At 42.8% G+C, this 242,500-nt stretch overlaps 13 protein-coding genes, 1 long non-coding RNA gene, 1 other non-coding gene and 2 pseudogenes across 23 annotated transcripts in view; 5 read left to right on the top strand and 12 right to left on the bottom strand.

Moving 5' to 3' along the window:
- Nucleotides 1–5,418: 5,418 nt before the first annotated feature.
- Nucleotides 5,419–49,833, bottom strand: LOC121323557 (diacylglycerol kinase beta-like). Of its 3 annotated transcripts, XM_041264681.1 has the most exons (27): nt 49,350–49,827; nt 39,652–40,046; nt 39,299–39,375; nt 37,499–37,519; nt 36,238–36,388; nt 35,621–35,683; nt 34,823–35,080; nt 34,125–34,283; nt 32,656–32,705; nt 32,435–32,509; nt 32,160–32,279; nt 31,850–31,967; nt 31,670–31,758; nt 31,436–31,552; nt 30,183–30,281; nt 29,767–29,880; nt 28,852–28,925; nt 28,228–28,302; nt 24,289–24,374; nt 24,034–24,123; nt 23,284–23,444; nt 21,000–21,064; nt 14,176–14,266; nt 12,259–12,460; nt 6,689–6,809; nt 6,368–6,428; nt 5,419–6,130 (listed from the first exon to the last, which is right to left on the bottom strand). In XM_041264681.1, the coding sequence occupies exons 2-27, from the start codon at nt 39,716–39,718 to the stop codon at nt 6,032–6,034; spliced, it is 2,703 nt and encodes a 900-aa protein (XP_041120615.1). In that variant the 5' UTR covers nt 39,719–40,046; nt 49,350–49,827; the 3' UTR covers nt 5,419–6,031. The 3 variants fall into 3 exon arrangements, with proteins under 3 accessions (XP_041120615.1, XP_041120617.1, XP_041120616.1); XM_041264683.1 differs by lacking the exon at nt 35,621–35,683 and having other exon boundaries at nt 49,350–49,833; XM_041264682.1 differs by lacking the exon at nt 37,499–37,519 and having other exon boundaries at nt 49,350–49,828.
- Nucleotides 49,834–71,707: 21,874 nt separating this feature from the next.
- On the bottom strand, nt 71,708–73,583 carry LOC121322732 (annotated as a pseudogene).
- A 6,555-nt stretch (nt 73,584–80,138) lies between these two features.
- LOC121322992 lies at nt 80,139–84,041 on the bottom strand (annotated as a pseudogene).
- A 2,434-nt stretch (nt 84,042–86,475) lies between these two features.
- Nucleotides 86,476–87,672, bottom strand: LOC121322721 (gamma-crystallin M2). Its single transcript, XM_041262965.1, has 3 exons — nt 87,607–87,672; nt 87,233–87,475; nt 86,476–86,783 (listed from the first exon to the last, which is right to left on the bottom strand). Exons 1-3 carry the CDS (start codon nt 87,613–87,615, stop codon nt 86,508–86,510), a joined length of 528 nt encoding a protein of 175 aa, XP_041118899.1. The 5' UTR covers nt 87,616–87,672; the 3' UTR covers nt 86,476–86,507.
- A 3,530-nt stretch (nt 87,673–91,202) lies between these two features.
- On the bottom strand, nt 91,203–92,494 carry LOC121323317 (gamma-crystallin M2-like). Its single transcript, XM_041264306.1, has 3 exons — nt 92,456–92,494; nt 91,824–92,066; nt 91,203–91,527 (listed from the first exon to the last, which is right to left on the bottom strand). The coding sequence occupies exons 1-3, from the start codon at nt 92,462–92,464 to the stop codon at nt 91,255–91,257; spliced, it is 525 nt and encodes a 174-aa protein (XP_041120240.1). The 5' UTR covers nt 92,465–92,494; the 3' UTR covers nt 91,203–91,254.
- Nucleotides 92,495–96,022: 3,528 nt separating this feature from the next.
- LOC121323316 (gamma-crystallin M2-like) lies at nt 96,023–96,914 on the bottom strand. The gene is made up of 3 exons (XM_041264305.1): nt 96,896–96,914; nt 96,564–96,806; nt 96,023–96,336 (listed from the first exon to the last, which is right to left on the bottom strand). The coding sequence occupies exons 1-3, from the start codon at nt 96,902–96,904 to the stop codon at nt 96,061–96,063; spliced, it is 528 nt and encodes a 175-aa protein (XP_041120239.1). The 5' UTR covers nt 96,905–96,914; the 3' UTR covers nt 96,023–96,060.
- Nucleotides 96,915–107,640: 10,726 nt separating this feature from the next.
- On the bottom strand, nt 107,641–110,189 carry LOC121323318 (gamma-crystallin M2-like). The gene is made up of 3 exons (XM_041264308.1): nt 110,168–110,189; nt 109,827–110,069; nt 107,641–107,976 (listed from the first exon to the last, which is right to left on the bottom strand). The coding sequence occupies exons 1-3, from the start codon at nt 110,174–110,176 to the stop codon at nt 107,704–107,706; spliced, it is 525 nt and encodes a 174-aa protein (XP_041120242.1). The 5' UTR covers nt 110,177–110,189; the 3' UTR covers nt 107,641–107,703.
- A 1,252-nt stretch (nt 110,190–111,441) lies between these two features.
- LOC121322991 (gamma-crystallin M2-like) lies at nt 111,442–112,803 on the bottom strand. The gene is made up of 3 exons (XM_041263690.1): nt 112,772–112,803; nt 111,949–112,207; nt 111,442–111,717 (listed from the first exon to the last, which is right to left on the bottom strand). Exons 1-3 carry the CDS (start codon nt 112,801–112,803, stop codon nt 111,442–111,444), a joined length of 567 nt encoding a protein of 188 aa, XP_041119624.1.
- A 1,070-nt stretch (nt 112,804–113,873) lies between these two features.
- On the bottom strand, nt 113,874–115,603 carry LOC121322712 (gamma-crystallin M2-like). The gene is made up of 3 exons (XM_041262926.1): nt 115,494–115,603; nt 114,557–114,799; nt 113,874–114,215 (listed from the first exon to the last, which is right to left on the bottom strand). The coding sequence occupies exons 1-3, from the start codon at nt 115,500–115,502 to the stop codon at nt 113,940–113,942; spliced, it is 528 nt and encodes a 175-aa protein (XP_041118860.1). The 5' UTR covers nt 115,503–115,603; the 3' UTR covers nt 113,874–113,939.
- Nucleotides 115,604–121,351: 5,748 nt separating this feature from the next.
- Nucleotides 121,352–126,939, bottom strand: LOC121323567. The gene is made up of 3 exons (XM_041264694.1): nt 125,018–126,939; nt 124,454–124,574; nt 121,352–121,855 (listed from the first exon to the last, which is right to left on the bottom strand). The coding sequence occupies exons 1-3, from the start codon at nt 126,834–126,836 to the stop codon at nt 121,795–121,797; spliced, it is 2,001 nt and encodes a 666-aa protein (XP_041120628.1). The 5' UTR covers nt 126,837–126,939; the 3' UTR covers nt 121,352–121,794.
- A 104-nt stretch (nt 126,940–127,043) lies between these two features.
- LOC121322967 lies at nt 127,044–128,598 on the bottom strand. The gene is made up of 3 exons (XR_005951108.1): nt 128,526–128,598; nt 127,855–128,015; nt 127,044–127,153 (listed from the first exon to the last, which is right to left on the bottom strand). It is a non-coding gene; the product is annotated as an uncharacterized LOC121322967 (long non-coding RNA).
- A 3,030-nt stretch (nt 128,599–131,628) lies between these two features.
- trnas-cga lies at nt 131,629–131,710 on the top strand. Its single transcript has one exon. It is a non-coding gene; the product is annotated as a tRNA-Ser (tRNA).
- A 3,937-nt stretch (nt 131,711–135,647) lies between these two features.
- Nucleotides 135,648–142,657, bottom strand: tyw5 (tRNA-yW synthesizing protein 5; the record flags this gene model as incomplete). Its single annotated transcript, XM_041262682.1, has 9 exons — nt 142,409–142,657; nt 142,057–142,236; nt 141,194–141,348; nt 140,822–140,891; nt 139,888–139,932; nt 138,503–138,640; nt 137,964–138,051; nt 137,049–137,165; nt 135,648–135,958 (listed from the first exon to the last, which is right to left on the bottom strand). Coding segments are annotated over exons 2-9 (1,005 nt in total), but the record flags the coding sequence as incomplete, so codon positions are not given.
- A 3,251-nt stretch (nt 142,658–145,908) lies between these two features.
- LOC121323586 (GPI inositol-deacylase-like) lies at nt 145,909–182,751 on the top strand. Of its 2 annotated transcripts, XM_041264726.1 has the most exons (27): nt 145,911–146,172; nt 149,743–149,896; nt 151,283–151,458; nt 151,724–151,895; nt 153,086–153,246; nt 153,463–153,515; nt 154,090–154,156; nt 158,018–158,123; nt 158,248–158,306; nt 158,730–158,813; nt 160,026–160,075; nt 161,132–161,183; nt 161,465–161,542; nt 161,808–161,883; nt 162,064–162,137; nt 165,111–165,162; nt 165,586–165,652; nt 166,522–166,627; nt 169,756–169,794; nt 175,374–175,467; nt 176,460–176,550; nt 177,956–178,156; nt 178,658–178,793; nt 179,173–179,223; nt 179,646–179,893; nt 180,322–180,426; nt 181,163–182,751. In XM_041264726.1, the coding sequence occupies exons 1-27, from the start codon at nt 146,041–146,043 to the stop codon at nt 181,299–181,301; spliced, it is 2,823 nt and encodes a 940-aa protein (XP_041120660.1). In that variant the 5' UTR covers nt 145,911–146,040; the 3' UTR covers nt 181,302–182,751. The 2 variants fall into 2 exon arrangements, with proteins under 2 accessions (XP_041120661.1, XP_041120660.1); XM_041264727.1 differs by lacking the exons at nt 180,322–180,426; nt 181,163–182,751 and adding an exon at nt 180,205–180,282 and having other exon boundaries at nt 145,909–146,172.
- Nucleotides 182,752–187,500: 4,749 nt separating this feature from the next.
- On the top strand, nt 187,501–192,803 carry LOC121323578 (uncharacterized protein C2orf66-like). The gene is made up of 4 exons (XM_041264715.1): nt 187,501–187,553; nt 190,070–190,216; nt 190,876–191,091; nt 191,893–192,803. The coding sequence occupies exons 2-3, from the start codon at nt 190,094–190,096 to the stop codon at nt 191,065–191,067; spliced, it is 315 nt and encodes a 104-aa protein (XP_041120649.1). The 5' UTR covers nt 187,501–187,553; nt 190,070–190,093; the 3' UTR covers nt 191,068–191,091; nt 191,893–192,803.
- A 592-nt stretch (nt 192,804–193,395) lies between these two features.
- Nucleotides 193,396–205,197, top strand: gtf3c3 (general transcription factor IIIC, polypeptide 3). Of its 2 annotated transcripts, XM_041264679.1 has the most exons (18): nt 193,396–193,765; nt 194,550–194,658; nt 195,767–195,969; nt 196,240–196,363; nt 196,577–196,768; nt 197,385–197,550; nt 198,047–198,194; nt 198,699–198,774; nt 199,413–199,513; nt 199,857–200,028; nt 200,276–200,478; nt 201,386–201,487; nt 201,796–201,931; nt 202,589–202,814; nt 203,040–203,230; nt 203,872–203,996; nt 204,267–204,419; nt 204,530–205,197. In XM_041264679.1, exons 1-18 carry the CDS (start codon nt 193,580–193,582, stop codon nt 204,650–204,652), a joined length of 2,736 nt encoding a protein of 911 aa, XP_041120613.1. In that variant the 5' UTR covers nt 193,396–193,579; the 3' UTR covers nt 204,653–205,197. The 2 variants fall into 2 exon arrangements, with proteins under 2 accessions (XP_041120613.1, XP_041120614.1); XM_041264680.1 differs by lacking the exon at nt 204,530–205,197 and having other exon boundaries at nt 203,040–203,094; nt 204,267–204,353.
- A 2,670-nt stretch (nt 205,198–207,867) lies between these two features.
- The window catches only part of LOC121323236 (E3 ubiquitin-protein ligase HECW2-like), a 43,160-nt gene continuing 8,527 nt past the window's right edge, over nt 207,868–242,500 (top strand). The window contains exons 1-20 of one of the 5 annotated variants that reach the window (XM_041264167.1): nt 207,868–208,743; nt 219,792–220,359; nt 226,144–226,251; nt 228,249–228,343; nt 230,109–230,184; nt 231,359–231,528; nt 232,151–232,290; nt 232,741–232,841; nt 234,041–234,840; nt 234,966–235,287; nt 235,697–235,792; nt 236,652–236,802; nt 237,017–237,117; nt 237,553–237,677; nt 238,652–238,837; nt 239,316–239,468; nt 240,187–240,289; nt 240,591–240,687; nt 240,974–241,057; nt 242,415–242,500. The exon at nt 242,415–242,500 is cut by the window's right edge and continues 24 nt beyond it. In XM_041264167.1, the coding sequence (XP_041120101.1) occupies nt 220,059–220,359; nt 226,144–226,251; nt 228,249–228,343; nt 230,109–230,184; nt 231,359–231,528; nt 232,151–232,290; nt 232,741–232,841; nt 234,041–234,840; nt 234,966–235,287; nt 235,697–235,792; nt 236,652–236,802; nt 237,017–237,117; nt 237,553–237,677; nt 238,652–238,837; nt 239,316–239,468; nt 240,187–240,289; nt 240,591–240,687; nt 240,974–241,057; nt 242,415–242,500 (3,295 nt within the window). In that variant the 5' untranslated portion in view covers nt 207,868–208,743; nt 219,792–220,058. Of the gene's footprint in view, nt 208,744–219,791; nt 220,360–225,344; nt 225,673–225,719; nt 225,821–226,143; nt 226,252–228,248; nt 228,344–230,108; nt 230,185–231,358; nt 231,529–232,147; nt 232,291–232,740; nt 232,842–234,040; nt 234,841–234,965; nt 235,288–235,696; nt 235,793–236,651; nt 236,803–237,016; nt 237,118–237,552; nt 237,678–238,651; nt 238,838–239,315; nt 239,469–240,186; nt 240,290–240,590; nt 240,688–240,973; nt 241,058–242,414 lie in introns of those variants that run through there. The other 4 variants (XM_041264166.1, XM_041264168.1, XM_041264169.1 and 1 more) reach the window with 4 other exon arrangements.

The raw sequence follows: 242,500 nt of genomic DNA, 5'->3' as shown, positions 1-242,500 counted from the left end.
CAGTATGTTTGAGGGACGGTGTGTGTGTTTGGGGGACAGTGCGCTTGAGGGACAGTGTGTGTGTTTGGGGGGACAGTGCGTTTGAGGGACAGTGTGTGTGTTTGGGGGACAGTGCGTTTGAGGGGGCGCAAGTGAATGTCTGGTTTCCTCTTCTTTGTTCACTAAAGCTGTGGTTTCCCAGTGATTAGCATCACAAAGCCAATGTTTCCGGAGGGGAGGGGCAGGGATCCCTTGATTTTCAAGCCTGTCTCCCTGATACCTGGGGTTAGAGCCGAGGACATGCAGCCACACGCCAGTGTGTCTGCTCTGCAGACACTGCAGGATAACATTGAGATTAGAGAGTTATTGAGGAGTTCCTGAGAGAATGAAAAAACACACATTCAAAACTTCCCATGCAAGAGAAACGTCTCAATTTTTCAAACATTTATTTATCAACTTAAATATTTACATTACACCTGTTGTTATTCATGTTAGATTAAATCCTAAATATTATTTTTAAAAATGTAGCAAAATAGCTGAAAGTAGAGTGAATGGAGCAAGCAGGCTGTAGTTAACTATTTGTTTGTTCTTGTACACCACTCATGCTGAGCTCCTTAAACATTTCTAATAGAAAAGTATGTAACTCTGCACACTGATTGCCTGTGTGTACAGACGAGTGGGGGTGAGGGTTCTTGGCAAGCTGTTGGTTAGTTTAAGAGCTGAGAGCACTCAGAGATCATATTGAAATAGGCCCTCAATCACCCGGCATGACAAAGCAACTCACACAAAGCAGCGCAGGAACACTGGATCGGGGGAAACAGCTCTGGAACAAATTAAAAAAGTTAGTAGAGCTTTGTATAAAAGTCTAGTACACTCACGTTTCAGCTGGTGCCTTCTTCAGTAAATTTGGGTTGCAGTGTGTCTTTAGTGCTGGTTCACGGCTATGTGAAAAAGGCTGTAAAGGCCCTTCTTTACATTCAATATTAATACTGGAAACCTGGCATGTGCTGTGCTGCAGTGTACAGAAGCAACACCCTGTGACACTGATCTCATATTGACAGGATTACCTGTCCTGTTTTGATACAGTGGAGAAGGGGTCAATACACAACAGGTAGAATGTGTGTTAATCAACACACACTGTTAATCTACTGTGTCGGTGCAGTGTTGCAGTTAGGATCACAGGCAAGGTGTTTTAAATGTGCTCTGAGTGTGTCTGTGTGTGTATATGTGTGTGTGATGTGCGTGTGTGTGTAGGGGAACCACACGTCGCATCTCAGAAAGAGCACAGCTGCTATTGGTATCTCAGGAGACAAGAGCAATCATGGAGAGATGTCCCACCTCCCCGTGGAACTGCTGAGCGGAGGAGCACCCACGCAGACTCTGCACATGGGGTGATATCACTGACACACAGCCAGCAGAACAGGGAGCTCCACCTTTCATACTATCATCATCATCATCTTCATCTTCATCATCATCCTCACCATCTTCTTCATCCTGATCATCATCATCCTCACCATCTTCATCATCATCATCACCATCATCATCATCATCATCACCATCATCATCATCACCATCTTCGTCATCCTCACCATCTTCATCACCATTCATCATCATCATCATCATCATCATCATCATCATCATCTTCATCATCCTCATCTTCATCATCATCTCATCAACACCATCATCATCTTCATCATCATCATCTTCATCATCCTCACCATCTTCATCATCCTCATCATCCTCATCATCATCACCATCAACATCATCATCATCATCATCATCACCATCACCATCATCATCATCATCATCATCATCCTCATCCTCATCCTCATCATCGTCATCATCATCATCACCATCATCATCATCTTCATCATCATCATCCTCATCCTCCTCCTCCTCCTCATCCTCATCTTCATCATCATCACCATCATCATCTTCATCATCATCACACAGCACACAGAAATCAGCTCCTTCATTGCAAATGAAAATAGAGTTGATTGAAACCATTTATTGTGTAAGAAAGGCTTGATACTTCTGACCAGGAAGCATATGGTAGTGCACAGGCTACTGTACATGTCCTGACTGGGATGTGAAAAGCACTGTGCAGCCTCTTCTCAAATGCTTCTTGAATGATGACCTCCGTAAATATGATTTACTTACTGCTGGTACAGTAGAAATGCACCACGTCAGTTTGAAGTGTTGCTTTAGAACATAGTTCATGATATTCACTGATCGGAATCAAGCAGTATTTTTCTACCCAGGTTTATAAGGTACAACAGGAATGTTATGAGATTTGTAAAAACTATTTTGTAGTGTAAACTTAGGGGCAGGCTGGGAATATTCCAGAGGTTCATATCACAGGTGTTGGCCAGTCCTCCTAGTCCCACAATCCCAACAATGAAAACAGCAGGAGTCATGGGTGATAGTCATCATTCTTTTATTTGTTCAAAAACAACATGGATGTAAACATGTAACACTGGGGTGGGATACAGAGCTACGCAGATCCCTTGCAATAGTCACAGGCAGCCAAGAGAGTGCAGGAGACAGGCTCAGCACACTCGCCCTGCTCCACACTGACACTTAGGAGGGAGAAGAACAACTAAATATCCAACTAGACAGGGAGAGTCATTTCTACACACGCTTACAATATTACATTCAGCAATGATATGAACCCTACTGGTAGTGTCTTTCTTTCTCTAACCTTATTGAGAAAGAGCATTCTCCGGAGACAGAGGTGCACCTCCCAGTATACTGCATTGTGTGTGTGTTAATGTGTGTGTGTGTCTGTGTCTGTGGAAGGCACTAGGGTGCCTGCTCAGGGCTCAGGAGAGGGCAGGGCTTTGCCCAGGTAGGGAAGCAGGCTTCTGGCTCCACAGTGAGGTCCCCCTCCCTGCACTCCTGCTGCCCAGCCCCATCACTCTTCAACAGATTTGCTGTTTTGCATTTTAATATCCTGTATAATTATAGGCCAATGGAATCTGTATAGCCTTGGATTTATTTAGGAGCACTATGCTGGCTTTTTGAGCACTTGAACTACCATATTTAAAAATGACAACCAGGTTCAATGCCTTCCTCTTTTTCTGAGTTTTATAGGCACCTGGGCAGCAGAGTGTCCCTGCAGAAGGACACTGTCTGCCTTCATCTCTGGGTCCTCTGGAGCCTCATTGAGTTCTGATGGTCTCAGTCCAGCTCAGTATTTAAACAGGCACAAAAATAAAATTGACAGAAACTGCTAAGCGCATAATTGGCCACCTTCCTATGCCAGTCATTGGCTTTGTACAGGCCTTTAAAGCATGAAAATAAATGACTTAATGTAACATTGTTTTGGTTATTTTTTAAAATTTCTTGACATAAGACACATTGGGTTATAATCACAACATGGCCCCAGTGGATTCGGACACAGCATTGCTCCCAGTTTGTATCATCACACTCATGGATGCTAGGCGCTCTGGGTACTACCCAGCAGTCATTGCTGGTGTGCATGCCAATGGGAATGTTCTCATGATAAAGGGACTGGAAGAACCAGGTCTCGAACCCAAGGTTCTTCTGAGCCGTACTACCCAGCTTGCAGCTCCGCCCATCCCCTTTTCATAGGACTTGGACTGGGTCTCACTCCTGCCAAAGCTCTGTTCCTGGAGCCCTGCTCCAATTTTTAAGAAAGTTGACATTGTTATCACACTCATCAATTGTCCTCTCCCCTAGTTTGACCGGAACCACAATTGTGTCCCCAGGGATATTTGGAAAGAGTGGATCCAGTAGTTGTAGATAACAAGTGTGTGCAGATTGCCATTCTGCTTAGGATCCTTTACAATGACATTCAGGCACAGGGTGGCGCTGTGTGTTATGCAAAAATCATTTTCAATGAATCTGCACCATTTTGTCAAACATCTGAATTCCGTAGGAGGAAGATTAAAAGCAGTGAAAGGGGCAGGTGATGTCAGCTACACTGCAATCAGGTGTGCCGATTCTTCACGTTGTTGGGAGGGTTTCTGCAGTAACACATGACATGGACGGTCAAAGTGGAAATGAGAACTGGAACTGTCACAACAAAACCCAGGAGGAGATGAGACTTAGTAAGGAGTCTGGAGGTGCTGCAAGCAGTTCTGCAGACAGGCTGCTTCAGCATTATTGCAATTATAGTCTGGTGTCCTGTCTGTGTGTTTATCAACACCTTGATGTCCCAGTGCTGTTGGGACTTCACCAGGCTTTAACAGAAATTGTCTCTAGCTTTTGCCTTTTTGTTAGATTTATAGTTTTTGGTTCAATTATTACTTGCTTGTATTACACTTGTTCTGGTGTGGCCAGAGGCTTTTAAGGCTAATAATAATAATAATAATAATAATAATAATAATAATAATGAGAGTACACCAGCATGTGATCAGACAACCAGAGGAATGGACAGTGACAGAGCACATACCCATATCTCCCCTCACAGAGGAGACATGCAGAGCCAGGACTGTATAACACTGCGATCGTGCCTCCCACAGTAACACGTTTACCAGCGGATATATTTTGCCTTCACGTGTTGGCTTCAGTTTGTCCTTGTGCTTTGTTTCAAAGTGTGCACTGTGTGAACAAAACCCCCTCTGTTCAATTTTGACTTTGGTGCAGTAATATTAAGAAAAGGACATGACCTTTTAATACACTGCATTTGTCCTGGAGGGATACAGGCCAACAATGCTGCATAAATGAGGAGCAAAAAGGAAATGTCACGCAACTGGAGGGATGATAAACATATTGCAAGGTGAAGCTGCCAGGGAAGCAGCAGGGCAGCTGAAGCAAACTGAATCACACGAGTTCAATAAGAGAAGTGGAAGCGTTTCTGGAGAAAGGGAGGGAGAGGAGATGGAGATGGGGGTGCAGAGAGAGCAGGAAGTCAGTGTCAGTGATGGGGGCTGCCAATCATCATTTCAGTGCTTTGGTTGGCATGTCCTTCCAGGATATAGCAGGAAGATGCATTAACCATGACAGGCTTGAACTCTGTGGGGTGTGAAGCGCTGAACACATCACCGATCATGTGCTAGTTCAATCCAATCTCCCCTTTCGCTAATAACATCCCTCGCTGTTTCCATCACAGTGAATTCAATCAGGCTCTTTCAAGGCTTGCAAAAGCATCCTCTAGCAAGTGAAATTGATCAGTGATTAACTGGCCCCTTTCCACGGAACACATTGTCCTTGTACTATTCAATCCATCATTGTACTGGACACTGGGTTTGTATTACTGATGAATGTAAGATATCGTCCCTAAAAAAAACAAATACTTTTTTTTTTAATATGGTTTGATAGTCACGAAACTGTTCTAGACTACTATTACTGTTAAATAAACCCACAACAGTCTAGATCATGAATCACAATGTGTTAATACAATTGGTTCATGTTGTAGCAAGCATAATATGTTATATAAATGCAGCATTCCACTATCAGTGTCCTTCATTACCCCACTCAGACCCCATGATTACATGCTTACCCCGCTTCAAAACCAGGCAAAAGATTTTAAAAAGCATGACGTCCTACAAGTGCAGTAGCACACCGTTCCCCACCAATGGAAAAGGACTGGGCAGGACTTTTACACCCAGAAAAATGTGTTTCTGCCATGGTGAATCAGTGTACTAGTCTTGGCAGTCACCATCGCAGAAACAAATGAAGAACAAAGGGCCCACCTTGTTGTTCTGCAATGACCGGTAACGGATAGCATACAGTATGGAGTGCCACGGCCTCTATGGGATGCCTTTGCAATAGAATGAAGTAAGCAGGTGATTAAGCGTCCATCCCCATTCATTCTGCATGTATTCATCTGCCTCAATGATTGTGGAGTAGCTGTTTAGAACCGAGCAACAGCGGAAAGCACCACAGCCAGTTTGCACTTTCTCTTTAGCTGTGTGTGGATTTAAAGGGATTGTGTCTGTCCTGTCTGTCCTGGGAGATATTGAGGAGTCAGTACGGAGAGCGGCTGAGTGAAACAAGAGGGTGATGAGGAGGGAGGGACCGGAGGAGGTGCTGTACTCGTCCCAGACGCACCTCTTATAGCCCCCCCCCCCCCCTGCCCCCCTCTCTAATCCCGACTGCGGTTCCGCCGCTTCAGGAAGAAGAAGGGGGTCTTCTGTGGGGGTCCGAGCAGCATCGGCACCTGGTTCTTGTGAGTGATTTTAATCTGAGAGGGAGAAGAAGAACAGTATTTACAGATTACATTATTCTGCAAATAAACATTGAACACATTTGGATTCACAGCAGATTCTTCCTTGGCATGCATTTTCAATGTCAGAATAATTTAGAATCCAGTTTTACTACAAAGATACGCTTTTTGCATGTAAAGAAGCCTATATCATCATACACAACATATGATGTTGTGCATGATGATATGGAAGAGTCAGGAAGAGCAGGCTCTCACCGTGCTGGGTGTCTGCATCCAGGGCTCCCCGTCGATCTGCATGGGCAGCAGCTTCAAGGTCCTGGAATGGGATGCACACAGTACAGTGAGAACCTGGGACAGCCCACAATCACATTCACCGCCTTTCAGACTTCAGAATTCAAATACAGTTTCACTGAGTGTGTGACCCTTATAAAAGCAAAGTACAATAAAGCATAGTAGAAGCTTGAAAATGTAAAGCATATTAAACTGGTAAAGCATATTAGAAAAACATGGAAATCTATGATAAATGCATTGTATAACCATGGGAAAACTGCAACTGTGCGAATGGTAAACTCTTACCTGATGGTGACGCTGCTGCACTGTGCCAGCCTGCGTCCGGCGCTCTTCAGCCCTGTGTAGATCTGCCCCATCTCAATGGCTCCCTCCAGACCCACCACCTCCAGCAGTTGGTCACTCAGGTCTGAGCAGAGAGAGAGAGGGGGAGGGGGAGAGGAGGTGTGAAATAACCATCCTCAATGCAACGCAATACGTTACTCACAACACAAGGATTAACCTTGGGGAACAAGTATACTGGGAAGAACTCATTAAAACAAGCAAACTCCTACCAATTTACCCTGGCAGTTAATTTAACCAAAAACTGCAAATAGAAACTGGCAGACACAAATGAAACGGGAAGCCCAGATAAACCCAAACTGTGTAACCAGTGCAGACTACAGAGAAACAGCAACCTAAGAGCTAGCAGAATATTGAGAATCTTAACACCTAATTTGAAGTGTTCAAAGGCCTGAAAGGGTGATACGAGAGGAGTTAGAAAGAAAGAGAACCCAGCACTGCCACCCTGCATGATAATAATGTGCATTAGCCAGAACACTGGTTCTCAGATTCAATTCAAGGCTTCATCTTGCAGCCAGTCCTATAAATAGCTCTTGCTTGCCTTCTTGTAGCATTGATAACCAGATAGCAGTTATTACTAAAGGCAGTTATGACATTAACAATCTTATGTTTTTAATCAGCCTCTGGTTCATGCAGCTTGTGTTACTAAGGCAATGCTAATAATAGACCCCAACACTCCATGACACAGCTTACCTACCCTGCCACCCTCCTGTCTGGCACTGATCAGATGCATCAAACTGCCCTGCATGCAATGTCACCAGTGCCAGCTAAAGAGCTGGTATTAAACTTGAGTCCCTGAATTCACAAATGTGCAGATTTTGGACTAGAGCTTTGTCAATCTAGATCCACAAGCGCCTCTCCCAGACATACCATTTCAAACTACAATGCTACCCACAGTCTGGAGGATTTCAGGATATGGAATAATCTTTACGTTTAAAAACAAAATCTCTTGTAAGAAGAAAAGAACATAAGAACATTTATAGGCTGATCCGGTTCCTAGTAGCTGGTTGATCTAAAAACCCAATGCTCTCAAAGGATCCCTATGATTCAGCATCAACAATACATCCCCTCACAACTCTCTGTGTGAAGAACTGTCTCCTACCCTCTGGCCTAAGCCTATCTTCACTTAATTCCCAACTGTTTGTATGGATTCAGTTTTCTGAACAGTTTCAGTTCCGCTCAGAGCTGATGGGGCGCAATGCTTCCCTTCCAGCTCCTCTAAACCCTCTTTAACACCATCTCTAGCTCACTGTGTTGGCCTCTTGTCCAGTGCCCTGTCTGCCTGCTCCTGTCCACTCCAGCCTCTTCACAGAGGCAAAAACAAAACAAGGGAGATGCTATCCGAAGCGCTTCACCAGCCGTGGGTGCAACACTACAAAGAGATGACTGTGGTCTGGTGTTCTCATTCCAGTTGAAGAGTTTGTCTCAGTGCGGAGGGTCGGAGGTAGTGAGGCAGGAGCAGGCTGCTGCTCTGTGTTGTTAACACAGACCTCAGGATTTCCACTCTGATGCAATACCAGGCTATTGTAAGGGGCCAGTTTAATTATTACCAGACATTTGCATTTTTCAAACTTTTTTTTTTTTTGTAATTTGTTTTTTTTGTACTGCTTACAAACTCAACAACTTTTCAGTAATTGAATGGTGTTAATGGAAAGAAACACTATTGTTAGCAGGCTGCTTTCTGTCTCCTGGCATGATGGGAACATTACCGTTGTACAGGATCTGCTTCTTAACTCTTTCAGTACTGAACAATGTGGAGGCCTGAGTGTGAAGGTGGAGGTGTGGATAGCAGGCTTCTGTTACACAAAGAGAAACTGCCCATGGAGTGTTTTATAAAGACATACACAGACCGCTATGTGAAGCTACTAATACAATATTCACATGGTCATCACAGTTTGAAAATGTGATTGTGAATGGCAATCCTGTCATTTCAATGTGCATTATTTAAGTAGTGGGGATAGTTTATAGAATAATATCAGTACCACTAAATACCAGTCTTTGTATGTCATTTTTTACTGGAGCAGGAAACTACCAAGTCTCAAAAAACATATTGTACCTACTTTGGAAATAGGATCTCAAATGGCAGTCGATTGATAGATACACATATGCATGGGATATCTAGTGACTGTAGAACTAAACTTCAGCAAAGGGTTAATTGTATATTAATTAAATACTTATTTATGACACTCAAAATAAAGCCTTACTGTAATATGCTGTATTTTAACAGCATGTGTTATATGCTTGCCCACAGGAAGCGTGGGTCCTTCTGATTATTACCGTAGTGATACCAGATGCAGAGGTACATCTTTTCCAGTTAATACTGAGTTCCAGCCTGCTGCACCTAATTATCAAAAGCAATTGTTTCCATCTCCAACGTCCTGTGCTTTGCTGTAGAAATCTGAGCCAAGGAACAGTGGTGGTTTACAAACAGCCCCCTGATCACCTGTCCTGTTGTGTGCCGTCCTCTCCTTCCTCGTTGTCAATGAGAATGCCAGTTCTCTGGTATTTACAGTATAGTAGAACACTTCATATCTCTCAAAGTACAGAGACTTTGATATCATCAGCTCTGGAGTTTTTCCTACTGGGAATTACTTTTTAACAACTTTTCAACTATATTATCCAAACAATTCAAGTTTACTGCTGGTTTCAATTTGTTTTTGACAATTTAACTCTACTGTCCATAGCAGCTTTACACATCAGTGAGTGTCATTCTTTTCAGTATAATTGGAATTATGTGCATTTCAGTTCTGCTCTGATGCAACAGACTGTGCTGAATAAGTGCGTCTCTCTCCCTAGCTCCCCTCAGTGAAATTCAAGCTCTCCCCCCCCCCATCCCCCTCCCAGGAATCTGTGTTTCCGAAAAGGATTTACAGTAGCAGCTAATGAAATAAAAGCCTCATCCTGAAGGAGAGGAGCTGCATTAGCACCGGAGCCTCTCAGAGCTCTATTCACACGTCACAATCCCTAGCACACAACATACCATCGGAGAAACTCACAGACACAACTCACTCACAGCCACCAGAACAACCAGGACTGGGAGGGAGGCAACGTGGTCTCGTGCTTAGAGCTGAGGGGCTGGGAGGGAGGCAGTGTGGTTTAGTGCTTAGAGCTGTGGAACTGAGAGGGAGGCAACGTGGTCTAGTGCTTAGAGCTGAGAGGCTGGGAGGGAGGCAGTGTGGTTTAGTGCTTAGAGCTGTGGAACTGAGAGGGAGGCAACGTGGTCTAGTGCTTAGAGCTGAGGGGCTGGGAGAGAGGCAGTGTGGTCTAGTGCTTAGAGCTGAGGGACTGAGAGGGAGGCAGTGTGGTTTAGTGCTTAGAGCTGAGGGACTGGGAGGGAGGCAGAGTGGTCTAGTGCTTAGAGCTGAGGGACGGAGGGAGGTAGTGTGGTCTAGTGGTTAGAGCTGAGGGGCTGTGAGTGAGGCAGTGCCGTCTAGTGGTTAGAGCTGAGGGACTGGGAGGGAGGCAGTGTGGTCTAGTGGTTAGAGCTGAGTAACTGGGAGGGAGGCAGTGTGGTCTAGTGGTTAGAGATGAAGGACTGGGAGCCATGTCAGAATTTAGCCTTATTTAAAAAATATATTTCCTTCAGTTGTGTAACTTTTTTGATTAAATACTGGTCTTGATTATATGTCCTGTGTAGTAAACTGTGCCACACAGGGTCCAAATGAAGAAGATTTTTGACCTATATAACAGCATCTTTTTTCAGATGGGTTCAAGTTGCAGAAATTATGCACGTGATAAGCTTGTCATTCCTAAAATAATTGGGAACTAACATTACAGCTATCTGGCCCAGCTTTGCTGAGAAGTGCAGCCTGGATGTAACGGGGAGGAGATGATCGTCTCAGGTTGTGTGTCCCGGGTGCTGCTCAAACTTGCAAGCGGCTTTTATGTTTAATGTATTTCATTTCTATAGCATTGCCTGGAGCAGTTAAAGATTAGCGATATGAGTCAACTGACAACAATCCCTCTCCTTCTCTGTCCCTCTCCCTTTTCCCCTCTCCCTCTCTGTGTCCCTCTCCATCTACCCCTGTCCGTCTAACCCTCTCCCTTTCTGTCTTCTTCTCCCTCTCCCCCTCCCCCTTCTCCCTCTCACTCTCCCTCTCTCTGTCTGTCCCTCTCTCCTTCTCCCTCTCTGTCTTCTTCTCCCTCTCCCCTCCCCCTCCTCCTCCTCTCCATCTCCCTCTCTCCCTCTCTCCCTCTCACCCTCTCCCTCTCCTCTTCTCCTTCTCTCCCTCTCACTAGCCTGTTTCCCAGTTGACTTGGTTCTCTCCTCTGCTAGTTTTCCATTGCCTACAATAACGAGTTCAGGTCAGATTATAAAGAAAAAGTGAAATATTGCACATTGGGTTATGGTTAACCAGTGTCATCACAGTGCTTTAGCACACTGAACACATCTCATGAAAAAGGGGAATATATTTCGATTCAATCATTCAATTCAACTGAAGCCTTGTACATTTATGGTCTAAATGGTGACCAAAAACAGGTTTCTCCTGAACCATAGCTGGAAAACAAACTCCACTTTTCACCAGGAATGGATCCTTTGCAGACCCCTCTGTCATCCCTCTCTGATTTGCTTTTTCACCAGCATTGAGAGGGTCTAAGTTTCCTCGGAATTGTTTCAGTTCCAGACTGCAAGCTGGGCCAGGAACCTGCACGTGATTCTGGGAGGGGTGGCTGAGTTAGCAGTTACTATCCAACCCAGAGGCGTAGAGGGGTCATAACTGAGGGTGAATCAGTCAGGGGTCCTCACACTCTGCAGTGGAGAAGCAAATGAACAATTCTCTCTCTCTCTCTCTCTCTCTCTCTCTCTCTCTCTCTCTCTGCCTTGTACAGGCAGGCCAGGCACATTCAACAAGACCCTAACAACATCTCCATGGAAACCAGACTTGGTAGTTCAAGCTGCAGTTTAAAGGCAACAGAGAGAGAGGGAGAGAGAGGAGTGTTGATGGATGTAATATCCTGAATTGGTTTTCAGCCAGAGGGAAGCAGTTGAGGGGGTGAGCAGGAGGAAGAGTAGCTTGTCTGTTTTTTTAAGAAGATGAGCTCTCTGCACACAGTCTCTCTTTCTCTCTCTCTCCCCACTGTCCCTTCCCTTTGTTCAGACAGCCTCTGAAAGCCTCTTACGGCTGTATAACTCAGTTCGGCCATAAAAGGAGATGTGTCTCTGAAGCCCCAAGCAGGGCTGGTGCGCAGTGAAAGAGACACTGGCTTTCTGCAGGTTCAAACCCAGCCCAGTGACTAACAAGCAAACTGATTTCTGAGTTCACAGCTGCACACAATATAAATAAGTGCTGCCAAAACCCAATTTCAAGCAGAGTCCTACACTATGCATGAAGGATCTCTAAAGGCTAAGCAGCAGCAGGGTCAGGCCTGGTCAGCACTTCTTCTTGTTCTTGGAATACGATCTGGTCCAATCTCATAAACATAATTTTTAGCTTTGAAGGCCCACGAGTCTCTTCTGAACACAATCACTGTATATGTTTACTAACTCTCATATACAGAACCCCCAGCCCGCTCACCCTGCACGCAGAACTTGAGCTCCTTGGCGTCGGTGACTGTGCTGAGCGGCGCTTTCTCCGGCACTTTCTTGCTCATGCGGTTGTAGTTCCGCCTCTTCTTAGTCTCTCCCCACAGGTTTGAGCCACCATGCATGCTGGGAATGTTGAGGACAGCGATGCCCTCCAAGGAGGTGTTGCTGAGGTCCAGGATGATCCCATCACACTAGACGAGAGGAAGCAGAGAGAGAGAGAGAGAGGAGGGGGGGTCAGCCAGCTTAGACTGGAGACTACCTTGAGGGATCAGACCTCAACATTGTGTAACTATGTGAGATGTATAGACCTGTGCATTTTCCAGTTCTTCTTATTAAGTTGTGCTGACCATGGTCCTTCATGTAGGTTTATATTCCAATTTGAGGGACATGCAGTATGGGAGTAAAATTTAAACAGGAAAAATGTGTAATTACAGGAAGTATGCCTATAACAGCATATTTTGACTTCAATATATAGTTATATTCCATGGCAGTTTTCCAGGCACCCCTCTGAAAAGAACACCTGTCATAGAATGTTGCTGTGTACTGTGTGTAGTGTTTTCATGTTTACAGGCGGTCTGTATCATTGTGCAGGCTGGAAAAGATAAGAATAGCTTGACAGGCCTGTACAGTTCTGTTATTAGAAATCGTAGTTCTTTTCATGTCTTACTGAATTGTTTTTATTAGACTGTCCAGAGTGATGGCTACAAACAGCCAGTGTAGTGAACCGGTACTGTAACAGGAGCTCTGTATAAACTGTGGGTTCAAATACTATGCTGTACTGGGATCCAGGGTGGTCCTTCTTTAGGTTTTAGTATTTTCAAAGTTTGTTTTCAAATGTACTTAGTATTGTGCTTTTTTCTGTTTATTAATACACATTATTGATAAGCTTTCAGCTTCAGTTCAGCAATCCTCAGGGAATATCTGCAGCTCGTAATGGAGCGGCCTGCCTGCGGTTATACTTGTGCTGAGTCTCAGAATGCTGTAAATCATCTGATTGGCTGGTTGGGGGTGCAGGCTCGTATACAGTTACAGCTCAGGGGCTGAAACTCAAACCCTTCTCAAAAAAGGGCTTAGCCACAATACTGGGCCCAAACACTTATAAAAGTGTCCCTTCATAGCTGCATAGGTGAAAGAACAGGTAAGCATTGTAAAGCCCAGTCAGGCATGGTAAAGCTTATACAATAAAACATGGGAAAACTGTTGAATTACCATTCAAATTTAACATGATAAACTTTTATAAGAGAACTATTAAGTATCTGCGAAACATTTTGTATTCTTGCTCCTGAAAAACAAGAGGCTGTTGACAAGAACATCGCATTCTGCAAAAAAAATCAATCCTGTGAGCCAGTGGGATGCATTAAGATCCGTGAGCAGGGGTAAGTCTTCAGACACGGCTGGGAACTTGCTGATGGAGCGTTAGAGCAGGCTCCATTATCAGATGGTTCAGCGAGGGCGCTGGGGGACTGGTCGTATTACAGGTCTGATGAGAGGGATGGGATGAAGGGATCTGGGGCTAAGTGTGAGGAGTGGTATCAGTTAATCTTCCCGGGGGGCAGGTTGTGAGTGTGAAACTCAATGCATATGATATTAACAGAGTTCAGGGGCGTTACTTTTGCTCCTGCAAAAGGAATATTGTAGTGCTGGTACAATGTCAACATTGAAGGGGAGTTTAGTACACAGTATGTGATTGCTCTTCAGAATGGGTCACCCTGTGCTGAGGGGACATTCAAAGCCGTCCTGAGCAGCCTGCTAAGGAAATATATAGAAATATATACATACAAGCTGCTGGCCTGCCTGGATAAAGGGAAGAAGCTGATTCCAGGCCCTATCCTGCGGCAGTGTGGCAGGTTCCTGTCGCTCAACACAGTGAATGGTACAGTGTGCCGATGCAGCTTGGCGCTCTCACCTCCACCTCCACGCTCTCGTTGAGTTTCTTGCAGGTGGCAGAGAAGGTCTCGGTCGTCGCAAACTCGAAGTACCAGAGCTTGTTCTTCACCCTGGAACCAGAACCAGGAAGAAAGAGTCAGGGCATCAGTGTTTACAACATATGTGTGTGTGTGTGTGTGTGTGTGTGTGTGTATGTATATATATATATATATATATATATATATAGAGAGAGAGAGAGAGAGAGAGAGAGAGAGAGAGAGAGAGAGAGAGAGAGAGAGAGAGAGAGAGAGAGAGAGAGAGAGAGAGAGAGAGAGAGAGAGAGAGAGAGAGAGAGAGAGAGAGAGAGAGAGAGAGAGAGAGAGAGAGAGAGAGAGAGAGAGAGAGAGAGAGAGAGAGAGAGAGAGAGAGAGAGAGAGAGAGAGAGAGAGAGAGAGAGAGAGAGAGAGAGAGAGAGAGAGAGAGAGAGAGAGAGAGATGCAGTATTGTTAAAATGCGTGTGCTGGTTAAAGTAGATTGTGAAAACAGCATAGCATTCCTGCTAATGTCCAGTACTTAGAACAACTAATGACTCTACACTATACTGGCCATGCTCACTATTTTCTTTGACAGAGATAGTTTCTGTTCTCCACGAATGAATTTTTATCTTGTACTCTGATTTCTCGTGCTGCATGTTTTATTTGCTGAAGTATTATTTTCCTCCAGGAGTGTTCTTTCAGTGTAAACCCTCTCCTGTTGTATCTGATGAGAGGGGCACTCATACTGGCATGCCATGGACTGCTCTCTCATTGCAAACACTGCGAGCACAAACACCCAGCAGCATGGCATGCATTCAGATCATCCTGCACATCTGCACTGATTGTGTATATCTGAAATATTTATAGTAACACAATCCCGTTATTGAGGCTGCTGCAGAAGACCTTGTCAGGCTGAGATATAGCAGAGGGCAGCATGGGGGTTAGGTTACACAGCTCATGATTCGGGGGGGGTGGGGGTGGGGGGGGCATTTCCATTGGGCTGTGTGGTTCCAGATTTCAAACACCCCTCCCCCACCTGCCAGTGCCCCTGTGTGACACACAGCTCCTCACCAGAACACACAATGCTGTGAATCAGGAGATACATTTAGAAATACTAAAAGAAACTTCATAAATTCAATGACAAACGTCAAAGACATTGAGAGACTTCTAATGGAAATGAGTTGACTGTCAATGCAGGGGTGTCCAATCATAGACCTGGAGGTCAATCCCACGCCAAGTTTAACATTATATAATGAACTACTTCAGGGTCTGGATTGAGGGTTAATTGGTTCAATTGAACACGTCAGAACAAGGCTGGAACAAAGATCAGGAGTGAAAGGGCCAGATTGAGTATTTCATTTTTATGTAGAAGTTATGCAAATACTGTTTTTCTTTTTAAGTTTGTTTGTTAGAGTAACATAATTCATTTTGCTATTTATGAAACTGTAGGTTTCGTTAACAACAATATGAAAAAGTTTCATGCAGACAAAACATTATTTAATCCTTCAAAACAGCTCTTTAAAGAAATCCTAGGAAAAAGGAACAAACTGCGAGACAGATTTGGGAAAATATAACTGAACATTTTGGGGGTGATTCAGTACCACAAGCACTTGGCGGGCATGGAGAAATGTTTCTGAGATAGTTCAAGTCTTATAATAAGTGTCAGGTACAGGGAGTTTCAGAAGTCTGGGGAATGTATTTGCATAACCCTTTCAATAGACCTTGACAGAGTTGAATTCCTTTGTTATAACAAGCTGGAAGACAACAAGGTCAAGTTGTATAACCCTTCCAATGCAGGATCAGAAGCTTCATCCCCCGAAATGTGTTTTAGATTGAACAGTTGGGCTCGTAGAACCATCACATTACAATGCCATTGTTGTAATGCAGTGCTATCTGAAGGGAATCAGAGGCTGCCCTGAGGAGCCTTGCACATTGCCCCTATTCACCACAGCAGCACAATGGAAAAGCACTTAAGTGACTGTTTCCTAGTCTGTCATGCAAAATTAAAAATGAGCCTTAAGAAAATAAGAAAATAAGAACATAAGAACCGGTACGACCGGGAGGAGAGCATTCAGACCTTCAGTGCTCGTCTGGTTCCTTGTAGCTGATTATATTGTATGTATGTATGTTCTTTAAATTGAAGCAAAAATTATATGTAATATAGTCTAGTATAGAAAATTCAGTACTGTACTGTGGATCTGAAATCCAGCACATTTATATACAGTATAATAGTATAGATAACTCAGTACTGGGTATCTCAGAGCCAACACATTCAATACAGACTAATATAGAGAACTCAGTACTGTGGATCTAAGACCCAGCCTATTCAATACAGTCTAGTACAGAGAACTCAGTACTGTGGATCTGACAGCCAGCCTATTCAATACAGTCTAGTATAGAGAACTCAGTACTGTGGATCTGAGAACCTGCCTATTCAATACAGACTAGTATAGAGAACTCAGTACTGTGGATCTAAGAGCCAGCCTCTTCAATACAGTATAGTACAGAGAACTCAGTACTGTGGATCTGAGAGCCAGCCTATTCAATACAGTACAGTATAGAGAACTCAGTACTGTGGATCTGAGAACCAGCCTATTCAATACAGTCTAGTACAGAGAACTCAGTACTGTGGATCTGAGAGCCAGCCTATTCAATACAGTCTAGTAGAGAGAACTCGGGACTGGGGATCTAAGAGCCAATAAAGCCAGTTTAAATGAAAAGGAAATGTGAACACAGTGATTTGGATTGGTTAAGTGCATCTGCTCCGGGTCGCTGCTTGGTGCTTTGATTTTTTATGGCCCTCCTTGCAGATAACACGTCATCTGTTAGGCTGGCTTTATAGAGTGCAGCCCTTTGTTAGTTTAGTTCAATTGAAAGTTTTAATTGTGCTTTCTGATCCTCTTTGAGATACCTGTATGCCTGCTGAGCTGAGGGCACAGGGCCTTCAGGTGGCTGAAGTTAGCAAAATGGGGAATCCCTAGAGCCACAACAAAACAAATGGAGGTTTATAATTTATATAATATTTAATTTAATATATAATTTATTGTATAATTTGTATAATCAGGCACATTTTGTTTTGGGTTTACTATATATTGACTGGCTGTACAAAGTACAGGGAAGACTTCAGCACTAAAATACAATTACCATCATTTAAATGATTACAGTTTCAGTAGTTGTTGTCTGTCAGGCATTTGACATGCTGTGCATCAAGCTTTTTAACCTGCGTCTGTCATGACACAAGCCTGCTTGCATTTTGGCTGAACATTTGTTTGTTCCATGTATATTTATGTTTGACCAGCAGTCACAGTCTGTTTATAGCATGTGGCCCCTTTTATAACTTATTGGAAAGAAAAGGCAGACTCAGGTTTCTCTAAAGTTGTGCGGAAAACCTCTACAGGTTTAATTTTAAAAACCATGGCACAATGCAACTTAACCAGGAGATTGGTGACACACTAGTCCACTGGCATCATTTCTTTGCAACAATATATTAGCTTCCTAGCTAAGATTCTCCCAGACGTGTTCTAGCTTCCTCTAATGTATGCCTCTGTATTGCGTTTGAGTGGGAAACCTGGCCTCTTCCAGTCTCTTCCATTAATCCACAGTGTTCCAGCCTCAATGAGTACATTCGCATTCCTAGGAGACATGCTTCCACTATGTAACCATTGCCAGCATGCCACTGCAGTGACTGCATTCCAAAACAGAGGCAGACCTCAAGGACTGCTGTCCAAAGGTAAGTCATAAATGTAAACAAAGAGGACGAGGCTATGTGAGCTGCGATGAACTGGACAATCAAAAGAATCCTGAATGACAAACACAGGCAATTACCTGAGCTGCCCACTCCGGGCTGCTACCCTGCAGTGCTAGATAACAGGGCCAGGTCAGGTAAAAAGAGTCGCAGCATGCTGGGCTGCAGGATGCATTGGATCATGCTGCTGTGAGTGAGTCCACACCATCGCAGAGCAAACAGGGCTTTCCCACGCTTGCAGTGTTACCATATGACTCTATGTACACTAGAACAGTTTGGGACCGTTCAGCACACACCCTAATGCAAATCTGGACTCCAAGCCTGGAGTTGTTTTTTTTTTGTTTTCCTAAAGTAATGGTAGACCTGGCCACCACTGACATGCAGAGTTCTCTCTTACACAGGTTTTCAAAACTGCTACCAATGCAGCCTAAACTGTAGCACTAATCTGTTGTTATACAAAGCGCGTCAGTCTGGGAAGTGTCCCAGTAAGTGTCTTTCTAATACTGCTATTTGCTCTAGGATTGCAAGTGCATATTTTATAACTGTTGGTATTTTCACATACTTTGTGATGAGGTGTCAGTGCTATCACATGCTGTTCTTTCAGGTGAACTGAAACTGCAGGCATGAAAGATACCAAGCTGCTAATTAAGCATTAATAAGCAGAGGTTTGGGAAGAATTATCCTCCTCAATCTCTATTGATTCAATTATATCAAATGAAACATTCTCAAGAGGAGATGCCAAACCACTGCTATAGATGCAAGGTCTCTGCCATTCACTTCTTATAATCAGGAGGTGTGTCAGCAGCAGTGCTCATCTGGGTAAGCCCCTTGATCGATCTGGTTTACAATGAGAATCAACACACTTTGAAAACGTATTGTCAACCATGTTGAATGCTCTTTATGTAGGTAATGTGATATAAAATGTACAAAAATTGGGGTATTGGAAATCTGATAATAATGCACTTTTACTTGATTCTCCTTGTCTCTGGCACCCCCTGCATTTTCTCTACAAGCTGCACTCAGAGGTTACACACTGTGCATCAGCCCTGCTCCTGACACTGTGGAAAGATCCCCCAGTCCCCAAGCAGGGGTGCGAATCACGAGAGCTGAAAGAACATGCAATCCGAGGGAAAGGGATCCTCTGGGCAATGAAAGAAGTTCACTTCACAGGAATTCTTGTTTGAAAACTTCTCTGAGCTCCCTGGCCCCTAGTGGGATCTAAAGCACACAGGCTGCCACACTGGCTTAATCAACAGAGCTTGGTGTCATAGCCAGTTCAAATTCCAGTATCCAAATACCAATTAACAGAAAAATACTGTCAGCAAAATGTAAAAGCAGGTGCACAGGGTAGGGTTTACAGTGCCTATAGTAAGTACTCACCCCCCTTGCACATTTTCACAGTTTGTTGTGTTACAACCTGAAATCTTGATGAATTTAAATGGGATTTTTTTTCTTTTGATTTACACAACCTACTCAACACTTTGAAGAGGCAAGAGAATTAGTATTGTGAAACAACAGTCAATGAAAAATAAAAAACTGAAATGTTTTGGTTAGATAAGTATTCACCCCTCTCTAAGCAGATCCTAGGTGGTACCTTCCACTTCGTAATGATCGACTTGACTGTGCTCCAAGGGATATGCAATGCCTTTGAAATCTTTTTATACCCCTCCCCTGATCTGTGCCTTTCCACAACTTTATCCTGGAGTTGATTTGAAAGCTCCTTGGTCTTCCCAATTGTGGGACCTTACAGAGGGACAGGTGTATTTAATCTGAAATATTGTGATCCACTTTTATTGCACACAGATTCACGGACACATGGACTCCATTTAACTTACTGTGTGAATTCTGAAGGCAATTGGTTGCACCTCAGCTTATTTAGGTGTGCTATAGCAAAGGGGGTGAACGCTTATCTAATGAAGACTTTTCAGGTTTTTATTTTTAATTGATTTGTTTTTTCACACATTGAAAGTGTTGAGTAGGCTGTTTAAATCAAAGTAAAAAAAAATCCCATTTAAATGCACCAAGATTTCAGGTTGCAACACAACAAACTGTGAAAATGTCCAAGGGGGGGTGAATGCTTCCAATAGGCACTGTAAGTCTTGCAACACTGCTTTTGAAGATGCCAACCTTATAGGGAAGCTGAAAGAAAGCTTTGCAAACTATTTGTGGTCTGTTGCTGAGGTTATCATGTTCATCAGTTTCATGGATGTTAAGTTATTTGTTGCTCCCTGCTTTGTGCTTTTGGATGATAAACAGAAAACCTTCTTGCAAACAGCTAATAAAGAAATCATCTGACGGCAGCACAAGCCCAGAGCAGAGTGAAGCGGTTGTCGTGGAACAGCATGCTAATGCACCCTGAAGAGGAAACAATAATGAGGGGAGAGGCCTTTCAAACAAGAGCCATTTACATAAGGGGGGGGTGGTAGGGGGTCACGCTTTGTTAGAAACATCGATACAACAGGATGCAACCATTTGAAATGCAAGGCCCTGCACCCTGATAATCAGCACTAGTCTAAACACTGCATTCTCAGCTCTCCAGCACTGTCACCCTTGGGTCTGTGGTTTGTTAAAGCATGCAGTTCCTGCGAGGATGCTGACAGGATGTTCTGTTGTTACTGTGATAGACTAAACACAGCAGTGCCTGGCTCCTCTATACAGTCCTCTGGCTGATCAGTGCACAGCTGTGCACAGCTAACCTGCTCACAGGTGCACGCTTCAACAGCGCTGAACCTCACACAGATCACGCGTGATGAACACGGGCCCGCCCCCACCATAAAGAACACAAAATAAGGGATTACTGCCCTGCTTTGTTAGCAGGGCAGTACTTCTTCAGGATAACAACCGGAGTCTGCTGTTGAGTTTTTTGTAACCCACGGATTCCATTGTATTTTAAGATTGCTCATTTCTAGAGCAGCACTGGAGAAACATGTATTTGTTTTGAAGTTGTTTCTGTGGGTTACTGAGTTCCAGGGTGAAACAACCAAAATTATTTATTATCTAAAAACAAGCAGCACAGAGGAATACAGTTCCTGCAAAGCAAGGCTGAAGACTCCCTACTCTCCACACAGTCTCACAGACTCATACCTGCTGTTGAATTTCTCGGGGTGCTTCTCCCTCATCAGGTGAAACTGGTGCGCGATGGAGGCGTCCTGCAGAAAACGCAACAAGGACACTCAGTGGAGAGAACACGCCATTGCACTTTCTATCAATGGAGTCTCCGCTACCATCACATGCCACCCGCTGGACAAATACTGTAATGGCAGTTTTATTCCCCTAGGTTTTAAATCTGTTACATGTAATAATCTCACAAACAGAATGAGATAACAGCTGTACAGACAAAAGCAATCAATATCTATCTATCTATCTATCTATCTATCTATCTATCTATCTATCTATCTATCTATCTATCTATCTATGTATTTGTAAACCACACAGAGTTCTGCACCATTAAGCAACTAAGACTGAAGGCTTATTTGACTGTATTAATGTGACCTGGTACTTGTTGTTTATGCAGGGACAAGCGTGCTGTCACACAGCACTGTCATTACCTCTGTAACCCAGTCTGGACCTGGCAGCACTGCACTTCCTGTGTGTTATCAATACTTCCCATGACCTTCAGCCTGTGCCAGTCCCCCCCGTCCCCCCCCCCGTCCCCCTGTCCCTTTCATCCCGGGACACTTAAGCCGCTGCTGTGCTGGCTGCTGGGGTAACACGGGGGGTGGGACGAGGAAATCACAGTATCACATGCATGGAAGCACATACAGGCTGGTACGAAAGTCATTCGACTTTACCAGTTTACTTTTATGTAGAACAGGGCAATGGAACTTGTTAGGCAGCAAAAGCACAAACACTTATTCACGATTACAGGTGCTCAATGTGACAACACATTGCCTACCATCCCTGTACTGTGGGATTGCAAAGGCATCAGAGAGTTTCTAATAGAATTTGTAGATTTTTTTCTTAATAAACTCATTATTGAATTGATTACATTATTGATACAGGGAGAACAGTATGCATGTATCTTATAATAGATATTTAAATCTCACAAATACGACCAGCCATCCTGGGATACAGCTAGCATTGTACAGAACCCCTAATATCTCTGATGCTCAGTAACTGAAGGAGAGCCCCCCTGGATTGATGTGTCTATTGCTGCCAGTGGGTCAGGGACACCGTACCTGGGGGTTCATCGCTGGAGCTACACTGACATTCTGGAATCTTCAAAGGTCATTGGAACCCATCAGCTTGTGTGCAATCCGACTGGTGGACGTTGTAACCGAGCTACAGAGGAGTATTACAGCAGGTTCACCTCCTGCTAGTCAAAATGTGAGCAGGGCCACTTAGAAGCAGCTGTAACCTGCCTATGACAGATGCATCACTCTGACATATCAGTCAGCTTAAAGAGGATACAAAAGATACAAATATCTTCAGCACACCACACAGCATTGGCATGAGGGGTCACCCTTGCTGTACGAGCACATGCTTCATTTCTACCTAGTTTTGCAACATTGCCGGGTGTTTTTCTCCCTTGAGCACTGGAACAAAACCATCTGTTTAAACGTTCATCTCGGTGAACCCTAAATAGCCCCTAGTGTAGCTCCAATCTGAATTTACCGCTCCTCTCTTCCTTTCCTCACAGCCATAAAGAGGAGTCTGGAGATGAAACGGTTCAATCAGAAACCCTTCAAAACCTCCAGTTCTTCCTGTTCATTACGGTTATTACATTACTGAAAAGATAACAGGTTGCCAGGCAACCACAAAGCGGTTATTCAGATGTGTTCAGTTACAGGCGATTTGTAATAATTAAATTGCCGCTTACAAAAGCTGGCCTTGAATTTGCATTATGAATGGGTAAATTGTTGCAGATGAACGCAGGCCATTGCACTGGGGAACAAAGGTCCTTTCCAGGCAGCAGGGAGGTACTGTGATGGGCAGGTGTGCTCGTAGGCGTGCGGGAGCGTGGCCAGATCCTGCAGCATTCTCTGGCTTCACTGGCATCACGTCACTAGCTCTTTAAAGCCACTCAAAAGAAATGTCACATCCATAGCCTTATACAGTAAGCTCCTTCTTGCTAGGACTATAAAAACAGGGCAATTACAGCATCGTATCACAGCAGAACATGCTGAGTGGAACTGTTAGAATGGCACACTCAGTGATCATAAAAACCAGTAATGTCATAGATGTGTTTACATGTTGTAGATTTCTTTAGTGTAATTGTGCTGTCATTGTTTTAAAGGTCCTTTGCAATTCCTTTATCACCAGTTACAGATCTCTAGTATATCCCAGTCTGCACATCTTTTTCATAAAAAAATCTTTAACATCGAACATATATAGTGAGCTGCTGTGCTGAAGGAGAGCTGTCTCTTACCACACCGATGGAGAAGTAGTTGTTGACGATGCTGTAGGGGACGGGGTCCCCCTTCTCCTCCTTGTTATTGGGGATGACATCGATGCTCCAGCGATCCAGCACCACGTCCATGCTGTTCTCAATGTCCCGGAGAAACTTCTGCAGGTTACCCCCCTCGTAGCCTGGAGAGACAAAGAGAAACGCAAGGCCACAGTGCTGGCTTTTCACTGCGCTCTGAAATCGCAGCATTGTAGTACAGTAAATTATTCATATTGAGCACCCTGGACAGACAGACAGGAACACAATGCAGTGGCAGTGTTATGAAACCTCTGTACTCTTCTGAATTTCTGCAGTTATTCACTCATAGTCTTGGCTCATGCCAAGACACAGTGTCATAACAAAGTGCTTTTTCAGAGCTGCTGACAGGTGGATTCAAAGTTACAGTGTTACATATATTATTGTGACAATTGAAAAACACACAGCAAAAGCACTTTCCTGTTTGTGTTTTTGTATGGGGTTACAGAGTTTGAGTTTCAGTGGCAGCTTGTCCTGTCGCAGTGCTGTCGATTCAAACGCCTGCATGGCTGTCTCCAAAGCTCTCCTGGCACTCTGGATGACAGCAGACCAGCTTCCAGTCAGTGGGCTCTTTGATAAACTACCAGCAGATCCCCCTTCACTCCCACACACTCTAGAGCAGGGTGTGTGTGTGTGCTATGGGGTAGTGTGGACCCCTCCCTCTCACTCCAGTACACGGGTGTATTGAAGCCTCACCTCCCCCCCAGCGCAGGCAGCGTGCCAGGTCGTTCCCAGTGCCCAGAGGCAACACAGCCACCGCAGGGTGCTTGGAGAAGTTTGCCTTGTCTGCACACACAGCAAAAAAGAGCATATAAGAATGATGATAATAACACTACTACTGCTAGAACTACTGACTACCAATAATAATACAAAACTACTACCACTAATAATAATAATAATAATAATAATAATAATAATAATAATAATAATATAATAATAATAATACTGTACCAATGCAGTCCAAAATCCATCCCACTGTTCCGTCTCCTCCGCACACCAGCACACGGAAATCAGGAACATCTCGAAAAAAATTCAACCTAAGGAAGTGTGAGAGAAGGAAATGGAGAGGGTGAGAGTGTGAGAGAGGGGAAACGGAGAGGGGGAGAGTGGGAGAGAGGGAAACGGAGAGGGGGAGAGTGGGAGAGAGGGGAAACGGAGAGGGGGAGAGTGTGACAGAGGGAAACAGAGAGGGGGAGAGTGTGAGAGAGGGGAAACGGAGAGGGGGAGAGTGTGAGAGAGGGAAACAGAGAGGGGGAGAGTGTGAGAGAGGGGAACGGAGAGGGGGAGAGTGTGAGAGAGGGAAACGGAGAGGGGGAGAGTGTGACAGAAGGAAATGGAGAGGGGGAGAGTGTGATAGAAGGAAACGGAGAGGGGGAGAGTGTGACAGAGGGAAACGGAGAGGGGGAGAGTGTGAGAGAAGGGAAATAGAGAGGGGGAGAGTGTGACAGAGGGAAATGGAGAGCAGGAGAGTGTGAGAGAGGGAAATGGAGAGGGAGGAGTGTGAGAGAGGGAAACGAAGAGGGGGAGAGTGTAAGAGAGGGGAACGAAGAGGGGGAGAGTGTGAGAGAGGGAAACAGAGAGGGGGAGAGTGTGACAGAGGGGAAATGAGGGAGGAGAGAGGGAAAACGGAGAGTGTGAGAGGGAAACAGAGAGGGGGAGAGTGTGACAGAGGGAAACGAAGAGTGGGAGAGTGGGAGAGAGGGAAACAGAGAGGGGGAGAGTGTGAGAGAGGGAAACGGAGGGGGAAGAGTGTGACAGAAGGAAACGGAGAGAGGAAAGTGTGAGGGGGAAATGAAGATGGGGAGATTGTGACAGAAAGAGAGAGGGACAGAGAAAGAGTAAAAAATCTGATCTGACTATATTCAATAATGACCAGGATCGCTTTGAGTTAATCACAGGGCTAACTCAATTTTGGGGGGGGAGTGTTAATTTTTTAGATTTGGTAAGATTGACACTGTCTACCAGCCCTGTCTAAGGCAGTACACTGCCACCACCTGCTGGGCACTGGTGAAACTATTTTATCTTGATTGGCATCGCTCAGTGGGTAAGGTAGTAGCTGGTAGACAATCTAAACGATTCAATATAATACGTCCATCATGTGTCTGTTATCAAAGTAGCCACACACACACTTAAGAATTCCTATCGCAAGGACACCCTGAGGTGTATGATTGTAGGTGTTGCAGTGTAGACTGCACGCATGGAAAGGAAAGGGCAGGAATGACAAGGCAGATTTAATTTTATGGCAAGCTTTTTGAAAGAGGATGTTTCTTTCTCTACAATTTTTTTTTTTTTTTGTGTGGTGGTGGAGGTGACATTTAGCCCCCTGAATCAAACAGTGTTCTCTCCTCCTGCTCTCTCTCTGGAGCCAGCTACAGCCAGGAGACCGTCTTCTGATCTTCAAAGCTGCTTTAATCTGCCTGGGAGGAGAGGCGCAGTCTGTCACGCCTGCCCTGCCTTTCATCTCCCTGCCTGCAAGTCTCTCACACCCAACAGCAGGATCAAAGCTGTGCAGCCTGGGCTCAGGGGACTGGCAATGGGGATGAAGCCTGGATCACAGGGGACAAGAGACATCTCTGCAGCGTAGGCTGGAGGCATGGAGACTGTACTGTTCCCTCCCTCACCACCCTCAGAGAAGGGTGCTCTCTCCAGTACAGGACAGGCTGGAGGCATGGAGACTGAGATGTTCTTTCCCTCACCCCTTCAGGCCAGGGTGGATGGGGCACATAGGCAGGAAGGCAGTCTCAAGAGCATTCTCCATCATCTTAACATAGGGATGGGAAGGGACTGACAGTGCTGGAGACTCGAGCCTTTATTCTTTGCTGTACTAAACAGAAGCACCTGTGATTTCCTGTTATGCCCACAATCCAGTGTGCAGTTCCCCTGTCAACAAAGACTGACCTTCAGATATATAGAAAAAGTGAAACACATATACAGTGCCTTGCAAAAGTATTCAGACCCCTGACCAATTCTCTCATATTACTGAATTACAAATGGTACATTGAAATTTCGTTCTGTTCGATATTTTATTTTAAAACACTGAAACTCAAAATCAATTATTGACATTAGTTTTACATTGGGAAATATTTTTAAGAAAAATAGAAAACTGAAATATTTTGCTTGCATAAGTATTCAACCTCCACACATTAATATTTGGTAGAGCCACCTTTCGCTGCAATAACAGCTTTAAGTCTTTTGGGGTAAGTATGTACCAGCTTTGCACACAGTGTCGGAGTGATTTTGGCCCATTCTTCTTGGCAGATTTGCTCCAGGTTGTTCAGGTTGGTTGGACGATGCTTGTGGACCGCAATTTTCAAATAGTGCCACAGATTCTCAATGGGATTGAGATCAGGACTTCGACTGGGCCACTGTAGGATATTCACCTTTTTGTTCTTGAGCCACTCCAATGTTGCTTTGGCCCCACAGCATGATGCTGCCACCACCATACTTCACTGTAGGGATGGTGTGTCTTGAGGCACGGGCAGTGTTAGGTTTGCGCCACACATAGCGCTTTGGCCAAAAAGCTCTATCTTGGTCTCATCTGACCACAAAACCTTTTCCCACATTGCAGCTGGGTCACTCTCATGCTTTCTGGCAAACTCCAGACGTGCTTTCAGATGGTACATTTTGAGTAATGGCTTCTTTCTTGCCACCCTCCCATACAGGCCAGTGTTATGCAGAGCTCTTGATATGGTTGACTGGTGCACCATTACTCCACTCCCAGCCACTGAACTCTGTATATAGCTCCTTCAAAGTGATTGTTGGCCTCTCTGTGGCTTCTATATATCCAAACACTTGAATATTATTTTGTACCCTTTCCCTAATCTATGCATTTGTATTACTTTATCTCTAACTTCTGTAGAATGCTCTTTGGTCTCCATTTTCCTTCAGATTCACAGCCTTACCAATGATCCTACAACAGTGGAGTTTTTATCCAGAAAATGTGACAGCAACTTTAATGGTTCACAGGTGGAGGCCAATGGTAAGGTAATTGTGTCCTTGTTGGAGCTGGGAGCTTCCACAGCACAGGGGTTGAATACTTATGCAAGCAAGATATTTCAGTTTTCTATTTTTCTTAAAAATATTTCCCAACATAAAACCGATGTCATCTTACAATAATTGATTTTGAGTTTCAGTGTTTAAAAATAAAATATCGAACAGAACGAAATTTCAATGTACCATTTGTAATTCGGTAATATGAGAGAATTGGTCAGGGGTCTGAATACTTTTGCAAGGCACTGTATATGGTATCTACTCTACTCGTTGGTCACTCTCTCTCTCGTGAGAGAGAGAGCACAGTTTCTCTCGAGAGAACGAGAGAGAGAGGAGAGGCACGAGAGTGAGCAGAAGAGCACGAGAGAGAGAGAGAGAGAGAGAGAGAGAGAGAGAGAGAGAGAGAGAGAGAGAGAGAGAGAGAGAGAGACCAGTTTCTCCTTATATGGCAAGTCTGAGTGCCTCACGAATGTTCGAGCTCTGTGAAGCAGCTCTCTCTCTCTCTCTCTCTCTCTCTCTCTCTCTCTCTCTCTCTCTCTCTCTCTCTCTCAGAGAGGGCTGCATATTCAAGGAGAACTCCACGCTCTTAGTAACATTTGTCATGATCCAGGGAGGGGTTATGTAACCACCTTGAGAATCCACTGTTTCCAATCCCTCCAGTGTGTCAGGAATCCGTGTCAATGCATTGCTGTCTTTAAAAGAGCTGTAGATCACAAAATCACCTACATACATATGAGACCTACATATGGTATGGAAGTGCACAACAGAAGAAGCAGAGAATTATAAAGATGCTATAAAACAAGTTACTGTTGCAAACCCTCGCTCATGAGAGGAATGCAATACTTGTCGATTTTGTCTGTGAGGTGAGCTGCGTCAGGAGAGGGGGGCTGGTGTTCTTACCCTGACATGGGGCCGCCCCGGTCCAGGTTATACACTTGTCTGGGGTTCAGGAGATACTGGAACTTGTGCAGGACCCTGGGGCAAACACAGCATACAGGGGTTAAGAGCAGAGAGGGGGCAAGACGCTGATACAGCCATTGTTTACCATTGTAAAAGCACAGCATAGTGAAATAAAACATAGTGGAAGCATGGTAAAGAAAGGATAACCATGGGAAAAGAATGACAAATACTAATACACATCACCACCACACACTCTACTGAGTTCAACAGGACAGCACAGGGGCATTAAATAGGCATGGGAACACAGCCAGGGCAGTAAAGGGTTCAATAGATGAGCTAATCAGAGGATTTGTATTGTTTGAAATGATACTGCAAGAAATCTCACTCCTTCATCTTTCAAGAAACAGTTATTATTGAAAGTGTTATCGAAGAATCAGATACAGAACGGTAGAGTGGGAGAGATGGAGGGAGGGAGAGAGAGAGTGGTAGAGATGAGAGGGGGAGAGAGAGAGAGAGAGAGAGAGAGAGAGAGAGAGAGAGAGAGAGAGAGAGAGAGAGAGAGAGAGAGAGAGAGAGAGAGAGAGAGAGAGAGAGACTGAGGGAGTGATAGATGACAGCCTTCACCTCTCTCCTTGGCGGCCTCCACTCTTGGGGTTGACCAGGACCAGCAGCGGGTGTGTTCCACGCAGGGGAGTGATCTGGGAGAGGGAGGCACAGTTACATATCATAATACACCATACTGCACTCTGCTACACAGCTTTAAATACTGCCATGCACCCCAGCACTGCCATGCACAACTACACCCCAGCACTGCCATACACAACTGCACCCCAGCACTGCCATACACAACTGCACCCCAGCACTGCCATACACAACTGCACCCCAGCACTGCCATACACAACTGCACCCCAGCACTGCCATACACAACTGCACCCCAGCACTCCATACACAACTGCACCCCAGCACTGCCATACACAACTGCACCCCAGCACTGCCATACACAACTGCACCCCAGCACTCCATACACAACTGCACCCCAGCACTCCATACACAACTGCACCCCAGCACTGCCATACACAACTGCACCCCAGCACTGCCATACACAACTGCACCCCAGCACTGCCATGCACAACTGCACCCCAGCACTGCCATGCACAACTGCACCCCAGCACTGCCATGCACAACTGAACCCCAGCACTGCCATGCACAATTGAACCCCAGTACCCCCTTTGTTTACTGAAAGGAGAGCTTGTATTTCTCCAGGCAGTTTGGAATCCATACACAACTCTTGAGACAGCACTGGCAAACTGAGACAGCACTGGCATTGTGATGTCAAGACTGTGCTGATGCTAGCAGCGCGTCAGTCTCAGTGGTGAGTATGTGTTGTTGATGTGTTGCTCTAAATCTCTATGCTAACATTTTCATATTTTTTTCACTTCCTCTGCCAGGAATCATATCTGAATTGCTATAGCCCTCTGTCTGTGTTCTTCTCGTCCATGAATGCAAAGTGGAATCAGCTGGACAGTGGGTCTGCGATACCTGCAGGCCCTGGCCGTCCACCGTGGTGTGGAATTTGAAGCTCTGGCTGCTGTCATCAGGGCTGGTGCTGGATGGAGACTCACCTTCACTGCGCTTCAAATTGGACTGGCGGTCCTGAGAGAGGGATTGAGAAAGGAGCGAGAGGAGCAGAGAGATGAGAGAGAGAGACACACAGAGAGAGAAGAGAGAGATAGAGAAGAGAAGAGAGAGATGGGGTATAAAGTTTACAGGAGGTACAAAGATCTCTCATGGTTTCCAAGGATTCTCAAGGTAAAATTTGTTTATATCTGAACTCTATACAACACCACTGCTGAAAACATTGATACAAGCAGACAGAGGGCCCAGTCTCCAGTGCCCCACTTTGCACCCACACTAATCCCACCCTTGTTATCACCCTAATTGGCACGGTGTCTTACCAGCACCACAGGGCAGATACAGGAGGGCAGCAGGGTGTGGTCCCTGAGAGAACCTCCATCACACTCCGGCTTCACGTGGGAGGCACACTTATTGTGGAGCTGAGGAGAGATGGAACATGGTCACTGGCCTGTTTAAATGTGTAAGTCTTTACAAACTTTCTGTTACACCTCATAGCTTTACCAGGAGACAGTAACTGAATGAATTCGCCTCCTCATTATATGTTTTAATGACCGTATTTGTGTTGAGGAAATCGACGTCTGGAACTGTCCAGCTTTACAAAGAGAAAGAGAGTGAGGGAACTAGAGAAATGGGCAGAAAGAGGGGGTAACAGAGAAAGACTAGAGAAAGAGGAGAAACTGGATTTTCAAAAAATCAGACAGGTGATTGTTGTGTAGCACTGCATGATAAGTATTTTATATAAATTACACTTCGAGGGATTATCAATGTAACTTGTTTGAACCGACGCCATGGTCCTTTCTAATATAGGAACTAGACAATTACAGCATCGGCTAGACAGAAAAATAGGTCAGAAGCTTTTCAGCATGCAGGTCAAGTTCAGCCTTCAAGCAGAGAGAGACAGTCAGCAGGGGGGTGTCTGTGAGGTTGTGGGTGTTGTGTACTAGCGAATGAATGTCTGGAAAACTGACAAACAGCTCCACCTGCTGACCATGAACTGTATTACTGCAGCATTTACTATTGGCAATATTCAGCTGTTTTGACTTGATGATAAATAATGTAAGCTGGGTGCTTTTAGGAGCTATTTATGCAGTATTGTTTCAGCAATGATGCTGGCTTTGAAAAGGTATGCCGTTTCTTTGCTGAAAGGAGAGCTTGTATTTCTCCAGGTAGTTTGGAATCCCAGTCATTATTGCAAAGCCTGTAGCCAGTAAAAATACCTTTATGCTGCTTGGATCCAGTGACCGAGTCAACCTGCCTTCATTTTTAGTAACAGTCATGGAATGCGCGACTCCTAAAGCTTGTGGACCCTACTTATTTTATCAGAAAGCTCTCTGATTGGTTAAACTGGACTGCCTTTACATTCATTGGCTAATATGGTGTGGTGTGACCTCACAATTTCTGATCTAATACAATGGTTTGTTGATTCACCAGAAACAATGGATAGTTAAAATCTCATTTTTTTCTTTTTCTTTCTTGCTAATCTAGGCTATTCGTGGTAATAAGACAAACTATCTTGTACATATTATGGGCCACATTTTCAAAGTGTAACTCCAGCCTTTAATTAACTACTCACAGTGATTTGGCACCAGACGCAGTGCAGTCCGGTCAGCCCCTGGTAGCACTTGATGCTCTTGCGGCAGCGGCTACACTTGGTGGGTGAGTTTCCTTCCACCCAGATGTGCTGCATAGTCTGGAACAGAGAAACCAAATCAGCAGCCTGCGCTTCAGCAATGAAGTACCTGTCCTCATGATAAAGCAGTCTGCTCAGCATTAACCCCTCACTCCCCCTGATGCTGTGGATACTCACGCTGCCGTGTCTCCTGGATTTGGTGTACGTGCTGATGCAGGGGGCAATGTCTTTGGACACGCACCTCTCATGGACTGTGTACTTGCAGACTGAAACACACAGACAGAGGGGGATAGCTTGAGAGCACACACTGTCTTGAAGGCGAGGGAGATACAGTGAGCAGAGGCAGTAGACACTCACAGAAGCAGCACAGGCCCTGCTTGCGCACCCCCAGCAGCATGCTGTGGCAGTAGTTACAGTACGCCGGCTTGTTGAAGTGCTTCAGTCTCCACATGTGCTGCCCGTCATCACGCACGCTCTGTAACCAGACCAGACACACAAGAGAGCTGCCGTTTGTCTAGAGAGCAGTCAGGGGTGAGAAAGGGTCTACTCACTCAATCATACTCAGTCTGGGAACAATAGGAAGAGGGCAACATTATTATAAGGCTCTGCTTTGTGCTGCCATGTTATGACTGTGCTTGCGAAGTCTGTCAGGACAGTTCGTACTCACAGTCTCCATGCCCAACAGCACCAGTAGAGGAATGGTGGTCATGCCCCCCCGGATCCATTCCTCCAGAGTGACTGTCCCGTCCCGGTCATAGTCAATCTCCTCCATCATCTCCTGCAGGATCTGCAGGGGCAGGACAGGAACTCTGAGCCTCTGAGCATATTCCACACCTCTCCAAAATACACCCTCTCCACTATCCACCTCCAGTGTGTATGGCCACTACTATTTAATACTGTATTATTTTATAGTTTATATGGGACCCCCTGCCCCCACCTCACCGGTCGGAGTTCAGTGGAGTCCCACTCTAGGTATTCGGCCACATGGACCATCTGGTTAATGATTCGGTCGAGCTCCTGAGGAGACAGACAGACAGACAGACAGACAGACACCAGGGTGGAGAAACCTCTTTAATAAATCCAACAAGCATTGTCATCACCACACTGACAGAGAGACAAACAGACAGGACCATCCCAGAGACATACAATCATCAGCTACTCACCGAGCTGTCAAGTAGACCGTTCCCATCAGCGTCATACAGCCGGAACATGACTGCAACAGAACGTGGGGGGGGGGGGGGGGGGGGGTTAAGAACGTCATGCTTCCCTGACAAGCACATTGGGGGCTGACTCTTTGTAAAAAGGAGAACACACTTATGATTGTTGTATTTTTGTTATTACTAATCCTAATATTTTAATATTATATATATATATATATATATATATATATATATATATATATATATATATATATATATATATATATATATATATATATATATCACCTATGGTTAATTAAGGACCAGAACCAGAATTCCTGCGGTGAGATCAGCAGAGAGAATCTAAGTGCTGCTGCTGCTTCACCACTAGAGGGTACTCTTGCACCATTGCTGTTCTCATGAAGGCAGTGGTCATCATCTGAACCACAGCACTCACACACACAAACAACACACAGTCTATTTAACACACAGACATACAATCTACTCTCACAGAGTGACACACACACACGCACACACACACACACACACACACACACACACACACACGTTTGCATTCCTATATTTGTGGGGACTTCTCATTGACTCTCATTATAATTTTATTTACTATTTCTAACTCCAGTCAGACAAAACTGCACAAAGGGTAAAATTTGACAAAAGACTAAATATTTTGGCCCTTTTTTTTATTTGAAGGCATAGTTAGTTCTCAAAAAGGTGTTTTACAAAGTAGGGACGTCCCCACAATGCCGTTTTTTCAGGAGTTACTGTCTTTGTGGCAACGCTTTATCAAATTGATAGTACCCACGACCCACTCAGACACAGACTCACACACACACACACACACAACACATACACACATCACACACACACACGCGCGCACACACACACTCAGACACAAACTCACACAGACTCAGACACAGACTCACACACACACACACACACACACACACACACACACACACTCACACACACTCAGACACAGTCTCACACACACTCAGACACAGACTCACACACACACAGACACAGACTCACACACACACAGACACAGACTCACACACAGACTCAGACACAGACTCACACACACACACACACACGCACACATGCGCACACACACACACACTCAGACACAGTCTCACACACACTCAGACACAGACTCACACACATTCAGACACAGACTCACACACACTCAGACACAGACTCACACACACACACACACGCACACAGGCGTGCACACACACACACTCAGACACAGACTCACACAGACTCAGACACAGACTCACACACACACACACACACACACACACACACACACACACACACACACACACACAGTCTCACACACACTCAGACACACACTCACACACACTCAGACAGTCTCACACACACTCAGACACAGACTCACACACACTCAGACACAGACTCACACACACTCAGACACAGACTCACACACACTCAGTAGTACAGTAGCTCCTCACACTCCAGCTTGTCCTGGGGTCGGCCTCGCTCCAGCAGGGACAGGTAGCAGACAATGTCCTTTAGATAGACCACCTGGGGTGGTGGCAGGAGGGACCCCTTCAGCGGAGACTGGCTCTTCCTCAGCAGCGCGCTCGTTTGCTTCTCTGCAATCTTGCGCTCTGCGGTCACAAAACAACACTGTGCATTCATAATGATCGATATAAAGGAATGCATGCACCTGTATCTCATTTCCAAGGATTGGTTTTGATCACTTGATTTAGCAGTGGAGATGCCAGATCCTTATATTGGGCACATACCACCTGAGTGGCTCTGTTGATTTTCAAGCAGGGTAAAGAGGATCGGATACCACCAGCGGAGCAAATCAAAATGCACTAGAGGTAACGGAAAAGCCTACAAGGACTCAACCATGGAAATGGGATGAAAACTTCTGTCTCCTTTCTGTCAAAAAAGCAGGGATCTCTCCAAAGAGTGTGGGCGCTGTGAAAGTTTGAATCTGTTCAAATCTGCTTGGCTGCCTAGCTGTTTGCGATGTGTGTGCATTTTTTAAATTTTCTTTTTACATTAGGCTGTAACTGGGATGGTTACAAGTATACCTCAAGACTGTTCAAGAAAGTCTAGTTATGTTGCTAAGTTTTTGGAGGTTTGCAGGGCACGGTTTGGAAACTCTTTGAGTATGAAGTGACAGCCTCTAGTGTACCTGGAGACTGGGGGTTGAGCAGGGAGGCTGGAGACATCCTAGAAGGTCCAAGGGAGCTTAATGCTGCTGCCAGGCCTCCCCCTGCTGAACACTGCTGTAAACAGGGGGACCTCGGGTGGGCACAGGGGGTATTGCTGTCCCCTGCAGACTTCTGGGAGGAAGATCGGGAGGAGGAGGGGGATGCAGCGCCCCCAGTGGTGGCAGTCTGGTCAGGAGTGTGGTGCCCCATTGCACTCAGGATACTCTTCCCGTTCATGCCTGGATGTGGAACACGCACCGAGCAGGGCAGGTTACGTGTTAATATACAGACCATTGCAATGCCCACAAACACAATGAAAAACACGGATGCATCAGACTACAAAGATACAAACATGTCCAGCTTCGGCAATGAAAACTAAATCAGGGCAGATAAAGCACTCTGTGATGAGCATTGAAACAATAGGGGATGTGCAAGGTGTAGTTTCCCCTTCATTTGCATCATTGTGTCTCTGAAGCTACAGCCCTCAGCAGCAGCCTTCTCCACTGCATTAGTCCCATGTAAAACTCATCTTAACACATTCAGGACTGTAGCACACAGTGCCCCCATCTTAATGTGATCATCCTTATGAACAACTAATTCATTGAAGCCCTGATGAACAACAAAGAAACACCACACACACAGCACAGCACCAACAGCAAGCGGGTCAGTCCCTATTGGTTCAACACAGCTGGAATTCTGTTCCAAAGAGAGGAAAGAGACTTATAGACAAGCACAGTGTGATGGTGATCACAGGACCGTTCAGCTCAGACAGCCAGTACCTGTAATAGGGGCACAGGCAACTTCAGTCTGGATAGAGAAGCCAGCGTCAATCGACCGGGGCTCTGCAGAGGCGAGAGAGAGAGGGCACGTAGAGCTAGTTCAGCAGAGAGAGCAGAGAGGAAAGGGGAGTGGTCGGAGGACAGGAGTGGAGTGGAGGGGAGAAAGAAAGGAGCAAGGTTTGGGAGAGATGGGAGGTCTCGGCACACAAGAGCGAGACAGGGTGTCTAGAGCAGCAGCGGAGCAAGGCAGAAGATGAGAACCAGCAAGCATCCCTCCACACAGCCAGCGATGCTCAGAGCTGAGAACCAGCTCAAAAAAGAACAATGTGTCGCCGGCATAGCAAATTTAGAGGTCTAGTTATTCATTACACACTGACACAAGATGGCGCCAAAGAAACACAGACTCTGGAAGTCAAGAAAATATCATGTCTCATGTCCATTTGGGGCCAGTACAGAAAGTTTGTGCATTGTGGTATTTTTGAATTGTACTGTTGTTCTCACCCATCAGATTACCTTGTAGGGGTCGGTATCGAGTCACCTCTGCCTTGTTGTGTTGCTGTGTTGCAGTATTTCTTTGTATTGTATTGCTGCTATGTTGTAGTTATCCAGACTCTTACCCATCACATTGCCCCCGGATCGATGCTGCTCCGGAGAGCTCTGGCAGGTTTTGCATTTGAAGGACATGAACAGATGCTGACACAGCTCCTCTGGGATATCATCCTCCAGGTATGTCTTCATGAACAGCTGGAATCCCTCGTAATCGATTGGCTGAGATAGCAAGACAGGGGAGGAGGGGAGAGCATTTGAGTTAGCTTCATATACAATATTCACTCAAGTGACTTTGTGAGTGTATGTAGTGGGGGCAAGGGAGAGTAGGGTGGAGTGTGGGGGGGTGAAGATGGGTGGAGAGTAGGGTGGATTGGAGGGAGAAGGGTGGAGAGGAATTGAGTGAGTAAGGAGGGGAGGGGGAGAGTAGTGTGGAACGAGGGGGGTTAGGGAGAGTGGGGGGAAGGATTGAGTGGAGAAAGGGGGAGGGAGTAGGAGAGGGATAGAGAAAAGGAGCAGAGAGAGGGAGGAGCAAGCAGGAGATGGAGAGGGAGCTGTACTGTTGCTGGCTCCAATCATTTCCATCCCACTGATGATTCTAGTCTGCCTGTCTATGTTCTCATTAGCTCGACCTCAATTACAAACAGGAAGTTATTAGCAAAACTTAATTATGATTGTTGACCAATATACATGAGTTCAAATGGGCTAGAGATTCACTGTGGTTTTAATAACATCTTTGAACTAATTGGATCTCTAGAATCCTTGCAACTGATTCAGATATTCAAAGCACTCTCATTTGCCTTTGTAACATTGAATCGCTTGGCTAAGTTTATATTAAAACATCTACAGTATATCACAAAAGAAAAATTCAGAGTGACTCTGAGGCACTTCCTAATAAGGGCTCAAATGGTCTGAAGAATGCTTGGAGAGTACTGGGTCAACTTCCCAGTTGCATTTGAGATTTAAAAAGCAGTAACCGCCAACTCCCGACCCCTATTCCTGGATTCTGCACACACTTTCTCTTCCTTTGGAAGTGAACCCATTATTTCAGTGTTATGCACACGAGTCATTGTGCTGAAAAAGCAATGCACAGCTATGTAATTTGTAGACATGCAATGTGGCAAATGAGAAGACCAGCAATCTGTACACATACACTATGTGTCCAGCCAATTTGAGGACGGGAAGTTAATGGAGAGACAGTTTGCAGACAAGCATTTCAGAGGTTAGCTTCTTGCAGACACACAATCAATGGAAATGCATTATGAGGACAAACTCTTAAAGCATGCATGCTGCAGACACACACAATCCCAGAGATCTAGAGGAAAAGCCTACTTGACTGAGAACATCTTGCTTCTGCAAAGCATTGAGGTGGAGAGTGAGACAGTTTATTTTCAGCAGAGAGAACATAAGCAGCAGCTCACAGCACAGAGTAGGAGCGGGTATGCAGAACCCGATGGTCTCTTTAAAATCCTTTTTGCAGCACTGTGTGGTCAATTCAAATCCCACTACAAAATGCAACACAGTCAGCAACATCTGCCTATTTGAATTTCAAAAAAATACATTTAAACTGTATGTTTTTTGCAGTCTGAGAACCTCGGTGCCAAGGCATTGCTACACTATGATACGAGCCGATTGTTTCTGGTGGTTATTCAGTGCAGCCGGCAGATCAATGCAGAGTCTGTTGTCAGGAGGGCAAATCACAATGTGCTGCTTAAACACCTGTCAAGAAACCACAGCCTCCAGAATGCATCTCAACCAACGGCACTTCCTGCCAAATGAACGCTCCGAGGCTCACGTATGAAAAACAAGTTGCCTTGCTTGTTTATCATGATGCAACACTTGAAATTAATGATTTACTTTCACTCTCTACTTGGAACAAAGGAAGTTATAGGGACATTGTAGACGAGCTTCACTTAAGAGTAGTTTTTACCAAGTTGTTAATTACCGAATGTTTCCATTTGTGTGTTCTTGGTTTGCTTGTGCAAGCTAGCTGTGGATTTGCAGAATCATTTTTTCTAACTTACTGGAAGAGTTTATTAGGTACTGTATTCTTTATGATCAATCGTAAGTACTGGCGCCTGAACTTGAACTTGGGGCCCGCCATATTTATGTTTGATATTGAATGCCTGTAAACTGTAAATATACAGGTATATGTGGGCTTGCATTTGTGTTCTAACTTTATTTACTGTGAAATACTGTAAATGAATCAGTTAATCTACAAAGTTTGCAGGACTTTATTGGCAGCAATTTACAGTAAAACATTTCTGCTTTTACATGTAGGGCCTATATAAAATTGCCATTAAAAGTAATTCCTGTTTCTGCCATTTCAGGTCGGTATTTTTATGACATAATAAAATGAAATGCTGTTTGTAAGGCTTTTTATAATTACCTAGAACAAAATTTCTGCAATGTTTCATGCTTGGTCTCAATTGAGACACTAGGGCTACCATTGCTGGTACGCTAGTGTCAGCACCTGTGTTTATTAAATCTGCATGCCTGTGCTGTGTGTCTCCTGACTATTCAGTGATGGCCCACACACATAACACATCACCCCGTTACACCCCTCAAAAGTAAAAAGCTTCCTTTGCCACTGATAGTAAGGTAATGATGTTGTTTTTTGTTTCAAGTGTTACAGAACCCCCTGCAGTATTTACAAGAAACACATTACTTTAACTTTGCTGTATCCCATGTTGTCCTTATCGCAAACTGGGAAATTACGTTACATTTTTCTAACTTTCACTCGGGAATGTTCGCCAGGAGAGAGAGATTATTTCTTTTAAACATTCCCGTGTTCTGCAGCAGTGCTGGTGCTGTGATTGAAACGTGGGAAAGGAAAACCAGCATTGTTGCAGGAGGGACCTTAATCTGGATGCACTGAGATCTTTAGACCAGTGTTTTTGTTTTCTCCAGGTGAATGCTCCTGAGGAAATTTTGCAAAATTAATTGCTGCTCAAATTCAAATTTCACGCAATGCGTTTCTTGTAAACTTTGCAGGATGTTCCGTAACACTTTCCTACACCAGCATTTCCTTTCTCTTGAAAGCACCCGTCCTGGTTAAACATTTCCCTTCAGTGTAGTGCCGGGGGTGCACACATTGACAGCCTTGATGGCTGTGCTGTCAGCGCTCAGTACCTGTGCCGGGTTGTATTTGGACAGAACCCCGTCCCCATGAAACTCCTTCAGCACATCCTTCAGCTGCTTTGTGGAATCTGCAACGACAGAAACATCTTGGCTTTCATTCAAATGTCCTCTAGAGTAAAGGAGTCTATCATTTCAGCACTTAAACACTCATCCAATCATAACATCTTCAACTAAACTAAAGAAGCTTCTTGGTTTGCTGGCCTTTCCTTCACTGGCACATGCTGGTATATGTTAATCTACCGAACCAGTGGGAGAATGGCTGCTTATTTGCGTAGTTTACTGGAGCGACTTAAGATCCAGTCATTGTATTGAAATTCAATTAGAGAAGGTGTCTGTGTACTCACACTCGCTGTATTGCTGCAGCTGTTCGAACTCTGCCGGGCTGAGGCCCACCCAGGTTCCATCGCCCATCGTCCTGCTCGTGAGGTTGGAGAGATTATCTGCGTTGGTGTCTGGGAGAGCTGGTGCTGTGCAGGCTGCACAGTGACATCATCCTGACTGCAGGCAGGGGGGAGGAGGGAGGGAGGTCAGCAGAGGGTTAGATGGAGCCAGGCAGGGTCAGAAGAGGAACAGTGGGATTGAGGAGCTCACTGTCTTCTCATCTCAATGGCTGCACATAAACACTCAGCTCCAGATATCACTCGACGAGTTTCCCGGGGGCTGAAATCTTGTGTCTCACCGATCCAGAAATCTCTCTGCCTTGGCCAGGGTGCCTTTGATGTCAGCAGAGTGAGGGGACCTGAGGAAACAGGAAATTTCATAGAATTACATTGGAGTTAGATCTCAAAAACAAATGTTTTGTTGTAATTTTCTGCAGTTTTTCTAGTCCTGAAAATATTTAAAAAGTGAAGTTGACAAATTCCTAATGAACAAGTGGAACTCCACTGGCAGCCAATGCATTGGAATTCATAGGAGTTTGACCCACTAATGTGAAAGAATTTCATTTTTAACAGAAATGTTCTCTATTAGTACATCACAGGCCCTGCACTGTGCTCATGAAAGACTTCTTCTAAAATCAGGATATTTGGACGAACAGAGAGGGAATCCAGGCATGACTATAGTTAGTAAACACGCAGTATTATGAGGAGCAATATCAACAGGTTCCAGAGAAAACTAGGCATGTTTCTAGAAAAGAGAACAGATTGGACATTTCTACTGCCATACAGCATGGATGACAGGAAAAAATGCTAAAAACTACAGTGCGGTGCTGAGTGCATGTAGGAAAAGGAAACTCTGGGGGGTTGAAACCCTGGGAGAGAAACCAGTTTGCTGTGCAGCCTCCTTCAAGAAACTCATAGAACGAGCAAGACTATGTTCCGACTTCAAGAAAAACTTATTTTTACTTTTGAATGATTTTCATTGTGGAAGAAACACAAACTTCTGTCATTACTGTATTGTATTACCTGCAAAAAGTATGTTCATTTGCAGTTACAGTTCAGTTGTGTCATGCTGCCTAAACGCAATGTGGTGTGTTTTAACTGTAGAACACCCATTCTGCTGTTTGAAACCACAGCCCTACCACCGCAGTTGTGCCTTGCATAAGGTCTGTACTCAGCCAGTGAGACTGGGCCTCCCCTCCTCTAACGGAGGGATTCCGTTTGCCTGACTGGTCGCCTAGCAACCTGACGTCACAGCAGTCTGCTGCAATAAAGATTAAGGAGACAAATGGGTCAGTGTATACAAGATGAGGTCTGCCAGGATCCTGCCCTGGCTGAATCTTTGTTCTTGTTATTAGTATGATTTACAAGATCAGTCCTCGCTGATTTCTAAATGTATCTTTTGACTGAGGACTGCCATAACTGGGGCGTGTGAAAATATCCCATTTGTCCAGAAAGGTCCAGAAGAAAACACTGTGTTTGTCTTTTTTGTCTATATTCCAACACATAATCACATCTCATTTACAAGTGGGTCCTCAGGGGCAGTGGCTATACAATCGCTGTTTACCACAGTCAAACAGGACATTACAAAAAAGAACAAAAATCCACACTGCACAGGCTTCAACAGTACAACACAAATCCACACTGCACAGGCTTCAACAGTACAGCACAAATCCACACTGCACAGGATTCAACAGTACAGCACAAAGCCACACTGCACAGGATTCAACAGTACAGCACAAATCCACACTGCACAGGATTCAACAGTACAGCACAAATCCACACTGCACAGGATTCAACAGTACAGCACAAATCCACACTGCACAGGATTCAACAGTACAGCACAAATCCACACTGCACAGGATTCAACAGTACAACACAAATCCACACTGCACAGGATTCAACAGTAAAGACAGCATCTCTTTACACAAGCCCTGTACTAACTGACAGCACAGCTGTTGCATAGGGTTGTATTTTTGCAGAGCAATATTATGCCATGGATTTTATATTGTGGTTCATAGACAACATGCAAAAAAGTCACAACGAGATCACTTGATACATTATTGCAACTGAAATATTGAGAAATATATATATGTATATTCTCCATAATTGTAAGATAAGTGAGTTCCCCAGCGTCAGTGGTGAGCAGCAGAGTGGCGGATGTATTGATTGAACCAGGAAAGGTGCTCTTCATATTAAACTTGACATCAGGAGTGCTCTGGCAAGGAGGAGTGATAAACATTCAACGACCTGCAATAAACACACTGAGTTAAGAAAAACATTTAAACAGTGCAGCCAGGAGCTTAAGTTGTCTGTTAAGTACTTGTGCATGTTTCTGAAGTACTAATAGAGACCATAAGCAAGCACCAAACATTTATTTTTATTTTTTATTTTAGAGTGCTCAATTATTTTATCCACGATTTTCTCCCCAATTTAGAACGTTGATTCATTTTTTCTCCTCACAGCTCTGGAGAACTGAAGGTCCAGTGGGTTTCTTTCAATCGCACTAAACTAGCTTCCTCTTTTACACCAAGAAACCCAAAGTGGATGTCAGCTAGCCACTGCAGGACAAAGGCCAGGAGTCGACAGGAGCACCAAAGCCAATGTGACGCTCCCTCCATTATCCCCAGTGATGGCCGGCTACTTTGCAGAGCCAGGACGTAAACTTGCGCTCCCCTGACCACGTAACTCACCCTACACACTACACAGCCGTGCTTTTACTGGGTGAGCCACCTGGGAACCCATCAAACATTTTGGTCTTGACCATCAGATCCGAAAACCTGCAGTAGACTTCTTTATGTTCCTTTATGTAAAGCACAACTCCCTAGTCTAGATAACCCTGTATAAGCTGCTGTCCAAGTGCTATTATAGTGAAGAAACATTTCCTAACTATATAAAGGAAATGTCAAGGGAAAGATAAAAGATAAATTGTGAACGGCGGAAAGCTCTGGCTGTGCTGTGAGGCTGAAGGGAATGATGCAGGATGGTTAGGGAGTGCTGTGTATTAATTGCTCTAAAATTATCGGCTGCCTTTCTATCATGGGACCCTGTGAACAGGATGGCTTTGCAGGGGTGACGTCAAACCAGAAATGCAGACTCCAAACAATGATCAATGGTGGTGAATCTGTGACTAATAAATAATAATTATGTTTTGTTTGTGATTATTAGTAAATAATAATCACAAACAAAAGGTTTAAACAAAACACACAACTGAAAATAAAGGGCACGTTGGTCAAACAAACAAAATGGACAACACTAAACAAGACAGTGGACGAACCCAACAAACAAGTACCGTGCTGGCGCTTCCAGCACGCTGTAGTAATTGTTATACTTTTAATCTACTCCTTCTCTCTCCCGTTCTCCACTCACAAACACACAACCCTGAGTGAGTGAAAACATGCAGCTTTTATGCAGCTGTACTGAGACTCGATTGTTAATCAATCATTCAATTGGCATCACGGTATAACTGCACATGAATTAATAAAGTGCAATTCCCCGTGCTCACATATTATTTTACCTGCACTTGAAGTGCTGTACAATCCTCGTGCCTAAATACAAATATACATTTTAAACACTCGTGCTTGTAACCCATATTAATAGTCTGTGTAATTTATACATAAACACCAACATTAACACACTACATACAACATAAAACACTAATAAACATAAAGGGACGGGACACTCCGCCACAGACCCCCTTGTAAAAAGGAGTATGGGTGCTGAGAGAAGATCCTGCTGCAGGAATGTTGACAGCTTCAAGCAAGTAACCAGTACAATCACACTTCAAAAGACAGACTGGCGTGCAGTGCACTGCATACAGGCACGCAATGCAGAATGTGACCAGATTCAAAGGTGCATGTTGCTGTTACCAGTACAGCCCATAAATAGAATGGAATACACACACCTCTGCATGCACAATGTTAGGAATTATTGTTAGGAAATGTTTGTTTAAAGCAGGAAAAAGAGGAAAAAGCCTTAAAAGGGACAGAGATGGGGAGCAGGGGGTGGGGCTTGGGGTTTGTAGCAACAAACAATGTGTCTACCATTCCTCAGAACCTCTGGGGTAATGTGCATTGTGTGCGTGCTTTGACACGGTTTTACACGGGTGCAGGAGATGGGGATTGAGCAGCACTGATACGAGTCCTGTAGGGTAATGCCTGTGCCCACAACGCACTGTGCCAGGCTGTCTGTGACTGTGACCTGTGGCTCATCTCGTATCTGTCTTCAATACACTGAGAACGACCTGTCCTTCTGAAAATAGCCTGTGAACATCTCACAGTGATTCTAACTACACTTACCTGCTTTTAACACTCATCTGCATTTTAACACTCACCTATTGACAGGTGAGTGTTAAAATGAAATGTGACATGTAATCTCGCCTGGCTAAAAAAAAGGAACTATTGATTGGTTTGTTTATTTTATTCCAATCAGCACAAATAGCGTTGCTTCCCAGGAGACTGGATCAGGAGTTCAGACCTGCCGAATTATTGTAATTGTACTTCCCATTCTATATGGGATCAATATAATACCATTTTAAACACCCATTTCTGTTGCAAAGATTAGCAGTTATACAATGCTTACAAATACCTTAGTCATGTGTTACAGCACTGTATTGCTATAATAGCCCCTGGGTGTTATTAATATTAATAACAGGACAATGTTGTAGAAACATTATTTATTACACATTTATAAATCCCTTATTACAAAGTGTTACCAAGCACTCTAAATCTGAATTTGTGTCTTTGAGTGTCACCATTGCCCAGCTTCTTGATAAGGAGCTATAGGCTGTAATGTATCGTGGCTCCAGAGGGAACAATACACACCCAGGTCAGTCCTATTATGATCAATCAGCACACACTGACAGCTTTGACAAAACCAATGCTCATCTGAAATGAGGAGCAGAAACAGATTTCTTTTCTCATTCATGCTTCCTTCTAAAAAAGTCCCAAGTGAATGCCTCCCCCCCTATGCAACTGAGGGCTGCGTTTCATTGACAGCTTGCTTGCCTTTTAAAGGCAGCAACTCGCCCTGGTCAAAAGAGAAGCTCCCAAGCCAATCTTCATTCAGTGAACTATCCACTCAGATCTCCTTATTACGAGCGCTAAACACTCCATTCGCAGCTCTCCAGCATCTCAAACAATGAGCAGATGTCTTAATACGCAACCTCTCAGCTTTCTGGTACTGAATTAATCAGCAGATTCCCTGCAGTGCCACAGCTAAATGTGACCCAGTTGATTACTGCAGCACAGAGTGCATGCCTTGAATGAAGAAAGCAGATCAATGTGCTCTTACTGTGGGAGAGAGTTAACTTGCACAAAGCTCTGTGCAGGACCTGCAAGCAGCAAACTAATTGTTTCAATAAATTGCTGTGCTGCTGTGCCATCAGGTAAGTATCCTGCTTTACCTACATGCCGTGCTAATAACTAATTAACAGGGTTTTAAACAGCAGGCGAAAAAGTACGAGAACATCCATGCGGACCACAAGATCAGCAAAACAACATGCTAAATGAATTGGTGATAAATACTGGTTAAAGACTGAATAAATATCAAACAAGTAAATGCAATATACAACCCTAACTCCAAACCTAACCCTAAACCTAACCCTTACCCTAACCCTGATCCAAACCTAACCCTAACCTTACCCTAATCCTAATCCAACCCTAACCCTAACTCAAACCCAAACCCTAATCCTAACCCTAACCCTCACCTAACCTTAACCCTAACCCAAAAAATAACCCTAACCCTAAAACAAACCCAAACCCTAACCTGAACCCTAACCTTAACCCTTTTCTGATACAATTGTATATGTACATATATTGTGCAAAAATATATTAAGTACATTGCATAATAACATTGCAAGTATGCGTAAGTACACATGGATTTACTAAGTAACTATTATGTCAGTACACAGTCATTAGAGACACAATATAAAGTGTTATCACTGTCAGTCATTGACTGGTTGAGAGCTTAAGCAACACACACATATAATTACTGTACTAGAAAACGGTTTTAAAAAAAAGTAATTAGAACTGATTATGAGGCATGCAGATGATACACTGTCTAGTGTAGCTGATTTACATCAATGTATTTCATCACCTGTGTGGTGGGCTGGGTCTCTAGAACTCACTATCAGCACAAAGGCACTTATTAAGTAGTACGTAATTATTTGGTAAAACCAGAACGATAAATGAAGGTACTCTTAATAGTACTTATATTTGCATTATTTAAATCGATTGTAATGAAGCAATATCTTGTAACAGTGGCAGAAACGTGTAAAAACAATATACAAATGGTATACTGTACAATCACCCAGTAAACACACTGTAATTAGTTCCAGTAGTCAAAAACTGGATCAGACAAAATTTCTCTATTGCTTACTGCGTCAAAACATTGGAAAATTGTAAACCTTTGTTTGAAATTTGTGTTCCTACTGGTTAAGCAATGAAACACACATCACTTCATACATGCTCTGCAGACTTCCAAACACGCTCTATTCAACAGAACACTACATGGCTAATTGGAGGAGTTAACATAGAAAAATGCTTTGTGAATAGATAACTGCTTTTCTTTAAAAGGAAAAAAAGACACGCTAAACAAAATGATAACATTATTTTAAGATAATTTCAGATGCACATTTGAACAATGCATTACAAAAAACCCCAAAAAGCATGCAACCATTGTCACTGCACATGCAGCATTGCTGCTTCAGTCAGGAGGAAACAAGTGGAAACAGATACACACACAGCTAATCTACACCCAAAATGTTTTGTTACAAAATGCGAGCTTTAGAAAGTGCCACACTTTGTGCTTTCCTGTCATTGCAGAATCGAATGAGTGACACTTTCCTTTATTCATGCCCTCTACCATCTCCCCCCATTTTCAACAACTTTTCACATGGACACACTGATGTCCAGATGTATGATATATTACTGTAGTGTTTATTCTAGTCCTGGGACTGGTAGTCTCTTGGGAGGAGTTATGGTGTTTTCAATGGTGTCCTGGTTACAGGCTTGGATATATCATACATTCACAACCAGTACGCGAGATGAACAGTATATACAATTTACATTACAATGTTTACACTGCTTATTAAGGCAAACAATTAAAGTTCAAACTATCATTCTGGGACTTTATGTTGCAAGAGTCACTTCTGATTAATTAAATTTAATTGGCGCACTTTTTATTTAATTACACAAGCATGTTTTATTTAAATTCAGTGTGTAGTTTGATTTACTTTTGAATTGTATTTTTATTTGTTTGTACACTTTATTCATTGCACTGAGTGATGTGATTATTTTGTCACTTTAATTTAGTAATTAATAATTGCCCGGCAACACTTAGTTAACTACTAGCACCTTTTGTTGATTTAGAATCCACGCCGCCCACTTTATAAAGACCTGTATTGGGAAAGCAAAGACAGGCTAGAAACATGGATACAGGAAAACGAAACAAAATGAAATGAAATGAAATGAAATTAAACGAAATGAAACTAAACGGAATGGAATGAAACAAAACTAAACGGAACAAAGCGAAACTAAATGAAACAAAACAAAATGAAATAGAAGAGAAAAACTGCAACATGTAGATTCGAGAGAAGCAGAGAAGGAGGGAAGATAATGGCACAGGACAGCCGAAACACAGAGTAAAGCCGCTGGAGATTTGTAAACGATACGGGATATTCTTAAAGAATAATACTAACTGCCAGGCAACCAGAATTGACTGCAGCTGCTGAAGGGAGAGCTACTCAGAGTGAAAATATGAGTTAAGTACAAAGGCTTGTATATTTCTAGTCTCGTAACTTGTTTAGTGGGCTGGCTAGTGTTTTAGTGGGGCGTGCCTGCTGCCATTTAATCTTTCCTCTGTGTGTAGAGTGTGTGTGTGTTTGAATATTGAACTGCATACTCTTTTCACTGCTTGGGTAGAATGCAGATAAATATACATATATAATGTGTGTGTATGTGTGTGTGTGTGTGTGTGTGTGTGTTTGCATATCTGTCTTACTGACTTAGCATAGCGCATATACTGTGTGTCTGCTTAAATACAAAGCAGTTTGTGTACTGGTTTCTTAGACTAATCTGTCCATTCTCTTTTGCTATTGTTTGGGCGCCTCTAGGTGTTAGTGCTACACACTGAGACTTGAGTGGTGGTGCCTTTAGTGGGAAAGTGAATTTGGACAATTAAAGGAATGAAATTGTGGGTAAGAGTATTCTAGTTTGGGGCTATTACAGTACCAGCCCTTGGTTGTGTAGACGGTAAGGTAAGAGTTTATTGAATAGTTTTTAGAAATAAAATTTGCATTTTTATCAATTCATCATTTATAGTTTTTAAGAAAAATAACCCTTTACAGTGTCAGCTGTTGTTAAAAGTGATTGATAGGCTTGAACAATTGCATTGTTGTTAGTGTACTTGTATATCTGATTGTGTCTTTTGGTTACCTTGTGATTGTGTTTAATTTTATCCCTGATGTGTCCAAATCGCTTCCTGCTGTATAATAAAAAAAGGGAAACTTGCCTAGAGGTGCTTTTTTCCTTGTTAAGCTAAAAGCTGGCGTAGGTCACGATTACATACATGCACAATTTAAAATATCTAATTCTAGCACTGGGTGACTCTGTGCAGTAACGCTTGCGACAGGTTACAACATTTACATTGACTTTTGCTGTGTGTTTTATGATAGTAGTGGGAGAACAACTGTTTCTTAAGGGTTTTTTTTGCAAAGATTAGTGCAATGAAGGTTTCTTTCTGCTGGGAATGGAGTGAATGAGCAGTGCAGTGAATGCATTGTGTGGGAACTCCTTGGCACAGAAGCTTTGTTTTTTTATTTCAATGACTTGGGGGTTCTCTCTGGCAGTGAAAAACACAAGGATCCATTGCTGAAGATTAAAGCAATATAAAAACCAGCATGTGTGAGTTATACATGCATCTGAAAAACATGCATAACCTGCCAACAACATCGCTCCCAGTGGTCCTCTCAATAACTTGCCAACACAACTGGAAAAGCGGTTCTCTAAATATTTGTAAAAATGTGGGTGTCATAGATGAATACACACCTCCATGGTTCCTCAGATTCTGACACCATAACTTGTGCTAAAGAACACCTGAACAAAATCTGACCACACCTGGATTAGCAGTTCTCTGGTTAAATCTTGTGTATGTAAAGGTGCCTCCTCAATACCCCCGTGTCTCTGTATATGTATCTCTGCAGGGGTTAATAAATACCATAGGCTGGTGCTCTTCAATAACCATGCTATTGATCTATAGTCTCGAGTATGCATGCAGAGTACCTCCATTCATTTTTAAGGAGCTGTAGAACTGTAGTTTTATTTCACATGATACAGGATGAACACACCTACAGTACATGAATAAAAATGTATTGTATTAAAACATTATATCTGCAGCTTTGTACAGTAATAATTTCTCATTATGGAACTACAGCACAGGTTATTTGGTAGTGCTATTTTTTAAACAATGTATTACAACATACTGTACTGTAAATAAATAACAGCTAGTCCTGATAGCACAGCAGGCTGCTCTGGCAATCAGAAGCAAGCTGAATCTCAATAAGATCCCAGCCCAGTTGCAGAAGATCGAGTTGGCTGAAGCAGCCGCCACTGGGCTCATGAATTGCATTGTTGTAGGATGAAGAGGAGGGGAACGCTGGTACTTACCTTCTCAGTGCCTGTGTCTCTGCTGTCCCTCTTCTGAAGTGCTGGGCTGCTAAACCCCCTGCCCCAGCTGAACAAGCACCACGCTGCCCGGAATCATCTCTACTGCTGCAGAGAGGAAGGAGGCTTCCTTCTGTTCTTATAACAGCCCATTCACTGATAAGAGAAGAAGACAGGTAGCAGCGTATCTCCTCCACCAGGTCCTGCTCCCCCTTTTTTTCCCTTCCTAAATTTCTCGTGTTTTTGCTGCAAGGCTGGATGTCTGTGCACTTTGTGACTGTCTGTTTGCACAGTGCTCTCTCTCTCTCTCTCTCAACACTGCTGTGTCACATCACAGTCTTGTGGTTATCCCTCCCCTCACAAATCAACCACCAGAGCTTTTCTCTCTTACACGCTCTTCTCTCACAAACAGCTCTGTTCTCTCTCTCTCTCTCTCTCTGAGACAACCTTTACAAGAAGTGTCAGGTTTACAATGGGAAATCCAGTCATTTTAAACATGCTTTTACCATGCCTATACAAGGCATTTACCAAGGTTTAGACTCTATCTATGTGTTTTACCATAATAAAATACCATTTTAAAGTCTAACGTCATCTTTCTGTTATAATAACAAAATAGCAATAATCCACTCTAAAACATCCATAAACAACCAACAAAATAGAAAGGTTTTTGGCAGCTACAGTATTGTACTTTGGAGAAGGGGTGTTGACTGTTCTGAGAAGAGGTTTGAAATGCCAAAGTTCAGAGGTGAGGCCCCCGGGGGTGTCTCCTGTGCTGCCTGATCCCCAGGAAGCAGTCTGATTGGTGTGTGTGTGCATGAGTGTGAGAGAGAGAGAGACTTTTATTCTAAGTGTAAGAATCGTTTTGTTTGTGTGATGAGACTCACGATAGCAGCACTTGTGATGCCACACAGACACTTCCAGCAAGAATGTTTTAAAAGCTACCTCTAATATGCAACACAATGTCATTTTAATTGCATACAAGTGGTGCTATTTGTTACAGCTGTCACCTATCACCCTTCTGGTACAACACACGCATATTCTCCTTAATAAGTCGTGTTGAATATTCTTCTTCAATTATATTAAATACCCTTGTTTCAGGGGCATGCAACATGCAAAGGAATACATTTAGGACTAAAAGGGAATTATGAACCAGGTCTATACATAATGTCCTATCTATATAACCCATCCCATTGACACCCCTGCCTCTGCTGGTGTAAGACTGTATTTTCTGCTCCAGTGGTTGCATGTGTGGCAGTGCTGAGTGAGGATGGACAGTAATGCAGGTGTCCAGCTGGTATGTATGATGTGCACTTAGATACACAGCTGTGGCCAAAAGCTCTAATCAGCCAGAATTAAAAAAAATATATATGAACATACTTTAGATTTTTAATTTAACATACTGGAAGCCATAATAGCAATACAGTATTTTGATGTCATGTTTTTCAATTTTTGTCAGTTTGTATTGGATATGTTAACGTAACATTATTCAGACAGTTTCTAACACTTCCATCTACCCTTATGAGAGAACGCTTCTGGAGTTTGAGATGTTAGCTGCAGGCTAAGCCAGGCTAGTATCTAAGATCACACCCCTAGAAGTACAGACCAGACTTGATCGTGATTCCAAGCCTCTTTGCAGGTCACACTCCAGAGGTGATCTCATTGTGCCAACCTTGGCAGTGCCGAGTTCCCTGCCATGACACGAAGAGCACCAGCAGGGTGAGAAGCTGCTGTTTGACACATCAGAGAAGCACAGGCAGGAAGTGAGACAGCTACTTTCCTGGCCTGTTAGGGCCTTAACAAGACAAGGAAACCAAGCAGAGCGAGCAAATGCTGGGAAGAGCCTGTCTGTCAAACACATGAAGAGAAGAGAGACAGAAGCTACCAAAATAAACTGTTTATTTTTAGACTGAGTAATGAAAGGAAACATTGTGACATACCTCTGCATGTATCATTATTTTTGAATGTGCTTGATTCTCTGAGTTCTTTACTATAAATCATTTGCTTCAGAAGGAAAAAAGTAGTCAAAACAACCAATATTAAAAAACAATTCAAACATTTCATTTAGGTGCTTACGTTGTGTATTTTTAGCTTCAATGTTGTATTAGTGTTTTTTTTTTTTTTTTTTTTAACGAAATAATTTTAATAGATAAGAGCATATTTAGTTAATCTTTGATAGGTTGACTTAGATCATTTTGCTTCATAAGTTTAACACCCTTTACAATATGAACCCCTCTGCCTCCAGCCATTGTGAATGTTAAAGTCTGCCAGAACTTAACATCTGGTATGCGTATGTAACAAGGGTTTTAAAGAGGCCAGTGTTGCTGGGGTGTCAGAAACAGGGAATTGTCTAAAATAGAGGACTCTGGAGGTTAAGGGTTAATGTCATTTCCATCACACACCATTGCTGCCTGGGGTCTCGTTGACCTTGCTGCTGAAGCAGAAGAAGATTAACAGGAAGTCTTAATTACTTTGACGCATGGCGAGCTAGCGGGAGATTCTTCACGGCTCTGTCGAGCACAGGAGCCTGCAGAGAGCTGGAGGAGAACGAAAAGCATCTCAATGAGACTGAAAGGGCACGTCGAGACCAGTGTGTGCTGTACACCTCAAACCCGCAATGATGGGACGGAGGATTCATTGGTAACAGGATCTAGGCACAGTGACATGCACTACACATCTGTGCCATGAGAGTCACAGGAGTCTGCATTTTAATAAGGACAGAAAGCCCCTTCGCTGCTTTGTCATAATTCAAAGGATGGTAACACATTCAGATATTGCATTTATCTCCACCAGAGTCCCTTTGTGCTTCTCTGATTATCTTACAGTCAGTGATCGTTTTAGTATCTGGCTCTTTAGAATAATGCTGGCAGCGAATCACCTCGAGATTGAATGTGAAATACATTAAAGCAGAAAATGAATATCTTTTTGTTTCTATAGTAAGCGTGAGCTCACTGGCAATGCAGCCGAGCTTTCACTGACACATGCTTTCTGAGGGGTAAAAAGCCACGAGCTAGCTGGTTTAAACTGCATGTGCAGTCGTGCAAACAGGATTCTCGCTCTTTGCAGCCAGCAGACAGCTCCAGTGCAGTTGTTTCATCTTGCAAATCCATACCACTGGCTGCATACGTACATACATACAAACATACTACAGGAATGAATACATACATGAATTAGTTTAAAAGTCCATACTTGAGCAACATTCCATGTCTGCAAACACACACACACACACACAGAGTATTTCCACCACACTGAAAAGCAATGCAGCACCAGTACCAAGGTTTTGAGATCTTAATTAAATAACAAATTGATAGTAACACCTAGTTCTGTGGTACACAATAAAACAGCACTACAGTAATAACGTGGCACAGTGCACACAATAAAACAGCACTACAGGAATAACGTGGCACAGTGCTCACAATAAAACAGCACTACAGGAATAACGTGGCACAGTGCACACAATAAAACAGCACTACAGGAATAACGTGGCACAGTGCACACAATAAAACAGCACTACAGGAATAACATGGCACAGTGCACAGAATAAAACAGCACTACAGGAATGACGTGGCACAGTGCACAGAATAAAACAGCACTACAGGAATGACGTGGCACAGTGCACACAATAAAACAGCACTACAGGAATGACGTGGCACAGTGCACACAATAAAACAGCACTACAGGAATGACGTGGCACAGTGCACACAATAAAACAGCACTACAGGAATAACGTGGCACAGTGCACACAAAACAGCACTACAGGAATAACGTGGCACAGTGCACAGAATAAAACAGCACTACAGGAATGACGTAGCACAGTGCACACAATAAAACAGCACTACAGGAATGACGTGGCACAGTGCACACAATAAAACAGCACTACAGGAATGACGTGGCACAGTGCACACAATAAAACAGCACTACAGGAATGACGTGGCACAGTGCTCACAATAAAACAGCACTACAGGAATAACGTGGCACAGTGCACACAATAAAACAGCACTACAGGAATGACGTGGCACAGTGCACACAATAAAACAGCACTACAGGAATAACGTGGCACAGTGCACAGAATAAAACAGCACTACAGGAATGACGTGGCACAGTGCACACAATAAAGCAGCGCTATAGGCAATGAACAGGCTCTGCAGGGCAGTGTTGCAATTTAGATTTTACCCTACTGTAAGTAAACGTGAAAAGATTTTAGAGGATGAGAACAGTCACAAAGAGAGTTCAGTATGAATGAAACTTCATTCTTGCTGCAGTCTTGGTGTGCACAAAGCCGAAGCCAAATTGTGCTCCTCAAATACCTGGCGATTGTATGCCACTGTCGAGAATGATGTGTTACAGCAATGTGGTTAGCTATGGTTGATACCATGCTGTCCCCTGGGACCCTCACAAAAACAAGGTGCTGCATCCTGGTGAACAGCATTTACATGAATACAATACATTTCTGTTTGTTTACTATGTTGGTTGGATCACTTGGGTCACTAAAAGTTAAGCATGATAAAACTGCAAAACAAACTGTGCACAAATACAGCAGTGAACTTTTATAAGGGTTAGTAATTGATTTACGTAATACAGTTATAATGAATACAATTAATGATTAGTCACCATCATGACCAAACAATGAAACAGACAGAAACAAGCCTCCATGATCTGCAGGCTGGGTGCTTGTTTGTGTGCAGTGGAGTTGGGACACAGAGGAGCCCTGCTTTCCATTCTCGCTGAAGCACCTTGACGCTGAGCGAGGCAGCAGCAAACTGAACAGTAAGAGAGGCAGCTGCCTACAGTGGGCTGCCTGTCACGAATCCTAGGGTCAAGGAGGGTGGCTGGAGAATTTGCTGAACAAACCAGTGGTGCTTAGTGATGAGCTCTATTTGTGTTTGTCAAAAGGCTGGGGATATTGAACCCCTGCCCTTTCCATAACAGTCATAACAACTGTAACAATAAAGCAGAACTATCTATTTCACTCTTGGCGAAATGGGTGAGATTTATGGAATGGTTTCATTTGTTTTTCATGCTTTTAATAAAACCCCTTTTCCTGTTTAGGTTAATTGTGTTTGTTTTTATACAGTACTACTGCATACAGGCTCTGAAAAGGACAGAGACTTGGGTGCTAAGCAGGGAGATTTGTAGTGAAGTCCCTCTACTCTCTCTAACAGGTCCCATCTGGTCGTTTGGTGCTACCTGACCCAGCAGCCAAAGCATTGTACATGAATAGCAGGCACGCGTCTCGGGCATGCCCAGTTAGTGGACATCAATCCAACAGAGCTCATAAATCAATACAAACTACTTTGACAGATGGGGAAGAAATATGCAAGACTGTAAAGTTATGTTCAGAATTGATTTCTTCCTATTTTAGATCAATTATTTACACTATTTCCTATTTATAGAGGTTTGTATAATACCTGAATGATACCAGGAGATCATTCAATCAAGTTATATTGTGGCACTTATTTTAATATATCAGGTTACAGTGATAGCTCTCCACTGGAGTTTGGATAATGAAAAATGTAGCAGAACTCCTCTTAAACCTCCCCAAACAGTACACATTCGCTGCAGTTTAATTACACATTGTTTTTCCCCACTAGCTAACATTTTCATTTCTAAAAGTTCATTATTTTATTTGACATCCACTCCCCAATACCCAACTGGAGAGCAAATCTGTAATAAAACCATTGAAATAAAGAGCTGATTCGGGAAGCTGTTTAAAGTTTCCCCTGGTAAATCCCCTTGGAGCTGTATATCTCTCTTTGAGCAAGCTGAGCTGATGCTAACAGCAGTGTCTTCAATGGGTTTCTGTGAGCCGAATAAACACTCAGCTCCAGGGATCCTGTCCAGCGCTCTCCTGCTTCATCTCTGCTATGTGTTCCTGAAACCATCCAGGCTCACAGAGCGCCTAATAGATTTTCCAGGCTTTTAAAGAATGAGATTTCCTTGAAAACAAGTTCCTGACGAGCTTACAGACACATCCTGACGCAAACACAGCTGCCAGGCTGCAGCACTCGCGAGGGAGACAGGGGAATATTCTGTACGAATGATCAGTTCATCTCTCAGACCTACCTTAACAGCTAAATTTGAAGTGAGGAGCGCTGTTACTGTGGAAGGAGGTATGGAGGAGGATGAGGAGGAGGGAGAGGTGGTTTGGTGCCGTTGAAATAATTATTACAAAGAGCTATGAAGGGAACTTGATCTATGTAGACTAGAATTAAAAGGGGTTAGGGTTAAGATTGTGGTTAGGGTTAGGGTTATGGTAAGGATTGTGGTTAGGGTTAGGGTTAGGGTTAGGGTTAGGGTTAGGGTTATGTTTAGGTTTAGGTTTAGGATTGGGGTTAGGGTTAGGATTGTTGTTAGGATTAGAGCTAGGGGAGACTTTTTAAATTTCACAGGGTAAGATATAAAAGGTAAGATACATGTACTCTGAATGAACTTTTGAAACCCTGTGCACCTTGCTCTCTGTTGCTATGCACAGTCTTTCTCTCTCTTAACCCCTCCTCCCCCTCTCTCCCTGCTTGCCTTCTTCCTGACTCAGCTCTGTAATAATAAGGGCTCACAGGCATTAGCAGCTCTGCCACCTTTCTCCAAAGAGCTACTTATTACCCACCTAGCGGATATAACACCATTGGAAGAACCTTCTATATATAATATATATATATATATATATATATATATATATATATATATATAATATATATATATATATATATATATATATATATATATATATATCACTGGCAACAGCCCTCTTTATGAGCTAATACAGATAACATATGTCTGTGTGTGTGTGAGTGTGAGAGAGACAGTGTGACTGTGAGATATACAGTGTGAGTTTAAGAGAGTGTGAGAGAGAGTATGAGTGTGAGATATACAGTGTGAGTGTGAGTGTAAGAGAGATAGTGTGAGTGTAAGAGACAGTATGACAGACAGTGTGAGTGTGAGTGTGAGAGAGACAGTGTGAGTATGTGTGCGAGAGAGAAAGTGTGAGTTTGAATGTAAGAGACAGTGAGAGTGTGAGTGATACAGTGTGAGTGTGAGAGATACAGTGTGAGTGTAAGAGGCAGTGTGAGTGTGAGTGTGAGAGATACAGTGTGAGTGTGAGAGATACAGTGTGAGTGTGAGAGATACAGTGAGTGTGAGTGACAGTGTGAGTGTGAGTGATACAGTGTGAGTGTGAGTGTAAGACAGTGTGAGTGTAATTGTAAGTGTGAGTGTGAGTATGAGAGAGTGTGTGTGAGTGTTGATGGGTGATGGGTGCAAAGCAGCTGAGAGTCTGTAGCTGAGGGGAGAGGCTGCTGTTGAGATAACTACAGAGACTGGAGCCTCATGTTTAAGAGTTGGCTGGCGAACAGCAAAACATGAGAATTCATTCAATCTGAGATCCGAAACAGTTACACTGTTATAATATTTAAATCTTGGTCATTAGTCCTATAATAATCAATAGACAAAAAAATAATAATTAGAAAAATATAATAATAATAATAATAATAATAATAATAATAATAATAATAATAATAATAATAATAATTTGTGTTGTAATTCAAGGTAATATATTGAGCAAGTGGAGTCAGCACAGTTAAAACTAAATATCAGTATCACATGACTTCTTCAGTCCAGGAATCAAGCACCAAGATGATTGCAAACATTTTAAAATGTAACAATTCGATTTTCTCCGCCTTCCTCCCTCCCTCCCTCCCCTACAGGTGTTTTATATAATTGCAGCTTATGCAACATTCAAAGCACCTGTGCTCCACGTCCTCTAAAGAGCTGTCTGTTATTATGGCTGAGACCAGAGGAGAAGAGACAGGGATTAGAGAGGAGCTGTGAGAAACACTCCTCATACTGGGTTAGATTTAATTACACACACAAAACACAATTGCTATTTTTGACCCTATTTTTGGCTGCTGCTTTTACGTGACATTTCTAACCATCTGCCGAGTGATGGGCCTTGTCCAGCATTATCATGGGGTCTCTGGACGGCCCTGAAGCTACCTATGTAGCATATAAATTCTCTGTTTGGAGAAAAACAATAAAAAAAGGTACAGGCAGATAGTGTAACACCTCAGCAAAAAGAGACAGCTGAGGGGCATTTTTATCCACATCTCAAAAATACTCTCTGTTGTGAGTAAAGTATTTCTATTTGCAGACTGCAGGCATAAAGCTACTGCATGTCCATTAACAGACCAATGCAACCCACAGTCCACAGCCTGCAAATGAACTGTCCATCGAAGCAGAGCTCAAACACAAATAGCACATGCACACTGGGGTGTAATTTAAACCCTAGACAGTGGCCAGGTCTTTTTGAAATGTTTGATATATTTCAAGTGAGAGCTAACAATGCTTATAATACCTCTTCTACAAGAGACCTGTAAACGACCTAAAGCCCTGCACTATCACAGAGCACTTCACACTGTATTTGTATTGTGATTAGTGATGCTAGGGTCAATAAAAACAACAAGCTTTTAATAGTGAGCCCAGTGTACTGGCAATATTAAGATCTTGATATATTAACCTTGGCTGGGTGTGTGCTTGTATAAATGTTTAAAAATGCATATTAGTCTACCACTCTGCTCTGTCACTCTGAAACACAACATTGCTTATTAGCAGCAGATAGAGTGCCCTCTTCACTAGCATTGCAGTCCTAGTGAATTGATACATCAGTGTTGCAATCATTTGACTCCTAGACACAGTTTATTAATCAGATCCATTTGAACAAGAACAAAAAAACCCCCTCAAATTTAAATTATATTCAACGGCTGCACGGGTCTGTTAAAATGAATCTGTTAACCAGGTAAGCCCTCCTGCCTTCCACTTTAACTATTAGACCACACTGCCTCCCTCCCAGTCTATCAGCTCTAACCACTAGACCACACTGCCTCCCTCCCAGTCTATCAGCTCTAACCACTAGACCACACTGCCTCCCTCCCAGTCTCTCAGCTCTAACCACTAGACCACACTGCCTCCCTCCCAGTCTCTCAGCTCTAACCACTAGACCACACTGCCTCCCTCCCAGTCCCTCAGCTCTAACCACTAGACCACACTGCCTCCCTCCCAGTCTCTCAGCTCTAACCACTAGAGCACACTGCCTCCCTCCCAGTCGCTCAGCTCTAACCACTAGAGCACACTGCCTCCCTCCCAGTCCCTCAGCTCTAACCACTAGACCACACTGCCTCCCTCCCAGTCTCTCAGCTCTAACCACTAGAGCACACTGCCTCCCTCCCAGTCTCTCAGCTCTAACCACTAGACCACACTGCCTCCCTCCCAGTCTCTCAGCTCTAACCACTAGACCACACTGCCTCCCTCCCAGTCTCTCAGCTCTAACCACTAGACCACACTGCCTCCCTCCCAGTCTCTCAGCTCTAACCACTAGACCACACAGCCTCCCTCCCAGTCTCTCAGCTCTAACCACTAGACCACACTGCCTCCCTCCCAGTCTCTCAGCTCTAACCACTAGACCACACTGCCTCCCTCCCAGTCTCTCAGCTCTAACCACTAGACCACACTGCCTCCCTCCCAGTCTCTCAGCTCTAACCACTAGACCACACTGCCTCCCTCCCAGTCTCTCAGCTCTAACCACTAGAGCACACTGCCTCCCTCCCAGTCACTCAGCTCTAACCACTAGACCACACTGCCTCCCTCCCAGTCCCTCAGCTCTAACCACTAGACCACACTGCCTCCCTCCCAGTCTCTCAGCTCTAACCACTAGACCACACTGCCTCCCTCCCAGTCTCTCAGCTCTCACCACTAGACCACACTGCCTCCCTCCCAGTCTCTCAGCTCTCACCACTAGACCACACTGCCTCCCTCCCAGTCTCTCAGCTCTAACCACTAGACAGACACAGCTTTTTGCTCTTTCAGCAGCGGCTGTGCATTGTCCCAGCCCTTTCCAGATTCAATAACACTAACAATGCTGTTCTATATTTATCATTCTGCTGGTCTCATTGTGTGTACCCGGAGAATGAGCTGCAGTCATTATCTCTCTTTGTAAAGGTCACTGTTTACTTGCATTTCCATGTCATTTTCTAGGGAAACAAAGACAGCTGTCTCTGAGCTGTTCCCTCACTCTCCCAACCTGCCTGCATAATCAGAGGTAATTTACTGTCAGAACAATTAAAGAACAGAGCACAAGTTTTAAAACAAGATTAAATCTCTCTGTCAAATTTAGTTTTTACATACCTACAGGTCATTTTCATAAAACTTGAGCCTTCTTCTTCTTCTTCTTCTTCTTCTTCTTCTTCTTCTTCTTCTTCTTCTTCTTCTTCTTCTTCTTCTTCTTCTTCAAAGCAACTTAGAGATGTTACATGATAATAAAGGGTTACAATGTAAGATTAATATTTAAATAAAGTATAGTTTACAATAGGTGCAAATAACACTACTGAAAGTTTCAGAAGTAGAGTATCTGTATTGGAAGGTGCTGGCAAAAGCAATGAAGCTGTAAATCTGTTTCTGAAGCCAGATGAACCCCCACCAACCTCCGTTGCATCCTGACATTGCAGATTCTCAACTCCTTAAGAATAGCTGCTTTATACCCATGTAGACCACAGACTTCCTCTAAGCACACTGGCATTGCCTTCAGAGCTTGCTGAGCACCACCTGCTGCCCCAGTCGTGTGACAGGAAGGCTGCTGTTCCAGCACATCAGAGAGCTCTGCTTATATGGACTGACTCACAGGTACCTACCTCTGGGCCTGGGAAAAACAAGGCAAATATGAAAAACATTGATTTAGATCTGGGTTCGTATCACTTCACTAGACTTTTACCATTGCATCCCAACCTATGGCGTGTTGCAATATTTGATAGTATATTCAGGATCTAACCCTAACCCAAACCTTAACCCTAACTCTGACCACTTGACAGTTCCAGAGAGAACAGCACTTAAAAGTCTGACACATAACAAAAACATAGTGATCAAACCAGTGGACAAAGGTATTGCCATAGTCATAATGGATAGAGAACAATACATTTTTGAAGCCAACATACAAATGAATAAGGAAGAACACTGTAGGGAACCAGACATCAAGAGCATCAAGAGCATCAAGCTTATCAAGAGCATCAAGAACATCAAGCTCATCAAGCTCATCAAGCTCATCAAGAGCATCAAGAGCATCAAGCTCATCAAGCTCATCAAGCTCATCCAGCTCATCCAGCTCATCAAGAGCATCAAGAGCATCAAGCTCATCAAGAGCATCAAGAGCATCAAGCTCATCAAGAGCATCAAGCTCATCAAGAGCATCAAGAGCATCAAGAGCATCAAGAGCATCAAGCTCATCAAGCTCATCAAGTTCATCCAGCTCATCAAGAGCATCAAGCTCATCAAGAGCATCAAGAGCATCAAGCTCATCAAGAGCATCAAGAGCATCAAGAGCATCAAGAGCATCAAGCTCATCAAGAGCATCAAGCTCATCCAGCTCATCCAGCTCATCAAGCTCATCAAGAGCATCAAGAGCATCAAGCTCATCCAGCTCATCAAGCTCATCAAGAGCATCAAGCTCATCAAGCTCATCAAGAGCATCAAGAGCATCAAGCTCATCAAGCTCATCAAGTTCATCCAGCTCATCAAGAGCATCAAGCTCATCAAGAGCATCAAGAGCATCAAGCTCATCAAGAGCATCAAGAGCATCAAGAGCATCAAGCTCATCAAGAGCATCAAGCTCATCAAGCTCATCAAGAGCATCAAGAGCATCAAGAGCATCAAGAACATCAAGCTCATCAAGCTCATCCAGCTCATCAAGCTCATCAAGCTCATCAAGCTCATCAAGAGCATCAAGCTCATCAAGCTCATCAAGAGCATCAAGAGCATCAAGCTCATCAAGCTCATCAAGAGCATCAAGCTCATCAAGCTCATCAAGAGCATCAAGAGCATCAAGCTCATCAAGCTCATCAAGATCATCAAGAGCATCAAGAGCATCAAGAGCATCAAGCTCATCAAGCGCATCAAGCGCATCAAGAGCATCAAGCTCATCAAGCTCATCAAGAGCATCAAGAGCATCAAGAGCATCAAGCTCATCAAGCTCATCAAGCTCATCAAGAGCATCAAGAGCATCAAGAGCATCAAGCTCATCAAGCGCATCAAGAGCATCAAGCTCATCAAGCTCATCAAGCTCATCAAGAGCATCAAGCTCATCAAGAGCATCAAGAGCATCAAGCTCATCAAGAGCATCAAGAGCATCAAGCTCATCAAGCTCATCAAGCTCATCAAGAGCATCAAGCTCATCAAGCTCATCAAGAGCATCAAGAGCATCAAGCTCATCAAGCTCATCAAGCTCATCAAGCTCATCAAGAGCATCAAGAGCATCAAGAGCATCAAGCTCATCAAGCTCATCAAGAGCATCAAGCTCATCAAGAGCATCAAGAGCATCAAGCTCATCAAGCTCATCAAGAGCATCAAGAGCATCAAGCTCATCAAGAGCATCAAGCTCATCAAGCTCATCAAGCTCATCAAGCTCATCCAGCTCATCAAGCTCATCAAGAGCATCAAGAGCATCAAGCTCATCAAGAGCATCAAGAGCATCAAGCTCATCAAGCTCATCAAGCGCATCAAGAGCATCAAGCGCATCAAGCTCATCAAGCTCATCAAGCTCATCAAGCTCATCCAGCTCATCAAGATCATCAAGCTCATCAAGATCATCAAGAGCATCAAGCATCATCAAGCTCATCAAGCTCATCAAGATCATCAAGCTCATCAAGCTCATCAAGATCATCAAGCTCATCAAGCTCATCAAGAGCATCAAGCTCATCAAGCTCATCAAGAGCATCAAGCTCATCAAGCTCATCCAGCTCATCAAAAGCATCAAGAGCATCAAGCTCATCAAGAGCATCAAGCTTATCAAGAGCATCAAGAGCATCAAGAGCATCAAGAACATGAAGCTCATCCAGCTCATCCAGCTCATCAAGCTCATCAAGCTCATCAAGAGCATCAAGCTCATCAAGAGCATCAAGCTCATCAAGCTCATCAAGCTCATCAAGCTCATCAAGAGCATCAAGCTCATCAAGATCATCAAGCTCATCAAGAGCATCAAGAGCATCAAGCTCATCAAGCTCATCAAGAGCATCAAGCTCATCAAGCTCATCAAGATCATCAAGCTCATCAAGCTCATCAAGCTCATCAAGCTCATCAAGAGCATCAAGAGCATCAAGAGCATCAAGCTCATCAAGAGCATCAAGAGCATCAAGCTCATCAAGCTCATCAAGCTCATCAAGCTCATCAAGAGCATCAAGAGCATCAAGAGCATCAAGAGCATCAAGAGCATCAAGCTCATCAAGAGCATCAAGAGCATCAAGAGCATCAAGAGCATCAAGCTCATCAAGAGCATCAAGATCATCAAGAGCATCAAGAGCATCAAGAGCATCAAGCTCATCAAGAGCATCAAGAGCATCAAGCTCATCAAGCTCATCAAGAGCATCAAGAGCATCAAGCTCATCAAGAGCATCAAGCTCATCAAGCTCATCAAGCTCATCAAGAGCATCAAGCTCATCAAGCTCATCAAGCTCATCAAGCTCATCAAGCTCATCAAGAGCATCAAGAGCATCAAGCTCATCAAGAGCATCAAGCTCATCAAGCTCATCAAGATCATCAAGAGCATCAAGAGCATCAAGCTCATCAAGCTCATCAAGAGCATCAAGCTCATCAAGAGCATCAAGCTCATCAAGCTCATCAAGCTCATCAAGAGCATCAAGAGCATCAAGATCATCAAGCTCATCAAGAGCATCAAGATCATCAAGCTCATCAAGAGCATCAAGCTCATCAAGCTCATCAAGCTCATCAAGAGCATCAAGCTCATCAAGCTCATCAAGAGCATCAAGCTCATCAAGCTCATCAAGAGCATCAAGCTCATCAAGAGCATCAAGCTCATCAAGCTCATCAAGCTCATCAAGAGCATCAAGCTCATCAAGCTCATCAAGAGCATCAAGCTCATCAAGCTCATCAAGCTCATCAAGAGCATCAAGCTCATCAAGCTCATCAAGCTCATCAAGCTCATCAAGAGCATCAAGAGCATCAAGCTCATCAAGCTCATCAAGAGCATCAAGCTCATCAAGCTCATCAAGCTCATCAAGAGCATCAAGCTCATCAAGCTCATCAAGCTCATCAAGAGCATGAGGCTAATCAAGTAGTGGCATAACATCACTGATGTGCATCTTATAGTTTATGAGGAAGACCTCCAGATAGAACAGGATTGTGAAGCGTAATGGCACGTAATGTTACTTGTTGATGTTGCATCAATATTTCCTCTGCTCTGTAACACAGTATGTGAAATCTATTTCGGGTGTTCCTCTGAACAGAGCCAGGGTCAAATTCAAGAGTTTTTTGCTTCCATTCAGAGAAACCATGAGTTTTGCAGCACTTGGTTAATCTCCACCTTACAGTGAAGTTGGTTAACCTGGGATGCTATTGACCAGACCAGCCCTGCTTATGATGGAATGATTCAGTGGGATCTTTAATGTCCACTGTAAAGAGGAATGAGCTGAGATTCCAGATTGCTGATTTATTTATAAGACTGTTATAGGATTGCTAGTAGCTGGCCTAATAAAATAGGAAACCTCTTCCTAGTTTAATCCTGGCTGCAGTTGCTCGCCACAGAACTGTATCTGGAAAGGCTTTCACAGCACATTTCACACACACGGGGAGCAAAGCTTATCACAAGCATACAGTGTGTATAGAGTTAAGGCAGAAGGAAACACAGGATGGGATTTTCTCTAAACAAGCTGTTTCTTTAAATAGGCCTCCTTCCCTGAGTCCCTCTAATTAGCTAGCATTTCCTTCTCAGCTTCCCCCTTTCTTTAATGAATGATGTCACTGGGTCCACATTGTTTTTGTGTTTGGAGGTGGAGGTGGAGGGAGGGATGGGCTGATGGAGAGATGGTTAGCCTGGGATATCTGGACTGGGGGTAAAAACTTAATGTATGAGTTTATATACTAACATGGTGTGCATGGCCTGTATATGCAGTCATTAACCTTGTCTTTCTTCTGTGCACCAACTGGGTGTTTCTGTAGCCTCAACACCTTTAGTCAAACTGGATCAGGGCTGTCAATGCCAGTGCAGCATCCTGCTACAGAAATGTAAGCTTCCAGGGGTAAGGAGTTCATTCATGTGCTGTTCTGTAATGCCTGAATTCCCTCTCCCCAGGCTCTGGAGTCCCACACCCTGTCTGGCATGGAGCTGTCCATAGTGCAGATCACTCCTTCATCCCCTTAGTGCTGCTGGGAGAAGGCTTCAGTACGAATATGCCTCGGCCAGCTCAGTGACCCCTTTTCAAGAGATAGCAGAGATAAATAGCCATGTTTAGCGAGCAGTTGGTCTGCAACCACCCCTCTCCCACTCTCCTCTTGCTCTCTCTGCCCAGAAGCCTGTGCTGGGAGAACGATTAGCCATGTTGTTGTCAGAGCATCGCACAGCTCACTGGCTACAGACCATTAGCAGCACAGTTATGTGAAGCCATTAAATACCCTTGCATGCACTGAGGTGTGTGTCATGCACTGTTAGTGCTGGTGCAGTGGTGATGCAGGAGTCATATTTCAATGTCTCATTGCTCATTATGGAACCATATAGTATTTTCTATAGTACAGTAAGTCTTTGCTTCATGTACCAGTACCAGCATTTTCAGTAAAGGGGGAATTGTAATTTTTTTCTTAATTATAAGGCCAACATCTTGGATATTGTAATGCGATGGTTGACCTTTTATTCCAATGTACTGGTTGAAATTTGATGTCTTATGTAAATTGGTAATAAAATTGTTAGAAATCTCTTAAGAGGCCCTGAACCCAGGCCTATCTATCTGTCTATCTATCTATACAAATAATAAACAAGTTAGCTATGCTAATAAAAATAATAAACAAGTTAGCTATGTTGCAGTTACATCTCCTTTCAGCATAAAACGAGTGGAATATATTATATTATTTGTATGTACCTAAATTATAATATACAGAATCGTAAGGATGTGCAAGCATTTCAATGTAAGAAAAAAAAAACTTAAAATATAATTCTATGTAATAAAGTGGCGCAGCATTAATTTGAATTCCTGTTGATTGGAGTTCATAGTGATTCATGTTAAGTTGGTGATGTGGCTGGAGGAGTCCTCTGGGGTTCATGTTTTATTGAGGAAGTGTGGAGCAGATGGGCTCTGTGAACCTGTGCCCCTTAAAGGACGCTGAAGGCAGGCAGTCCTCCCACGCAGACAGGCTGGGTCTTATGAGGAAGCAACTCCAGGTTTATCGACAAGAAAGGAATACAAAGAATCCTGGATCTGCAGAGAGTGAGTCACTGAGCCACCAGCAACCACCTTGGGTTCAAAAGATAACCGTTAAGATTGTAAATTATTACTCAGGAACGCACGTGCCCCCAAAGGAAGGGTAATCCGCAGCAAATAGTCTGGGCCAGCATTCCTGGTGATGAAACGGGACCTATGCATATACTTTCAGTCTTCAGGTGTCTGTGTAGATTGTGTTCAGTTATCACTGTACAGAAGGACCACACTCCAGGTAACAAGTTGTTGCATTTAGAACTCAAGGAAAAAAACAAGTAAATTGCATTGTTTGATGTTCTGACACATCCTGCGGTGCTTTACGAAGATCAAATACTTTTCACTTCGACAGAGCCCAAACAAGGACATGAGATTCCAAGATAAGCCTAAGCAGCAACTTCAGATTACATTGAGATGATGAGTGACTAAAACATCCCAGTCCAGTCTGTTCTCTGCAGTGTGTGTCTGCATGGTCTGTATCGTTCTCTTCACGTGTCGCTCTGTGTTCTATGAAACATCTTTGACACACATGCTGCTTGAAAGTGATGTCTGTTCCCAGACTGCACTGATGCACTGATAACAAAGACAAAAATAGTCACCTAACGTGCTGGAAACTAAGAGTGAGCAGAACATTCAGGTTTAAATCAATAGCTTATACCCTCTCAATCTAAACATGTATAATAAACTATGTCCAGTTTTTTTGTAATGTCTACTCCCCCCTCCCCTCTTGCTGCACCCTGTGTCAGAGAGCTGCAGCTCTGCACATTGGGGTATGCTATGACTATTGATTGAGTGAGTTAATGAGTCTGCTTGCAGAATGCAGCTGTGACGAGGGGTGGAATAATGTTCTGGTTTGTATATGTGAAGAAATGCTTTTGCTGTTACTGTTTTACAGTATTTCCCTGCTCTGACCTCTCCTGGTTTACCAATCTAGAAGTCCAGGTTAAAAATACCCCTGGACATCGGCTTCATAGTTTCATCATAGATAATGCTTCTTGTCTTTGGATGAATCGGAAACCATCAGACAGAGAAAGAGAAAGTGTGTGTGTGTATGTGAGAGAGAATGAAAAATATAAAATATAAAAAAATACAAAAACATAAGGGACATTTTCCTCCGCAGGGGGTACTGTTTAATATAGAGGGAGGGAGGAGTGCTGTTTAATATAGAGGGAGGGGGTGCTGTTTAATATAGAGGGAGGGAGGGTGCTGTTTAATATAGAGGGAGGGAGGGGGTACTGTTTAATATAGAGGGAGGGGGGTACTGTTTAATATAGAGGGAGGGGGGTGCTGTTTAATATAGAGGGAGGGGGTGCTGTTTAATATAGAGGGATAGGGTGCTGTTTAATATAGAGGGAGGAGGGATACTGTTTAATATAGAGGGAGAAGGGTGTTGTTTAATATAGAGGAAGGAGGGATACTGTTTAATATAGAGGAAGGAGGGATACTGTTTAATATAGAGGAAGGAGGGATACTGTTTAGTATTACAGTATTTTCTCAACCGCTAACTCCCTTTTTTGGAAACTATGGTCAAAGATATCAAACGCATGACATCAGTTTTGAATTTCTGAAACTCATTTTCAGAATGTCTAATCCCTTTCTACTCATACATGAATAGCATATCCTTAGCACTGTTTTGCATAACTCTTAACACAAATGTCATCAGTGAATACAAGACTCACTTGAGAATGCTGTGCCTACAAATTGTTCACACATTGTTCGCAATTTAAGGAAATTAGTTCCAATTGTGTGAATTGTTTCAGCGACTATGCAGACACAATAGCGTATAATCCTTCATCGATCAATCAGCCCAAAGTCATCTATATAAGGAGATATAGGAAAGCCTCAGGGAAGGCAAGAGAAAATGGAAGCTCAGAGAGAAACAGTGAGAGGGAGGGGTGCGTGTGTGTGTGAGGGGAGGGAGAGGAGCTCAAGGTCGTTAAAGAAGGCATACCAGAACAAAAAATGTCTCAAATGAAACCAGTGCCACAGTTGTGGACCATGTAATCAACCATGGCCTGAGCATGGCTGAAGCTGATCCAAGAGTCCAACCAAATCTATCAGGATTGACAGTTTCAACTATCATGAGAATCTTTAGGATAGAAAATGGGTAAGTACTGTATCTCTACACAGCACAAACACTACAGTAATGAAATTGTGCACTATGCATGTTGCACTTCCTGTAATACAGCAGACTGTACTGTACAATCCCTGCAATGTAATGGACATCGTTGTTCATGGAAATTCTCCTCTAGGATTGAGAGAAGACCACACAGTGGGGGCCGAGGACGCATGTTCACAGAACACCAGTAAACTGCCATTGTAAATACGATGAGGGCAAATAATGTTATCTGGATGAGGGAAATCTGAGAGAGGATTATTGCTGACAATTACATATTTGCTGATATTCACAATGTCAGTATTGCCACAATAGTTAGAGTACTGCAGAGAAATACAGCAAGCATACAACAAGTGTACAGGGTGCCATATGACAGGAACAATGACAGCGTGAAGGAGCTCTCAGGGGTGAAAATTTGTGGACTGACATAAATGTAGGAAGAGACATTGACCAATAGACCATTTGTTGGTTTCATTTATTATTTTGAGCTTTATGATTAAAAGATTGCAAATGAATGCTTGTGTTTGATTAGATTATTTGAATGATGGAGAGAATTTTTATTTTGTTTGCTTGAGATTATATATATATAGTACTAGATTGTACCTCACCACGATTCGTTCACCCCTTTAAAAGCAGGACCCAGGACACAGAGATGAATTTTTCTAGCGCTGGCACGATATTTTTAATAAACACAAAATGAAAATAAACAAACAGAAACAAAAATCTAACTCGCTTTGGAGTGCCAACTAAACTTGCAGGACCAACCCTGTCTAACCAGGGACAGATAAGCTGTTTGCCCGACACAAAAAACAAACACACAGTACTTCTAGTGACTGCTCAGAAGCAGGGCACCCACCTTCCTGCTTCTCTCTCCACAGCAGTGCTGAACAAACTGGCTGCACTCTTTTAAACTCTACACCTGGCACTAATTCCTGATCATTCCCATGTGCGGATGACAATTAAACAATTAACAAATAATACAATTAACAAAAATATAATTAAATCAAAGAAAATGTGCATTATCACATGTTTTAGGTAGGGAGGAATCTGACCCTCCCCCTGCCACCTTACAATATATAGTATTAGTATTACAGTATTTCTCAACTGCTAACTCCCCTTTTTTGGAAACTATGGTCAAAGAGTGAGAGTGACAGAAAGACAGCGAGAAAGACAAAGTGTGTGTGTGTGTGTGTGTGTGTGTGTGTGTATGTGTGTGTGTTAGAGAGAAAGTGTGTTTGTGTGAAAGAGAGAAAATGTGTGTGAAAGAGAGAGCGAGAGAAAGAAAGAGAAAACAGACAGTTTAACAGAAAAATAATCAACAAAGAATAGACAGTGAGAAAACCTTTCTTATGATGTAGCTAAACAAGATCCTGTAGCAGGCCTCTGTGGTGCTGTCTTTAAATGAAGGCTCTTTTCTGAAACCACGAGGATGAGAGTACAGTATTTTTCCAGGAGTTGCCAATGGCTAGGGAGAAGAAGAGTAGTTTCCATGACAATGCTTATTTTAACACTGCTGTCACGACAACCACTCCTGCAAATCCTTTGTATGCTGGAGGCACCTCTTTAAAAATAATGTACACAGTCGCCTATGTTAGGACAGAGGCAGTGAAGGGGCTATTAGCAGAGTGTACACAATCAATGCCAGGAATTGTCAGCTGGAAACATAGATTGTTTGAGGGCCTGGTTCCAATCTATGTGCTCCAGCAGAGAACATGTTGAAGGAATAACAAAAACAAACAGTGCAATTGCCAATTAGTACAGGAACTGCATTCACATAGTGTTACTGTACAGTAACTTTCTAGTGCAGCTTGACAGTGAAGTTAAATACTGAAAAACGAAATACTGCACTACTCGTACTGTGTCCTCAACTCCTCAACGCTGCAGTAGTATATTATACTGCATATCACAAGTAGGAACTGTGTGTCAGTGGTCCCGCTGGTGAAATGTAGGAAGCCTGAATTCTGCTCAGAAGTATGTGAGCTGTGCTGACCTCTAGTGGTATCTGTGAATATAACCCCATTGGAATGATTTTAGATTTTTTAAATTGAGCACAAGAGCATACTTATGAATTGAAAAATTAATAATAATTGAAGAGAATTGCTTATTGCAGATGGGGTGGTTAGTGCGTAAGCAAGGTTTCTCCGTGAGAACGGAGTGGTTTGGTAGCTTATACCATCCTGTGAGGCAGACTCAATACCCCAGCATGGGTAGCTCTTGCAGCAGGAGGAAGCTCATTACTGTAACAGCAGGCTTACTGAACTCGGTGCTGGCAGACGAATTGCTGAAGAGGGAAATGCATGATGGGCTCGCTATCTCTTCTGGAACTGATTCCAGGATATTAACAATGACCTGTAGCATCCTTTGTTGCCTGGTTCTCTGGTTCTGTAACTCCTGTCTGAGATGGCAGGATGTGTACGTGTACCTAACATGTGTTTAAAGGATCCTATGAAACACTCTGCCTAAATCAGTTCTGTACTGTCAGTGTAACAGGGTGGAGGATGGGCTTAAATCAACGACCCGCGCACTGCAAGCGAACGACGTAACCACAATGCAAAAGAGCCGTAACGGCAGGGCGTCACACAGCACTGTTCCAGGGGAACAGGACAGAACCCTTAACGGCAGGGCGTCACACAGCACTGTTCCAGGGGAACAGGACAGAACCCGTAGAACACAGCACTAAACGGCAGAACCCGGCGTCACACAGCACTGTTCCAGGGGAACAGGACAGAACCCGTAACGGCAGGACGTAACGGCAGGGGAACGTCACACAGCACTGTTCCAGGGGAACAGGACAGAACCCGTAACGGCAGGGCGTCACACAGCACTGTTCCAGGGGAACAGGACAGAACCCGTAACGGCAGGGCGTCACACAGCACTGTTCCAGGGGAACAGGACAGAACCCGTAACGGCAGGGCGTCACACAGCACTGTTCCAGGGGAACAGGACAGAACCCGTAACGGCAGGGCGTCACACAGCACTGTTCCAGGGGAACAGGACAGAACACGAATCCGACAGAACCCAAATTTAGAAGTGAGTAGTTTTTCGAGATTTACGAGTATACTGTAAATACAGTATAATCGTAAATCTCAAAAAACTACTCACTTTTAAATCTTTTGTAGTCATTTTTGTATTACTTTAGTATAAATACATGTTAATTTGGATTTATATGTTGTTTTTTTCTGACTTTATGTGAACAAAAAGACACACATTTGCCTGTTTTCCCATTGGAAATAGTGATATTTTGAAATATCACTGTCCTGGTCACAAAAGCAAAGTTTGTGGGGAATAATAGCCATTTTCTATACTTTTGAGGCATAAGCAATTAGGAAATAATACTTACTACTCAGGAACAAAAATGGTGTTACATAGTGTCATTAATGACTTTTCATATTTGTTAGCCAATGCTTTTTTAGATTGTGAAGCCCTCACTGAAAAGCACTATTTCAATGAATATTGTTATGATGTCATCTATAAAACTGAAAGGCAGAATCTGGTGCCTCCTCGAGCCTGTTGCTTGTTGCAGTTTACTGTAACATTCCCCTTTGCAATATATGAAGTACCACAAGTGCTACTCCATAATGCTTTAGATAATTCAGAATCCGTCAAACAAGAAAAGCTGTCCAGCCCTCACCTTTAAAATTGAGTGCCAATCCAGGTCAACTAGCTTCTACACTGATTGTTTTAAATATGGGAAAACTCAATGCGCTCCCCAGCACAGCCTTAAAAGGTGACCAAATCCTTCTGCAAAGTTTATTTTTGCATTCTTGCCTGGGATTAGCATAAATCCTCTCAGCTGTAGAACCCTAGCTGACTGTGATCCGTGGGATAAAAATAGAGCAGCAGGGAGAAGCAGTAATGGAGCGAGAGAGAGAGAGAGAGAGAGAGAGAGAGAGAGAGAGAGAGAGAGAGAGAGAGAGAGAGAGAGAGAGAGAGAGAGAGAGAGAGAGAGAGAGAGAGACTGCACAGCTAGCATATAGCTACTTCTCGTGTTGGCATTGCAGAACGAGCCAAGCTAATGGAGACAGACCTCTGCCAGTGTACTGGGTAAACACTGCGCAGCTGCTGACGTCAAACATCTGCCTCCGATTTCCTTTCAGCTGCATTCCTGCACTGAATGACGCAGGGGAAGGATTCACAGTGCTGTCTTTTATATTTTATTCACCTCACTGAAACCCCCAAAACTGGAAACTGAAGACCTTTATAGTGAAATACAGAAAGGAGCCAGCGTGTAATCCTCCAGTACCTCCAGGAGACCACATGCTGCAGATTTTTATAATCAAACTATCCCACTTGCCTTTCCACTGTTCATATTACAAACATGTGCAAGCAAAGAATTAACAAAGGGGGAAGCAAGACCAATTCATCATTGCTCAGAGTTCATTTGATTGACTTTTGGTTACAGAGGGAACAAGGGAACGAGGATTTTGCAGTGATTTAGAAGTCAGTGATTCTCCTAAAAGAGCCAACAGTGGCACAGCTTGCCCCCCAGTCGCTGAATCTCCAGTACTCTCCGGGCCTCAAGAAGTACTGTCTTCCCTTGTAGTTGGGCTACTCATACATGATCCAGTAGCCGTCCATCACGTTGCAGGAGCGAATGTCACGGTTGTGGAAACGATTGTGGACAGACTCGCAGTCATCACTGAACTCCATCGACTGGCCTCCGAAGTCGGGTCATAGATCTTCATTCTGTAGGAGCCACTGCTGTCCTGTTGTTAATACAGGCAGCTTTAGATCAGTCACCAAAAGTTAACTCTCAAGTAGACTGGGGCCTAGATTGAATGGATCCTTTCCTGTGTGCTTTGTAATGATATAACATGAATTTGCAGTAGTAACACATGAGTAAATGGGATTGTCTTTATGCATTGGCACCTTTTCCATGTAGTAAGGTGCTTTCATTTCAATCACCCTAACCCTAGATCTCAGAGCCTTACACAAGCCGACATTAACCGACGTTGACTATTGCTTAGTTTTTAAACCAATCGAGTGCGCAGTGAAGTGGTGTGAAAGGTCTGTTACCTCCGAGGTTTAAGGCATTACATTTGAAATAATACAATCCTCTGGTGTCGAGCAGGACTTCAGATTTTTTAAACAACGACTTACTAACTGTAGGCTACAGTATGTTTACTGATAAACTTTAGTGCAACAGAATCTGATTGAACACATTCTCGTTTCCATTGTAAACTTGCTGGACGTGAACATTGTTTTGTTTATTGTTATCTCAAGTGTCAGGATACAACATCTGAAGTATAGTAACAAGCATGCTTGTATTTTGTTCACAAATGTTATTTGTTTGTATAGTTTCTTATTTTTCATTATTTTATACTGAAATTCATGCGGCAGGACCTGATCGCTTGAGTCATTGAACAGGCTTGATAGAAAATTAGGTTTGCCATCACAGCGCTGGTATGCGGCAGGACCTCGGGATACTCTCCCCTTCTCATGAAGTACTGGTACCCCATGTAATTGGGGCGCTCGTAAATCATCCAGCAGCCGCTCTCCACACGGACGGAGTTACAGCAGCTGAAGTAGGAGTGCAGGTCAGCACAGTCGCTGCTGCACTCATAGTGGCGGCCCTGGAAGTTCCTGTCCTCGTAGAAAATGATCTATAAAACAAAAATGTTAACATTTTACTTACAATCTGCAGCTTCACACTTAATTCCTCAAATTCACACAAAAGCAGACGCCAGTGCTTTTATCTTCTCAACGCTGATGTCAAGATGCTTGCTAAAAGAATTGCACATTGCATTGAATCTCTGCTCTCTTCTATAATTTCCTTGGATTAGACACGTTTATTTCATTTTTCAACGTCAGATGTCTAATTTGGTGTTAATCTGCATTCATATGCACACCTTCAAAATCTAATAGAAAGACTGAAACTACCTTTCCCATATTGGCGTTTCAGTGCACAGGATGCTATATGAAAAGCAGTGAGCTGGCTTCTTTTATACCCTGCATGCTAAAGTACGCAGATTCTAGATGTTCTGTGTCAGCAGTGCTTTATTGTTGCTGTCCTGAAATGTTTCCCTTGTGTTTGCCTTTTCTTTGTAAAAACGCATTGTATATGTCAAAGAGTTTTTGTGAGATCTAAAATGTAAATGTTGACCCTAGAATCACCTGGAAAGCTTTTTTTGACAGGAAGATGACAGAATATTTATTATTATTTTTTACATCTCTTTTGTTTCTCTTCATTTTAAAGCAGATAATTAGCCCTATTTGTATAGTAATATAATGTAATTTCTTGCACACTTTCTGATTTTCCTGCAGAGTATTCCAAACTAATGTCATCCCTAAAAAGAACTATAAGAATCGGTCTTGTAAAATGGGCTTGAATTACTGTGGACAACAACATGCACCAATAAATCCTTCCAATTTCAAATAATTATGAGACCATGAACTGCTTATATGAATACAAAGAATAACTCCAGGTCTTTACAAAAGTGTTTAGGATAAAAGTATAACAATGTGGAAGAGACCAGGACCAGGTAGTTGTTGACATGTGGAGACAAGCTTATGAAGGAGGGAAGGAGACACTTGTATATGATGAGTGTACAGGATGGGTAACCAAGCCATGCTGCTGATATTGAATCATTGGGATACTTGATTATCCAACTATTGCTGGCCATTTACAACTCTGGGACACCAGCTTCATCAATCTGCAGCTTCACATTTAATCTGCATACAGTCGGGTTCCAATACTGTTGAGTCCATACTGTGTGTGTGTGTGTGTCTATATATATATATATATATATATATATATATATATATATATATATATATATATATATATATATGTAGTAATGGGAATGTTTATGTATATAACGCAGTTCAAGTTATGCCACTAGAGGTCAGTAGCGCCCTACATACTTACCCTCTACCTAGGATACCGTGGGGTCGAGAAAGTCCTTAGAAAAACACTAATGTGTAGGTTTCAACAGAGATTGTTCTAATAAAGACACTGTGATTAAAGTTATACTCTTGCATCTTGGATCTCGGGTTATTACATATGGCGACGAGGAAATCGGGCGACTTGTCTTAGGTCGTTGAAAACGGAGACAACGAAGGAGAAGAGACAAGTGTAGCTGCATAGCTTCGGCCCAACCTGCTAACGTTAGCGGGAGCGCTCACAGACAACGGAACATGGCTGCCACGATAGGAACAACCGCGCCGTTTGATAGTCAACTACAGACATGGGAGGAATATTGCAAAGTGCTGTCGCATTTTTTTGAAGCAAATGAGATTGACAATGGCAATAAAAAGAGAGCGATTCTCTTAAGTTCGCTAGGAAGTCAAACATATAGTCTGATGAGAAATTTGTTAAGCCCAGATAAGCCAGGGGACAAATCGTTTGACGATTTAGTTGAACTGTTGAAAACGCACTACAACCCAAAGCCCAGCGAAATAGTTCAACGCTTTAAATTTAACTCGAGAAACAAACAGGCAAATGAGAGTGTGACTGAATATGTGGCAGTGCTAAGAGAACTGGCTCAACATTGCAACTGTGGAGATAGGCTAAAGGAAATGTTATGGGACAGGTTAGTCTGTGGTATAGACGATAATCGTATTTAGCGCAGGCTGTTAGCAGAAACCGAGTTAACATTTGAAAAAGTACTGAAGCTTGCTCGGGCATTGGAGACAGCGAACAAAGACGTTCAGGATTTACAATGGCAAAGCAAAGGAAGCAATGGTGCTAACTGGAAACATGCTAGCCAGGCTACAGTGCAAAAGCTAAAAACGTGGAGGGAACCACGAACTGGTGGAACTATGAGGGCATGTTATAGATGCGGTGGTGAGCACATGGCGAATGACTGTCGTTTTCTTAAGGAAATGTGTCACAGATGCGGAAAAAAGGGGCACATCAGGAAAGCGTGCAGGGTGAACTCACCTGTGGAGAAAACCAAACCTAGAGGGGGAGGAAAACAAAAGCAGGGAAAAGTGGGAAAAAAAACATGGGGCTCATCATATTAGCGAAAATCCTGAAACAGATGCAAGTGACGGTGAAGACGTGTTCATTATGAATAATGTAACAGAGACGAGCATTCCCAAGGTAGTGCCAATCACATTACAGTTAAAAGTGAACAAGTCGGATGTATAATTTGAGGTTGACACGGGGTCCAGTGTTACAATTATGAATGAAACAGAGTACTCCAAACTAAGGAATGGGGCAAAAGTACCTGAGCTAAAGACATGTTCCCTGCATCTCAGAACCTATACATGCGAAAGAGTGAAAACATTGGGTACTGCAAACTTAACTGTACAGTACAGAGAGACTGTTAAACAGCTGCCAGTAGTAGTAATGTCTGGCAAAGGACCAAACCTACTGGGCCGCGCTTGGATTAAGGAGTTGGAATTAAACTGGGGCACTGTAAACCAGATAGGTAGAGACAAAACAACACTCCAGGATGTGTTGAAGAAACATGAGAATGTATTCAAAGAGGAATTGGGGACATTGCGAGGCCCACTGGCTAAAATATATATTGACAAAGAGGCAACACCAAGGTTCTTTAAGCCAAGACCTGTGCCTTATGCTATGAAACCGAAGGTGGAGGCCTAGCTGGACCGCCTCTTGAGAGACAAAATAATTGAACCAGTGAAATTCTCTGAATGGGCTGCTCCCTTAAAGCCTGATAACTCTGTGAGGATTTGCGGAGATTACAAACTTACTGTAAATCAGGTGTCCAAACTGGAACAGTATCCCATTCCCAGAATTGAAGATCTTTTTGCAAAGCTCTCAGGAGGGGCAAAATTGAACAAATTGGACATGAGTCATGCCTATCAACAGGTAATATTGGATGAGGAATCCAAAAAGTACGTAACTATAAACATACATAAAGGGTTATTTACTGTAAACCGTCTTCCATTCGGGGTTTCCTCCAGTCCAGCTATCTTTCAGAGAATTATGGAGGGTTTGCTGCAGGGAATTCCCCATGTAGCCATTTACCTGGACGGCATCATGGTGACGGGCAAGAATGATCAGGAGCACCTGCAGATGCTAAGCGAGGTACTTCAGAGAGTGGAGGAGGTAGGCCTACGGCTAAAGAGAAGGAAGTGTACCTTTCTGGGAAGTGAGGCTGAGTTTCTGGGTCACAAAGTGGATGCTACAGGACTACACCCACTTAAGAACAAGGTACAAGCTATCCAAAATGTACCTGCACCTACCAACATAACAGAGCTTAAGGCTTACTTAGGACTGTTAAACTATTACAGCAGGTTTTTACCTAACCTGTCAACACTGTTGGCTCCACTGCACAAATTGTTGAGAAAAGACACAAAATGGCAATGGAAAAAAGAGCAGGAGGCTGCTTTTGAGAAATCTAAAAAGCTCATGCAATCCACAGATATACTTGTGCATTACGACAGTGAGAAAGAGCTGATTCTGTCCTGTGACGCCTCCCCCTACGGGATAGGCGCAGTACTTTCACACCTCATGCCGGATGGGTGGGAGAGACCCATAGGTTTTATGTCAAGAACACTCACATCAGCGGAACAAAACTACTCTCAGCTTGATAAAGAGGGACTGGCTGTGATTTTTGGGGTGCAACGGTTTCACACGTATCTCTATGGTAGAAAGTTGACAATATGCACAGATCATAAACTGCTTCTTTCACTCTTCAACGAAACAAAGGCTGTTCCACAGATGGTGTCACCGAGGATCCAGAGGTGGGCTGTGACACTGCGGGCGTATGAGTATGTGATAGTCTACAAGGTGGGTAAGGACCACGGCAACGCAGACGCCTTGAGTCGTGTGCCACTGCCGGACACTTTGCAATCCATAGGTCTGGAAGACAGGGTGCTGATGATGGAAGACATAGCGATGGTGACCGCAGAGGAGGTGAGAGTGTGGACAGGGAAAGATTCCATACTGTCTAGAGTGAGAGAGTACGTTTTAAGGGGGTGGCCACAGCAGGGGGAAGGAACAGATTTTACACCTTATTCTGCTAGGAAGAGAGAATTGAGTGTGCAAGATGGTTGTGTCTTGTGGGAGGCACATGTCATCATCCCACAGCGAGGACGACAGGCTGTGTTGGAACAGCTGCATCAATGCCATCCAGGGGTTTCGCGCATGAAGGCTCTGGCCAGAAGTTATTTCTGGTGGCCCAAACTAGACGAGGAGATAGAGACACGGGTAAAAGCATGTAGCAAGTGTCAGGAACACCGGAAAGCACCGGCCACAGCCCCGCTACATCCCTGGTAGTGGCCAGACAGACCCTGGAAGCGATTACACCTAGATTATGCAGGACCATTTATGGGGCAGATGTTTTTGATACTCATAGATGCTCATTCCAAATGGATGGATGTTTACCCGGTAACTTCAGCAGCATCAGCTGTTACAATTGACTGTTTGCGAAAAAGTTTTAGCAATCAGGGATTACCAGAAATGTCAGTTTCTGATAACGGCACCTGTTTTGTCAGCTCAGAGTTCAAGGAATTCATGAACAAAAACGGCATTGTCCATGTTACATCAACCCCGTTTCATGCGTCTTCCAATGGTCTCGCAGAGCGAGCCGTTCAAATATTCAAGACGATGATGAAGAAAGCGGGAGAAGGAAGTATGTCAACTAAAGTGTCAAGGGTACTATTCAGCTATAGGTTAACACCTGAAACTACCACAGGACTCTCCCCAGCAGAGATGTTACTAGGGAGGAAACTTCGGTCTATGCTTGATTTAGTGCATCCCGATTTAAAGAGAAAAGTGGAACTTAAACAGAATAAACAAAAGGAACACCACGACAAGCACACAAAGGGGAGGAGTTTTGGAGACGGAGACTCTGTGATGACAAGAAACTTCAGTTATGGTCCCAAGTGGATACTAGGAGTCATTGCAACAGTGACTGGTCCTATATCTTTCAAGGTAATGCTGGGAGATGGCAGGATAGTACGCAGACACATAGATCAGATCCTGTCTAGACAACAGGACAACACCATTGGGTCAGAGGATATTGTGCAGGACACACCTGCAGAGGTTCTACAACCACCAGCTAGAGTAACCATGCCAGAGGAACTTGTTGCAAACAATGCGGACACTGTCTCAGAGCAGCTTGCTTTGAAACCAGAGGAACAAACTGGGAGTTCCCCAAAGGTGGGCAGGGACAATCAAAGCATGGCACAAGCTGTGCGTCATTCCCAAAGAACTGTCAAAAAGCCTGGTTACCTGAAGGACTTTGACTTGTAAATTTTTTTTTTTAAAAGTTTGAAATTAAATGTTTATGTACAGTTAAGGATGGACTATTTTGTGTAGTTGTTGTTACAGCAATAGTTCCGAGACATCTAGTGTAATAGCGTTACATTTTGTTTATAACTGTGTTTAAACTGTTTCCAAATTTTAGAGAAGCTGAAATCTTAAGGGGGGAGAATGTAGTAATGTGAATGTTTATGTATATAATGCAGTTCAAGTTGTGCCACTAGAGGTCAGTAGCGCCCTACATACTTACCCTCTACCTAGGATACCGTGGGGTCGAGAAAGTCCTTAGAAAAACACTAATGTGTAGGTTTCAACAGAGATTGTTCTAATAAAGACACTGTGATTAAAGTTATACTCTTGCATCTTGGATCTCAGGTTATTTTATATATATATATATATATATATATATATATATATATATATATATATATATATGGATAATATATATACAAAACTTTGATATTTGTATATTACATGTAATATGATCTGAAACAGTATATATATATATATATATAATATATATATATATATATATATATATATATATATATAGAGAGAGAGAGAGAGAGAGAGAGAGAGAGAGAGAGAGAGAGAGAGAGAGAGAGAGAGAGAGAGATATTAATGTGACCTGGTGTAATGATTGAACAATTAAATACAGGGTGCGATCTGTAAAATTTTCAGAGGGTGGGGGAGGTTAAAAGAGACAAACAACAAAACATCATGGCAAGCCTTGACACATCTATAGTACACAATTTAAACAGTTAATAGAATCACTAAGTTACTTATTTATTATACAGAATCTTCTTCTTCCTAGCGTTGTCCCGCTGGTGCAGGGTCCTCTCTTCGGATCTTTGAACGCCACTTCACTCGGTCTTGCGCCTCGTTATACAGAATCAACTGATAAAAAATCTTTAGGAATCACACACTTGCCAAATCTGCCATCATGCAAGATAAATGCAGTTATTTTTTGTGGATCCGGTCATACTTGCCAACATTTGGAAACTGTTCAGCGAGACGCTGATCATATATATTATCATATAATAGACATATCCCCCAACTCAACACCACACGACCATCATGACAGTATAAATAGGCATAATGAAGTGTTCTTACCTTTGTATAGGTTAATGATCTAATTATATTTCCCTTTTTGTCTTATTTTGGTACAGCTTATAAATCATCTTAGAAATGAAAAAGACAAGTGTTAAGCAAGGTAATTTTTTTATTTTTTATTTTCAGTAACAGATAAGACTATTTTCAAATGATCAGTAGTCAGTGATGCGTCTGAAGGACCCAATCCTGGAGCTCATGCCTCCCCAGTCGTTGTATCTCCTGTACTCTCCAGGCCTCATGAAGTACTGTCTTCCTCTGTAGTTGGGCTGCTCATACATGATCCAGTAGCCGTCCATCACATTGCAGGAGTGAATGTCTTGGTAGCGGAAACGATCGGAGACAGACTCGCAGTCATCCATGAACTCCATCGACTGGCCTCCAAAGTTTTCTCTCTCATATATCTTCATCCTGTAGGATCCCCTGTGCTGTTAAATAAAGAGGAGGTTTTCTATACATGTTAATACCAATCTACCAAACTAGAATACTGCTGACACAATAAGAAGACAATGAGGTGCCTGCTATCACTGAAGAATGCCCAGAGTATTTCACCAAGGAGACAATAACAAACAATATGCTTGCTGAGGATCTAGGATTGACCAATACAATCAGGGATTGAAATAGATTTTGAATCAATGAAAGCAAGACATTCCATCTCATTGGAATTATCCTCTAAACATTTCTAAACTCACTAATAGTGAACCCACTTGTTCTACTAACAAAGTTTTAACTTTTTGACTGTAGTGGAACTTACCTGTGGGATCATGCGGCAGGACCTGACGGAGTCATTGAACCCCATCCAGCGCTGGTAGTCGGGGTACTCTCCCCTTCTCATGAAGTACTGGTACCCCATGTAATTGGGGCGCTCGTACATCATCCAGCAGCCGCTCTCCACACGGACGGAGTTACAGCGGCTGAAGTAGGAGTGCAGGTCAGCACAGTCGCTGCTGCACTCATAATGGCGGCCCTGGAAGTTCCTGTCCTCGTAAAAGATGATCTATAAAACAGAAAAGTTAATATTGCTTAGATCATGTCATTTAAAGCAAGTAAAACCAAGGCTAAGGTTGCCACTCTCATAAACTATAAACTAACATTAAGCAGCTGACAAGTCTGTATCACTTATCCCCGGTGCATTACATTGCAATCACATACTGACTCAATGGCAGTCTGGTTCACTCGTTTTTTTCTCACACAGACTAGCAGGAGTATGCAAGCTCCTGTTAAGAACCTACAGACCCCACAGTACACCTGACCAGATTTCCTGTCAAATGAATACTCAGAGGCTGACCTGAAAATAGCTTTGCTGTAAATCATGATGCAGACAATATCGACATTTTATAATAATATTCTTTTCATTTATATTTGAATAGGAGACCCTTTAAAAAAAAGGCAGGTGAAGTTCAGTTAAGAGTTGTTGATTCAAATGACGATATATAACCTCCAATACAATCGCTAATAATAATAACATTTAAGTCAGCCCATTTTCACTTATATACTGTAAGTAAGCATATTTTGGTAAATCAAAATATTTTTTATTGCCGAAATAAGATTATTATTATTCTCATCTTGCTTGTGTAAGTCACCTGTAGATTTACAGAATGTTTGATAAAAGTGAAAGTTTACCAGCAGTTCATGTGTGCGTAAGATCGGGCGAGATGTTATTTAGCAATGAGGTTTTCCAAAAGCTCAGCATTCCAACACAGAAGCACTTGTGTGCAAATAACTGTATTTCTACCTTAATATAAATGTGTACTATGATCAATTAAATGTACTGTAATAAATATGAAACAATGTTTAATGCCTGTTTTTTCTATATAAATATATGATTTTTTTTTTTTTTTGAAAATGCCCTGCCCATCGTTTAGTGTTGTTTAGTTTACTCTAAATAGTTTACACATTTACAAAAGCACTTAAACATAGCAGCCTTTACTCTGGTACACCAGTTTGTACAATCTGCATTTTCACATTTAATTCCATAACATTCCACACAATCAGGCTTCAATGCTCTGGCGACCCATTTCCCTCCTCAATGCTGATGTCAAGACCCTCACCAAAATCCTTGAACACTGCCTTGAGTCTGAATTCCCTTGGATTAAACAGGTTTTATTCAGGATAGGCAGTCATTTTTCAACCTTATAATTAACATCATATACTTTTTAACCTCACCCCTTCCACCAGAGGGTTCTGTATCTCGTTTTTTACATGTCGAGTAGGACTACCTCTTTGCCCCTCTCCATATGTGAAACGTCTAAATCTCCAGTGGATTCCACCCTAATAAATTCTGTCTCTAGGTAATCTTTAATCTATTACTTATTTTGATTGTTTTTGACATTTTTTGTAATGCTGTCAGTGAGCATTAATACACAAACCTTTAAAATGTAAAAAAAAAAAAGACTGAAGTTACCTTTCCCATATTGCCGTATTCAGTGCACAAGATGGTATATGAAAAACAGTGAGCTGGCTTCTTTTATACCCTGCATACTAAAGTATGCAGATTCCAGATGTATTATGTCAGCAGTAGTTTATTGTTGCTGTCCTGAAATGTTTCCCTTTGTTTGCCTTTACTTTGTAAAACCACATTGTATATGTCAAAAGGTAACATAATTGTAAATCCCTAAATTGCTTGTTGAACACTTTTAGCCATTTCCTTTTGAATTCTAAGATGAAACAGTTGGCCATGGAAACCACTGGAAAAGCTGACTTATGCTGTTTGACAGTGGCATGGAGAAGGCTATTTTACTGACGACAGAGAGCATTGTGTTTACACTATGAAAATTCAAAGCACATCCACTTTTTTTCTTTAGTTTTTCTTATCTGATCTGTGTAAATGAGGTACTGTATCATTTTAATACTGTCAATTAGACATATACATGGTAATATAATAAAGGAATACATAGCAATACATAAGAATTGGCCCCGGGGGCCCATTGTGATGAAACACAGTAAAACAGAAAGTTAAAGTACAAAGTGCTTCATATATTTGCATAATTATGCGGTCTGAGTTAGGTGCTGGTGCGAATTGGTTAGTTAAGAAAAAGTGAGAGGCAAAAGTGGCTAGCAATCAGGAGCAACTGACATTCCTTTTAAGAAAACTGAAAAAACTGCAGTGCTAGCAATTGCCTTTGCTGTGACCTTAAAGAAAAAGTTATAGTTTATCACCATAGAACCAATGCAGTATTTAGAAAAATGTTGCATACGGAACTGTAGTGTTTCATTATATTTATAAACATAAATGATTTTTCTTATACATTCTACCATCCTTTTTGTATTAGAGAACTGTGATGCAGAACTTGGCTTCATTAGCTGTAGTGCTGCTCTGAAAAATGAATTCCTGTGAATGAGTGTAAATTACCTAAATGTCATTTATTAACCATGTTAAGACATGTTTGGGTTAGTCCAGTTTGAACCCACCCCAGTTCCAATATCAATCAATAATATCAATAAAATAGAAGGCTGTGCCTGTAGGATAACTCAGAGTCCCTACAAATAACTGTATATTATTAGTAGAACATAAGGAATCTTCATTGCTGGGGGAGTTTCCATGTGAGGTTATTTGCACGTGAAGTGGTGATGCCTGTGCATGTTTGGGAGGACAACTCGAGAGGATCAGGTTTGTGGCCGAAAATAACGGCCACAGAGAGAGAGAGAGCCTTGGGAGCATAAGTTGAAGGTGTCTGGCACAGATCTCTATACTCCTACATCTCTGCCGGTTTGCAGCCGTGGTAATCAGAAACAGCTGAGCTGGACAGTGTTATTATATGCCTCCTGGTTAATTATTTTCCTTTTATTTTTAATTAATAAGTCGAGTGATAAATGAGTTGAAATGCTGTTCACTACTAACGATATGCCACTGCACCAATGGACATGTAAAAATCGATTTGGACAAGAGCAGTAAAACATATTATTAAACACTCAGGCACGAGGCATTTACAAATCTTATTACATGAGCTTAACAGTGCGCTTTAAAAAGTTTCACTCAAACAAGACGTCACCTGACAGCCACGGATTTCCAGGTGAGATTCTCTAGTGTACCTGATCTCCGTGCATGGAAACCACATTTTTCCGAACTGTCTGCGAAAACAGCACGCATGGCTAATTTGCATATCAACCTCCTTCTTTCCCGTCATTTGTATGACGTCGAGTGAAAAGAGGGTCTTTTCGAGTAAAATAAACCCAGGCAGTGGAAACCCGAAATGATATGTATGCTCAATGTATCGAGAAAAATTAGAGCACACATGGAAACTCTTCCAATGCCTACATATATGTTACCTAATAAAAATACATACTGTATGCACTCACAATTCTAACTGAAAATTAAAACTGCCATACCTTGCATAACTTAATAGTACAATGCCTTAACTTTTCATAATAAACACATTGCTAATTGAATACATTCTTTTTTTTAACCTTCTCTATAATTCTATGGAGGAACTACCTTTTCCTGTTTACTGCAGTTATACCTGATATTTCATTCAAAGCGCTTCTCTGTTTCATAACTATTCTTTCTTTTCGATTTTGTTCTGAATTGTCATAGTCAGAGGAAGTGGTAAACCAGTAGATGGCAACATTGGGTTGTGCACGTATATTTACTGCACTGTTCTGTTGCAAGCTAAATAAGCACGTTCCTCTCTTTACAGAAAATGACAACCTATACAAAATAGAATTAATATAACTAAATGAATACTGATTCATATGAAGCACAGGGACAACAAGTAAAATAAGAAAAATTTGAATGTCTGATTACCTGCTAATTAAATCAGATGAGACCATATAGAGCAGGGGTATCCAACCGTGGTCCTGGAGAGCCCCAAATCCTCAGGTTTCATAGGTGTCTGTGTCATCAATGGCTACAGACCTAGAACGCCTGTTAATCTTGACTAACTAACCCAGGGCTTATCAAACTTGATCCTGGGGGCCCCTGTGGCTGCTGGTTTTCATTCCAACCGAGCTCTCAATTACTTAACTAGACCCTTAATTGAACTGATAATTTGCTTAGTTGCAGTTCAATTTACTTATAAAATGTTATAGCTAACTTGAAATATGCAAACTGTTCAAGAGCTGAAAACAAGTAAACAGGTCTAATTAAGCAAATGATCTGTTCATTTAAGGGTCTAGTTAAGTAACTGAGAGCTTGGTTGGAATGAAAACCAGAAGACCTAGTAGCTCTCCAGGACCAGGGCTGGAGACCGCTGATATAGAGCATGGGTTCAAACTGAATTAGAAGACTGGGTTGGTGGCAAATATGTTGGCGAGATGCAAACACAGTAACTTTTATACCTTGAGTTTTTCTTGGTGTGTGGTTGAGGAATTAGGGGTGTTAAACCTTAGAAAACACTATTCAGAACTTTGTATTCTTTATTTATAGCACAACAAGTTATCAATAGGTTCTAAACCATAAAGCATCTGTGTTAAAGCTAGCTAGGACTCTACACAGGAACAGCTTTCAAACAGTTCTAACTTTACTTCCCTTCTTGTCTTATTTCAATAGGGCTTATAAGTCACCTTAGAAATGAAGACACGTTTTTTAGCAGGGAAAGCTCATTTGGCCTGGCTGCTGGGAACACCCAGAGCTCCCAGGGGTATAGGAACAACCATACAGGCAAAAGGGGAGGAACAGGACTGAAATTGTGCTAAAACAAGAATGATACACCACCCAGAGATATGGGAACTCGAGGTATGGGTTCAAGCTATTATGAGGTGTCCACTCACATTCAATATACTGTAGGGACAGCTCCACCAGAACTCTATGACGCATATACGTAATTAATAAGAGATGGCAAAGCCTGTATCTGACAAGGGCAGAATTGGTTGCACACCTTCCTAAATGTCATTGCACATGAATTACAGATCGTTTTATGTGTCTACCCGTTTTGTTTGCTTCTTGGAGAATGTGGAAGTTTTTTTGGTACCTTGAGGTTCCAGGTTTGCAATGGAAGGGGTGATAAATCTTAAACCATTTAGAACTGTGTTTAAAATACCAAGAAATGGACATTATTTAGAACATGTGGTACTGTCGTTAAGTTGTAAACCAAAAAGCATCATTCTTTAAAACCAGCTAGTGCTCCACATGGGAACAGCTTTGAAACAAACAGTCCTACACTTGCTTGTCCCAAACTGTTCTGACCTATTTGAATATGGCTTTACAAAGGAGCTAATAAAAAAGACATGTGTTTTAGCAAGGAAAGCTGGGCAAAAGCTGGTGCAATCCTACCGCTTTCAGGGCAGCAGTGACATCTCAGTGCCTGCAAGGACTACATTGACCTAAACTGTTACTATTTTGTATATTGGTTGCCTTTGCTGATTGAAAACCTTCAATGGAGAGCAAAAATGTTTATCACGCTATCAAAATATGAATATATGACATAAGCACAGATTAGATTGTCTATATGTCATACCATCCCACTGTTGTCATAATTAAATATAGTGAAAACATGCCTTGTCTTTTGAAATTTCTCATAGACAGAACAGGAGACAGTTAGAGTTTATTCACTTTATTAAGAATTTGAATACTATTAAATCACGTGTTAATAAAAGTCGGCAATGCGTCTGAAGGACCCAATCCTGGAGCTCATGCCTCCCCAGTCGCTGTATCTCCTGTACTCTCCGGGCCTCATGAAGTACTGTCTTCCTCTGTAGTTGGGCTGCTCATACATGATCCAGTAGCCGTCCATCACGTTGCAGGAGTGAATGTCGTTGTAACGGAAACGATCGTAGACAGAGGGACAGTCATCCATGAACTCCATCATCTGACCTCCAAATTCAGGTCTCTCATAAACCCTCATCCTGTAGGATCCTTGGTACTGTTTAAATAAATAAATAAATAAATAAAGAACTGATTGAAAACAAAGCAGTCGACACCTCCCAGGGGTCCAGATCAGAAGCATCACAGATGCACCTTGAGCAGACATCCTGCCGCTTGTCAAACATTCAAATGCTACATTTTTGACTCCTGCATTGTATTCCCAAGCATAGGAACCCCCCAGCAACTGTAACAAACAATATGTGTTTTCACTGATTTTCTATCATGATGTGCTAATCACTTTTCTAATTAGGTTGCTGTGATTCCTGTGTAGCTATCCTGAATGTTTATGAGAACACAATTGAAGTGCTATTTGAACCTAAACTCTACCCAACATCCGATTATTTTCTTTCAGAATGGTCATCTACGAATCTGAAGGAAAGGATCTATGAAACATTTCCGATAACAGGTACAGTAAACAAAAAATAGAGCAATGAGAATGAAACTTACCTGTGGGATCATGCGGCAGGACCTGACGGAGTCATTGAACCCCATCCAGCGCTGGTAGTCGGGGTACTCTCCCCTTCTCATGAAGTACTGGTACCCCATGTAATTGGGGCGCTCGTACATCATCCAGCAGCCGCTCTCCACACGGACGGAGTTACAGCGGCTGAAGTAGGAGTGCAGGTCAGCACAGTCGCTGCTGCACTCATAGTGGCGGCCCTGGAAGTTCCTGTCCTCGTAAAAGATTATCTAAAATAAACAAATTAATGGAATACTATCAGAAAACGGGTTCAATTAAAAATAATGTTTTATTATCTTCTTTTTAATATTTGTAATAAATATGCAGATGCTAAGATGCACAATATTGTAGTGAACCTTACCTTCCCCATTGTACTGGATTACCGTGGTCACTCTGTACCACAGATAGCGATAGTTTCCCCTTTATACCCTGGAGAGAAACTCAAGCATTGTTATGCAAATCAATCACATTTACACATCAGCTTTTTAAAGAGAATGCGCTGCTGCCAATCAACAAAAGATCTGTGTGTTCCTCGTCAGCAAAGCATGCACCCTTTCTGTCACTGGCACAAAGGATAATGACAATGTCTCTGGGTTAGTGTTTGAGGAATTCTGTACAGTGTGTTTGTCATCAGTTCACATGATGTCGTTCTGGAAAGGTAAAGCTGCTTTCAGATTGTTTTGATGGGGTTTATTTCACCAGTAGCTGGTTTAGTAGTTTTAATGGGGTATGTTGCAGAAGCAGTTTTCCTAATTAAAGCCTGCGCTCTCCAGCTTTGATATTTTGAGTGAAATCACATATCTTATGCACAAATAAATCAATGAATGAAAAATACACATGATTATCCTTAAATTCAAGCAATGAACATGTTTCATGTTTTCCCTGTGTTTTTTTAATGTATTTATTCAAATTCCATGTTTATGTATTATAATTTTGGTAACACTTTACATTAAATGTCTAACAACTCTGTATTTATAATGCAGTTAGATTTAACGACCTGTTTAATTAGAAAATGAAAAATGTTGCCAGTTACTAGCACCTTTTGTAATTACACTGTATTTACACATGCTGCTGTCTATTTACAATATTATTAAAAGAATGCATTCCATTACAGTGTATCACAGCATATTTAGAGACACCTAATGATAAGTATGACTTTAGTTAATACAGTTTACCCCACTTAAGTGAATATCGTTTAAGTGTGTGTCCCACCTCTAGGTGTATTAAATTCTTAAACCATTACCGATGCTGCATCACTAAATTGACCCTGTTTAAGTGTGATATTGTAAGATAACTGAGCATGTGTGATGTGCATTGTGAACTGAGGTAAACAGGCACAGGCCCAGTGTCAAAAACGCAAATGTTTTTAATATATCCTACACTAAAATGGTTGCAAAAAAGGAAACTGAAAGACTTTTCACTGATAGACTCTAAAGGACTATGATGTGCTAGGTACGTTGACAGTGGTCAATATTTGTCAGTTGTTGGTAGGTAATTGGTCTATTCTTGGTAGTTAATGACCACTTTGTCAGTTTAGACAGAAAGGACAGAAGATATTCTGTTATGGCTGCTACTTTTATAAAGAAGAAAATCAGGCAGAATGTAACCAACAAACAACAAACTACCTTTCATAATTAGGACATCACATTAATGTAACACAAAACCATCTTTATGTTTTGTTTTAGACTGGTGATTAGTAGGTGCTGAAATTAGGGCTGGGTTCAAGTTAGGGTTACCATGTAACTCCATGTAAGCAACGACAGGCTTTTCAACTCTCGCCCCAATTCATTCTGGTAAAGTGTAGTTCTTCTATGAGAGCTACCTGAGACAGGTAAAATGTACTACAATATATTACGCTATGAGTTGAAAAGCCTGAACTATCCCAAACTATCTTAGTGTATAATTGCCTTTAAATGTGTTAAAGCAATATAGACCACGGTAACATTTGCATTTTAATCAGTTTGCAAAGTATTTGCATTTGACAAAATGTATTTCATCAATTTTAAATGCCTTTCACAAATGCATTTGAATAATCTATCAAATGCATTTAGCAAATGTTTAACCAATTCCAAGTGTAATTAATGGTAATGCTGTTAGGGATCCATTGATAAAGTAATGCAGGGCTAACGGATGTTTGAAGTCATTTCAGAACACAGCTAATTATAACCGGAGCATAATTAAAGGTGTTTGTTATAATAGGGAGCAGTTTGAATTGATAGAGAAAAGCTTCTATGTTTTGATGAAGTGTTCCTTTTGCAATTATTGGTGAGGAGTTTCAGTATATATTTTGAAAATTGCATTTGAATAATCATTTGTGAAGTCTCAGTTGACTTTGCATTTGTATTTAAATGCAATGGAGTTGTATGCATTTGTATTTGCATTTGCAATTGTAATATTTAAGGTATTTGTAATTGCATTTGAATGCAGTTGCATTAAACCCTGGCTGAAATCATCCCATTATTGGTGGTAAATGACTTCCTCTCAACCACTCAGAGACAAGCTTCTGTTTCATGCGTCTATAACCCATCACACCCTAACCTGAGATGTATATATTCATATATGTTCCAGATTTCATTCAAACAAACCCTTTATTTATTCAGGCTAGTCAATTCAGAACAAATTCTTATTTACAATGACAACCTGAAAATATTATCTATAAATAAAAAAAGACAAAATGTCAATTTTGCAGTAAAGTGTGTAAGATGATGCCGTTGCGTACTGTTTTAGTACCCGTCCTGGATATTGTGAAAGGATGCTTGAATCGTCCAGGGCTTGGAGGTGATGCAGGGCCTGTGCTATTTTACATGTGTTGTTGTCACGGATGCCTCCTTGTCCCTCAGCTATGTACCTGATTTTCAGCCTTAGATACGCATATTGTATTCTACAACTCTCTCTATACAGCAAAAGATTATACTTAACTATAGATCGAATTCCTTGTGTTTAAATGGGCTGATTTAGAAACCCTGTTCTGAGACTGAAACAGAGGCGCTTCTTTGTTTGTTGATCAGAAATATCTCCTCTCTTTTATTTCCTTTTAACACCATCGTGGCTGTTCCAGGTGTTGCTTGTGCTGGTTTAATATGCCTTCCCCTAGATTGGTATTCAAAGATAAGACTCTTTGCTGTCTGTATAACAAGCTGTATTAGTTCAGACTGATTAAGGGGGAGCTTGATTGGCCATTAGGCATCTAGCATTTCAAAATGAAGCACTACTGACTGTTTAACCCTTTCAGTCCTGAATTATTTTTGTCAGAATTAAGTTGAATAATTTGAAAAGGAACTCTTTATTGAGCATACATGAGAACAGGACAACATTTTTTTTTTTTACATATATTTATACACTAGCTCAGACCTAGAAGTCCTATAATTTTCCAGCGTGATTTCTGACGGCATGTGTTAACATACAGCTCGAAGATAAGGAGGGACCTCGAGGGTTAAGGTTGAGGACTGAAAGGGTTAATAGCTATAGATGATAATAACATAATTACAAAATCAGCACAGACTACAGGACAAGTGGATTTTCTGCCACTGTGTTTTGGCATTGTTCTTGGTGTAATGTAAATGGTGGATTCAGATATGGTCTTGCCAAGGTGTAGCCAAAACAAGGCAGACAGAAAGCTTATAAGGGGGTCAAACCTCTTGAGATGAAGTCCAGCTGAGAGTGGAGAAAGGGGAAACAAAACCACAATGAAGTCAAAATGTATTCTATATGATCATGCCAGCTGTAAGACAAGTCATACCTGGAAGCTGCCAAGTTTCAAATAAAAACATTTGTTTGTGGTGGAGGGATACGGGGTGTTCAATCTTACAACATGCTTTGTTTTTATGAAGTTCCAACCCACAATGCTTTGTACCTCAATATTCACCTTCTCATCAACAGTTAAAGGAAAATGCACTTATTTTTGTATAGGGCTTACTAATGAAATTATAAATGAAAAAAAGACAACTGTTTTAGCAATGAAAACTCATTTTTATTTCCAGCAAGAGACTAAATCACATATTTCAAATGATCAGTAGTCTGTGATGCGTCTGAAGGACCCAATCCTGGAGCTCATGCCTCCCCAGTCGTTGTATCTCCTGTACTCTCCGGGCCTCATGAAGTACTGTCTTCCTCTGTAGTTGGGCTGCTCATACATGATCCAGTAGCCGTCCATCACGTTGCAGGAGTGAATGTCGTTGTAACGGAAACGATCGTAGACAGAGGGACAGTCATCCATGAACTCCATCATCTGGCCTCCGAATTCAGGTCTCTCATAAACCCTCATCCTGTAGGATCCATGGTGCTATGAACGGTTACACAAACATAAATGCAGGTAGTATAACTCACAATGCTATGAGTCTTTCTTTTATATAATGAGCAATAAACTTTAGACAGCCTCAGGGTTTTCTTTCAATAATAATAAGTGACACTGTGAAATTGTACACCGTAAATCACTTGCTATTCCATTTTTATATGGAAGTATATGCAATACTTTGGAGAAACATACATTATTTTTGAAACTATTAAAAAGGAAATGTGAATTTGTAGTGTAGATATTTATCGATTCTTTAAATGCTGTAGAAATTCCAAGGAACTTACCTGTGGGATCATGCGGCAGGACCTGACGGAGTCATTGAACCCCATCCAGCGCTGGTAGTCGGGGTACTCTCCCCTTCTCATGAAGTACTGGTACCCCATGTAATTGGGGCGCTCGTACATCATCCAGCAGCCGCTCTCCACACGGACGGAGTTACAGCGGCTGAAGTAGGAGTGCAGGTCAGCACAGTCGCTGCTGCACTCATAGTGGCGGCCCTGGAAGTTCCTGTCCTCGTAGAAAATGATCTATAACAAATAATTCAATTGTTAACAGGAATGTTTGAACCATTGTTCCTCCAAGTTTGCACTAGTATCCCTCCCCCAAGTCTCTCCTTGCACAATATTAGTATAAATACCATTATGTACAGTATATGTCATTTCCCTATTCATTTTTATTGTTAACGTTTCTTTGGCTATTGTAATTTGTATATTGTTAATAAAAAGCCATGAGTTTGTGTTGTGTAAACTGCTGCATCAAGCACAGAAAACAATTTGTAAGCATTATTTTTTCAAAGTAGATAATTAGACCCTGTTCCAGAGTAAAATATATCTAACAATCCAAGTTATCCAACAACTAAACTACCCGACTAACTACATCAGTCTTGCAGCTTCAAAGTAAAAAGCACCCCAGTTACCTTGCCCATGGTGATGCTTCCGCGCAGAGCTGTGATGTGCTAGGAGTCAATCTGCTGGCACTTTTATACCCAGCTTGAAAACCAAAGCATCTGCAGTCCAATTGTGTTGCCCCCTGACTCAGCAGCTGTGCAATGCGCTGTATCTGTTGTCAAAGCGAAACTCAGAGGGTTATTATTTGGTGTTTAGCGTGCTTGTGTTCATTTAATTTTGTTATCCTTGGACGATTAAAAAGGGAAAGTTCTCTGCCGCAAAAGCACAGGAGTGGAACAGTATATATATATATATATATATATATATATATATATATATATATATATATATATATATATATATATATATGGACACATGAAATCTTATTAAAGTTGTGCGTTTGGATTTTAATTACTCCATATTGCCATTATGAAGTAAAGCAGTTTATTTTGAATAATTGGCTTACCGAAAACTTAGACAAGTTGTTGTTTTCGGTGTCAGTGCCTTCATGGAAAAAAAAAACTTTCATTCAGTAAAAGTGTTGAATCGGTCTGCAAATTGAACAAAACACCTTTCTTACGTATATTTTACTCTTTCTGAAACAGTCTTTTGGTTGCAGTTTAAAAACATTTTGTTGTGGTTTATTTTAATTTGATACAATCTATCAAAGTGCAGTCTTATTATCTCACAGCGCTCACCTGGGAAGACAGTATCCTCTCGATGTTTGAGTAGGGCATAGATGTAAAGACCCTTTGAGGTACTTCGATAAAGCCACATATTAAGAATTGAAAACAGCTCTGTGTTTATTACATCTGCAGTGTCTGATAACTGATACTAGTAAACACTTTGGCTAAACACAGGATAAATATACCCCTTGTCACAACCACTGAATCTCTTAGATAAAAATCAGAGAACTTAAACTTCCCTGAGTGTTCTAATTTATTCATTAACAATGCTAGTATTCAAATATTTAACTGTGGAGAATGAATTGTAACACTGCAACTGAATGGTCTTCACTGAAGCAGTGAAAGGTGTCTCACTGAATGGTCCTCACTGAAGCAGTGAAAGTTGTCTCACTGAATGATCCTCACTGAAGCAGTGAAAGTTGTCTCACTGAATGATCCTCACTGAAGCAGTGAAAGTTGTCTCACTGAATGATCCTCACTGAAGCAGTGAAAGTTGTCTCACTGAATGATCCTCACTGAAGCAGTGAAAGTTGTCTCACTGAATGATCCTCACTGAAGCAGTGAAAGTTGTCTCACTGAATTATCCTCACTGAAGCAGTGAAAGGTGTCTCACTGAATTATCCTCACTGAAGCAGTGAAAGTTGTCTCACTGAATTATCCTCACTGAAGCAGTGAAAGGTGTCTCACTGAATGGTCCTCACTGAAGCAGTGAAAAGTGTCTCACTGAATGATCCTCACTGAAGCAGTGAAAGTTGTCTCACTGAATGATCCTCACTGAAGCAGTGAAAGGTATCTCACTGAATTATCCTCACTGAAGCAGTGAAAGTTGTCTCACTGAATGGTCCTCACTGAAGCAGTGAAAGGTGTCTCACTGAATGATCCTCACTGAAGCAGTGAAAGGTGTCTCACTGAATGATCCTCACTGAAGCAGTGAAAGGTGTCTCACTGAATGATCCTCACTGAAGCAGTGAAAGGTGTCTCACTGAATGATCCTCACTGAAGCAATGAAAGGTGTCTAAACTGTAGGGTAAGGTTTCCCTTTTTTCTTCATTGTAAGTTGAGCTGAGCAGATTGTGATTGGCTCCTAGGGGTCCAGAAACTTTCTTATTTTCCTACTTAATCCTTATGGCCACTTCTATGCTACTTTCACTGAAGCAATGAAAGTTGTCTTTGTCCTTGAAGCAGGGCTTGTCTCACTCCACTGAAGCAGGGAAAGGTGTCTCACTGAATGATCAAAACTGACCCCAGCCTTTTCCTTATCCACTCAGAATGTCCAAAAAAGTTGTGTTTTCCCAGGTGCGTTTGATCCTTTAGACTGCCCAGGCAGTGAAAGTCCGTGGTCTTGTTTACAATGATCGGTCCAAATTTCCTTAGGAAGGCGGAAAAGGTATCTCATGGGAATTTGTCGTCACTTAATCAGCAAACTCTAAACTGTAGGGTAAGGTTTCCCTTTTTTCTTCATTGTAAGTTGAGCTGAGCAGATTGTGATTGGCTCCTAGGGGTCCAGAAACTTTCTTATTTTCCTACTTAATCCTTATGGCCACTTCTATGCTACTTTTATTTAATTAGTTTTGTTTTGTTTAATCTGGGGCTGTCCAATCACGGTCCTGGAGGGCAATTCCACTCCAAGTTTAACAGGTCAAATAATATAATTAACTACTTCAGGTTCTGAATGGAGGTTTAATGGGTTCAATTGAACAATTCAGAGCAAGGTTGGACCAGGAGTGGAAGGGCTAGAACTGCAGTTCATTTACCCAGTTTTTGGGTCACAACTGTATATGGTGTCCAACCAACTTTCAGGCTCAGAACATGTTTTGCCATTAAAGGAAATACTTTGCTTGTTTGGATGTAAACATCATAATTCATTAGCTTTGTGTGCACACATTGTTTTATGAAGCTCCACTGAAAGATTTGAGTCGAAACCAGGCATGCATTAAATAATAATCACAAGCAAGTGAAGGAGCGCTTTTTGAGCTCATTAGAATCCAATAGAGGCTGCAGCTTGTCCAGCGGCGGACGCAAGTCTTTATACATTCACTGGCCTTGTTTCCAGACAGCCCTGCCCCAGAGAAGAGGAAATCACTGCTTGAGAAGACAACACGTGTGTTAAATGTGTGCACCTCGCACTGAGTAGCAGAGTGCACAATTGTTGTAAAATACCTTTTCCATAAAACAGTTCATTTATGTCCTGGATTGTGTCCTAGAATGTGAGGTTGTGATGACTCTGCAGTAGCAGGATGAGGCCCCTTTAAGAGGGGTTATGTATTTCCACCTTGGCAGTGAGCATGTGCAGATAGAGGGAGTGCTTCAACCCATAGGGGTGTAATGGAAAAGATGAGCTCTGGAAGTGGAAATATGTGAAGGAATAAGTACATTAATGCATTATTCTACAAGGAACCTGCTTTACCCTGTGCTGAAATAAACGAAACACAGCTGTTGCAATATTGCCTGCGGCTGTCTAGCACCTTGCTGTCTTCGAGGACCCCTTCTCTCGTGTGATGGACCCTCTCATGTTACCCGACCAAGGGAAGATTTCATTACAGGGTGGAAATCCAAATGTGACAACATTTAACATGCTGTGTCAGTTCAAAAGTTTGAAAACAGCCGCATTCCTAGCTTTTTAACATAGATTTCATAATTATAACAGGACTGTGCTGCTCTTCAAGTTGACAGTACATAAAATGCTTCCTGATTCCTTTGCTCTGATCACATGGGCTGATGCCATGGTGCGAGATTGGTCTACAACACAAGAAGTGATTAGAGCCAGGAAGCTGTGGCAATTTGGCAATAGCATTGTAAGACAGTGGGTTTCAACACCCTGGATAGCACCTCCTTCATGTATGTCAGACCATAAACTAAAACGAATGACACAGCAATACAGTATTTTAAAGTTGTTAAATATTTATTTTCTACAACTTATTTATAAGTCAGAAACAAATGGTTTAAAGTTAGCAGGAGTCCATGACGCGTCTGAAGGACCCAATCCTGGAGCTTATGCCTCCCCAGTCACTGTATCTCCTGTACTCTCCGGGCCTCATGAAGTACTGTCTTCCTCTGTAGTTGGGCTGCTCATACATGATCCAGTAGCCGTCCATCACATTGCAGGAGTGAATGTCTTGGTAGCGGAAACGATCGGAGACAGACTCGCAGTCATCCATGAACTCCATCGACTGGCCTCCAAAGTTTTCTCTCTCATAGATCTTCATCCTGTAGGATCCCCTATGCTGTTACATAAATAATTACATTAGAAAGCATTCATGTTATTGTTAGAGGAGATTCAATTCAAACATTGCTTGGCTACCTGTGATCAAACATTGCATGGCTACCTGTTATGATTTACATTTTGAACTGGCAAACTTTTAAGCACTACAGTTGAAACAAGATGCATTACCTTGTCTTAAACGTATTGCACAAAATGTCAATGCAATAATGTAAAAAAATATAAACATACCTGAGGGATCATGCGGCAGGACCTGACGGAGTCATTGAACCCCATCCAGCGCTGGTAATCGGGGTACTCTCCCCTTCTCATGAAGTACTGGTACCCCATGTAATTGGGGCGCTCGTACATCATCCAGCAGCCGCTCTCCACACGGACGGAGTTACAGCGGCTGAAGTAGGAGTGCAGGTCAGCACAGTCGCTGCTGCACTCATAGTGGCGGCCCTGGAAGTTCCTGTCCTCGTAGAAAATGATCTGCAGGAATAAGAAAGTAATGTTTATTATTTGTGCTGTGCATTTATAGTCAGGACTGAAATATTCAAAAAGTTTTCTAAAACCCTCACCTTTGACATGTTGGTTTTATTGCTGAGATTCACTCTGACAAGTACAGTGCTGCTGGTGCTTTTTATACTCTAAAGCAAAGCTGACTTTGTTGTTATTCAAATGACTTAAACTGATGAATTGGCACCACATGGTTTGCTCTACAGTGTCACAAAATAATGCATAACTGTAATGTTACAATATAAGCATACTTTTTGTTGTGCTTAAGAAAAGAATGTTCTCTGGGTAGCATTGAAATATTAGTTATAAAGGATTCCATAGCACTGTATTCATTTCAAGTGGGGGGATGCTTGTTAATTACATAAAATACCTGACATAACATAAGTCTTATTAGCCAACTCATGGTTACCAGCTAAATGCTGTTAATTAAAAAAAAGGGAAGAAGAAATCCATTCAAATCTGTTTGCAAATTGTCAAAAATACCAAAAAGACACATTCAAAAGACTTATAAATCTCAGATTGTTTCTTCATTTAAGTCATAGTGTGTAAAACCAAAGAAGCATGACCTTTTTATGATAATTGCAGTAGTTCTGAGTAATTTGTTGCTCAAATATTGAGTTGTACTAAGAAAGCTGATGGAAGTTGCACGTGTCACTCTAAAAATACAAAGCAATTAGTTTCAGCAGTTATTGTCATACCTGTTCTAACTACAGGTACATCTTTATGAGCACTCCTTGCATTTGGTGACAGTCTGAGAGCAGCACTCACTGTGTTTAGATTAAGACTGTGAGCAGCACTCGCTGTGTTTAGATTCAGATTGTGAGCAGCACTCACTGTGTTTAGATTCAGTTTGTGAGCAGCACTCGCTGTGTTTAGATTCAGATTGTGAGCAGCACTCACAGTGTTTAGATTCAGATTGTGAGCAGCACTCAGTGTGTTTAGATTCAGTTTGTGAGCAGCACTCACTGTGTTTAGATTCAGTTTGTGAGCAGCACTCACTGTGTTTAGATTCAGATTGTGAGCAGCACTCACTGTGTTTAGATTCAGTTTGTGAGCAGCACTCACTGTGTTTAGATTCAGATTGTGAGCAGCACTCACTGTGTTTAGATTCAGTTTGTGAGCAGCACTCACTGTGTTTAGATTCAGTTTGTGAGCAGCACTCACTGTGTTTAGATTCAGACTGTGAGCAGCACTCACTGTGTTTAGATTCAGTTTGTGAGCAGCACTCACTGTGTTTAGATTCAGTTTGTGAGCAGCACTCACTGTGTTTAGATTCAGATTGTGAGCAGCACTCACTGTGTTTAGATTCAGATTGTGAGCAGCACTCACTGTGTTTAGATTCAGTTTGTGAGCAGCACTCACTGTGTTTAGATTCAGATTGTGAGCAGCACTCACTGTGTTTAGATTCAGTTTGTGAGCAGCACTCACTGTGTTTAGATTCAGACTGTGAGCAGCACTCACTGTGTTTAGATTCAGTTTGTGAGCAGCACTCACTGTGTTTAGATTCAGATTGTGAGCAGCACTCACTGTGTTTAGATTCAGTTTGTGAGCAGCACTCACTGTGTTTAGATTCAGATTGTGAGCAGCACTCACTGTGTTTAGATTCAGATTGTGAGCAGCACTCACTGTGTTTAGATTCAGACTGTGAGCAGCACTCACTGTGTTTAGATTCAGATTGTGAGCAGCACTCACTGTGTTTAGATTCAGTTTGTGAGCAGCACTCACTGTGTTTAGATTCAGTTTGTGAGCAGCACTCACTGTGTTTAGATTCAGTTTGTGAGCAGCACTCACTGTGCTGCTCACAAACTGAATCTAAACACAGTGAGTGCTGCTCACAAACTGAATCTAAACACAGCGAGTGCTGCTCACAAACTGAATCTAAACACAGTGAGTGCTGCTCACAGTCTGAATCTAAACACAGTGAGTGCTGCTCACAAACTGAATCTAAACACACTGAGTGCTGCTCACAATCTGAATCTAAACACAGCGAGTGCTGCTCACAAACTGAATCTAAACACACTGAGTGCTGCTCACAAACTGAATCTAAAGTGCTGCTCATAGATTCAGAAGCTGTGACACTCGTGTGAGCGACACAAATCTAAGTCACAACACTCGTTGTGAGCGACACAAATCTAAGAGTAACAACAAGATGAGTGAATACTGAGATTCAGATTGTGAGCAGCACTCAGTGTGTTTAGATTCAGATTGTGAGCAGCACTCACTGTGTTTAGATTCAGTTTGTGAGCAGCACTCACTGTGTTTAGATTCAGATTGTGAGCAGCACTCACAGTGTTTAGATTCAGATTGTGAGCAGCACTCAGTGTGTTTAGATTCAGTTTGTGAGCAGCACTCACTGTGTTTAGATTCAGTTTGTGAGCAGCACTCACTGTGTTTAGATTCAGTTTGTGAGCAGCACTCACTGTGTTTAGATTCAGTTTGTGAGCAGCACTCACTGTGTTTAGATTCAGATTGTGAGCAGCACTCACTGTGTTTAGATTCAGTTTGTGAGCAGCACTCACTGAGTTTAGATTCAGATTGTGAGCAGCACTCACTGTGTTTAGATTCAGACTGTGAGCAGCATTCGCTGTGTTTAGATTCAGATTGTGAGCAGCACTCAGTGTGTTTAGATTCAGTTTGTGAGCAGCACTCACTGTGTTTAGATTCAGACTGTGAGCAGCACTCACTGTGTTTAGATTCAGTTTGTGAGCAGCACTCACTGTGTTTAGATTCAGACTGTGAGCAGCACTCACTGTGTTTAGATTCAGACTGTGAGCAGCACTCACTGTGTTTAGATTCAGACTGTGAGCAGCACTCACTGTGTTTAGATTCAGTTTGTGAGCAGCACTCACTGTGTTTAGATTCAGTTTGTGAGCAGCACTCACTGTGTTTAGATTCAGACTGTGAGCAGCACTCACTGTGTTTAGATTCAGTTTGTGAGCAGCACTCACTGTGTTTAGATTCAGACTGTGAGCAGCACTCACTGTGTTTAGATTCAGACTGTGAGCAGCACTCACTGTGTTTAGATTCAGACTGTGAGCAGCACTCATTGTGTTTAGATTCAGATTGTGAGCAGCATTCACTGTGTTTAGATTCAGACTGTGAGCAGCACTCGCTGTGTTTAGATTCAGACTGTGAGCAGCACTCACTGTGTTTAGATTCAGACTGTGAGCAGCACTCACTGTGTTTAGATTCAGTTTGTGAGCAGCACTCACTGTGTTTAGATTCAGTTTGCATTGCCAGATTGTGGGCAACACTCAGTACATCTTTACCGTTGTCACTACAGATATAGCTTTCAGGGTATTTTCTGTTTTCATAGTACTCGCAGCATCCAGGTAACAGCGTTTCTGCCATGAGGCACCAAATAGCAGCAGCCAAGGTGTTTCAATCTGCTCTTTGAAAAAAAGTGATCAAAATATTAACATATAAAAACTCAAATGTACAATGCTTACAACATATGAACATGTAATGTCCAACATACAGTATGGGTATATCAGTGATACAAAACAACAACTACAGTATGTTTTGACCTGTATTTATTGATATGTTATGCATGTTCTTGCAAGCAAAAAGAAGAACAATATTATATTTGAATCATTCCCATATTGAAAGTCATCCTTGGATACCTAACAGTTATCAATGTGATTGTATTTGTACTACAGCAGGAATCACAATGCAACGAATGTGCTGATTACGAATGCAATGCAAACTGATGAATGTGCTGATTACGAATGCAATGCAAACTGATGAATGTGCTGATTACGAATGCAATGCAAACTGATGAATGTGCTGATTACGAATGCAATGCAAACTGATGAATGTGCTGATTACGAATGCAATGCAAACTGATGAATGTGCTGATTACGAATGCAATGCAAACTGTTGAATGTGCTGATTACGAATGCAATGCAAACTGTTGAATGTGCTGATTACGAATGCAATGCAAACTGATGAATGTGCTGATTACGAATGCAATGCAAACTGATGAATGTGCTGATTACGAATGCAATGCAAACTGTTGAATGTGCTGATTATGAATGCCTTTGCTGGGGTTTAGAATACATTTACCGTCTTTTGTTTGTTTTCAATAAGGCCCTTTTGTTTTACAGCACCATCTTCTTTTGAAATAGAATCAGCTTAAAAAAGGGTTCTGTCACGTCTGCTGAGTTTTGCAGATTTTCACGTTCTCTTTTTATTCGGTCTTATTTATTTTCTGTTTACTCTGCACACACTCTTAACTCAGGGGAGACGTTAGGAGGACAGAGATGTTATAAACTCCTAGTGGTTTATGTTCGAGCACTGGACGAGCTGTAAGTATGTTCATATAACCTTTATTTAATCAAAAAGAAAGACACTCAAGACTCAGTTATTTTAAGTTTTACGAATCAGAGCAATGCTCCTTCGGTTTATTAAAATGCTTTTAATATTTGGAAAAAGGTAGGTTGATCAGACCTCCAAATTCCAACACAAGCAGTTTATAAGCACCCAATTCTATATTTCAGTTTCATTCAATATAACACTCTCTCAAAACCAAAACATAGTTTCAAAACCTTATAGCAATGCAACCAATACATGTAAGATATAACAATGTTAGTAATATGCTTACCTCCTATTATAAGGAAAAGTAGCGTGAACAAAGGAATCAGTCTGGTGGAGATCTGCAAGTGATGGACCACTTCACCCTGTCAAGCAAAGGTCTTGAATGTGGTACCCCTTCGCGAAAAGTGTGAGGTTTTATAGGATTCGTCTCCATAGGAATACATGGAGAATCTTTATCAAGTCAAATTCTTATCTCTTTGGCACACAACAGCCTAAAAATTTAGAGCCTTGTGTCAGCAATTTTTCAAGATATGACACCTGGTCTACACATCCGATCATGATCTCACCCGTTCATTTCTCGACCCCTCCTCTATCGAAAAAGCTAGGTGAAACAAAGAAAATAATATTATTTTGAATATATGAGTGTTGTCTGAAATATATACAACACTATTAGTTATGATTATATTGATTATATGTATTAATGTCTAATAATATATTCCCTCATGCCATTCTATTCTTCAAATTAGTTTTCCTTCTCTCTTTACAGGTGTGTGCTTAACAGATATTATAGGGAGCTTCCATCTTATGTTTTTCCCAATATAGTTTCTCTCCATGGATAATCTATTTGTTTTTTATTTAAGTGTAAGTTTGTAATGTCTCTGTCCTATGAGTTTCCTAACAGCACGAATTCAGCTGAACTGCGGAAGACCTCCTATTTTTTTCAGCTGCACAAAAAACAGCTAAAACCAGTTTTCTAGTTGTGTGCTGAGCTTTCCAATTTCCAGCGATAATCAAGGTTTTTTCCAATTTTTCTATGGTGAGAAGACACTCTAACCTTGACGCTGTTAGATAAGAGAACTCCGCTCTTCATGCCAACTATCCCTTTACTTTCTGGCACGACTTCAAGACAGGCTCACAGCAAGTTATAAAGTTTTTACTTTCTTAAAACCCATCTTCTATTCTTTTTCTTAAAATGACTTTTTAAGCTTCTTATTTTATATTTCAAACAACATCTCTTTATGTTGCATCATCTTTTAACTCATAGTCAAACTAGACAGTTTCCTCCCTATAGAACACGATTACTAACTATTTTAAATGCGAACCTATCTTGAAGAGAAACAATTTCATGTATATTATTATAACAGGCAGTGTTAAGCATATGGTCTTACACGCACAAATAGTTTATAATAAAAAGCAAGCATATTAAACTTTATTTCAACATTTAACAACATTTTGTTAGGCTAAAAAGGGTGCTGCAGAAACTTGCATTTGGGAATCAAGCCCATCTTGATAAGAAACTGCCTAAAAACTGGCCACTTGTATCAAACTATACCAGCTTCTACTGCATGATTTTATATAAAGAAAATACATAAGTTTCACAATTAAGAATTAAAACAGCATTACGCGTTACTTTTGATTACACACTTGCACAATTTTCCAAACTAAAGATTATACAAACAATAGAAAGGATTGTAACACATATTATTACATTAATACATTTCATTTTAAATTCTCCAATCCATGTCCGGGGTTTCAGCTCACTCCCAACAAGACTCCACTTCGGTCTCAGGTTCGACTCAGGCAGGCTCAGTGAACACGACAATAGGCTCTCGAATCCATCGTCTCGCATCACAGGTGTGAGTCGCCATGGCCTTTACTTCGTACCTACAAGACACTTGTACACGCTTAGTAGGGACACCTTCCTCACATTCTAATTTTCCCAGATGGTTCCATTTTACTAAGTGACCCTTTCACAACTCATGCATTCAATCCTCTTAAAATCTTTTTGGGTTTACATTTAAATGAGAGAAAGAAACATCTACAGAATCATTGCATTCAAACAAGATTCTACAGTGTTTAGCCAAATGACTGCATGCCAGACAAAGTCTGAGCCCAGTCACTGATGACTTGCTTTGGCACATACTACATGCACAATTAACAAGAGGATTATGTTTTAATTTATGTGTCAGGGTTACTTCTGCACCATGTACAATAGTTCTGGATCTGTACACATTGTTACTATACACTTCTTTCTGCTCGCACAAGGTCACTTTAGAAGGGATGCCATTCATCCAGAATACAGTAGGGGGCCAAAACTTACTGTTTTTCATATCAGCAGGCACCTAACTTGTAGTTTGTTTATCATCATTAGTGGGCAAACTCAATACAGCTGAATCTGAATCAGCTGATGAACCATGAGCCTTAGCTAATGAGATTCTCCATACAAAAGGATTCAATGTTTTACTGACCAGCCTAGCTGATTCAGCATTATTTGCGACAGTTACCTTTATCTAGAAAGACTGGGAAGGTGAACAATCAATGTGCTTTATTGTAAAACTCTTTACAGTAGGCCTGCATGTCGCCCTAAAACTGGGAAATAACACACAACTGGTTCCTATTCAATTTGTTCTCATAGTTTTATTTCAGTATATCATTCAGTGCAGTTAACATTTAAGTATGTATTATAAATAAGGCTGTATTTTTTTTTTTTTTTTTTTGATGGTTATCACGGATTTCAAGATTTCTGTGAAATTTACCCATTGCCTTGTAATATGTACCACATAAAAATTCCCATTTCTGAAAGAATAGTGTATATATAAATCCAACAAGTGTTTGCCTTATTGACGCACTGCCTGCTACACTCATTTAGGAACTAGGCAGTCCTTTAGTTTGCTTCTGGTAAATGATTGAACACATTGCATAGAGCTGCTCACTTTCTTAAAAATGTCTTCAAAGAAAAAGACACCAGCTGCATCAAAGATCAGAAACATTCCTATTAAAGATCGTTCTGTCCAGTACAAGAATACGCATCAGATTTTAATAACTGTCCGTTACACGTCTGACAGAGCCAACAGTTGCACTAGTGGCACACCAGCCCCGATATTGCCTGCACTCTCCAGGCCTCAAGATATACTCCGTCCCTCTGTAGATGGGATACTCAGGAGCCCGGAGCCATTCACCACGCTGCAGGAATAGATGAACCGGTGGTGGAAGCGGACAGAGACGCAAGCTCAGTCATTCTTGAACTCCATCGTATTGCCACTGAAGTCTGGTTTCTCGTCAATTTTCATTCTGTAAGATCCCCTGTACTGTTTTAAAGAAGAAAAAATAAACTACTTTAATGACATGGTCGGCATTTCCCAGGTTTGCATTGACACTTAACCCTCCATAGCAGATTTCCACATTCCTCATGAATCGTCATGTTGAATTAGGTTTTCACTAATTTGTGTACGCACTCTTATAATTTTAAAAATAACTTTGTAATACACAATAATGCCTTTTTTAGACAGTATGGAATCTCAAAATACTTTACAAAGCAGCGTGGCATAGTGAACACATATTCAATATTCAGTTATGAACAGGAACAATCTTTATAGCAATTGTATTTGAATGCCCAATGCACTAAACTCACGTTTGCACCGCTTTTTATATATCACTGCTGGACAAACAAAGTATTGTTATTTAAATAAGCCCACAGCTATAAGTCAGCTTCGCAATATATGTTTAAACACAATAATATTAGTATATGTATGTTTAAAAACCTTTCATAAATAATTACATTTCTATGTTTGGCATACATAGATTCTCAGCAGAATAGATCCAGAATTGAACAGCTGTTTGCAGGTCAGAATCCATGTCTTTCCTTCATCTCTATTTTGTACAGTATATATGAAACAAACTGTGCAGAGCTGTATAAAAAAATGTGTACACAAGACAATTTCCAAAATGGCTGCACAACAAATTAAATTACCAGAACGCCTTCCACAAAATAGAGGTCTAAACAAAACCAAAATCCTTTGACACTGTTAAAGTAGTCTGAGAGGTGAAAAAACATTTACATTTAAGCAGAGTTAGGGTTAGGGTTAGGAGTAGGGTTAGGGTTACGGTTGGGGTTGGGATTAGGGTTAGGTTAGGGTTAGGGTTAGGGTTAGGTTAGGGTTAGGGTTAGGGTTAGGGTTAAAGTTAGATTTAGGGTTAGGGTTAGGGTTATGGTTAGGGTTAGGGTTAGGGTTAGGGTTAGGGTTAGGGTTAGGGTTAGGGTTAGGTTAGGGTTAGGGTTAGGGTTAGGGTTAGAGTTAGGGTTAGGGTTAGGGTTAGGGTTAGGGTTAGGTTTAGGGTTAAGGTTAGGGTTAGGGTTAGGGTTAGGTTTAGGGTTAGGGTTAGGGTTAGGATTATGTCAGTCAAGGGGGAGGCAGACAAGCAGTGTACCTGTGTAAAAATGTGCATAGCAATTTTGCTTCACTGCTTGTCTGCCTCCTCTCCCGCCTCCCCCTAAAATTTATACTAACAACTACATCACCCAGAATATAGTGTCTTCAGTTACGAGGAAACTGTACCTAACAAAAACCAACCAACAAACAAACATTGTCGAGCCGTGTTGTCTGCAGCCAATCAGTGTATGAATAAGAAAAATCCAAAGATACACAGATTGAAGTGTAAACACCCCAGTCCAGCTCCAAACCCAACTGGAACCCTCGTCAACCTCTGAAAAAGGTGCCTATAAAATGAAACTAACTTATAACTTATTAATGCATTTCCTTATTTTATTTATCTGTATGGCTTAATATAGAAGTTTTAACATCTTCACTGAGTTTATCAATTTAATGTTAAAACATAAGTAGCGTATAATTTGCAGTCAGTGTGATGAGAACAATGAAAATCAGTGTCTTAGTCACATAGAGCTCTCCACGTCATTACTGTCCTTACAGCTGAAAAAATAGTTTTCAGTTCTACAGGCCCTTCCAGTGCACTGTAATAGAGCAGCCAGGGTGTTACCAGCTGCAATAGAGATACACAGCCTTTCAAAGCAGGTTTCATGCTTTTTAGAGCACAAACACCCCCTAGACACAATTTGAGAATAATTATATTTTTATTGATGATTATAGAGTATGATACAGAATCAATTGACCTTCATACCCACTTGGTTTAAGGGCCCACCATCTGTCCAGCTGCGCAAGGAAGACCTCCCTCACCTCCCTGGTAATTTAACCAAGGGGGTGGAGGGGGACAGGGGTAGCAATTGGGGAAGATGGATGGATGTGAATCAGTTGCGTAGGGTTAAATAAAGGGGTAAGTGTCAGGGTTATTCATAATCTCAATGATTGGTTAGTAGACAATGCATTGAGTGTGGGGGCAGTCCTTCCTCCTGAACAAAAGTTATAAACTTTTACTATGGCAAGAAACGTTAGAGTATGGAAATGAATCGACTGTAGTGTTAGCCATGCATCTGGACATAGGTAGCTCACATGGAGTGTGGAGATGTACTGCATCTTCTAATATCATCTCACAAGGATTTGATTTGGTACAAGTCAGGAGAATATGGCAGGACTGGTGCTGTGTGTAAGTCCAGATAGTGTTGCTTCAGGATGACTCCTGGCTCAAGAAACTATAACCTAATCCTAAACTACCAACCAGCACTGCATTATTTCTTTTTTTTTTAAATGTGGGATACAGGTCCTGCTTTTCAGCTCTTGACAATATTATCAGCTGTTAGACTTGTAATTCTTATTGTTCACTGAGGCTTCTCAGGTCCGTTGCAGACGCAGTATCCAGTGTGGGTACAGAGTTCTGCTGTGTGGGCCTGACCTCCGGGCTGTGGGATCCTGTCAAACACAGGAGGAGCTTGATTCCATTCCCATGTCAATCAGATTCAGCACAGGCAATCTGGATGAGGAGATCACATACCAGATAATAGGCATCCAGGCTAGAATGAGGCAACTTATAGGAATGTTTAGATAAAGACAGAAAATCTAATTCTGCTGGCTACTAAATTCTTGTTTAGGGTTATATCATAGTAACAGCTAAAACAAAGATGTCTGAGTAACTTGCTTTTCCATTTGTTGGAACGTCTTAATGTTTGTAGATTTCTGTGCTTCAGATTGTTGGGTTTTGAATATCTTTCAAGTTTAGGTTTTTAAATAAGAAATGTCTATGGCCTGAAACATATACACACACTCTAACCATTGCACAAACTTGGGATCTTCCCAAATATGCATTTCATCATTGCACAAACATGGGATCTACTGAAATAAGCACACAATCACTGCACAAACGTGGGATCTACCCAAATAAGTACACTTAATCATTGCACAAAATGGCCAGATCCCTTGTGTAGGAAGTTAACAAGACTGGTCCATTGTCAATGTGTATACTCTCTGTTATACCTGCGGGCCAGTCTTGTACTAACTCAGCCACATCTGTTACAGTCGATCATGCCCATCCCCTGCAAACCAGGTCTTCATATTTGAAAAAACAAAACAGGGGTAGTAAGTGAGGTATTTTAAACATTTATTTTAATTTGTATTTGCATTGTGAGCTAGGATTGAATAAAATCTTAAAAATTTGTGATTCTTCTAAAAGAGCCAACAGTGGCACAGCTTGCCCCCCAGTCGCTGAATCTCCGGTACTCTCCGGGCCTCATGAAGTACTGTCTTCCCTTGTAGCTGGGGTACTCATACATGGTCCAGTAGCCGTCCATCACGTTGCAGGAGTGAATGTCACGGTTGTGGAAGCGATCATGGACAGACTCGCAGTCATCACTGAACTCCATCGACTGGCCTTCAAAATTGGCTCGCTCATAGATCTTCATTCTGTAGGAGCCACTGTACTGTTGTGGCAAATTAAAAACAAAAATGTATTCAGGCAACTTTGTACAACAAACGGACAGAAGCTATCCATTGCAGGGTGTCAGGGGTGTATGTCCTGTCTGTGGAAACTGGATTTGCATTATTACTGTGTTTGTCTTTTTGAAGGATAGAATCTTGGATTTTAGTATTTCGAGCCTTGTTCTGCTCAGTCAAAAAGGCTGGTATGAACATGACAATATTCAGAATATTAAAAGAAATATAGTGTGTTTTGATGTGATTGTTAAAATGATTCTGCCACTGGACATCTTTTCCTGAGCAAAATGATATGCAGAGCACATTCTGACATTTGAAAAGTGTGCTAATTATGTTTTATCAGTGACTAATTAAACATCTAAATCTGCACAAATAAATATATCTTCTAAGTTACAAAGGTAATCATAGTTGAGTTTAGAGTATAAAATTACTTTTTCGCTGTTTGCACCAATCTGTGTGTCCTCTCAAAGACCTCTGTGTGCAGTCAAGCACTTTGAGGTTTCTGTGTATAACCTTGTGAATGCACAATACCAAGATGGCACTTACCAAAACATGTGAAATACAGTTTTAACAGTGTGGAGATTTGAATAAGAGTGTTCTGCATTACTGCTATATGTTCCTAAACGTGCTGGTCTGTCACTTATTTTCATAATTAATTGATTATTTTTGTATTGTTATCCATGCAGTAGGACACTACTATGTCTTTGCAGATATAACTGTTGCAATCCTAAATTGTTGCATCCTAGTTCATGCTGTATTCTAGTAGTATTACTGCACTTATTGTAAACCATACTGTACTTAAATATTAATCTTACATTGTAACCCTGTACTGCCCTCTAACACCTGAAAGTTGCCTTGGATAAAGGTGTCTGCAAAATAAATAAATAATAACAATATTATTAACAATAATAATAACAATGTTAAGACCCAAATGAGAATTGATGGGCCCAAGCTTGCTTGTGTTACTGTCTGTTCTTGTGTTATTGTTTGTTCTTGTGTTATCTCTTCTTGTGTTACTGTCTGTACTTGTGTTACTGTTTGTTCTTGTGTTATCTGTTCTTGTCTTACTGTCTATTCTTGTGTTACTGTCTGTTCTTGTGTTACCGTCTGTACTTGTGTTACTGTCTGTTCTTGTGTTACTGTCTGTTCTTGTGTTATCTGTTCTTGTGTTACTGTCTGTACTTGTGTTACTGTTTGTTCTTGTGTTATCTGTTCTTGTATTACTGTCTATTCTTGTGTTACTGTCTGTTCTTGTGTTACCGTCTGTACTTGTGTTACTGTCTGTTCTTGTGTTACTGTCTGTTCTTGTGTTACCGTCTGTACTTGTGTTACTGTCTGTTCTTGTGTTACTGTCTGTTCTTGTGTTATCTGTTCTGTGTTACTATCTGTTCTTGTGTTTTTACATAGTTACCTGAAGATTCCACTGTCACTATACACTGTAACAACTATTACAAGGCACATCTCCATTGCAGTAATATCACGGTTTCATCTGTTTTTTTTTTCATTTAAATTGAATAAACTTCTAATATGTTTCTAAGTGTTCTGTGGCTACCTGTAATAAAGTTGAGAGAGTAGTTTCTCTTGCACTCTGTATGACTGGTCCGACTCACTTCGCTTGCAGGCCTGACACAACAAAGAGTATGTCTGAAATACACCTTTGATCAGAGGTGCCACCCAACACTTAGAAACATATATATGGCAGGTATTTCTATAGTAAAAAAAAAAAAAAGTAGTATTCAAACAAAAGCATTCAAGCTTAGAGAAATACATTTGTGTGGATTTCGATCTACTGTGTACAGACTTACAAACGGTTGCTGCTCTGTTATTTACAACTTACATTAGGGAAGACACGGCAGGACTTGACACAGTCATTGTATCCCATCCAGCGCTGGTAATCAGGGTACTCCCCTCTAGACAGCACGTACTGGTACCCCGTGTAATTGGGGCGCTCGTACAGGACCCAGCAGCCGCCCTCCACACGAATGGAGTTGCAGCGGCTGAAGTAACTGTTCAGATCGGAGCAATCTTCATTACACTCGTGGAAACGACCACCAAAGTTTTTGTCTTCGTAGAAGAATATCTAAGAAATAAGCAAGAAGAAATGAGATGTGTCAGATGTAGTTAAAAAGGTTAGGAGAAGCTGGCACAGAGTTACAGTTTACACTTCATAATCAATACCTTAGCCATGGTTGGAGTGGACAGCTTGGCCATCTGCTCTCTAATAAGAGTGCCTTTTTATAGAGAGTCCAAAGGGTTTACAGTGCAGTAACTATTGTTAGTCTGATTCAATGCCTTGTCTAGTCAGCAGTACACGTGCCTTGTTTTCATGGTATGGCAGATTAGGCCACAATACAGAACAGTAATCTTAGAGGTATGTACAGCTTGAAACTCAGCAAGTCTGTATGAACAGAAACCAGACAGGATAAGTGTAGTAAGGGGGGGGCTGTATAGAACTAGATATTATGTAACTATATAATTACTGTCATTTTTGTTCAACATTTTTTTACTGTTTAAAGGGGGAGGGCTATGAGCACAGCCTGAGAGAGTTCTTAAATACATGAAAGTGGACCATTCTGTTATGGGTCACATTGGTGGGACTGCTTTCCATGGAAGACTGGTAGCTTAGAGGGCTAGAAGTTAGTTCTTTGGTGAAATTAGAAAATGTGGGATCTCAGGTCTGCAGGGCTGTCTGGTGGCAGAAGAGGATACTGCAGTCCGGTTTATTGACCACTTTTGAGCTTCAAGGAATAATCGAAGTTCCTGACCACACAAAGAGTTTATTACAGGTGTTGCTTTTCTTTTAGGAAACAGGAGCCAGTGGATGTAATGAGTGGCGATAGTCATAAAGAGATTGGTCAGCATTCCTAAATGTACAGGAAAGCATGACATGAACTAGATTGTGTAAGCTTAGCTTGCCTCTAGTGGTTGGCAGCTGAACTGCTGTTCTTACTCTCCTTCCAGTTATGCTAATCTTGTTTAGGCAGCCAGGGACAATATCCTGAGTGAAGTTGCTCTTTGTGAATCTCTTGACTCTCCCTTGTGGTACAGCAGGTCACCTGGAGCCCAGTTCATGGTTTCTATTTGTATCAGAGAGGTGCTCTGCAGGTGAGGCCATGGGCAAAATCTGGTGCAATCCCACCTCTTTCAGGGCAGCAGTGACATCTCAGTACCTGCAAGGACTACATTGACCTAAACTGTTACTATTTTGTATATTGGTTGCCTTTGCTGATTGAAAACCTTCAATGGAGAGCAAAAATGTTTATCACGCGATCAAAATATGAATATATGACATAAGCACAGATTAGATTGTCTATATGTCATACCCTCCCACTGTTGTCATAATTAAATATAGTGAAAACATGCCTTGTCTTTTGAAATTTTTCATAGACAGAACAGGAGACAGTTAGAGTTTATTCACTTTATTAAGAATTTGAATACTATTAAATCATGTGTTAATAAAAGTCGGCAATGCGTCTGAAGGACCCAATCCTGGAGCTCATGCCTCCCCAGTCGTTGTATCTCCTGTACTCTCCGGGCCTCATGAAGTACTGTCTTCCTCTGTAGTTGGGCTGCTCATACATGATCCAGTAGCCGTCCATCACGTTACAGGAGTGAATGTCGTTGTAACGGAAACGATCGTAGACAGAGGGACAGTCATCCATGAACTCCATCATCTGACCTCCAAATTCAGGTCTCTCATAAACCCTCATCCTGTAGGATCCTTGGTACTGTAAGAGGTTAACCACATATATACATGTTCACAGAGATGATAAAGCATCTACATCTGTCTAAGTGGTGTTTTATTTTTCCAAATCCTGTAAAGACTTTCAGTATTTTAAAAGCCTCACTCACTTGTTCTGTAGTCCCTGTCTTGTCTTGTGTGAAAAAGAAATACGAAAAGTTTAATATATTGTTTATATATCACATTCATTTTACTAATGTTTTACTATGAAACTTACCTGTGGGATCATGCGGCAGGACCTGACGGAGTCATTGAACCCCGTCCAGCTCTGGTAGTCGGGATACTCTCCCCTTCTCATGAAGTACTGGTACCCCATGTAATTGGGGCGCTCGTACATCATCCAGCAGCCGCTCTCCACACGAACGGAGTTACAGCGGCTGAAGTAGGAGTGCAGGTCAGCACAGTCGCTGCTGCACTCATAGTGGCGGCCCTGGAAGTTCCTGTCCTCGTAGAAAATGATCTGAAATGAAATTGACCTTCTAATGTAACGTTTTTTCTTTTTTTTTTTAGTTTATATTTGTGTATTTCAATATCAAACACTGTTTATTTTCAAAGACTGTTAGAACTTACCTTTCCCATTTTAAATCTGTAAGGCTAGAGGATGCTAACTCTTGTTCTTTATATACTTCTCACAAACAGCATGTACAATGCGTTCAACACCCATGTCAGCAAAACCTCTAAAGCTTACTATAGACAAACATGGTATGGGCTGCTGGTATTTTGTTTCCATGCATTCAATAAAAACAGCAAAACCCAGCAGTATTCAAAGCCATTGAAAGGGTTTTTGAAGAACTACCACATTGTATTATTGGAACTAAAGAAACATTAGGAGTGGAACAAATAAGCTGTCACAGAAAACTCTCTGATACAGAATGCACCCAACACTGAAATCCTTTTTGATTATGTACAACATTTTGCCCATCAAGTGGGAAAAATCTGGAAATCAATGTATTGATAGTATTCTGGATAAAACAAAAATAAATGACTAATGACATTTAAAATCTCAATAACGCTTGATCTCCCTCATAAAAGTTTAGTACACTATTTTTTCCCCTTTCCTCTGCTTTTCCATGGTTATCATGCATTTCCCATGGTTTGCCATGTTTATTTAATATGCTTTACCATACTGTACCTCTCTGCTTTAAAATCCTTCCCTGGTCTTTTACTGTGCTGTATTACACTATGCTATTTTTACCCTGGGAAACCTTTGCATAGTGTCCTGCTGTTTGAAGTCCTGGTCTCTGTCTGCAGTATAGCTAGTTGGTTAATACAGTATCAGCGGTCTAGCTGCAATGTGACTATTGTAGGTGTTCTGACCAAACCTTGCACGTCAATCTTTGGCACTTTCGGGTTTCTTAGATAAAAAGATTGCTCTCATCTCTTCCCATGCCCCATTAATTTCTTGTAAGTAAAAAAAAAAAAAATAAAATAATGAAGTGTACATGAAGACCATGTGGCTTTACCTTCTAAGTAAATTAGCTTGTATATGACCATGTGGGAGTCTCGGTTATTTGGGATTCTGATAAATTCATAAATGAGACATATAAGGTTTGGTAATAACACATGTACCACGATGCAGCAGTTTAATCTGTAGTGATATACTTGAAATACTAGCAAATTGATTTTAACTCACTGGTAACATGTATGAAGTGCAAAACCTTTTAAATAAAACAGCTGTTGGACACCATTGTGTAGAGTGGGTATGTCAGGTTAAATATCTTACACTTAAATAGTTATTCTGTACAACACTGAGAGACTGATTTGGAAAAGTGATTAAACATGGTTTGAAAGATAACATTCAAGGTCCTTTACGAGAGCCTTTACGGTCCTTTCACATTGACCAATCAGGTTAAAGGAAGTCTCCGATCCATTTTCTAATATATTTTTGCACATGCCTACATATGATATGTACAGGAAGATTACAATAATTCAATATAGCATTTTGTTGCCATGGCAACATATAATCTATTGTAATGTAGTAACACTGGGCATGCAACCTCTTCTGCTATAATTAAACATTAAAAAATGTTTAAGAATGTAGAAATAATCTTGAATGCTACCCAAATAGGATTGTATTAGAACCTGTTCAATTAAAATCCAGCCTCCCTGTTAATACGGATTCAAAGGAGTCGACGCTTTGCATTCCATTTTAAATATTCTTTATTAGAAAGCCATGCCAAAAATCCATTTGGATTTATTAAAACAAGTTTAAAATTCTGTGATTCTTCTAAATGAGCCAACAGTGGCACAGCTTGCTCCCCAGTCGCTGAATCTCCGGTACTCTCCGGGCCTCATGAAGTACTGTCTTCCCTTGTAGCTGGGGTACTCATACATGGTCCAGTAGCCGTCCATCACGTTGCAGGAGTGAATGTTACGATTGTGGAAATGATCGTGTACAGACTCGCAGTCATCGCTAAATTCCATCATCTGGCCTTCAAAATCGGCTCTCTCGTAAATCCTCATTCGATAGGGCTCGTTGCTAGTCTAAACAAGTACCAGGAAGTAGAGAGCAGCATTAGAACGATTTGTCAAAACCCTAGCAGTACATAGTAAGCCAGAATAGATTTCAACATCATAATCACGCACAGTGATGCCAGCCTTACCCCAAGCACATTCATACACGCACCCACAATTACCACAAACTCAATCAGTTACACAACTTTTACCACAAGCACCCAACAATCTCATGAATTTGATTGAACATTCCTCTTACCCACTGATTAAAGTTACTGCACATTCACCCATTCAAAGAGCTTTAAAAGTGGCTAGATTTGTGTTTTACTGAAAACTGAAAACATGAAAGTAATGATGAAATATATGATTACATAGGAAAATGTGCGACAGGATCTGACGCAATCATTGAATCCCATCCAGCGCTGGTAGTCAGGGTACTCTCCCCTGGTCAGCACGTACTGGTAGCCCATGTAATTGGGGCGCTCATACAGGACCCAGCAGCCGCTCTCCACACGGACTGAGTTACAGCGGCTGAAGAAGGAGTGCAGGTCAGCACAGTCGCTGCTGCACTCATAGTGGCGGCCCTGGAAGTTCCTGTCCTCGTAGAATGTGATCTTCAGTCATAAGAAAATATAAAAAACAAGATAAACTTTTTTAAAAGAACAGAAGGGAAAAAAAAACTTGAATAAAGCAACTCAGATACCTATTATTATGATGCTATAGTCTAGTAACTTTTAATACATTACGTATCCTGTTTTATCTTTAAGTTAACTTTTTTGAGTTTAGAAATCAAAGTTTGCAATCTTGATGTTTTTCTTTCAGTTAAGCTGCTTTTATATAGTTGGAATGTTCAATGCGTCAAACGTCACTTACATTCCAAGGGCAAGACACCACAATCAGCAACAGTATAAGTGTAGTTGTAACAAATGAATTCTAATGAAGACATAACCTATACAGATAAGTAAAAACATACACTTATTCATGGCCTGGAATAACTAAAAAGGATTTGAACCAAACACTGGCCTGATTCTGGCATCCAAAAACCAGTGTTAGCAGATAGACATTGTGCTAAATAAATTAACTTGTGTCAACTCTGTCAAGTTGTTTACAATGGAAAGCAAGTTTATGGGATTTACTCACAGAGAGCAAATTTAAAGCAAAACAGGTTCTTCAGCTGTTCCTTAAACTGTATATACCTTGAAAGCGCAAGGGATTGAAGAGTCAACAACTGAAAATAATATTACCAAACAAAACTGTACAAACTAGCAGCAAGCAAACAAATCAGAGAATTATGTGCCCCAAACTTACCTTGCCCATTTTGCCTGATGGGGTTTAGTTCTCAGTATGATACTCATGGCAATCAGCCTAGGGCTTTTTTATATTCCTCAGTTAATACGCATCGGATCAAAGTGTTTTGTTATTTTAATGACTGGGATTGTGACATCAGCAATGCTGCCAACATTCTGAGCCTTCCTATACAGAAAAACCCCTGACTCAGCATTGGAAATGGCCTCCCTGGCAAATTTTCTCTGTGCATTGGCTTTATATCAGACCAAAGCAACGCTTTTATCCATTAATCCCTGATGAAAGAAATGTTTTAAAGAATACACTGCAGTCTGGTGTGGAATTACATCTTCATTGGTGGTTTTTACGTGTTGATACAAGCAATCAAACCAAAGAACAGTTTTTCTAGATGTGTTCTTCTTTGAGCGCAGTAGCAGAATTGATATAGCATGTACAATGCATGATGTCCATGAATTAACATAATACAAAGGACAATAAATAGAACACAGCAAAATGGACGCAAAGTCAAATTACATTCAAATAAAAACTTGTTTACGCTTGTAACTTTGAACTGTGTCTACACCTTACTTTCGACAGCCATGAACAATGCAAGACTCATGGTCAGTCTACTTTGAATTATCTGTCACAAGCCATTTATTTGATCTCACATCCAAATGTCTTTAAATTGCGAGAAGTTGGATAAATAGTTCTCAGTAAGCTGCTTAAAAACAAACAACAACCAACTATAATCTAATGTTTAATTTAGTGTAATGGTAACGCAAGCCAAACTATTTACAAAGCTCAGCATCACACAAATCAAAGAAGCCCAGGTAATCTTCAGGGTAGTTCATAGTGGTAATCTTCCAGAGCGCATTCTTCTGCATTCTGCGGAAAAGGCAATATCCAGTTAGGACATAGGGCTGCTTAAAGTTGCAATGTCTGCTTAGGTTAGGGTGTTGCTGTTCAGACATAAGGTCAATAATTTCTATAATCCTGTATTTCAATTATCTGGGTAATGTGGAATATTTAATAAAAAATAAGCATGTTTGCCTCAAAAACGCATCCCATTTTTGCAGTACATATTGCTGACTACGATACCTCATTGCAAAATGTCAGAAACTGTTGGCTAGTATTTACTGCACAGAAAGATGCATCTTGCTTACAGTGGGTGGAGCTGCTGCCTGTGCAGCTGTATTATCTGCAGTATTATCAGCAGTACTTTCACACTTGTTTTTTGCTGATTTCCAGGAATTCAGCTTCATACCTTAAAACAATAATAATTGCACATTGTATCTCTGATAAATGACATTCAGCTCAGCACTGAGACGTTTACAAAGCTGTACTCGGGTTGGTGGGGTCCTGGGCAATGTTGATGTACCATCCTTGTCCTGGTGTTTCAAAAAATACGACAGGGCAACCTGATCTCATCCTTTGACAGTTTTAATTATACACAGTCATTTGTGATGTTTTAAGCATCATTGCTCAGTTCTGTAGTTAAACAATGTTCTCAATACTACAGACAGATTTTATCAGATAGGGGACTTACTGTGCTTCCTGACAAGTTCCACAGCCTTGATGGCAGTGAGCATTGCACATGAGTGGCAGGAAAGGGTGAAAGGGTGCACTATTGGACTCTGTGAAAAAAACAGCAGCAGTACCACATTCTATGAATACAGAGAATGCAATAAAGACTTTAAGAACAGGACAATGACAACAGTCCTTTTAGCTTTAGTCAGATGATAGTTAGCAAATAACACTCAGCAGCAGAGTATAGGGGAGAGGCAAACGCTGCAGAAGAATGATGGGTTTGGACTTGAAGGTGCAATCAGTTTAGTTCAATGTTTGACAATGCCCACCATTTGTGCAATGTGATTCCTGCTACAGTAATGCTTCACAGGTTATACAACCAAAGTCACAATCCTTCCAGTATCCTGTTTAGGATATGGACAACCCTTACATTCCAGGCCAGCTCAACACCCAAAAGTTTTCTCTTAACCCAGAATCCCGAGTACACAGGAATGGCTCTGTGTTGATACCTTAGCGTGCTGCCCAGAGCGTGTTGTTGAGGGTTTACACTTGTAGAGGGAAATTACATCGTCCAAAGGCAAGGTATTCTGAAAAATCAAATCATAGGTGCTGAAACAATTCCGATTTACTACAATTACTGACCCTGTAACCAATCTTTAGAAGTGTATCTAAATTCTAAAGACAGGTCCTGCTAATTTTCACAGGTGGAGGTACTGTTAAAACCATAACCGTAATTATAATACTACTTATAATATATGGACAGGCATTTGCTGTAACCTGAAGGCCAGTTGTTTCTCCTTGTAATTCAAGTTGCCCGATTTTTATCAGGCCCCTCAGAATACAGCACAACATATTGTGGCTCAGCATGAGAATCCCAGCAAAGGAGGAGAGGATCATCGCCTCTCGCTCCATCCGATTGGGGTGTTTGTACTCCCTGGAGCTGCTCGCTCGTTTGGAAAAGAATGCGCTGCTTTCCATAACTTGCATGATTGTCAGCATAGAATAGTCTATACATCACAAATTACAGGAGAAAAAGTCACATTGTTACGTTGTATGTTAATAGTGACTTTTTTTTTTTTTTTAAACTACATAAAAACATAATTTGTCACTTTTTATCACCACATTTAAACATTAGCCGAGAAAGTTGGAATAATGTACAACGCTTGTAAACATGAATTAATTAGTTACCACAGAAGTCACATCAGTTATTAGAAGTAAGCGTCAAACATAAAATTACTGCGATGTCCTTGCGTGAGACTGGAGAGATCAAAAGACCGTAATTGACATGAATGTTAAAAAGAAATACAACACTTCTCATACATGTGCGACTGTGTGAAACTGGGTGTGCTTACATTTCATTGTCAGTAAACTCTTTTTCTTCTGCTCTGTTCAACCAAAGTAAAGTAACAAGTCAGAATGTGCCTAAAGAAGCAAACCTACCAGTTACAATATACAATTCAGAGGTCTAAATATTGTGCACAGATCAGTAGAACATATTAACATTAACAATGAAGTGTTTACTTATGATTTATACGTAGATTATTTATAGTTTATAATTTCAGAAGGCAGTAAGTTATATAAATACATGTGTAAATATGACCTGCCATTGGCAGGAACATCATGGCAACCAACCGCCACATTCTTTTATTATTACATATAACCTAATGCCTTTTTATATACAGCAGATATATTAAATCTGGTATAAACACAATTCATGTACACAAATTTTCTGCGATACAAGATACATGGCTAGCTTCCTACAAATAAATCAAAAACCATAATGTTAACAATGCCAATGGAGTTGTAAAACATATCCAACCCTAACAAAATGATTATACAGTGAATATTTATTATGAAGTAGATAACACTGTATCCGTTATGACACGTCCATATGCAGTCCATTCTGAATGTTGATTTCTCAAAGCTGATATTTCTAATATTGCAAATATTGCCACGTCTGTGTCACCCTTCAACCAGCCTTCTTCTGAGAGGCATCCATCACAATATCAAGGCAGCACAGAGTGCACTGAAAGACCGAGCTCCCAAAACAAGCAAGTACAAAGCAAATGTTTCTAACCAATACAAATCTTTTTTTATTTTAAAGTGTTGTACTGATGCAACTATTTTCCTTTTTTTAGGCAATACATCTGAAGCTTCTTCTACTGTCTTTGTTATCCACTGCAATGATTTGTTTTCTTTAGATGGGAAATATCAAACTGTGTTTACCAAGTCACCAAGTAAAGTTGAATCCTTTTTACCCTTCGGATCAAATCTGTTTTCTTGGTGTCTGACACCAATGTATCCCCCCCTGTGTACAGAAAACAGTGGTAGAACATTTAGACATGCAGCAACATGCAGTAAAGGTGAATCGAAGTAGTGCAAGTGTCTGCTATTGCAGAACTGGGTTCATTTCCTCTGCTCCTGGAGGATGTGTTGAACACCCTCTCCACCACAAGGTTCGTCTATTCACTCAGAGGCAGCACTGGCATTTCCTACAATGTGCATCAATGAAATACTCCTGTCTCCCTTTCTAAGAGCAACACACAAAGCAACAACCATAACAAAATGAAATTAAAAACTCACAATTCATGTTCAATTTCTTTCCTCAAGTGCCTTTTTTTCCATAATTAACAAGATTTTCTATCATAGCTCCACAGAAAAAAACACCCAACATTTAGTTACTGCAGAAAACTGAATTACACAAATTGTCATAAAGGACTCTCAGATGGTTTCAGTTGCCAATTACCACTACTCTAGGACTATCTTAAGGTAATACTTCATAGTACAAGATGTGTTGGGATCAGGGTCTATGAAAATATATTATCATTCAATAGCTTGTAGTTTTACCTGAATGCAGTAAAACTACAAGAAACTATATAAACTCAAGAACATTTGAGTTTCAGCTTGTCCCATTGTTCTTTTTTTTTTCTTTAGAGAAAAAAATAAAGGGGGGAAAACACCTAGGCATGCACAAAGGTAAAAGTTGTGGCAGAGATCCATGACTCTCCAGGGCCATTGCAAGAGCCTGGCTTGTCAAACAATAACCTGTTGAACCCTTACAGGAACTGAACCCAACAGGTGAGTGTTGAGTTACTATTGTAACAATTACAGGCGCAATGAGCTCTCCTGGCTTGCATAGTGTGAGCCTATATAAAACAACTAGGCTTCTACCGTGCAGTGTGTCCACCCTAGCATCCACAACGCCAAGTCTTAGGGTAGAGAGAAATGTTGGTTCCTCAGGGGTCAGTAATACAGTCTGTTTAGTTATTTATTATTTTTATCTGCCATACTGGTGAACTGGTAATACACTATCAGTATCTTTTCAATGCCACATGGCATACCTGTTACAGCATTCTGTCCTGGATAACATTTAGTGAGACACTTACTTACCCAGTGTGAAATAGTCTGCCACAGACCCATTTATACCATATCATGCATCTATTTGCAGTTAGTATGAATATTTTTATAAATATTGATAATGTATGCATTAATCTTCTATTTGAAATAAACAAAGCCCAAAAACAGCTATGCTCATAACACTTTTACATACATACACTCTGTCATAAGTCAAGGAGTCAATAGCGTTACAAAGTAAACAAGATTTCCTTTAGGATTATTATTATAATTATTTTTTACAAACTAGAATACAAGAGACAAAAGCACACATCTATAACAACAATGTTAAGAGGGCTCATCCGAAGAAATTCATGAATGAAGCATCAGCTCCGAGCCAACCCTCTTTAACCCTCACTGAGTAAACAAGATTTTCTAAAATTGAAACAAATATGATCAAATTGCTTGCAACCTTGAAATGAAATGATGCGCTACATTTTAAAATGATCAAAACTTACTGGTAAGCAGAGTCTGGTTGCATGGTTGCTCATTTTGGTGAATGTTTATGTGATTTGTGTGGAGGAAGTCAGGCTATAGGACTCAAAATGACCACAATACCCACTGTGCATGTTTCTAAGTGGAACACTGGAAAAACTGTCAACACAGCCTTTGCAAATGAAATGCATGAAGCAGCATTAGAAACCCATATGAATGCCATGAACATACCTGCTTGCAGTTTGGGAAATGACAAGAGATCTGCTCTGCTCTGCACCTGGACAGCGTGCTACTGTTACACAGGCTCAAGCTCGGTATAGATGTATTTACAGAAAACACTCAGGAGGCTTTCCCCGAGACCAAAAGTAGTGCTCTGTTGCTAAGAAACCCTTTGGCTTATCTAGGGAAGTATGACAGACTCCGATTTCTCAAGTAAACAGGCAGCAATGAAATATTAATTCGCAGCAGTACAGACTTTATTTATTCATTTTTAACAAGCAAAAACAAACAAAACACACATTGCAGCTTTATGTTACAGAAGATTCATCACAAACATACATTATAAAATTACAAGACATTTTAAAATAAATACTTTCAACAAGCCTTATTTCTGCATCATCACAAAAAACAGGACAAATAAACCATACCAAAATATTTACCAAACAAGAAGTTTGTCGTTTCCAGCAAAGGGATAATATTTTGGGGTACTACTATTCTGAGGCATGCTCATTAATTATTTTAATCCAATAAATATAGTATGGATTATAAAATATATGTATTTTCAGTAAAACTCAGTGTGGACCAGCATGCAGCACACACTGCATACAGGTATGGTTCCTTTCAACATCAGTAAAACCAAAGCAGTTATACATAATGTTGTATTTTATCGAATAGAAAATATATCATTTAAAAAACATGAAAGGGATTACATTGGCCCATCTGATTCCAGTTTAATTTGCATCTCATTTTGTTATTTGTACACCTTGTACACAGAGGGCTGCAGTTTCTCTTGATCTTCACGCCGTAACTTGCTGTATGGGGGAGAGGAAATGTTAAAAACCCTGAAATCCAAATACTATTGCATAAATCTGCAGCACTGCAACGCGGGTAATGACGAAGACTGTGATTTTGGGATTACACGTGCCTTTAGCACCAGGCGTTAGCTTTAATGCCAACTGCTAAATAGTATTTAGTGGGGTTCAGAAAAATGTAGCGTTACACGCTCCCACATGTTGCTACAACTGTTTAAATAATGTACCGGTCATTTCTTTTCATTAACATCCTGACCTCTTTTTCCTTTTTTTTTTTAGGTGTAACTTCATAGTTTGTTTCAAAGCTCTTTTCAAAATGTCCGCTTTAGTGCCCACATTGTCAAACAGCTAACACAGCGATAACAATCCATGATGTGGTAGAGAACTGAAAAGCCAGAGCAATAATGTTATTTCCTTTTCTTTTTTTTTTTTTTTTAATATTGCTCTTCCTACAGTGATTTATACGCTATATTTGTTTTCAATGTCGCTCTTCCAGCAGTGATTTAGAGGGCAGATCTCTGCAATATCTTTGTTTTCAATGTCGCTCTTCCAGCAGTGATTTAGAGGGCAGATCTCTGCAATATCTTTGTTTTCAATGTCGCTCTTCCAGCAGTGATTTAGAGGGCAGATCTCTGCAATATCTTTGTTTTCAATGTTGCTCTTCCAGCAGTGATTTAGAGGGCAGATCTCTGCAATATCTTTGTTTTCAATGTTGCTCTTCCTGCAGTGATTTAGAGGGCAGATCTCTGCAATATCTTTGTTTTCAATGTTGCTCTTCCAGCAGTGATTTAGAGGGCAGATCTCTGCAATATCTTTGTTTTCAATGTTGCTCTTCCAGCAGTGATTTAGAGAGCAGATATCTACGCTATATTTGTTTTCAATGTCGCTCTTCCTGCAGCGATTTACATTTTTCAGAACCCGTACTCTTTAACTGGATCTGCAGTGCACGCCTCACCTGCCCCATTATGGAGCAGTCAGGATGGCTAGTCCCAGCAGTGCTTCCTTTGGGACAGGTTGGTAAAGCAGGCATGTCCCAACAGGATGTTTGTTATTTATCTGTAGCTAGGGGTGTGTGTCGGGGACATGCGTGCAGTTCTCTATACATGGACCTATGAGGTTTCTATACTGTCCAGGAGGATTTTTACCACTCCAGAGAATATCGAATCATTAAATACATTTTGGTAAAAGGTTTGATATTTTTGTAATTTCTTTAGTACTGCTGTGCACAAAAATATTACTAATTTAACTGCAACACTGTTGCAGCATCTCACACGGACTTACTAACACTGTGAAACGGATGGTTTCTACAACTTTTACACAACAGTTAAAGCAACAAATGTTAAGATTATTTTGATTTCAGTTTAAATGTCACAATCAAACAGTTACGTCAGGAGTGGGCAGAAGTTGTTTGATGGACTTTATCAGCATGATATATTGCTGTTTGGTTCTTTATGTGTTTTACTTAAGGTGGTTTAATTGGATTTAACTAGGTCTGCAACGAAGGGTACATTTTGATCTTCAAAGGTTCGGAAATCATTACCGATGGAACTAATTTGCTGGGGACGTCATCATAGCTACTAGTTTATATTTGATTGAACATCCTATTTTACAGGTAAGCCACATAAATGGAATAAAACATATACAATCAGTTTAAAAATATGTTATATATAACAGTAATCATGTTTTTATAATTTATATAAAAATAAAAATGCACGTTGTTCATGTAACACATAATTGATGCTGCTTGCACTGTAGCAGCACCAACTGCAGTGGACTTAGGCAAAGCAAAGCTCTATTTAACAGTCATCGTTCAAGCAGGTTATCAATCACAGTCACTACTACAACTAATAACAATGGGAACTTACAGTAGAGGGGTTGAGAGACATTTCTTTCAATACAGCTTACGCTATGCATGAAATGAAATTATTAGTGTTAGCGTATACAGGTGCACTCCAAGGGACAATGGAAATCAGTACTTTACAAACGAATTGGAAATGCTGTATATAACTGCGAACAGAAGTACCTTAAACATAAATACAAGAAAACTCAAATGCCAAAGAATGGGAGTGTACTATTTGTACAAAACACGCCCGTGTAATAAGTAGTGCAATGTTACGAATGTATATTTTTGCTAAATGTAATTGTACACATTACAAGTACAAGTTTAAACTGTACAACGGCTGTGCCAACAAAAGCATACAAGAATAAAAATAAAAGTGACTGCTTTTCCTGCCTGCCATTTACTTTCCCTGATGTTCCTTATTTGTGCAAAATATCTACCCACGGACTAGGAAAAGTGTAGTAGGTAATAAAACGGTACTGTGTGTCTTAAAACGCAAAACATCTGCCTGTGAACAGAGAGGAGGAGGGGAATAAAAAACCCAACCATGCCGACTGACAAACTTTTGAAGGTTTAAAACTACCTTTGAATTCCTAGCTAGTGAACCAACCTTCAAACACAGTCCCTTTAACACACTGGTGAATAAACCTTTAAAGTGTTCTTCCCGGATATGAAAACACACCACTGCACAGTGTACTGAATGGTATCTCTGCCATTCTACACCTTTTAGGGATGGATGGCAAGGATGCTTGACGTACCTATTAAGCCGTGGCTCCTTGTAGTTAGCTACAGTTGCAGCTCGCCTGCGTTTCTTGTCTATACCAGCTTCTTCGCAAGCACTTGAACTGGTGTTGGTTACAGTCTGCAGTATTCTTCCATCTAAACACAAAGTAAATACAAACAAAAAGGTAAAAATAGCCACTGGCAAACTCAACTGGGCAGTCAAACCTTCCTTAGGCCAGTAAACAGCAGCTCAGTCTGCATTTACCTCAAAGATGTAATGGAAGATTTTTTAGTTTTCTAATGTTCTAATTGAAGTCACTTGGTGTAGCATATGTTGGTCTTAGAGAGGTAATTGAACAGAGGGTTGATTGCACCAGGATTGCAAATAGTGATACGGAAAAGGGCAATTCAGAGCGGCTACAGAAGAAATGACAATATTTTTTTTTTTTTTGAGGGGGGGGGAGGGGGGGGTGTACAGTAAAGTGTTACGTATTGCTTGCTACTGTATAGTGTGAAGAACCGTTACATTTCTAATTACAGTATGGTGTTTTGTTTATTTAATTTAAAAGATGAATTACGCATTTCACAGCTGCACATACCAGGGGTTTTGTCTTGACTGTTCTTCACAGTATGTGCAATCTTCTCACTGTCTTTAACAGTATTCACCGGGGAATGAAGGTTGTGAAATAGGCCACACTGCTGAGTTTCAGGTCCGTAACACTGGAATCCACCAAGAGAACTGTCCTCCTGAACCAACTTCTGAAGGCTTTCCAGGACGGCAGGGTGTTCTTTAGCTCTCTGTGCTGCAGCCCTGGGTGAGGCGACAGTCACTGGGGTTTGTGCTGAAGCACCCGTGTCCTGCACACTACAAACTCCCACACCACCTCCTCCACCTGCTGATGCCTTCTGAACACAAGGTGGCTTTAAAATCACACCATCGGCACCGTCAGAGTTTACAGCCGCCAGTGAAGAGGACTCTTTTTTCCGAGGAGTACAGCTGTCTTCCAAATGATTTTCCTGTGAAGTGGTTTTGCTACCTCTTACACACTCACTTTCCTTATGAGTGAACACAAAACAGGGATTTGGGACAACGCGTTCTTTGAATGCAATTTTCGCACAATGGCTTTTAGATTTCACTTTCTTTGTGCGATTCTCAGGGCTGCTTTTAGAACTTTTCAACCTGTTTGCAGGATGAACTACATATGCTTTCATGTTTGGGTTAGCATTGAACTCTGCTTGTGTCGTGTTAGAGGATGTTTTCTGAGGAATATGGCTTCTTTTTGCAAGGTGCTGCACAACGGGATCATTTAGACCACTCAAAGGTTGGCTGTGTGTTACAGTATTGTTACAAATTTTTCCACTTTCTGCACAGATTTCATCAACCACATTACTTCTCTTTCTACTGCTGTTCTCTTTGCGTTTACTGACCTTTGCTGTGCTGTTGCTTTCACCAACTTCTGTTTCACAGGCCTCTACTACAGAACCACCATCTGCCTTATACAAAGTGGGGGTGATTATGGAGTTTTCTCTTTTGGCTCTTTTGGTAACATATTTGTCTGACATAACATAAGCTCTATCAAACAATTTGCTACCATATGCATTTTCTTCAGATTTATCTTTGAGAGCAAGGTTCTGTAAATTCTCTTCTTGCCCAGGCTCTATGTGTGATTGTCCGCTAGCTGTGGGTTCAGCCTTCTGAAAATCTGAGATTACAAATGTTCTTCTGTTATCTTTACATTCAGTGTTCCAATCAGTTCCCCTTGGAGGGCCCGAGACTAGATACGTTCTTCTGCTCTCTTTAGTCTCAACATTTAAAAAGTCCAGTGCTTTTGTTTCAACAGTTTGAAAATCAACAAGTGTATTTTCATCCAACAGATCCTTTGGATGATCCAATGGTTCTTCTATTTGCCCAAGTTGTGCTCTGCTTTGTTCACATTTATTTGTAGATATCAAAGCTTCAGATGAGATTATGCCAGCCTTTCTGCAATCTTTATATTCAGCATTCTGAAAAACTGAGATTTTATACGTGTTTCTGCGTTTTTTACATTCATTGTTCAGAGAGGCATCTGTTATTCCGCAACTGTCTTCCCCTTGGTACAGCTGCTTATTGACTGCTACACTCACCTCGGCTGCAGAGGCTGAACTTGCTGTTTGCAAGTCACTACCAACAGCATCTGAGATTGCCTTGTCTTTATCTAAAGGTCTGATATTTCTTTGTTTTTCAGAGACAGGGCAGGTCGAATTTACAATTGGAATAGCTTTGCTAGGAATGCTTTTCTTTTTCTTAATGTTTCTCAGAGTTTCAGGATCACCCTTTTTACTCCGCGGCTTTGCTGTTCTGTTCTCCTCAATATTTTTCCTGCTGGAATTTGATTCAACAGTTACAACTTCAGTCTCCTCATTGACAGACAGTTCCATTTCAGCACCAAAGACTGTGGTTTCTTGTTTAGGAATCTGTAATTCAAGACTGTCTTTAGAGCCACTGGGCTCAGCAAGAGAAACACCTGGACTCCCCACTCCAGATTGTTGTTTGCAAGTTGTAATGATTGTAGAGTCATCAGTCCCAGGGCACCCTTTTGAATAACTTTCAAAAAGTCCTCCAGTAATCAAATATGATCGCCTTCCTTTTTTTATGACACTGTCAAGAGAAACTCTGGGATAGGAGGGCTCTTTCACTGCAGGTGACGGGGAAGGAAAGATTCCTGCATCATCTTGGTCGATATGCTGCATATTTTCTGAAGAACAAAACACAAATGTTAAAGTTCATTACAAAGGTAATAAATCATAAGTATATATGCGAACAGCACATTTCCTGGTTTCAAGCACTATTTTTGTTCTTCATTGCAGTTACTAAAATCAACTTATTTGCTCTTGTATAATAAAGAAAGTGTTGAATTGAATAAAACAGAATAAAAATCAGGGAGATCAGATGCTTGTCACTTTCCTTAAAGCAGAGATGGAAATAAGACTCCCATTGCATAGCAGTTTGATCCATTCCTAATTTTACTATGAGTTTAATAAGACACCCCTGAGGTTGCTACCTATACACTGTAACTAATAAAGCTTGTATTAAAACCTGGAATGGGTGAAACTGCTATGCAACAGGAGTCTTCTTTCCATCCTTACTTAAAGTAACTGTAGCAAACAAAATAATTTCATAAATCTTACCCATTTTGCACTTCCATTAGCACAGGTCTTACATGTGCAGTTTTGAAAAGAACACAAGTTAGAGCAAACATGTATTTTCATGAGTTCTATTACTACTTTAGGTTAGAGAATGTTTACATTTCCTCTGTCTTTTTTACAAGAAATATGTTATACTTGCACTTCCTGGCACAACTGGTTTGATTTATGGAATACATTTGCTGGCAACAATCACTTTAAGAACATCTGGCAAGAATACGGATCATGGCATTATTCTTTCAAGAAACAGTACCTAGGAAATGCCCAGGTTCAGACTGCCTGTTAACAGCTGTCTCCTCCAGGGGTGATTGCACGAAGCATTTCTCTTGCACAGGTCTCCGTGGCTGTGGCTGCAACACATGTTTCTCCAGTGACACCACAGGTGACTTCCGGGCTGCACAAGGGGCTTTGTCACTAGGCAAAAAATATCCACAATTACAACTTGGTTGGTTTTGTTTAGTTCACTTAACTCCCACTCTACAATGTGAAAGCAATAGAAAACAACCACATGCTGAAATATTACTGTAATGACTTTTTGGATTAAAAATAAATAGCGTGAATCAGTTAAATTTATTGCACATCATACACACAGTGCAAAATACACTCCAAAATATAAAAGCTGTTTAAAAAACTGAGTTCACAGTAAAAATAACAGTATAACACTGAAAAGGTGAGATATGTTCAGTTCAGAAAAATCAAACAAATGTACACCTTTAAAATGTGGAAGAACACACTATATTTGAAATGTTATGGACATGAGTCTTATTGTGCCCTTTTCCTGTAGATAATTTATCTGTCATCTTATAATCCCTTGTTCTTCACTGCTGTGTTTTTTACAGCAGGCCAAATAGTGTCTAGTAAACTTCTTCCCATGTCTAGTAAGGACAGCACTTTTTCTAACCCAGACATTTGTCACACACACACCCAACACTCTGGAAACTGGTCCCCTCATTGTTTGGGAGAGGTGGTTTGCTGCTTCTCTTGGAACCAGTTGGACTTGAGCACTGTTAGATGAGACAGAGATGGCACTATTATTAGTATCTCACAGTGACAGTATTTCCAATTGATAATATGAAGCCAGATACTTAGAGATGAGTTACATACAGGCAGCAAATGACCCCCTGCTGACCTCTGGTTTAAATTAACCTAATTTCTGTGATATTGAAGATTTATATATATATGAAATATATATATAGTATATATATATATATTATATATATATATATTATATATATATATATTATATTATATAGATATATATATATATATATCAATGCATCGCATGCAATCTATACATCTAGCTAAGTGACTGCACTGGTGAAAATACACCTAAAGGTACTTTTCATTTCAGTCTTAGCAATGATAACTAACATCCAGTCCAATTCTGGTTCAGTAAGAGTAAGTAAAGTTTTCAAATTTCAGCCAGACTTACATCTTCAACTGAACATATATCAACAGCAGCATCTAATCTCTCATGTGTGCTCTGTTGCAGTTCTTTAAGTAGTGAAAGCTGTGAACAAGGGAATACAGGTTAGTCATAGAAAAGTGAAACCTCACACAGTACTGGGATCACTGCTCTGCCCAGGAACGAAGAGACGTGGGCCCAGCACCGACAGGAAGAGACACATGGTTAGGCTTTGAATTATAAAACAGGATTATAGAATAGATTTGCTCAAACTCAGTTACCAAAAGATTTGCACCAACAACTTACCAAGTGCTTTTGTCTGTGACTGTATGAGGCATTCTGAACATATAGCATCACGGCTTCCTTTTGCAGTTTAATCATTTCTTGCTCTAAAAGTTTGCATTTCTCCTTTTGGGCACTGAGAGCCAATGCCAATGCCTTGTTGTTAATTTTCATTGAAGTGTGAACAATGGAGGAGTTATCTGAAATAAGAGATTATGCATTATGGTTTTGTGCTGTGTTTTGAGCTCTAATTGAATTTGACAGATGGTTCTACCCAATTAATGCATTTTATAAATGTTCTTGTTCAAAATGTAGGTAGGTCAAGGGTTTAAATTCAACAGAGGAGAAATGTCTCATTGGTTACATAAAAGTCATGGTATTTGCAAACTGAGTCAATGTTCTCCTGCAACCTTTTCCTGAGATATGAGACCACAAGTCAAATACAGAACCTGCTTTTCATTACATTAATTCGAAATGAAATGGAGCAAGTATTCGTTTTAAAATCCAATCTAAGTGACTTATCGAGACACTTCTAAAACACATCTGAAAACACATTACAGATGCCATACAGCTGTATGCATTTGTTAAGATAAACATAACAGCCTTCAGAGTACTTACTTAGGATCTTGGTTTTGATCTTCAGTGCAAGCGATGTGTTCAGTTTCGCTGCCTTTAAGGAGCCCTGCTTCTTTTCAAGCATCCTCTCTCTGAGCACGTCCATGGTGGAAGGTCCGCTAGCAGTCGCTTGCGCAAACATCTCAAGCCTTTTAGATACTTGAAAAAACAAAACATCTTCTGAATCAGTTCAATGGCTGCTTCTGAAAAGCACAACAAACTACCAAGACAGCCAAAAGACATGCGACACTCCAAACAAAGCCTTTTTTTTCTTATACAGTACTTTGTTTTCCATGCAAAGGAACTGCAGCGCAATGTTTCCATAAAACAGGAAGGCAGTGTTCCAATGCCACATTGAATTATTTGCAGTTAAATATGTCTAGGACATAAATACGATGTATCATGCTGTAGGTTTTTAATCAAAACTTCTTCAGTGTTTCCTTTTCCCTTTCTCTAAACTTAAGACCAAATGTGTTTTACTCTCTCTTCATCCGTTATGTTATTACCCCTTTCCTGTTTTCTAAACAAAAGGCAAATACAATATTTCGAATCCTGGTCCATTCTGTGTTTCAATTCATAACCGCCAGCTGCTAATTATAACAAATACGGCATATCAACCTTACCAGAACTGGACCGGGGTATTATTTATACCAGCTTCGTCTGTTCAAGAAACATTGAAAATGTTACTGGGACTCACTAGGACGTTTCTGTTTAAAAACACCACAGTCCCGTGCTGGTCTCTGATTTATAACGACTCTTTATAAAACACATATACACTAAACAACATGAAATTCTAAAGGCCAATCACTTTCATGTTTCTCTCTCCAAACTTTCAGACACGCTTTGTTCAAAAGCTAAACCCCGCCCAAGCCCCATCTCTCGGCCAATCTGAGCCAGATATACAATGAGAGGGGTGGGGTGTGGGTTAGTACCACCCAGGGCACTGCGCAGGCTGGCTTCGGCAGCAGTCTGCCTGACGTCACAATTACAGCTGTAAGCAGGACGACTTTCTTGATAAACGCCTTGACTTACTTTTGCACTCGCTGCAAATGCTATGTATTGTAAAATACTAAAAGATTTAGTAATTTTAATTAAAGTTGATTTGAGATCATCAGGTAAATCTTGATCTTGCATATCCTTTTGGTTCACAGCCGCAACCAGTCTCCCACAACAATTTTTCAAAGCTGCGCTGAGCTGTGCAGAATCTGCTCGGATTTCTGATGACCTCGAAAAACGCACATCTATGCAATTGCGTGCAGAACAGCGGAAATGTGCGCTACTGCTGTCGAACAGTCAGCTGCGCAGATCAGCAGAGCTGAATGTTAAAAACGAGCACTGAGTTAGACGAATTGTTTCACTTGCGGGTGAAATACACATCATATTAAGAAAAAATAAATAAACACACATATATATATATATATATATATATATATATATATATATATATATATATATATATAGCTAAGGCGTATCCATTCTTGTTCAAGAAAAGGCGTTAGGAAGGTAATATGTTATTTCTCATATGTTCCATTGTCTTGGTACCAATGTATATAAATAACATGACCCTCTTCTCCATGCATTACGTTCACTGTTTTCATCGACTTACTAAATAAGTGCGAAGCCAGTTTTATGTTCATTGCTATACCCGGCCAATGCTTTTGTTCAATGCAGTTGCTGATTACAGGGGCGTGTGAAGTACGTATAATATGACAGCAACAATAAGGAGTCACGGTGGCCGAGAGGTTAAGGCGTTGGACTCGAAATCCAATGGGGTTTCCCCGCACAGGTTCGAATCCTGTTCGTGACGAACATTTATTTAACATTTAAACAAGAAAACTAAATTCATATTCTGAGTACACAGTACTACTGTACATAGTGATATGCTTGAATTGTTATTTTTGAAGTGAAAGACTGAGCAGAGCAAACGCAGATGTTTTGTTTATACCTACAATTACAGAGTGGGTATATTGATCAGATTAGTCTGGAATTTTCAGTGCTAAACGATAAGGGAAGGTAATTCCTATAAAATGCGTCTAAATACTTTTACATGAAATTTAACACATCAGCTTATTTATTTTGACTCGCTATTTTGAACACCAACAACACCGATAAAGTATTACTACGGTACAGAATAAAGTATTTTATATAAAAAATAAATAAATTAAAAATTAAATTAAAAAAAATAAAATAAAAAAACACTCATTGGGTTCTGCTACAGTCCCTCTTTCTGCCATAATTCAATCAACCCGCTTTTCTGTATGACTGCGATTATGAACCTTGCACACGCTTACTGTTCGTCTCATCAAAGCAGCCGGGCAGAGGAATCGCAGAAGACTGTATGAATTATTATGCATCGATCTACAGCGTAAAGCTCAAGCGTTGTTGGTTTAAGTTCTGTTTGGAACCCCCGCCCTACCCCCTCGCCAATGATGACACATATGACGCCGATCTACTCTATATGAATGGGCGGAAATATGCGCCCTCTCCAAATAAAGTCCGTTCGTGAAAGAAAGTTTGGTTAATCAACACTGGAGTCTGCTCTAAGACTGAATAGCGACGTGCCAGGGTACCTGATAGTTAAAAATGAGTGCTGTCTTCTGGAACCCAGAGCTACTGAAAGCAAGGACGAAGGTAAGCGGTGCTTTCTACTGTTAAGTAAAATTTTTCTTTTCTTGATATTATTATGTATACGATTATTTGACGATGGAAGGATTCGAAACCGTGCAGATGATAACCCTTTGGCCACAGACCTTTAATAACAGAATTCAAAGATGCGACTTGTGCTTTATGACAATATGAAAAGGAACGAAGTTCGTCAGCACCAATCTTTATGGATCATGCCATTTATCTATGCTTTTCAAGGCATTATTTCCTTTTAAATGGTGCTGTATGAGGAATGCTGGAAATAAAACTCCTATTGTATAACAGTTTCACCCATTCCTAGTTTCACTTCGAGCTTAATTAGCCCCAGTGCTTAGTTAACAAGCTCAGGTGTGTCTTGTTAAACTCATCAGTAAAACCAGGAGTGGATCAAACCACTCTGCAATGGGAGTCTCGTTTCCATCCCTGCTGATCAGCACTAATAGAGGACTACATTATGTAGTACTAATGGGTGATGGTGAACCAGACGATAGTGATTGTAACTGCAGCTCCCAGTGCCCTCACAGAACCAAGCTGCAGCACACAGTGGTAAAGCTGAGTGAAGCACAGGGGCAGAAGGCAAAGTGAAGCACAGTATGGTAAAGCTGAGTGAAGCACAGGAGCAGGAGGCAAAGTGAAGCACAGTATGGTAAAGCTGAGTGAAGCACAGTATGGTAAAGCTGAGTGAAGCACAGGAGCAGAAAGCAAAGTGAAGCACAGTATGGTAAAGCTGAGTGAAGCACAGGAGCAGGAGGCAAAGTGAAGCACAGTATGGTAAAGCTGAGTGAAGCACAGGGGCAGAAGGCAAAGTGAAGCACAGTATGGTAAAGCTGAGTGAAGCACAGGAGCAGAAGGCAAAGTGAAGCACAGTATGGTAAAGCTGAGTGAAGCACAGGAGCAGAAAGCAAAGTGAAGCACAGTATGGTAAAGCTGAGTGAAGCACAGGAGCAGGAGGCAAAGTGAAGCATAGTATGGTAAAGCTGAGTGAAGCACAGTATGGTAAAGCTGAGTGAAGCACAGGGGCAGAAGGCAAAGTGAAGCACAGTATGGTAAAGCTGAGTGAAGCACAGGGGCAGAAGGCAAGCTGAAGCACACCATGGTATGGGAAATTCATGATGTTATCCCAGGGACAAGATGAATGGCTGGTTTCAGACCTTAGCAGTAATCTTGGACTACTAATGTTAAATTGAGTAAAAAAAACAGCTTTCAGCACTGACTATAATTTGAATCTTGCATTATCTTCGTCACATGTACATCATTCTAAGATAAATTGTAAAACAAATACATCTATTTGGTGTTAAAAGCAGCATATGTTTGAGCTGAGATTTGAGGATTTCATCCATCTATAAAAATATTCTAGAAAAAAAATACGTATCATCCACAGAACACATCTTCAAATCTCACGTTCTGCTGCTCTTTTCCATTAAACCCAATGTTAAAAGGCAAGTTGCCCTTGACAACTGTCCTTATTAACTTTGATATGGTTACATGATTTGATCAAGTTCTTTCAAATTTGTTTGACATAATCTCTCTGGGCTTTACCATGCTCACTATGCTTTCTGACTCTGCTATGTTTTTGCTGTGGGAATCTAATCCTGTCCCTGCTTGCAGCCTCTGTCCAGGCTGCTCCTGGTATGTGCCCTCCTCTCCCTGTCCCTTGCCCTGCCTCGCACCCATGCCTTCCCCAGCTGCTGCCATCTCCGCCGCTGCCACTGCCGCCTGCTGGAGCTGCTGTACGGGCCGGGGAACCACGCCATCGGCATCCTCACCATGGGCAGGCGCCGCTCCAGCTCAGGGCAGCAGGGGGCGCTCCGGAGCTCAGGGAGAGAGGCCCAGACTGTGGAGACCAAACCTCAGAGGACAGGAGGATACAGCAGCGAGACCCTGACTCGTATCGGGACTCTCGTGAGCCGACGAGGGTTTTGTGGCATGCTGCTCCACCAGCACCTGCAATGGTGCCTGTGGGGGTCCCGTAGGGGGATGCGTGAGACATGCCTGATCAGGCTGTGTGTTCCACCGGATCTTTGCAAATTGACAGATTGTTTGTTTTTCCTTATGGCAATTAATGTAGAGAATTACAAAAATATAGACTCTGTAAATTCTAACACCCTTGTGCATGAATTCAGAGGCTGACCAGGTGATTGCAATACATGGGACACCTCTGGTCTTAGTGATGCTTCAATGACGTACCTGTGTAGAGAGGCAGTGTGGAGCAGCATTCTGCACACAGCTTCCATCAACAGGGTGTCTATAATGATGATGAGTTCTAATTTTCAGAACTCTCTCTCTGCCTCCCTGTGCTCTCACTGAACCATCACACTGCCCGTCCACACAGACTCTCCAGCAGGGAGATGCACCTGTATCAGTCTTTAAATGATGAATGCATAAATAAATAAACACATGTATTGTTTGACTTTTATTCCTCGCATTTCACTAAAATGTGTAACAAAATTGTTCTTCGTTTTGATTGTTTTTATCTCTTGTCATGTCATACAAAGTAGCCCACCTTCACAAACAGACTCTGATTTTGCAATGCTAACGTCCTGTTTGTTGAAGTGCTTGTCCTGGTACTGTGTTGTATGTATGTGGGTCCCCTTGTCTTGGGCTCCCTAACACTTAGTTTAACTGAGGTCTTTCCATCTTGACAAGGTATCTTCACATCGCTCACAGGTGCAGGTCTCTGACTGTACTTGTGAAGCTCACATTAAAATGTGTTCTGTACTTGTCTTGTAGTTGAGAAGTCTTAGCAGATTAATATCAGGCTGTTCGGGGTGTCTCCCATGCAGTCACTCGCCTATTGCATGTAGAGCTCACATTTAGAAGGGAGAGTCTTAATGATTCAATTGCAGTGGTGGAGAAAAACATCCCATTGCAAAGCAATTTCATCCATTCCAAGCTTATCCATAGCATACAGAAAATTCAGATATTGCTATTCAAGCTTATTAATGTACATTGAGTGGCTCAAACTGCAATGCAATGGTCTTTTTGCCATTGCTTATTGTCATGTCTAGTGATTTTGAGTCCCTCTCTCCCTCAGTCTCCTGCAGTCCCTCCTTCCCCTCAGTCCCTTCCAGTCTCTCTCTCTCTCCCCCCTCAGTCTCCCCAGCCTCCCCTCTCCTCCCTCCCCCCTCAGTCTCCACAGCCTCCCCTCCGTCTCTCTCCTCTAGTGGGGTGCTGTAGGCTTTGCTCTGTATCTTCACCACCATCCTCCTGGCATAGAAGTCTCTGTACTCCTCGGGCAGCTCCTCCAGGGTCCTCAACGCTCGCTCCAGTACCTGCATGGCCCGTGCTGCCGCCGTAGGGTCCTTGTTTCCATAGGTGTCAGTCCTGTCATAGCACGCTGGGGGGAGGTGCCTCCAGAAGATGTTGACCCCCACTCCAAACTGCAGGGCCAGGGTGTTGTGAAACCACAGTGCTGGGGGGGGGAGACCAGAGACATACTTCAGTGCTGCAGCCACTCACTGCTCAAACACCTTGACTCATCAACGACAGCCACTCACTGCTCAAACACCTCGACTCATCACGACAGCCACTCGCTGCTCAAACACCTTGACTCATCAACGACAGCCACTCACTGCTCAAACACCTCGACTCATCACGACAGCCACTCGCTGCTCAAACACCTTGACTCATCAACAACAGCCACTCACTGCTCAAACACCTTGACTCAACAACGACAGCCACTCACTGCTCAAACACCTTGATTGATTAGCGACAGCCACTCACTGCGCAAACACCTTGAGTCATCAACGACAGCCACTCACTGCTCAAACACCTTGATTGATCAGTGACAGCCATTCGCTGCTCAAACACCTTGACTCATCAACGACAGCCACTCACTGCTCAAACACCTTGATTCATCAGTGACAGCCATTCGCTGCTCAAACACCTCGACTCATCACGACAGCCACTCGCTGCTCAAAAACCTTGATTCATCAATGACAGCCACTCACTGCTCAAACACCTTGATTCATCAAAGATTCGACTTTTCACTCAATAAATATTGGTGCACCGCGGTCCCTCGTTATTTCACAATTCGACGTTGACAGTAAATTGTACACCTGCTATATTCTCCTGTGTGAGTGCCTGAGCCTGTTGCCTTTTTACTGTGGCTAATCAAGCTTGTATTATAATCTGGAATGGGTGAAACTGCTATGCAACAAGAGTCTTACTTCCATCCCTGAAATACAATACTATGGAAAGAGGTCCACTATACTATAGGGCAGGTTTAGAAGTATGAGATACTCTTCAGTTTAGATCATTAAAACAGAACTCAGACAAATATGTACTGGTGTGGAGGACGGCTCACTAAGGACAGAGACACAGCTTCTCTTAGCTCTTCTCCCCCTGTGATAATCAGCTCCAATCCAACACTACCCTGCTCTTCAGGAACGGTATATTAGCACCATGAAGGTCAGCACTTTTATCCTGCTCTCTAATTCCTGAACAGTGTGAATATTTGAGTCCCTGGAGCTGTAGACAGGGTTCGTCAGCCGGGGTCGCACCTGGGATGAAGAGGATGTCTCCGGGCTCCAGGCAGCACTCGTAGCGTCTGGCCTTCACAAACTCGGGGTACCTGCTCAGGTCAGGGTGGTCAATGTCCAGCACCTCAGATTTATCACCTGAGCAAATAAAGGAATGAGTAAGGAATGAGAAGAGAGGCCCAGACAGGCATGTCCAGTTTCTTTTAGCTGCACTATTATTCTACTTCATGTGAAAGAGAACCTCCTTCTATATTTTAATAACACACTTAAAGTACAATTCTATATAAACCCTATACTACTGTGAGACCTAAGTTTAAAATATATTATTTATACCATTAAGAGTGAAATCAAACAACAGCTGTATATTCCTTTGCTTTTTTTCTTGTTGAGTGATTTCGACATAAACATTCTACATCAACGGGCTCGATCAGGTCTGTTTTCTAGATCCTTGCACCAGTACTCCAGAGTGATCAGTTTAACAGAGAGCTGGCTCTTGCACCAGTACTCCAGAGTGATCAGTTTAACAGAGAGCTGGCTCTTGCACCAGTACTCCAGAGTGATTAGTTTAACAGAGAGCTGGCTCTTGCACCAGTACTCCAGAGTGATCAGTTTAACAGAGAGCTGGCTCTTGCACCAGTACTCCAGAGTGATCAGTTTAACAGAGAGCTGGCTCTTGCACCAGTACTCCAGAGTGATCAGTTTAACAGAGAGCTGGATGGATATTCTGGAAACCAGCGAATCAGTCTCATCACACATTTCAGTTTCACTTTCACGGCCATATTCAGAAGCAATACTCAAGTGACCAACAACCATTAACTTGGCACACTAAGTGAGCATTAACACTTGTTTGTGAATATGGGCCTCAGTCTCTTCTCACTACAGTAAGTGAATAAGCGAGCGTAGCGCTCCCGGTGGCACTGGAGCGGAGCTCCTTACCTGACAGATACAGGTAGGGGGCGTCTCGAGGGCTGTACAGCACAACACGCTTCCTCCCAGTCACCTGAACCAACAGGTTATCCATCACCTGCATAGACAGGCAGGCTATCAATACTCAACAAGCCTTTTTATCAGAAATACAAAAAGAAGCCTAATAAAGGTATCAGGTTTTTTCTAAATGCAGCACAATGGAGTGTTTTGTAGTTATGGATGAAGTCTTCTCTTAAGCTAACATACTGATGGCTGTACCTTCCCTTTGCTACAGGGTGGCTAGATTGTCTTTTTTCTAATAAGCTGATATAATGGGGGCTATCCCATCACTATGGGGTAACAATAAAAAAGATAAACACACCATTTCCATCTTGGAAGCATCCACCCATCCTACTGCTCCCCCTGTGTTACATCATAGTGATGACCCCCTCCCCCTGTGCTCTTTCATCATAGTGATGACCCCTCCACATGTACTCTTACATCATAGTGATGACCCCTCCACGTGTACTCTTACATCATAGTGATGACCCCTTCCTCTTTACTCTTACATCATAATGAGTCCAGAGTTGGAGGCCGGAAGAGCTGATTCGGAACACGCTGGAGAAGAATTGGTCTTTCTCGAAGAATTCTGGTAAAAGAAAGTCCTCTGCCAGGCTCGGGAACTGCTTCCTGATATCAGCGATGTCCTGCGGACACAGACACAGGGATTGATCATTGCAATACAAGGGATTATATTAAAATACACACACGAGATGACTGTAGCAGCAGTGCACTAGCAAAGGCAAACAATATCTTAAACTAGTGGAGGTACAACTGCAACAATGCAGATAGCGTGGGATCCAATCACCTGAAACTGGTGCCTGTAAATACTAATGAATTCAGTGTAATTACTGAACCTTAAAGTGGTGGTGGAGGTGATGTGTTTCTCCAGTTAGACCCCCTGCTTTGTAATATCCGTGCATGAATATTAACTAAATGAATAACTGACACATTTTAAAATAGCACCGGGACCCACAGTTGCGTATTTGATCTGTGTTCTTCCCCCATAATCTTTTATTAACAGTAATTGGATGTGACATTTACAGACTAATGAACTGCTCAGACAGACTGCAGTGAAGTGGCTCTGTGTTTGATCCTGTCTCCTGGGGGAGGCTCACCAACAGCTACACAGACTGGCTCACTGTCTCCAAGTCAATCTGCAACCAGGTTCAGTGCGTCTCAATGCATTTCAGAGGTTTAACCTGCTGAAGACGGCTGCTCTCTGGTGCACACATCTTGTTTATAGGGATCCCCTTGTTATTATAGAGATGATGGGAATGAATTCACAATTCACCTTGCCAGGGCAGAACTGTTAACCTGACGCTACTTTACAGAGGAAGGTACTGCAGGACCAAAACGCTAGTTAAATAAAGGAAATGAACCACCATACTACTTGTGTAATCCTTGCCACGTATTCACGTGTTGCATGCTATTTCTGAGAGTTTTACAAGTAGAGATGCACATATTATTTGATTATTGTATGGAACTCTCCACAGGCCAGGGTCATTGGTGTTGATCGGGCTTGTAGTAGGGCGGTAGAAAGCCCTGCTGCTTAAATGTGTTTTTTATTTATTTTTAGGATGGGGTCTCCCCTTCTGCCCCTGTGTTATTTTTGTATTTGTGTGTGTGTGTGTGTATATATATATAGCTTGTTGTTTGTTTTTATTTAAAACATGTTCTGGCAGAGGTGAGGTTAGGAACTCGTCCTCTGCTAGGAGTAATTACTAAACTTGCGCAGAAGGTGCCCATCTCCCGAATTAGTTAGGTGATTAATTTGTTGCTAATTGGGAGATGGTCACCTGTATATAAACCTGCAGCTCTCTGCACTCCAGGTGGGTGTTCAGAAGTGGAGAACGAGAGCGGAGAAGAGAGAAAGTAAAACTAAAAGACTCACCTTCCTGGGGTCCTCTCCAAGCGATCGCAGGTAATAGCTCTCCTTCTGCACAGACACAAACAGACAGACTGATTGACAACACCTGAGACACAATGTTACGCAGCAGCCAGCAGTGGGCACACAGCACTAATTAGCTTTCAACCTTTCAGGCTTCAAATGCTCACTGAAAGTCCAAAGGCAGGCTGGGGTAGGGGGCTTGCCGTTTCCTGCTGTGGCTGCCCGCTGGCTGCTTTAGTTCACAAAGAACAGAATGTTTGAATCGTTTAATCAGGGCTGCCTTTAGAACGTGTGTTTACCAGGTGATTCACTCTAGACAAGTTACACAAGTCCAATCTGAGTGAAGCGTGACTGGATGAAATTGCCACCAGCATTCGTACAACTCCTGAAACACCCTTTCAGATAGATGTGCCCTGAAGTGAAAGATGCACACGGCCTGGCTACGATCAGAAAGAGATGGAAGAGCAATGCTTAACCAAGCCCCAGCCTTGCTTATCATTGTATCATTCTACTGTATTTTGGTTAGCTGGGTTTTTATTTTAAAACAAGCCGGGACAAATGCCTTTAGTGATAGTAGATCTTATTGTGCAACAGTATGGGTATATATAACATCCAACCTATATACTGTACACAGTATGCCTGACTGAAGACAAATATTTCACTGCCTTTCAAGTGATACAGCACTTTCAAGCAAACACTTTGCGCATCGCTTATACTTATAAACTGGTATTATTTTCAAGCTGCAGTTTCTGTTACTGTTGCCCTCACACTAATTCCAAAGCTGGCCTCTTGTCTAATTCCTTCCTCAATGCAGCACCACCTAGTGCCAGCAGGGGTCTCTAGTCTAGAGGAGGCAGTTTTTACAGCTCCATCTAGTGGGACTCGAGAGGAATTACTGAAGAAAGACTCAATTAAATACGAAACAGATTGAATTCACCTCAGAAATAAAATACTCAGCATGTTTCGCCTCAGCTGCTCTCTTCACAAACACGTCAAAGGGGAGGGATCTGTAACAAATATAAAATCACTGCTTTAATATCTCAAAAAGTAAGGCTCTTGTTTTTTGGCACACATCACACTGGGTTCGGCCCAAAGTCATTAAAAGATTATTGATAAGTCACCCTCCTTCCACACCCTTACATGTATCAGCGTAAGTGCTTTTGATAACCCAGCGTGCTGTTCTGGTGGTAAGCTGGTCTGGCCCCTGTTGTTTGTTAGTGTACGAAGTTACTGTGCTTCTCAAAGCTTCTTGCTGTTGCAGTCTGAATCAGAGTAAAAAGGCAAGGTGAATCAGGAATTCGAAAGCTACCTGTACAGGAAGTTCTTGCGGAGGAAGTCCATCTGAGGGACAGAGGACACATGGATTTTGACATCGCGGTCTGCCCCCTTCGAGGCCAGATAATCCACACTCCACTTCTCAGTGCAGCCCCCCAGCTGCACACCTTTCAACACGGCTGGCCTCCTCTGGAACACCAAACACAAAACAAAACGCACCCATTTACTACAGGGGCAGTGTAGGGATCAACAAAGACTAAACAAACAACTCTGGAGCTCTATGTTTATCTACTCAACCAGCCCGGACGGCAGACTTTATCCTCTTACAGACAGCTGAGTGGAACATTGCCATACCTATGCATGGCAGATTCTGTTCTATTTTCCCTGATCTATAGCAGCTGGAAATAATGTCTGGCATTGCTGCAAGACAAGCACTGATATCTAAAGCTGAAATTCATTAGAAACACGCAGCTAGCTTTTTCGAAAGCCTTAGAATTTGGTTTATGTTATGTGGAATATCTATCACTGAAGATGCGGTTCAAGGGTCTTTTGCAATTGCAATACTGTTCTTTGCTTACATCGCATGCAAACTTTCCTAAATTGTACACAACGGGTACTTGGTCGCTGGGTGTCGCTGTGGTTCAATGTAATTACTGTATCGTAAACTACAATGTTTACACCGGTATTATGATACCTTAGTATTTTGCGAATGAAAATTAAAATCTATAGTTTGGAATTAGAGAAACAAAGAAATATTAAACAGTACTATAATGACTTCTTATAGTATCTACTAAATATAATTTTAAAATGAATGCTAATGTGCTTGTCAATCAAGGGACATTTATTTAAAAATAAAAATCGGGTTGAGGTGCTGTAACCGAGAGTAAATATTCTTACCAAAGGGTATATGTCCTGCAAAAACAATTCTTTATCAACATCCGTGTACACAGACACTGTCCTTTTCTTCTGACAGTCCATTGAAATACTGTAGATCGCTTCAGAAATGTGCAGGTGATGTTACCACTCTTCCGATCTCCGTCTGTCCACACAGGCTTTCATGCGGTGTCCTCTACAGTACTGTCCCCGCGGAAACACAGTAACAACGACAGTGCGATTCGAGTGATGTCTCTCATACAAGTAAAATTAATAGAAACAAAAAGTATACTTTATTCAAACTGTTAAATGAAGTTCTGTCTGTCCCGGCTACTTCAACCTGTCAGTTATCAATACAGTCCAGGTATTTACTCACCGGTCTAGGAAAATAAATCTTGTTTTCAGACGGATTAGATAAATTAACAGACTGGAAGGGGTAGGAATAAAATGCCGCTGCCCGTAAGGAGTTGCTGCGTTAGGGCTCACGGGATTCTGTCCCGTCTTCTTAGATACGGCAGCGGCTCTTCGTCGTTGATCCCGGTGGTTATCAAGGGGCCTCCCTCTGCCTCAGCGGCTTATCGGCTGGGCTGAGCCCCGGCCCTCTCCGCCGCCAGACTGTACAGCTCTGAGGATGAACCTGAAAATGGAGGTAGTTGGGATACCAAACCCCCGTCTACTACTTTTTAATCCGGGCATGTTTCAATCAGGAGTTTAATATCGGCGACTTCACCGAGGGGGCAAAACACGTGTGTGTGTGCATTTATTTAATTACACTTTTAAGTTGTAATAATAGCGTCAGCAGGGTACTCAAGGTACATGGCCGTTATGTATTGCTCTCGGCACTGATCGATCCCAGTTGTGTATTACAGGCATGGTTTGACTGTGCGTTTTGTTCAGAGATCACCGGGTAAACAAAAAATGTCAGATATAGTTTATTTCAGACTGGTGTTTTAAGAACGTATAAAACGTTGTATTTTTTTAATTTATAACTCTGGTAAATCTGCAAAAAAAAAAAAAAAAAAAAATACAACAGTTTTCCCCAGACACAAGTAAATGGTCACGCCTGCCGTAACACTGTCAATAAGGTGAAGGGCCACAATAAGGCCAGACGGGGGGTGACTACAAGCTGCAAGATGTGTACATTGTTATGGGAGGTAACCATGCCATGGTGGGAACTTGACCGGGCTGTGAGACAGCCCTGGAGAAAAGGCGATTCTCCAGAATGGTCCGTTCTATAAAGTCGCCGCTGTTGAGACATTGTGAAGATACTCGTTTTAACAGCTGAATATGTTGCTGAGTTCCCCAACACTGGGACGCTCATTGATGTGTATTGCTACCCAAAGTGATTAATCTGTTCATCGCCAGGCTTTTGCTCGGGTGTCAAAGCTGCTATCCCAGTGTAAACTTGAAGGATGTAAGTACTGGGTGTCTACCTGGTTAATTAAACACCAACAACATAAACCCTTTTACAGGACTGATTATTAAAAGTGACACATTAAAATCACAATCATTTATTACATATAGTATAATGCATTTCTTTTATAACAAAGATTTATTAACGGAAAACACAATTTATACATAGAGCAACACCCCTTATTTCTGAGTATGTAATCACTGGCAATAATAAAAATTGGATTTTGTAACTCAGATTGCCCCATGAAGTAGAGTGAGCGTGTTACTTCTTGTAATTCAGATTTTTCCTTCCACTATGAATGCAGATTTCTGAATGCTGTTTTTTATAACAAGGAGGGTCTGTCTGTCTCCAGTTTGCCAGATAATGTTCATTAAGATGGAATAAGCATTAATTGACCATCTTTGACTGTGTGTTTTTCTCTGCCCTCTCCCAGGTGCTGGAGAGGCTGCAGCAGCAGTGCCCCCTCCTCCCCCAGACTCACCAGCAAGTCCTGGCAGCTGACATGAGTGACATCATGTACACCACGCCGGGGGGGGACGGGGGGACGGGGGGACGTGGGCATTTACTACGACGACAACGGTGTGTGCTGCCCCCCCCTCCTGCACAAACATCAGTGAGAGTGACAGACACAGAGCAGGGAGCTTTCACCTGTTAGGCACTTGCTGTATATCTGAAGAGGTTTATAGTCTGTTTAGTATGCCACTGTGCTGCCTGCAAATGTATTGTGTAAAGGCCCTTTACTAATTCACTGTTTTCAGTATTTTCAGTTTGAGTAAGTCTGATACAAAGATAGAGCAGATGTAAGGATGATGAGTGGTGGTGTATTAGTCTGGATTGAGAGTGAAGGGAGTTGCAGTGTGTGTGTGTGTGGCAATGAATCCCCATCCCTGACCTGTCTGTCCTCACCACAGGGTGGAAGTTCGTCAGTATCCTCATGCGGTTCTGGTACCTGACCAGCGCCCGGCTCCCAGAGGAGACCCCCGAGGCCACCAAAGTATGTTTTAGAATTGATTTTAAGGTCTTTCTGCTGTCTTCCAAGGCGCTCCATGGTCTGGCTCCTGATTATTTAAAAGAGCTCATGTGCCCATATGCACCTGCCTGTGCTCTTAAGATCAGCTGACTTGGGTCTTCTGCCTGTTCCAAAGATTAAGACCAAGAGAAAAGGTGAAAGAGCTTTGCTATAATAACCAAGAATCTGGAATAGACTGCCATCCAGCATCAGAGAAGCAGAGTCACCTAATGTTTTTAAGTCGAGGTTAAAAACTCATTTTTTTAGATTTGCTTTTGAATCCTGGTTTTATGTATCAATCTTATTATTTTAAACTTGTTCACTGTATTTCTGTTTTTAAACTGAGTTGTTACTTACTTTTAATTAATATTACCAATTTTGCTGTATTTTTTTTTTTTTATTCTGTATTGTTTTTTTTATTGTAAAGCACTTTGAGACACTGTGTGAAAGGTGCTATATAAATAAATCAACTTTTGTAATTTTGTAATGATTAATTAAATAAAATACAACCTGTATAGAAGAAAAACATGATGTTGGGTTTAATTTTATATATGCAATCAATGTTAAGTTTTTTTTAACATGCCCATACCCAAAGAGTGTCTCAGTGGACATCTGGTACTGCAACTTCAGTACACTTTCACAGAACAAAGTGAAACGTGGCAGAAAGTCAAACAAAACCAAAGTCCACGAACTTAGTGAAAATCATCATGGACTTTTTAAGTGGTCCAAATTGACCATAAAAAAATGACCATCTCTTAGTACTGGCTAGCCAGTCATAATGTAACCCCAGTTCTTAGTGGTGACGTTTTCAGCTTCCGATTTAAAATATGTGCTTTTAAATATTTTAATTCCTATGTTCAACATCAAAGTAATACACATAATTGTAACAATATGAAAAGAAATCATTGCAGCAGCACTGTATGGTAAAATCCAGTGTACAGTATCCAGTGTACAGTAGCGATCTCTGTTCCCGCAGGCAGGCTCCTCACACAAAGCGAGGCAACCCACACACACGCCGATACCGCTGTACAAAAAGCCCTATACTGGACAAGAGGTGTTGGTTACAACGTAAACAAGTGAAATACAAATAAAAATAACAATAATAATACTACATTTTACATACAGTTTTTTTTTTGGCATTCATGGGTAATTGGACTTTTTTATCATTATGTTGATTAGTCCTATCTGTTTAAATGTCCAAACAGGGAACAGTGTACAGTACAGTGTTCATTTTTGTAACTACAGCACAGTAGTTGGACTCGCCATCGTTTTCAACGTGAACACTTTTCAAGCTACGGAAGTATTTGGAATTGACCTTACAAACATGGCTGTCACGCTACTCCACCAAATCCATCCTTTTCATTCTGTCACACCGGGAGTGGGCGCATTTTGAAGGGCACACATTCTCACAGCTCTCTCCCGATTGGCTCGCTGATGGAACGCTGGTGTGCTATTGGTGTTTGAGCACGTCAATCGCCTCTCCGTCACAGGGTTTTGCAGTGACTTGCAGATCGGCAGGCTTGCTTGCTGTCAGTTCATTCAAATAGGGTTTAAATACAGGAGTTTTATTAGATAGACAATTGAAATGAAGTTGTCCGCGGCGACCTTCTATGCCTTGCTGGCCGGCTTGTTTGCAATAGCGATTCGCGACGTGCTTTTTGGATACGAGGAGAACGGCTGTAGCATGACCTACATGTTCGAGTATCCCGAATACCAGGTGAGTAGCAGCACTGGCAACAACAGGACAAGCGATGCAGGCACAGTTTCTATAGCGACTGAGCGAGCCTGTTGCTAAGTGAGTTTGATGCGCTGGATACGGGCGTGGTGGTTAACATGGAGTGTGGAGTAAGAAGTAGGTTTCTAATTTAAACGAGTGGTGTGGTTTCATGTTTGTAAACGAGTTCCCTGTATGTGATGAAGCACACACAATACACCGACCACACCCCTCGCGTTCCTCTTTTTTTAATAAATACAACAATTACAAAATGTTGTTACAGCTACCGAGTTATAACGAATTGACCAAATGATGCAGAGAAAGTAATACTCATTTATTATGTACGTTCATCATAGAAAACAATGTGGTTGTTGTTAAAGTAAGCATTATGTTATGTAAGTGTTACATAAAATCCAATGCATATAAGAAAATCCATGACGGATAAATATAGGTAACCATTTTTGGAAGGTTGTTGCTTTAAAAGCAGCATTTAATTTTATTGAAACACCCCACCAACCAAACAACACTAAATACAAGTTATTCATAATCTTACATACCATTGTCAATACAATAGGTCCAGACAGACAGACCCAAACTCAAAACGAAAAGAAACACATTATATTCAACAGTTGTTATAACAGGGATAGACACAAAAACATGCCCCTATCTGCCTAATAAAAGCCACATATTCTCTAATTAAGCAGTTTATATTATTATATTTTATTGCATTACGCAAACAACATATTTACACAAAGAATAGGGGTGGAAGCTTACAAAAAGTATAACCTTGGGATAGCTGGATGCAGTGGCAATCACAAACCGCAGTGCCACAATTTAAAGTATCCTTAACATAACAGTAGGACTTCTATAGAACACAGGCATTTCTGGAGACATTTCTGTACAAAGGGGCAAGTAGGTTGCCATGGGGATAGAGTCCCTGCTGCAGTTAAATCTGGCTTTGTGGAGTGTGCCATTAGCTGTGACATCAACAGGCATGAATGGATTTTAATTGTAATCAGTCCGACACTATTATTAGTTTGTTTTAATCCATTGTGCAACATTTGGGCTTGTGATTGTGTGATTCACTGTTTAGGTGATGGCAGGAGAGACAAGGCTGTGGCTGTGGTCTGTAGTATTTTGGAAGTTACAGAGGAACTAGTAGGAGGAGTAGTATTATATTTTTATAAGAAAAATTACCCCAGCAGAATTTTCTATCATGTCTTCTGTGATGCCAGAAAGTTGGATTCATGATATGAATCCCTTTTCTTCCAGGTCAGAGACATAAGCATGAATCAGACTGATATGTGAGATCGGACAGGCGGCAGGGTTAAATCCTGAACATCTCCCAAACTGGCTTCTGCTTTCTGTTTGAAACTTATGTATTTAAAACTGCACTGTGGAATAACTGGCTGTATACACTGTGTAATAAAAGCCTTGAAGCTGAAAGGCATTGTGTACTGAAATGTGTGCAACACTGATATGCTTCCCCATCTATCTTCAGAAAAAAAAAAAGGTTGTCCTTTCAGAAGCATGTTTGCTTGAAAATTAGTAAACCTGCCCAATAATTATTATTTTTAGCAGAAACAATAGAAAATCCTGCACCTAAGACAGGATGTTAAACAGGCAGTAAACTGTTTGGAAAGGGGAGCTGATATGACATGATACAAGTATATCATCAGAGGAAAACCAATCAAGTGTTCTTTAGCCCTACAGACAGGCAGAGGATTGCCAACATTATTCATAGCATAGGTGTGTAAATCTTCTCAGTTCCCAACCTCAGTGTCCTGGCTGCAACCCAATGCTACTTACTGTGGTGACTGGTCTATTTCAGGAAGCGTTTTAAATCTTATATAATATTTTACAGTAACTCAGTTGCAGTGATTTGTCCATACATTAGGTGTACTAAAAATAACATAATAAATTCAATAGCCAATATTTTTTTTTTCACCCCCAATGAACTCAAGACTACATTTTGTAAGCTGAATTCACCATTGGTGGTCTCATTATATTAGTGTCTGGAGCTATGGTTGGGCAGCAGCCTTTTGTCTGTCAGGAAGGATTAAATGTACAGAAATCATCAAAGATCCCCCTGCTAAGAAGATTCTGCAATTAACAAGCAGTGCGCTCATTAGTGTTCTTTGTGACTTTTCACTTCCGCGCAGGGTGTGCATTGCGATTTGTAAGCTGCTTTCTGATGAATGTCATTGCTAAGTTTATTTTGAGTACTGCTACTGTCTGTATCATTGTGATTGAGGGTTTTAACACGATTGATTACTTATGATAAGTTGTGTTTAGGTGTGGACCTTCCTCCACCCATCTGGTCTGTCGCACACATGGTGAACACTGCCTTGAATCTTCTCCAAATTTTTATTGTCATAGTCTCTCATAGGCCCCATGCTTGTGATAGACCTTTTGGGTATAACTGTTGATTTTACACAAATTTAACCAGCAAAGTCCGAGATTATCAGGGCTCTCCCTGAGTGTGATTATCAGGGCTCTCCCTGCATGTCATTATCAGGGCTCTCCCTGCGTGTCATTATCAGGGCTCTCCCTGCGTGTGATTATCAGGGCTCTCCCTGCGTGCCATTATCAGGGCTCTCCCTGCGTGCGTTTATCAGGGCTCTCCCTGCGTGCCATTATCAGGGCTCTCCCTGCGTGCCATTATCAGGGCTCTCCCTGCGTGCCATTATCAGGGCTCTCCCTGCGTGCCATTATCAGGGCTCTCCCTGCGTGTGATTATCAGGGCTCTCCCTGCGTGCCATTATCAGGGCTCTCCCTGCGTGCCATTATCAGGGCTCTCCCTGCGTGTCATTATCAGGGCTTTCCCTGCGTGTCATTATCAGGTCTCTCCCTGCGTGCCATTATCAGGGCTCTCCCTGCGTGCCATTATCAGGGCTCTCCCTGCGTGCGATTATCAGGGCTCTCCCTGCGTGCCATTATCAGGGCTCTCCCTGCGTGCCATTATCAGGGCTCTCCCTGCGTGCGTTTATCAGGGCTCTCCCTGCGTGCGATTATCAGGGCTCTCCCTGCGTGCCTTTATCAGGGCTCTCCCTGCGTGCGTTTATCAGGGCTCTCCCTGCGTGCGATTATCAGGGCTCTCCCTGCGTGCGATTATCAGGGCTCTCCCTGCGTGTGATTATCAGGGCTCTCCCTGCGTGTCATTATCAGGGCTCTCCCTGCGTGCGTTTATCAGGGCTCTCCCTGCGTGCGATTATCAGGGCTCTCCCTGCGTGCGTTTATCAGGGCTCTCCCTGCGTGCCATTATCAGGGCTCTCCCTGCGTGCGTTTATCAGGGCTCTCCCTGCGTGTCATTATCAGGGCTCTCCCTGCGTGCCATTATCAGGGCTCTCCCTGCGTGCCATTATCAGGGCTCTCCCTGCGTGCCATTATCAGGGCTCTCCCTGCGTGCCATTATCAGGGCTCTCCCTGCGTGCCATTATCAGGGCTCTCCCTGTGTGCGATTATCAGGGCTCTACCTGCGTGTGATTATCAGGGCTCTCTGTTTGTGATCAATCTCACTGTTTTAGTCACCAGTGTGGTTGTGGTGATGTTGTGATCCTCCCTCCTCTGCAGAGAATCAGACTTCCGAAGAGGCTGCAGCGACAGTACCCGAGCTACGGGCTCTACCTCTATGGAGAAGGGAGCTATGCTGAGGAGAACAAGAAGCTGAAGCTGACTGGGATCCCTGTCCTCTTTCTGCCTGGGAACGCTGGCAGCTACAAGCAGGGTAAGGTTGGACTGGTGGCTTTGTACCAAGTGTTCCAAGTATGTTTTTCATCTTTCAATAGCCAGCCTGTAGGTGACATCACAATAATATCTTAACCAGGGCTCTCCACAGCTGTGGCTAATGTTTTAACAGTCCATAAAACAAGAATAGATGACTTTATTAAATCTGTCGTCACAAGTAAATGGACAACAGAAAACACTATCAGAAATAAGAGCTACCCGAGATTATAACCATATCTCTGTAGACTTTCTCTGTTTTACTTCTGTTAATTTGAAACAGTGTCATGGGGTTTTAGTGTAGCCACGTGACCCATATAGCTATTTGCAGTGTAATTAGCAGTCTTCCGAAACTCATTTAAAAGGACTATATATAACCTGGGACAGTACAGTACACCTAGGGCTTCTGTTTTTCAGGTTTTATTGTATTTTTCGGTGCTTATTTTTAGCTATTTTCGAGCGTTATGTAAATCGTTTTGTTTCAGGGCTTTCGTTTTTGATATACTGTGTGAAATTAGTGTTTTCGGTTACTTTGCAAAATGCTTGAGTGTTTTTTTTTTCTGTCACAATGTGTATAGTAGTAACTCAACAGTACTTGCACACTTAAGTTGTACCTTCTTTCCTTTGCTGTCTTCCACAACGAAATCCCTATGGTCACGGGCTCATTCTTCTGGGGGTTTTGTGTGCAGGCATTTTGGTACATTTAGCCACAATTCTTTTTAAAGTCGTCTGTATCTTAACTGTAATACAGCTTTGAATCCTGCTAACAAGTCTCCATCCTGATTGTAATCCCGTTTGAAATCTCGCAAGCGGAGTCTCCAATAGAAATATAGGAATGTGCTGTCACTCAGTAGTTGGGGCAGGTTTAAAGTATTCAGAACGAATCAATGATAGATACAAGTAAGGAGGGCGGGACATTGCCCAGGAGCACTGGGAAATGTATTTCTTATTATATTTGTAGTAGTTTGTTTTACGGGAAAGGGTAAAGTAAACATGACTAGAGTAACCATTTCCACATTTGTAACGGTGTTTATTATCTATCCATTTATTACATTTTTTTGTATCAGGGTATTTTATTGGTTAAAACCGAAAATCAGAAGCCCTAGGTATACCCCAATATACCAGTTTAATTGAATAAGGAGCAGCAACACAGTGATTTATTTTATTAGTCCCTTAACCCCTTTTATTAACTTTGATGAATCAAACCCCTCCCCCCTCACAAATACTGTTTTAATTAAATAAATACAAAATTAGTGACTGATAATCCTAATCAAGACACTAAAACAATCATTTCGTATCGTTGTAGGGCTGTCTTTTTTAAAACGTTTCTTGAAGGTAAAATCATTTGACAATAAAGCGCTTACTGGTGTTTCTCTTCCCTGTGCTGCAGCCCGGTCCCTCGGTTCTGTAGCCCTCCGGAAAGCAGAGAACATCGACAACCGCTTCCACCTGAATGTCTTTACGGTGGACTTCAACGAGGAGCTGGTGGCCTTGTACGGGGGCAGCCTGCAGAGACAGACCAAGTTCGTCCATGAGTGCATCAGAGCCATCCTCAAACTGTACAAGGTGAGGCATGCCTGTACTGAGCCAGCACACTGCAGGGAAGCACTAATGGCAAGGATAGTCCTCTGTTATGTTAATTTCACTTTAAACCTATGTTTGTTAGTTGTTTTTTTCCAGTTGCTGCATAGTCATTGTATAATCCCAGTGTGGCAGTGGAGGCTGTGTGTGTCCTTGTCAGACCCAGCGCTCTTGGTATCTGCAGCCTGTGCCAGGCCGGTGGCTGCTGGCTGTGTGTAACTCTTTGGTGTTGCATGTCGTTTGCTGGCAGGATCAGCCTGCGCCCCCTAGCAGCGTGGCGGTGGTAGGACACTCCATGGGCGGGATCGTGGCGCGGGCCCTCTTCACGCTGCCCAAATTCGGCCATAGACTCATCAGCCTCATTATCACCCAGGCCACACCTCACCAGGGACCCGTCTTGCCCCTGGACAGCAACCTCCTTGGTAAGAGGGGCTTTTAGTGCTATAAGAGAGCAGCCCTTACACCAGTGTCTCATGCAGTCCATTCCAAACCAGGACCATGTTCCAGTTTAAACAGCTCGGTTCAATGAAGCATGGAAAGACTTGGCTGGAGCAAGGCTCTGGGCTGCTCAGTGCAATAATTAAAGCATGTGGTTAGCACACAGTTCTTGACTGTGATGGATTAAAGGAGACCACTGTGTTTTATACTACAGGCAGACGGACACATCTTTGCTGATAATACCTAACTTCTCCTTGTTAAGCTGCAGTAATGCTTTTTGCATCTTTAAGTTTTAGTAGGCATTTCCAATTGGAAGGATATCCTCAGAATGGATTGAAAGAGATACAACTTACTACCTCTGCTCTACACATTGGAAGCTGCACTGTATTTTACACTGTGACGAATAGAGACTTCTACCACTCTGGCTCACTAAACAGTTATTTTACTAGGGGCTGCCATAAAGTACTGCAGAGGGGACAGCAGGAACTGCAAAGTGATAGTACAGTGGTAGTCAGTGTGTTAAATGAGCATGCTAGGGTGTTTATAAAGAATGACCTGCGTCTTTCACTTCGCAAGAACTGTTTCATCCATACTCTGAGACACAGTCGTAAGATATGCAGTTTTACAAAAAAGAAACTCTGTGATCCAACACATTTTAACAAGACTTTAGTGTACTCCTATAGAGCTGGTTTAGATCACTTATTAATTGAGGTTAATTAAAAAGACAGAGGTCAGCTGACTTGGGAAGAAGGATATAAACACTGGGGGATTACAGTTTCTCAGGTAGGGATTCTTTTTCAAGCAAGGGAATAAATGCTTTTGAATTAGTTTTCCAAATTTAAATGCTATTGCCTGTTTTGTGAACAGAAGTTTGAATTTTTGAAACGATAACTTCAATAATTTTTTATGCAGTTGAAAGAATATCAAGTTGCTTCAAAAGAAGGAGGACAAGTAAAATATGTGCATGCATGTAGGAATCTTTGGATTATAAGTGCAGCTCTAATAATGTGCACCCTGTGTATGCACAGCTGCTGTGCATTAGCAGCATTTAACTTAAATGAAGGGGGATGTTCAGCATGACTTTATTAAGTTGAAGTGGTAAATTCCAGCCAGTGCTCCTCGTATCTGCTGGGATGTCAATCAGATGTCGGAAGGTGTGTTCTGTATGTTTCAGATTTCTACGCGATGGTGAACCAGCGCTGGTCTGAGCACGCTCAGGAGCTGCGTAATGTGACGGTGCTGTCGGTGGGAGGGGGGTTCCGTGACTATCAGGTGCGCTCCGGACTCACCGCCCTGCCCTGCCCCTCGGACGACCCCAACAAGCTCTCCCTCGTGGTACGATGCGCCCTGAGTACTGCTGGGGCATTGCTATTGTACTTTAGTTTTAAAAGTACTTGATATAGTGGATTTTTATATGTCAATTTACATGGGCTTTTATTTGTGGATTTCCTCAGCATACAAAATACAAAAATAACTTCATGATCAGAGTGCATTGAAAGCAAGAGGCACCAGTCTGTTTATTTGATGTGAACCAATTCTTTCTGTTAACAGAGTACAGCTGTGCCAAGGACCTGGGTCTCCACTGATCACCTCTCTATTGTTTGGTATGTAAAATACAAGCATACTTTTATACACACATGTATAAACACACGTACAATGAGTACACATACTTCTTACTGCATTTTATGCATGCATACATATACACCCTTCCATATAACACCTTAAGCTTTAGCATGCATTTCCACCTGGACCGAGATCCTCGGACACTCTTATTATGAATATGGGAATTGGCTACAACTCATTCAGAATTTGTGTTAAACTATAAATACAATACACTAAATTAATGTTTAATGTTCTCATATATCTGCTTAATACCGGTGTTGTCCTGGTTTTATACCATTGCAATTACTTTAATTCCTCTCCTCAGAGTTTGCACTTTTGCTTGATTCAGAACGGGCCCAGGTACTGTATGTTACAGTGCTTGTTTCTGGTGCAGGATTTCAGATATGTCCACTAGATGGCGCTGCCCAATGCAATATTGTTTGGAAAAAGTAGAAAGAGTGCAACTTGCGGCTGCAGCTTAATAGATTGCATGCTCAGCCTCGGTATTGAGCATGTGATGAGTACAGTGGCAGTGTAAGTTGTTTAGCGCACTGTCCTCACTCCTCTGCGTTGCAGGTGTAAGGAGCTGGTGCTGGCTACTGTCCGAACCTTCTTCGACCTCGTGGACCCTGACACCAAGCAGGTCTGTATGCACAGAGGGGTGTGTGTCTGATTTAGAGTGCAGTGATCAGGACAGTCCAGTCTCTGTAACTTGTATTGAATTGCAGCAGTAATAATGTTTGGGGTTTAAATCATAATACAACTGTAGTTTAAATTTTAAACTTTCAGGTTGAGGTAAAACTGGGTTAGCAGGTAGCAGTGAATTTAGCTGAAGACTAGATAAACAGCTGGAGGTTGAAATTCATTTAAATAAAAAAAGAATTACACTGGAGAAACAGAGCTCCTAACCACTGTAGGTGGTTCATCCATAACTTATGAAACATTCAATCCTAACATATCTATCTACCTAATGTTGCCCTGTGGTAAAGTTTGATTTTAAATAAAATCTGAAAAGTGCATTATTTTTTACATAAAACAAAAGTCTAGGGGGATACAATAGTTAGAAATAAAACTAGAAATCTGTCTCTAATCATGTCTTTATATGAAAACATGATCTCTGCTCCATACATTTATTATTATTATTATTATTATTATTATTATTATTATTATTATGAAAGAAGGGATGCAGTGAAGTTTAGAAAGATTAATGAAATAAAAAAAAAAAAATCCTAAGGCTAGAAATAGATAATAAATAATAAATTCTTGCACAATGTTTTTTTATTTTTTTTTTGTCATTAAGCTCCCTGATGTTAATTTATTTCTGAATTCACCTCAAATGCTGTGGCATTAACTACCACCCCTTAGTTATTTTATACATTGATCGCTGAGCTGGTAAATCTACTCATATACCAGTTATGCATTGGCTGTGGTGTAAGTAGTGTTTGTGCAGTGTTTCCAGCTATCAGACACACAGGGGTGTTCATGTCTTTGATGTGGTGTGAGAGGTGTGTGTGTGTGTATCACAGTGCAGTGTTTCCAGCTATCAGACACACAGGGGTGTTCATGTCTTTGATGTGGTGTGAGAGGTGTGTGTGTGTGTATCACAGTGCAGTGTTTCCAGCTATCAGACACACAGGGGTGTTCATGTCTTTGATGTGGTGTGAGAGGTGTGTGTGTGTGTATCACAGTGCAGTGTTTCCAGCTATCAGACACACAGGGGTGTTCATGTCTTTGATGTGGTGTGAGAGGTGTGTGTGTATCACAGTGCAGTGTTTCCAGCTATCAGACACACAGGGGTGTTCATGTCTTTGATGTGGTGTGAGAGGTGTGTGTGTATCACAGTGCAGTGTTTCCAGCTATCAGACACACAGGGGTGTTCATGTCTTTGATGTGGTGTGAGAGGTGTGTGTGTGTGTATCACAGTGCAGTGTTTCCAGCTATCAGACACACAGGGGTGTTCATGTCTTTGATGTGGTGTGAGAGGTGTGTGTGTATCACAGTGCAGTGTTTCCAGCTATCAGACACACAGGGGTGTTCATGTCTTTGATGTGGTGTGAGAGGTGTGTGTGTATCACAGTGAAGTGTTTCCAGCTATCAGACACACAGGGGTGTTCATGTCTTTGATGTGGTGTGAGAGGTGTGTGTGTATCACAGTGCAGTGTTTCCAGCTATCAGACACACAGGGGTGTTCATGTCTTTGATGTGGTGTGAGAGGTGTGTGTGTATCACAGTGCAGTGTTTCCAGCTATCAGACACACAGGGGTGTTCATGTCTTTGATGTGGTGTGAGAGGTGTGTGTGTATCACAGTGCAGTGTTTCCAGCTATCAGACACACAGGGGTGTTCATGTCTTTGATGTGGTGTGAGAGGTGTGTGTGTGTGTATCACAGTGCAGTGTTTCCAGCTATCAGACACACAGGGGTGTTCATGTCTTTGATGTGGTGTGAGAGGTGTGTGTGTGTGTATCACAGTGCAGTGTTTCCAGCTATCAGACACACAGGGGTGTTCATGTCTTTGATGTGGTGTGAGAGGTGTGTGTGTGTGTATCACAGTGCAGTGTTTCCAGCTATCAGACACACAGGGGTGTTCATGTCTTTGATGTGGTGTGAGAGGTGTGTGTGTATCACAGTGCAGTGTTTCCAGCTATCAGACACACAGGGGTGTTCATGTCTTTGATGTGGTGTGAGAGGTGTGTGTGTATCACAGTGCAGTGTTTCCAGCTATCAGACACACAGGGGTGTTCATGTCTTTGATGTGGTGTGAGAGGTGTGTGTGTATCACAGTGCAGTGTTTCCAGCTATCAGACACACAGGGGTGTTCATGTCTTTGATGTGGTGTGAGAGGTGTGTGTGTGTGTATCACAGTGCAGTGTTTCCAGCTATCAGACACACAGGGGTGTTCATGTCTTTGATGTGGTGTGAGAGGTGTGTGTGTATCACAGTGCAGTGTTTCCAGCTATCAGACACACAGGGGTGTTCATGTCTTTGATGTGGTGTGAGAGGTGTGTGTGTATCACAGTGCAGTGTTTCCAGCTATCAGACACACAGGGGTGTTCATGTCTTTGATGTGGTGTGAGAGGTGTGTGTGTATCACAGTGCAGTGTTTCCAGCTATCAGACACACAGGGGTGTTCATGTCTTTGATGTGGTGTGAGAGGTGTGTGTGTATCACAGTGCAGTGTTTCCAGCTATCAGACACACAGGGGTGTTCATGTCTTTGATGTGGTGTGAGAGGTGTGTGTGTATCACAGTGCAGTGTTTCCAGCTATCAGACACACAGGGGTGTTCATGTCTTTGATGTGGTGTGAGAGGTGTGTGTGTATCACAGTGCAGTGTTTCCAGCTATCAGACACACAGGGGTGTTCATGTCTTTGATGTGGTGTGAGAGGTGTGTGTGTATCACAGTGCAGTGTTTCCAGCTATCAGACACACAGGGGTGTTCATGTCTTTGATGTGGTGTGAGAGGTGTGTGTGTATCACAGTGCAGTGTTTCCAGCTATCAGACACACAGGGGTGTTCATGTCTTTGATGTGGTGTGAGAGGTGTGTGTGTATCACAGTGCAGTGTTTCCAGCTATCAGACACACAGGGGTGTTCATGTCTTTGATGTGGTGTGAGAGGTGTGTGTGTGTGTATCACAGTGCAGTGTTTCCAGCTATCAGACACACAGGGGTGTTCATGTCTTTGATGTGGTGTGAGAGGTGTGTGTGTGTGTATCACAGTGCAGTGTTTCCAGCTATCAGACACACAGGGGTGTTCATGTCTTTGATGTGGTGTGAGAGGTGTGTGTGTATCACAGTGCAGTGTTTCCAGCTATCAGACACACAGGGGTGTTCATGTCTTTGATGTGGTGTGAGAGGTGTGTGTGTATCACAGTGAAGTGTTTCCAGCTATCAGACACACAGGGGTGTTCATGTCTTTGATGTGGTGTGAGAGGTGTGTGTGTATCACAGTGCAGTGTTTCCAGCTATCAGACACACAGGGGTGTTCATGTCTTTGATGTGGTGTGAGAGGTGTGTGTGTGTGTATCACAGTGCAGTGTTTCCAGCTATCAGACACACAGGGGTGTTCATGTCTTTGATGTGGTGTGAGAGGTGTGTGTGTATCACAGTGCAGTGTTTCCAGCTATCAGACACACAGGGGTGTTCATGTCTTTGATGTGGTGTGAGAGGTGTGTGTGTATCACAGTGCAGTGTTTCCAGCTATCAGACACACAGGGGTGTTCATGTCTTTGATGTGGTGTGAGAGGTGTGTGTGTGTGTATCACAGTGCAGTGTTTCCAGCTATCAGACACACAGGGGTGTTCATGTCTTTGATGTGGTGTGAGAGGTGTGTGTGTATCACAGTGCAGTGTTTCCAGCTATCAGACACACAGGGGTGTTCATGTCTTTGATGTGGTGTGAGAGGTGTGTGTGTATCACAGTGCAGTGTTTCCAGCTATCAGACACACAGGGGTGTTCATGTCTTTGATGTGGTGTGAGCTGTGATTCCATGTCTTTGATTTGCAGATAGCAGAGGACCCAGAGAAGAGAATGGCTGTGATCCGGCATCATTTTGTCAGGCACCCTGTGAAAATCTACGATGACACAGAGGACGATGTCATCACATTCTCAGGTTTGTGTGGTTGTAATGAGGCCACTAGAGGGCAGGCTAACCTGGGTGAAATTCTGCATTGTGGATTGACGAACCAATTTGGATGCTACTAGAAACCTTTCTGAACTTTTTTTTTTTTTTTCAGTGCCATCAGAGGTATGGACTAAGGTCTTGGCTCCCAGGCTGTCTTACACAAGCCCTACGGTAACTTTGATCTCTTCTCTCTAAATGTGTTCCCCCAGTCCATCAGTGCAAGTAGCAAATTCAACAGAGCATTGATGTTCAATAAAAAGTAATTGTGATTTCATAAATAACACGGTATGACAACAATAAAAAAAAAACATTATTGCAGAACTTGTTCGAATTGATCTCCCCCATTGGTCTGGCTCATGAGAAGTTGCAGAAATTCTTCACAACTGCACAGATATTGCCTTGCCCTGTGTGTCCAGCGTGTGTAAGAACGTAAACACAGTATAGGGTTATCAGTGCTGTGTGAATATGTGGTCTCATAACACCCTTTAAAGAGACATCCCAGTATCTTGTCACTGTAGTTCTGATATTGTTGTTTTATTTTATTTTCTGATTTACTTTTACAGTAAGATCACTTACATTTTCCATTCTGTGCAGGAACCCAGAACAAAATATTGTATGTTTCCTCTTTCAAGTCACAGAAAATCCTACAGCCATTTCCACTGTCGGAGCAACGATCTGGTAAGAGGACTGAGCTGTGTGTGTCTCGAGCTGGGGGGGGGGGCAGGGGTGGGGGTGGGGGTGGGGGCGGGGGGGGGGGGGGGCGGGGGCGGGGGCGGGGGTTTCTGTACTGTAGCGCTCCAGACCCTGTGAATGTTGACGCATGCCCATCAGATATCTTTCTAGCTGACCAGTGTTCAGTCTGACCACCCGCTGTGTGTTCCTTTGCATGAAGACTCCCCTCCATTTCAACCCAAAGGGTCATCTCCCAGACACACAGTTAAAAGTTAAGCATTCCTAAATGCAGGGGCAGTGGCTGCAGTGTCGTGGGTTAAAAGTTAAGGTCTTTAACCAATTGGCACTAAAATTGAAATGATCAATATTGGTATATTTTATGACTAGAAATTAGCAGAGGCCCGGCACCGAGTGCTTGGGTAGCGTCCCTAGATTAGTTACAATAGAGAATGGAGAGTTTTTAAATTACCGAAACAGTACCTCAACCTGCGCAGTGTTGGGATGCCAAGCTCACTGGACTGCAACACCCTTAGAGGAGTTATTAAAAATAGGGGCTTGTCTGCATGCTTGTACACTCTATATCTCAATACTAAGTTATACCTTGATTGCCTGGCCAGCCCTTTTTTTCTTTCCATTGGCTGCTTTAAAAGCACTGCAGCCAAAGGAAGGGCATGGAATGAAGCATGAGCTACACTCTGGCCAGCATGTGATAACTTGGTCAGAGGTTACAGTATTGTTCCCTCACTGTTAGCGGCCTGCCAAGGTGATCTCAGAGGTGTTCTTCTTGCGTCCCAGGGCAGCCTCTAAACGCCCTTCCTTATGCTCTTGACATGAGTCTAGTTTTGGCTGCATATAAGACATTGCTCTTTATCTCATTGGAATACAAATACCCACAGTAACGCTGATGGATGCACCAGATTCTGTGCCACTGCTTTCTTTCCACTCAACACACACTGTGCCGTCCTGCCTGTTTACCTGTAAGGGGCTGATGCAGAGTTCAGTCTGTCCTGCACAGAAAACATTGGGGTGACGCGCCAGCGCAGAAGAGAGGGCTCCTCAGTGCTGTACAGCGCTTACTGAGACATTGAAAGACCTCAGTAGAAATGAAATGCTGAATTTAGTGTGTGTGTGTGTGTGCTTGTGCACGTGCGTGTGCGTGTGTGTGAGAGAACTCCAATACTAACCCCTCCTGGCTTCCGTTGTGTTTTTCACTGACAGAAGATGAGCAGCTGGCTGTTCGGCTGCACACAGAGTAACGGGCTGGCATGGTGAGTGTGCTGCAGTCCTCCCCACAGTTTAGCAGGAACTGGCTCATACCACGATTATTGAATGTATACGCTCTCGAGGGTTTCAGTACATCCCGTGTAGGTCCTTCCTCTAATAGTATGGCCCATTGCCTCCTGATTTAACAATCCCTAGGCATTGCGTATCATCAGATCATTCACAGAAGCTTCACCCCCCTTCAGCTTCACTCACTTGAACTGCCTTCAGCTTTTCTTGCTTCTCGTCTCTTTGTTGTGCCGGACTGCCTCTTTCCTTTTTCATTTGCTGTGTGAGTCATTCCCTGCCAGCCTGCCGTTTATCCCCCTGAGCAGGGTTTCATTAGAAGGAGATTAGGAATCCAGCTCCTCTCAGATTGTTTTTGTGTGAGAGGAAGTCAGGGCAGTTCCTGTTCTGGTGCTCCATCTGTTAGTATTATTGCTGTCCTAGCTGATTGTGTATTTGAAGCAGGGGTCACTTGGCTTGCTGATTTATTTCACATCACTATTGTAAGGATTTATTGAAAGGTACGCAGAACAGATTTGAACTTACCAAGAAACGAATGCAGGTTGTTGTAGCAGCATGTGGGTACGTGATATTCTCACACTGTCTGTGGGTTCATTCATCCATTGATGAAGAGCAGATTCAACACAGTTTATATATTTATATTTTTTTAATAAAAAAAAAAAAGTCAAGTAGGCAAACTTTTTCTTCAGGTAAAGAAAAACAATTAAACTGAGTATCTGCGTTTAGCTGCAAGTCAGACTGTGTGAGCCCAGTCCTGTCTACTCTGCTGTAATATAACCTGATTATTAAATGTAATTCCTGAAAGACCTGGGTTCAAACCAGGATTTGCTATTAAATGAGTCCTGGACTTTGGGGACTTGCTCGTTGGGAGAAACTTTGATAAATAATGTAAGAAGAGCTCTGATTGTGATGTGCTGTGAGAGCTGCCCTGGGGAGTGGAAGGGGAGGGAGGAGAGGGTTTATCTAAAAGACCCTTGATTTCTAATGATTTCTTGATTTCTCACTTTCTCACACACGTGCTGTTGTGATACCCACAGCTTGCAGGCGGTCGATCTGTCTTGGGGGACTGAGTTACTCCCAGCCTTTAAGGTGAGTTTTATTACATTTGCCTGTGAGCATACAGATGGATTTTGAATAGAAATAGGCACTGTTGAATGTTGTTCTGTGCAGAGAAAATGTATAGCACATAATACTGAGGGTCAGTATCCAAGACGTGTGCATGTGCGCATGTGATTCCACAAAGGGGCAGAATTGAAAATCACTGGCCTTACAGTGTGTTCTTGTCCTGGCTTGATAAACACAATGGTTCTTCCATAGTGCAGGTACCTCTATCCACTCTCAGCCCTGCTCCCTGCTCTGCTGTCTTGCAGGTTCTGACTCTGAAACTGGACGATTATCCTTCCTTCTCCCACATTGTTGTCAGCGCCTCAAACACGAATGCCAAGCAGGTAACCCCCCCCACAACACACACACACACACACACACACACACACACACACACACACACACACACACACACACATTGTCTATTGCAGGTCGCGACGGAACTGGGCTGACCACAATGTTTTTAATAATACATTTTGTTGGAGACGTCTTTGCTTCTCGGTCCTCTTGTTCATGCAAAGTTTTCATAAGAAGATGCTCTTTTTACCATAAGATTCAGGGTCAGCTGTACATACTAGCTTATAGTAGCTGTTTGTTTCCTCCCTGCAGTTCAGTGTAGACTGTGAGTTTTTCAATGAAGACTCTCGGATCATCTCCACTCCCGTGACTCACGTCCTGTCTTTCGGTGGGTACCCTCATCACCCTTCTAAAAGTTCATCACAGCTACATTAAAGATTATTCATGGGCATGGTTTTATGTATAAGATGCAATTCCACATTAGGGTTACAAAGGTCATGGTGTCCTACTGTCTCATGGTGCTGACACTTCAACGTGTTACTCATCCTCTTGGTGTTTGGTTTTGCAGGTGTGACTGTGAGTGAGGTGGTGCTGCACCCAACAGGCCTCATCCACAATATTCAGCTACAGGACTTTCACCAGGTAGGGGGGCACAGACCACACTGCAAACCATCCATACCTTCACATCACAAAGATACAGAAGAGCTGTACACAACAGAAACCTGGTAATAAAACCATCCATACCTTCACATCACGAAGATATAGAGCCGTACGCAACAGAAACCTGGTAAAAAAAACCATCCATACCTTCACATCACGAAGATATAGAGCCGTACGCAACAGAAACCTGGTAAAAAAACCATCCATACCTTCACATCACGAAGATATAGAGCCACACGCAACAGAAACCTGGTAAAAAAACCATCCATACCTTCACATCACGAAGATATAGAGCCGTACGCAACAGAAACCTGGTAATAAAACCATCCATACCTTCACATCACGAAGATATAGAGCCGTACGCAACAGAAACCTGGTAAAAAAAACCATCCATACCTTCACATCACGAAGATATAGAGCCACACGCAACAGAAACCTGGTAAAAAAAACATCCATACCATCACATCACGAAGATATAGAGCCGTATGCAACCTGATAATAAAACCATCCATACCTTCACATCACGAAGATATAGAGCCGTATGCAACAGAAACCTGGTAAAAAAAAAAAAAACATCCAAAGGTTAAAGGAGAAGTCTTTCAGTGTTATTAACACATACTGGTTTGGGTATTTTTAGACCAGTTAGACTGTCATAATATTTAATGCCATGCCTGTTTTAATATCTGTGTGTTTTCTATACTGTACTTCACTGTTGTTATTCCTCCGTATATCCATATTTACCACGTACTGATGTCCCTTTCTAACCACAGAGGGTTGTTTTTTCACAGAGCACTGCATTCAGCATGTAATAAGAGAATGCAGCTAGCAGAATCACTGTAATCACAGACCACTGCATTCAGCATGTAATAAGAGAATGCAGCTAGCAGAATCACTGTAATCACACAGCACTGCATTCAGCATGTAATAAGAGAATGCAGCTAGCAGAATCACTGTAATCACAGACCACTGCATTCAGCATGTAATAAGAGAATGCAGCTAGCAGAATCACTGTAATCACAGACCACTGCATTCAGCATGTAATAAGAGAATGCAGCTAGCAGAATCACTGTAATCACACAGCACTGCATTCAGCATGTAATAAGAGAATGAAGCTAGCAGAATCACTGTAATCACACAGCACTGCATTCAGCATGTAATAGGAGAATGAAGCTAGCAGAATCACTGTAATCACACAGCACTGCATTCAGCATGTAATAAGAGAATGCAGCTAGCAGAATCACTGTAATCACACAGCACTGCATTCAGCATGTAATAAGAGAATGAAGCTAGCAGAATCACTGTAATCACACAGCACTGCATTCAGCATGTAATAAGAGAATGAAGCTAGCAGAATCACTGTAATCACACAGCACTGCATTCAGCATGTAATAAGAGAATGAAGCTAGCAGAATCACTGTAATCACACAGCACTGCATTCAGCATGTAATAAGAGAATGCAGCTAGCAGAATCACTGTAATCACACAGCACTGCATTCAGCATGTAATAAGAGAATGCAGCTAGCAGAATCACTGTAATCACACAGCACTGCATTCAGCATGTAATAAGAGAATGAAGCTAGCAGAATCACTGTAATCACAGACCACTGCATTCAGCATGTAATAAGAGAATGCAGCTAGCAGAATCACTGTAATCACACAGCACAGCATTCAGCATGTAATAAGAGAATGCAGCTAGCAGAATCACTGTAATCACACAGCACTGCATTCAGCATGTAATAAGAGAATGCAGCTAGCAGAATCACTGTAATCACACAGCACTGCATTCAGCATGTAATAAGAGAATGCAGCTAGCAGAATCACTGTAATCACACAGCACTGCATTCAGCATGTAATAAGAGAATGCAGCTAGCAGAATCACTGTAATCACACAGCACTGCATTCAGCATGTAATAAGAGAATGAAGCTAGCAGAATCACTGTAATCACAGACCACTGCATTCAGCATGTAATAAGAGAATGCAGCTAGCAGAATCACTGTAATCACACAGCACTGCATTCAGCATGTAATAAGAGAATGAAGCTAGCAGAATCACTGTAATCACACAGCACTGCATTCAGCATGTAATAGGAGAATGAAGCTAGCAGAATCACTGTAATCACACACCACTGCATTCAGCATGTAATAAGAGAATGAAGCTAGCAGAATCACTGTAATCACACAGCACTGCATTCAGCATGTAATAGGAGAATGAAGCTAGCAGAATCACTGTAATCACACAGCACTGCATTCAGCATGTAATAAGAGAATGCAGCTAGCAGAATCACTGTAATCACACAGCACTGCATTCAGCATGTAATAAGAGAATGAAGCTAGCAGAATCACTGTAATCACACAGCACTGCATTCAGCATGTAATAAGAGAATGAAGCTAGCAGAATCACTGTAATCACACAGCACTGCATTCAGCATGTAATAAGAGAATGAAGCTAGCAGAATCACTGTAATCACACAGCACTGCATTCAGCATGTAATAAGAGAATGCAGCTAGCAGAATCACTGTAATCACACAGCACTGCATTCAGCATGTAATAAGAGAATGCAGCTAGCAGAATCACTGTAATCACACAGCACTGCATTCAGCATGTATTAAGAGAATGCAGCTAGCAGAATCACTGTAATCACACAGCACTGCATTCAGCATGTAATAAGAGAATGCAGCTAGCAGAATCACTGTAATCACACAGCACAGCATTCAGCATGTAATAGGAGAATGCAGCTAGCAGAATCACTGTAATCACACAGCACAGCATTCAGCATGTAATAGGAGAATGCAGCTACCAGAATCACTGTAATCACACAGCACAGCATTCAGCATATAATAAGAGAATGCAGCTAGCAGAATCACTGTAATCACACAGCACTGCATTCAGCATGTAATAAGAGAATGCAGCTAGCAGAACTGCTGTAATCGCAGCTCCCCTCCTGTTTGTTTCAGATGCATCAGGCTTTTACAATCCGAATTGAGAGCCGCTGCCAGACACCGCAAGGTAAGCTGACAGTTCATGATTTAATGGCAATGAAAGCGGTTGTTTTTCTTGCAGAATCTGAGAAGCATTGACCGAATGTAAATATTTTAAATTTTAAGCTTTTCAAAGACATCTTTGATTCTGATCACTGCAGTGTCCCAGGTAAGCCATTATGTATAGAATATACTTAATATACTTCTTAATTATTAATAGTCAATAGATCTTATAGGATGCTGTAAGATACAAGCTGATTTCCACTTAGAATATCATATAGGGTGATGTACAATACATATTGATACCCACTTAGAATATTGTTCAATAAAAATAAATAAGCAGAATAGCTAATTTGATTGTGACATCATTTCCGTCTGATGTAAAATCCACATATGGCTGTATCAGGTTAATATCAGTGTCTGCTATATGTTCTATATTTCTTTTCTACAGAAGGAAAGCACAGCGTTTACAGACTCAGAGTGCCGTGGTTTCGTGAGGATTCATTCACAACAGCAAGGTACAACAAGGCATTTGACCTCGGCTCTCTCTATCCTTATGTAATCCACACCATTAGTAACTTGACCGTGTTTCCTCATGAATGTGGGTGGGGATCTGTCCTAAGTGGTGTGATAAGCCACTTCGTTCTCTGTGTGTTCTTGGTCACCGCAGTTTACAGGAAAGTAACCAGGCAGGTATTCTAAAGACAGCATCGGATAGATTACATACAAAAAATATTGACCTGAAATATAGACGTGAATCTGCATAGAGGGATGCAAAGACCCTTTTCCCATAGCATAGTATAGCTTCCACCTATAATGAACTGAATATCACAGAACAATGACAAGCTTCAAAAGCTGCTCACACAGCAGGAAATTATGATAGTGGAGTGTCACATTCTGGCATTGTATGGAGACATTGTAATTCTGCCCAAACTAAAGATATAAAAACTGATAGTCTTATTCTTTGGTCTCCTATTTTACAGACATCTAGATTACACAGTGAACACTGTAGTCCCACTAACATTGTCAGAGCTCCTCATGCAACTGTAGTTAATATTAGCCCTTGTAGACCACTGGTTCAACATGTTGTTCTTATGTAGTTAGGACCTCATTGATATGCATACAGTATAAAAACATTTACAATTGCAAGGGGAGAACTACAACTAATTGTATCACACACTTTGCACTCACCTCCCTGACGGATTCCTCACTGTAACCTGCTTTTTCAGCCCTGTCTCCAGTGCTTTGCGTTCTGCACTGTAACTTGCATTTTCTGCCCTGATCTCCATCCAGTGCTTTGCATTCCTCGCTGTATCCTGCATTTTCTGCCCTGTCTCCAGTGCTTTGCATTCCTCACTGTAACCTTTGTTTTCTGCCGTGTCTCCAGTGGTTCATCTGTGACTCAGATCTCTGCCAGGCTGCATTCCCCCCGGCCAGACAACACCTCCACTACCAGCCTGCAGCTCCACACCTGCCCTGGCTGCCGGTACACGGTAAGGGTCCACCTCCTAGTGCCAAAGGAACCTTACTCTCTCCGGACCTCGGCTAGCAAACCTCAACGCAGTGTAGCTCTGCCAGGTTAAAGGCTAGGTTTCCCTTTGAGTGTGAAGCTGTTGCAGTGTGCCAGGTATCTGATTCTACAGCGTTGTTACATCTCCATCTAGTAATGCATGACAATTCAAATATGGCAGAAACTTGCGGAAATATGGAACATAGATTCTGCATTGCCTCAAAATGCAACCTCCCTCAAATCTCGTTTTACACAGAAGGCAAGACCTAGTTCCATTTGTGGATTGCAGGACGTGGTCTAGCTGTAAGGCGGTTTAGCTGTAATAAAGGGTTAATCACATTGTCAAACCATTAAACGACTTGGCTCAGCAAGTTAGCCTCCACGTCTCCACCTCTTTGAGCTACTGTAAGGACTGCATGCTGTTGTCCTCGTTCTCCTTTAATACTTCTCTTTTGCACACACTATTTCCTGAACGAGCTGATAGAATGCATTGGGCTGTTGTATGAGGGTTTTCCCTTATAAAAGTTTTCCAAAGTAAAAGCATACCAAAGCGTAATACAGCATAGCGAAAGCATGGTAACACATAGGCATAGTAACAGTGTAAAGCCCAGAGGCATAGCGAGTTGGCTTCCTTAAAGTAGCAGTATTAACAGAGGATCAAAACTTGTTGAGGCTTTTAAAACAAACCCATTATAAACGCTAAAGGGACTGCATAGGATAGCAAAGGCAAGCATGTGGTAATTGTAATAAAACCTGCAGTGTTCATTTATGCTGCCATGGGCCAGAGTGAATCACTGCGGTCCTTTTGTATCTGTTTGTTTCGGTATTTGAATGCATTATCCTTGATAAAAAATGCCCTAATTGTTTTTGCCATTTCCATTTTCATTGTAGTTTCGTACCGTCGGTGTCGTCAAATTATACCAAATGTCAGTTATGTTTTGTCTATCAGTTCAGCCTATCAGTGTTTTCCTGTGTGCACTCGGGGAACATTTACCCTTTAAGCCAAATTGCAGGCTCAATTTAGCTTTGTGATTCCACTGGCAAATGTCAAGAGTACCTTTTGATCCATTCCCATTAACCATGAGTGCAAATAGGTCATCTGTGTGTGTGTGTGTGTGTGTGTGTGTGTGTAATATATATATATATATATATATATATATATATATATATATATATATATATATATATATATATATATATATATATACGTATGGTGAATTTGAAACAAATCTTGAATTATTTATCCTAATATTCTTTTGTAGAAACATAGCCTCTTACTGTTTTTAAGAAAAAGCACAAGACCGCTCTGACTTTAACAATTATAACGGCGATAGCCTTGCCACACTAAAGAATGGAAGAACTTTCCGCTTCCTAGTATATGATTGATCTCAGAACTTTGTCAAGCTGGATCCTAAAGGATCCAAGTGATTCAGCCTCAACAACATGACTAGATAGACCATTTCCCGTCCTCACCACTCTCCGTGTGCTCCTTGCCTCAATCTCTACTTCATTACATCTGTGTGTCCTCCAGTTTCAGTACTGCGCTTAAAGTATTGATTAGGGTTAACTATGGCAACTCCTTTTAAGATGTTAAGTCATGCTGCTGCCGTCCCCCACCCCCTTTTTCTTTGTTCCTGGCTCATTAGATTAAGCTATTTCAGCCTTTCTATGTAGGTCAGTCCACAAGTGAAGATCTACCTGGAGTTAAATATAACCCAGATTCTGACTTTAAAAAAAGTGAAGGTGTGTTCAAGTGCCACGTTCCAAACTGGATGGTAAGCAGGGACAGCAGCCCATGTTGCTTACAAGCACTCAGCGTTAATGCTGTGGAATGAGCTTCATGGTATCCAGGCAGCTAATTATGATAAGCCAGCTTTTAAAGCAGACAGCGTCCCTGTGACTATAGACTAATTGATATAGCTGATTGAGGACTTATGGCTATAATGGCGATCTGACATTTAAATGCTCAGGGGAGCATTACTCCAGCCTCCTGTTGCAGTGCTAATGCAGCATAATTGGTTTAAAGATCATAATTAACCGTGAATAGAGACACTTCCTGTCACCTAATGGGGAGCAATTCCACTACAGAGAGCCAGAGTCTTGGCAGTGTGCGCCAGTAGCAGATCGTTATTTTAGTTTTTTTTTATTTTTGGTTTTTTTTTTGCCATGCAGAACAAGAAATTGACATAAGAACCTGAGAAAGGTTACAAACAAGAGGAGGCCGTTCAGCCCATCTTGCTTGTTTGGTTGTTAGTAGCTTTTTGATTCCAGAATCTCATCATGCAGCTACTTGAAGGATCCCAGGGTGTCAGCTTCAACGACATTTCTGGGGAGTTGGTTCCAGACTTCCACAATTCTCTGTGCAAAAAAAGTTCCTATTTTCTCTTCTGAATGCCCCTTTATCTAATCTCATTTGTGACCACTGGTTCTTGTTTCTTTTTTCAGTTTGAAAAAGTTCCCTGGATCAACATTGTCGATACCTTTTTTAGAATTGTGAATGCTTGAATCAGATCGCCGCATAGTCTTCTTTGTTCAAGACTGAACAGATTCAATTCTTTTAGCCTGTCTGCATATGACATGCCTTTTAAACCCAGAATAATTCTGGTCACTCTTCTTTGCACTCTTTCTATGGTTTTAAGAACAGATGTCTATTCTTAAAACCATAAGTCACTGCCTTTATTATAAGTGTCTGTTTTTAAAGTTACAAAACATACTGTAAGGTCACATTTAGCTAAGCAAATGTAGAAAAAATAAAAAGACAATTGAAGAGAATTGTTGATTTGGTCCTTACTTAAGTGGCAAATATTTTTTGGTAGCTATTCCTGTAAAGATTACTGTTTGATACATGCAAAATCAGCACACAGACATTTCTCTTGATTGGGACCATGAAGAGACCCTTCATCCTTTACATACTCAGGGTTGAGGTCAGGCCACATCATCCAGTTATACAGGTATATGAACCAGAACTCACTTTACTGTTAGAAATGGATGGTGGATAAAGGATTCAATATCTTGACACTTTTTTTTTTTTTGCTTCACAAACATTATTCGTAGTTTGTTATTTATGTGTCTTCCTAAACCATAATCATGTTAACTGTTTTTTCTTGCTAGGTTACCATACGGACATCTGTTTTTCAAGTGCTTGGACAGGTAAGAGAGACTTATTATTATTATTATTATTATTATTATTATTATTATTACATGCACAAATCATGTGTTTTGGCGTTTCAAGTTAAGATGTACTAGTTTCTCATGGGCTTTACGATTCACAACAAAATGTTTGGTAACCCAAATAAAAGAAAAAAGAGAAAAGAAACGGATCACATTTCAGACACTGTTCATTCTGTGTTTTTGAATTCAGCTCATTAAATGATATTAGTTTGTAAAGATAACATTTCAGTAGCTGTCACTTAAACTCGGTATGAGGGATCGAGCAGTACCAGGGCACTGAGTCTTGTCTTGTGAGCCGACCTGCATTGTTCTGGAGGAGTGTCACCCGGTCCAGTTGAACGCTGTCGCCACTCCCCTCCCCTCCCCTCCCCTCCCTGATGCTGCTTGTCTGCAGATGGAATGGTGATGATGATGGTGTACAGCTGGAGGAGGGGTTATTTTGTTTCATTCAGAGTTCCAGGATGCTCGATGTGAATGATCTTTCTGCTCACGTTTAAAGACTTTGCTGCAGCCTTCATTCTTCTCACGCAGACCCTCCCTGTGACCCACCCCGTCCTCTTTCAGTCTCACTTTAAAATCATGGTACTGGGCTTCCTGAAAGTAAGGGGTTGGTTTTATCTGTTTATACCCTTATGTTTGGATGCTGAATTATATATATATATATATATATATATATATATATATATATATATATATATATATATATATATATATATATTATATAAAATATACGGGGTGCTATCTATAGAAATATGAGGTTGCAGTCCAGCGTTATGGGGGCTGCAACAGCTTTTACAATCCCGCTGATAGTGCTGTTGGCTCGACAAGTTCAGACGGGCAGGTTGGCAAACAGCTGCGATTCCTGGAAGGAGCTGGCAAAGGTGACTGACTGTGTGGGGAGAGGGGACTGATTCAGGGCAAGATGACATTAAATATCTTTGAGAGAATCTGCAAAAATGGTGCCCGTTCTCAAGTGTATATCCTAGTGTGAACAAATAATGCATGTCTAATATGTTCAATTCAGTGATTTACTCCCAAACATCAGAATCTTAGAACTACCTTTATAAAAGTTTCCGACAGTAAAAGCATAGCACAGTGTAATAAAGCACAATTAAACCATAGGTAAGCATTGTAAAGCGTATCACATAACATGGCAAGCCAGGGTAAACTATGGTAAACGCATACTATAACCATGAGAAAAGTGCAATAATACCGTGTAACAGGATGGCATGTATGGTGACGTCAGACCCGGAAGAAACACTCAGTACTGCCAGGTGAAATGCGCAGTTTAATCAATAAACAGAAAATAAAAGGTTGCAAGACAAACAAAACACAGGACACGGCACTGGTAGCCAAAACAAAGAGATGAAACAAAACGGACTAACACTAAACAAACAGTAGACTAACAGAAAAACAAACACGGTGAGTCAAGACAGTTCTAACTATTAACTATTATTATTACGATTATTATTATTATTATTATTATTATTATTATTATTATTATAACCTCCGTCTCCAATCTCGTTCTCCACTCGCCAAACACACAACCCCGAGTGAGTGAAAACATGCAGCTTTTGCAGCTGTACCGAGACTCGATTGCTAATCAATCATTCAAATTGAGTCTCGGTACAACTGCACGTGAATTAATAAAGTTCAATTCCCCATGCTCACATTATTACATTTTCCTTGCACGTGAAGTGCTGTGCAATCCTTGTGCCTAAATACAAAACACTCATGTTACACAGACCCGTTTATATTCCGTGTTCCAATGACTATACGCCAACATTAACACACAACACAAACTACACACAGGGGCGGGACTCTTTGCTACATAACGTTTTAAACTTTTCTAAGTTTAACCTATTTATGGGACCTGGCATCCTGTGAATGGCTATCATGAAGCAAATATAATCGGATAGCGACTCATAAACCAGGTCAAGATAACCATCTTTTCTAATCTTCTTATTGCACTACTTGCTGTCTACTGTTTACTCACTACTTGTTAAGCACATGTTCTTCACTTTGTGAGTCCAGATTAATTAAATCCATTTCTGCTGTCCAGACTGATCACTGGGATATAAACCAAGAAAACAATTTCTAGCTGTTTCCCTGCTACTGGGACAGTTACACTGCTGCTTAACAGCTTCAGACTTCCAGGTACTGTATAGATTGGAGGCTCTTTAAACACCAGGTAAGCCTTTGTGAATAGGTCTCTGCTCTGTTTACTGTGCATTTCTTAGCAAGACTTCAGAACAGCTTCCTTTCTTTATTTCTCTCGCTCTCTCTCTCTCTCTCTCTCTCTCTCTCTCTCTCTCTCTCTCTCTCTCTCTCTCTCTCTCTCTCTCTCTCTCTCTCTCTCTCTCTCTCTCTGTCCACAACCGTTGTTTACGAGGAGGCAATAAAACAGCCTGTCTGCAGATCCAGGAATCTGATTTGTCCCTCTGGCTGGGCAAACACCCTCCTCCCTCCTGCTCCTGTTATTTTATAGGTTTTCTGCTCAGCAATGGCCCAGAGCCAGTGATAGTGGAGGGCAGTCCAGTCGCTGCACTCTCCACACTGAAGCACAAAAAACAAGAGGCTTAACAACTTCTCAAAGCTGGAGAAGATCAGGCGGGACGGTTTCTTGGTTCTAGGATTTTTCTTGTTTGTTTTTTGTTTCTTTACTTATGACAGGGGTGTTGTTTGGAAACCAGGGGAAAGAGTGGACATGGCAACAACAATCTTGATTTTATAGACTGACTTTTATGTCATGGTCTCTACCAAGCTCTTACTCTTACTGCACTTAAAACACTGAAAGGAGAGGCTGTAGAAGTTCGAAGCACCCAGACATGGAGTGCAGTGAGGACTACAACGCTGACCACAGTCATCTGCTCACTGAAGCTAACCTGCTGAAGCATGAGCACTTGCTGGAGGTGGCCAGCCCGAGGCTGAATAAGGGAGTCTGCCGCTTTGTCAAGGATGGGGGAAAGGGATTTCTGGAAGCCAGGAAGTTTGCCCAAGTGGATCGCTGGCTAATGGAGGTGGAGGCAGAGAGGCAGGCAGGACAGGGTCAAGCAAAGGCACCCCGCTTCCGTTCTGCTAGCCAGCTAGTGCCCAAACAGGCCGCCATCTTCCAGGTGTTTCCGCTGCACTCATGGTCCGGCAGCGAGGGAGTGAAGGCTCTGGAGCCGGCAAGAAAGGCCGACATGTTGACAATCAAGTCCCTCTGCACCTCAAGCCCGCGCCACAAGAGGGCACTGGCCCCCTACAGCCAGGTCCGCCTGGAAGATCGATTTTACAAAGTGGGCAACCAAAACCAGGGTGCCGCCAAGTCCATGCCCCAATCTGGTGCCAGTCGCTGGGTCCTCCCTTCACCTAGGCTGTGCCCCAAGACCAGGCCCTGCTTGGAGATGGAGTCGCGCTGGAAAACAAACCTCCCGGAGCTCTCCAAGGGCACCTCCATGGCAGCAGCAGCAGTCCCATCAAAGTACACCAACACAGGGAAGAAGCTGAAGAGATCCAGCCCTCCCAAAGCACCTTAGGGTGCTCCACACCACATAACTGCTGGGTTAGAGACCCAGTCCTTCATTTCAGAACTACTCTGATACCAGCAATCATGTACCTGCTGAATCTACTGAAGTAGTACCACCTCAGCCTGTAGGTTTCACACTGGTCTGATTGCACAGACCCGTTAATTGGGGGTAGTTCAGGACTGGGTGCAGGACTAGTGTGAGTTTCTAACTCAGCCTCCAAGCATCTGGGATGGATTGTTCTCTGTACCTATGGAAACAATGCTGCTTTTTTTTTTTTTTTTTTAAATGCCATCAGTCTGGAAAAACTCTTTTATAAACTGGTGCTTACAGATTCATGCCTGCACAGAATTGTTGGAATGGATTGATTTTTCCTGATGGGGGAACAGGGCACAATGAGGGAATGGATTCCAGAGCTGTAACAGTGAGGGCTGAAGAGGTGGAGAAGGAGGGTCGATGGGTGGGATGCATATCAGCAGCACTGAACTGGAATAATAAGGACCTGGATTAACATATACTTTTAAACTAGCTTGGGAACTGTAAATGAGCCCATGTACAGAGGTTGTAATCAATGGCAATGTCATGCTGCATTCATATACAAACACAAATACTATGTTTGATTTTCATACATGAAAAAGCATTTTTCAAGTGAAAGAAAATCGGGTACTTTTATTGTGACTAACATGCATTATATTTATACTGTGTGTTTGTGTGTGTGTGTGTGTGTGTGTGTGTGTGTGTGTGTGTGTGTGTGTATATATATATATATATATATATATATATATATATATATATATTTTTTTTTTTTTTTTTTTTTACACACACACATGCTGTTTTGGATTTGTGTTTAGTGCAGATTTAGCATGCATTGGAACCAATTTACCTATGTGTGTGTATTTGTCACGTTGCAGATAAAGTGTGTTCAGTAGTTTAGTTTGCTTGTAAACCTCATTGACTCCTAAACACACAGAGGTGTGTGTGTGTGCATGTCTGAGCATGTTTCAATTCTGCTGCACTCTCTGCGTTGCCTGTTTACTAAAATAAACCTTTAAAAAAATGACTAGAAGTCATTCTCAATGCCTGGGAATGTCCTGCGACAGTCTGTGCTCTTAAAAGTAAAAAACAATGAAAGAAAGAAATATTGGTATACACAGTGCTGCCTCGGAAATGCTGTTGCATGAACGAACACTTTTTATCACATCATACAATTTAACTGGTGTTTCAGAAGCGGAACTGAGACTTTACCAGACTCGTTTTTGGAAGGAAGGAATTTAGTCCATTGGTCACTTGAAGTAGGTGGTAGCTATTTTCTTCTTTTCTTGAGTCTAAGTTGCCCTTCTGACAGCAGGAGGTGTGTCTGGGAATATGAATCTCTAGAGCCGGGCTCGTCTGCATTCATGGTTTTAGGGTCCTCTCCCCGGCAGACACACAACACTGCCCGTTACACATGCATTTCTGCTTAGTCAGGGCTGAGATCTGAATCAAGGTACAAAATAGCAAAGAGGCTGGAACCTGTATGAGGTATTCAATGCAAGTTCACCTCCTTGTGTTTTCTCAAGAGGTCCTATCACAGCCCTGCCCTGTGTTTGTTTGAGCTGTGGAGGTGTGCCGTTGGTCTTATGAAATCATGAAGTCATCCTGTTCTTGTAATAGTTCTTTTGAAAGAGATTTAAATGGCATTTTGCAAATCCTGTTAGCCAGTGACATTCCTGCTAAACTGAACCCCCTTTTCTTTCCTGAGCTGCAATATGACAGCGTGGGGCCACTTTATTAGGAACTCCTGGGGCAAGTCAAGGAGATGAGCTGACCCATGTGAAGGGTTTCACGATTGACTGTGCCGTATATATACGCCCCAGAGCTGTTAGATAGATGGCCCTGAAAGCAAAGATATGTCTGAGGTTTTGAAAGTCTAGCAAAACAGTACAGCAATTCAAAAGTATTTAAAAGTTTAGACTTTCACTTCAAAATAATCCACAGCAGTATGCGCTAAGCATGTCCTGTTGTAATGTGAAGGCACAACTTTTTAAAATCTGCTTTTCATTTTTCCAGATACTTCGGTTCCACTGCTCCTGCCTGCCTGTCTACATCGCTGTCAGTATCCTCCTGGCGTACGAGGGCCAGCTCTACTCCCTGCTCATCACAGGTAAGCCACAGGGCTGCAGCTGCCTTCTCTCAGCTCCAGCCCCCTGGACTGCATATGGAGTGAGCAATAGAGGCTTCACAGTTGTTTCTGCACAATGAACAAATAAACAAATGCATTTCATTCCAAACTATTTTAGATTGCAAAATTACCTGAAAACTACCATAGCATCATCCAGTAAAGGCACTCTGCGTGAATGTAGGATGCGCCCTATAGCCTGGACGTCGTGGATGGGAGGCGGCGCTCAATTGGCTGAGCGTCAGGGGGGGGGGGGGGGGGGGTCTAGGTCGGCCAGGGTGTCCTCGGCTCACCGCGCACCAGCGACCCCTATAGTCTGGCCGGGTGCCTGCAGGCTTGCCTGTTAGCTGCCCGGGAGCTGCATTGTCCTCCTACGCTGTAGCTCCTGGGCGGCTGCACGGTGAATCCGCAGTGTGTAAAGAAGCGGGCGGCTGACGGCACGCTCTTCGGAGGCTCCCGAGTCAGCGCAGGGGTGCTAGCGGTGAGCCGAGCCTAAATAATAATTGGCCATTTTCAAATTGGGAGAAAAATAAAAAAATTGGCAACTACTATATTTTTTAGAAAAAGAAAAAGAAAAAAAAACTACCATAGCATCTGTTTAATATAGATAGATGTGTGTATGTGATAATATGTGATTTTTTATATATCTATACATATATATATAAAATATATAGTATAATGTATATATATATATGTATATATTACATATATAGTATCCCCTTATATATATATATATATATATATATATATATATATATATATATATAATATATATGTATATATATATATATATATATATATATATATATATATATATATATATATATATATATATATATATATATATATATATATGGGGGGGGGGGGGGGGGGGGGGGGGCATGTCGGGGTTCCCCCCAAGACTAAAATGCTGGTGGGTGGTGGGTGTGTGCTGGCTGTGGGACACACCCAGTCCTGATTGTTTCCTCTGTGTTCAGGTCACACTGTGGAGCTAGGGAAGGCTCTGAGTGCCTCTGCTAAACCATACAGAGTAGTGCCGGTCATCAACATCCTTCTGTATCTCTTGAGGTGAGCTCCCTTTACACTGTGCAGTCATTCTGTGCTCCCTTTTACACTGTGCAATCATTCTTTAAACATCAGAGATAACAAACCTAGTATCACACTCTACTGGAGCTAGCTCTTCTGTCTCTGAGGAGAGCTCTTTTTTTTTTTTTGCTTAAAAACACCCTGTCTAGGACATGACAGCAAAAGTGTCCTATAGTAAAAGCATAGCAGAGAGTAATACAGCACGAGCACTGTTTTAAGTGGAAAGAAAAAAAGGCTGAATTCCTCATAAACTGCAGGCTGTTTTGTTGTTGTAACATTAATAAAATGTTTGTGTTTCTCACTAACCACCTGCTTTTAACTGCCCCAGAGGTTGTCTGTCTGGCCAGAGATGTTGGGAACCTGTGTGCACTAAAACCTAACAACTGGTTACTCCAGTCACACAGAGCCTAGTTCACAAGAGAAGTCTTGTGTGTTTTCTATAATAAAAATAGTCAAATGACATTTTCCTCATCACCAGTTCGACTGTCAAACACGGGTGGGCGGGGGGAGGGGGGGGGGTGTGTGTGTGTGGTCACCGGGTGTGTGTGTCAGGAAAGAACAAAAAAACCCCCAGAATATTATGTCTAGTCATGCGTAGTTGTGTGCTGCCCCCTGTGTGCGGTGCCTCATCCATCGCTGTGAGCCCTGTGCTGAAGGTGATGTGGTCGACTGGCATGGCCTGGCATGACCCGTCACATTGATGCTTTAGCCTGCTTGTCTGCCTGGGGCATGCCTTGAGGGACTATCTCTCCAGTTTGTTCAGACCGCTGCCTCCCCTGGAACAAACCATACAGGAATATCCAAGGAGTTTACACATGAAACTGCCTTCCCGGAGGAGCGCAGCTTCGTTAAAGATTCAGGAGAAGGTTTCGGCCGGGTTCTTGCAGATGGAAGTGTTAGCACTGCGTTAGCATTGTCTGGTATCTAAAACTATCCAGGTGCAGCCTCTCTAATGAGTGAAACACACTGCAAGTGACACCAATGCTTTTATTAGTACTGAGTGTAAAGGATACCCATACCCAGGGTTAAGATCCAAGGGGAAGTGAAGGTTTTTATACAAGGGAGAGAGATGCTTATATTAAGTTTTCTTTTATATTGACAAGCTTAAATTGCTCAATGAAGGTTTTTTTTTTTTTTTAAAGATACCCAGGGGTAGTGGGCTCAAAACCAAGCTGTTCAATACAGGCGGTAATGTCATGAAACTGTAGTTGCTTCTCACTCGTTCAGTAACATTGCCTGTAATAACTGGAATGAAACAGAGAGTGATTAAATAGGAGCCAGAGGAATATTAAAGGAAAAAAGATTTAAGACATAATTTGGGTAGGGCTCAAACCCCTCCTGGGAATGCACGTGCTGTCACTACATCCTGGTGTCTGTCTTCCTGCAGTGTGGGCTGGCTCCAGGCAGGCTGGTCCGCCCTGTCCCTGCCTCCGCTGGACGTGCCCCCCCTCAGTGAGGAGGGGGGTGACTGGTCCCCGCTGGTGTCTCTACTTCTCTTCATGTTCGGCTCTGCAATCGCCTACTGGGGCAGCGCTCTGCTGGGCCTGGCACTGAGCCTGCTGTCCGTCCCACTGTCAGCTATCCACAGGTAAGAGGCTCAGAGGCTTGCTCAGGTCATTGTGTACCATGGGTTCTTGACAGTGTTTGTAATTGAGGAGGCATTGATGTTTCTACTTGTACATACTGTTGATTTAGGTCTTGATCTGTTTTTTTTCCATGATACTGATCGGGATGTACAGTGCGCATGCCCATGATGAACTCGTTAGATGACTTTGTTTTTTGTTTGTTGCTGTTTGTTCCTAAGCTGTGTTGAAGTTGGTGTTAGTAGTTAGATGAAAGGCAGAAAGACAGACTTCCAAACTTTAGATTAGTTGAGAGCATGTACAGGTTGAATTGTATAAGCGCTGTATTGTCCTCTGTGTGTGTATAAGGACCCTTCACAAATTCACCTTTCAGTATTTCATGTGTTTGTTACATTTTTTTTATGTGTATGTCAGCTAATGAAATAAAAAGGGAGCATTGTATTTGAATCCCACGTCCTGACCCGTCCCGCCCCCTCCCATCCTGTCCCCTCTCCCCCTCCATACAGACCGTCCACTTCTCCGAGTAGCGGCAAGCTGGGCTCACGCGGTCAGATAAGTCTTATGGTCTTCCTGGTGGTCATCTGCAGGACAACCTGTGGAGCCCTGGCCCTGATAATCACCTATCTTATCTACCTGTACAAGGTGAGTTCACAGTATATCTGGACCAGGTCAGGTAGGGCTTCAACAGTGACTCCCTTGACCAACAAATGTACAGGTACAGTTAGCAGAATCTGGGCTGCTTCCCCTTCAAGTTCCTGTTCTCAGTTAGTATTCCTCTGACGTGATCTTTTTTTTTTTTTACACACTGTAAAGAAAATTCGGCACATAAAGAAGATGTATGAGGGTGCAGCGAAAGTAGCCTTTACCTCTCCTGTGTAATTTGTAGACATCTGTCACAATTACAGCCCACGGCTCTTGTTTATTTTTAGCCGGTATCATTTCCTCAAAAGGTAATTTTCTCCTTTGACTGTCTCCTCAGCTCTGCTGTTAATTTGTTTTTTTTTTTTTTTTCCTCCTGTAGGTTTTGAGGCTGCAGATGTCAGAGAGAACACTGAAACATGTGCTCAACCTGGTGAGTAATGTGTGACTGTGTGTGTACGTGACTGTGAGCATGACACAGAACATATGCACACTGCTCTACCCTGGGCAAAACATTTCTAAGAGATGAGAAGCCTCTGCCATATCACTGTCAGCAGGGTGTAGGGCAGCGGTGGGCAGCCTGCCCTCACAAGTCTGCAAGATACTTGATTTGTTCTGGAGGGTCCCATGTGTGATTACCTTGCCTGTGGTTTATCATGTCTCCAGGACCCCTTGAAGCACATACTAACTTTAAGACTCACTGCAGTATCTGTTCAGATCCTCATGTAGTTAATCATGGAATTGTTGCTATTCAACCTGTGCTGGAGAAGAGCCCTTGAGGAAAGGATTTCCTGTAGTAATTGACAAATTCATAATTCTGATTGGTCCTGAATGAATGATTAGTTCTCTCCACAGGGCCCGAGGCAGTCTCCGAGCAGAGCCGCAGGTCCAGGGGTCTGTGTGAAGGAGGGAGGTGGGGGGGCGGTGGAGGCCCCAGGGCCCCAGGAGCCAGCGGTCAGCTGTAACAGCAGTGGTCTGGTCTCTGTCTCCATGTTGGAGGACACCAGCGAGGACCTGTACCTGCACCTGACTCTGCTCACCCTGCTCACCCTGCCTGTGCTGCTGAGTGCACCCTCCTTCATCTACTGGACGAAGAACCTCAGGTAAAAGAGGTTCTGTTCACAAAACCTCAACGACTGCGTCAAGGAATGTTTTCTAAATGACTGTTTTGTACTTTTTAAAGCCCTTTTTTATTCAGTCAAGCTTGCAGTTCATTAAACCTCCTTCAGATGTTTTTAGAGGGAGGGTTTATTGCAATTTTCATAGCGTTGCTTAATCTGTGTTTATAAACACGGTCCCGTTAAAGTTTAATGAACAGGAGGCCATATCCTTTTCATCAGGAACAATGAAATATGAGATGCTGATACAGTGATTGGTTGGTGTGACCTAATTGTGGGTGCCCTTCTCTGCCCAGGACTTTTGTGCACCTCTTTGTTGTGATGGCTCCTGTTCTTGCACTACTGTGACTTGCCCCTCCTGACTGACACCCCCTCTTCTGTGCGTTGACCGGTGGCTCTGTTGTCTCCCGCAGGTATAGCCTGCGCCTCGACCCTGACCCCTGCTGGCCAGTGGCCATTGTCCTGGTCATTTCTGCAGTGCTGCTTATGAGCTCCAGCACAGCTTCAATACGAACTAGGTCTGTCTGTCCGTTTGTCCATTCTCTGTGGCTGATATGAGTTCCCCTTGTGTGTGTTTTTTTAATAGACAATGACCTGTGCATAATACAAAAGGAACAGTGCAAACTGTAATTCAAGACTCCCATTGCATAGCAGTTTTAGCTATTCAGCTTGTATAGTGAGATTAATTAGGTCGCATAAATCTTACAAGAACCTGGTATGGCAGAAACTGCTACGCTACTGGAATCTTCAATTATTCTCTGCCATATACATGTTCTGCTGATCCTTGCTACAGCGCTCCCCCTTTATAACATTGTAGGTAATTTGTATACTAGTGGAATGGAATTAGAACATGGTATAATGGGCCACCTTATAACAAGGGAGCACTGTACTTACAGTTCCTTATCTTTTATCAACTACCCTTACTGTTTGTTTTTAGTTACTCTTATGCACATGCACATTAACTCTCTCTCACACACAGACGCGCACACACAGGCAAACGATAATATAATGTCAGCTGTATTGTTTATACAGTAGAGTATGTGCAGTGCAATGGTAATCTATTTAATATTCATTCAAAGTCTTTTCCACAAACACGTAAATGTTGCACATGTCGTCTCGCTCACATTAATGTTGCTTCATAAAACAGTAATAGCACTCTCATGGAGGCTTTCTCATTATGACTTTGTTAAATTGGATCCAAACATTCCTAAACGTTCATCCTGAGTCCTCACATTGCCCTTCTCTTTCTTGCAGTAAACTGTTGAAGGTCAGCGCCAGGCTGCAGCTTCCTGTGTCTATCGCCATGGTGGCATTCGCTCTGCTGCACCTCTACAGAGTGTCTCACTTCATTGCCCTCACCCTGAGTCTGCACGCACTCAGCTGCTTGATATAGCTCCTTTAAAAAAAAAAAAACAGTCCGCCATTGTGTGTGCAGCCCTCTTCAAGAAGCCTGTGCAGGTCCACAGCGCAAATGCTCCAACGCAACCCTTTTCACATTTACTCTGATGTGCAGAGTTATGCAGAGAAACGTATCTGCTCACGCCTTTATCAGTGGAATATTTAAATGTGTTTTAGAAGTTAGGGATGAATTAACTACAAGAACGAGAAGAAACTGAATATTTCTCACTCATGGTTGGCTTAACTGTCTACAAGAAACAACATAACAGTGAAGGCATTAGCCAAAACGTTTGTCTGAGTTTCCTATTGCTTTGCTTACATTTCCATCTACCTACCATGCACATGCTCCTGTCTGCCTATGGTTGGGTTCACTTTAGGAAGATGGTGTTCAGTGAACACTGTAGCCCATTGCTTTATCCACTGAGCTGCCTTCCACACAGCAGCCCAGTGCTGTAACAACCCAATCAAGCTGCAGTATCTTCCATGCTCCGGTCCAGCACTCTAACCAATGAGCTATTTGATGAAGCTACCTACAAAATCCCCACCCACCACCTCAAAAAAGAACTATTTAAAATGAAGTGCACTTTATTTGAATGTGTGGTGCTTCACTCGCTCCACTTTCAGCCTTGTGTTAGATTTGTTGAGTGAGACCAAACTGCACCGAAAGCACTTAGTGGAATCATTTGTACTCATTTTTGCAAGCCATAACTAGAATAAAAAAACTGATTCTCTGGATGTAAAAATAAAACCTGTTGAGCTCTCTGCAGTGTTTGAAATCCTGACAGGAGAAGGCATTGCACAAAGAAACAAGAGTGTTGCGCAGACTTTTACATAACGTTACAGTTCTGCTCTTTGGACACAATACAGTTGTGAGAGGATTGTTTTGTATGTTGTATCTCCTCAGCTGTATGAAGAATCATTGAATATCTTTGTGAAACGGAAGGATCATGTACAGTGCATTGTGATCCTCATTTTGCCTTACACTGTGTGTCAAATGCAAAAAAAATTCACAAAATGTTTAGCCCTAGAAAAAGGTCTTAACCCTTTAGGGTACAAAGCACATAAGTGTCCCACAAATAAAACAATGCAAATGTTCTTCTTTTTGCAATGAGGTGCACAAAACGGTTTAAAATGTACTGACAGGTTGGATCAGTGAGTTTTCTTGTGATAGTTGAGTCACTTTCAAATGTATTTTAAGAAGAAAACCCTTTTAGTAACTGCTCAATTCCTTGTGTATCCTATGGGTTCATAAATTTGATTCTTATATTGAGCCTAGCACCAAATATGCCAAATTAAAAAAGGGTTGTCTTGGGAATTACCTCCCCACTAATGTTTTGTGATATTCCACCATCGCATTATAACTAAGTTTTTAGATCTAGGATTTGAATTATTTTTGTAGACCTGTTTTGTATTTTTATTGTGTGTGTGTGTGTGCATATATATATATATATATATATATATATATATATATATATATATATATATATATATATATATAAAATTGTACAGTACAGGGAAACTTTGCAGACAGATGCTGTTCCTTTTTAGTGTGCTGTTTGCTCTGGAAGTCACTGTGTTTTCTACGACTGTATTGGGGGGTTGCAGATTGTGAACAGGCGAAGCACTGGAACGTGTTACAAACGTGAGCAATTCGCTAGAATGTAACAGAAACAATACGGGTGCAATTTTATTCTGCAGATTTCTTAAAACAAACACTTTTTAAATTTCTTGCTACTAAAAGACAATTTTGCAAATACCAGGGACTGCAAAATCCTCCAAAAACCAAATGATTTGCAGTACTTCGTCACAGCCACTAGACTACACTAAGAGGAATGCTTTTGAGGGTGTCAATACCTCATCACAGCCCCAGGTTCATACCAATACTGTAGATTGCTAGCGACATGTTTGCTGCACATTCTAGTAATAGGGCACTCTGATTGAATGTGATGTGTGTGCAACCTTTAAAGGGCTGAATTCACGGACGATTTTGGTAAAGTTATATAATTAGGTAATATATGCAAGAACCCCCACCTCTGAGGAGAGAGGCTGGTAATGCTCAGTCACAGATTATACACAGTGCTCCATTGCTGTAATGCAACTTGCTGTAGTGCAGGCACTTGCACATGCAGCTAACCTTAACAGCTGTGGCTCCCAATGGCTGCATTTTAATAAGGAAGCATTGCAAAACGTTTTGAAGGAACCCTGAGATTGCTGACAATTGTGTTGGATTATCCGCTACTGAGTCTAATCAACCCCCCCCCCCCCCCCACCCTCCCAATATGCTCTGCTGTCTAAAGGGTGGGCTGTAGGGCCTAGAGATTATCTTACTCAGCAGCTCGACCCTGATTTTACACGTTATCTACTTACTGCCTCTGTAGAATCCTAGTGGGTCTTCACTGTGTTTCAGACTAAAATCAACAACGTTTTATAAAGAAGTAAGAAGATAGTCAGTGCCTTTTGCAGAAATGCTACGTCTTCCTTTCCTAAAGAATTCCTCCTCTGGTAGTCGTGTGTGCATTGTATACAGAGCTAATGACAGCGCTGGAGAGCTGAGAGTGGAGTGTTTAAACTAGTGCTCAATATTATTAAAGTACAGGGTATTATCCTTTAATGTTATCAGAACTGGAGGTGGGTTTTCCTTTTTCTCAATCAAAAGACTGGCATTTCTGCTTTCTACTCTGCCGCTAGGCTTCTACTAGCACCCTGCTATAATTGACATGTACTGTGTGTGTCTGTGAACTGTGAGCTGGTGTTGGAATGCAATTACATGTACTTAACTGAACATTGGTTATTTCATTGTTTTTTGACAGAGCTGTCAATGGATCATGTCCTGTAATAGTGTGTAGTACAGTGTGTATGGTTTAACTCATCCATCTAGTACTAACTAGAAAGACAGTGACGTGTGTAATGTAGATCTGTATTATTTGACTTGGTGGTGCACTATGTAATGTATTGAGTATAAAGTGAACAGTTTTTATTTTATCTGATGTACTTCAGTGGTTTTTTGGGTGTTCAAGTGTATGTGATACTCGGGTGCAGCACTCGGAGGATGCTGCAGATGAGATTGGTGTTTTCTCTTGTTTTCTTTTCCATTCCCGCTGTGCAGTTTCTGAATAATTAAAACAATTTACCAAGATTACAAAAACAGGGTTTTTTGTTCTGCCTCTCCCACTGGTAACACTTAACTCACTCATTGCTGTCCTATCAGCTACATAACATGCCCATTCCTCTACCCTTCCAGTGCATGACTGCGGAGCCTGCATTATGAGTTTCCAACATAGAATGAGATACAGACAGACTGCTGGGATTCCAGGATGCTCAAAGCTACAGTCTGCCAATGACAGCTGATGAGAGCTGGCAGCAGGAATCCAACAGGATACGACATTTCAACTGAGTTTAATTTAGCCATCCACAGAAGCACATTATGACTTCACATGCCAAGCATGTGGAATGTGCCCCGTCGCTGTGCTGTGCTTAGCTGCTGTTACATTGTATTTATGAAACTTACCTGAACTTCAGTGGAATTAATAGCTGTGAGATATGGCAGCGTTGGATATTGAACTGCCTGTTACCTAAGCAATTACCGACAACACTGACTCTTCAAACACGCTTGAGCATTTCAATTTTTAGTCCAACCCCAAACCTGTCTTTGCAAACGGAAATGAACTCTCCAGTACCACCCACGTTTCCACAGTCGGTCCCCACCTCTTCATTAGTGCTGATCCAGCCAGGCTTGCCCTGGTTTTATGTCAGCCATCCTTTCTTGTTGATTACCCCGCGTTTCTCTGAGGCTGATGTTTATGAGAATGTGCCCCCTCCCTCCAGTTATCCACAGATATTAGCAGAGAATCCCTTTATCCCTTTTAAAATGGAATCGAGTTATATAACACAGCATATTAAACTGGCAGAAGCTAGATGGCTTCTTTAACCCTGGCTGTCTGGCTGTAGCTGCCCAGTGCATTTCAGACTGCTGATCTCTCTCTATTAATGTTTTGTAGTGCTCATCACTCAATAACTTTCCAGAAGGATAATCTCTCGATTACAAAAAAAATTACATCTTCTTCACTGGTATTTGATATTTTGCCAAACTTTCTTTCTTTCTTTATTTTTATTTTTAACTGTAATTAAATTGGGACCTATCAGTTATTTATATCAGGTATTATTTCCTTGTATACCAGAAGAAAATAATATAAAAAAGGAAGTAATAATGGCATCATCTTAAGCTTGCATCCAGGGTTATTATTTTAATTCTGAAAAAGTTATGAAAATGATATTATCAGGGCATTTTCTAAAAATATCTTTTGCGAAATACCACCAAAGAACCTTGTGATCCTGGCTCACTTTAATGGAGATTAAAATGACAAAGGAATCTGAAGGGAGAGAGATGTCTCTCAGCTGTAATATGTGATCAGAACCCTGGGGTTCAAGAAAGCACAGTCTAATAAATCCTAGCCCTCATCTGAATGGATCAGATAAGCGAGCGTTCGTTACAGTGACACTGAGTCCAAACTTTATAATCAGCTCGTTTCCAGCTCATCGAGATCCTTTATTCTGAGAATGTTATAAACTAGCCTGACCTTTCCCAGCACATATTCTCTAACTGGATTACGGTCTATTTAAGTCATTCCTTCTTGGTTGGACCGCCTGAAGCCCCTATTTTTTTTATTTTATTTATGTGCTTTGTGATTGTATTAGAAAGCAGTTAGGCATTTAAACCATCCTGATTGATAAGTAATGTGCTGGGAAGTCAGGCACAGCCCCAGTCAGGAATAGGAACGGTGGGCTGTGATTAGTCTGTCTGTCAGTCAGTTCAGGTGAGTCACATTCTGGAGCTCTCCGTGGTCCTGAAGGGCTAATGTCGTTCAGTCCTTTGTGTGTATTTTTGGCCCATGGATAAAAGTGGCTTATCCTTTTATTGCTGTTTTGTGTTTGCCGCTGCAAGTATTTAAAGTTTTTTTTTTTTTTTTTTTTTTTTTTTTTTAACACAATGTTCAAAACTTTTGGAAGAAAGAACCGTGGGGAAAAAACAAAACTGTTGAACCGATCCAGTTTTGCTAGGGGTTTGAAGATCTTAATCAAAGTGCTTTCCTTGCTTCCACTTTGTAGCTATAGCAGAAGATTTGCACATAGAAGGTTGCCGCAGTTTAACTTCTCACAAGGTTGCCTGTGTGAGTGTGCACAGCTGTGCCTGCACTACTGGCACTTCATCTAATAAATACAATGAAGAGTGATCTTCATACTGGTATTGGCCCACTTGACAGGAATACATTTTCAAAAGTAAATGAAAGACCAGCATATCAGTGAGCATGTGAATTCATGTCCTTTGAAACTACTTTCTTTAGTGGGCACTGTCCACCTCCCTCGCCTAGTCTGATAAAACAGGTTAGGGGTACAGCCTGATTATCCCCTGGGTACAGGTCTACTGCTCTTACTGTTGCTATGCTGACACATGACAATATTTACAGAGGGATTTTAAAAGTCCCCTGGCGAATGAAGACTGTGCCATAGCCGTTTCAAAGAAAACTAATATGTACTTGGAGGTCACAGATATTTCAGAAACACAACGCTATAGAAATAACAGTTAAAGCGAACTCCTGTCCCTCCAATGGTTGAGCAGGAATCGGGTCATGTGACCTTCCAAGAAGTTATTTGATACCAGGATGAAACACTCACTTTTTTTTATCTACAGTACAGTTGTCAGTATATCCTCGATTAAAGAATAAAAAAGACAGGACAGGGGAACCAGTGGTGCTAATATAAATAAGAATCCAGACCCAAAATGGATTTTAAAACTTTGTTTAGACCTCCTTCCACCATGCTTGGACTTTGCTTTGCCACTCTCACCCTGGCACCATGACACTAGCTTACTCTGCGTTTACCACAATACCTGGCTGTACAGGGAGATGTTTAGATGTAGACAGGTCTATAAAAGCCCCTAACTGCACCTTGCCAGCACTGCCTCCTGCTTCAGCCCATCCGGTTCTGTGTAGTGACAGAGTTCTGTGCTGTGCGCTTCGGGGTTAAGGCCGTCGTACTACTCTACAAGTCCTCTGGAGAGTACTACAGTGAGAGCTCTTTCAGAAATAAACCTACTGCCTCTACTGCTGTCCACGTCAAGCAAGCCCCCACCCCCACCCCCTGCTGCTATAAAGAGGGGAGGAGGAGAGGAGGCAAACTCAGCTTCAACTCTGAGTCAAGAGAGAGGCACACGGTGACACACAGCTGGAGAAGAACACAAGCCTGGCCAGTGAGTATTCCAACCAAGCGCTGTGCAGAGTTCAGTGCCGTAGTCTATAGGTGCAGTGCCACTGCATTTTAATAAATGACAGCACTCCGTTATGCTACATGATGTTTTATCTGCAGGTGTTGTACAGAAAGTAGCTGCAGTAAGTACCTCCAGAGTGTGGCTTTCCAATATGATTGTTTTGAGTCTGCCTGGCTTAACCCGAGTGCACCATTGATGTGTTCTTTCAGAATGACTTCCTTTTCAATTCAGTGCTTTGACCTGACACTGTTATTGAGCCATGACTCACATTTTGGTTTGTGTTGCCTTCTCTGTTATCAGCTTTTTGACTATGGATTTGCGTTGGTAGAATGCACTTCATACATACACTTCACTGTAGAGCGTAAGGGATGTTGGCAAGCTGGGATTTCTTGTACTACAAAAAGATGTGCATCTTTAGCCCCAAGCCTATAAGAATGTGCTTTGCATGATTGCTGCTGTAACTTGTTATTTTGTCTAAGAGGAGGTTTCCTATGAAACTTAAACAACCTCAGCGGTTCCTTTAGCTGCTCAGGAGCTCATCTTCTAACTGTTGTTAGTAATTGTATCATTTTTTAACCTTAGGAAGGAGTGTGCTTTTCTTTCACAAGAAAGTGGCCAGTATTGATTAATAACTGTATTCTGGAGCCATAGTGTTTGTGCTTGTCTGGTCTAATTGACATTCTTCCTCCCGATATCCCTCTTGTATTGGATTGTATTTGAGAGGGTTCTGGGTGTGAACTTCATTGCATCTGGGGATTGGATACTTCCACTGTCCATAGGCACTTACCTGATATGATGGGGAGCCTTAAAGGAGTTTAAATAGTTCTGGTGTGCTGGGTGTCCATTCCATCAGGGAAGCTGTATTGGGGAAGGAAAGCTGCAGTGAAGTATGAGACCGTTCCTGGGGAAACATCATGCACTGTGATGTCTGGGATACGGAAGCATCTACCAACCAAGCTCCTTCTATTGGCACTCTGTCAGATCTGCTTCATTGAGGGAGGTGCAACTTTTAAGAATGACAGTCCAGCAATACCAAAGGGTGTGTTGAATGAGTGTGTGTATGGTATACACTGTGTTTGTGAGTGTGTGTGTGGTATACGCTGTGTTTTGTCAGTGTGTGTGTGTGTGGTATACGTTGTGTTTGTCAATGTGTGTGTGGTATATGCTGTGTTTGTGTCAGTGTGTGTGGTATACACTTTGTTTGTGTCAGTGTGTGTGTGGTATACGCTGTGTTTGTCAGTGTGTGTGTGTGTGTGGTATACACTTTGTTTGTCAGTGTGTGTGTGTGTGTGGTATACACTTTGTTTGTGTGAGTGTGTGTGTGGTATACGCTGTGTTTGTGTCAGTGTGTGTGTGTGGTGTACAATGTGTTTGTGTCAGTGTGTTTGTCTCAGTGTGTTTGTGTCGCTGTGTGTATGTGTGTGTGTGTGGTATATGCTGTGTTTGTGTCAGTGCATGTGTGTGGTGTATGCTGTGTTTGTGTCAGTGTGTGTGTGTGTGTGGTGTACGCTGTGTTTGTGTCAGTGTGTGTGTGTGGTGTACGCTGTGTTTGTGTCAGTGTGTGTGTGTGTGTGTGGTATACACTGTGTTTGTGTCAGTGTATGTGTGTGGTATTCGCTGTGTTTGTGTCAGTGTGTGTGGTATACGCTGTGTTTGTGTCAGTGTGTGTGGTATACACTGCTTCTGTCAGTGTGTGTGTGGTATATGCTGTCTTTGTGTCAGTGTGTGTGTGGTATACGCTTTGTTTTTGTCAGTGTGTGTGGAATACGCTGTGCTTGTGTCAGTGTGTGTGTGCTATATGCTGGGTTTGTGTCAGTGTGTGTGTGGTATACGCTGTGTTTGTGTCAGTGTATGTGTGTGGTATACGCTGCGTTTGTGTCAGTGTGTGTGGTATATGCTGTGCTTGTGTCAGTGTGTGTGTGCTATACGCTGTGTTTGTGTCAGTGTATGTGTGCGGTATACGCTGTGTTTGTGTCAGTGTATGTGTGCGGTATACGCTGTGTTTGTGTCAGTGTGTGTATGTGTGGTATATGCTGTGTTTATGTCAGTGTGTGTATGTGTGGTATACGCTGTGTTTATGTCAGTGTGTGTGTGTGTGGTATACGCTGTGTTTGTGTCGCTGTGTGTGGTATACGCTGTGTTTGTGTCACTGTATGTGTGGTATACGCTGTGTTTGTGTCACTGTATGTGTGGTATACGCTGTGTTTGTGTCAGTGTGTGTGTGTGTGGTATACGCTGTGTGTCAGTGTGTGTGTGTGGTATACACTGTGTTTGTGTCACTGTATGTGTGGTATATGCTGTGTTTGTGTCAGTGTGTGTGTGGTATTCACTGTGTGTCAGCGTATGTGTGTGGTATACGCTGTGTTTGTGTCAGTGTGTGTGGTATACGCTGTGTGTCAGTGTGTGTGTGTGGTATACGCTGTGTTTGTGTCAGTGTGTGTGGTATACTCTGTGTTTGTGTATATGGTATACAGCTCTTTTTGCATGTCTTTTTGCAGGTAGTCTCGAGTATTTCAGTGGAGATGCATTCTCAGCAGGTCCTCACGCTCTGTGTCGCAGTGTCTTTGATGGTCCTGGTCCAGGCAGGTCCGCTGGGCTCCGAGGAGAAGTGGAAGTCCCTGGAGATCCCCCGCAACAGAGACCTGGTAAGAGAGAGCAATACCTGCACAGCTGCCAGGGACTGCAGACACCGGGGCTACTGTAGTATGAGTCACTGAACTGCTGTTCCAGTGCAAAGGGCTGTATTGCTGTTGAGTTATATTTATGTAGATATGTTTTAAGTACCTATATACAGCTTCCAATAGCAATGTGAAAGAATACTTTTTGGACTTTGCTTTTGAAAGCATGAAAGGCACTTTTTAGTCAAAAGCATTTGCCTAATTGTGTTCCTACTATGAAAAGTCAAACATTTCAGATGTTTTTATGACTGAATGATGACAGCTGGGAGATTTGGTTTTTAGCACTGCAGCAGAACTGTAAACACATGAGGACGGATGCTGCACATCAGTATGAAAAGTTTGCAATTCTCAAAGTGTTTTTATTATTTTCAGTGATTTTAATGCATGTGTGCTGTATTAATAAGATGTCTGCAGCTCTAACCCGAAGAACAGTAAGGAAAGTGATGCCTTTAATACAGTACCGACACTGTGGGTGTGGCCCACTGGAAAATTGATCAATGGCATCTTCAGCAGTGTGGGGTTCCTAGCTTTGAGATTCCACTGCAAAGTGTTGATATTTTGTTTTAATTGAAGGGTTCGAGGTTGTCTGTAGTTGGTGTTCCCCTGACCTCCCTCCCTGTCTACAGTTTTTCCAAACGCTGCAAGCCTACTTCAATAGGAGGGGTGTGAACATGGCTAAGGTCTCGCAGCCCCTCCCCATTGACAACCTGCAGCCCCTGGACACCTCGCCTCCCCTGTACACAGTGGACCCACTCTCCTCTGCCTTCTCTGAATACGAGAGACAGAAGAACTCCTTCGCTGCCTTCCTCAGGGGCTGACTCTGCGCAGACCCCCACTCACAGGTACAGTACTGGGGAACAAACTAGTCTGAATATTGGTGCTTTACAAGTTGATGCTATTTGAGTGCTGGCTATAGTCAGGTATTGCCAGGTACCAGACCTTCCTTTTATAGCTTTCCCTTCAATCCTGATCTGAACACCCCCTGCCTGCCACTGAGTCCTGGGCAAAGCCCACTGAATTATGGCACATGTTTTAGACATCCAAGCTGTCTCAGAAAAAAAAGGTTACTGCAAATGTAAGGTAGTTGTTTAGGCTTTTAAACTAAGTGTTTTTTTTTTGTTTTTTTTTACAGAGGGGGTTTAGTATATCAAGGTAATAGCTGTATTTACCTGGATTATGATTTAGTAGTTGATTTGTTTTGGCAGTATTATATGTTTCAAATTCTAGTAAAATGTCAGAGAAGAGCATGACGCTTGTTATAAAATATGTATGCTTTTGAGGGATTCTATCACAACTAAGCATAGTCACTGTCAGCCTACTCAGGACATGAGTGGATTTCAAAATTCTGTCCGCACTCTCAAGTTATGAGGATCCAGCACCAAAGTAAGACAGCTAGGCATTGTACCAGCCAGATCGGTGCAGTGGGAGGGTATGAAATTGTACAGGTACTATATTTTACTGTGTAAGAGTCCTTCACTATTCACTGTTTTCAATGTTTCAGTATGTTTGCATGTGAGAAATAAAAAGAAAGCACTGTATTGTAATATCTCTTTGTTGAAAGGTTTGTCCTCAGTGTTAACATTATCTCTTTGTTGAAAGGCGTGGCCTCAGTGTTAATAGCACATCTCTTTCCTGTCTCACAGGTGGCTCAGGGACAGGGACTCACACACTCTGATGGGACTAAGCAATGGGATTTTGTACATATTTATTTATTTATGTATGTATGTATTTCATTGAATTTGTTAAGGCAGTTTTTCCTCTACCAGCGATTTCTTCAGTAAACACCAGGGCCACACTGCAGACATTGTGTCTTCACTGTGAACTTCAATGTGACACGTACCGGGACTCCGGACCTTCAGAACACCAGAACGCGACCCACAGAGGCTTCCCAATGACAGGACTGCACACCAGAACGCTACCCACAGAGGCTTCCCAATGACAGGACTCCACACCAGCAAAACAACGGGGCTCTGACCAGGGAGCACAGCTTTCATGATGGGTTTTGAATATTGAGCAAAGAGAAACTCCGGCAGAAATACTCCCACCCCAGCAAAACCGAATCAAATATTTGAGTGACGCTGTATTTAGACTGTAATTACACATGGTTATCATTTAACAGTTTACTCTGTACTTAGCCATATAAATGTTTAACATGGTATATTTGCACTGGATGGTATCTTTATTTATTGGGCAGTTTCTACTTTATATGCCTTCCATTTAAAGTAGTTACCTCAGTTTAAAATACTATTACCGTACATATTTCTTGCATGTGCTTTAACAGGCTTTTACTATCAAAGTAATAACACAAGACAGCGGGTTTGCTCTTAAAAAGTGGCTTCCCCACCACCACCCTTCCCCACCCCTGCCAGAGTGAATTGGTTGTCTGGCGAATCAGTTTTTCTAAGGATCACAACGTGCTTGTGTAGTTGTAGCCCAGTTGGTTGGTTTATGGTTTACAGAACACCACAGCGTGCCAAATTCACCTAATGATATTATCATGTGGGGAGATTTTTATTGATGTAAATGCTGTCTTGGCTAGTTTTTCCTTTGTGTCTCTGAGCTGAATAACTAAACATGCTTTTGTCATTCATTGTAAATAAATTGATATTCTGTTCTCATATTCATCAAGTCTAATGCTTTGTCATCATTTTTTTTTATAAGAATTACTTTTGTTTGTATTTATTGTCTAAATAATTGAAAGGGATGAGAGATACACATAGGTAGGATGCATTTCCACACCAAACACATGATAATGAAACTATATTTTGCAATACACTCTTCCTTCAATAATAACTATCTATCTATCAATATAAGATGGATAGATAGATAGATAGATAGATAGATAGATAGATAGATAGATAGATAGATAGATCATTTGTTTAATGAAAACGTGCATTATTAATGCCCTCCACATAAAATATGCTATACATTTCAAATAATGTACTATTATATACTTACCGTAATACGCCTCAGAATAATGACCACAGATCTGGCTGTAATAAATAAACACGGGAACACCTTTTTTTAAATATACAAATCAATTATTAGGACGCACTACAGCAGTTAGTTGCTTTACGGTGATTGGACTGTGGCCGATCACCTAGAGAAGGAACGTTAGAGAGAAGGGAAATGTTGTGTAGGGGAACCAACGTTGGACGGAATGAAGTCTGAATTGCCGGGTGGGATTTGTATTACTATTATTATATCGACCTGTAGTATTTTCCACAGACTTTACTCGGGTGTTTAGATTAAACATTAAATTGTGCAGGTTGAGCCACGTATCATGTGGTAATACAGTTCACACTGGTATGAGTGCTATGGCATAGACGCATGAAAAACCGTTCATTGCAGAGGAATTGTGGCGTGCTGCTGACATTATCGCTTCATACAATTTTCTGTTTTCATTTTGTCCGAATCATGTCGGGTTTCAGCCCCGAGCTGATCGATTACCTCGAAGGGAAGATTTCTTTTGAGGAGTTTGAGAAACTGAGAGAGGAGAGGAAGGCGAGGGACAAGGTGAGCACGCTTGTCGTCACAGTTGAATATCACAGCACCATTTCGTTAGTTTGCATCATTAAGAAGTAAGACTCCTATTGCATAGCAGTTACACCCGTTCCATGTGTTAATACAAGCTTGACCGCAGTGTATAGTTGATAAACTCAGATGTCTCTTATTAAACTCCTAGTTTAACCAGGAATGGGTCGTGTTTCCATGCCTGTCATCGTAATATAAATGACTGGTCTAGTGCAACATTGAGCTAAAAACCGCTGTTTATTTATTATTATTATTATTATTATTATTATTATTATTATTATTATTATTATTATTTATTTTTAAAATTTAAAATTTAATTAACAAGTTAAAGCGTTTCAATGTAATTAATTGGCAAAGCGTTTAGTAATAGGTCACATACCGTATTATTAACCATACATTCACACTACTATATATATATATATATATATATATATAATCTCCACACACACACACATACACATACTTTAATTTGCGTTAATTGTCGGTAGCAGTTTCCAGTGCTGCAAAAAAAAAATTATAATGTTGTCAGAAAGCAAAAGATCAGTTTGCATGTTTTTACAGTAAAATAAATAGATTGTAGGCCTTGGCATGTACTTTGAGAGCTGAGTGGCATTTCAACCGGCTGACTGGGCAAACTTCTAGAAACACTCATTTACGTTGTTAGCCACAGTGTAGAGGTAATAAGCTCATGTGTGCTTTACTGAACTAATAGTGCTGTTGTGCAGTAGGAGTCTTATTTCCATCCCTGGTGTGTGTATGTCTGCAGGATGCTGAAGGAGGCGGCGGCAGTGAGGATGAGGCTGAGTTGCCCCCTGTGGAGGAAGATCTCCCCAGCACGTCCGAAGTGAGCACAAGGAAACGGCGCCGCTCTGCAGGTACAGGAGACGCTAACAGGGTCAGAAACTCACACCCGTCCTGCACACAGTCCTGTAGTTAATTAACCCGTAACATGTTTGAAGTAACTTAACAAACTAGATGGTGAGTAAGTAGATTCAAGAAAATGCATAGAGTCCTTTTCTTCAATCAGTTGCCAGGTTTTTTGAAATATGCAGGGAGTCTGGTCCCAGGTACAGGACAAACAGAATACTCATCATTACAATGTTTGCATGACATTAAGTACCCTTCTGTATAGATGGTCCACCTCCCCTTTCTCTGACACTTAACCAATGGTCAAGGTACAACACATTATTCTGTTAATTTAGTGTGTGTGTGTGTGTGTGTGTGTGTGTGTGTGTGTGTAGTCTAGTGTGACAACCTCTGAACTCTCCTGGAGAGAAAAGGTCCTTGCAGTCAATGCTGGGCAAGAAGCTTGTAGACGCAATGTCTCTATCAATTGTAAGCAGTACATGCAATTTGAACCAAACAGTCTGCTATCTGCAATATTAGTCTCTTTTCAGAAAAGAACACCAGTATAGCTCTGCCAGTCCACATGCGTAGCAAACTGCTAATCAATTCTCAATCCATGTTTTCCAATGTTATCTACCCTTAATTAGCCCATTAAGTGCCATTGTCCTCATCGGAGGACAGACTACTTTCTCATTTTGTGGAGCATTTTTTAACTGCAATCTACCTGTTATTTTCTCTTTAACTATATTTTGTTAACTGCGAAAGTTAAGTCTAAATGTAATGTATCAAATTACAATCCTTTTTTTTTCAAAGAAAAAGGTATTTGGGACTAATGAGTTAAGTATGTAATTAAAATTGTAAGGAACCTGCAGTAAAATCCGTTCAGTAGATTTAGCAGGGGCCTGACAGCTGAAACTCTTGGCGCTGTCCTGGTCATTTCAGTAACATACCTGAACAAGGGCAGTTCTGAAACCCAGCACTCGCCTTGTTTCGGTATAAGTGGGATAGATATTGAGAAAGACTTACAGTTGAAACGTTTGTCTTTTCTATTGTTGTTTCTAAATTTAGCACAACAAAGTGTTTAGTGATGCGTAGGAATATCCAGGAGTGTTAACCTTTTGGCCGTGTCTCTCTCAGGGTGCGAGGAGGAGGGGGTGAGCCGGTCAGTGCAGCGTGCGTTCGCCTCGATGTTGGGAGAGGGGGGGGACGAGGAGGATGAGGAAGATGACGGTGAGGAGGACGAGGAGGGGGATGATGAAGAGCATACTGAGACCCTCTCCGCGGGGGACGTCTTTGCGCTGGAGATAGAGCTCAACCGAGAGAACAAGAAGATGTTGAAGGTGAGGGTCTGGCCGGAGAGCTGCAAATCTGTCTCTCTGCCAGTCAGTCTGATTAATAAAGTTTGCACCCTTATTGATTTGTATTGTTGACAACTTGTCTGAGGTGTCTTGATGAAACTTTTATTGAAACACTGAATATGAAGGGAACTATTGAGGTGATGCGTTTATGTAGCATTGCTGCCAGAGGACCCCCTTGGAAACAATCTTAAATATCTAATGTAGAGGCGACCCTGGTGAAAATAATAAAGTAAGTGCTGTTGCTGTGTTCAGGAGAGGCGTCACCGCAGCAAACTGCCCAAGGCTCTGCGTGGTCTGATGGGGGAGGCTAATATCCGCTACGCCCGCGGGGATAAGGAGGATGCCATCACGATGTGCATGGAGATCATCAGGCAAGGTGCAGTATAAACCCTTACAAAAGTTTACCACATCAAATGTGCATGGTAATTTTGCAGTAACCTAGGTCATGTTGTTGATGCTGAAAAGTTTGGATCCTTTAAGACCTGACTGTATAGGATCAGTCAGCCATTAGGACCCAGGCAAGCACTGATGGGCTGAATGTCCTCCTCGTGTTTCTAAATTGTCTTCTGTTCTTTCTTCCGTGTCTCAGCTCCGCTGGCCTACGAGCCTTTCTCCACTCTAGCCATGATCTACGAAGACCAGGGCGACATGGAGAAGTCACTCCAGTTCGGCCTCATCGCCGCACATCTCAACCCCAGCAACCGAGAAGAATGGGTCAAGCTGGCAGAAATGTCCCTGGAGCAGGACAACATCAAGCAGGCCATCTTCTGCTACTCCAAAGGTAGGGCACTGTCCCAGGGGAGGGTCCTGACTACTGCTGCAAAGGGTGTGGCCTTCTGTTCCTGCAAAAGCACAATATGTGTTTGTGTGGCATCTTCTGTTGAAGTGTTAGTTAGAGGAGGATGTAGGTGTCATTCTTAATGTACCAGTTGCTTAGGAAGCCTAAAAATGTATCTATATATAATATGTATTTAACTTAAAATCTAACAATTATTTTATTAATTTGTGTTTACTTTAGTCATAGTCTCTACCCCTAAATGTGTGGATTAATTAATGTTTAGCTGGATATTTTGAACAACAGGAATTAAAGTAAATGACGGTGCATGTTTGTTAGCTATGACTGTGTGAATATTCAGATTTTCTGAGTAATACTCAACATGTTTTATGTCAGCAGGTATTAAATGAAACCTATAAAAATATGTTCATTTTACAAAAAAACTCCCCTCCCCTCTACAGCTGAGTACCAATCAAAGACAACAAACTTCATCATTTGAGTGTTTTTATTTACTTCCACCTGGGAAGCGGATTTGTTTACTGCCGTAAACTGACACAAGAGCTACTGTTAACCCCCCTCCGCCTCTCTGTCTGTCTTTCCGTCTGTCTGTTTCTCGGAGCAGCCATCAAGTATGACCACAGCAACGTGCGCTACCTGTGGGAGCGCTGCAGCCTGTATGAGCAGGTGGGGGAGCACAAGCTGGCCATGGATGGGTACCGGCGCATCCTCAACCTGCTGCCCCCTAGTGACGGGGAGCACTTCATGCAGCTCTCCAGGGACATGGCCAAGTGAGTGGGGCTGTCATTACTGTATAATCACACAAACATGAGCATGGCTTATTCCCTGATACGTGGGTGCACGCTGTCTTCTGGGTGCAAATTTGTGGCCATGTATCTAAGCTCACTCCCATTACTAAGTGCATGTGCCCATTCTCTGAATTATTTGATACAGGGAGTGTGAGATGATTGGGCTCAGATTTCAAATGGGTGAATTCACAGTCCAAAATAAAAAAATAAGAATTCTGCAGCTTACTCATGTTAAGAGGTTCCTGTAACAGTAAAGTAAACTGTATCAATACAAAGTTACACAAATTCCCCTGAGACAGCCTAGAGTAAGGCAGGTTTTTAGGTTTTTGTCCAATAGCTTGGTAGGTAGTTTTTTTACTGAGTTTTTTTCCTTGAATCAGTATAGTATGTTCAGTGTATGCCACCCAGTGTTCAACAGCTGGAATTGCAGTCTTAATTTTTCCACAGCTCTCAATGTGAAGTGAAATGTCATTTCCAGGAGCTACTACGAGACTAACGACCTGGTGTCTGCGATCGGAGTGATGGAGGAGGCGCTCGCGAAGCACCCCAGTCTGGTCACTGTGGAGGGGGTCAACATGGCGGCCGAGCTCTACATCTCCAACAAGGAGTACCCCAAGGCCCTGGAGGTGAGGCAGACGGGGAGAGAGAGGAGAGGCTGTGTGTGTGGGTGGGTGCGTTTAGTAACTAAGCTGCTCGGAGCACCTCAGTGAAAAAAAACAAAAAAAAAAACACAACGTTTTGATTAGTTCAACTCGGAGCTCCGCAGAGTAGTTTAAAAGGATAGAAATAGGACTCATGCTGTAGAGTATTTATAGTGCATCAAAGGACACTGACATTATGAGGACTAGGTCTTTTCCCTGTAGTCTTTTATGCATGTATTTTTAACTATAAAAATAAAATATTTTAAAACTGTTTCAGTGCAGGAACATACTGTATGTCTGTAACCAGCGCTTTCATTATTGTGCAAATACACCAACACACTGGAGTTTATAACAGTAAAAGTATACTTCAGGGGAGTCAATGCAAAGTCAGTCCTCAAACACCCTTGTCTGTGGGTGTAATTGGGTTGCCTTTAAATACTGAATTCAAAGATGCATTGTGCCAGGTAAGTGCGTGCCCTGTCTCTGCAGGTGATGCTGCAGTTCTGTGGGATTTCTCTGGAGAGGATCTCTTGTGAAGAGCAATGTGCAGAGAGAGATGAGAGCGGTGAGGCAGCAGCTTGTTTATTACTGTCTTTCATACACTTTCGGAAACCCTTTTCTCTATCAGCAGAACCTGCTTTGGTTCTTTTCTGTTCTTCTGAAATATGTTAGTGTGTAATCCAATCCAAAAATACAACAAAAAACTACAATTCAAAGACAAACGTTCCCACTCAGTCTTTATCGATGTCTTTACATCTCGAGACAATGAAAAAGACTTCTAGTCAGAAGGTTTGTTATTGAAGTCTAGTTTCTTTTAGTATTCCTAAATTCAACACTATTGAATGTTTAATAGTTATGAGTCTACCTCATCATTTTTAAAACTTAAAACTTGATGGATAATTAAATCTAGAAATTTGAGGGTGGACTTTTTTTATTGTGATCACCAGCAGATGGGAAATTGATACTACATTGTATATACTTGAAAAATGTTCATATAAAATACATGAAATGGCACCTACAATATCTGTTGAAAACATCCTCAAGTTTGTTTTAGGACACCAGAGAAGTACTTGTTTGCTATCTGCATCTTTCTTTATGCTGGTGTTGAAATGTTGTTTGAAAAGCAGCCAAGCCTTCTCTTACCCTTGTGATGTGGGAGTCGTGCTTGTTTTTCTCTGAATGTGTGTTGCTCTGCTCCCACAGAGGAGGTGTGCAGTGTGGAGATCCCGGAGGACGTGCCTGTGGATATCCGGGTCAAGCTCATGGTGTGTCTCATCCACATGCAGATGCTGAAGCCTCTCGACGTGAGTGCCTGATTCACTGCTCCTAGGCTGCACTTCAGACTTCCTGCCATCAGGTGGCGTCCTGTTTTATATGTTGTTCAACCTGGTTGACGCTGTACAAAACTACACCTGTTCTAAACTCAAAACAGCTCGCCTCCAAATATCTATCATTACTGTAGAAGTGTTGTGTTGCTGGTCAACACTTCCACCTTGGCATCCTTACATAGAAGGGATTGGCAGTGGCTAACTGGAGTGCTTGCTATAGTTGTAGTGGTCCTATCCTTGCTGACCTGTGTGTTTGTCTATGTGTAACCCTTGTGCTGTGTGTGTGTCTGTGTGTAACCTGTTTCCGTCCTCTGCTCAGGTGCTGCTGACCTGTCTGATGGAGCAGAGCCCCGAGGAGATGGGGGATCTCTACCTGGATGTGGCCGAGGCTTTCCTGGACATAGGGGAGTACAACTCAGCCCTGCCTCTGCTGAGCGCGCTCGTCTGCTCAGAGAGGTACAACCTGCCCGTGGTGTGGCTTCGGCACGCAGGTACCCTCTCATCACTCATCATTTCACACAGTTATCAAAAGTAATCTTTATATGGAGGAGTCAGTATGAACACCCTTAGTATTTGTAAATATGCTTGGAGATCTGCGACACACTAATATCTATATGTACAGGGGTAAATCTAGGTATATAAGTTAATGGCATACTTGTTATGTTAGTATTTTCCTGTGATGCTGCTGCTTTGTCAGGTGGAAAGGCAATATTATATGCTATGTTGTGTTGTTGTCAGAGTGTCTGAAGGCATTGGGGCACATGGCAGTGGCTGTGGAGAGCTACAGTAAGGTGGTTGAGATGGCCCCTCTGCACCTGGATGCCAGGATCTCCCTGTCCACTCTGCAGCAGCAGCTGGGCCGGCCGGAGAAGGCTCTGGAGGCTCTGGAGCCCATGCATGACCCTGACACACTGGCACAGGACTCGGGGGCAGCTCAGCAGGTACCCAGCACAGACTGACCCACACTCGCACAGACAGACTTACAGACTCACTCACACTTGCACTATCCTCCCGTGCTCAGACAGACTGATACACTAGCACAGGACTTGGGGGCAGCTCAGCAAGTACCCGATACTGACACCTACACCGCTCAGGACAGACTGGTAACCCTAGCCAGAAACCTGACACTTGCCAGGACAGACAGACTTGCACTCGGGGCAGCACGGCAGGTACATGACACCCAGACAGATGGACTGGCGGACTGACTCACACTTTTTATATAATAATTATTTAACTGTGGGGGTTGTAGTAGGTATTTGAAAGGACTCGACACAGGAAACCAGGAGCAGTGGTCTTACAAAACCTTTAATATGATGCGCAAAGGAAGCCAGCAAATGCGTTACAACCTGTCAGCACAATATTTATACACTGACTTGCGTCACATAGATGGTTCAGGAGGTTTCCATATAAGGGGCTGTTTTTCTTATACTTTGCCTTCCTCACCCTGAACAACCTAGCACTATGTGCAGGTGAGCACGTACATCTGTGGTTTAGCCTTTTCCATATCAAGTTCCTGTTAACTACACTATATGCAGGTGAGGACATACACCTGTGATTTATCTTTTTGCTGTCGTGGCATAAGCTAGGGCCTGCAAGCAACAGCCAAGCACACAATAATTTAGAACAATTTCCATTGCAGCTGATAACATAGAGGCATATGCATTCTCAACCACACCTTAACCCTTGACTGACTGAAATCCTACTTCATACAAAGATATTCGGAAAATATAAATTCCGCCTCCACAGGGTTCATGAGAGAGGTCTGTGTAACTCGCGCAGGCACTTGTGTTGATCTTTTGACGAAATGTGCTGACTGAGAGTATGTGTTCTCCACACTGCGTCTTGCAGGAGCTGAAGTTGCTGCTCCATCGCTCCACGCTGCTCAAGTCTCAAGGGAAGATGTACGACTACGTGGACACTCTGCTCACCATGCTCGCCATGCTGTTGAAGGTAAGAAGCTTTGGGCTGCTCAGGTTTCTGTGTACCCTGCAGTAGCGTAATGTATTGAAATATCAACGCTGCTCGTTGTTTATGTAATTTACAATGGGTTGCCCTGTTTTTTATATGCTTTAACATACCACTTCCTTTCACTGTGCTTTCACTATGGAAGACTTTTGTAAGGAAGCATTTAAATACAAATCAGCCATAAGATATGTAAATATACGTGTGAAAATCCACCCGCATTACCAAACCCCTCAGAGTTGGCTTTGCCCTGGGTCTTTGCACTGACAGCCGTGCTGCTGCTGTATCTCTTGCAGGTCGCAATGAACAGGGCCCAGGTGTGCTTGATTTCAAGCTCCTGCTCTGGGGAGAGACACCTGTACCTCATCAAGGTGTCCCGGGACAAAATCTCAGACATTGACGACCAGGAGGCTGCCTACCTAGATGTGATAGGTACTGAGCCCCTACACAATCCAAACCCTAATCCTACCCCTAACCCTAGTCCACACTGCCTAGCAGTCCCCTGGCTTTAGCAGAGAACCCTAGACCACATTTCTTACCAGTCCCTCGGCTCTAACCGATAGACAACCCTAAGGGTAGAGACACACACACACACACACACACACACACACACTGTACAGAGGTCCGGTATGCAGTAAGGTACAGAACGACGCAGTGGCTAGTGTTTACATACAGACGGAAAAAACACAATAAGTATTCAAAACTGAAACAGGTGAAGTTCTATGATATCAGCTGGAGAGGTCTTTGTTAATTGAAATATTTGTCTATAGGTGTTTCTTTTTGGCTATCCAGTTGAAAGTGTCAAGTGTAAGGCTTGTATATTTCATATAATTTCACATATAGTAGTTTTAGGGCAGACACACTGAAGAAGGGGGAGGTTTGTCTGCTTGAGTTCCCTTCTAGTTTTACCTTAGGATAGGCCCTTCATCATCAGCACAAGAATCTGGAGCTCAGTCTGACACTGATGTCTTAGCAGTGTAACAAACTGACCGTTTCCATGGAAGGTGTAGCGTGCATGTCCTCCGGTCCAGGCAGCATGTGTAGCTGAGCTTCCCCGTGGAGGGTGACAGTGCTCTGGGTGTTTTCCAGGTAAGACGAGTGTGCTGGCGAAGGAGGACTGGTGGCAGCTGCTGCTCCGCTCTGTGTACACGCTGTGCGAGCTGAGCCGCTTCAAGGAGGCCGAGCTGCTGGTAGACTCCTCCCTGGAGTACTACTCCTTCTACGATGACCGACTCAAGAGGAAAGAGCTTGAGTACTTCGGCCTGTCTGCAGCCATCCTGGACAAGAACTTCCGCAAGGCCTACAACTACATCCGGTACGGCACAGCAGGGTGCACTGATAACTGCTCCTGTTTTCTGTTTCCAATGTAGTTGTTATCTGGAGGTTACAGGGAAGCAGGTGTTGATTTGCAAATTGGAATCGTGTTGACGCTAGACTTGCATAGTGGCTGTCGCAAGTAGTTGTGTAAACCAGGCACTGGAAATGACTGTTGTAATGCCTCTGCTTCTCTCTCTCTCCCTCCCTGTCTCTCTGTGCTCAGGTTGATGCTAATGGACAATGTGGATCGACCCCAGCTGTGGAATGTTTTTAACCAGGTGACGATGCAGTCCCAGGACGTGCGGCACCACCGCTTCTGCCTGCGCCTCATGCTGAAGCACCCTGAGAACCACGCGCTCTGTGTGCTCAACGGGCACAACGCCTTTGTCTCGGGCAGCTTCAAGCACGCCCTGGGTAACATGTAGCTCTCATGGGAACATAGGGTTAGAAAACTCACTAGAGTCCCGCACCCAGTCCTGGCTTTCAGAACCACCCTCAGTCAAGTTTAAATGATTTGGGGTTTGAGCAGTCAGACAGATCCCTGTTAAACAGCTGCATGAACCACTCCTGTTAGTAGACCTACAGACTCGTTTGAAACTTCATGCTGTGATGAGAAGTGCGATCCGTTCATTTTGGGCACCTCTGCCAGGGGTCTGATTGTCCAAATTCCTTACAGAAGGTCATTTCATTACTATATCTAGACACGGTGAATGACTTCAGCCCAGGACTGGGTGTAGGGCTGGACTCGGAGGGTGTTATATCCAGGATGCAACTCTATTTGTCTGACTGTCTTGTATATTGAATTGTCACTGCAAATGGGAACTCCTGTTGTAACTTCTGTTTTATGTAGCGGTAGGAACTCTGAACTGTACATTATTTTCTTTGAGATGTAGCACTCTAATGAGGATGAGCTTCTATGAGTTACGTATAGATTACTTAGAGGTTAGAGAATGTATATCTTGCCATCTCCACGCAGTGTCACAACTAGAGCTGTGCAGTGCTATAATGGACAGAACATTCTCATTGTAATGTTTGTGTGTCGTGTGAATCCCCAGGTCAGTACGTGCAGGCGTTCCGAGCCCAGCCCTCCGAGCCCCTGTACAGTCTTTGTGTCGGCCTCACCTTCATACACATGGCCTCTCAGAAGTTCGTCCTAAAGCGCCACCCTCTGCTGCTGCAGGTGGGCCAGAGAATCTCGACACACACTTGCTTCTCTTTCTGTCCAAATTACTGAATGTTTATTTTTTTTTTATCTGTCACTGTTATAAACAGCTCTAATGTGTAACTGCTGTCTGTATGTAGTAACTGGAGTGTGTGTCTGTTAGTAGTAACCGTATTGTGTGTTTGTGTAGTACCTAGTTGTGTGTAGTAACTGCAGTGTGTGTGTGTGTGTGTGTGTGTGTGTGTGTGTGTGTGTGTGTGGTAACTGCAGTGTTGTGTGTCTCTGCAGGGCTTCTCCTTCCTGAACCGTTACCTGGAGCTGCGGGGGCCCTGTCAGGAGAGCTTCTATAACATGGGGAGGGCTCTACACCAGCTGGGCCTGGTGCACCTGGGCATCCACTACTACCAACGTGCCCTCACCTGCCCTGCACCACACCTCGAGGTACAGGACTCTCTCTCTGTCTGTCTACACTCCCCCACCCTATCCCATACACACCTCGAGGTACAGTGTTTCGACACGCTGTCTCTGACTGTGTGTCTGTTTGCCTTTAGGGAATCGAGGATGACCAGGTCGACCTACGCAGAGAAATTGCCTACAATCTCTCTCTGATCTACCAGAGCAGCGGCAACATGGTCATGGCTCGCCACCTCATCAGCACCTACTGCACCATCTGAGCCCCGTGTTTCCCTTCCCAGTCGGAGCCCCGTCTCTCCCTTCCCAATCGGAGCCCTGCCTCCCCACCACGCCGATAAGACACTTGTACAGAGCTATGGAGTCTTTCTCTCAGCACAGAATCACAACATGCCATAATCATGAAGCATGCTTCCGATTTGATGGAAAACGTAGGATTGCATTGATATGAGCCACGAATGTGTCATCCACATCCTGTTAAAATTCCGTAATTTATAGTATATATGACAAAAGGACCACAGCAGTTCTAAAACTGCTTCTTTTTTTTTTTTTTAAGGTATTATTATTTATCTTTCAATCTATGCGTATCTTTTAGACACATCTCCTTCTGGTAATTTAAATATTGTAAATATTTCTAATAAGACTTCCAGTTGTGTCTCTAAAGGGAAGATCCAGTGTGCAGCCCTCACCTGCTTTTGTGTGCCAAGCAGAGCCATCATAGTATCACTGGATGGTCTCTTGAAATGTGAATATTGAAGACATTTTACTCTTTTGCAGGTGAAAATAAAGATTTTGTTTTCTCATTTTATTATTGCATGAACATTCATATTTTCCTAAAACTATTTGTTTCATCCCTAGCTGCAAGTTATTTGAATTGGCAATTCTTTGGTTGCGGAAAATGGAGCACTTGACTCGTAGACTGACCCCTGCAAATATCTTTTAGTTGATTGTATGAGTAAAGCGCACTCCCAGTTTTGCAGGATCGACATTTTTTAAATGAAGTTGTCACTCATTCCCAGCACTGACAGGTCTGTCAGACTACGAGTGATGGGCTGATGGTAAGATGCTTGATTTCTGTTGACAGTCCCTGCAACCTGCCTGTCTGAGGAATACAAATGAATCTTGTCTTTGCGACCTGGTTTTTTAAGACTGCTGCTTCCTTACTGTGTCATCTTGATTAGGATGCTTGCCTTCCTATTGCTGTTTTAAGCTCTAGCTTTCTAAAAGTGGAATGCTTGGTTCTATTTTAAAAGCAGTTGATGACAGCTCTGTTCACTGTGCCAGTTTGGCAAAAAAAAAAAAAAAAAAGTGCATCAAAATGAAGATTTTTGCCTGATTTGTCCCCCAATCCCAGGGGTGTTGCTGCATACTGTAGATCTTTTTGCTTCCTTACATACCCCAGCAAGCACACTGCTCTTCGATCCCCCATACTTTGCAGACAGGCCCTCTCTGTAAACAAGCATGCTATCTGTATAACTCTCGTCCCTACCCTTCATACTGCGCACCCCGACGTGGGGACAGACCCTCTCTGTTCACGTGTCCATGATTGAATGAATACCTCCGCTCTCGCTGGGTGGAGAATGCAGCTCTTGTTTTCAGTGCTCAGTCTAACTTTCCCCACCTGCTGCATGGCTGCCCTGTGACTGACTCAAACACTTGCAGCCAGAGCTGCCTGGTCCTATCAGTGCGGGGATTGCGCACTGTGACATGAACGTCTTTGACAGCTAATGCTTGTCTCTAAAAAGGGAAAGCCATCTGTCATGCACAGTTTCTGGAGTTTGAATTGCATGTGTGTTGCATGAGGGCTGATCACGATGAGATGGTGAAAAGAAGCAACAGCTTCTTCCTGAGCCTAAGGATGCTGTCCATCAAGTTGTTCTGTGTCCATGTGAAAGTACTGTCCTCTTCTGTTAATGTGTTTAATAAAGGCTCTGCTTGGGACTAAGGCATGCTATGTTATTGCATTATATACACGTATTGGCCCCCTGCTGAAAATTCCAGAAACCGCTTGTGCGTTGGTGACCAGTAATGAAGGAATAGCATTATTAATATTGGCATACCAGGGGGCTACCCTGAAGAAACTGTATCAGAACCTTTAGCAACGTTACCAGCAATGACACAATGGATCTGGAGAGAAGTACTCTTGTCCAGAAACATTAGCTCACTGCTATGGTGCACTGCATGGTGTTGCAATGGATTGCTGGTTTGTTAGTTATACAGCCCATAGCTACACTAGTGTTACCACTGTGAACATTAGTGGTATCATTTTTACCTTTTAATATAATTTTCACTGAAGTGGTTGACGCAGTCCTTTAGGTCCGTTTAAGTTGCTACTGGTAGCGGCCTCAACATTTTACTGCCTACATCATACTTTCTAGTCAAGACAATGTTGGTTACTGGCGTCGGCTTGGGGATGGGGGCCCTCTGTTGTTTGGAGGGTAACCTGGACTTCCTCCATCTAGTGGCATGCCAGCAGGATGAATGTCTAAGAAACAGAAAGACAATGACGCCATTTTCTACATTTATGCCCGCACACAAACGGCTCCCACTGTTCGCAGTGCCAGGTTGTTTTTCATGCAGCACGCTGATTGGGCTGTCTTCCACACTAAAGTGCAAGCATGCTCATTCATCGGCAAACACAGGAAATACAAACCAACCTTGTGTTAGCATTGCGTTTGACTGTCAGGACTGGCTTCCTAAAAATACACTGGCGCCAAGCTGAATAATAATAATTTAAAAACAAAACTAAGAATAATTATGACAATAATGACGGGGGGGAGAGATACACGTCCCCTTCGCTGCTCCGCAGCTGCGGTGGTATGCTGTCATAAACACACTGAGACCGAGTGCAGCGTCAGCAGTGTTAGGGGCGCCCACTTCTCCATACTCGCCACAGTGTTTTGCAACTAATGGGTACTGCTAGGTATTCAATAATTCCAAAGGTAAAGACGCTGCTTATTAAGATCTGGATCGTTCTAAACCTTTCTAAATCCAAGAGAGAACTGTATATTACCTGAACACATTTCCACAACAAGGTATTGTGGAATGCATTTAAAAGGGTTTGCAATAATCGTTATGTAGTTGTGTAATTACACAGGTACCATAAAACTGAATAATGCATTAAAGAAAATAATGCAAAAAGCACATCAACGATTTTAAATAACATTAAACATATCTGCTGTGTTCTCCGTAGAATGTAGAATTATCTTTTTTTTTTTTAAATGCATTTGTATTTAATTTTTTCAGTAGTTCCTAATAGCCTATTCGGATTTTATGAGCTCGCTTGTTTGCGAATGACTCCCTTTACTGGGCTGTGCGCCGTGCAGTGTGTATGTTATACAGGCACTGTAGTCAGCGCTAGCGACTCCTGGCATTCCCACCAGCACAGCGCACAAGGGGGTAAACTGACGCAGAGGAAACACGTTTCAATCCAGCTGAAACGCAACTCTGAATATGCCCAAGCTCCCCCCCTCATCCCCCAGCCAGGGGATTCACATTATTTATAACCAGAGCAGCAGCGCAATGTCAGTAAACAAAGCAGAGAGAAAAGAGAACGTTTTTTGTTTGTTTGTTTTTTGTTTTGTTTTTTAATATTCATAAAAGGAACACGCCTGCCTGCTTGCCTATACTTACTGCGTGACTTTTGGAATTCACCCTTTAATCCAACGAGAGAGATGTCATAACTAAAATGGGACGATGTGTATTTTACTTTATGTTTGATATCACCCACTCAAAAAGCCCCGTATTCTTTCCTACTACATGGCACAGCATGTTTCTCTTCTGTTCCTAGTGCCGCTATTGAAAAAAAAAAACTGTGACGTTGTCCTGGACAAAATAATTACATGAGCGCTTGGGTTGCATCGTATTATAATAAAGGACCGACGCGAGTAACGTGGGAAACAGAGGAGAATATTAAACTAAGGAAAACATTGCTGCTTGCAATGCATCTCGTAGTAAAAGGGTGATGTTGGTGCTGCAGCGGAAACCAGGAGAAGCGGATGCAAGGATTTAAATAAATAAGAAATGAGGCGTCTCAGGGAGCCGAGTTGTAGAGGATATCTCGCACCTAAAAAAAGGTTGGTTAAAATTACAACCCCCCAAAATAGGAAAATCCCGTAATACCTCGGAATTGCTTCGTAACCCCTCCTAAACTGCGTGCCTGGACTAAAGGGAGTGTTACACACTACAGTGCAGCAAGACAGCAGCCGTGACTCCAAAACAGCGGATGGATGGATCCTGAGATAACACACCTGGGGTTCAAAACTGGCACTACTGGGTTTACACAAAAGAAGGACACAGGACGATTTTTTAAAATCTTGAAGTGTTGCGCAGAGTATTCTTGTTATTCGCTTGGGTAAGTAGACAGATTCATATTGTGGTACCTACAGCACCGGTTCATCGTGCAGGTTACGCAGTCCTTGTCATTTATTCCAAATTTAATTAGCATGTTCTTTCTTTCTGTCTTTCTTTCTTTCTTTCTTGTATTTTGGGGTGAAGCTAAGCAACAATTTGCAATTTTGTTTAAACAATAATGATAATCATATTTTCGCCAGTGTGTGTTCAAATGGAATAGTCTTTAAATAATTGCCTTTTGTGAGAGTCATATGTATAACGGTCTAGTGTGCTGTATTTAGACTATAAAGCCTTGGTTTAAAAAAAAAAAGACTTATTTTTTTAATGTGGTCACTTTCTGTTACGACCATAAATACAAGTGTAAGTACATAGTGACTATTATAAATATGAATCTATTAATTGATAGAAACAGCAGTTCTCCCATCTGTCTTGTCTGTTCCTCAGAATAAAAAAGCACCCTGGTACATCCAGCATTACTCTGACGGTACGGTATGATGATGATGAAAGGCCTGGATTTATAATTCTTCTGTACATTTGCATCATTACTGAAAATGATCCAGGTTGTGTATTCTGGCGCTTTACTAGGACGAGTGAGTCTTGCGTTCAGATATGACAGCCCGGGTTGTTATTACTGTAAATAATACAGCACTCTGGAGGTCCCGGCAAATAAACTTCATCAGTACACCGTGTGGTAAGAATTGGAGTCGCTTCAATTCATCATTTCACCAAGTCACCAGTCTGCACGTTTACCGATAAAATCGAGGAGTGGAGGAGAAAAACGTGCCAGTGTACGCTACTATTAAATGATAAATGCAAAATGTAGGGATGCATCTCTATTTAATAGCAATCAGTGGGTGGGAGGCTTACTTTTCAAAACAATGATCTATCTATCTGTCTATCTATCTATCGATCTATCTATAGCTAGCTAGCTGCTTTGTCAGTATGTCACTATGTATCTAGCTATCTTGATATTTATTTATCTAGCTGTATATCAATCTAGCAGGCTACCATATCTAGCTACAGTATCAATCTATGTGTCTGTCTATCTGTCACTGTCTTATCCACATTTACATTCTCAGACACTGACAGTTGCATTTTAATAATCATGGTTTTCCAAGTATATTCCAGTTGGGTCCAGTTGAGGTAGCAGCCTTCTTGATGCTGTGTGCTGCACAGTATTCACATTGGTCTAGAGTCAGAAACACCCCAGAAACTTGCCTTAGAAATACTGTAGAGTATTAATGTTGGATTGACACTAATTAGATTAAATAGTGCAGTGTGTCTCCAGTTTTTGTAAAGTCTTTGCAGTTGATTTCCAGATCTGGATTAGCACTAATCAGGGTCTAGACAATGTTACTTTAGGTGAGGTGTTCAGAGGTCATTGTTACTCAGGGTCAGTGCTACTCAGGGTCATTGTTACTCAGGGTCAGTGCTACTCAGGGTCATTGCTACTCAGCGTCAGTGTTACTCAGGGTCATTGCTACTCAGCGTCAGTGTTACTCAGGGTCATTGCTACTCAGCGTCAGTGTTACTCAGGGTCATTGCTACTCAGCGTCAGTGTTACTCAGGGTCAGTGCTACTCAAGTCAGTGTTACTCGGGGTCAGTGCTACTCAGGGTCGCTGTTACTCAGGGTCATTGCTACTCAGGATCAGTGTTACTTGGGGTCAGTGCTACGTGTGGTCAGTGGTACTCAAGGTTAGGTGTTACTCAGGGTCAGTGTTACTAAGGGTCATTGCTACTCAGGGTCAGTGTTACTCGGGGTCAGTGCTACTCAGGGTCAGTGTACCCGGGGTCTGTGAAACCAGCTGCTTCAATAGTTTCAACAAGTTTTTTTTTTTTTTTATTAAAGTTATGTACAGTACTTAGCTTGAACAATAACGAACAAGGGTTTGTGATTCATGTCAGTTAACAAAGGTGTTTTTGAGAGGTGTTCATATTAAAGTCACAGTTACTCTGACTGCCTGTCAATTTCTGTCAGAATATAAAGAGTCTATATTAAAATTACCATTGTTTTCATTGAAATCTCTGTAGTTATCAAGAAACCATTAATATCAACTAAAACAGTACCGGATTTTGTTGGATCTCTTTTAAGTTGATATATAAGTCATTAAACATCTGAGCTGTCTAACCTGCAAAGTATCTTTAGTCATGCTTTAGTAAGTTGATTATTCAGGGAAGTGCCCCCCCTCCTGTGCACGCCATTGACTATTGTGTTACAGTGATGCATTGAATCTGGAAACAAAATCTTTTGGATTTTATGTCATTTTGCATGTGTTAAAAAACACAAAGTGAGGGAATGGGTAGAGTGTTCAGAGGGGTGCAGTTGGAAACGAGCAATGGTGGAGTCCTGCAGAGGAATAACCAAGCACACATGGATTTGGAAAGCTAATAGACGGTCCAGGTTTATTCTGGTATTTTTGCAGATAAACAATTCTGATTTTGAAAGTCACGGAAATGCAGTTTTCAGATACATTGCTGTTGGATTACCTGTTTTTTTTTATTAGTTTTCCAAAAACTTAACTTTCCAGAAGACTTGAGCACATTATTGTACACGCGCTGATTGACAGTTCAGAAGTTTTAGATTTTTGACCCCCTTCCAGTCCCAAGTAACACAGCCTTTTCCTGTTTTACGCTGTTGGGAGATTGCTTGATGAAGCATGAATGAGCCTGCAATCATTAGAACAGCACAGTGCTCATGGAGAGGGGTCAGCAGAACAGGATTCAGGCAAACGATCACGTATCTTCAAACATTTCATCACGTAATCTTCAGTATTACTAACTGTATCCCTGGGTGTGTCTGCATGTACATCACTGGCCACATGCACAGGGGGGTGGCTGGGTGGGTTTAAGCCCCTGTCTACCTGCCCTTTTGCCCCAAAAGTGCCCTTTTTCATACGATGCTTGAAAAGTGCCCTTTTTTCTCAATGAGCCCCTGCCCTTTTAATATCCTCTGCATGTAACTGGCCACTGGTATCAGGTTGCTTCATGTTTTTAAATACAGTTTTAGGATGAAGAATCACATTAGAAATAAATTAATGTTTAGTGAATGGGTAAAGCTACAGTAGTTAACCCAGTTAACTGCCAGGAAGTGTGCAGTGTTCAAGCAATGGCTCTGTAAGAACCCTGCTGTGTCAGCACCTAATCCTTAACTACAGGGGTGAAAAGATTGCATGGAACAGCAACACAAACAAACCAAAAGTCACTTTCAGAGTGCCTGTGATGTTCAGATATCACAATGCACTTAATAGCAAACGAGACACTGTGACCTGCAGGGCAGCTCCACAGTCCAATGCAAGCTGCACTGCAAACAACTGGCATACGACTCGCTGAAAAACGGATCAATGAAAGGCAGTTGAATGTTTGGTTGTTTGTTTTCTCTTGATCCAGCCTGACCAGCTCCCAGTTCTGATCAGCTGCAGGAGCAGAGCTGCCCGCAGAGTAGCACAGGCAGGTGAAGAGGCTGGCCACAAGTCAACCAGCACCTGGCTTAATAGACGTATGATACAGTACCAGGCAGCTACTGTATAGGAAAGACATACAGCGATTTTGGATAAGGATGTGATTTTATATTCATAAGGTGATGCAAAAGTAGTTTTGGACACATAATAAATGCATTTCTCATTGAAAATGTGTTAGTGTGTTTCCACTGCGTTATATAAGGGGAAAATTGCATCCTTTTATGAGGTCACCATGCATTTATGTTGTCCATATGTCCCCAAATAAATACTTGAAAAAAGTTTTTTTTATCCACCCCCAGAGGCTTAATGATGACATTCAAATGTATATTTTTGCACTTCAAAGCTTTGCCTATCCTAACATTGCTCTAAAGTGGTGTCTGTTCTACTATAGAGAAGCATGTGACTGTTAATGGAGTGGTCTGCTGGAGTGTAAGCAGCTGTGTTGTGGCTCTCAGCCTGTTGGTTTACTGTAGACTTCATTAACATGATTGAGGGGACTGGCAGACTGAGGCTGTGAGAGGGGTCTTTGTTACACAGACAGCTCGGCGTTTGTCCGGAGATTGTAGGCATGCAGTTAAGGGAACATGCCTCACACTGCTAAAAAAAGTTCATGTTGACTGTCAACCAGGGCTATTTCAATACCCCTGAAGCGGCTGCAGTTACACTAATGAATAGACGAAAGATTGGTCTTCTTGACTGCTTGCTTCTTACCCAGGCACACTCCATAAGCATTCATTTGGTTAGACTCCACAAGCATTCATTTGGTTAGAGTCCACAAGCATTCATTTGGTTAGAGTCCACAAGCATTCATTTGGTTAGACTCCACAAGCATTCATTTGGTTAGACTCCATAAGCATTCATTTGGTTAGACTCCATAAGCATTCATTTGGTTAGACTCCACAAGCTTTCATTTGGTTAGACTCCATAAGCTTTCATTTGGTTAGACTCCATAAGCTTTCATTTGGTTAGACTCCATAAGCATTCATTTGGTTAGACTCCATAAGCATTCATTTGGTTAGACTCCATAAGCATTCATTTGGTTAGACTCCACAAGCTTTCATTTGGTTAGACTCCACAAGCATTCATTTGGTTAGACTCCATAAGCATTCATTTGGTTAGAGTCCACAAGCATTCATTTGGTTAGACTCCATAAGCATTCATTTGGTTAGACTCCACAAGCATTCGTTTGAGTGCTGCTGTGGGATTCTGAAGAATGGGTTTGCTTTCCACGGCTGGTATTCCCCATTCTGAAAGCTTTGTGTTTGGAATAGATGCAGACTGGAGCAGCCAGTGTTTAAACAGGTGCTTTCACACTGCCTCTGGCGCAGTTTAGGGATAATCTGGAGGTTGGAGTGGCAGGTTTGAGGAGAACCCGTACTGTACATACGGCCTCTCATTCAGGTTTGTGGGAAGCAGCTGTGAGAATCCTGACTCACAGCCAGAACCTGGATTAGAGTGAATTGCAGCACAGCGCAGCAGGCTAGGGAGGCTCATGTTAAATGGGATTTATTTGTAGACATGGCGATAGAAAATTGTGATCCATCGGCTAGTGGCCCAGCGTAACTTTTGGTTAAGGATGGTTATATATAGTATGTTTGAAACTTGGCATTAGCTTTAACCTTATCAGGAACCATTTTTGTAACATCAACCTCCTGGCTCCTGACCATTTCAATAAATATTTTTAATTGAAGGTAATTTTGAAACCCAAGACTGGGTGCAGGACTAGTGTGGGTTTCAAGCCATGGTCTTTTTCCAGTGCCTCAGGTGTGTCTCCCTGCATCAGGAATAGAAGGTTTTCAGGTACTTCATTCTGTCCTTCTTCTGTAAGACTGCAACTTCTGCTTACTGTCATTAACCTGTGCAAAACCGCAGCTGGTAGATACTGCAGGCTTTGCAGATTGATCACGTTACTCTCGTGGCTCGGTTCTAGACAGCCCACGTGACACTGTGGTTGGAGGTGAATGGGTTCCTTCAGATGTAACAAGGGTACATCCACCGTATTCCACAGCCAGTCTACAGGTCACAATTCAATACAAGACATATCATTATAAAGACAACAGTGCTGATGGAAATAGTGTTTTGAGGTTACCTTGGTCTGACACTGCAAATTGTAGAGGAATGCTGTAGTGTAGCTTGAGCAGCATCTTCTTTGAACATTCAGTCACTTCCATCCTGTCTGAAATAACAATATGAACCTGTGAACACACACACACACGCACCCACAGAGAGAGAGATGCACACACACACACACACTCTCACACTCTCACACACACACACGCACCTACAGAGAGAGAGATGCACACACACACATACACTGTCACACTTGCACACAGACACACACACCCACAGAGAGAGAGATGCACACACACACACACATACTCACACTCTCATACACACACACGCACCCACAGAGAGAGAGATGCACACACACACACATACACTCTCACACTCGCACACAGACACACACACCCACAGAGAGAGAGATGCACACACAAACGCGCATCCACAGAGAGAGAGATGCACACACACACACACATACTCACACTCTCACACACAGACGCGCACACACAGAGAGAGGCACACACACACATACACTCTCACACTCGCACACAGACACACACAGTGGGTGTGTGAGAGAGATGCACCACACTCTCGCTACGTGTGTAGCATGCACGTAGGTGTCTCTCTCACTACGTGTTGTGTGTGTGTGTATTGAGTGTGAGACGTGTGTGTCACACTGCACAGTCTCTCTCGCGCACCACAGTGTATGTCAGACACACACATACACTCTCACACTCGTGTGGTGTCCTCACAGTTAGACAGAGAGAGAGATGCACACACACACACACATACTCACACTCTCACACACAGACGCGCACACACAGAGAGAGGCACACACACACATACACTCTCACACTCGCACACAGACACACACAGAGAGACGTACACACCCACATACTCACACACACACAGAGACGCACACACACATACTCACACACTCTGACACACACACATACACACAGACTAAATTAATCAGTAACTGGTAACCATAGGTGTAACTCTACAGTAGTATCACCCTTGCCTGCTTACTGACTAATTAAAAGTACCCATTTACATTTGAACTGCAATGGAAATGCACACGCTGTGGTAGCTCACAGTGACCTCAAATTGCAGTTTTCATGAAGTCTTCACTAAACTAGAACACAGTTGACATGGTTTTCTGTTTCTCTTGGATATTGTTTGTGCCGAGACATGACAGGTTTTTAAATTAGCTGTTTGTATGCTAGGCAGCGTTTACCTAATTGGCGATCTCTCAGATAAATGAATGTATCTTACTTAGCCTTGGGCCACAAAGTTAAAGATTGTGAGATATTGCTAGGTGTTTTGGTGACTTTGATTAATTAATTTAATCATTTCATTATTTGTTTTGTGTATCGTTAGAGGTTTGAAGGGGTTGTGGAAAATGTCAACTCAGTCCAATTCTTAATAAAGTATATACTTATCTCTCCAGGAGATAATGTGATGTGGCTGATTCTGAGATGCGTCTCAGCATTTAAAGAGATTGGATCTATTCAATGGATTTTTATGATGCAGTGATTTCAATAATTCAAGTCGAACCCTTCCTGGCTTTTACAAACATTTGCTGTTTGATTTTAATTGGTACGGAAAGAGCCCTACTTTAGCAATCTAAATAAATGCTGTCTTTAGGTCTGCGGCTGTGTGATAGTGAAGCCAGTAGTCAAGGCTGGATAATAACAAGAGTAACAAAGGCAGGAGGCAGGAGCTGCAGTTAAACACTTTCATTAACAAAAATATTTGGTCAGGCTAAATCTGGCCTAGCCACATTGTCACCCGCTTTTCAGTCTGTCTGTTAGAGGGGAACCAGACCCAGTGCAGGGATTCAATGCAGGGAGGCCATCGATATCTTCATGTTAACTTCACGCAGCAGCCAACCAACATTCTCTTGGAAGGCTGTTGCCTTGCGAGAACGGGAAATCCCTGCCATAGTGTCTTGGGATTGGTGGAATGCACACTGGGTGGATGACAGCTCTTGCATTAGATGGGAACACATGCCTGCAGCTATTTAACAGACAGCTGTTTAGCTGCATTGAATGCAATTGAAGATCCCGATACTGTATAGTATGTCTTAACTGCAGTATGAATTCATGTGGGGTGAAGTATGTGGGAAGGCAATTAGATGATTTGTTTGTGTGAAAGGTTCAGCGAGAAGTATGGAAAGATGAAAGATGCACCCAAGATGCATCCTTTGGAATAGGTCCTAACTCCCCTGTCTTTGAGGTATGAGGTATGCAGAATGCTATTAAGGTTGTTGTGAAGTCAGTCTGGAATGGCAAGGCTATCATACTCACAAGAAGAGCCTCTTGATAATGAGAAGAAAAAGAGCGACAGACAGAGAGTGACAGTGTCAGGAGTGAGTCCTTTGTGTTTGTGTTTGTACCCCAGAGGTTCATTACCAATTATTTTATATCAGATCCCCTCTGTGCTATAGTGTGGCTGAAGTAAGAAGTTCAGTGTCTTGTAGTACCAATGTCCTAACAGACGGTCCTGTGTGCCGGGCTGGAGCGAGTCTGCTGGGGTGATCTGGTTTGTATGCTGGCTTTTTCGGGTGACAGCCGAGCTGAGGTCTCTTTAATGCAGCTAGTCCTGGCATGGCTCCAGCAGTCCAGCTCTAACCTCACAGGAGAGAGAGTGCTCAATTCATCATCTCTCCTCTCTTTCTGCACAGCCCAGACCTCTGACCCCAGACCAGCGAGGGCTGAGTGCCCTTCACACACAGACAGGACGGCCGCTGGGGTTGGAATGCACACTGCGTATTTCTTCAGTCTCTCTTATGCTTACTGCTAATTTAAGGTGCTGGTGAATGTTAATAATAAAATGTTTACATGTTCCCTGGAAGTAGGACAGTAAGCCTTCATTCATTAAACATGGTTTTACACATCGCTGGATGTGCTGGAGAGGCTGCACTGAAAGACATGCTTGGTAATGAAATGAGTGAGCACTGATATTTAGGATGAACCTAGCAGATTAAGAGGTGTTTCTAGCTGAAATAATGTAAAACAATGCAGCTCCATATTACTGTAAAAAAACTTAAACCTAAAAAAATGATAATGATTCTGATGATGTGCAAATAAAGGAATTAAATGATCTACAAGGAAAACCCAAACCTGCTGTTTGTAAGCCTGGCACTGCAGCGGTTCCTGGTATCTCATGCCTGTGTGCATTGCCGATGCTTGGTAGAAGCAATGATAATTTACACTCCTCTGCAAAGGAACTGCCTTCTGCTGCGTCAAGCAAATGAGAAACTGCAGCACCTTGAGTGTTAAACGCCATGGTGAGCCGCGCTGTGCAGCCGTTTAACAGGCGGTCCTGTGGGTTTATATAACCAGCCTCCTTCAGGTGAATACGATGAAACTTGACTAGTTTAACATCTGTTCCCATCCACGTCATCCGGGACTGGGATTAAACCAGGATTGCAGGCTGGCACAATGGGACGCACCAACTACTGGCTCTGATGCTGCTGAACAAACAGGAAAAAACCAAAAACAAACATGAAAGCAATCTGCTAATCAGGGAGATGTTGAACACAGGGGAAGGAATTAAAAAATTGGAATTATTCAATTCTATTAAACCGTCGATGGCCTTTCAGCTTTTGATAACACCTGGCTGTGGATTGGACTGTTTTCTGCAGATGGTACAAGCAGTAAGCAGTTATGTGACAGCAGATAACCTACAGCAGCCTACCCTCCCTCAGCAGTACAAAGCTCCAGTGCTTGAAGGCCACGCCAGTTCCTCAGTTCTTCCTCAGTGGAGCTGAGCAGCACTGCACTGACCCTGGGGGATCCTCTTGGGATGCTGACTCAGTGCTTTGTGTTTGCTGAGCTGGACTGGCTCAGAAATTGGAAACCAGAGATCATCCAATGTGTTACACTCACAGCCAGCAGCTCTAAATTTTGTTTCCCAGAGACATTGTGAAGATAGTTTACTGGCTGATCGATAGAGTCGGCACATCCCGATGCACGGCACACCCCATGCTTGCCTGCCAATGAAGACGCCATTACTGGAAGACATGACACACGCACAAAAGATTACTTGCTTTTCAGGGCTTGTAAACTAAACTCATTTGGGGATCTGGCCAGGAATGTCAAAGTTTTCAAAATATTTTTTTTAAAGGATTGAATCCTCCTTGTAACCCTCCCAAACATTCTTTTGTTCATCATTCTCCTCTCACCCTCTGACTCTATATGTATGATGCCATCATGATTAGTACAGCAGGTACATTTTCACATGGTCTTTATAAGTGACCGCTTCCTAAAGCTGCAATGTTGGGTCTTTTAGGTGAGACTACCTTAACCTGCACCGCCTTGCAGTTACAAGGCACTGCCCATCACAGAACAAGCAGACAAACACCTGACCTCCTGGTTCTGTTGGGAGGAAACCTCTGGGGACCCCAGTCTGAGGGTTCTGTATTGAATTTTACAACAGTCTGAAATTATGGTAAATGAAGAGTGTCAGTAGGGTGTGAGCTGGTTTCCTCGCAGTATTCATGTCAGTGCCTCAGACTCTCTTGACAGCAGAGCCTTACACAGAGTGGCCTAGTTTAGAGAGGAGCACTTAGGAGACTGCCTGCCTCCTCCTTCCAGCTCATGCAGGGCCAGATACAGCTTCCCAATGCCCCAGGGTGGAGCGTGTCTGTGTGAGGCTGTGCTAGATATCGTTCCCCATAACGTGCAGCTCTGAGATTGCATGGCTCTGTCTAACGTTATTTCGTGTCATGTTATCTTTCAGTTTTGTTTGAATTTATTACAGGTTTATTTCAAACACACGCAAGCGATATTAACCATGTCCTGGTGAAGAGATGACATGTAGCTTCTGTTTTGCGTTGTATAGAGTTTGGTGATTCGTGGTACTGGGTACAGTACAGCACAGTACAATGCAGATCCTGTTAATTTGAATAATTGCCATTTTCCGATAAACCCCTTGGAAATGTGAAGGGTTCTCATCACAGTTAAGCAATGAGCCATCCAATGATGCAATAGCTCCTGATGGACAGTGCTGATAGAGCCCTTGGCTGTCCTGTGTGTGTGCGTGCGTGCGTGCGTGTGTGTGTCTCTGTGTGCGTGTGTCTCTGTATGTGCATGCATGCGTGTGTGTGCATGCGTGCTTGCGTGTGTGTGTGTGTGCGTGTGCGTGCGTGCGTTCGTGCATGCGTGTGTGTGTGTGTGTGTCAGGGTGCCTGATCCCCAGCTCTAAGCCTGTGTTTCTGGCAGCAGCTTGCTTTGTTAATCCCTCTCCAGTGCAGTGGAGCCCTCTGTTCTGAACAGCCAGCCGTAACTCCTCGTCCCTCTGAACGCTTCATTCCTGGCAGGGCCACACTGAAGCTCTCAAGCCTTGTCTGAAACAGAGAGGCAGAGAGACAGGTTAGATCTGAAATATGAAATGTTATAGTTAATTGAAGCTGTGCATACTTGTGAGTGTTTGTGTACGGTGAGGGATGGAGGAAGCGGGATAAGGCTGACCAGTTGATTAAACTGCTGTGCTCTTTTCTCTCTATCTGTCTCCCTCATGCAGGTCTTCAGAGAAGTCGCCGCCCAACTCCCCTAGCCCTCCCTCCTCTACCGTCCTCAATTCAGAAACAGGCCCCTTCAAACCGCAAACCCAACCCATTTGCTCTAAATCCCAATTTGACCTGCTTGTTATCACGTCCCCTTTTATATTACATCCCATCTCTTTAAGCCTGACACCTTTATCAAGCCCGACTCCTACGGTCTCACACACCTTGCCTCAGCGATTCAGTGGACCCCCCACTGTCCACTCCCTGCGCTCCCCTCGCTCTGAATGGCCATGGCAGCCTCTGCGCGGGAGCACCTGCAGTACGTGCGCCGTCGCAATCCCCAGATGCGCTACACGCTGAGCCCGGAGAACCTGCAGAGTCTGGCTGCCCAGAATGCAGGCCCTGCCGAGCCAATGGGCTTCCAGCGCGCCAACAGCGACACGGACCTGGTCACCTCCGACAGCCGCTCCTCGCTCACCGCCAGCACCTACGAGTTCACGCTCGGCCTGGCGCAGGACCTCATCATCTCCTGGGACATCAAGGAGGAGGTGGATGCCACGGACTGGATCGGCCTGTACCACATCGGTGAGTGCTCCGTCACTGCTGTCGTTTATTCCAGATCCTTATTAGCACAGTGAACGCACATACTGAGGCAACTCCTAATCACGCAATACTGACACAGTACCCGACAGGTTAAAAATGCATGTATAAAATAGAGTTCATCTGATTATTTCTAAATGCAATCCAACACGTTTGTAGAAGGCAAGGAGTGTATGGTAAAGGTTTGTTGCAAAAGTTACCATGTTCAAACCCCCATTAAATACACCCTAAATAATATGTTCTTGAAATGCATATCGTACCACAGATCTCTGCAAAATATTCAGTGCAATTGACTGCACAGGTATTAAAGACATAAAAAATGAAGAACAGAGTCAGTCCGATTGTAAGGTGGTTGTTTCACGACTACCTTGAGACCGTTCTGCTGTACCCCCACTTTGAGAACTGCTTTAAAATATAAATATTATGCTGTTGGGCTCCTGTGCAGATCTACTTTTACTCATTTTGAAACCCTGTTGGCTGTTTATTCCTTTAAGAAAAAAAAAAAAAAACTGTTGAGGAGTCTTCTCTTAACCCAGATTGGTGCTGTTCAGTCACTTCAGGAGTGCTGCCTGGTTATCATGCCTTCAGAATGAGGGGGTGTGATAGTTCCCGGGAATGTAACCCAGGATAATAATACATTTTGACAGCCTTCATGCATTTTCTTTTTGGTGTGAATTTCAAATAGGAGTTTTCAGTGATCCTGTCTGGATCTTCCGGTCACTGCTGTTTTTTTCATCACGGTTGTGGTCTCCATGGAAACAGGTAACTATGTGAGGGAAGGCACTGGGCTCCCCACGCACATAACTAATTTCCATCTCAGCTCAGAGTGCAGCCAAACCCCCTAATTAGTGAATTATTCCTCAAGCATAGCCTTGTTTGCCAGCAGCATGTTGACCACAAGCAAGAGCCCCATCGTATAGCAGTGTGAGTGTTTCAAGCTTTTAGTGTGAGTTGAATAACCTCATGAACAAGGACTGATTCTTTTTGCAGGTAAGGGATCAGAGAACAAAACTGTAATGTGCAATGGGAGGCTTGCGTACACATAAAGCAAACCACACACATACAGAGGATCCTCATAATCCCTTTAATAGTTACACAGTACCTGTTGAAAAATCACCTTCAAAGTATTTGTATAAAATTAAGAAAGTGACACACAGACAGACGGACTCTCACAGTCTGTACATTAATGTCCCTGTTCCTGTTCAAATATGCATCTGTGTGTCTGTATTTAATTCTGATAATGAAGACCATTTGGTTTCCACAGGGAGTGAGTATGTAGATTATTTGCCCCATGCTGTCATTTCTAGTGCATTCTGTGCAGGAGCTGTGACTGTGCTGATTAGAGGTGCAGCATAGAAGCTGTCGCAATTGTTTGTGACATTTGAGGTATTCGCCTGTTTAATAAGAAGATAACATGCTGTTTAATGTGCAGCCTATTACAGAAGAAGCAGGGAAGTGTTCAGACATTTGATTACGTTTCTTGTTCTTCCTGCAAAACTGTGCTGTTCCCAAGTGTCCTCTCCTGCCTTCAATCACTTCAGCAGACCTTCCATTAACAGAGATGCTGGGACACTGTGTTTCCCAAATTCATGGTGACTCTCTTTCTGTTTATCACTTACACACTCCCACTGAAGACAGATAAAACCAAGGCTAGCTGTGCCACATTCTGCCAGTAGGACATGCAACATGCAGCTCACGCTGACAAAGACTGCTGTTTATCTTGTCGTGCAGCGTTTAAAGTTTTGGTTGAGGGCAGACAGATGAGCCTTGCTGAAGGCACCCGCCAGTCAAACAGCGCCTTGAGCCGACTGAGCCATTGTGCCCCCCAAACTGAACTGATTCTCTTAAATGGGAGTTTTAATATTGAAGTACATCTTCAGGCATTCCTCTCAAAGCGTTCTCCTCTTGAGCTGTTTAGGTTTTACTTCTGTGATAAGAAATCTACTGCACACACACACACACACACACACACACACACACACACACACACACATGCACTACAGTTACAGTGCAGTTGATCTGCCCCGTGTATTTTGCACCTTTAAAGCTCTTTAAAGATCTTGTCTGAAAGTCTCATCTGGGAATTGGTACCTTCACCAGCGCCATGCTCCATGCTGGTGTATTGATTGGGTTCTGACTCAAATGGAAGAGAGGACAGGTCATATAATTGACTAACCATGATGGATACGATCTAAACAGATCATAATAGAAGAAGAGGAATTGCTGACCAGGCCTGATCCTGCTGCTGCTGCTTAGCTTTCTGAGGTCACATTCCAAGAAGAAGAAGAAGAAGAAGAAGAAGAATTATTATTATTATTATTATTATTATTATTATTTTTATTATTGACCAGGTCTCTTAGCTCTCAAGACCAGGCCAGTGCTTGATTGGCTGCAGCTGGCTAAGATGTGTGTTTTCTGCCAGTTTCGTTATTGACTCTGTAGAGTAGGTGCTCTTCCTCCCAGTGGACAGCATGGCACTGCCCCCTCCCACTGCACCCATGTTTACTTGACCCTGCTGTGAGAAAATATACATGAATGGCTGATCCTCTCTTGACATGGCCGGTCAATTGGAACACCAGAGGAAATCACTGACATGTTGGGATGTTCCATTAGAGACGCAGTGACCCATAAGCTGCAGGTTGCTTGGCTCCGGGATGTGTTTTTTTTATGAATGGATTATAGTAAGAAGTTAATGGATATGAGCTACAGGATAATACTTTATCAGTACCACTATTACATGTTAAACATGCACTTAAAAACAAATAGAAAAGCAGAAAGATGCAGGGTGGGGTTAAAGAAGTGCTAACCAAGGTCTTTGCGATCAATATGTTTTTGTTCTTGGTCCTATATATTACACACTCCGTTTCAACATTCAAAGGACAGGAAAGAATCATCATCTTTTTATCCCTCCTTTTTATTATTGTTTATCCAAGGTCAAAAAACACCTTTAATAAGTGCAAGTGCTGAGAATACGAGCCGGGCCTCGGAAAGCTCTCTGTGCTTCACTGGAGCACAAAACAATGAAACAATAGCTGCAGAGATAGACTTCGTGTACCGGAGCTCGCAAGATTAAGAGTCGCTTTCACCCCCGCTCGACATGCAACGAGCCTGTAACTCTAAAAAATGAATACAGCTAAATTAGCAACATTATTAACTCTTAACATGGGCTGTTCCTCTGTGGGAATACAGAAAAGGCTGCACCTTCCATTATGACTACAATAAAGACAGAAGTACTGAAGAAGTACTGAAGAGCTACTGCAATGGAGAGCCTGTGTGCATGGGTTCAGAACTTTGTGATATTGGTATATAAGATTATAAAACCGTGCTGCCATGTCTTTTATTATAGATACAGTATAACATGGCATTGCCATTGTAGAGCCATACTGCATTGCCGTTGATCCTTTGTTAAAGGAAGGAAATCATTCAATAAATTATCTGCAACCCAAAGCATTTCTACGAGCAGCAGAGCAAAGGTCTTTTTCAAAGCTTTAGTTGTAGAAGAGAAGTGCTGCCCTGTGGATCTCCACAGCTACACAAAGAGTAATAGGAGTAATCGTCAGTCTGAACCAACGCACTTATCCTTTCCCTGCAAGCCCTGTGCTGAGGAAGGTGCCACCTGGGACAGCCAATCCCTGCGCAGTCCAGCACGACGTGCTTCTCATCTCTTGTTGCACAGCACAATGAGAGACTACTTGAGAAGAGGGAATAGCAGCAGTGAGAAGAGAGGAGAGCAGGGGAGTGAGATGAAGGCAAAGACAGGAGCTGGAGAGCTTGCATGTTTAGACTAGCGCTTGTTATTGAGGTGCAGGATAGTGACAGCGCTGGAGAGTGTTTATATTTACACAGTGTTCTCAAAACTTTCTTACAGAATAAACTTTGTTCAACTTTCAGCAAACTTTAAAGCAAACATCATTCTATCTACAGAAAAAGGCAGAGGCTGACTGTTTGCAGCTAATAACTCAAATAATGTCTACCAATTCCTCTTCATCAATAATGTGAATAACTAGGGGTTAGTGAATATCCTGATGAATCCAGATTCCCCTTAGTGCTGTTTATGCCCCTGGGTATATGATATAGAAATCCCTGGTGGGGCGATGCGTACAGTGTGACACTGCCATGCCTTCCCAGCTCCCTGGTCTCCTCCTGTAGCTGTGTGCAGTTTGAGTCTGAGGCAGAGAGCTCCCCAGCGGGGTGCTTAGCGTCTCTCTCCCAGCTCTGTGTCTCTGTGCAGCGCTCAGGAAGGAAGCAGTGAGGTCTTGTCTTGGTGTATCCTGTTGGTCATCCTGGACTCCACTCAGCTTGCTTGCGTTTCCCAAACTCTTTCTTCTAACAGACCAGCTTGGCTATTCACACACTACTTCTAATATTATTGATGAGCAGAAGTGCTTCACATTCACTCCATGAACTGTTGAATTTCCCTCAGTGTTTACCTCCAGGGGGAAGTTCATTGAAATATGCACAGTCAAATATTAACTATTTAAACTGTACAGCTGATTTGTACCTTTCTTATGATACAAATCTGTGGCTTTCATCCAAACTCAAGCAAGATATTGTTTTCATACCTTAAAAGATGACGTTACAGGTACAAATAATATTTATTTCATATTATATTTTTTAACTTTCACCCCTCTTTTGGATGAAATGGTTTGTGTCTGTCGTAGATTTTTTGACAGCTGTTTTGGGAGGTTTATAATCATAGAAACAGTGGTGCAGATAAACTACTGTTTCTCTAATGACGTTACTTGTCTCCTTGCAGAGCTAACAAGCTGATTTTACACTTGAAACAGGGTGAGGGCTATCTGTCTCTGTAGTTCTGTGGCCCAGTGTGCCATGTCTTCTGCTATCTCTGTATGTGGGACTGGGTGGAGGGGGGGAGAGTCTCTGGGAACATGTTTACAAACATCCTGTTGGGGCAGAAAGAAACAGGAAGTGGAGTGAGCTCTTTGAAGACTCTCGGAGGGAGGGGCAGCCTGTCTCTGCTCTGGCTCTCTCTGAGTCTCAGACAGTGAGAGAGGCCGAGGGCTGAGGGACTGGTCCTGCAGTACAGACAGGGAGAGAGGCCGAGGGCTGAGGGACTGGTCCTGCAGTACAGACAGGGAGAGAGGCCGAGGGCTGAGGGACTGGTCCTGCAGTACAGACAGGGAGAGAGGCAGAGGGCTGAGGGACTGGTCCTGCAGTACAGACAGGGAGAGAGGCAGAGGGCTGAGGGAAGCCTGGTCTGGTGTGCCATGGATAGGGCGCCAACCGCGTGCTCTGTTGGGATTAGGGAGGGCAGTCCTGACGACTTGGAGATCAGAGGTAAGGGAGAAAGCATGCAGTGGATCTGGTTTTGAGAGTGGGTTCCTTCGAAGTGGTTTGTACTGGGAGTCCCTGGGAGCTCCAGGGCAGGAAATGTTGAAGTGGCCTATGTGCCAGAAGAAGACTGGATTCATTGCTTCTCATACTTGTAAGTCTTTAACTGTGTTCCACACTCCAACTTGTCTCCCCTGGATATGGTGTGTCCTCTGTTGTGATCAGCTGGCAGATTGATCCGTGGTCAGTCCTCATGTGTGCTGCTCCAGCAGTCCCCGTGTGTGCTGCTCCAGCAGTCCCCGTGTGTGCTGCTCCAGCAGTCCCCATGTGTGCTGCTCCTTGCAGTCCCCGTGTGTGCTGCTCCTGCAGTCCTCATGTGTGCTGCTCCATGCAGTCCCCGTGTGTGCTGCTCCTGCAGTCCTCATGTGTGCTGCTCCAGCAGTCCCTGTGTCTGTAATGCTCTATCTTTGCCCCCAGATGAGAACTGCCCCTCAAATGTGTGGGACTCGAAGAACCGCGGGGTGAACGGCACCCAGAAGGGGCAGATTGTGTGGCGGCTGGAGCCTGGGCCATACTTCATGGAGCGTGAGTAGTAACAGCGTCGCTCGGCTCATGGCATCGCCCCCACGGCCGGATTGCACCCACTGGACATTAAACTCTTAAACCCGTTAGAGTGCAATTAGAGTTCATGGTGGAGAAATGTAGCTGTTTACGACTAATTCCTTATGCCTACCCTTCATAAGGCATAAGATTTAAGCAATCGGCATCATTTTTACACCTAGCTTGTGCTCAGTTTTAAGTTGGACGTACCTAAGAGCCAGTTGGTGGAGCCCAGCCTGGGGTTTTGGTTTCCATTTGCCTTCCCTTCACTTCAGTACCTTTTCCACTTCCATTTTCTTCACTTTTTAATATTCCCTCTGAAAGAGACACATCACCACAGGGAAGAGAGATGTTTCAAAGTTAAGAAAACTGCTAAGAGACGTTCTGTGGGAATGGGTATTGATAGCACAGCAAGTTTCTAATTTAAAGAATTTAGTAGGAAAATATACTTGTTTAGCTGCTTGAGCAAGGTTCAAACTCAAATGTAGCATTTTCTAGAGTGTTAACAAAATAATGAAGTAATTAAGAATAACACAGAGCTGGCAAGGATGCCCAGTCTACTGTGCTCAACACCATTAATTAAACAGCACATGGGAAGGAACATTTTATAGAATATTGACCGTCATTGAGATTAATTATCTCGTTTAAATCTAAAAATCATAGCACACAGAGTTCTACACAGTATAGTGAATCGTTATGCAGTTCTAATGGTTAGAACATTTCCAGTAATTCAAACCATATTTACTTCAAAGGGACACTGTATTTAGCTGACAGTGACCTTGCAGGAATACTGAAAGAAACAAAAGTAATGTTTAGTCTTTTTTAAGACACTAAGAAATACTTCTTGAAGCCTTTGAGTATTACTACATATTCTTGCCATGGAGGGTTTTATAGTTATGGATGAGCTACCTACGGTAACACAGTGCCCCTGGCTCACAATTCGAAAAGAAAAGCTAAAGCAGCCTGCAGTTTAAAAGTGTCCACGGTGTCTGGAGATGAGAGGTTTTAACACTGGTATTTCTCATTAGTCTTCTTAATGTCTAGTCTGGTGTTTTCTTACCAGCTGTCTGCATGGGATAGGGGCAGTGAGATTGAGATTGGGATAGGGGCTGGCGGAGAGGGGCAGTGAGATTGAGATTGGGATAGGGGCCAGGGGAGAGGGGTAGTGAGATTGAGATTGGGATAGGGACCGGGGGAGAGGGGCAGTGAGATTGAGATTGAGATTGGGATAGGGGCTGGCGGAGAGGGGCAGTGAGATTGAGATTGAGATTGGGATAGGGGCTGGGGGAGAGGGGCAGTGAGATTGAGATTGGGATAGGGGCTGGCGGAGAGGGGCAGTGAGATTGAGATTGGGATAGGGGCCAGCGGAGAGGGGCAGTGAGATTCACATTGGGATATGGGCCGGGTGAGAGGGGAAGTGAGATTGGGATAGTGACAGTGAGATTGAGATTGGGATGGGAGCCAGAGGAGAGGAGCAGTGAGATTGGGATAGTGACAGTGAGATTGAGATTGGGATAGGAGCCAGGGGAGAGGGGCAGAGAGATTGGGATAGTGACAGTGAGATTGAGATTGGGATAGGAGCCGGGGGAGAGGGGCAGTGAGATTGGGAGGAGGGGCACTGCGTGACATTGTGATGGGGGAGGGGAAGCAGCACTGGACCAGAAAAGGAAAAGTGCCCTGCTTAGTGTGCTTAGTGCTTAGGGTTGATAATTCCTCCACGTGTCCAGGCAGAATGAAGAACTGAAGGCTGTTCTGTGAGATTTATGTGAAAACCTGAAGCAAGGTGTGCTCCAGACCCTCAGTGATTCCCTTGCCCTGCATGTTAACAGAACATCTCGTTTGAGTTGTGCTACAGTATGCGGTTGTCTAGATCAAGTATGACGAAGTACATTGCTTTCTTTGAGGTTTAATCGTCTCTTGTTTTTTGACAGCCTTGCAGCTGGTTTGAATATCTCCTAGTCTGTCCCTTTCTCTCCCTGCAGCTGAAATAAAGATCTGTTTCAAGTATTACCACGGGGTGAGCGGTGCTCTCCGCGCAACGACGCCCTGCATCACTGTCAAGAACCCTGGGGTGGTGGTGAGTCATGCACGCTGATAATGTTAATAAAGCTCAGAATAGATGCAAGTGTGGATTTCATTGGTTAGCATTTCATTTTAAAGCAGATTAGTAGACGTTTTTTTTTCGAATAACGGAAGAGCTTCCAGACACATTCAGCAGGGTTCCTCTGTATCTCTCGCTCACTCCCAAGTCTTTATGAGATGCTGATAAGACAGGAATTGAGCTGCAGTGTTAACAGGGCTGTTTCCTGTGTGCCACTATCATCTCTCAAGAGTTATTCGAGTCATTCTTTGAATTCTTTGGATGTTTTTTTGGTGTCTTGCTCCTCCCTATTAAAGCGGGGCTGACAGACAGGTCATCACACTCTGTAACTTCCAGAGAGAACCCATAGCAACAGCTCCTCCCAGTCGTCAGACGATCTGACCTTGCAGAGAACCAGCCAGGAGCCGGCCTGTGTATAGCTTTTGAAATAAAGGTGGTTCTCTGTGCATTGCAGGGTGTGAAATGCACTGTGCTGAGTGTGTGCAGTCCGTGTGCTGTGTGTGTTTTTAGCACTGCGTACTGTGCTGAGCTGATGTGTCCTGTAGTGATTGTTTGTCTGTGTGTTTAGTAAACAGTGTGCAATGTGCTGTCTTCAGTAAGCAGTGTGATGTGTGTAGTGTGCAGTGTTGTGTGTGTGTGTGTAGTGTGTAGTGCCCTGTGTTCACTGTGCATTGCCCTGTGTTCAGTATGCAGTGTTGTGTGTGTGTGTGTGTGTGTGTGTGTGTGTGTGTGTGTGTGCAGTGCCCTGTGTTCAGTATGCAGTGTGGTGTGTGTGTGTAGTGTGTAGTGCCCTGTGTTCAGTGTGTGTGTGTGTGTGTGTGTGTGTGTGTGTGTGTGTGTGTGTGTGTGTGTGTGCAGTGCCCTGTGTTCAGTATGCAGTGTGGTGTGTGTGTGTAGTGTGCAGTGCCCTGTGTTCAGTATGCAGTGTGGTGTGTGTGTGGTGTGCAGTGCCCTGTGTTCAGTATGCAGTGTGTGTGTGTGTGTGTGTGTGTGTGTGTAGTGTGCAGTGCCCTGTGTTCAGTATGCAGTGTGGTGTGTGTGTAGTGTGGAGTGCCCTGTTTTCAGTATGCAGTGGTGTGTGTGTGTGTGTGTGTGTGTGTGTGTGTGTGTGTGTGTGTGTGTGTGTGTGTGTGTGTGTGCAGTGCCCTGTGTTCAGTATGCAGTGTGGTGTGTGTGTGTAATGTGCAGTGCCCTGTGTTCAGTATGCAGTGTGGTGTGTGTGTAGTGTGCAGTGCCCTGTGTTCAGTGTGCAGTGCCCTGTGTTCAGTATGCAGTGTGGTGTGTGTGTAGTGTGCAGTGCCCTGTGTTCAGTATGCAGTGTGGTGTGTGTGTGTGTGTGTGTGTGTGTGTGTGTGTGTGTGTGTGTGTGTGTGTGCAGTGCCCTGTGTTGTGTGTGTGTGTGTGTGTGTGTGTGTGTGTGTGTGTGTGTGTAGTGTGCAGTGCCCTGTGTTCAGTATGCAGTGTGGTGTGTGTGTAGTGTGCAGTGCCCTGTGTTCAGTATGCAGTGGTGTGTGTGTGTGTGTGTGTGTGTGTGTGTGTGTGTAGTGTGTGTGTGTGTGCAGTGCCCTGTGTTCAGTATGCAGTGTGGTGTGTGTGTGTAATGTGCAGTGCCCTGTGTTCAGTATGCAGTGTGGTGTGTGTGTAGTGTGGAGTGCCCTGTTTTCAGTGTGCAGTGCCCTGTGTTCAGTATGCAGTGTGGTGTGCGCAGTGCTGAGCTCATGTGTCCTCTTGTCTGTCTCAGGTGGGAGTGGAGGGGCTGGCTGAAGGAGACATGGTCACACAGCCCTGTCGGAAACTCGTCAGCTTCACACTGTCAGGTACTCCACTCACTCACTGGGGGCAGGTCTTCACTGGAACAGGGAGTATTTACATACTGATTGATCGATTGATTGATTGATTCAATTCAAACAAGATTGCAGCTGGAAAATGTAGCTAGCATACCGCTTCCAGAAAGAAAGCAGCCTGGTGTTAATGATAGCCTGCACAGTGGGAGATTGCAGGGTGGTTTGAAGGGGCTTAGTCCTGGCTTCCTGAGTGTGGATGGGGTCACGGTGCTGCCTAGTCCAGGGACACTGGGAGTCCCCAGCAGCTTGGAGAGTCCCTGCTCTTCTCTGTCTGTATATTGGCAGCACAGCAGCGGCTCTGCACACTGCGCACACGCTCTCATTAATGCACGGCTACTGCTCACATTGTTGAGCGCTGAGGATCCTGAGGGCCAAGAAGGGAGAGGAGTGGGAGAAGAGTAGGGGAAGTGGGAGAAGTGGAGTGGGAGGGGGAAAGGGGGAGAGCCCCCATCTGCAGGTAAGTAAACATGGAATAGCTGAGCAACCAAGAAAAATCTCAATATTAGAGCAACTCCAAAGGAAGGATTGCAAACATCAGATAACAGAAGAGAGGATTGGCATTGGGAGCTGCATTAAATATCCTTAAGCTTTTTTTTATTTTTGCAGTCGTGATTAAATTCTTCACATTCTTTTCTATAATTCCTATAATCTATTATCCTGTAGTGAAGGGATTTCCTCAGAAACATGAACAGAATAGCAGTCAGACGGGATTATCCTGCACGCTTGGTTTAAGTGACTCAATATTCTGGTAGCTTTCACTATATAATTATTATGGAACAGTACTAGGCCTCTGCATTATTTTTTCAATTTTCTGATCTTCCTGATTCCTGATCCACACAGGCGCCACCTTGTGTGGTATGACCCTCACTATATCCTGTTGTTACTAAGCTGGTGAAAATCGTCAGCAATATTGCAAACGCTTACTGTATTTCCATTTTAAAGAAATTAGTACCAGAGAAGTAAGACGTCTTCATCAGAAATGTCAGCTTTCTTAACTAGGTTTTTTTTTTGTACTACGTGTGCAAAACCTTTAAGATTTTATTGATTGGGTGTCGCATCATAATGACAGTATGAGAATGTGCTCGTGCGAGTAGGTTCGTGTGTGTGTGTGTGTGTGTGTGAGACTAACTGCTCCTGTCCTCCTCAGATCTCCGAGCCCTGGGCTTGAAGAAGGGCATGTTCTTTAACCCCGACCCGTACCTGAAGATGTCCATCAAGCCAGGAAAGAAGATCTCCTTCCTCACCTTCGCCCACCATGGCCAGGAGAGACGGTCCACCATCATCGCCAACACCACCAACCCAGTGTGGCGCGGCGAGGTACGATCCCGTGGGCAAGCAGCACCGCACCATAGCGGGCAGGGCAGGGCAGGGTAGGCTTAGAAAATGCCATGTTACACATTCACATGGCAACATGGCTCTGCAGGCTGAGTGAATGAATCATTTCACACTTATTCAGTAAAGTGCCCTGAGATGTCGCTAAACACTTTCTATTAATAATTATGCTTATAGATTATCATTAGAAATAATAAGCACTGAATTACATTACACTTTTTTGATTGTATATTTATTATGACATTATTCACATGATATCACCACTTATAACGGTTCCCAAATATGAAGTGTTATCTAGATTAGATGTCTTCCCGTGATATTGCTCTAGTAAGACAAATATAAGACATATCTCTTTTACTATTGCAAAAGCATAGTGAAAGCATTGTAAAGCCCAGAGAGGCATGGTAAAGCATTGTTAAAAACACTGCAAACTATGATAGATTCCTAGTATAACCATAGGAAAGGTATGGAAAAACAGCAGAATTGCTGTTTAACGTTACTGTGGCAAACCCCACTGACAGGGGACCTCAGTGCCAGTTGTTTTAACCCTGTGTTGTGCTCCGGTGCAGAAGAGTAAAGTGTCGGGCTGTCTCTCTGTCGCCAGAAGTATTCCTTTGTGGCCTTGCTCACTGACGTGTTGGAGATTGAGGTGAAGGACAAGTTCGCCAAGAGCCGACCGATTATCAAGCGCTTCCTGGGGAAACTTGTCATCCCAGTCCAGAGACTGCTGGAGAGGAACGCCGCTGGGTAAATACTGAAACAGAGCAATATGATTGGACAAGCAGGGCTGCCTTACAGGCTTCCTATTGGCTAAATACTGAAACAGAGCAATATGATTGAATTAACAGGGCTGCCGTACAGGCTTTCCATTGGGTAAACACAGTCACTATACTGGCTTGATTGGGTAAATACTGTGATAGAGAAAAAGATGTTGGAAAAATACTTGTAATAGACACACATTCTATTTATTATGTGACACTGACATTTAAGTGAGTGGTTAAGTAATTCTGTAATGGAAACCATGCTATTGATTAAATACAAGTGGCTAAGTGACTGAAATACAAGTTCAGTGCTGTGGTTCCAGATACAAAGCGTAGCCCTGATTGTGCAATCCTGGGTCAGGATTGAAGTGGCTCTGGTTGTGGTGGTCTGGTCAAGCCTGTTCTCTTGGATTGACTCCCATCTTCTCCGTTGCAGGGATCAGGTCCTGAGCTACATGCTTTGCCGGCGGCTCCCCACGGACCATGTGAGCGGGCAGCTGCAGTTCAGAGTGGAGATCACCTCCTCTGTGCATGAAGGTGAGAGCAGCACACAGCACACTGACACTGCACACATCACACTGCACATAGCACACTGCACACATCACACTACACATAGCACACTGCACACAGCACACTGCACACAGCACACAGCACACTGCACACAGCACACTGACACTGCACACATCACACTGCACATAGCACACTGCACACATCACACTGCACACATCACACTGCACACAGCACACAGCACACTGACACTGCACACAGCACACTGCACACTGCACACAGCACACTGACACTGCACACAGCACACTGCACACAGCACACTGACACTGCTCACAGCACACTGCACACATCACACTGACACTGCTCACAACACACAGCACACTGACACTGCACACATCACACTGCACATAGCACACTGCACACAGCACACTGCACACAGCACACTGCACACTGCACACAGCACACTGACACTGCACACAGCACACTGCACACAGCACACTGCACACAGCACACAGCACACTGCACACATCACACTGACACTGCACACAGCACACAGCACACTGACACTGCACACATCACACTGCACATAGCACACTGCACACATCACACTGCACACAGCACACAGCACACTGCACACAGCACACTGACACTGCACACTGCACACAGCACACTGCACACTGCACACAGCACACTGCACACTGCTCACACATCACATTGCACACATCGCACTGACACTGCTCACAACACACAGCACACTGACACTGCACACAGCACACAGCACACTGCACATTGCACACAGCACACTGACACTGCTCACATCACATTGCACACATCGCACTGACACTGCTCACAACACACAGCACACTGACACTGCTCACAGCACACAGCACACTGACACTGCTCACAACACATTGACACTGCCCACAGCACACTGCACACACATATTGCTAAATCGCTCCCTTGCTCAGCGATGTGTTAAATGGGCAATTTGCCCACAATGGAAAAATTGAGCCCCTAATGATAAACAGCTACTATGCAATGTTTAAAAGTGAAGAATGTGCAAGTCTGATTTTTTTATTACTTTTTTAGTCATGTATTAAACGCTTTAATGTTTCAGAAAGTTCAAACTGTTTAACATTTTTGTGTTATATATAGATATTCACACATCCGATGTTTCTGAAGTACAGAAAGCACAATTTTGTCTTCACTCCGGTACGTGTCTCCCACAGACGCCTCTCCGGACACCATGGGCACTTTCCTGGTGGCAGCGACGGTGAACGGGGACCCGGAGAGCCCCTCTGATGATGATGACCTGCCGGGGGACCATCCTACGGCCAGGGGCCCATCCCCCACATGTACGGAGGGGTCTCAGCCGGGGGAGGCAGCCCCCCAGCCCTTCTCCAGCGAGACCGGGGGGAGAGAGGAGGAGGAGGAGCAGGAGGAACGGCCACAGCCGGCAGAGAGCGAGTCCCCGACCCACTGCAACCAGACCGTGCGGCAGGAATCCTTCACCGACTGCCTGGACGCTCTGGATCCCAAACCGGGGGCCAGGGTCAGGGCAGCAGGCCCCAGTGAGAGGCCCATCGGCGGGGCCTCCCCCAAACTGAGGAGCAGCTTCCCTACGGACACGCGGCTCAGCGCCATGCTGCACATCGACTCAGACGAGGAGGACGAGCAGCTAGAGGAGGAGGGGGCGCCGCTGGAGGGGGGGCTGCTGATGCTGAACGGGGAGATGCGGCAGCTCAGTGGCAGCAGGGAGGCCAAGGGGGAGGGAGAGGAGGAGGAGGAGGAGGAGGAAGAGGAGGAGGAGGAGGGTGTGGGCAGTCTGCACCAGCTCCTGGAAAGACTGCCCTCCACACACCTGCTCGGGGACGACGAGGCGGAGGAGAGGGAGTCCGGAGCTATGCAGGACCAGGACAGTGAGACCACGGAGGGGGCGGTCAGCTTGGGGAACGGCACTGCCCACCTGTCATCCATGGCCTGCTCCTCCTCCTTTGAGAGCACACGCTTCCCAGCCTTCTTCTCACAGGCGAGCTCAACCGTTTATAAGCTCAGTTAGCTGGAAGGTCAAAAAAAAAAAAAAATCATACCTAGTAAATGTATTAGGGCTAGAAAATGAATCAGCCACACTGAAATTCATATCCTTCTTTACAGGAGGAGGAGGACGGGGATGCAGCGGCCACTGCAGATCCAGGGGGAGGGGCTTCCTCTGAGGCCACACACCCTGCATCCTCTGACACCATTGATGAGGAGGGAGGGGCCTGTGGGGGGGCGGTAGGTGGGGAGGAGCCTCAGCCAACTGTCTCAGCCAGTGAGGAAGAGGGAGAGGAGATTCGGCAGAGGAGGCGGAGCATGCAGGCAGCAGGCGGCGAGTCTCTGGAAGGGGAAGTGAGGTCAGCAGGGACTGTGGCAGAGGCAGGGGCAGACGGGTCTGAAGACTCGGGTCAGGGAGCAGTGGAGACAGACCGAGACGCAGGTAGAGAGGGGCGACCAGACATATTCACCCATGCATGCTGGGTCTACTATTGCACAGACCTAGTCTTCTTGTCATCATCTGAGCTGCTCCACTCATGATTTCTCTCATTTTTAAGGTTCATCAATAAGGTAATCCTAAGGTCATACTATAAGAAACTAATTCCAGTAGAAAAACGTTTGGACTAGTGCCTTCAGTACACTGAATCGTTTGTCTACCTCACATAGCCTTTTACAGTATTGCAGTAGTTTGTTTTATATGATATATATAGATGGATAACCTTATTAATATTTGTTGTAAAATGTTTTTTGTTCTGGTTGAGTGCATGGTGTTCTCACTGTCTGTTCCTACACCCTCCCTCTCTGTCTTCCTCTCTCCCTCTCTCCCTCTGTCTCCCCCCTCCCTCTCTCAGACTCCCAGTCGAATGAACACCAGCCCATGCGCTCCCTGCCTTCCGTGCGGCAGGAGATGGGCCGGTACCAGCGGGTGGACGAGTCACTGCCTCCCAGTGAGTTCTCCCCTAATTCACTGAGCCACCTCGGCTAAAGCTGCACAGGACTCTGCTCCGACACTCCAGAGAAAGCTGAGCATTAACAGTCATTCATTCAGGACTGCTTTACTGAAAACAAAGAGGCTCCAAATTCACAAAACCTTGTCCCTTTAAAAAAAAAAAAACAGACCCATCATTACCCCTTGCTCATACAAAAAGCTTAAAGTGAGTGCCAAGCTTAATGCCAAGAATGCATGCTGTTTGAAAGCTAGATAGATTTTGTTAAAGTCCCTGGCAGTCTTAATTGCTTAAAAAAATCATTTTTCATGCTGTGCCGCTGTCTCCTCTTTGCCATCTTTTTCTCAAATGAGTGCATTTCAGTGTTACCAGATCTTAAAAGGATATATAAAAGGTTCAAAACAGCCTCCTGGTGTCTCATTTTGAAGCAAGTGTAAATGAAAATACTAATTTACAAAGACAAATAAAATAATTATAGCAGCAGAAAACAATCAAGGAACAACTCAGGACAATATTAGAACAGCTAAGGTGTTCTTTGTAGGCTTGTATTGTTCTAGTTGTATGTTTTCTTATGAAACTGATCTCTGTCTCAGATGAAGAGGCTACACACACACTCATTAAATATTTCGGAAGCTATTTTCTGCCACTTTTGTTTAAGTTGAGGAAGCACAGACGGGGGAAGGTATGCAGAGAAAGTGTATATTGAATACTAGTTCAGACTCAACCTCTTGTGACTACTAACAATTTGGCTCAGCACTCCCCTAGGAGAGGGGTGTCTGTGGGTCAGAGTTTTGACTGTCTTGGTCAGTCATGGTGAAAGATGTCTTCTAATTGTTGATGGATCTCGTTTCCTCCTCAGACTGGGAGGCGCGCATCGACAGCCACGGGCGCATTTTCTACGTGGACCACGTGAACCGGACCACCACGTGGCAGAGGCCCACCACGCCGGCCGCCTCCCAGGTCCTGCAGAGATCCGACTCCATACAGCAGATGGAGCAGCTGAACCGCAGGTAACCACGGAAACAGCCACGGCTCATACCAAGTGCACTTATACCTTCTTACTACTTTTGTGTGTCTTGCACATTTTCAGTAATGAAGGCTGAATGTATGCAAGGAAACGGATTGAATGTCTGTAAATGAGCACAATACCAGTTGCTATGTTAGTGAGTTTCCATTTATTAATTCATGTGTGGAGCCCTGCTCATCTTGTTTGTCTTGCCCCAGGTACCAGAGTATCCGCAGGACCATAACCAATGATCGCTCGGAGGACCAGGCTCCAGAGGCTCCCCCTGAGGACAGTGACCTGATGCACTACACTATCCCAGGTGCACTGCAGGGAAACTGAGAGCACGGCTCGCTGGATTGGCTTTTTCAAGGCAGTGCTTTTTGTAAAGAAGTTTTTCTACCAGTTCCAGTGCCCATATGCAATGTGACACTGCTTAGAAACTCTTCTTTGGTGTTGTAAAGAGGCCATTAACCTACATGGCTTGTTCACACCCAATCTCAATTTAAACATGCAGGCTCAATAGGGGGCCACTGATATTCTTCACTTACATGTGAACCCAATAATCAGAATCCAAGTACAGAACTACTTCAATGTAGCAAGCCCCGGGTGGGTATAATATCACCCGATTCCCAGTGCTGCTTACTGTCAGGTTGTTATTGCGATCAGCACAGCCTCATTTGGTTGGATGTTGGGACTTGTCTCCGCCATGCTTCCTCATAGCACTGTTCACCATTGCTGTGCCGTGTTGTTTCAGAGTACCGGCGTGACAGCACCCTGCCCCCCTCCAGCTCGCGCTCCCGCCTCTCCCTGCTGCTGCAGTCCCCCTCCGTCAAGTTCCTGACCAGCCCCGAGTTCTTCACCATGCTGCATTCCAACCCTGTGAGTGCACCTGCAACTTCCAACGGGAATCAGGGGCTTGTAGAATGGGAGTCTAAACAGGGAGTTACAACCCTCATTCATATATAATTATAACAAACACACAACAATGCATTGTTTCATGAGGAAAGGGGTGCACAACTCCACAGCAGGTTGTCGATTTAATAATGAAAGGATTAACACCTGAATAGAGGTTGCATTGCTTCGATTAAGTAATGGTTAGAACAACCCTTTGAGCACTATTGCATTAAAAAAAATGTGCCAAGCGTCACTGCCAATGGAACTAACAATAATACAGAGTTTAACTGTGATATCCACTTCCTGCACTCGATTCTAGAAAAGGAATTCCTGATTATTGAAACTGAGACAGTGAGGAGACATCGCTGACCCTGGGGATACAGTGTAAAAGAGTAATGTGACCCCCCCATAGGGGTTTGGGAGTTGGGGCTTGGGGTTGGGGTTTGTGGGTTGTGGTTAAGTTTGGGGTTTGGGTTTCGTGTTGAAGGTTGCGGGTTGAGTTTGGGGTTTGAGGTTTGGGATTGAGGGTTGGGGTTTGGGATTTGAGGTTTGGGGTTGCGGTTTGGGGTTTGAGATTGGGGGTTGAGGTTGAATTTGGGGTTTGAGGTTTGTAATTTGGGGTTGAGGTTGGGGTTGGGGTCTGGGGTTTGAAGGGTGATAATAATGTTAGATCAAAGTACAGTTTCAAATGCATATTAGACCACAGCTTCCCAGTTTGAAGGCTTGTCATGTTTAAAAAATAAGCTACATAATGAAATGACTGCTGATTTTTAGACTAACACTAGCCATATGTTTTCTCAAAGTGGGGTTGTTGAGGCAGTCCTTAAAGAGCTTCACATGTGTACAGTGCAGAAAATAGCACATATACATTGAAATACTCTTCAGACATTGCACCACATGTACATGAGACATGCTCAGTGACATTGGTGTGGCTTGACCCATGTTCTATCTCTCCCCAGAGTGCCTATCGTATGTTTACAAGCAACACGTGTCTGAAACACATGATCACCAAGGTGCGCCGAGACACGCACTACTTCGAGCGCTACCTGCACAACCGTGACCTGGTGACGTTCCTCAACATGTTTGCCAACAAGCAGCTGGAGCTGCCACGTGGCTGGGAGATGAAACACGACCACCAGGGCAAGGTAGGGGCAGGGCTCTATACACAACACCCCTTACGAGAGCAAGCAAAGTGTAACACAAGCATAGGTAAGCATTGTAAATCCCAGAGAGGTATGGTAAACACAGGGAACCTTGGTTAATGCATTGTATAACCATGGCAAAATGCATGGGAAAACTGCAGTCTGTACAGGCACATTTACTGTAGGAAACATTTATCAGGCAATACAGTGTCCCAGATCATTCACTGACAAGCTTTCTGAAGAGTGACTTCCAGGCTGCTAGAAACTGTCCCTTATCCAGAGTGGCAATTTCTCAGACAGTTTAAGGTTTGTTTTTGTAGTTTGGCTAGTGTTTCATTGATTAACATCAGGGCTAAAGCAAAGTAAATAGTTTGATTTTATTGCCGTTAAGTTTAAAGAAAGGATCATGTGTAATATGTTGCTCTTTTGCACCAAACATGTAAACCCAGAGGTAATAATACACCCTGTGTCTGGTTGCCAGCCCTTCTTCGTTGATCACAACTGTCGCAGCACGACCTTCATCGACCCCCGGCTCCCCCTGCAGAGCAGCCGCCCCACCAGCGTGCTGGCACACCGGCAACACCTGACCCGGCAGCGCAGCCACAGCGCAGGAGAGGTGAGCACGCGCCACCTGGTGAGGAACAATCCACTCGCTCTCTCACTCACAACTCTCACCTCCCCACACACCCTCCCTGTGTCCCTGCACTCCCACACACCCTCCCTGTGTCCCTGCACTCCCACACACCCTCCCTGTGTCCTTGCACTCCCACACACCCTCCCTCCCCACATACCCTCCCTGTGTCCCTGCACTCCCTCATACCCACCATCTCCCCCGACAACCTGCCTCTCTCTCCCTCTCTCCACACCCCCCCCCCCCCCCCCCTTTCTCTCTGTCTGTCTGGGATAACAAGCCTGTGTGGGTGACAGGTTTGGGGGAGGGGATGGAATGCACTGCAGAACTGAAAGAGTGAACGAAACAGCCAGGTAGACAGATTAAAGGAGCCAAGGACAGAGACAGGACAGTGAGAAAGATAAGCAGTCAGATAGATTTGGAAAAAAATCATGTCGGCACAAGCTTGATAAGGAACACATGCATGAGGAGATGAGCAGGCAGAGGCAGCCTGTATACAGACAGATGAGACTGAGGGGAGGGTAGACTGGGAAACGGCTCAGATCTCTACTAGAGCTATTTACTGGACAGTGCCCTACTCTTTGAGTTCAAGGCAGTCATGCTTATAAACAGACAGACGGACTGGTGAACTAGCCTCTCTCTCCCTCTCTCTCTCTCTCTCTCTCTCTCTCTCTCTCTCTCTCTCTCTCAATCTCCCTTCCTCCCCCCTCCCCCCCAATAGGTTGCCGATGAATCTCGGCACTCGGGCCCCCCGCTTCTGCCACGCCCATCCAGCACCTTCAACACAGTGAACCGGAACCAGTACCAGGACCTGGTGCCAGTGGGTATGTGTCCCTCACGTGCTGCAGAGCTTAGACAGATTGTTACTTTCAAGAGTGGATTGCTAACAAAAGATAATCCTGTCATATCCGTAAACCTGGGATTTGAGATTCGAGCATGAGCTATCATGTATTAAGAGTCCAGCAGGTGGCGTTGTTGTATATACTTTGGCCTAGTTACGTGTGTGTCTGTATATCTGTGTGTCTATGTCTGCCTGTGTATTTGTATCTGTGTCTGTGTGCCTATGTGTGACTGTCTGTGCGTTTGGTATTGTTCTCTGCTAACCTCTCTGGGGTCTCCCTGCAGCCTACAATGATAAAATTGTGGCATTTCTGAGACAGCCCAACATCTTCGAGATCCTGCAGGAGAGGCAGCCGGAGCTCGTCAGGAACCACCCACTCAGGTAGGCAGGGAGACCGGCCCAGCTCTCACTCAGGGCTCAGGGAACGAAGACCAGTATTCTTTAGAAAAACACTACACAATGCATGCTTTGAAATACCAAAAGAAACTGAGTAAATTCAGTGGAAGATGTTTTGATTAGACGTTATTGAAGACATTGTACTTTTAATGAAACTTAAAATGCCTTGTGAGTCTTTCAGTGCACACATGTCTGTGCGTCACTATGGGGTCTGGTGTGCTGTGCTCTGTAGTGAGGCTGTGTTTACAAGCCTGTTCTGTGTCCCCTGCAGGGAGAAGGTGCAGTTCATCCGCAGTGAGGGCACCACAGGGCTGCTGAGACTCTCCAGCGATGCAGACCTGGTCATGCTGCTCAGGTGAGCGAGAGTGTGGGAGTAAGAGGAGTGAGTGGGGAATGAGAGTGGGGGAGTGAGAGAGGTGAGAGTGGGGAATGAGAGTGGGGGAGTGAGAGTGGGGAATGAGAGTGGGGGAGTGAGAGGGGTGAGAGTGGGGAATGAGAGTGGGAGAGTGAGAGTGGGGAATGAGAGTGGGGAGTGAGAGGGGTGAGAGAGGAGGAATGGGAGTGGGGGAGTGGGGGAATGAGAGTGGGAGAGTTAGAAGGGTGAGAGTGGGGAATGAGATTGGGAGAGTGAGAGGGGTGAGAGTGGGGGAGTGAACATGTGAGAGGGTGAGAGTGTGGAATGAAAGTGGGAGAGTGAGAGGGGTGAGAGGGGGGAATGAAAGTGGGAGAGTTAGAGAGGGGAGAGTGAGAGGGGTGAGAGTGGGGGAATGAGAGTGAGAGGGGTGAGAGTGGGGGATGAGAGTGAGAGTGAGAGGGGTGAGAGTGGGGGAATGAGAGTGAGAGGGGTGAGATTGGGGGAATGAGAGTGAGAGGGGTTAGAGTTGGGAATGAAAGTGGGAGAGTGAGGGGTGAGAGTGGGGGAATGAGAGTGAGAGTGGGGGAAAAGAGTGGGAGAATGAGAGGGGTGAGAGTGGGGAATTTGAGTAGGAGAGTGAGAGGGGTGAGAGTGGGAAATGAGAGTGGGAGAGTGAGGAGTGAGAGTGGGGGATGAGAGTGGAGGAGTGAGAGGGGTGAGAGTGAGGGAATGAGAGTGAGAGGGGTTAGAGTGGGGAATGAGAGTGGGAGAGTGAGAGGGGTGAGAGTGGAGAATGAGAGTGAGAGGGGTGAGAGTGGGGGATAAGAGTGGGAGAGTGAGAGGAGTGAGAGTGGGGAATGAGAGTGAGAGGGGTGAGAGTGGGGGAATGAGAGTGAGAGGGGTGAGATTTGGGGAATGAGAGTGAGAGGGGTTAGAGTGGGGAATGAGAGTGGGAGAGTGAGAGGGGTGAGAGTTGGGGAATGAGAGTGAGAGGGTGAGAGTGGGGAATGCGAGTGAGAGGGGTGAGAGTGGGGGATAAGAGTGGGAGAGTGAGAGGGGTGAGAGTGAGAGGAGTGAGAGTGGGGGAGTGAACGTGTGAGAGGGTGAGAGTAGAGGACTTGAAGGGAGCAGAAGAGTGATAGAATTAGAGTGGGAGTTGAGCACTGGAGGACACTGTGTTTGTGTGGTTGTCGCGTCCAGGAGTCTCAGAGATTGTCTGTTACGATGCTGTGTTGGTGTATAAGATTATGTTCTTGGGTATATGGGGTGGGGTATTCAGTTTTGATCTGATTTGGGGATTTCATCAAGCTGGGAGTCTGTGCTTTAACACTAACGTTGTCTTTGCTTTTCTCCGCAGTCTGTTTGAAGAAGAGGTGATGTCATACGTTCCTCCACACACCTTACTGCATCCCAGCTACTGTCAGTCACAGCGGGGCTCGCCAG

Source organism: Polyodon spathula, chromosome 11 (assembly GCF_017654505.1).
Source record: "Polyodon spathula isolate WHYD16114869_AA chromosome 11, ASM1765450v1, whole genome shotgun sequence".
NCBI lineage: Eukaryota > Metazoa > Chordata > Actinopteri > Acipenseriformes > Polyodontidae > Polyodon > Polyodon spathula.
The sequence above is the reverse complement of the archived record's forward strand: the minus strand, read 5'-3'. Positions and strand labels throughout refer to the sequence as shown.

Bases quoted from the DNA above. Each gene is read 5' to 3' on its own strand.
- LOC121322721 (XM_041262965.1), bottom strand. The intron at 86,784-87,232 runs GTAAGTTTCATT...TTATTTAAACAG, and splicing joins CCTGCCGCATGATCCCACAG to TACCAAGGATCCTACAGGAT.
- LOC121322991 (XM_041263690.1), bottom strand. From the start codon at position 112,803: ATGGAAAAGCAGAGGAAAGGGGAAAAAATAGT. The intron at 112,208-112,771 runs GTACTAAACTTT...TTACATTAGAAG, and splicing joins AGGAAAGGGGAAAAAATAGT to GTCAATTTCATTTCAGATCA. The intron at 111,718-111,948 runs GTAAGTTTCATA...AACCTCTTACAG, and splicing joins CCTGCCGCATGATCCCACAG to TACCAAGGATCCTACAGGAT.
- LOC121323586 (XM_041264726.1), top strand. From the start codon at position 146,041: ATGAAGTTGTCCGCGGCGACCTTCTATGCCTTGCTGGCCGGCTTGTTT. The intron at 149,897-151,282 runs GTAAGGTTGGAC...CCTGTGCTGCAG, and splicing joins CGCTGGCAGCTACAAGCAGG to CCCGGTCCCTCGGTTCTGTA. The intron at 161,884-162,063 runs GTGGGTACCCTC...TTGGTTTTGCAG, and splicing joins GACTCACGTCCTGTCTTTCG to GTGTGACTGTGAGTGAGGTG.
- LOC121323557 (XM_041264681.1), bottom strand. From the start codon at position 39,718: ATGGGCGATGGAACCTGGGTGGGCCTCAGCCCGGCAGAGTTCGAACAG. The intron at 31,968-32,159 runs GTGAGTACGAAC...GTCTGGTTACAG, and splicing joins TGCTGTTGGGCATGGAGACT to AGCGTGCGTGATGACGGGCA. The intron at 21,065-23,283 runs GTAAGAGACAGC...CGTTTTCTGCAG, and splicing joins ACTACTTCTCCATCGGTGTG to GACGCCTCCATCGCGCACCA.
- LOC121323316 (XM_041264305.1), bottom strand. The intron at 96,337-96,563 runs GTATGTTTATAT...TTTATGTAACAG, and splicing joins CCTGCCGCATGATCCCTCAG to CATAGGGGATCCTACAGGAT.
- LOC121323318 (XM_041264308.1), bottom strand. The intron at 107,977-109,826 runs GTAAGTTGTAAA...TTGCCACAACAG, and splicing joins CCTGCCGTGTCTTCCCTAAT to TACAGTGGCTCCTACAGAAT.
- gtf3c3 (XM_041264679.1), top strand. From the start codon at position 193,580: ATGAAAAACCGTTCATTGCAGAGGAATTGTGGCGTGCTGCTGACATTA. The intron at 198,195-198,698 runs GTGAGGCAGACG...CTGTCTCTGCAG, and splicing joins AGTACCCCAAGGCCCTGGAG to GTGATGCTGCAGTTCTGTGG. The intron at 201,488-201,795 runs GTAAGAAGCTTT...TATCTCTTGCAG, and splicing joins TGCTCGCCATGCTGTTGAAG to GTCGCAATGAACAGGGCCCA.
- LOC121322712 (XM_041262926.1), bottom strand. The intron at 114,216-114,556 runs GTAATCATATAT...GTACTTGTTTAG, and splicing joins CCTGTCGCACATTTTCCTAT to ACTAGCAACGAGCCCTATCG.
- LOC121323317 (XM_041264306.1), bottom strand. The intron at 91,528-91,823 runs GTAAGTTCCTTG...AACCGTTCATAG, and splicing joins CCTGCCGCATGATCCCACAG to CACCATGGATCCTACAGGAT.
- LOC121323578 (XM_041264715.1), top strand. From the start codon at position 190,094: ATGCATTCTCAGCAGGTCCTCACGCTCTGTGTCGCAGTGTCTTTGATG. The intron at 190,217-190,875 runs GTAAGAGAGAGC...CCCTGTCTACAG, and splicing joins TCCCCCGCAACAGAGACCTG to TTTTTCCAAACGCTGCAAGC.
- LOC121323567 (XM_041264694.1), bottom strand. From the start codon at position 126,836: ATGGAACTGTCTGTCAATGAGGAGACTGAAGTTGTAACTGTTGAATCA. The intron at 124,575-125,017 runs GTATGTGCAGCT...CTTTGTGTTTAG, and splicing joins CAGTCAAGACAAAACCCCTG to ATGGAAGAATACTGCAGACT. The intron at 121,856-124,453 runs GTACGTCAAGCA...TCCCCCATACAG, and splicing joins AAGGAGCCACGGCTTAATAG to CAAGTTACGGCGTGAAGATC.